Raw genomic sequence first — 244,659 nt, 5'->3', positions numbered from 1 at the left:
GCGCAGCAGCAGCAGGAGGCCCCATTAGCTAAAGTGGTGCTTCAGGTTAAGAACAGTTTCAGGTTAAGAACGGACTTCCGGAACGAATTAAGTACTTAACCCGAGTTACCACTGTATACAAATTAAAAGTGATTATGATGATCATAACAATAGTATGAAGCAGGTTCACCAGACATGATTCCACATTAACTATGACAACAGAGGTGTCTTCTGGTGAGAAAAGGCAGCAGGGGGAGACACTTCTGTGTCATTTTTTTTCTGGTGGGACAGGAGCAGCATGGAGCAACAGCAACAATGTCTGACTTTGTCTTACTTCTGCTCTCTCTTGAGCCTCTACCTACCACCCATGAACAGCAACATCTGCAGTAGCAGGGAGCCTGGGAAATGTAGTTCCCTAGGGCTCCTTTCAGCTAGGACACGATGGTTGCAATGCAGTGGTGACCAGCTACAGGCACCCCAACCTCAACCTGCCAGTAGCCTACCCCCAAAACCCTCTTAACAAAGGGAGACCCAGACGCCCCACTATTTGCTGCAAAACTCACATTTAAGTGACTAGGACAAAAAGAGTTGGTGGAGAGCACAGGTGATACAGAATTCAGTGCATTCATAATCCCAGCTAGCTGAACAGGTGTGTGGGTGTGTGGGTGTGCTCCTCAACAACATTGCTGTTCTCTACTACAGACACTTTGTGACAGCAAAGCACAACATTTTCGGCAACTCAGGAGAAGAGAGTTTCGCTCCTGCCTATGCCCAGCTGTGCAGGATAATAGAGACACGTCTTATATTCTGTCAGAGTCTGATAACTTTTTGTGGTAGTAAAACACTTAGAATGGAATTAATACAAGCGTCTTGCTCACCTTCCATGTCTATGTTGCATATTTGTTTAGCAAAAGAAAGGTTCATGGTGACTAATAGAATTATTAATTGGGGATTGCAACAAGTCATGCGGGGGCATAGAAAATCCCCCCTCCTACTGTACAACACCACTGGCTGTTGGACTCAAGAGTTCACCCCATCTTGAAACTCAGCAGCCTAGTGCCTGTGATCCATTTGATCCATGTGATCCATCTATAACAGGGCCAAAACAAGGGTGAGGCAAGCATGTTTTCCCAATGGTCCTGTGAGTGAAGGGGGCACCCAAATCATGATTAATGTTATTGTTGTTATTATTGACATTATGCACACCATATACAAAATTAACATTTAAGTGAGATTATTATTTGGTGCTAAAATACAAGTGTGATTTATATCCTGCAGAAATGTCCTCAGATATCCAAAGATTCAGACACCCAAGTGCTACCACTTCTCTCAGAGTCAGCAACAAGTTGAGACCTCCTCCACGGAGTCTTCTCCAAACCTGGAAACATACTTGTAATAAAACAATAAACAGCACTTGGAGCAAGTGGAATGGTCTCCCTTAGAAGGTGGTGGACTCTCCTTCCTTGGAGGTTCTTAAGCAGAGGTTGGATGGCCATCTGTTATGGATGAGTTGAGTTTCCTGCATTGCAGGAAGTTGGATTAAATGACCCTCAGGATTCCTTCCAACTCCACAATTCTATGATTTTGTGAATTATTGTTGATATTTCCTTTAATAAAATACGGGGTTTGCTTAGGGGCACTTTTCATGTTGTTTGCCCCAGGTGCCAAGAGACCTTATTGTGGCTCCAGTCTATAGCATTGACTGTTGACGGTGACATGAACAGGAAACTGCCTATCTAGCCATGGGCTTCATCTGTACAGTTCATGGTAGGGTTTTTTTTTTTTAACCTCTCACTCCCCATGGTGTATGGGAGAGTTGAGGAAAACTGGAGTTGGAGAGTATGTGTTGTAAGATATTATCCATTCTTTGAGGTTAGAAGCTGTGCCCCTTCCTAGCTGAGAAGTGCCAGTTTGCCTGCCACTGCCTCTTATTAATGCTTTTTTTTTTGTTTAAAATAACTAAAAGGTTATAAAAGCTTATAGGGACGCGGGTGGCGATGTGGGTTAAACCACAGAGCCTAGGACTTGTCAATCAGAGGGTTAGCGGTTCGAATCCCCACGACGGGGTGAGCTCCTGTTGCTCGGTCCCTGCTCCTGCCAACCTAGCAGTTCGAAAGCACGTCAAAGTGCAAGTAGATAAATAGGTACCGCTCTGGTGGGAAGGTAAACGGCATTTCCGTGTGCTGCTCTGGTTCGCCAGAATTGGCTTAGTCATGCTGGCCACATGACCCGGAAGCTGTACGCCGGCTCCCTCGGCCAATAAAGTGAGATGAACGCCGCAACCCCAGAGTCGGTCATGACTGGACCTAATGGTCAGGGGTCTCTTTGCCTTTTTATAAAAGCTGATGTGCTTGGTTTGCGATTTGTGAGAACTCCCATTTACCAACTGCCCCTAACATTTCTGTCAAACTATTTGTGAAGGAAAAGGTTCAGAGGCAAAAGAAAAACAAGACCACATGATATTTGAGCAGGGAGTGTGTTTTTGTGTGTGTGTTTTTTGACATGGGACTGTAATTTACTCATGCAATCTTCCACCATTATGAAGTGGCAGAGTCCTTGCAGGGCTGTAGAACACAATTGTTCTGAATGCCTTCAGAATAGTATCCAAATGCAACAGAGGTCCATGCTGGTTTGTTATAGATGGCTAAGTCTATAAAGAGGCTTTAGGTATGCAGTACATCTGTGTGTGGATCCGGGACTATTCATGAGGTGTGTACATGACGTCACTATTGGCATCACCAGCTCGTCGGTCAGCTCCTTTCACTCCCTTCTTAAACAAAGTACTGGCATCTGGCCCTGCCTGTTGCATAACTAGCTGTGATTCCGGATCACTCAGAAAGCCTCAAACTGGCACCTGGTGGTAGCTTGGAGGAGGAAAAGGCTTTTCCTTGTCTCAGCTTAGTTTAGCTTCATTCAGTAAAAGGATAATCACAAGTGAGTCAAGCACACACATTTCCTGCAAATTGGGGAAGCAGGGTAAACAGCTGTGATCTGGTGACATTTTTCTCTTACAATTTAAGGAATTTTACAAATCAGCCATCTGAAGAGCAGAGAGGAACCTCTTCATCTAGTCTAGCATTGCTGCTGTCAGTTTGAATTTCTTAGTGCAGAAAGTATTGATCTGATGTGTTGAGATCTTTCCTATTCTAATAAATTCAAGAGGGTTCTGGAAGCATCTCTGTGTGAAAGACACAAGCAGAAGGTTTGGGTTACACCCAGTGCTTTTTTCCCCTTCAAAAAATGTTTAGGGGTACTCTCATTTTCCTACTCATATTGAAATACTGCCCCTCAATGAGGCCAAACTTAGATTCACAAATGTTTAGGGGTTTGTCTTTGGAGCTGAGGGCGATGAAACAATCGTTGAGACGGCTAGAGCGCCGGTGGCAGAAAACTCACTCCGAATCTGACCGGACACAGGTTAGAGCTCAACGTCGAGCCTACCAAGTGGCGATAGCGACGGCGAAGAAGACTTTCTTCACCGCCTCTGTTGCATCTGCAGAAAATAGTAGCAGGAGACTCTTTCAGGTGGTTCGCAATTTAACGGAACCACCTTTACCACCGGGGCCTTGTAAAGACCCCAAGATCTCCTGCAACGATTTTGCAACGATTTTTGCAGATAAAATCACTCATATTTGGAAGGAGCTAGACACCACCGTGGGAGCAGGGCTGGGGCGGGAGAGTGCTAGAGCCCTGTCTGGTCAAGTTGCATGGAATCAATTTCAATCCGTTACCCCCGAGGATGTGGACAGGCTGCTTGGAAAGCAACCACCTGACTCATTGATCCTTGCCCATCCTGGCTAATAAAAGCAAGCCGGGAAGGGCTGGGCGATGGGCTCTGCGGGGTGGTGAATGCTTCCCTCTGTGATGGAACATTACCAGATCCGCTGAAAGAGGCGGTCATTAAACCGCTTCTTAAAAAACCATCTTTAGACCTGGCCAGTATGGCCAACTATCGCCCAGTCTCAAATCTTCCATTCTTGGGCAAGGTGATTGAGCGTGTGGTTGCTGAACAACTCCAGGCACACCTGGAGGATGCGGACCATTTGGATCCCTTCCAATCGGGATTCAGGCCCCATCATGGGACTGAAACTGCCTTGGTCGCGCTGGTTGATGATCTCCGGCGAGCTAGGGATAAAGGTGAGAGTTGTTTCCTAGTTCTGCTGGATCTCTCAGCGGCCTTTGATACAATCAACCATAACATCCTTCTGGACCGTCTAGAGGGGCTGGGAGCTGGGGGCACTGTTATACAGTGGTTTCGCTCCTTCCTCCTGGGCCGTGTTCAGAAAGTGGTGGTGGGGGATGAGTGTTCAGACCCCTGGGCCCTCACTTGTGGGGTGCCTCAGGGTTCCGTCCTCTCCCCCATGCTTTTTAACATCTATATGAAGCCGCTGGGAGAGATCATCAGGGGGTTTGGACTGGGTGTCCATCAATAGGCAGATGATACCCAGCTCTACCTCTCTTTCAAATCAGAACCAGTGAAGGCGGTGAAGGTCCTGTGTGAGTGCCTGGAGGCGGTTGGAGGATGGATGGCGGCTAATGGATTGAAGTTGAATCCTGACAAGTACTGTTTTGGGGGGACAGGGGGCGGGCTGGTGTGGAGGACTCCCTGGTCCTGAATAGGGTAACCCGAAGGACCAGGTGCGCAGCCTGAGAGTCATTTTGGACTCACAGCTGTCCATGGAGGCGCAGGTCAATTCTGTATCCAGGGCAGCTGTCTACCAACTCCACCTGGTACGCAGGCTGAGACCCTACCTGGCTGCGGACTGTCTCACCAGAGTGGTGCATGCTCTAGTTATCTCCCGCTTGGACTACTGCAATGTGCTCTACGTGGGGCTACCTTTGAAGGTGACTCGGAAACTACAACTAATGCAGAATGCGGCAGCTAGACTGGTGACTGGGGGCGGCCGCAGAGACCACATAACACTGGTCTTGAAAGACCTACATTGGCTCCCAGTACGTTTCCGAGCACAATTCAAAGTGTTGGTGCTGACCTTTAAAGCCCTAAACAACCTCAGCCCAGTATACCTGAAGGAGCATCTCCACCCCCATCGTTCTGCCCGGACGCTGAGGTCCAGCGCTGAGGGCCTTCTGGCGGTTCCCTCATTGCGAGAAGTAAAGCTACGGGGAACCAGGCAGAGGGCCTTCTCGGTAGTGGCGCCCGCCCTGTGGAACGCCCTCCCATCAGATGTCAAAGCGATAAATAACTACCTGACATTCAGAAGACATCTTAAGGCAGCCCTGTTCAGGGAAGTTTTTAATGTGTGATATTTTAGTGTATTTTTGGTTTCTATGGAAGCCGCCCAGAGTGGCTGGGGAAACCCAGCCAGATGGGCGGGGTACAAATAAATTATTATTATTATTATTATTATTATTATTATTATTATTATTATTGTCTACCCCGTATTTCCCCAGAAACAAAGCACTGGTTATTCCTTCAGAGAAGCTGAGTACAGCTGGCTTAAACTGGTTCTGTTATCAAGGTCATGCTGACTAAAAAAGTAAGGCCAGAAGCAGCATGGGTTTCACTTTTCTCTTTCTATCTCTTTTCCTTCTGGTGTGTTGTTCTGTACATAGTATGCTTAGTGTTAAGGTTTAGACTTATAAGTTATTGTAGACGGGGTGAGCTCCCGTTGTTCGGGCCTAGCTCCTGCCCACCTAGCAGTTCGAAAGCACATCAAAGTGCAAGTAGATAAATAGGTACCACTGCGGCGGGAAGGTAAATGGCGTTTCCGTGCGCTGCTCTGGTTCTCCAGAAGCGGCTTAGTCATGCTGGCCACATGACCTGGAAGCTGTCTGCGGACAAACACCAGTTCCCTTGGCCTATAGATAGAGATAAGCGCACAACCCCAGAGTCGTCCGCGACTGGACCTAATGGTCAGGGATACTTTTACCTTTACACCTTTACGTTTAAGTTAAGTCTGTAGCAACTGGATTTCTTACGGACAGTGCCAATCCTGAATGTATTGGATTTGTGACCATTATTTTCATTTGCCTTCAGTAGCAGTAAAGCTCTGCTGGATGCAATATTAATTGCCTCTGATCTATTTTTGGGAATCCTACAACATGTTTAAGTTGTTACTCTGCTAACTATACATTGGAATCTGCTCTGGATCATGACATGCTAGGGGGCCAATGCTACTCTCCCAATGCTGCTCTCTGGACTTGGTCCTAAAGGATTGGAACCACAGTAATACAGGGCCCCCAATTCCCACCCACCAAGCCAGATTAGGAGGATACCATGGCCGTTGGTATCAAATGCTGACAAAGAGATCGAGAATCAGGAGGAAGCTTGTACTCCCACTTAGCTCCCATTCAAAACACTGTTTCCTGTTTTGCACTAGGCATGACCAAGGGCTTGATCCAGGGCAGTAGCTAGCATCACAACTGCAGCAGAGAAAGCATGGATGGGAGCTGTTGTATTATGGGGAGGGCATCAGAAGTGCTGTGCTAAAAAAAAAACACACCCTGAAGGCCAGCACTGGCACTGTCTGTGAAATAGGAATAGCCCATATAATAACAACTGCAGTGAGCAAAATGAGTATAATTGTACGTTGTAAATGTAATAGATTTCAATGCAAATACAAATCAAGTATTTGTTCATACAGCACCATTTATGTACACAGTGCTTTGTAAACAGAAGGTCTGTTAGGTCCCTACTCCAAGGCTTCTTTGGGAGGAAGGGCAGAATAACAAACAAACAAATAAATCCACTCAAGTCTTCCGATGTGTACAGCAAGGTGCAAATGCGACCTGAAGAGGAAAACAACCTCACTGCGTTTCAAGTCAGTAACGTGTACATGGCCTGATGCTCAAATATTATTGCAGCATCCAGCATAATAATTTATTATTTGTACCCCGCCCATCTGGCTGGGTTTCCCCAGCCACTCTGGGCAGCTTCCAACGAAGATTAAAAATACATTAAAACCTCAGTCGTTAAAAACTCCCTAAACAATTTCAGCTATTAGAATAGGAATCAGAAACAGTAATGACAACCATACGCAACCTGCTTCCACAAGGGAGCGCTTTTAAAAAGTGTATTTGCTTTTGTCCTTTGCCACCTGCTGAAGCCTGTATCCATTTTAAACTGGAGGTTTCAGTTTGTACATATTAGCTTGCCTTGGAAGAGCCAGTGTGGTGTAGTGGTTAAGAGCGGTGGACTCGTAATCTGGTGAGCCGGGTTCGCTTCCCTGCTCCTCCACATGCAGCTGCTAAGGCTAGTTACACTTCTCTGAAGTGTCTCAGCCTCACTCACCTCACAGAGTGTTTGTTGTGGAGGAGGAAGGGAAAAGGAGATTGTTAGCCGCTTTGAGACTCCTCAGGGTAGTGATAAAGCAGGATATCATATCCAAACTCCTCCTCCTCTTCTTCTTCTTCTTCCCATAAATATGGACAAATTGGCTTACTAAATAAGCTTTATACTGTGTACAGTGTTCCTGAAATGTAGCAATATACAATGAGGTAGCATGGGGAGAGGAGCACAGGAGTGTTTGCCCCAGGAGCAAAATTGTTACGGGCGCAAAATTTCAATAGTTGGTGCTGCCTCAATACAGCTGCACAATTCCATTGCTGGGCTCCATTGAAAACAGCTTCTCCATGTGAACCAGGAAGTTACCTCTCCAGACACTGGAATGACTCTTCTTTTCTTATCTCTGTGGCTGCTATCTCCTGGGTGACACAGATGCCATTAAGCAGTGGAATGTGCATGTATACTTTTGTCAGTTCTCCTCCCTCCATGTGGCCCCAGGTGTTGGCAATCCACCCTATGCCACTGGCAATCCATAAATAATATAGGGGGATGCTAACTTTACCACAATAGTTGTAGTTGCAAAATGTTTCAAGTGGCCCAAACACTTAGGATTCCTACATACATGTGTGCTGTGTGTCCTAGTAGCTACCCAGAAGCAGAAATATAGCCAGGAAGCAACCAGCATGAGGATTCACACCAAATAAATTTAGGGGCACCTCAGCTTCCTGGGAAGTTTTGTCCAGCAACCATACAAGAGACAAGAGGGCTATTGGCAATGCATGAAATCTTCCCTCCCCTCTTGCCCTGAGGTGTGAACAGAGTCTGGGGGTTTGGAAGCTTGCCAGGGTAACTGGGTGTGAGGTGACAGGAAAAGAGTTTTGAGCAAGGGTTGCTGGGACAACGAAGAAGAGAAAGACTAGGATCCACCTTGGGCAAGCTGGCTGAAGTCTGGCTGCACTGCTGTGGGGGACAAACCCCTCTTGAAATGAGCATGCTACAAGACCTGGACTCCCTTTATGTAGACTGGAGGTGTAAATAAGTGAATAGACCATATTTACTAAAGCTATGACAGTCTCTGCCGTGTCTCTATTCTCCAAAGGAACACAGACCCTGGTGAGTGCGTGGAGCCCCATGGGTTCTTGCCACCACTCGGCAGAGAGAGGGAGAAGGCACCAACTTTTCTAACAATATAATCACCAAACCGAGTTCCCCTCCATTCTCTCAAACGGAATGTGCCCAGACCTTAATGTAGGAACAGCTTCCAGCTGAGCCACAGCCTTTCTTCACTAGTTCTGAAGTGCCTTGGCAGTCTGTCACCTGGTTTATTTCTAGCTTAGAAGAAACACGTTTGTCAATGCAATTGTCTAATCACAGCTTGTTTCCTTCCAGTACAGGCAATGCAACAGCTGTGTTAATTGTCTCTTGTAAAAATATCCCTCTGTTTTATCACTGTTCTGTTTGTTTAAACCCACAATAATCTACCATTTATGGTTCATTCACCATTGACCTTTCAGGTGTATCGTTCCAGACATAATTTTCAAACCAGACAAAGAACTGAGATTATCAGCTTTAATTACTTAAATACTTATAAAATTATAAACTGTTTAGCCATGATTGATATGAGCTAGATGGGAACCATCAACTTAGGAACAAACTAGACATGCACTCTCAGCATCCTTTGTTTTCAGCAGTTCTGCAGTCTTTTACCATAGTGCTCTAAGAAGTTAGATGGTACAGGATTTACAACTGGAAACCTTAGCTACTGACCCAGTTAAGCATGTTCATACATCAGGGATGGCTGACCCGTTACCTTCCAGATGTTGGTGAGCTCCAGCTCCAGTATTAATTGGCCATGCCGGCTGGGACAACATCTAGAGACCTAAAGGCTCTCCAGCCTAGCCATTGTGTCTTCATATTCAACTTACTGTATTCATATTACAATTAACTATTCACATCTGCCTGCTAAAATTACATATAATAGCACTTTAAAGGGTTGAACATTTGACGAGCATTTTTGCCAGTAAACATTTCACCATTTCACAATGCAGTGCCACAAGCCAGCATTTATTAAATACACAATCTTCCTCCTAGGTTAGAATACTTTCATTCTTCACAGGAGCAAAGGCTTTCATTTGCTGTTACTCCATCTCTTGGCTCACAACAGTGAGTTAAGTCTTAGGCCCCCAAATAGGAGCAAGTACTATGACCTGGCACATTGAAGAAGCACTGAAAGCCTCTCTGCATGTAGCAAGAGTTGTCTTGAAATGCCCAGCCCTCCCTCACGTTAAAGCCCAATGCTCATAACAAGCAAGCATTCTTCAAAATTACTTTAAAAAGTTTATTCCAAGATTCTGAACAGTAAAATACTAATCTGCCCCCTGCTGCCTGTCTTAGATCTCTTGCTCAACATGAAGGGATGACTGCTGAGAGATGTCCGAAATAATTATTAAGCGGTGCCCTCATAACAGTTTTAGAAAGAAAACAGTAACTGAGGCAGGGGTTTCAATGGAGAAAAGGAAAATGTCTTCAAAGTCATTTTTAAGTTAGATCTTTAAGTTAGAAGAAAAGCTAACATAAATATACGAAAGTTCTTTTAATCCTTATCAAAAGGATCAGTAGTTGGGCCCTTAACTTCGCAATATGACCTCTGTATTCCATGGATATTGTGAAGATTCTTCACTTTGTGTCTTTTTTTCAGCACTACAGCTCCTTCTCTTGCTTTCCTCTCCAGAAGTGACCTTACACACCAGTCAATGCAGGTATTTATTTTCCTTCTGTCTTAGGGGATGATTGTTTATTTTAAGTAAGTGCAGAAGCCTCTTGGCTCAAGTCCCAATGAATTCCCAAAGTACTGCCCACACCAGCGTCATGCTGGATTGACATTATGCCATTTAACGACAACCTTCTCTGGATTGGCAATCGTGTCTCTCCACTGAGCAGAAGCTTCAGGACTGTTGCTGTCACTGCTTAGCCAGACCTGCAGAGGAAGAGAAATCACAGGGGTCATTACAAAGGCCACGCCAAATAGCCATCTTTGGCATTTATCTTGTTCGTCACCATGCCAACAAAAAACTGTACATAAATACAGAGTGTGAGAAAAGAAAAAGCTAATAACCTGACAACCATATGTCAGGAGTGCTCTGATGGTGTTTCCTGCTTGGCAGGGGGTTGGACTCGATGGCCCTTGTGGTCTATTCCAACTCTATGATTCTATGATTCTAAGTGGAAAACAGTCTATACATGTTTGTTTGTTTTTTAAAATCTGGATTATTGCTGTGGGTTGTAGTAAGTTGTCCATTTTATCTGATCGTTTAAAATACTTTCATGTAAATCCCCAAGGTGGTTTACAACAGCAGATACACAACATAAGAAAACAATACATTAAAACAAGGTAAGTAATAAACACATCACAATAAAGAAACAGACTGAAATGCAAACAACCATAGTAGCCAGATAACCTCTCAAGGCTTGGTATGTTTCCATGGATGTTATCTGATTTTATATTTCTATGGTATTTTGTGGGAGGGGGGTGTTCAAAGGATTACTATAAAAGCCTGTAGCTGCTCTTGTTGATTTAAAATAATATTGCTCCATTGCAGAAGAAATTCACTGCTATCAATTGTGGCTTCCCAACTTAAAATGACTTAAAAAGGAAGCCTAGACAAATTCATGGAATATAAAGCTACTAGTTGCATGCTACTTCCAAGGTCTGAGGCAGCATGACCCAATAGCTGTGGAACAACAGTGGGAGGGTGCTTGTAGGGTTATCATCACAGGCACCTAGATGGCCACTATGGCAAATAGGATGGTGGACTAGATAGGCCTTTGATCCAGGAAGGCTCTTATGTTCTTAGGAGTATAGAACAAACAAAAAGCTAACCTCCAGCCCAGCTTTTATGGGCTTTAACCTTCGCTCTGCTTAGACACTCCCTCTGCGGAAGTTGAGGCTTTCAGCTTCTCTGCCTAACAGCTGATGTGCAACAGCTGCCGCTGCTTTCCCCCATGTGCCCTCCAGCCTCTTAAATTCTATGTGTGGATATTTTTGGATACAGTATTTTTTGTATGGGTTGAAGAGAGAGCAGCAGAGAGAGCGTTTAAAGGGTGCTCCCCACTTTACACGATTTCACTTATGCACACAGGGGCCCAGAACATAACCTTCGTGTAAGTTGGGGGACGCCTGTGCTTTGGAAACATCCCTGAAGCACATGTCTGCAACAGAACATGTTATTAAAGCTGCCCAACTGTGCTTTCTGGGTTGTTGAAGGAGGCGAGAGGTAGGGGAGATTGCAAAATGAGATTTTACCGTACTTGGAAGTGTGCATGATTTATGCATCTCATGCAAGACTGTTAAGATTAAATGTCAGTTAGTTTCAATCAATCAATCAATCAATCAATCAATCAATCAATCTTTATTACGGTCCAGAGACCCAACAAATCATTACAAATCAATACACAATTCATACAGCCTACCTCCAGGTTAATCAAGCATTTTGTTTAGAATATAGGGCTCATTTGTTCTTGCAACCACCGATAAAAACTTTGCCACTGCTAACCTTCTAGCATTTGTCCGGTCTTCCAGTAGGAACCTGACATAGTGAGCCTCTGATTTTCCCGGGAAAGGTACCAGCAAGGATAGTATTAGTTCAGCCCTGGCCTGCTCATATTTTGCACAATGCAACAAAATATGATTTATGGAATCGATGTCTTGAGCACACGAGCAAAGTCTGTCCTGGTAGGGAACTCCTCTCAACCTACCATCCAACACTGCAGAGGGAAAGACATTTAGTCTGACTTTGGTAAAAAGCCTTCGGTAGTTAGGTACTGTCAGCAGTTAGTTTCAGTATTTCACATGAGAGAGTTGCAGTTCACGTTTTATTAGCCAGTTTGGTGAAGGACAATGCAATCTACTCACAGGGAGCCGCTTCCCTTACACTGGAAGGCTTACTCTATTATACAATCAGGAAGCAACACTTTAAAAATACAGCTTTGCCCTAGTCAGCTGGTGGAGGAATTGTGAGCTGACATTTCCTCCTCAATAGGAGTAATGCAAACAGATAACCCGCTCCTTGTACATGAATGGCCCTCCACTAGTAAATGTGTGACTTGTTTCATTTCAGAAAGCCTATGTTAGGAGTCTGTTGGGCTCTTTGCTCTTGTTCACATCAATTGGGCACCTATGCCAGGCCACTAGTATGAAATGTACGGTCCAGGGGCTTTATCAGGTCCTGTGGGGGGTCCCCAGGCAGCCACGGGGTATGCCCCTTCCACACTCTACATATTCAGGGCTAGAATCTGCTGTCTTTGTAGGACAAAAGGGCTGAGTTACCAGTGTCTTCTACTACACGCCAAAGCGGGAGTCATCCTTGTCCCCTCCTGAGGAGCAGCACAAGAGTCAAGCACTGCAAGCACTGCAAGTTAGAGGGACAATGGGAAGGGCACAGCAGTGGTATGTACAGAATCTGCAGCTTGCGTGGCCATGGCCCCCACTTCCCCGACTGGGGGGGGGGGGACGGGGACGACGACCCGTCAAGGCACATACTTTTGGATCAAATAAGGCCACAGCTTCATTGCCACTTTCCCATATTCCTCATGCTAGCTAAAGGAAATCCATTACTTGTGAGGAACAATTAATGCAGAATTAGAGGTGTTACCTGCACTGGATATAGTAGAGGTTTCAGGGGCGGATTAGGCTTTTGCTATAAAAGATCTGTATTGTGCTAATATAGTGAAAGGAAATTCCTCTTTTCATCATCCACTCTGGGGAGGACCTTGGCAGGGGCAGCCTTTGGTAATCTTTCGTAATTTGGCACCCTGAAATTGGGTATGTGCATAGGCATTGGTTAAAACCTGAATAAACAGCTAGCTTGATGGTTTTTTTTGTGGGGAAATGATGCATGTGGATTCTGGGAGCCACTGGTTGGGAAACCTATTATTATTATTATTATTATTATTATTATTATTATTATTATTTTCATTTCTGTATCGCTTTATATTTTTAAGGAGGGAAAAATCTTAAAACCATTTACAACACATTAAAACATCACATAAAAAACCCAGAATAAAACATTTCTGAAGAAAGTCAAATATAAAGTATACATTCAAGGCAACATAATTAACAGGAAACTAAAATACAGGTATTATCTTAAAAGATTTCAAAAACCCCCCCACAACATTACAATAGAGGTCAACTACAGAATGCACATTTAGCATAGCAAAGTTAACAAAAAAAAAATTTTTAAACATTTCAAAATAAAACATTATTAAAGGAAGGCAGAGATAAAATGCATATTTAAAACAGCATAATTAACAAGAGAATTATTAACAAACAACAATTTGTTTGCACCCCACCCATCTGACTGGGTTGCCCAACATATATAAAAACATAATAAATCATTAAACTTTAAAAAGGCTTCCCTATACTGGACTGCCTTCAGGTGTCTTCTATGCTTATAGAACATATGTGCAGCTGTTGCTGCCAATCCAGCCAATGGTGGGCCATGGCAGGTGGTGGCTGAGGGTCCATGACTTGGGTATGTACTAAGAGACAGCCAATATGGTCTCTGGCCTCCTCAGCTTTTGCAGCTGGAGTCAGTCAGGGGCCTGCACCCTCTGGCCAAGTGGGAAAAACCCTGCAGGGCAAGGAGCAGGTCCCCCAGGAGTCAAAGCCAAAGTCCATTCCATTTGGATTATGAGTTTAGGATCCCAGAGCTAGGCTCAAGTTGAGCTAACTAACTAGCACTCCACAGGAAGAAGCCTGAAGCTGAAATTCACAAGATTTGATAAGCAGAAGGCATTTTTGGGTCTTTAAAAAGCATAGCGCCAAAGCAGAGATGTGACCTAACCGACTTGTAATACTCCAGACTCATGTTAATTTGCAGCTTAATATTGTGTGTGTGTGTGTGTGTGTGTGCGTGCAAATATACCAACCTGTCCCAGAAGGTGTTTTCTTCTCACTGAGCTCCTGCTGTATAGTCTGACGAGAAAGTTTATCCCATGTTCATTGTTGCTCACTGGGAAAATCATAGTTTCTCCCCACTTCACTCGACCATTTGTGGATTTTAGTAGCCGGGTCTTTTTCTTATCAACCAGCCCTTCAGTGCTAAGCATAGCAGCCTTTACAAAATAATCTAGCATGGAAGAAAATGGCAGTAAGAGATGGCAGGCAGATAGGCAGGCAAAATAAAATTATCATCATCATCATCATCACCACTGGAATAGGGACTAAACTTTTCTTCAAAGTCACAGTTTTCTAAAGGAGGGACTTCTCCTTATCCTCAGCAGTCCTGCCTGCCTATTTTCTCCCACATAACTGAATTGGTGCCACTAAAATTTGAGACATCTTTAAACCTTTAGCATTTGATCAGACTTGCACCAGAGAGTGCAGCAGAACCTATGAATTAGATTATTTATAATAAAAGAGCAAGGGAGGGGTTGCAAGAATAGTATAGTTGCTTCCCTTATTAATCATATTTTCATACACAAGACAGAGCACCTCTCCATACATATCAGAGTACTGTATAAATACTACTCTTATATTACAGAATTAACAAAACAAACATGTTGCTTGATTTGCATACCAAACACAGACAGTAGAATATCTACTGGAACAGATATATATATATAACGGAAGTAAAATTTAGCTAGCACTCCACCGGTGACTTTATGTCAAATATTGACAATGGCTGATCTATATACCATTGGCAATCAAACTACTTGTCTACGCTGCCTCAAAGTATTCTAGAAAAGGACATACAAAATCATTGCAATACTTACTTGAAGACAGTGGTGTGGTGGAGCTTGGGAGGTTCTGGGCTTCAAAAATTTGCAACTGGATCCTACTATTTACTGCTTGAAAACAGGTGCCTATTTTCATTTCTGCAGGGGACACCTGGACGGAAAATAAGAATGCAAAGACATATTCCATTTAACTCTGAGCCAAGTTGTACAGCTCTGAAACAGAAGGTCTATATTATAAGTAAAGAGATCAGATGTTATCAATTACTTTCTGTTATGACACACACGAGGAATGCCAGCTTACTTGAGAATGTTGGACCGTTAGGCTTGTGCACATTCTGGGTTAAAATGTTGCAGCCCTGCCCAAATGTGTTAGAATTTCTAAGCCAGAATCCAAATAGCCACTTAAGCTCATGGAAGAAGCTTGCACCAGCTCTGTGGAATCTATTTTCTTTAGACAGCAGGATTCCCACCTCCACGCCCACAGGCTGTTGTTAGAAGAAAAGCAATCCCACTGGACCCACAAAATTAATTTCATGGTTCTTTGGAACCTGTCCCACCAAAGCTTAATACGTGAGGCCACAATATGACTCCTTTGTGTAAAACTCTACAGTAGCAAGGCTCCATAATTAAAATTCACCCACCACCTGGTAGGTTGAATACATCTGTCTATCTAATCCCTATTTTTTCTGTGTCATAAGCATGCCCAAGTACAGTTTTAAAAAAAGTTTATTGCCCCTGTCAATCGCAGCTGTAACAGTTTCAGATTCAGCATATACCATAAATTAGCCAAAGATTCACAATGTTTTCCTCAGAACTCTTAGCAACCAGTTGTTGTTGGCTACAGATTATGGAGGTTTTCTCCCTAAATCAAGTTTTGCTTCAGAGCACACAATCTCAAGGAGGAAAGGAAGAGCTGATTACCAGGACAGAGAACTACCAAGAACCAAAATCCATTTTAAAATCATTATTTCATGAAGAATTAAATGTTTTCAGAACACCTGATTATTACCCATCAGCCAAAGAGCAGTTGTATTTCAAGGTTGTGATATTCTATGACGTTCATAGATTTTTCAGAACAGAATATAAATTAATTTTACTGAATTGTGCTTAGGTGTATTGCATGAGATGCAACAGCTGTATACTACAGTGGTGCCTCGCAAGACGAAATTAATTCGTTCCGCAATTCTCTTCGTCTTGCGGTTTTTTCGTCTTGCGATGCACGGTTTCCCATAGGAATGCATTGAAAATCAATTAATGCGTTCCTAGGGAAACCGCCTTCAGACCAGGTCCGGGGACAGTCTGTCCCCGGACCTCTTCTGAAGGCTGGGGGGGGGGACAAGGGCTTTTCTTCCCACCCCCAGCATTTTAAAAAACCCCGGGACAGCGGAGGACTTCTCCGCTGTCCGGGGCGATCTTAAAATGCTGGCGGGCGGCATTTTAAAATCGCCCCGGACAGCGGAGGACTTCTCCGCTGTCTGGGGCGATTTAAAAGCCCCTGGGAAGGCAGGCAGGGGGGACAAAGACTTTTGCCCCCCGCCAGCCTTCCTCTTCTGAAGGCTGGCGGGGGCGAAAGTCTTTGCTCCCCCCGCCTGCCTTCAAAAGTTGTCCGGCCAAGGCTTCGCGGACCTCTCCGCCAGCAGCGGCAGTGCTGCCGCTGCTGGCAGAGGGTTGCCGCCATGCCGAAGCCTGCGCGCGCTGACATCAGCGCTCCCAGGCTTCGCAGACCTCTCCGCCAGCAGCGGCAGTGATCTCCCCGCCGCCCCTTGCTTCAAAAGAGAAGACCCGCTGTCCCCGGGGCAAGCTTCGTCTTGCGAAGCAAGCCCATAGGGAAATTCGTCTTGCGAGGCAACTCAAAAACGAAAAAACCTTTCGTTTTGCGAGTTTTTCGTCTCGCGAGGCGTTCGTCTTGCGGGGTACCACTGTATAGGGAACCAATAATTTAGTGTTCATCCACGCCTCCCCAACTGCTTTCCACTGGGGAAATCCCACTGTTTACTGCTGAATCAGAGAAAACATCAACTGTGTTTTCTCCAGATGTATGTTTGTTCTGAGTTAGTGCTAAAGAGTATTTTTTTTTCCTGCAGGAAAGCAGCAGGGCAAAGGCAAAACTGCCCAGACTCATGGTTGTAACAAGGCAGAGGGCCTTCTCGGTATTGGCACCTGCCCTGTGGAATGCCCTCCCATCAGATATCAATGAAATAAACAACTACCTGACTTTTAAACATTTGAAGGCAGCCCTGTTTAGGGAAGTTTTTAATGTTTGATGTTTTATCGTGTTTTTAATATTCTGTTGGGAGCCACTCAGAGCGGCTGGGGAGGCCCGGCCAGATGGACGGGGTATAAGTAATAAATTATCATTATTATTATTAACACGGGACAAGCAGAAGTGTGAACAAGCCCTTAGTCTTCTTACATTCCAAGTTATCTAGGATTACCCATCTTGCATCATGGAAGAGCCGAGTCTTTTTCTGTGATCCAACCTCAGAATGCAGAACCTATTATTAAAGTGCAGTTAACATAGCCAGATGGGATGCGGGTGGCGCTGTGGGTTAAACCACAGATCCTAGGACTTGCCAATCAGAAGGTCGACAATTCAAATACCTGCGACGGGGTGAGCTCCCGTTGCTTGGTCCCTGCTCCTGCCAACCTAGCAGTTCGAAAGCACGTCAAAGTGCAAGTAGATAAATAGGTACCGCTCCGGCAGGAAGGTAAACGGCATTTCTGTGTGCTGCTCTGGTTCGCCAGAAGCTGCTTAGTCATGCTGGTCACATGACCCGGAAGCTGTATGCCAGCTCCCTTGGCCAATAAAGCGAGATGAGCACCGCAACCCCAGAGTCGGCCACGACTGGACCTAATGGTCAGGGGTCCCTTTATCTTTAACATAGCCAGGGGGTTCTTCATTCAGGTTATCATGTTGATAGTTATCAAGGAATAACTTAGTAGAAGGCACAAGAAGTAAACAGCAATTTGTTTGTTGTATTTTCAGGATTAATGCAGTTGCTTTTAAAATGATGATATAGGATCAGTTTCAGAATCCTAGTCAGTACTCAGATGTGTCCTAAGCAATGTTCATTCCAGATGACCTGCAAGGCTCCTTAGAACACAGTAACTTACTGAAGCTTTGGAAGGAGGTGCTACTGCCAGCCAGTTGTCTGTTTCTTGCGAGCTGAGCTCTCGCAGCGGCAAAACACATTCCCCGATAGTTTTCTTCCTAGGAATCTGAGCTTGTACTTTGAAGACAAGCCTCGCAGTCTGCAGAAGTTGCAGTTTGATGGCAAACACAAATGTTTCCATGAATTCAATTTCCTACAAGGAAAGGATAATAATTACATAATGGAGCAATCAAAACGGTGAACCTAATCCTAACAGCAAACACACCAGCAGCACTATAGCGCTTTAATAAAGCCGATGGCAGTTTAGGAATAAACAATAGGAGCGTTCCAGTTGATTGTAACACCTAGATTCTCATCTCTGGTGCTATTTGTACATTAGCAGTCATCCAAAAGCAGTGGGGAAGCACCCTTCTAAAAGTAGCAGGACCAAAGGCATGTGAATTAAGGAGAAGCAATCCATAAGCATCCCTAAAAGCAGCAGGTTGCAGAAATTAATAAAGATTCTTATGAACAGAACAAAAAAGAGGGAACCTGCACCCACTTGTGTTGCATAATCTCATGTAACAACATGATAGGAAGCAGGAGTTCAGATGTCAATCTTAAAGCGTGGGCTGGTCCTATAGAACTGCCTGGATAATGGATAATGCTACATCTGCTGTGATGAACTCATGGGGTGGAAAGTTCCCCAGAGAACAAAGCCTGATGCTTTTTGGAATGTCACTGTTTACACGTGGAGAACTGAAGGGAAAAGAGTATGGACATAAGGCTCATGCCAGGACTGATCAAGCAGCTATTAACAGTTCTGAGAAGGTCTCAGGACTTCACAGGAAGCCTCTGAAAACGAAGCCCAAAACAAAAACCTAAATGCACACAACTGTGTAACTTCCCCCAGATTCTGACTGTGACAGATAGATGTAATTGAAGTGACAGGTGTTGACACTTGTCCCTGGCTTCAGCTCAAGCAAAACAAAAAGATCACAGCAACATGCTGCATGGAATGCTTTAATGCACAAGGGGAGGGACCCTAGAAAAACAGAACTCTGGAAAAGCATAGGGTTGCCAATTTTTTTCCTGGCAGGGCTTCTGTGCCTTTAACAGCTGCATAACAGGCAGAAATCAGTAGGCAAAAGTTACTCTGCCATAGGGATTCAGAGATGGAAGGAGGTTTAAAAAAATTTTATGCAGCTGTTAGAGGCATAGAGACTCTATGTAAGAGTTCGTAATCCTCCCAAAATCACACTGATGTCCAAGTTATCCACATGATGACAAATGCCATAAGCAATGAGGCACACAGACCGTTCTACTGCACTGAATGGACAGCAAAGTTGTTACATTGGTGGAATGGTTCAGCAATGGGCCATTATTTTGCCTCTTAAGTTGTGCAGTGTCTTTAGAGTCACCAACACTCATACATATTTAAAAGTAGGCTCCTTTAAGGTAAGCTCAGCCCTATGCACCAGCAAACATTTATTTACCCATGTTAAATCGGTGTAATTGACTTCTAGTCCTGCTACGCTCTTAAAAGATTCTAACTCCTGCTCCTGCAGACCTCTCTCTAGGTCAGAAAACGTTACGAGGGTGTCATCAGTGATGAGGCTATGTGTGCCTTTTAATGTCAGGCTTGGTCCAGACTCTATCTGCCACTGTGAACAAGGGAAGCAATAAGGGGCACCACCCATCCTATCCAGAGCAACTGGTGAGTAATCAAAGGTATCGACTCTAATTACTGCTTTTGAACTAGAATAGAGCCATATTACCAGGTGCAAAATCTCTTCTCCAATTTGCAGCTTTTCTAACACACAGAGAGAGAATGAAACTTAAAACTATTGAAAGCGCTGAGAATGCCCAGAGAGAGGAGTCCCCAAGTGCTTGCAAAAATTTACAAGGTTTAGTAGCCACTGAATAGTTCCTTACATGACACCCTGGCATAAAGCTGGTTTGGTCTCTATGGATATAATTAAGTGATAAAACAATTTAGCCTCTGCACAAGACCAGCAGATAGGATGCCTTCATCTTGATTGACTAGGGCTATTGGCCTGTAAGATTCAGTGGGGGGACCTCTAGCAGTTCTTGAAAACAGTGATTCACATACAGGGATGGGGGGGGGAGTCAATATTTTTTTTAAGTGTCACTTACACTGGAAGCTTCCTTTGGTGAGCATCTGAATTGCACTGGCTTGGGCAATGTAATAGTTCCTTTGATGGAAATGTGGGGGTTTTCTCCAAGGCTAGATGACCAGCTCAGATCTTTGCACTGCAATTTTAAAAATAGAAAACGGCTTTTATCCCACCGGCAACCAAACTGCTTGTCTGTTTTATTTGCTTGCTTTAACGTTCCTGCCTTATTTGTAGGTACTGCTATTTTCAACCCTCTCCCTATAAGAATGTGGTTCTCCAACCTCATAGAATCTTAGGCAAACTTTTGCAGATTTAGAGAGCACTAGCTGGGGGGGGGGGGGAGAAACCATTTTGCAATGGGTCTCCCTCCAAGGTGCTTGCTAGCATGCAAGCCTCACCCCAACACTGAGCTGGTCAACATTAGATTAACAGATTGCCACAACATAAAAATCACCACAGAATATTTGTTAGCTTAAACCAGTAGGAAACCCCCTCCCTCCAAACAACGTTTCCTTTCCAAATAACACACACGGTGTCGTCCAGATGAAGCTTTGTATGCACATGCGCCCAGGTTCAGATGCTCACATCTCCTGTTACAAGGATATCACAGAGGAGGTGTTAGTCATAGTAGACATTTGTGAGCTAGAAGGACCAATGATTGACTCGGTATAAGGTAATTCCATTTCTTATCTACAGTAATTATTAAGTTTGCAGATGATACTACCATAATGGGCCTAATTGCAGGCGGAGATGAAACAGCGTACAGGGAGGAGGTTCAAAAAGTATCTACATGGTGCTTAGAGAATAACTTGCACCTAAATATTAGTAAGACAAAGGAGATGGTGTTGGACTTTCAGAGGAAGAGAGGGGAACCTGCCCCGTTGTATATCCGGGGGGGGGGGGGAGGCTGTGTGGAGAGAGTCTCCTCCTTTAAATTCCTGTGAGTTTACCTTAGTGAGGACCTCACTTGGAAAATCAACATAACTCAGGTGGTCAGAAAGACCCAACAGAGACTCCATTTCCTCAGGGTCTTGCGAAAGAATAATGTTAAACAACAACTGATGAACTCCTTTTACCGGTCCACAATAGAAAGTGTCCTTTCATATTGCATCGCAGTGTGGTATGCTGGCCTGGCAGCCATGGACAGAAAGAAGGGCCAATGGATCTGTGTGTTTTTTAGAGAAGTAGGATGGAGGTGCACAAGCTAAACTCCTGCCCAACATCACCAGTATAAGACTAACTCAGTTCTCGAGGTCTTGCTAGGCTCACTTACTTTCAAGATTGTGATCCAGATCTGTTCAACGTGAGGAACGTAGCACACCTTCACATTAAGCCTGCCAAATTCTCGCTCATCACCTGATAACGTAATGGTATCTGTGGATAAAGCCAAGAATTCATTTAGGACTTTTTCTCAAAGACTGCAAAGCACTGTTCAAATTGGTGAACCAGGATTATCAGCAATGTTATCATTGTAAAAGAGCAGCCTCACTATTTATTTCCATTTATAATTCATCACGCTCCTGTTATCGTCAGGATTCATGGATGTAAGACCCACGGGGAAATACAGCAGTTGCGCATTGAAGTGCTGCAAATGTTTCTACTGCTGTTTCAACTATTTGTAAGTTAATCCCAAGTAAAAAGGCATTGTCGGAGGCTTCTTGAAATTATATTAACAAATTATATAAGGTTGCAACTTTTTCCTCTTGGAGAGCTCTGTAGTGCTTAACATCTACACTAATAGGACAAAACAGGTGAACCTTTTCACTGTTGTATATCCACTCCCATAAAAGTTTTGCCAAAAGGCACAGAACCTTTGCCTGAAAATAGCAGCTGTAACTTGGTAATGTTGTACATTCTGCCCCTGAAGGAGTTTTCATGTTTCTCCTTCATTTATGGGGTAGTTATCTTCCTGTCTGTCACACGCCACATACAACTAATTCCATTTAAGTGTGATTTAATCTCATTAAATTCTTCGCCCTAATAGACACAAGTTGGAAGCCATATTTTGATCACACAGCAAGGTAAGTTCCCTTAAAAGTGCCTTATAAAAAGAGCAATCTCAGGACAGATGTATTCCTGAGCTGGATACCTGAACCAGGTGGCTGTCGAAACAGAATAACAAGGTGATAATAAAACAAAAGCCAAGGCAACTGCACCTATCCTTTTCTAATTAGATGGGATAGCACTTCAACTTGATTCCAAAATGACTGCTTGCCTGATTTATCATGTTGGCAACAATGACCTGACCTACTACATCCTGAAAATCTGTTGTATTTTCTTAACCATGTTGTATTCCAATCAGTCATCTCATATTTCCCCAATACCTAGCTCCCTGCTTACAACAGATCCTGACTACTCAGCTTACAGCCATTGCCTTTACTGTGGGCTTCCAACTAAATGAACCTCTCTAGGAACAGACTCTCCAAGGACCAGAATCAAACATTCAGAAAAAGCACATGGTACATTCCATTCTGGTTTGTACCAATTCAGGCTGCATGTAGGGACCTCCATATTCGAGTGCTTCCATGAAAAGGCGCAATCTGTGTGCAGTGTCATGTCAAAACCCCTCCACTCGGACATGCTAGCTTTCCAATTACATGGAGAAGGATTCAAATATGTAAGCTTTCATCCTGTCCGTCCCTCATGTATCAAATAGAGCACGTAGACATTCTATTTCTACATATTTGAACTGGAACTTATATTCATGGGGATAGAGCAACTCGGGCTTGAGCTCTGACTAAACTGTGCCTACAGTGTGGCTCAAGATATAGCCAGTCATTGCTTAATGGCTTACTATGAACAAGCCATGAGCTCGCTGGCAGTGCTTTTCTCCATTTCCTGGCTGGGCAATACCTACACAGGTGTTATTCCGATGAGACGATATCATCCTTCAGAGCTTTGTTCTTAAACAGATTGCAAATGCCATTCTGCAAAAGACTTTCCCACACACTGGTTGTGCTGCATCCTCCTTTGGAAGTGCAAATCCTTATGTTCTGGAGCACTGAAGTCATTGTAGCTGTGCTACAGTACTAAAAATCGGTAGGAATAACAAGGCTGAAGCAGAACAAATCTGCAAGTTTCAGTCAGAGAGGCACAACCTTAGTCGTTCCTGAAAGATCTGTAAAAACGTAATATATAAACTATAACGGCTTGTGTCTTTGACACACTTGCGCATGGAACAGCTCCATGTTCTCAAGCTCACAAGCTTCTCCCCAGAAAGAAGGAACTGGATGATTAGCTCTGAGCTTGCATTTTTACAGATCAGACACAGAGGTGTGTCTTTGGGAAATACTTCCGTAAGCAGCACGTGACTTGTATTTGCAGTAACGAAATGTCCATATTCTTGATGTCGTGTCTAAGCCTCAGATTTACTTTCAGATTTGAAAGAAGATGAACAAACAGTGTTTATTACCTAGACTCCTGTTACTACCGTGCGAGTCCTTCCTGGATGAAGTGCTGCTTGGAACACTGGAAACTGAATCGTATCTCTGTCAAAAAAACAAAAATGTACCTGATCAGTGAACGAGAAAACAACAACAACAACCAGGGATACAAGACCACCTATACAAATTCACACAGCTTGTCAATAGTAAATGAAGGAAAGGAGCTACTATGGAAGACACTGGCTCTTCCCTCCAACCTGAAATGCTATTGCAAAGCAAGAAAAACTGGAATTTGGACACAATCTAGCCCACACTGGTGCTTCTTAAATCCCATTGAAGTAAATGGGGCTAAAGTAGCAAAACCCTATAATAGGACTGTAGCATACGACAGTATCATGCATATTTATCCAATTTCATATCATGTTGCTGCCACAACTTGGAAGGTGTAACTTGGAAGCTGAGCCAAACTGTAAATGCTGTTTAGTCAGAGTTTAAGCCAAAGTTGCTTTATCCCCATGCATTGCAGGGAGTTGGTCTGGATGACCCTTGGGGTTCCTTTTCAATTGAGAGCTGGACCATAAAGAAGGCTGATCGCCAAAGAATTGATGCTTTTGGTGCTGGAGGAGACTCTTGAGAGTCCCATGGACTGAAAGAAGATCAAACCTCTCCATGCTTAAGGAAATCAGCCCTGAGTGCTCACTGGAAGGACAGATCCTGAAGCTGAGGCTCCAATACTTTGGCCACCTCATGAGAAGAGAAGACTCCCTGGAAAAGACCCTGATGTTGGGAAAGATGGAGGGCACAAGGAGAAGGGGATGACAGAGGACGAGATGGTTGGATAGTGTTCTCGAAGCTACCAGCATGAGTTTGACCAAACTGCGGGAGGCAGTGGAAGACAGGAGTGCCAGGCGTGCTCTGGTCCATGGGGTCACGAAGAGTCGGACACGACTAAACGATTAAACAACAACAACATGATTCTCCAAATGCACTGACAACAGTTTGTGAGCACCTCTTGAAAGGGCATGTGAAACCCACTGAAGTTTGAGGAGTCCTAAACTCACTCCTGATTTATTTCCTCAATCATATTTTAACTACTACCTGCCACCCAGGAAGTGGTGTGGCCTATATATACCTCATTTAGGCATTCTGGAATTGTTCCTGGTGTACACTACTATGGGTACTATGACTATAAATGTGTCCTTTTTTCAATGCACATTACAATGATTTCTAAGGCTATAATGTCCAGTTATGCACTGAAATTAGATGCAAAGTGCTTTGCCAATCACTTTCCATACTTCTGCTAACACAGCCACAAATTTTCACAAACAAAATGCATTTGAATCCAGCGAAGCAGGACTCTGAAAAAGGATGAGATAATTTCTAACATAATTGAGTCAGCCGTTGCAAGCAACCAAAGAATAAGGATAACAATGTAGGAGAAGAAAGCATGCTTCTTGGTGGGTGCAGCCTTTAAGTTATGAAAAGAATTTATTACCTGCATAAATCGGTGGGGTGGACTGGTAAGGTCAAACATTGAGTGACTTAGAGAAGACGAGGCTGGCAATGTGGAGCTCCTTAAGTCACAAACTGAAAAGAAATGGAAGAGAGACCCCTTGTTTAAATCTCAGGAACAATATAGGAGCCTGTACAAGCTGCACACAACTGGGGCAGAGACTGTATTGTTCAAAAAAATTAAATACATAGATAGTAGATTCAAAAGTAAGATCCTAGTATCTCACCCTAAGAATCTGTAGGTAAAAAAACCAGTCTCATTCAGACAGTTCTGTGTCAGTGACAACTCAGAATAACTTATGATTTTTTATAAGGAAGGTACTTTACTGTGCCAGCCCCATTAAAAAGAAGGGAAGCTGCACAACTTTCCTGCAGGAGTTTTCTTGCCAGCTCCCAACAGTTCTCCACTAACTTGTGTCCACACAAAGAATAGCTTTGTTGTATACATTGTCTGATTGCTGCCTGGTGACAAGGCACAGGGGACCAGGACAACTAAACCATTTGCTGTTTGCTAGCAGCTGTGCTGACCTGGGCATTTGTGGGTGGGGAATTCAAAGCAGCTGTGACCAGTTTCAAACACCTGGCCTATTGACTAAATGAATGAGTGCTGCTGCCCTGCCTACCCGCTAAGTGCCGTTCAACATTGGAGATTTTCTCTCTGTCTCTCATTGTCTCCCTTTGTTTGTTTCTGAATGTGCGGAGGGCGCGGTACTTGGGCGTGATGGGTGGTAGGGCACTTGGTGTTAATAGCTCAGGGTGAGAACCTGGGCATTTGGAATACTGACAGGCCCATGCAAGGTGAGGGGCAGCTAGGCAGACTTGCCCTAGGCCTCAGAGGAGCTGGCTGCAAGTCCTCAAACACATGGAACAGTGGTGTGCTCCCAAAAACCACTGAGTTCATGGCTGAAAAGGGTCTTTCAAGTACAATGCTGCTGTCCAGGTCACTTATTTATTTCAATTGCAGATAATGAAGAGGCAGTGGTGGGTCGAATAGTATTGCCACTAGTTTATTATTTACCTGACCCGTATAATTTTCTTTTGTTAGATTTTTCTGGGCAGTACTGAGTCGAATCTGGAGAGAGAGAAGGCTGCTGGTACATGTAGAATGGATTATACACCACATCAACAAGGGGTCTTTGCTGGTATGTGTTGGAAACATCTGCTTTCCGGTCGCCAAAATGTGCTATAGCAGAACCTGCAAGGCATGAGTTACATTATTAGGCAAGTCAGCATTTCACCTAAGTGTTGCGTAACATATCAGCGGGTCAGTCTACAGAGTCAAAAAACAGATGTTTCCTCTTCCTAGGTTGCATGCCTGTGCAAAGGTCAGTAGCTGAGTTGGGAAATCTTGTAAAGTTATAAAAGGTTTTCCAGGACCCAAATACTTTTAATTGAGTATTGATACCAAGGGATATTACATTCATAAAAAGCTGAAAACAAATATAGAGAAGGGAGGTGCATTACTTTGCACGGTTATTGACATTGGCAGAGCATTAAAAATTACCTTGCGTATCCTAGTGCTTTATTTGGAGCTGCTACTAGACACTTATTTTGTGCCAATGGTATGGTATGCTCAGTGTCATGCAGAGCACAGAGAAGAGCTGGTTTGTGTCCAAGAAAAGTGTGCAGTCAAAGGGGTGTTCTAAATATACTGCTGCGACATGAAAAGCACGTACCCATGTAGGTATATCCCACATCACATCAAAGAATGCACATCAGAAGTGCTTCCGCCAGGGCCAATGCTGACAATGCTACCTGCGCATTGCAAATACACATATGCATCAAGTGCCCTTTAAATGTGATGCTAATCACACCAAATACCTATATGATCTTCACTCAGTATTAGCATCACTAACTAAACAGAGGCAGCCCAACCCTATGCATGTCTACTCAGAAGCAAATCCCACTGAGCTCAGTGGGGCATTCTCTCAAGTAAAGGCATATAGGATTGAAGCTATCCTGAGTAGAGAAAGTTGAAAAGAGGAGACACAGCACCAATGACCGGGTGGCAGTCAGGCTTCATTATCCTAATATTCCTATAAAACAGGATCATGCAGCTTTCCTATGTATGACTGAGCACTTTTAGGTCGATTGCACGATTTCTGTGATGCTCTTTTTTCACTTCTGATATTGCCTAGAGGAATGGGCAGGATCTTGCGTTAAAATCCAAATGAATAAAGAAAAAGAAATGTGACAGCTATCTGCCTCTGGGCTATGAGCAAGGCAAGCAATTCACCGTTGAGTAAAATACTAGCATACAAGCCACCTTTTCCGGAGGAAAATTTTTAATGTTTGATGTTTTCGTATTTGTTGGAAGTTGCTCAGAGTGGCTGGGGCAAACAATAAAATTCTTCTTCTTCTTCTTCCACTAAAACTACAAAAGAACACTTTTGAAGAATGAAATTCATCAATGTGATTGTAAAATCTATCTGTTCCAGAAAAACACAGCAGAAAAGGGGAAGATCCCAATAATTCTGTGTGTTTTAAATCAGCAGGCACAGAATATATTTTTTGACAGTCTTAGCCTTAATTCTGCATGATCTACTTTTTTACTTTAAGACTTTTAACTACAAACAGGTAAGGGCTAACTTTTTCGGCATGGCAACATATTTTGAGTTGTTTTGCAGATCCTAAAATCAAGAATGCATTGCCTGATAAACCACCTGACTTGCAGAACACTCCCTGGCCTGAGAGTCCTTGAGGTGCACGTACTTCACAAGAGGATACTATTTCCTCACTCAAAGGTCTCAAGGAGGGGGGGCGGTTGAGAAGGAGCTTCCAAAACACACACACACACAAAATCCACCACACAAAAGAATACATTGTCATGGGAACCATATCTGCATGAAACAGGACCTTGGCTCTACCTTCCAACCCAGATTAGGTAGTGGAAATAAAAACAGTTGGAACACAAATGATGGCCTGAAAAACACAGGTCTAATTATTTGACGGGGTTGTAGGGAATGACTAACGCCAAACTCTGATTGAATCAGAAGCCAAAGAGGCTAAAAACATTCTTGGCAAAAGCCAGGGGCTTTCATTTTGGTGTGAATGGTTACATAAACGGAAGGAGGGTCCTAAGTGCAGGTTTTTCATCCTAAGAGCTGCAGGCTGTGTAGAATTTCCCCAAAGACACACAGCAGCCTGAAGCACTGTGGGTATTAAACAAGTTGGAATGCATTGCAGATGCAGGCAGCTCAACTCAACCAAGTGCCTCTGAAACTACATAGGGTATCCCTCAATTGAATAAACAAGCTGCTTTTAAATCTGTTCTGTTTTCTTCCAGTGCTTTACCTTGAATTCCTCCAATGTGTGGATTGCCAAGGTTCCTGGGCTGAATGTAGGCAAGCTTGAACTGAGGAACTACAAAGGGAACATCCTTGCCACCTGGTGGGAGCTTGGAGAGAAGATAATCCTCCGAACAGCCAACCTGAGGTTTCACCAACACAGAAGACAAGGGAGGCTTCTCTACAACATTTGATCTATATTTGGCTGTAACTTCAGACTCCTTCTCCAGAGAAGCTGTAATTTAACATAAAAAAGCATGAGAAGCACATTCAAGCCTTGAATGAACAGTCTGAAATGATCTTTTGTGTTTTTAACAGGATCAGAGGCAAATAGGTTTTTCTATCCTGTTAACTGCATCCCCAGAGAGGGAGCAGCAGGCAGTAAGTATATCTGTCTCAGGAAGATGTGCAGTGGTTCCAAAGTGCTGTAAACCAATCCTTTTCACGGTTCACACAACTGCTTCGGAGAAGGTTTAGAAGGTGATTATTGAGAGACAAGCTGTCCATTAAACTCAACATCACAAATGCAAAATTTAAATTGTAACCTTCACAATCTACACAAGAATGAAGAATGTGTTCTACATGGAGCTGTCTTTGAAGAGGACTTGGAAATTGCAGCTGGTGCAGAATCCTGGCCCGTCTGCACAGGCTACTGATTAGTTTCTGGACCCAGTTCCAAGTGCTGGTTTTGACTTATGTGGGTCAGGGCCACAATACATCAAGGGCCACCTCTCCCCACATGGACTAACCCAGACCCTTTGTTCTTCACCTGAGGCCCTTTTCTGTGTGCCCTCTCCGAGAGATGTGCGGAGAATGGCAACAAGAGAACAGGCCTTCTCAGGGGTGGCTCCACATTTATTGAATACCCTCCCTATGGAGGCAACCCCTGGCACCATCACTATCTGCTTTTGGGTGCCAAGATTTGGATCTCCTTATCTTTTAGCAAGGTGAGGTGGCGTTGGATCTGTATGTATATGTGTGTGTATATATTACTTGTGGAACTGAGGATGTTTTATCCTTGCTTTTAATGCTCATTCATTTGTAAGTTGCTTTGAGTTTCATTTTTATTTTATTTTTGCAAAAAGCAACTAATAAATAAAATTATTACATGTGTTAATAATAAACGTTAATAATCCGGGTTGTTACCCCGTGTCTATTCAAGTCCCTCCCTCCCTCCCTCCCTCCCTCCCTCCCTCCCATACCCCTCACACTTGTACACATTTACAAAATGTGCTCAGCTACAGAATGGAAGAGAGAAACTCCTTAAATTCTGCAGTTATGACAAAGTAATTACAGTGGTGCCCCGCAAGATGAATGCCTCGCAAGACGGAAAACTCGCTAGACGAAAGAGTTTTCCGTTTTGGAGGTGCTTCGCAAAACGAATTTCCTATGGGCTTGCTTCGCAAGATGACAATGTCTTGCGAGTTCCTGCTGGTTTTTCCCCCTCCCCCCTTTTTCTAAGCCGCTAAGCCGCTTATCATCTGATCCGATCATCAGATAAGCCGCTAAAAGCTGCTAATAGCGCTAATCCGCTAATCCGTCAATGGGCTTGCTTCGCAAGACGAAAAAAACGCTAGACGAAGAGAATCACAGAACGGATTCTTTTCGTCTTGCGAGGCACCACTGTACTCAAAAAATGACAACTTAAATGCAATCATCAATGACAAATATGCAAATAGTGAGTGATGCCCAACACTGCCAATGAAAGACAATCTTGCACACTGAACATTTCCCTCGCTTGTCTTCTTCCCTGAACCCCCAGTACTACTCAAAGGTAATTTTCCTCCTCCTACTGCAGCATTGTACAATTCATTCCACAAAACTGATAAATCGCTTCAAGAGAAATATGTTGGAGGGATGGGGGGGGGGCTGCAGTGTTGAAGGAGGAGGAGGAAATATATATTGCATGAGCTTGTCTTCCATTCCTGCAATGTTGGCTATCACACAATTGCCTTACAATGGCAACAGGATATTTAAACATTTCACCTACTAATACAACCTGAAAAAGAGAGTATAAATGAAATTTTGAAAGGCTGATGCGCTAAATAGAACATAGCATTTCTGGTGATCAAAACGATTGTAAGACAGCTGCCAATATACCCACGCCAGTGTTAAAAAACATGCAAAATTTAATTGAACTCACCATCATGCTTTTCTTTCTCAACATACAAACATGCACTGCAACAGTTCTTGATGCATTCTGCTGCCATTACTGCTTCTAACACAAGCTGGAATGCAGTCAAGAATCCAAGTTAGAAATCAGCCCTGAAAATTAACCATTGCTTTAGATGAGAATACAGGAATGAAAAGGACATCTTTATTTCATTTGTACAGCATTTCATTTACCCAGTTTCTATGCTGTTCCATACAATACAGTGGTACCTTGGTTTGCATACGTCTTGGTTTGCATACGTTTTGGATTACAAACATGACAAACCCGCAACTGCGTGTCCCAGTTTGCAACTTTTTTTTGGATTACAATCCACTTTTTTTTGGATTACGAACAATTTTTTTGAGAAGGCCCCATTGGCGAAAGAACACCTTGGGTTACAACCTGTTTTGGTTTACAAACGGACCTCTGGAATGGATTATGGTTATAAACCAAGGTACCACTGTACTTAGAAGCACAGTGTCCTAAATTAAAACACTTGCTTCATTGGGGTTTCTAGACAGGAACTGGTAAAAAAAGCTCTAGGCTTGTGCAAGATGTCACACAGGCAACTCACAGCTTTTGGTGCTACTATGCCCAATTTATCTCCTACAAGGAAATACTGTTAAATAAAATGTGCTCCTATAAGGAAATACATGTGACTTCTAAAAGGAAAGGAAAAAAACTCTCTGAAATGGGTCATGTGCCTAATAAACACGCACTGAGCTATTAAGAGAACAGAAGGCCAGCAGCAGCAGCACACGCCAGGCATTTTTATAAACAGGTGTGAGTAATAGAAATTTCAGCTTATATTTGCTTCCTTCCTTCCTGTGCTGCAACATACTTCAAATGCACTGCTGCAGAATTCTTCTAGGATGATGGAATTCAAACCAGGGCCACACAACCCAAGGATGGCCCTATCAGTCCAAAGCAACCAAATATCTAAAGAGAGGGAGCATCTCATAAAGAATTGACAGAAGGAGCACACACAAATGCAGTGTGAGCTATGCAAAGTAATGGCCATCCAACATGGAGCTGTGTTCCTACGCCATTAATTGTAAAAAGCTAAAGGTAAAGGACTCCTGACAGTTAAGTCCAGTCGCGAACGACTCTGGGGTTGCGGCGCACATCTTGCTTTACTGGCCAAGGGAGCCAACGTTTGTCCGCAGACAGTTTTTCCGGGCCATGTGGCCAGCATGACTAAGCCGCTTTTGGCAAAACCAGAGCAGCGCACGGAAACGCCATTTACCTTTCCACTGGAGCGGTACCTATTTATCTAATTGCACTTTGACGTGCTTTCGAACTGCTAGGCTGGCAGGAGCTGGGACCGAGCAACGGGAGCTCACCCCGTCGTGGGATTCGAACCACGACCTTCCGATCGGCAAGCCCTAGGCTCAGTGGTTTAGACCACAGCGCCACCTGCGTCCCTGCCATTAATTGTACTTAGGTGTATTTTATTGGGTTCTAGCCACTGTTTCAATCTGCTTCTTTTTTTGTCTCAGTGGTTTCCTACTATTATTATATTTTGCAGTCTTTGACTGCTTTACACTGACTGTTCTACACTGCCTTAGGGACATTCATGTCAAAAGGTGTGATAGGATTTCTATAACTAAATGCATCAGAATGTTGAATTTTCACAATTCTAGCATAGGGACTTGACTTGGTGACCCACTGTCATGGTACGTCTTGATAGTATCAAATATTTTTCCATATCAGATTCATCCCTGCTCTCTGTTCACCTGGCTGCTAGACCAAATACAACTCACATTTGTATAGATGTGAAGATAAAAAAAATGCTCTTGAGACTAAGAAATGTAAGATCAAAGTTGTTGTTTCTTAAAAAATAAAAGTCCACCAGACACACTCCTAAAGAATTTAATCAATAGTACTTCAATGTAGTTGGACTGGAGAGCATAAATATGTTAACGATTTCCAGATTTGTTTTGTTGGACAACAAGTTAATCAGATAAATCTGATATCAAAGCCTTAATTCCCAGACACAAATATTTGAAGAGGAAAGCAAATACCTTTAACAATTACGTAAAAAATGGCCATAATAGGAATCAACTGTAAATAACATAAACAAATCAAGAGCTGAACATGATCTCTAGAGAAAAGCAGGTCTGTTATTGTAGTTGCTATAAGTCAGTAATTGACTATTAGGGCTTTTGTGTGTGTAAGTCATCTTAATCTTTGAACATAACACCCCCGCAAAACAAAATACTCAGCAGTGACAATACAGTGTAAAATTACAAGTCAGCAGTCTGAAGCCTGAGGTTTATTGGGTAGTACGTCTCGTGGGAAAGGGGGACACACATCATGCTCCTCCTGGGATAGTTTGTCCACCTTTGGTCCCCACCCTGCACTCCGTTCTCACCTGTGCCTCCAAGAAGCTGTCAGCATGCAACAGTGGCCACACCCCAGAAAACAGCTTTGACCAGGTGAGGGTAGCTGATAGGTCTGAAACCCTCAGTGAGTTAGGGTCTTGCCCTGCATGGGAAGATGGGCTCTGGTGGATTGAGCAGACTAGACCAATAGCAGGCCCAACAGTCAAGAAGGCGGTTTCTGCATGTGCTGCAGAGGGAAGTGAGGGGCAGATGGGGCTCATCAAACTGGGAAGATAGCCCACCTTTACCATATGTGGTGGGAATGTAAGAAAGTGAAAGGCTTCTGGGAAAGGATATATAATGAATTGGATATATAATGAAAGGATATATAATGAACTGAATTGAAGAAGATTTAATAAACACATTTATAAAGAAACCAGAGGTCTTTCTGTTAGGAATATTAGGAAATGAGATAAAAAGAAAGGATTGTAATTTTTTCCAATATGCAGTGTCAGCGGCAAGAAATGGAAACAACAGGAAATACCGACGGTGGAAGAATGGAGAATGAAGCTGTTAGACTATGCTGAGCTGGATAAATTGACTGGGAAGATTAGATATTTAAGAGACCAAAAGTTCATCGAGGACTGGGGGAAATTTGTGGAATATCTGGAAAGTATAAGTGAGGGACAGATAACGCTAGAGGGATTTAAAGAAGCACTGTGAAAAATTGAGAAGTATTGTTTAAAGGGAATAGAAAAGTAAGATATAAATAATGACAATATAAACCTAAGGAATGCGTAACTTAAATAATGACTATGGATGATTGACGGAAAAGCTGAAGGAAGTCCAGAAAAGAAATAATTTGTGAAAAATTGGATGTGAAATTAGTATGTGTTCTTGTTTTTGTTGTAAACTAATAAAAATTATTTCAAAAAAAAAAAAAGGAAGGTAGCCCATCTAGGAGAAGGAAAACTCTGACCCTAAACCTCTGCTGCTTTGTGGGATAACTTTGAGAGAAGGAAAGGCTAAGGACTAAACCCTACACAATTCGGGAGTGGAGTCCCTAGGGTGGTTGGGTGGTGCCTTGTACATCTTCTTCCGGAGACTCCTGCAGACAAGATGGTGCCAAACATATTGCTCTGCTTTCCTTTGGACCACATCAGCAAGGCTAAAGAAGTTATACAGAGCTTGGATTCCTCAGCAAGATGAGCCGACTTGCCACTATTTTATCCGATGGTATGCACCCAGAGAAATGTCGGTCCTGTGCTAACAATGCCATAAGCCTAATTAGGCCCATGTGTTGGACATTCTCTACCACTGCCACAAGCCCAGTTCAGACTTCTCTGAACTGTTTCACATGTAGTGGCCTGAGCAGTCCCAAGGATGCAGCTGAACAGAGGAACACCTAGGTCATCTCCTTGCAGATGCTACTGATATTTCTCAGCACCGATTTGCACAAGAGTGCCAATAAATTATTGCAACAGCTATGGTCACACAAATCACTGCCAGAAAGCGGATATCCTGCAATGAACAACTTTTCTTCTACGTGTACCAAAGCAAAACAGAGATAACCATTACATTCTTTAAAAAAGTGTAAATACAATAAAATAACCATTTAATTATTATTATTATTATTATTATTAATAATAATAATACTACATTTCTTGTGGCATTTGAACATCACTTTAAAGACTTCTTCTTCTTCTTCTTCTTCTTCTTCTTCTTCTTCTTCTTCTTCTTCTTCTTCTTCCTCTTCTTCTTCTTCTTTGCACAATGGCAAGAAGTTAAGCTCCAGAATTTCTGTCTCTCAACACCTGCATTCTGCATCCACAGAGAGATTTAGGTTGTAAAACGAAAGACGTCAACAGCCCAACTGTTAACGTTAACTAAATACACGAGTTATGCCCAAACAAGATAAACGACTGTTTGTGAAGTGGAAAAGTATTTGAATACCTGTATACATAATACTAGGCTCAACCGGTAAGAACATGAGCTTCAGGGAGTGAGGGACAGAAATTCTAGCATTTGTTTTACGGGATTGGCGGGGGGGGGGGGGGCTGAACACAAATCTAACGTACAACAGCAGAAACAGGGAGATTGGTTCTCTGGAATTTGCCTTCTCCTACCCTGCCAGAGGAGCAATGTACCAGCATGCATTTTCTTGGAACCCTGATGATCAAGCTGCGTAAGAGCAGTCCTATTAGATCAAACTAAAGGTATACATAGTTCAGCATATTGTTTCCCCGCAGCAGTGTTAGAAACAGAGATATGAAAGCCAGAAGCTAAACGGCACCCTAAACCTAGGTTATGGGTGCAACCTAGGTGCCCTTTCTTAATAACAAGAATAGAAAGCTGAAAATGAATGAAAATGTTATGTTCATTTTTCACATGGTCTGGTCCTTCCCCTGCCTGCCCCCCTAATCTTCTTAAGAGGGTCTCTTCTCCAGTCTTCGGAGAGTGGCTGAAAGTGGGGAGGCAGAAAAAGGTCCTCCTTTCCTTCCATTCTGCAGTTTTAATCTGAAGTCTTATGTGCAGCACTGTACCCAGAACTCAGAAACTGCTCACGCTAATGAAATTTCTTGTCGCAAAGTGTGCCTTGAACAATGGGAGTTTTGAACACTGTCCCGCAGAGACAATCTAGGGAAGCATTCATGCAGGACAGGAGGGTAATAACCCTCTCCTTCTCTTCTCAAGAAAAATTACCCCTCTCTCTCCCTGGAGGTAAGGTTGCTGCAGGGAAGAGGTTATGTTTGGACAATCAAAGGTCATGCTCTTTGACCTGCTCTGCCCCATCCCTCTACTTGAGACCAATATCTCTTTGATATTTTGAGTGGGGTGGGCAGGGGTGAATTTTACCTTTAGGCAGGATAGATTATATTTGGCTTTTAATTGTTGTGTTTTAAAATGATGTTACTGGGATTTTTTTTTTTGTCTTCAGTTTGTTGTCTTCAGGTGTTCCTTTAGTTTCTAATTTACATTAACCATTGTAAGATGACTTTGGGGCCCTTCTGGCAAGAAGGGAGCACAAAAATAAGCTCTAAATTAATTGGTTTATCATGACCAGTGGCCATCGATAGTTCTAGCCTGCATGGATTTGCATAATTTTCTATACCTCTACCATGACCTTTTTTTGTGTAAACTTAAGAAAAAGCAAACCTTTTCTTGTGGGGTGGTTGCTCCAGCCCCATGACCATTTTGTCTGCCCTCCTTTCGTTTTCAAATTTAAAAATAAGGGTTATTTCTGGTGACTTCCTTATGTCTGGTTGTTCTTTGTGCTTATTTGATTGTTAGCCATCCTGAACATTAAAAAAAGAAAGGCAAGGTATAAATATTAGAAACAACAAGGGACAGGGAGGTGTGCGTGCTTTATTACCAGATGCAAAAAAAGCAGACAGTCAGGATATGCCATTTCAATCTGGGTGGAGTTTGCTTCCATTTCACCCTCCTGTTTTTTAAAAGGCCTTATTGTGCCTTAAGTTCCTTGAAGTGTATATCCATGTCATTCCTCTCCCTTGTTCAAACAAGATACGCTGAATGTATTCCCTGTCCTCATGTTTTCTACTACACCTGTGGTATTATTACCCCTTATTAGGTAGATTAGCTTGCTGTTAACCTCTGCCTTGCCCTAATCCTATGCAACACTACCCCAATTGTTCAGCCTGTCCAACTCAGTTCCATCTTCTCCTGCATTATCTGGTCATAGGCTCCAGGAGAATTTGATCTACCCTGGCTTCTCTCCATGCAAAGCCCACTCTCTTAACTAACATAAATTATTCTGCTTTCGATGAGTTTCAGTGTTATTATTCTGCTTTCGAGGCTTTCAGATGCTTGTACGTTAAAAAGGTTTCACAGATGGTTTAAACTAATTCAGACAACAGCAGCTTCTGCTGCAGAAGAACTTCTAGCTCAAAGCTGCAAAACAAACTGATGGAGATTCGGTTGTGACTAACTTTAGTTAGATCATGGCTCAAAGCAAAAACAACAAAACCCAGATTCCCCCCCAAAAAAAACAACAACACATAGTAGGGTGTGTGGCTAATTAATTGATGATCACTTGCAGGGGGGAAACTCCCACGGGGGGCACTGAATCTTCTCCAATGGAAAAAGCTCCCAGTACACTATTGCTACTTAGGTTTTTGAATAATTTTATTGGGAGAGAGAGCCTACAAGCAGTAAATCAGAAGGTGTTTTACAAAGAATGGAGAAAGCAGTAAAAAAAGAAAAAGGCAGAATAAAAAAGTACCGGTGTGTTAGTTATTTCTTAATATAGGAAATATAGGCACATAATTAAACTACATGATCTGGCATAGATGTAACCTTCAAAAACACTTATAACTCAACTCAGCTCATCTACTGGGAAGGCATTCTGGGGCAATGAGCAACTGTAAGACTGCTATATTTCTTATATATTACACTATATGAAGGCAGTTGGGATACTGGCCTTTATAGGTATGCCAATCCTTAGGCCTTGTTATGCAAGCAAGCAAGCCACTAACTAACTTAGGCTAGGAACTAACTTCCTCTTTGGGTTGCTTATTGCATAATTACCTGTTACAGTGATCTATATTTTCCCTCTCATATTCCTCATAATGGTCTTTGCCAAGAAATGAAATATCAGGAGCGGGTTCTTCAGTTACTACGAATACCACAACTTCTTCAAATACCTTCCTCTTTTCAGTTTTAGAGGGTCAGAAATTTTTCACGTCCCACTTTCTGAAAGATTAATTTGGATTCCAGCATTTTCCCAATTTCTCCAATTTGTAAACTGTCAAACCGAAAACAGCTCAGCAAGACCTTCAGGTTTTTGTTGCATGCATGGGACTGCAAGACACCGTGTGTATGCTAAAACATTTTCCAGGTCAAAACCATGGCTGTATCATAGAACTGTAGAATTGGAAGGGACCCTGAGCATCATCTAGTCCAACCCCCTGCAAGACAGGATTATGAAGCTATCCTATATGGGGATCGAACCTGCAACCCTGGCATTATCAGCACCACACTCTAACCAACTGAGCTATCCAGGCTGAAGAGGAACATTCTCTCCTGGCATCTAAAAATATGTAATCAGTCACATCATAGTTCTTTGCAAATAACACCCTCAATTTGCAGAATCAGGTCCCAAACCAACTAGAAAAAACAGGTGACAAACATTTTCATATATAACTGCAAGTACTCTAGTTAATTATTAGAACACTACTCATATGAATAGACAAGTGGGGAATCCAAGAATTTGTAGCACATTCCCTCATTCATAAAAGGAGTGATTTTTAAGACTTGTGCAAATTGTAAAAACCGGCACAGGATCTTTCTTCTCAAGTGTACCTTAGGTTCACGAGTAGAGGCTTCTCATACAGTGTGCTGAGTTTTTGAGTTACTCAGAGCACTTCTGAAGCACAGTGCAAGGTCAGAAACGTTCTCCTAACTTGCATTCCTAAACCCCAAGTTCAGGAGAAGAGATGGGGCTCATCATCCTATGCTCTCCAGAAAGGGGTGGGATACTTGCCAGGATGAGCATGGCGAATAAATTTGTAGCAGTGAACCAAGAATGTCTGCTAGCAGCATATTGGCCATAGTCCAATCTTGATTAAAAAACCACATCATAAAGAATGTCACATGCCATGAATGTCAGTTTCAATGGGTTATCACTCCATCAGCTTACAGTCACTTGGTTTGTGTTTATGGGGTGTGCACCTATGAAACCGAATGCCTGCAAAACTAAGGACAACCTGAAAGGCAAATGCACACTTATAACCATCTATGAATTTTCATAGACCCTTTCAAAGGAATAAGCCTCTCCTAAAACAATTCTGAGAAATGCAATCAGCGCACTTGCATAGGACCAATAGGAAGCAAAAACAGCTTGCTATATGGCCGGTGCCTGGATCCAGCTAGCACCCCAAGAGGGACATTTAAATGCTTGTTAAGATGTCATCTGTTTCCAGACCTCAATGTGTTTATACACCCTTTGTTTTGTTTCTTTTTACTTGCAGTACACTGATGTTTAGTCTCGGCACACATAATTTTATAAGATTCACAGAGGTAAACAAGAATAATCTGAACAGAGAGGTCTTGTCCCATTGTGAGAAATAATATATTTTAGGGCTAATCCTACTCTAAATTTCTAGTTAGTAATCCTTACTTCCATCAATCTCTGTGGGCCATTCTGACAGGTTGCTGCCCATCTGTGAATCATCTGGCATCTCTGTGGTGTCAAGTGTCAAAGGTGCCATTACTCTGCATTCCACCAGGAAAAAAACAAAGAACTGCTCACATCTGACATTGTATCTGAAAAATACCATCAGCTGGATTCATCACCAAGTTCTGGCCACTCTCAACTGGGGCTTTATCAAGTTTTACATTTAAAAGGTCAAAATAGAATCAAAATTATTTGTGGGCCTTTAAAATGAGAAGAGAAAACTTGATGCACTGGGTAACCATAAAACAAAAATGTCAACATTTTTACAAAGCAGAGATTCTTTGAGAATGGCAATAAACCAGAGTCCTTTCACATATATCATGGTTTAAAGGGAAAAAAAATTCCCGTAAAAAATTCCAGAATGCAGAAGCTCAACATCGCAGGCCAAGAGGGCCAAAGGTTAATAATTTTTAACCCCAAGGCAACTGACAGCATTGTGTTAGGCTAATTTTGCCAGTGCAAGAAGTACCAACAAAATACTTGAAAATGCTAAGGAGCCTAGTAGCAACTATCAGAGGTATCCCATACACTTTTCTAATGCTGCATTAGGCAAACACCCAATTCACATACTACAATTTATTCTGCTGATAACAATGTTCCCATAACTTGTAAATACATTCATTCAGTTGGATAAGGAAGCATGCAGAGGAGGTGGCAGGTGTGGTAAATGGAAGTGAACGCATCTGTTATACTTCATAACATGGTATCTTTAATTTAGGTGAACTTAGGCTGGCACAAAAGTGATTGGGATGTTGCTGGACACCTTTGTTCCTTGATTTGAATGGCAGCAGTGAACGCTAGAACACAAGAAGAGCCTGGTGGATCAGGCCAACAGGTGATCTAGTCCAGCATTCTGTTCTCACAGAAACCAACCAGGTGCCTATGGGGAACCTGCAAGAAGGAACCTGTGTGCAACGTTCTTCCCTCCTGTGGTTTCCAGCAACTGATATTCAGAAGCATATTGGGGAGGCAGAACATTGCCAACATCATTTGTAGGCACTGATAGACTTATCCTACATGAATTTGTCTAATCTTCTTTTAAAGGCATACAAGTCGGTGGTCAACACTGCCACTTGTGAGCACAAATTCCATAGTTAAACTCTGTGCTGTGTGAGCAAGTACTCTGTATGTCCAGAATCCTCAGACGTTTAGCTTCTTTGAATGTCCGAGCCCTAGTGTTATGAGAAAGGGAGAAAGGTTTTTCTGTAATCACTTTCTCCATGCCATGCATAATTTCCATCGTGTCAGCTCTTACTGACATTTCTCTCTAAACAAAAATAGCCCTAAATGCTGTAAGCTTTCCCCTCTGGGAAGCCACTCCATCTAACTCTCCAATATCCTTTTTGAGGTAAGGCAACCAGAACGGTACCCAGTACTCTCAAGTGCAGCCACACCGTAGATTTGTTTAATGACATATTGGCAGTTTTATTTTCAACTCCTCTCCTAATTATCCCTAACATGGAATTTGCCTTTTCCACAGCAGCCACTAACAGTGCTATGATAAAGCAACCAGGACTCTACTGGTGAACCTTAATCAAGAAGACAGGAATGTGCCCAGACTTAAAAGTTACAAGGCTAGTTCGAACCAAAATGGTCTGAATTTAACGAGTTACGTCAAACGGCTAGACACACTTGAACACACCCAACTGGTCAGGTGCTCAAAATGAGTGTACAGGAATATAGTCTAGGCATTGGAACAGAATGTTCTGATATGATGACTCCTCACCAATTTAATGTTGAATGAAAGACGTCTGGGCTGACAGACAAAAATATTTACGCATGATGCATCTGTTTTGCTATTGAAAGATGCAATCCTATGCCCAGTTACTTAGTCCACTGAGCACACTGGGATTCCGTAAACAAATGTAAGATTGCTCTGTTCTGATATCAATATTATAGAAGATATACTTCAATAACATACTGCTTATAACTAGAACAAAACCGATAAATTGCTCTGTGCTCTAATGGATGCTAAAAGAGTATTTTTTAAAAATATATATATAGTGATTTACTGAACTGATGCATTTACTCTAAGAGTTCTTACCATGTAGTAGTATCAATATATATATAAAAGCCAGTTTCCAGAGATCATGCTAAAGCTAGAGGGTAGTGGATAAATAGAAACCAAGATGGGGTTACACATATAAGATGTGATCCCATTTTACCAATTCTGTAAAAATACAAGTGGCGTGCTTAGATAGGAACAATAACAGGCAGTACTCCCATTTTATAGATCGAGAAACTGAGTGTCTTGAGCCAAAGACAACATAGTAAATTCATGGCAGAACTAAGAATTAGCTAAGATTCCTCTGTTAACAGGCAATTAAAGCTTTAGCTTACTAGTTTATCAATTATATCCAACTTGTAGGCCTAGATCTATTGTCCCACTGAAATCAATGAGAGAAGTTAGTTGTGACTCACTTCATCACCACTGATTTCAACAGAATTTTAGCACAACTAACAGCATCTGGATTGAATTCCTAGCATTTGGAGAAATGCAGGGCACTAATTCAGTTAACAAATGAACACAAAGACTCTTCAGTAAGAGTGAGTGAATTTTGTTAACATTACATTTGCTTTAATATATTTGCCAGGGTTTTTAGCAGGCAGAGGGGCTGAATACATCAACCGCGAGGAATTAGCATTGCACTCTGGACACTTTACAGAGAACTATCACACAAACTTTCGAGATCTGAGTTTCAAACAATTCTGCTTTAATCAGCACAGCTGGATGAGGAATGAATGGGCAAGATCAACGAAAGTGCCAAAGCACGAACTTTCACTAAAGCACCATAGATGTAGTTCCTGAAAACCAGTACTCTCCCTACTAGGAGTCACCTGCCACACTTAGGATCAGTACCTTGCCTTAGGGCACATTTTCCTCTAATAGCTTCCCGACAGGCGGAAATAAAACAGATAATGATGCTGGGGAAACTCTGCAGCTCTTGAACTTCTGGCCTTTCCGACAAAACCAGATTTGTTGTTGTTGGGGTTTTTTTAAGGCCACCTAGCCCCCTCCGCTTCCAGCCGCCCCTCATTCACAAGACGTGCCACTATCCGGGGAAGCTGCCGTTTGGCGCAGATGGGCAAGGGGTCTACCTCAGCAGCGAGGCCACTCCGGTCAGGTCCCTTCATCCTCCTCCTTCTCCACTTCTTTCTCTCGCTTTCTTTGCTCCAGCGGACGACTCAGCCCCTCTGTGAGGCAGAAGCGCACCTGGCTGCCCCCCGGGGCGCGCGCGCGCGCTAGGCGGCCACTATCTCCAGCCTCCAACCGGATGAGGGACACGGGGTCGACGACGACTTGCCCCCCCTCTCCCCACGAGGAGGAAAACCGGCTCCAAGACACCAACTTTCCCCGGGCGAGGGGAGGAGAAAAAGGAGAGGACCACGCGCACGCGCGCCTTGGAGAGGAGCGACTGCCCCGGGGCGGCTCCAGCTTCTCCTCACCTCCGCTCGCCTTTCCTTTTTCCTGCCCGGCTCTGTTTAATTGGGTTCCCGACTCCGCCCGCGAACGCGCACCTCTGAGGCGGCTTTATGCACCTCTCCCTTCCTCTCCTAAAACCAACACCTGCTGCCTTACGCTGCGCGCGAAATGCTTTTTTTGCCCCGGCTCCCTTTTACGCGTAAACGCCACCAGTTCTCGGTGGGCTTAGGCGGGTCCCTTCCCTCTTTTCTGGCGCCGAACCCCCCCCCCCCTCTTCCCAATAGGCGCTTTGCAAATGCAACGGTCCTTGCTAGCCCTCGGCCGGGCGCAAAACTTTCCTCAGCTGTCTACCTCGGTAGTATTTCCTTTCTCTTACCCCTCGAGTCTGCACCAGCTTACCTCTGCAACCTTCTGCCACATCCCATTGCTGGAAAATGTTGTTCCTCTATCGTAAGTAACGCAGCAGGTTTCCTGGCGGCTTGTGAGGGTTGTTGGTTGGGTTTTTTTTTTAACTCTTGCACAGAAACGGGTCGGCCTTCCTCTCCAGGAAGCTTGCAAGCAGGTGCAGCAGCTGCTCTTCCGTTCTCTAATTGATTCCTGAGGCACGAAACCTAACTTCCTTTGGTTACCAGCCTTGGGCTTAAAAAAGAGAGAGAGCAAAAAAACAGCCGGATGCAGTAGCCTTTCTTGTGTGCCCTAAAGCTAGACTACAGCAAATACTGTAATTTCCATGTTTGCAATATTTTGGTCTGTCCAGGCCTCCTCCTTTGCTCATGGGTGGTGAGAGGAATAAAAGGGCTTTCCCTGTTGAAATCTAGTTCAGCCTGACATTCAGGGACTAGGGGTTGCTTTAGCAAAGCTGGATCGCACACATGCACACCCCATGCTTGCCCAGTTGTTTGTTTGTTTCCTAATTGTAAACCCAAAGTGGGAGAACCTACATAGGAAGCTGCCTTACACAGAGTCCTACTGTTGGTCCATCTCAGTATTGTGTATGCTGACTGACAGGGGCTCCCCAGGGTTTCAAGCAGGAGTCTCTCCCAGTCCTACCATGGGTCTTCTGCTTGCAGGTCTACCTCTGAGCTAACATCGATATTTTTATTTACACCATCTAAAAGCAGTGGCACACATTCTGTAGCATGGACACGTTCTGAGTACCACAGCCAAAGGCTCATTTGTACGGTGGATTATAGTTTCCAGCAGAGATTGATTATTGATTGATTGATTTTAATTTATTTATTTCTATACCACCCTTCACAAGATAAAAATACAGGATACAAAATAAATACAGGATACAAAATAAAAAGTACAAAATAAATAGTTAAAACAAAAACAAAACAATAACCCCCCCTCCACAAACACATTTAAAAGGCTGTAGAATATTAATCAGCCAAAAGTCTGGTTGAAGAGGAAGGTTTTTGCCTGGCACCTAAAGATGTATAATGAAGGTGCCAGATGAACTTCCCTGGGGAGAGCATTCCGCAAATGGGGAGCCACTTCAGAAAAGGCCCGTTCTCGTATTGCCGTCCTCTGGAGGCACACAACGAAGGGCCTCAAGATGATGATTGCAGAATCCAGGTTGGTTTATATGGGGAGAGGCGGACCTTGAGATGCTTCTGGCAGATGACAAACTCCACTAAATTTCAGATCACCTAATGGGATTACTTCTTAGAAGCATCTACAGAAACTCACTGTTTCAAAATAGCACTATAGATTTCCTGCTCAGTTTCTATTAGCAGGACTATCCATGTGGCAATTCTATGAGGCAATATCCTGAGTTGACAAAAGCCTTGTGATAGCCCTGATAATTCTGATAATTTGTCCCCATGGGAGTTAACATGACTAAGGTGGTGGTCAGAAGATATAACCCCTCAGGATCCTGCCTCTAGCCAGGTGGAGGTGGCTCTCCTGAAAAATAAAAAAGTGAACAATAACAAGAAATACTTACCAAATCCAACTCCCCACCCCAGTTTCACTATATCCAAGAGCAGGCCTTTAGACTTTCGCCAGATCTATTATCTTATGAAATCTGAAATGTTAACTTTGCTTTCCTCTCATTTACTCAATACCTTAATGATCTCCTCATCTTATCGGCAACTTTCATGCCCCAGGCTCATTTATGTGACAGTGGCTACTCTCCTTGACAAATGCATGACAAGACCCAAAATAAGGAAGGGATATGACAAAAATAGAATTGATGAACAGGGAAGGTCTGCTTTAAAAAAAAAAGGTACTCCTTCCTCATTCCTGCTCTGTGAGGATACACACAGCAACGTATTGTTGCTTGTCTCACCGATTCCCTTAGGTGGTTGAGTGCTATCACTGGTAGCAAAACAAGACCACTCCAACATAATAGCGATGCATAAATATATTAAGTTGGAAAAAGGTGATATAATAATAATACAGTGGTACCTTGGGTTAAGCACCTAATTGGTTCTGGAGGTCCATTCTTAACCTGAAACTGTTCTTAACCTGAAGCACCACTTTAGCTAATGTGGCCTCCTGCTGCTGCCGTGCCGCTGGAGCACGGTTTCTGTTCTCATCCTGAAGCAAAGTTTATTAACCCGAGGTACTATTTCTGGGTTAGCGGAGTCTGTAACCTGAAGCGTATGTAACCCGAGGTACCACTGTAATAATAATATGAGTTTGTTGGTGCCTGGACTCCCCTTCTAATTCTTAGGTGACAGACACTGGATTTAACATGTTAAAATACAAGCTAGGAGCCAGCCTGGTAATGACCTGCTAAAGCAGAGGTTTTAGGAGGACAAAGGAAGTGTCTCTGTGCCAGAGGATAAATGGGAGTGTGGCCCTCCCTCAACTCAGAATTAGTTAGAAAGTTAGAACTAACTACTTTAGTTGAAGTAATTTTTACAGTTGGAAGGCGAGTAGTTGTTTTCAGGATTGCAGTTGGGGGTGATGTAGGTTGGAGGGAAAATAGTTGCAGTCTGTTGAATGCAGCAAGCTGAGCAGAGAGACAGAGGGCCATGGCTGATTTCTGCTGGCGTCCAGGACTGTGGCCATGGGACAAGCAAGAACCTCTTGTAGTGTAATGCTGTGAGCCCCTCCATCATAGGCTTAGGTTGTATACATGTGTAAATAAACAACAAAGACAACATGGTCTCCCCTGTGCCTCATTTCCAAAGGAAACACAAAGCCCGGCAAAGCGCCAAGACCCCTGGAATCTTGCACGGCTCAGAGATTGGGGTGGTGTGCAACCAGGACCATCTTAAGCATGTCCGGCGCCGTGGTGCAGTGCTCCCTCCAGTGCCCCCTCCATTTCCCAGAGTTGTCCACCTTTTTTTAGGGAGGATGGCACTGCTTGTGGGGCTGGAGGAGGTGGGCAGCGGCTGGAGGGCGGCTCCTCCGGCGGGGAAGAGGCGGAGGCTGGATGCGGCACCTCCCGGCTCAGCCGGCTGCTTCATGCCACAGTGGCCATGGCAGACGGAGGCTCCAGGCACAGCGCTGCTTCGGTGCGGCATGGCGGAGGACGGCGAGCTGATGCTGGGAGGCGCCGCATCCAGCCTCCGCCTCTTCCCTGGCGCCCTCCATAACTTGGCACCCTGGCGCCCCGTGCCACTAGGCTCTGTGGGGAAGACGCCCCTGTGTGCAACACTGGGGTTAGAAATGGGATTTGTGTTTCTTAGAAGTATGCCTGAGCCAAAAAGGGAAGAGCAGCAACACTCCTTGAGCAGCTTGAGAGAATGAAGCAGTGGCTGAGCCAGTGGTTTGATAAAACGAGCCAGCTGCTGATAGAGTGGGGGAGAGTCCTCCGTGAAGAGGGAAGCATGACTGCATGCAGGGTGGGTTGGAGCCCTGCCTGATGAGATGCAGACATTAGCTGAAGGCAAGGGGAAAGGACGCCTCAGAAAAGTGCATCCTAGCTGGAAGTGAAGAGCTGTTTCTGACTGATTACTTCCTGGGAGCCCACTGTTGAACATTTCACACACACAAACCCCCATTTTTAGGAAAATACCACAGGTAGAGGTGGGACAGAATGTTTGACTCCCCATTTACATTTTGCTATCTATATACTGAATTCACAGATCACACAGTGGCCTTCTGCCATTCTTTTGGGCTGACCTGGACCAAAAGCATGCAACATGGGTCATGTAATCTCTGTTTTCAAAGCTGAGATTGCTTCCATTGATGACTGCAGTCAAATTCAGGATTCTGTTCCAATTATTTCCCAGAATTTATAATTTTCTTAGCAACATATTGTTGAAAAAGTTGTTTCAGGAAAGGGAACTTTTTGAATGGGAAACCACCCACAAGCATACCTGACCTTGAAATGCTTTCATTTGTCAGAAATTATTTCCGTCACCTCGGCAAACAATCCTGGTCATGACCTGAATATCTGAAACAAACGCATTGGACATCTGGCATGGCTTCCTTGGCTGAGTCAGGCTGAAAGTGAAAATTTATATTGACATGCAGCAATACAAATGAATTGCAAAGCCATTTGAGAAAACAAACTTAACTGGAAACATTGCAGAGTCAACAAAGGAGAATTACTGTAATAAGATTCTTAAGTGTGTTTATTTATGTACAGATTTTGCTCTATCCCACAGCTAGCCAGCTTGTGTTCTGTGGGCAGCATCTAGCTCTCCAGTAGGGCTGGGTGATATCTGGTCTTCCACATCACAATGTATCACCAGCTAAATATCTTGATATATCATAATATATATCGGCAGCGGCAGAAGACCTTGCTGGGCCTCCCCCCAGTGGCAGAGGGTCCCGCCATGCCTCCCTGCAGCAGCGGAGGGTACGCCACATTTCCCCCGCAGCAGCAGAGGGGCTTGCCATACTTCCTCACAGTGACAGAGAGTCCCACCCATCTGAAAAGTATCTATGGTATCGGTTTGGCTGAGCTACCCCCTGGGAAGCTGTCAGTCTCCACCTTTGTTCACCCATATATTGCCTTGTTGAAACACTTACCACAATGTTATTTCAACGATTTGGCGATTTATCACACGGCCCTACCCTCCAGATGATATTGGTAAGCCTGCAAAAACCTTTAGCATGGGACAGTGTCCACAAACCCTGGGCTCTGCAGAGCTCTCAGTTCATCCCCTTCACCATGTAGGAGTGAAGAGAATAACCACAACTTTTCCTCGTCTCTCCCCCTTTTGATTCCTTCCTGGCAGGGTTTTTTTATTTTTTTAAAAAATACTGATTTCTCCACCCACTGCAATTCCGGAGCCAGAGTAGATATCCTCCATCATTCTCTCTTAAGGTGTATCTTGTAATGAGCTTAAGCAACAGATCAGAGAAGGCCAACAAGTGAAATATGGGAGACAGTTAGGAAATCCTGACCACTGCCTCGTGTGATGAGTCATGTAACTGCAGTCTCTCAGGTAGGAAACTTACAGATTTGTTGTGGCTCCACTTGCCCCAGCTAGCCACAGGCTCCCCCACTCTAGACAGGAAGTAGTGTAAAGGACATCCTTTCCCAGTTGATCAACAAGGTCTTCTTGAGTACCAGTGCACTGCATAGTTTTGGTCCTGCTCCCAACTTGTTATCTGTGTCTGCCTCCTGGTTTGTCCTGTGATCTTGACCCCTGGGCTTGTTATCTAGACCTGCCTTGCATGCCACAAAGTTACCAGGAGAACAATAAAACACACTGACACGAAGTATTTTGGTTTACGGGTTCAAATAGGCCACAACTTTATTGGTTACAGATGTGAGCGGTTTGGCTTAGGCATTGGCTTAGGCTATATCTTGACTCCTGCCCGTCTGCAGGGAGTCCACTTAAGGGTAAACCACTGATAAGGGGTGCCCTGTGACTTAGATCAAATGGGGCACCCCAAGGGGTCCCCATAGGGGCTGTGACATGGCTCTAGCCCATGTCCAGGCTTCGGACAGGATTCACACCCTGGATCCCTTTAACAGGTTACCCTTACCGAAGAGGGGCAGGTGAAGGCAGCAACCTCCCCTCCAACCAAACAAAGGCTTATCCAATGCCTAACCTCACCAAAGCTGTGACGATTGCTACTAAGTAGGCGGAAACCCAATGGCCGGTGCCAATTTGACAAGTGGAAAAAAATCCTACCCAGCCCCCAAAATATGGCGACCGACAATTGTCCATAGCAAGGTTATATCAGAACAAAGCATGAAAAGAGGGCAGGTGGGTAGGGAGATCTGGTGATGGGGCAAGAAAGAGGGTCCCAGCCGGCTGCACCGTGGTTAAATTGCCTGCGGCCACACCCACCCTGCCGACTGATGGGCTGGGGCTGTCCCACAGAGGGCAGAACCCCAGCAATTATGACGCGGCCAGCCGTGATGCAGGGAAGAGGTATTGTCCCTTAGGCCGGTAAACTGTGAGACCCAGGTACCTGACCGCAACGCCGCCCACCAGGTGAAAGGTGGGCAGACTTCTGCTTGCATGTTCTCCAGTTCTGTTTACTCTTCAGTCTGGGCTCCCTTTTCCTAGCCACCTGACTCTCTTCCTGGTGCTGACCACAGCCCTGACATCTAGATTTTTCAGGATCTCCAGCCCTCTTGGGTGCTATGACAGTAGTGTGTGCAAAAGCGTCAGCCTCAGCTGCTGGTTTAAACAGTCCCTCACATTTCAATTGTTGGCCTTCTCTGATCCGTTGCTTAAGCTGATTGCAAAATACACCTTAAGAGGAAGACAAAATAGCAAGACATGAATGCAAGTGCACATGTAAAAAAAAATAACATCTTTATTCCCATAGAAATATATCTGTTCCCATATATCTTTCCAAGAAAAACACCTATATCTTAGGGAAAATGTACTTATTTACTTGTTCACTTGTTTGTTTTTATCACACCCTATATCAAAGGTAGAGTGGAAGACTGATGTCTAAAAATAGAGTGAAAATGTAAAATAAATCAAGGGGGGAATCCTGCTGTACAACAATTTTTTTTGTTTAATTCAGATTTTGGACAAAGTTCACCTTCACTGACTACAAAAAGAGCAGACTTTTTTCTTTTTGCAATGTCTCTTGCATTGCGTTGTGCATCTGTTTACACTGCTCCAGTAATGTAAGTCGTTTTTCCTGTTATGGAAGAAGGGTCAATCCATCATAACTGCTAAGACTGTAAAAACCTTAATAAATATTTATTTTTAAAAAATCAGTCATAACTGCTAAGAATGTTACATGCGTATTCTGTCTCGGGGGGGGGGGGCTCACAGAGCCTTGAGACTCTTGCATGAGTCTCATTTCCACTAAAATTCATCTCAAAATAAACTTGCTAATTTAAAAGAATCCACAGCATTTTTCTTACTTTATGCAAGTCCAGTCTCTTAAACTTTGATATACACTTTAGATCACACACTTCATGAAAAATGTTACATGTGCTTGGATAATATAACTTACTTTGGATCAAAAAACTCAGGATTTGTGCCTGTGCAATGATAACATACAAAAAACTGCAAATCACTCCCTTCATTTTTTTTTTTTTTATAATCATATTTATTAAAATTTCCAATAATAACAGAATAGAAAAATAAGAAAGATAAAGAAAAGAAAGAAAAAGAGAAACTAATTTAGACCCTTCTTTTCATAACCTTCTTTCTGGGACTTCCTCCTTCCCCTCCCGATTGTATTCCCCTTTCTCTAAGTTGGTTCCACAAGTTCTCATTAAACCTAATATATTTTACTCATAAACCAATTTAAATTTACACAATCTTAACGTCACTCCTCGTCTTATAATAGAACAAAATTTTCCCCCTAAGATCAGCTCTCATTCCTTCCACGAGTTCCCCCTTTCTAAAAAAAAAGAAAAAACAAAAACATATAATATCAAAGTTCTAGAAAATATAAGATAGAAAGTATAGAGAATTTCAAAAAGTTGGTTACAAAGCCTTTGGATTCTAAGGTTCCCCCTCCCTTCCCCGGTTTTGATTCCCCATGTCCATTTGTCTATATGTTGTCGGCCTGGCGATCTTAAGTCCACAGCCAAATTTGTCTCAGTCCATCTTGCTGGTTTCTTCGGATTTGGTTGTTTTAATGATGTTTAACTTCAAAAATCCAATCTAATAGAGGCCTTTAATTTTCTTTAATCTTTTGTTGCTCCTCCCATTGTTCGTTCCGTGTCGTATTCAGTCATTTACTCTTTTATTTCTTGGTTTCTCAGGTTTCTGTCTTGTTCAGCTGTCAAAACATTTCTTGTTCCAAAATTTAAAGTCTCTACAGAGGTTTGTTATTCAGGGACACAGACTTACGTCCAGTTCCTTTCTTGCTTCAATAGAAGATTCTATTGTATTATGGTCACCTCTGTAGACAAAATAATATTTCAGTTCTGCAGCTTTCCCAGGAGATAAGACCTTTGCACATCCCAGAGTAGTTTTCCACATACGACACTTGTAATGTCCCAAATCCCCTCTAGAGGGATTACAGTAACTTTGTATCCTCCAATCCAAAAGTCAGTTTGTTGTTTCTTTTCCCCGACAGTTTATATCCATATTTATATCAAATTGTAACAAAATTAACCAGCAAAGAACTTGTAGCAAAGTCCTCTTTATATTTTCCAGTTTTGACAGCTCCTTTGACAGCTGTCAAAATCTCCATCTCTCTTCGCCAGGCTATCCGAATCGCCCCGGTTCCCAGGGGGGGGTTGCTTTTTTCTCCTCACCCTCGACTCCTCTCCTCCAGCACAGTTCTTACAATTCACATCGTGGAGTTGGTAATTTTTGTCATCAATAAGCTTCTGAATCGATCTTGGTTTCTCAGTCCTTGTTTTAGCATGTTTACAATCAGGGAGGGGACTGACTTCCTTTTTTGGATCCCCTCCCGCTCGTGCCAAATCCGGAAAAAAATTTCTTTTTTCCTCCTTTTATACCCGGTTGCCCAATTACTCACGGGTTGTTGATCAATTGTCCGAATTTCCTTTGGAAGAAGCCAGCGCTCTCCGCCGGATGGCATGCGGCTGCGCCCGGCAGGGGAAGCGGAGGACTCAAAGCACCACGCTGCTCCCCGGCGCCCGATCCGTAGCCTTTAAAAAGGCTCCTTCACGAGCCGGGAGAGCGATAACGGTGCCAGCCGAGTCACCATGTCCACGGGATCCGTTCCCGTGGTTTCTAAGGGTCCCCGCGTCGCCGGCGCGGTAGGACCCAGCCCCTGCCGAGCAGACTCCCTCCGGAGCTCGGAGGGAGTCCGCCATTCGGCGATGGCGCTAACCCGGAAGTCGCAAATCACTCCCTTCATAGGGTGGTGCTCTAGTCCAAGTGCAAGCTGAATTATCTTGTACACACGGAGTGCAGATCGTGTTTTATCTCCTGCATGTTAGCATAAGGACTGGGCTGCAACCTGTACTACAGTCTATAGCATTTATTTTCCAAACGACTGGATTATTTGAAATTATTCAAGAAATAACTCAGAAGCATCAGTGATAACTTGATGGTGCTAATATGCCAGTCAAAATAATGAGGGACGTTGTTTCCTTGTTTGTTCTCTGATAGAAAGTAATTTTACTTGCCGTGAAGGCTGTACCTTTCCAAAAGAGCAAACGCCCAGCTGCCTAAAGGTGTATTCCTTTGTATTCATCTGTCAGAATAATTGTTTTGATGCATAACCTCAAAGGGGCCGGTTGTTGCTTTTAACCCAGGGATGAGCAGGTATTCATTTTGCTACAGCTGACAATGTGACTTTCAGTGCGTGTGCTTATGCCATGACATAATGTATAATGTCAGTGGGTGTCGAAAGATTCAGTCCATTGTATTCAGAGAAGAACCTTGGTTCCCACTCCAGTTAAGGACTTAAGTGACTCTTTACTGCTCATTTTGCAGTCCTTGCAGTAGCTCAGTTCCTGCAAGTATGCCAACTATGGGTCTTTAGTATTAGCCAGCACTGTGCCAGGCTAACACATTTCATTTGAACTAAAAGGAATTTGGCAATCACCTGTGAGAGAGCCGCAAAGGAGTACAAAATAAATATTTATTTTCAGTATTGGGGCTCGACAGTAACTCAGTGATGGTGGCACATAATTTGCAGAACTTCTTATGATCATTCCCAGTATCTCCAGTTAAAAGAAAGGACCATGTAGCATGTAATATGAAATAACCTTCACACAATAAGCCTTCACACAAAACCCTGGAAGGAATCTCCCAGTTAGAGCAGACAATGTTGACTAGATGGGCAGTCTCCTGGTATAATTCCACCAATTATAATACTATCAAATTATAATGCTTGATATGGGTAGTATGTGGGTCCAGCCATTGGGCAGCTTCCCTCCAACATGAGTAACTTCAGTTTCCATATGGGCAAGTCCATCCAGTTAGAATTCCACCAATTATAACCCCACCCACTTTAAAATTGGATGTCCTTTATCCCACCTTTTCAGCAAGGTCTCAAGGTGGCTAAGAAGAAGAGCATACCCAATAAAACAAGCAAACACACACTAGCAACATGCTATAAAACAACTGGAAGCAACAGTTTGGAAACAAATAAATACAGAGCTGGTGTAGTTCAGATTTAGAAGAGGCGAATACAGATAATCTAAAAGCAATTAAATGCCTCAAGATGCTTGAGAGAATAAGGTGGTCATTGCCTGCACATAACAGGTAGTAATGACACATGAAGGTATCTCAGGATGGTGTCCACAGCATGGCAAACTCTCTTACCTTTTAGCCTGTGACTCAGCATAATCATATTGTTTGTATGCTTAACGCACCACAAGTTTAGAAGGAAGACAGGGAGCGAATGAATTCCAGGGCCTATTGATGGTGAATCCAAGTGTGGAAATGTTTGTCTTAGAATAATAACAACAGGGAAATGGTGTAGGGGTGGGGTGGGGAAGGACTTCTGTTCAAGGACCGCTTTTGTTTTCCTTCATTTCAGATTTCAATACCCAGAAATGTCTGTGGGCTGCAGCCCAGCTATAGCTGCAGACGACTTGCTGTATATAGCTGATGAGTGTTGCCATACACCTGAATAAGTTTGTTAGCCAACCAGTTCATTAGGACCATCAGGATACGAAGGTGCATTCTGATTCCTATGTTGAATTGACTACATGTGTGAAGATCTGCATCTGTTTGCAGATCCTCTTGGCTGACTTAAGGACAATCCATAGCTGTTCTCTTAGGTCTTGTCAGGTACTTGTTTTAGCTGTTCTTGTCTCCCCTTGAAATATGTGGCATCGATAATTTGCCTTCTGGTATGTTCTACTAAACATGATGTCAGGGGTTCAGAAGCAGAGACGCAGAGAAGGGTGGAAACAGAGAGCGAGGGGGAGGAAGCCGAAGGGAGAATGAGTGATGATGACGACCCGAGATCTCCAAGCCTAAGCAGTGAGTCAGAGGACTCCCAAAAGGGAGCCCCAGTGAGCAGAGCAAGGGGGGGATCCGGGGGGACACCCCAGGAGGAAGGGAACAGAGGAGATTCAGAGAGCAGCAGCTGGAAGTCGGGACCCACGCTCAAGACTGAGAGCAGCAGGGAGGAAGGCAGCCAGGCATCGGGTTCCGGAGGCCGTCAGCAGGAGGGAGGGCACGAGTCAGGGGTGGTCACGCCCTCCTCAGAGAGCGAGGCAACGGTCAAGAGGAAAGTAGAGAGTTGGGCGCGCGCGCCAAGTTCAAATGCAGCGGAAGCTGGAGCAGTAAGCAGCCCGGAGAGTGAGCCAGGTCCCAAAGCCCGCCGAAAGGAAGCGGAAGGATCAGGGGGGTCAGCGTCAGAGGAGAGTAGAAGGGAGGAGTCCCAGGGGGGCAGAAGGACCCAGAGACGTAGGGAGAGGCGAAGGAGGTGGAGCAAGGCTAGGGTATTAAGCTGGTGTGCAAGAGGCGGGGACTCAGATGGGTCTTCGCCGACCTAGGGCAGAAGGTGTAGAGCTGCACGCTGCAGTTCGGAAATGAAACCTGTAACTCAATAAAGACTCTTTTAAAGTGGACGCTGTGTGGCGTGGTCCTATGTGAGCTGGGACCTGGTAGCAGCTCTGACAGTAAGACCCATCACATCAAAGCTTCAGAAACCTGAAACCTCGCAGCGGGAGCAGAAGCTGCTAGGGGAGGAAGAGGGGTGTCTGTAAGCAAGCTCACAAAGGTTAGCAAGATGACGGAAGAACAGAGGATCTCCGCGCTGCAAGAGGCAGTGACCCAGTTGTCCTCAGAGGTATTGGCTTCCAAGAAACGGGAGGAGGAGACTACCGCCGCCTACAGAGACCTACACGCCAGGTTTGAAATGCTTGTTAAGCAAGGGCAACCGGGACCCAGACCGGAGGGCGTGGGATTGGCACGGAGAGCAGGAGGGCTTGTGGCTCACTTCGATGGGACTTTGCAACAGTACCCTAATTTTAGAGCAGACGTAATGTGCGCACTGCAACTGCTGGCAAAAGACTTTAGAGATGAGGAAGAGAAGGTGGGGTTCATATTGTCCCATTTGCATGGGGATGCCAAAGCCTGGCTGCGCAATTTGTGGAGGGATAAAGATCCGGCGCTTCAGAATGCAGATGCCTTTATCAAAGCGATGGATGCGTGTTTTTTGTCTACTATTGATGTGGATCTTGCCAGACGGGAGATTCATGGACTAAAACAAGGGAGGGCGAGCGTCCGGCAGTATCACGCCCGATTTTTTGCGCTGGTCAGTGCTTTAGAATGGGATCGGGATTCGCCCCCTGTCAGAGACCTCTTCTGGGAGGGTCTAAGTTCTGCGGTTAAGGATGAAATTGCAAGGGGGGAGAGGCCCCGAAGCACGCAGGAGGTGGTCCAAAGGGCGCTGACTGTGGGGGTGAGGCTGGAAGAACGTCCATGGTGCAGAGATGAAGGACGTGGAGGGCGCGAAGCAGCGAGAAGTTTCTCTTTCGTTCCGAGGGAAGCAGCGCGTGCGCAATCCACACCTCCGCCAGGAGGGGGAGGGGAACCGATGGAGGTTGGAGGTGCAAGGGCTCAGTCAGCAGCCAGAGCCCTAGCACCGGCAGCAGTGAAAGCGAAGCCTCCTAGAGGGAACAGGAAGTGTTACATCTGCGAGGATCCAGGCCATTTGGCGAAGGAGTGTCCCCGGAGGCTCCACAAGCACACTGCAGCCTCAGCAATGGTGACTGCAGCAACGCAGCAAGGAGAACCACAGCAGGGAAACGACGATGTCTGGCTGGAGACGGAGGCACTGGGGCCCAGCCAGACGCATCTGTGAAGCAGTCCCCAGCGATGTTGCAACCCACGGATCCCCTCCCACCCAAACCAGTAGTGCAGCTCACAGCGTCTCTCCAGCTACCCGACGGCGTCACTATCGAAGTGCCGCTTTCTGTGGATTCTGGAAGCAACGCAGACTTTATAGCGCAGAGCTTTGTGGAGCAGCACGCGATACAGCTATTGCCTGCCACTCTGCCCCTGCAAGTCGTCACAGTGGATGGCAGAGAGTTGCTAGGGGGGCAGGTGGTGAAGCAGACGCCACCGATGGTGATGCGCCTTGGCAACCACAGGGAAGTCATCAGTTTTAATGTCACCCAACTGTCGGACACGCCCATTGTGTTGGGCATGAGTTGGCTGGACAGGCACAGTCCGACACTGGCTTGGTACCAGAGACAACTGATCTTCGGCTCCTCTTATTGCGCAGAACACTGCATCCTGCCCCGACGGGAGGGAGAGGAGGAGGAATCACCACTGCAGTTGGGAACGTTGCAAGCGGTCCCCCACAAATACGCGAACTTTTTGGAGGTCTTCTGCGAGAAGGAGGCGGACAAGCTACCCCCTCACCGGCCATATGACTGCAAGATTGACCTCCTACCGGGGGCGACGCTGCCGAAGGGGCGGCTATACTCCATGTCTGAAGATGAAATGCAGGAACTCAAACAGTTCATCGAGCATAATCTGGAGCGTGGCTTCATCAGAGAGTCCAAGGCAGTGGGGGGCAGTCCCGTTTTCTTCGTGAAGAAGAAAGACACGCCCCAAAAAAGACTCGTTGTGGACTACCGCCTTTTGAACCAGATGACCAAACCGTCTGATTACCCCATGCCCAGGATTGACGACCTCCTCGCGACGGTGCGCAAGGGACGCGTGTTCACCAAGTTGGACCTACGAGGGGCGTACAATCTCATCCGCATGCGGGAGGGCGATGAGTGGAAGACGGCCATGTTCACACCGCTGGGCACCTACGAGTACAGGGTTATGCCCTTTGGATTACAAAATGGCTCTCACTGTTTTCAAGCTTTTATGCATCACGTGTTGGAGGGACTCCTCTACAAGACATGCGTCTGCTTCCTGGATGACATCCTGATTTTCTCTGACTCGCAGCAAGCTCACGACCGAGACGTGAGGGAGGTGCTCAGCAGGTTGCAACAACATAGACTGTACGCCAAGCTGGAGAAGTGCCAGTTCGACACGACGGAGGTGGATTTCCTGGGATACAAGTTGTCGGACAAGGGGATAGCCATGGACAGCACCAAGGTTCGTGCGGTATTGGATTGGAAGAGCCCGCGCAACCGGAAGGAGGTCCAGCGGTTTGTCGGCTTCGCCAACTTCTATCGCAAGTTTATCAAGGGGTTCGCGATGCAGACGGCAGCAATTACGGACACGCTCAGCTCCAAAAAAAAGAAATTCATCTGGACGGAGCAGGCGGAGCAGTCCTTTCAAGCGCTCAAGCGACTCTTCGCATCGGAGAAGCAACTGCTGCATATCGACCCCAGTAAACCGTTGAGGGTAGAGACAGACGCGTCAGACAGAGCCGTGGGAGCTGTCCTGCTGCAGCGAGACCCGCAGGGGGTGTGGCGGCCGGGAGCGTTCTACTCCAGAAAGCTCAGCAAGTCGGAGCAGAACTACACCATCTGGGACAGGGAGTTGCTGGCCATTCATGCAGCTTTCAAGGCGTGGAGGCACTTCCTAATCGGCGCCAAGCACACGGTGCAGGTCTGCACGGACCACAAGAATCTGGAGCACTGGCGCACGGCTCAGTTCCTGAACCAGAGGCAGATACGTTGGGCGGAGTTCTTTGCTGACTTCAATTTCCGAATAGAGTACGTCCCAGGCGACACCAACATCATGGCGGATGCACTGTCCCGAAAACCGCAATACCTAGAAGAGGTGACGCCAGCGGCGGCCATGCACATCTTCGCACCGACGGCGTGGGCGTGTGCCTCAGCTACAGTTGACCTGGATGCGGTGCGACGTGCATTGCGGGACGACTCATTCGCGCAAGACAAGATGGCGGAACTGCTCAGAGGCACGGCTACCACGGACGAGTTCCAGGTGCGGGACGGCTTGCTCCTACGCAAAGGGGCTGTCTATGTACCAGGAGACGACCTTCGCGCCAAGGTACTGCAACAGTTGCACGACGCACCCACGGCCGGTCACTTTGGCACAGAGAAAACGATGGAATTAGTCGCGAGAGACTTCTGGTGGCCCAGGCTGAGAGGGGAGGTCGCGGACTACGTCGCGAGGTGCGACACCTGCCAGAGGGCCAAGCCGGTACACAGACCACCGGCGGGACTGTTAGAACCGCTGCAAACGCCGTTTGAACCGTGGGAGAGGGTGGCCCTGGACTTTGTGACGGATTTACCCAGCTCGAGAGGCAAGACAGCTGTGTTAGTGGTGGTGGACTTGTTCACCAAGATGGCACATTTCATTCCGTGTGCGAAGGTGGCCACGGCGGAACAAACCGCCAAACTGTTCATAGATCACGTGTTCAAAGTGCATGGCCTGCCACGGTCTATCCTGTCCGACCGCGGACGCCAGTTCATCTCGTCTTTCTGGCAGAAGCTGATGGGGTTTCTAAATGTCAAGGTCAATCTGGCATCAGCAAGACACCCGCAGACCAACGGGCAAGCAGAGAGGGTCAATGCCATCATGCAGCAGTACCTGAGATGCTATGCCAATCAACAGCCTGCGACGTGGGTGGATTACCTGCCGCTAGCCGAGTTCGCTTACAACAACACGAAGCACGTGTCCACAGGAGTGACGCCGTTCTTTGCCAACAATGGGAGGCATCCCAGAACCTTCCCGGGACTGGAGAGAGTGGGGGAAGGAGAACCGCAGACGGCGGACGCGTTCGCGTCAGAGCTGCAGGCGGTCCACGATCAACTCAGACGGCAGCTGGAGCTAGCTAAGCACGCCTACAAGGTGCAAGCTGACAAGCACAGGCGGGTTGGCGAAGAGATCCAAGTGGGAGACTGGGTCTGGTTGGCAGCCCACGCAGTGCCGACCAGGTCACTTGCCAAGAAGAAGTTGGGGCACAAGCAGATCGGTCCGTACCAAGTCGAAGCGCAGATCAACCCGGTAGCCTTCCGACTGGCGCTGCCGGAGGGTTCCAGAATGCATCCGGTGTTCCACAGGTCGGTGCTCACTCCCTACAAGGCACCTCACAGGTTCCAGGAGCCAGGGACGGCGCCAAGTCCGCTCCGGGAAAGGACGGAGACGCGGGGGGTGAAGCACCAGGACCACATCAACGAGGTCACGGAGATTTTGGACTCCAGATGGGGGGAAGAGGGAGTCGAATACCTCTTAGCCAGAGAGGGCACCCGGGCCAGCGCCAATAGCTGGGTACCAGACTACGCTTTGGAGGAACCCCTGCTCAAGGACGAGTTTCATGCCCTTTTCCCACACAAACCCATGCCAGCGAGCTTCTTCGACGACTGGTTGTTCACACCCACACTTTCTTCCAGCACGTTCCATGGATTCGACTCAGAAGGGGAACCCGCACGGAGCACCCGTTCCCCAGAAGGTTCACCGGCAGGTCCGGCATCAGGCAACTCGTATTGGTGGGACGATCGACCAGAGGAGCAATGGCGCAGGAAGTGGCTGGAGATGCCAGGTCGAGCGACCGACGCAGAGACTGACATGGACGTGTTCGGGGAGGACCTCGGGTTCGAGCACGGCGGTACAGAGATGGAAGAGCAACAAGTCAACGTCGACGACCGCGAGGGGGAAGACTCGGAGGTCTTCAGTTGGCGGCCACCCAAGGGGAGCGACCTGTATCCAGCATTCCCTCCCATGATGATGGAGCACCCAGCACCCACACCTGACAGCGGGGAGGGGGGAAGGGGGGGCTTCGAGGGGGGGATGGATGTCAGGGGTTCAGAAGCAGAGACGCAGAGAAGGGTGGAAACAGAGAGCGAGGGGGAGGAAGCCGAAGGGAGAATGAGTGATGATGACGACCCGAGATCTCCAAGCCTAAGCAGTGAGTCAGAGGACTCCCAAAAGGGAGCCCCAGTGAGCAGAGCAAGGGGGGGATCCGGGGGGACACCCCAGGAGGAAGGGAACAGAGGAGATTCAGAGAGCAGCAGCTGGAAGTCGGGACCCACGCTCAAGACTGAGAGCAGCAGGGAGGAAGGCAGCCAGGCATCGGGTTCCGGAGGCCGTCAGCAGGAGGGAGGGCACGAGTCAGGGGTGGTCACGCCCTCCTCAGAGAGCGAGGCAACGGTCAAGAGGAAAGTAGAGAGTTGGGCGCGCGCGCCAAGTTCAAATGCAGCGGAAGCTGGAGCAGTAAGCAGCCCGGAGAGTGAGCCAGGTCCCAAAGCCCGCCGAAAGGAAGCGGAAGGATCAGGGGGGTCAGCGTCAGAGGAGAGTAGAAGGGAGGAGTCCCAGGGGGGCAGAAGGACCCAGAGACGTAGGGAGAGGCGAAGGAGGTGGAGCAAGGCTAGGGTATTAAGCTGGTGTGCAAGAGGCGGGGACTCAGATGGGTCTTCGCCGACCTAGGGCAGAAGGTGTAGAGCTGCACGCTGCAGTTCGGAAATGAAACCTGTAACTCAATAAAGACTCTTTTAAAGTGGACGCTGTGTGGCGTGGTCCTATGTGAGCTGGGACCTGGTAGCAGCTCTGACACATGATATACTCTTTCTTGCAAAAACAAACAAACAGAAACTGTCCCAGAGGAAAGGGGGGGAACTATTGGCGCACTACACTACCAATTTTGGAAGTATTAAATGCTGGAGTTCTTCAGCAGTAGTCACCATTTCCCTTTGAGGAGTGTGTGTGCAAGTCACCACTTGGATGAAAATTGTGATGCCAGAATAATTATTCCCTAAGGTGTTTGTTTGTCTGTCTGTCTGTCTGTCTATCTATCTATCTATCTATCTATCTATCTATCTATCTATCTGCTCTGAATTCTGTCTACTCCTAATAGTTTGCCTGCTCCCTATCTGTACAGATTTGCTGTTGGTATCTATCTGTCTTGGGAGACCATGGAGGAGTGCATCTTTGGGGTTGAAGTCAACCTCTTGGAAGGTAATCCTGCCTAAATGCATCTCCCCGACCCCTGACCTCTCCTAAACAATTCCCGAACAACTTAGTGAGCTCCTGACAATAAGATAGTTTAATAGATTTGGTGCAGACATCTCCCTCTGCTTGCAGAAGAGTCCCAAAGATGGGACTCTGTTGTGCGCTGAAGGGTGAGGTGTTGATTTTTCACAATCCTCTCTGCCACGTGCACCATCTCCTCCCATTCTGTTCCATAGGGTTATTCAACCCTCCAGAGCAGATTTAGGGGAACGGCCATAGGGATGGGGTGAGACAGGTGTGCAGGGGGAAAGGAATGAGCTGTACATTTTCCTCCTCCCCCTTTCTACCTGTGGGTAGCATTCAACTGAAGAGATGTCTGTATCCACCCTTTTGATTTTTGCCATAGGAACATAGGAAACTGCCTCATACTGAGTCAGTCTGTGGCTTTACACGAATGAGCAAATGTGTGGGTTCCCAAAGAAGGGCTTGTGGCCACTTTCCCCCTCCCCAGTCATCCTGCTGGTGCTGCACTGTGCCAAACGGGACTCTACAAGCTCTGGCAATCAGCTCCAACGTGCTGGGTATGGTATGGCTGCACCCAAACAAAGAATGTAAGCAAAAATATGTCACCAGGTGTTATTGGATTGTCAGACTTGGATTGTGGGGAAGATAAGGATCTGGCACCCTGGCCAGATGAAGTTCTTATCCTCTGATCCAGACAAACTACAAGCTCCAACCAAGGCATGTCCATGGCTTAGTGCAGCAGAACAACCAGGAAGGAGCAAAGCAGCCACAATCTCCTCTCTGGGAGCCTTAAAGGAGGACTGGCCCAGTGTGCCTTGCTGCATTTCTCAGTAGTAGTGCTTTATTGCAGAATGCTTTATGGCAGCACAACTGGAGCTGAAGCGGGTTTGCAGCACTTTTGCAGCACTCGAGTAGTTCCAAGTTGCAGCATCTCAAGGAACATTAAATATATCATTGCATTTAACATGCCTGCTTTTTCCTTTCTATAATGTGGGGTGGAGGTGATCAGAATTGGAACTGTTGTGTTCATGAGGGGAGTCGTTGGAAGCAGCCTTCCTGGTACTAGCAGCAGCTTGTGGTTTTATCACAACTTCAAATGGGAAACTCCTTCTCGCATTGTGTGGTTCCAATCACACACGCACCCTAACACATTAAATACAACCACAAATTTTATGCCAGGAATGGGTTAAGCTGAAAAACAAATAATACGTTTGGTTATTTTAATTTACAACAATCAACATTTTTGGCCAGGATCTTCCAGATAGTTTAAACAAATGAATAAGTTACCTGTTGAGCACAGAAGGAACTAGTTTATTTATACTATTCTCAAAACAGAATAGTGTACTGTAGATAGTTGCAAAATTTATTCAGCTTGCAGAATTCAGGGTTTCGCTCTTCTGCGAAATTTTGAATTGTAATACAGTGGTGCCCCGCAAGACGAATGCCTCGCAAGACGGAAAACTCGCTAGACGAAATAGTTTTCTGTTTTGGAGGTGCTTCGCTAGACAAATTTCCTATGGGCTTGCTTCGCAAGACGACAATGTTTTGCGAGTTCCTGTGGGTTTTTTTCCCTTTCCCCCCTTTTTCTAAGCCGCTTATCAGCTGATCCGATCAGCCGATAAGCCACTAAAAGCCGCTAATAGCGCTAATCCGCTAATCCGTCAATGGGCTTGCTTCGCAAGACGGAAAAACCGCTAGATGAAGAGAATCACAGAACGGATTCTTTTCGTCTTGCGAGGCACCACTGTACAGCAAACTGTAAAAACCCTCAGACATAAATATGAAGCTAAAGATATGATTGTTTTAAAATAACAGCGTTTGCATCATACATTAAGAGTATTCAAGGCTCACGTACATTGTCTCAGTAATTCTCCCAGCATCCCCGCAAGGCAGATCGGTATCATTCCCCACATTGCAAAAAAACTTGTCTAAAACTGCCAGGCGAGTTAATGGCAGAGGTGAAATCTGAATGGAAGATTTTCTGATTCACAGCTCAGCCTCTTAGCCACTACACCAGTTTACAGATTAACTACTTTCGCCAAAGTTGAAAAGCACATTAAACATTCATGGAGCCTTTGATAACCATACCTATTTATAGAGCTGAAACTGACTTTACAGGTTTATCACCAGAGGCATTCAACTTTCAACCTTTTTTGCCATAAGTCAGTCGTCATATGTCCTGGAGGAGGCTAGTTAGAACATCTGGTTCTGCATCTCCTTGTCTTTATTAAGGCACCTTTCGGCAAGGGCACGCTTCTGAATTAATCTGTTTGTTGTGCAGTACAGGGAAGTTCTGTGAAACATGGGTGGCACTTGAATCTTGCAACAGAGATGTTCATTTGTATTTGAAATGGCTAAAGATCCTTATCAGCACTGTGAATAGCTTGTCAAGTCTAATGTGTCCCAATGAATGTCATGTTGGCAGGACATGTGTTACCACAGTCACGCATAAGAGTAAGCTGGGGAGTGGTTTAAAAAAACACAACCTGACGCATGAGCTGGTTTTGTTTAGTAGTCTGTGTGATTAAGACTGTACAGCATTCCAAATTTACTCTAGTAAACCTTCACAGGGGAGCATTCCATTGGAAAAGAATTCAGTGTTGAATCTGTCATGCAGACAGACTGGATTTTTTTCTTCCAGTATTTAGTACTGTGAGATCCAAGAAATTATGGAATTTGTCATTTTCACAGCTGCTGCATGCTGACTTGTCCTCTTCATCAAGTTATCCAGTATGACTCCTGCATTTCATATATGGCCAGTCACTACAAACCTCTTTAGTGTAAATGTGAAATTAGGATTCCCATCCCCCTAATGTGCAACACTTTCCACTTGTTTACATGGTATTAGATAATCAGAATGACAAAAAAAACCCGCAATTGCCATTTTATTGCTCATCCGGTTTGAAGAAATCCTTGTGAAGCTCCTTGCCATCTCTTTTTGCTTTAACGACCCTGAACAATTTGGTATCATCAGCAACTTGGCTACCTCTTTACCCTCTCTCTAGTTTTGGGGGGGGGGGAGATTTCCAACTGGTGGGCCAGATCCTTAGGTTTCCCCCAACCCCCATGGGTCATTCTCACAGGTGGACATCGGGGGACATAAGCTGACATATTTTTCTTTGTGCAGTTTGAAATCAAACCTTGTGGGCAAAGGCACAGGGCTTTGCAAGTCCCAACAGTCGGCTGACTCTTGGTGCTTGCAGAGCACTGTGCCTTTGCAGGCATTGACAGTCATGGTGGGCTTGTAAAGAAACAGAGCTTTGCAGATCCATTTGGTCAGGGAGTTGGTTCTTTACCTGCCCAACACCAGAGAAATGCTCAGCTTGGCTAAAATGGCCAAATGGGGAGACCTCAGAGGTTCCCCACTGCTGCTGTAGATAAATCGCTTAGCAAGTTTAAAGGAGCAGCTTACAATAGAAAAGTGGATATGGGTTTGCTTAATATTTGTGCATGTTCATTTATGTGTATAGAATCATATCTAGAAATAATTATTATAATTTAAATAGAAATGCAATACATCTCCTACTGAGGAAGGCTGTGACCGGGTGATTTGCATACCTGCTTAACTTTTATTCAGGTGCTAATTGTTGATGAGCAACTTCAAGCCCAACACTTTTCTTGGGGTTGTCTTTAAACCACATTTGGACCCAGTAGCCCTTCAACTATTACTATTACTATTACTATTACAATTTATTGCCTGCCCTTCACTCTGTGGCCCCAGGGTGGGTTACAACAATTAAAACACAGCATTAATGTTAAAACACAGTATTACATGATATTAAAGACACCTTAAAACAACTTAAAATTACAAATATAGTGAACCCCCCTCAAAAAAAAAGGACCTCAAGTGCCCAAAGCCAGAGCAAACAAGTGCGACTTCAGCAATTGAGGACTATCCTCTGTAAAGGAGGCTACATGGCCATCCTATTTAAGACATAACATGTTTGAGAATGAGTGTGCTTGAGTCTTGGATGCAAACACACACACCGCCTCATGTACAACAGGAAGATGAAAGGATTCACTTCTTGGTTTACACTAACTGCAGTTTTCTGTTGCACCCAAGCTGGGACTGTGGTTAAAATTTGTACTTATGGTTTTATTTTGTCATTGTGGTGCAAGACAAAGAATCCAGTCCTTAACTCCATAGTGACGTCGCTCACCCTGAGCTCCTCCACATCTTTCCCCAGCTACAGCCCGTGGCTCTACGGGGGGCCTCAGGAGTCAAATGTTGTTGAGCCCTTTGCTCTTGAATTCTAAGTGAGCGGCGAGTATGCAGGGATGGTGGCGCTTCTATGCTCTCCAAGGACATATCTGCTGGCAGTTCTTCCCCTCCCTCCTTCTCCTAACACCTCATAACTTGGCAGCTCATCATTCTGCTGTAATTCAGTCCCGTCTCCCTCTTCTCTTGAAACTACTGGAGAAGGGGAGGGTAATTCCCCTCCCCTTCCTCGGGAAGCAGAGGAGAGGGAGGGGGCGATTCCCAGCCCTCCTCTTCAGTCCAGTCCCTGACATTGGCCAATATAGGGGTGTTAAATGTGTGCATTGGACTGGTACTGGAAGCTGAAGACAGAGGCGTGATTTGCTCTCTGCTGACCCAGAGCTGTAGCTTGGGATTTCCCTGGAACTGTAATGAAGAAGCAAGATCTATTGGGGGTGTTAATGCTGTGAGCCCCCCACCCCGTCCTATGCTCAGGTTGTGTATATGTGTAATACATATCCTATATATTACCCATATATAAAAAAAACCCCCCACAGTCTCCATTAACCTTCATTCCAAGGAAACTGAACCCTGGGTAAGTTCTGGAACACCCTGGAGTCTCTTGGAAATTGGGGTGCACAGAACAATACTAAGAAATGCTAAAAGAATAAACCCCTGTGCATTATTGTAACTTCATTTTTTTAAAAAAATGTTCACATCAAAAAAATCACTTATAATTTTATTGGATTTTTTTGTACAAACACTTAAAAGAACATTTCCACATTGGCATATTCAATGCTGTGTTCATTCACAATCTTTAAAAAATAATGCAAGAATTTTTAATTATTTTTTTTAAAAAAAGCTCGGTTCAGATACAAATTAGTAAGGATTTGTGTATGAATCAGAAACACCAAAGACATGTAGTGTAAATTACATTATCCTCTTTGTGTTGGAAACTAGTTACATTGCAGTATCAAATGATGGCCATCTGGATTATGAAGATGTATGTGTTGTTGATGGTGAGAATGGATTGTATTGACCCAGACAGGACCCATGATAGGGCAATGCTGGGGAAAGAGGTTCTGATAGGAACAGGCTTCTCAACAGCTACGGGTCACTAGGAATGGGGAACAGCCTCCAGGTCACCAGTGCCTCAAGGTCACCTCTTTCCTTCATTGCATGTAAGTGAATAATCACCATTTCACCCCTGTGTTGGATAAAGTGCTATACTTGGGGACACCATTGTGGCAAAAACCCATCTGGAAAATACTTTTTAGAATACTTCAAGCTTGTTCATTGCAATATTCAAGCTAGAGTATTAAATCGTGTTTGTTTTATGTACATATATGTTTTCCTGGTGTGCTGGTCCCATGAAATAATTGTCAGTCTATGTTGAAATGGTATATTCTATGAAACCATATTTAATCATTTAATGTAGAGGTTATTGAGAGTCCCAACCTAGATATGCAAACCATATTTTCTTTGGATCCACACAACGTTGCTTGTTTCACAGAAGAACTTGTGGAGCTTAAAACACTGAAATTTAAACATGGAGATTGATCCTCTAATATTAACATGTTGCACAGCCTATAAGTTAAGCACAACTGGGCCCCGAACACAACTTCTAATGGTTTTGGAATATTCATGGGGAAAACTATCCAAGCATATAGATTCATTATAAATGACTTGAATTTTAAAATTTTGAACAATTTAATGTTTTAAATTCCTGAACAATCTATTCCTCTCTCAAAAACCTTTGTGAAAACTAAGCAAGATACAGTAATAGTATTAATAAATTTCATGACTATCTATTGTTACGCAGATCTGTTGAAATTATTTAGAAGTGCACACGTTACACTACTGGTGCTAGAAACCAACCCTTCAAACAATATTGGAAAAAGAAAACATGTTTTATGAAAAAAACTAGGAGCCTCATTCACAGTTGTATCCTAAATATAATTGGTTTCATTTTTTGCTCCCATAAATATCTTCTTGCTGTACCTCGCTGGGATTTTAGAAGAGCATTATTGTGTACAACCACAATAATCCCAGGTGAGGCACAGGCAATATCTTCGTATCTTAAATTTCCTAGCTCTGGCTGTCTTGGCTGCTGAGCTACCTTTGAAATTCAGAGCAAATGTGCTATTTGGGATGTGCATTAAAAGAGCAGACTAAGGCTGCAGTCATCACCCCACTTGCCTAGGAGTACTCTGTTGGATTTAATAGGACTTACTTCTGAATAGATGTGATTAGGATTGCTCTGTTAAGTCTCGTGTAACTAGTTCACATTAGCTAAATCCTATGTCAGCTCAACCTTGGAAGCAATCTAATAGAAACAGGAGAGAGTGAAATAGTTCACATCTTGAAATGGTTAAGAATCAAGAAATAAAAAGTTCCCCAAAGCAAATAAATGTCATGCAACACAAAAATGGTTATTCGGGGCATGAGCCACTGTGTGTAGTTCATACAGAGCTACAGGTTCTCTTTCCCCAAAGGGAAATGCTCTATCCCAAATGGTCTACAGCTGCTGGTAGTAGCAGGCCATGGCATCAGACAGACGTATTTCCTACTCTGGTACCTGAGATCCTTTAATTGGAGAGCTATGCACTTAGGATGAGCAAACCTGTCAATTTCTATTTCTCTCAGTTTCTCATTTTCCAGCCTTAAATTCAGTTCTCTGCGTTTCCACATCAGCTTGTGACTTTTTAAATAAAAAATACTCACGAAAATTCATCAGCATTTTAGTGCCAATTTCTCCTAATATACACATTTTTGTATGCTGCCTTCCCTAATATACACATTTTTGCAAGGCACTTCCCCCTAAAACACTGCATTTTAGCACGTCATTTTCACTAATACGTGCATTTATCTGCATACACATTATGTGGCTGGAGAAGAGAATCGCAAAATTCAGAGTTGTGTGAACTGCATTGCAAAATTTGGAGAAGTGAGAATTTAGAAAGATGGCTGTGCTTTAGTCAGCATATTGTTTCACTAGGTACAATTTTGCAAGTTTTGCTTTTAAATGTGAACTGAACGGAATTTCTCCCTCTGCCCCAACGTGTATGCATTTTACCACTGAACTGTGCCACAACCCTAGGTATTGCTTTCCCTACTAACAGAAGAGAACAAAGAAGCCTCTTCTTGGTGTTCAGAATGCAGACTGTTTCTCAGAGCTACTGAAATGTGACCTGCATGTGTTTGATTTCATGGCGCAGCTCCTTATCTATGGCAGACTGTCTTGGGATTATAAATCACAAGAATTATAAATGGAGCCCAAATTGTAAATGGAGAACCAGGCCCTGTATATTTTACAATAAATATTTTAAACAGTACTAGTGATCTTTCCATCAAAACCCAGTGCCTGGTAGTGGCTGGGATCCAAAAAGATGCAACATGTGAAGCCAGTGGCTTGAGCATGTCCAGTGGGGGTTTTCAGATTTCAGCATCAAATGTCTATGGCAGGGGTCTGCAATCTTTAAGACAAAAAGAGCCACTTGGACCCGTTTCCGAAGAAAAAACAACAACTGGGAGCCGCAAAACCATTGCGACATTTAAAACAAATATATCTCTGGAGCCACGATCTGACAGTGGGTGGGAAGGTGACGTTGGGACGGTGCGTGACTAACGCATGCACCGCCCCCATGCGACGTCACAGCCAGTACAGCGCCCGCCACATTGGGGAGTGTCGGGGTGCACAATGCGCCTCCTCCCCTCGCTAGTATCTGCCCCGGAGCCGCAGCAAAGATGTAAAAGAGCCGCATGCGGCTCCGGAGCCGCGGATTGCAGACCCCTGGTCTATGGCATGTTACAAGCACATGGCCCTGGATAGTGGGGGAGCTCTTCAACAAGCATATAGGAAACTGAGTCAGGCCACTGGTCTACCTGGCTCAACATCGTCAACACCAGCCTTCCTCAACCTTGGGCCCCCAGATGTTCTTGAGCCACAACTCCCATCCTCTATGATCACTGGCCATGCTGGCTAGGAATGAGTTGCAGTCCAACAACAACTGGGGACCCAAGGTTGAGAAAGGCTAGTCTACACTAACTGGCAATGACTCCAGGGTTTTAGACAGGGCAGAGGGTATCCTTAACGCTACCTTGAGATGCTGGGGATTAAACCTGGGACCCTTTGCTTGCAAAACAGATGCTCCATCACTGAGCCACTGTCTTTCCCTTCAGTTCTTTTGGCCATGTGTGACTACATGATTCTTCCCAAAGTTTTAAGGCAGAAAAGAACCCAGGCTGAAAAGAAGGAATTTTTTTCTATGGGGGGGGGGGGAGCAAGATGAATGAGGGACAGTTTCTATAGAGACACATAACAGGGTCAGAACTGATGATTCCACAGACATTTTTGAGAAGGCGGCTGGTGGTTCCCTGATTCCACAAGTGTTAGCAGAAGAAAAAAAGAGAGCAGAACAGCAAAAGCCAGCATTTCCCACGGTTTCTCTGGTTATTCTGCTAAACAGCATTGCCAGGATAAAGGGGGAGAACTTCACAGTTTCTTAAGCTTATAATCACACTGTATAAAAAGTTTTGGAAAGCAAGACAAAAGATTCTTAACAGCACATGATCATTGCAGGAAAAACGCCTATGGAATCCATTGGCAATGTAATGCTCAGGTGGTTTCAAACCATGAGGAGGAGATCTGGCCCATCATTGTAATATGAGCCATTATGGCAACTTTTATTGCTGATTTCATGTTGAGTTATTAGACGCACTGACTCCTGAGAAGAAAGTTCTGGCAGAAAAGGGATAATGCCCTTTTCAGCTGGTGTGTGTGTGTGTGTGTGTGTGTGTGTGTGTGTTTTACAAAATAAAGCAATGAAACTCTTGGTTTAGAAGGGATACTGCGATACATATATCCTCAGCCGAATGACGGAGCTTCCTCTGAAGTTGATGACAGTGTTAACAGTAATCATCTCCAGGTCCAAGAGAATGTCACGTGGCCCCTTCAGAGGACGGGTCATCACTAGAGTGGCACTGATAGGTCCAGTTTGCTGTGTGGAAGACACAAAAAGAGCTTGAGGTTTTAAATAGTAATCATCATCATCATCATATTGAATCTGCCATGCAAGATCCTGTCCCACTTACACGCATGTAGAATTCTCTTCCCTCATTTCCTGATTTTATCTGGAAGATGTAATAAGCACCAGGGTAGCGGGACGTTGCTTGCATTTGAAATATATCAGATGGCACAGTGCGCCCTGAAACATCCATGTCTCTGTACAAAATGGTAAATGGCTGGTCTCTGCAACCAGGATTTTCAGCTGGGCACATACAGTGACTGGAAGAACAGGAATTGTTACTATTAGTAGGAGTATTGCCACCAAAAACAATGGAGAGTCATGCAGTACTCTGAAAATTAACACATTTATAATGGCATATGTTTTCCTAAATGAGTTATTCACTCTACTAATTATTATTGCTGCTATGTCTGACACTGAGCAAATTTCCAAAGAGAATTTGTTTTGTGTTGCTTAGCAAGAAAGGATACAGTGGTGACGAATGCCTCGGAAGAAGAAAAACTCGCAAGACGAAAGGGTTTTGCGATTTTTGAGGTGCTTCATAAGACGAATTTCCCTATGGGCTTGCTTCGCAAGACGAAACGTCTTGCGAGTTTGTTTCCTTTTGAAGCGGGAACTGGGCTGGCAGGGAGCGAGCGAGGGAGCGACCTACCTTTTCCAGAGGGATCCTCTTCTGGAGAGGGCACAGAGGAGGCAGGTGGGCTGGGATCCAGCAGATCTGGCTGGGTCTCTGCGCCGCCTCTGCCTCTCTCTCTCTCTCCCCCTCCCCATGTGGCTGCTCCATTTTGCCCTAACTGCGCGAAGGCAGGAGGAGGCGGGACAAAGGAGGAGGAGGAGGCATCCACTGCGTTTAGGCCGCCGCGAAGGCGCCTTTGCGGGGGTGAGAGAAGAAGCCGGGAGCAGCTGCCGAGACTGTGGGGAGCCCGGCGGCGTGGCGCAAGGTAACGGGGGGAGCAAGGGAGAGTCCGCGCCAGGCGCTTCGTGCATCCGCCCTCGGTTCCTGGGCTCGAACTTCCTTTGGCACCTCGTGGAGAGAGAGGGAAAGGAGCGGGCTGGGGCTTTGATGTGGGACGTGGTTTGGCGGAGCGAAGACGTGGCAAGGCTTGGCGACAGAGGAAGGGGGGCTGTTTTCGTGGGGAGGTGGGAGGGGGTGTCTTTGCCTCTTCCCGGCAACAGATCCTCCAGGCTGGGGAAACTCCTCCTGCTGGGGAGCGACCCGCTTTGTGCTTTGCCCGCTATCCCATTATAATACAGTACCAGGGTGCATCCGTGCTTCGCAAGACGAAAAAATCCGCAAGACGAAGAAACTCGCAGAACGGATTAATTTCGTCTTGCGAGGCACCACTGTATCTAGTATCTGAATGCATAGCACAACCTCTGCATCCTCAACTTCAGATTTCCCTATAACCTGTTTTATAATCTACACCCTGCTGTGTTACAAGTGTTTATCAACAAATATGTGAAGTCAATCACCTGTTAGATTAACCAGTTTATAATAGTTAAATCAATCTGTTTATTGACCGATATTCCACAGAATACAAGACCTAAATTAATATGCACATACCATTTATACTTGGGTTCTTAAACCTTAAATGCATTGTTTTGAATCAAGAGAGGCACACAAACAATGTACCATCAACATCCTCTATGGAATAGCATTGAATGACAGCTCAACTTTGAAGACCTTTGAATGACTAATAAGACCTGCTCTTATTTCTTCATAAGCATACAGTATTTCTAGCTTAACTAGAAATACAGTTGAGTCTTTTGCCATCTGGTGGCCTGACAAGGAATTTTATATTTTGTGCCTGCTACTGTTAAAAGAAGCTAAGAAGCAGTTCTTATAACACCATCTTGGGGGCAGACAAGGCAATACATTGGCTCTGTTAAGGTCTGTTACCTATGCAGAATGGGACCAATATTGCCTTTTCCCTGCTCATTGCATCTATCATCTGATGAGTGGGAAGGAGCAATCTGCATCTCCATCAGGGGCTAGGCAGGAATGATGGAATCAGAGTGCAGATAGAAAAAGGAATAATAATAATAATAATAATAATAATAATAATAATAATAATAATAATTTTTATTTATACCCCGTCCTCCCCAGCCAAGGCCAGGCTCAGGATGACTAACATGCAATAATAAAAACAAGTTGAATGAATACAACTTAAAAACAAGATTAAAATACAACATTAAAATATTGAAACATTAAAATATTAAAATGCAGCCTCATCACAGGAGGAGAAAGGAAAAAGAAAGAGGGGGGAGGGAATCAAATTGGTTCCAAGCCAAAGGCCAGGCGGAACAACTCTGTCTTACAGGCCCTGTGGAAAGAAATCAGATCCTGCAGGGCTCTGGTCTCATGAGGCAGAGCGTTCCACCGGGCTGGAGCCAGTGTTGAAAAGGCCCTGGCTCTGGTTGAAGCTAATCTAACTTCCTTAGGGCCCGGGACCACTAGGGTGTTGCTATTTATGGACCTTAAGGTCCTCCATGGGGCATGCTGGGAGAGGCGGTCCCGTAGGTACGAGGGTCCTAGGCCGTGAAGGGCTTTAAAGGTCAAAACCAGCACCTTAAATCTGACCCTGTACTCCACCGGGATCAAGGAGATGCGGGATCAAGAAGAAGCAGAACCTATTCCTGCTGAAAACTCTTGTGTGCAAACCATGCTGTGACTAAAACAAGCTGGGAAAGGGACATCAGTTTTAGAACCTCTGCTTTGCATGTAGAAGGTGCCAGATTAAACCCCTGGCATCTCCAGATATGGCTGGGAAAGGCTTCAGCCTGAAACCCCAAAGAGCGGCTATCAGTAATTCAGAAGCAGCTCACTGGCTGGGGTGAAGATGCTCTGCTAGATTCCTGGCAGGTTGCTTGCTGGGAGGTGGCTGGTGTGGTGCAGATTCACTTGTAGGAGCAATGGAAGCCATGCCAACTTCCCTGTCACCTCACCTGTCCAGGTAAACAACCATGACCCACCTGTGTGAGAAAGCTAGTGCAGTGGCTGCACTCAACAAAGCACTTCTGCAGCAATGCTGACCTAGCTGGACCCATGACCTGACTCTGCCTAAAAGGCAGTTTCATATGTTTCTATGTAGAAGGGAGCGGACTTGAAGTGAGTGATGAGATATGTAGACTGAATAAAGAATGCCATGATGGATGGCGGCTAATGGATTGAAGTTGAATCCTGACAAGACAGAAGTACTGTTCTTGTGGGGCAGGGGGCGGGCTGGTGTGGAGGACTCCCTGGTCCTGAATAGGGTAACTGTGCCCCTGAAGGACCAGGTGCGCAGCCTGGGAGTCATTTTGGACTCACAGCTGTCCATGGAAGCGCAGGTCAATTCTGTATCCAGGGCAGCTGTCTACCAACTCCACCTGGTACGCAGGCTGAGACCCTACCTGCCCGTGGACTGTCTGGCCAGAGTGGCGCATGCTCTAGTTATCTCCTGTTTGGACTACTGCAATGCGCTCTACGTGGGGCTACCTTTGAAGGTGACTCGGAAACTACAGCTAATCCTGAATGCGGCAACTGGTGACTGGGAACGGCCGCCAAGACCACATAACACCGGTCTTGAAAGGCCTACATTGGCTCCCAGTACGTTTCCGAGCACAATTCAAAGTGCTGGTGTTGACCTTTAAAGCCCTAAACGGCTTCGGCCCAGTATACCTGAAGGAGCGTCTCCACCCCCATCGTTCTGCCCGGACACTGAGGTCCAGCGCCGAGGGCCTTCTGGCGGTCCCCTCATTGCGAGAAGCAAAGCTACAGGGAACCAGGCAGAGGGCCTTCTCGGTAGTGGCGCCCGCCCTGTGGAACGCCCTCCCATCAGATGTCAAAGCGATGAATAGCTACCTGACATTTAGAAGACATCTTAAGGCAGCCCTGTTCAGGGAAGCTTTTAATCTGTGATATTTTACTGTATTTTTTGTTTCTATGGAAGCCGCCCAGAGTGGCTGGGGAAACCCAGCCAGATGGGCGGGGTACAAATAATAAATTATTATTATTATTATTATTATTATTATTATTATTATTATTATTATTATTAGGTCAGGGAAGGTCTACAACTAATTTCATCCTCACAAGGATTCTGCATATTGTATGTACTATTATATATAGGCCGTTAAGAGTTAGATTTTTATTTAAGCTAAGGGCTAGATACACAGCAATAGACCTGGGTTTGCCACTGAGTATGCACTCAACAATGAGCCACAGGTAGTTCTAGCTTCTTGATGAGCATAGCCATGTGAAACCCATTTTTCCAGTTTTCTGTCAGTTACATTCTCACTTCATGCATACACCTAAAGAGGAATCAGAGAAAGATCCCTAAAATCTGAATTGTGTAATGCAAAGCTAGCAGCAGAAAGTCCAAACAGCACATGCCTCTTGAAGAAGATAAATACCCTCCTATTTCTATGAAGATATTACTCACTTTTCACTGATCAGGATATAAGGCTCCTCACACCTTATTGGGTCTAGGCATTTGAATCCTCCTTGGACATTAAAACATGTTTGTTGCAAGGTACAAGTGTGGTTCCCAACGTCACATTCGTTAACATCTAAAATGAAAAATAAAATAAAATGAATATTGGTATATTTTAATAAGTGTTTTAACCCCATAGCACTTGTGGCACAGAATACTATTTAACTAAAACACATCTCAAAGAGTCTTGCAAGATGCTACCTATGTATAATGTCCAGTAGGATGTACTGTAGTGTTTAGAGTGCTTTCAGGGACTGAATCTCCACCCACAAAGCTCACTGAGTGACTTTAGTCATACTTTCTCAGTCTAATCTATTTCACAGGGTTGTTCTCTCTCTCTCTCTCTCTCTCTCTCTCTGTGTGTGTGTGTGTGTGTGGATCAACCCAAATATTTTGACATGTCTGAATGTACCCAAAGAAGAGGAGGACAAAGGAACAGCAAATGAATATTGGCTCAGCTTCTTGCAAATGTGAGATCATACAATTCACTGCGGATCATGTCAAAACTCTCAAACTCTAAACACAGGGCAACAAAGCAAGCACGCAATTAAAATTCATTGTGATGTCTCCTCAAGGAGTTATAGAATTATGAGATAAAGCTATGTTGGGTGGTGCGTGATCTAGCAAAAATTGAAGGGAATTAGGGGGTTTGACCAGGAGGTTTCATTATGGCCCCCAATTACCTTTTCTCCTTTAAGTGGGGCAACAGTGACCTAGCCATGTAATTCAACTGGCCATACTCCATGTTTGTTTCCCCACCAATGTAATCAGTGTGCTGAAGGAGAACGTTGATGTGAGCTAAGGCACTGTGATGACTGGTTCATACTTGATAAAGTTTCTTCATAACTGCTTCATTCTGTGTTATCAAAGAAGCATATACGCAACTGTGTTGGAGAATTATTTTAGCACGAACCAGGATGTACCTGTGGGACCCAGCAACATCCTCTCTGACTGATGCTTCACTTTCCATTACATTATTTACACTGACTGACCTTTCACCATCTGGGCCTGTAACTCAGGCACAGTTGATTGTCTGGAGGACTTAAGCTAACTGCATTTCTGCACAGTTTGAGAGGAAAACTTGCTGAGCTTAACTCTTGCTATGTTGGATCCAGTGCAAACAACACTTTCCAATTATGCTTGGTAGAGGGGGGAATGCTATATACACCCAGAAGAACTGGTTGCTTGGTAAGGTATTTTAATGAGTTCACTGCTGTCCACAATTCAGTAGTAAGCATGTTTAGTATGGAGTCAACTCTCTCTATTAAGGTCATTGGGAGATTTGACGTTTTCTTCACAGTTGGAGCAGAAAAAAAGGAATAGCATGGGACCTGTTATGTAATCCTTAACTGCACTGGAGAATGCTTGCTTAGGCCAAGAACCTTGTGAACTGTAATGACACCACACACATAGTTATGTGTTCAGCAGTGTTGCACAATAGCTCCCAACATGCATTTCTAATTGCTTAGACCTTATGTTCATCCTTTGCTTCATTAACTATTATTTCGAGAAAAAGGTTAATGTTTTTTCTTGTGTTTGTTTTTTAATTAAAAAAAAACACCAGCTGGCAAAATGTTCTTACCCTGGCATCGGATATCATCCAGAAGAACGTAGCCAGCAGGGCAGAAGCAGTAGTAACTACCTGGCTGGTTGACACATTCATGCTGACAAAGAAATTCTGAGAAGCTGCATTCATCCATATCTGTAAATTTGGGATTATGAAGAGTTAGCAGTTCATTGGTGATAGGTTCAGACCATTACTTGCCAATATGAGTAAGTGGTTCAACCTATGTTTCTCAACCCATTTTCTATAACACTAGTTTTATGGTGCTTACTGACCCTCTTAAGTTGCTCTTGAGTTTCATTGGAGGCCGCAACCATGGACCATCTCATGACCTGAATTCCACCTAAACAAACAGAGGGCAGCCCATCTCCCATCACCCTCACATCATATTCCCTACCATATATCACTTCCTGAACCAGTCCTGTGTAGCAAGCCAAGCTAACTTTATCCACCATGTAGCTTATGAGACAAAGGAGCTCTCCACCCATGTACCATTCATGCTTTGTATGCCCACCCCTGCCACTCTGGGCCTACATTGGGAAGCTGCCTATCTAAAACTGTCCTTTCCTAGATAAGGTATTCTGATGCTGCCCTGCCCCTTGTAACGCTGCTGGATTGTGTAAATCGTGTTATATAATCTACAGCCATTAACCAATTTTAGAATCACTACAGATGTGCCAGACTAAGACAGCAAAGGGTTTCACAATACTAGGATGACTAAGCAAACTTCCAAAACGTTGATTGAAACCAGATTTTATTTGATATATTTGGGGAGATGTGCACGAACTTTAGATTCAGAAGAAGCCCACAGGATTAAAGCAATTCCAACGCTGAGCCAAAGTGAAGAAAAGCCAAGCTGATTTATTCCCTTTTGACACTAATGGGAGAGGAGGTCAAAGGAATCTATGGGCAACACCAGCACTATTTTTGTACAGGACCTTGCAATTTTAGGTGCGATAACAACGCCAAAGAAAATAATATTTGGGGATTTGGGTTTGACAACTAGGCAATCTAATCCCAGAACTGGCATGCTGTATCTCTTAGGGAAATCATTGGGTTTTGTTTTTTCCCCTTCCTGTGATGTCTGCAAATAACAAATGCAGGCAGATGGTGAAAAATGTAGCATGTCTAGTAGCAATATGCCAAATTAGGAACTGATCCTCAGAAGTACCAAAATTAACAGTTTAGCATGGAGTGTACTAATTCTTTAGCAAGTACATCATGATGTTGAAAAAGCTCTACTGTAGGCAGAAATACCAGCTCAAATGCTGTGTCTGGAGTACTGTTTTCCCTTTAAAATGAAATCTTGCCCAGATGAATGACCTAAGGCAGAGGAGGCCATGGTGGCAGGTGAGGTGGATGGCAGAGAGGCCACCAGGAAGTGAAGCCAGAGCAAATAACAGGCAGATCCGACTTAAGTCTAGATTTGCCCCATCCTGCTCCCTACAAGAGGCAACCTTGGACTAAGGAGGAAGATGTTGACAGGCAGTGCCACCGCCTGGGTTAGGTGTAAGAAGGCAGGCAAGTGGGAACTGGATGGGAGGCAGCGCCCCATTCTCCATATTAAACCAGTCTCCACTGAAGGAAGGGGAACCCTTTTCAGCCCAGCAGCTGCCTCCCTTCTAGGCATGGCCTAGGCAGAGGGAGTGTGACTTGGGGAGAGTTTTGAGGGCCAGTTGGAGAGGCCTGGAGGGCCACACTCAGCCCCTGGGCCCGTGTTTCCTCACCCCTAGCCAAAGAGGTTCCCTGTCTGCACAAATGGAGGGTGGTCTTCAGCTAGATTTAACTCAGAGCAGGCCCACTGAAATGAATGAACATGACTAAGCTAGGTACATTAATTTCAATAGGTCTACTCTGAGTAAGACCCACCCCGAGTGTTCTTTTTACTGTAAGCCAGGCAGCGTTGCATCTACTTATGGTAAATTGGGGGGGAGCATTTTTCGGAGATGTGTTTTTCCCAGAGCTTGACTCATTTAACTAGGCACAGGAGACCATTTCAGAACACAAACAGGCTTAACTAATCATTTTCAAATTAAACCAAGTGTATAATAAGTGTTCCATAACTGAAACAAGTATGAAAGCACAAGAAACAGCCGTATAATCCTTGTTGCAGTCATATGCTTAAATTCATTGACTTCAGTGATTTAAGGTCACTGCCAACACACTTGGGGCAAGAACATGTGTACTGTAAATGCTTCTTTAGTTCCCCTGCAGGAGGCCAAGCAAGGTGTAGTCTAAGGTTCTACAGTTAAGAGGCACTGATTCAACAAAATACATATACCCACACAATCCTGAGCACCTTTACTTGAGAGTATGCTCCATTGAAACCAATGGAAATAACTGCTCAGAGTCCTACATTTTGTGGGATTAGATGCAGTGGCGTAGCGTGGGGGGTGCAGGGGGGGGGGCGGCCGCACCGGGCGCAACATCTGGGGGTTAGGGTTAGGGAGCGCAAATCCACGGGTTAGGGGGCGCAAATTACTTGCCTTGCCCTGGGTGCTGACAACCCATGCTACGCCACTGATTAGATGTCCTGTTAATCCTTCATCACTCTAACCTTCCATGTATATTTGAAGGAGCATCTCCACTTCCCATCGCCCAACCTGGATATGGAGGTCCAGCTCCGAGGGACTTCTAGTGTTTCCCTCATTGTAAGAAGGGAAGTTACAGGGAACCAGGCAGAAGGCCTTGTCAGTAGTTGTGCCCTCCCTGTGGAACACCCTCCCATCAGATAAACAATCATATGACTTTCCATAGACATCTGAACGCAGCCCTGTTTCAGGAAGCTTTTAATGTTTGATGTTTCGTTGTGTACCTTTATATTTTGTCGGAAGCCACCCAGAGTGGCTGAGGCACCCCAGTCAGATGGGCGGGGTACAATTTGTTGCTGCTGCTGCTGTTATTAAAACAATGTAAGTACATGTGGGGAAAAAACGTTCTTTCCCCTAAAAGCCAAGATAATAATGCCCACAATTTTTACTTACCAGTACAGCTGATACCATCAGCTTCTAATTCATAGCCAGGGTCACAGCGGCAAAGGAATGAGCCATAGGTGTTGACACAGTTTTGCACACAAGGATTGTTGGTTGTACATTCATTCACATCTGTGGGAAAGCGGTATCAATCACTTTTTTCAAGGCTCTAGTTTATTTAAGGCTTGCAGCAATGAAAAAGGACTTCTTAAAATTAAAACCTGCTGAGATGATTTTGGCTACAAAAGAGAGAGAAAAGTAACTGGAGTATCTTCTTCCCTTGAGGCAGGGATGGGGACTTCCAGATGTTGTTGGACTACAACTCCCATTAGCCACAACCACTATAGCTTGTGGTCAGGAATGGTGGCAGCTGTAGTACAATTACATGTGAAGGTCCATAAATTCCTCATCCCTGCCATGACATCGGACACACAGCCCACAGAAAAAAATAAATAAAACATAGCTGATCTTTTGTCTCTGAGAGATGTTCTAAAGGTCATTTCTGGGAGATGTACAAATCACCACTTTAGAGAGACAGATGTGTGAGTTAGTTGCTCATTCTCTTTGTGGAACTACTTTATGGCAAGTAAGAATTACTCCTAGTTTTCCCAAACTGTCTCTGTACATGAGACCAGAGGGAGCTACTCTGCCAAGGGAACCACTATACTCAATGGGCAACATGGGGTAGTACACATCGGACGCTGACATGCAAACAAAGCTACAGTGCTGGAAAAGTTCAATTTACCACTGTGACATCTTGAAAAGATTCTGCATAGTCTGTTTGGGTTCAGACCAATATGGCAAACAAAACTGAAGTGTATCCTGCAGGTGCTTCCTTGTTTATCTACAAGTTTTAAGACTCTGACTGCTTCAATCATAACAAAACCTGGCCAAAAGCAGCAGGATGAAACAAGGGGGAAAGGGCAATGGATGAAGGCGTGTCTGTGACTGTAACAAACTGTAGCCTTAACTCTTAAGATTACTTTTTATGGGCATATTGCTAGGAGATTTCCCCCACCCCACACTCAGGACCAGAGAGCTTTGATGATTTTGCAGCCGAAGGAGAACAAGGACTTTCATAAAAGAAAATTGCAAAAACCACCATGCATTAAACTTCATAAATGTGTTTAAGGCTGTGAGTAAATTGATATTGTGCTTAGTGATCTGCATTGGCTGCCTGTTGCTGCTCCCAAACCAAACTCAAGGAAACCCTAAACAGCGTGGGACCAGGCTACATAGCAGAATATCCCCCCTGCTGAAAGCCACATTGGACTCCCTCATAGGAGACTCTGCTGGCCGTAACATAGCCAGTGGATTTTCGTCTGAAAACACCATGGAAACGGGCCTTTTCAGTTGTTATACCAACCCTCTGGAATACCCTCCCAAAGAGATTCGGAAAGCTCTATCAGTTGAATGTTTTGCTTAAAAAGTACTGTGCTTTCTGGTCTTCTCTCTCTCATGCACAAACAGTACCTTGGCATGATCTTCCGTCTTCATTCAAGATAAATCCTGGATTGCATGTACAGGAGTAGGAGCCTGGTACATTGGCACATAGCTGCTGACAGTAACCATAGCGACATTCATCTATGTCTGCAAAGAAAAATGTGAACAACAAACGAGACTATTAGTTGCACCTGTCACACAGTAAAATTTATAACCGCATGCACCCCGAACAACCATTTGCTAAGAGATCTCATTATTTCAGTGTGAGCAAAGGCTGTATTGTTCAGGCCCATTACTTTGCACACAAAATCTTCTTTCATTGAACCCTGTAATCTCCCTTCCCCATTGGTCTGTCCATGCCTGCCTTGAGTCCACAGATGCTGTTGGATTACAACACCCATCATCCCTGACCATTGGCTAAACTGGCTGGAGATGATGTAGTCCAACATCTGGGGTCTGAGTTTGAAGAACTGAGGATTATGCAACTCATTGAAGGCCAACTCATACCAACACTCTCCTCATGATGCTTTTTGCTTTTAGTCCAGATCACTGCATGCACACACCCTCTATATCAGAAGCACAAACCATGTTTTTAATATACCATCATAAACCTAATGGTGGGCTGAGCAAGCAAAATCTCTTGCATGGAACAAGCTGTACAAAAAAACGAGGCACTCAGTTACATGAATTAGCACATTGGTTTTAATCTACGCCTGTTCAACAGGGACTATGTTTGCTAATAGCTTCTAGCAGACTGGAAGCTGTAATATAAAAATAAAGCTGCTCACTGTTCATACACCGTCAAAAAATCTTTGGTCTTAATTTGTATTTCTCAAGTTTTATAAGCTCGTAATGTTCCAGTGTGGTATTAGAAAGAAGCAGAGCAGAAAATATCACACTGTGAGCACGTCTGCAAAAATTATGTTGCAACAGAGGAAGCTTGACAACTGAGCAGTGACTTTCCCCCAGCTGTAAAAAAATTAAAAAGTTACATTTAAAAGAATGCTGCACTGACTTGCATGGTAATAAAAATCTTTGCTGGTGTGAAAGCAGCAGCAGCAACGAGGCTTCTTCACCACCTCTGGACTCTGAGAATGGGCCAAAAGTGTCCTCCTTCAGAGACAGCATTCAGAACAAAGTGGTCAGGAGAACAGCTGCAAGTCTACAGGTTTGCTGTGCTGGCTAAAAACACTTTATAATAATAATAATAATAATAGGAAGAAGCTTAAACAAATCTTAGTTTAAAAGGCATTTCCAAATCTTCACTATGATATATTTCTTACCTGCCCTTCTCCATGAGGTCCTAGGATGGGTTACAACAATTTAAAAATGCAATATTAAAATGTAGTGGGTAAAATGTTGGGATTTAGACTGGATAGACCAAGATTCCAAGGCCAGGAAATGAAAATGGCAAAATAAAGGCAAGTTTTATTACCATGCATGTAGGAAAAGGCCAATGACCAGATGGAACCTTACTCTAGTATCTCTAAAGAAAGAATGTGTTCAATTTCAGAAAATCTTTTTGTGACTTGAAGGAACACAAATTCATAATGGCTGATAGCATGTGTTTTGCATTTGGTTCACTTATTGAAAAGATGTCATACTGGAGCCCAAGGAATAGGAAGAAACATCAAAATGATGGTTTCGCAAACACCTTGTGCATCTGGCCAGCCCAAATGATATGCTCACTTATGCTTTAGAGATATGATTGACTCATAGCAAACCCAATACTTTGTTTGGATGCAAGACACTATTTGCTATGTAGGTAAAGGTAAAGGTAAAGGACCCTGGACGGTTAAGTCCAGTCAAAGGTGACTATGGGGTGCAGCACTCATCTCACTTTCAGGCCGAGGTAGCCGGCATTTGTCCACAGATAGCTTTCCGGGTCATGTGACCAGCATAACTAAACCGCTACTGGCGCACGGAGGACCATGAGAGAAACCAGAGCACACAGAAACGCCATTTACCTTCCTGCCACAGTGGTACCTATTTATCTACTTGCACTGGTATGCTTTCGAACTGCTAGGTTGGCAGAGGCTGGGACAGAGCAGCGGGAGCTCACCCCATTTCACAGATTCGAACTGCCGGCTTTCCGATTGACAAGCCCAAGAGGCTCAGTGTTTCAGACCATAGCGCCACCCAAGTCCCTTTGCTGAAATGTGTAGAGGTGTCTTGCATTCAAACGTTGCATTGGGTCAGACATGACTGCTTAACACCTCATAGGACACTCTCTCTGAGACCTGCCATCCCTTTGAATAACAGCATCCTTAGTCCCCTTTATTTACGTGGTCTAGACATACATTTCCCCCCAATCCATCATGCAGAAATCACAAACTGTTTTGCTTTGTTTTAAAGACACTTCCTCCCAAAGTATTACATACCTAAACATTGGCCTTCTAAAAGCCAGTATCCTTCTGTGCAGGAGCAAGTATATCCTCCCTCAGTGTTGATGCAGATTTGGGTGGGGTTGCACTGGTGTGATTCAGACGCACATTCATCAACATCTGCAATTCAGAGAATAATCCAGCATTACATGATTATTCAGATACAAAAGCATTTGTCACAACTGCAGAGTCCCATTCCTATAATCAAATATATAAAAGATCCATCTGAGAAAGCAAGGAAGAAGAATGCCAAATACATTTGGAGCAGTTTTAACCACAGTCTCTGAGGCACTGAAGAAAATTCAGTATTGTACTCTCCATGCCAAGGTACTGAGTGCACGAGAATCATTGACAGTTCGTGAGAAACATGTCCACCCAACAGATGCTCTGTCTCTTATAGGGCTGATTCAATGACAAAAGTTATTTCCAGTTTCTTTGATATCATGCTACATCTCCTTGTTGCTTTCCTGGTAAATAACATTTCTGAACACAGACCAATTGGGAATTTGTAACCCGTAATAAAAACGCCTTCTTCAATCAGACCTTTTGTTTGCCTGATCTCCAGAGCACTAGGGCATACTTGCAGCATGATGTAGCAGGTTCCTTAGAAGTAAGTCCTCAGAGTTCAATGGGACTGACAGCACTGTCTTACACATGCCTACAAACAATTCCCATTGTGTTCAGCAGAGTTTACAGCCGGGTAACTGCATTAAGTTGAAACCTAAGGATGCTTCCAGACTGTTCTTTGGTGGGTGGGATGGTACACTAGAAAATTCAGGTTTGGCAATTAGAGTGGATTTGGCACAATAAACTGCCTCCCCTTCATTTGATACAAACACCATACAGAATAAATGCTCAATAAGATTACAATTAGGGATGGGGGAGAAATTTGATTCTGCTTACATTTAAGGGCAAATCCACTGAATTTCCAGAAGCTATACATGAATTGAAATGAAACCATCCTGCAAAATTCACATTTGACTTCCGAGTTTAGCAACACAGTTCTTCAACCAAGTAACACGTACAAAAATGCATACATTGGGGAAATGCGCACAAAATGCAAAAATGAGTGAAAATAACTTCAAAAAATGCATGAAATGAGAGAAAATTGATTGCAAAAAAATTGTATATTAGGCAAAATTGCATCCTATGGGTAGAATTCAATGTTGCACTGTGATGAACGATCCATTAGTGCAAGGATTTCTGCTAGTCAGATGGAACCAGCTCCCCTCCTGCCACTATATGCTGTTTTGGGGCTTCTTCTGACCCTCCAGAGTCAATTGGGAGGGGCACCTGGGCAGGGGAGAGGAAGAAAGGTCCTACAGTGGTGCCTCGCAAGACGAAATTAATCCGTTCCGTGAGTCTCTTCGTCTTGCGGTTTTTTCGTCTTGCGAAGCACGGCTATTAGCGGCTTAGCGGCTATTAACGGCTTAGCGGCTTTAAGAAAAAGGAAACAAACTCGCGAGAACTCGCAAGACGTTTCGTCTTGCAAAGCAAGCCCATAGGGAAATTCATCTTGCGGAACGACTCAAAAAACGGAAAACTCTTTCGTCTTGCACGTTTTTCGTCTTGCGAGGTACCACTGTATTGTGCTAGTAAGATTCATTGTGCTGGCTTCCACAAGCCTAACTATTTTTTGAATGTCATTCAAAGATGTATATATTAGGAGATATTTGCATTATAATGCTGGCGAATTTTCTTGAGGTCTTAAGGTTTTGCAAACTGATGTGGAAATGTGGAGAACTCAACCTAAGACTGGAAAAACGAGAAACCAAAATCGACACATTCATCCAGCCTTAATTTCACATCCTATACACCCGTTGGGGTCAAAACACGTTACTTCAAATGCTCTGCCTTTCTTCTCCCTTTTAAAGCTAAAGGTAGCTTTGCAAGTCCTGATCTGGATTAGGACTGCAATGCAGAAGGGGGTGGGTTAACACATTTCCTTTTGTTGCTTCCCTGCTGAAAATCCACCCACCCACCCCCCCGCAGTTTGCAGCAAATGGCAGTGCATAGCAAACTTTCTATGGAGGGTGAATCTTCACTGGGGAAATTAATGTCGCTGTCCTCCTTGGTGCAGGGACATGTTCTTTCCCCCCTTTTTTCTTGCTCATGTTACTCCTTTAGATTCCCTAATCTTACCTAAATGGCTGACTGCTCCCATGTAAACCTGCCCATTCACATCTATAATCTTTGGACATCCTTCTCTGAGTGCCCCTGCAAGGTTAGGACAACAAAACAGGGCCTCTTCTGTAATGGTGCCTTATTTGTGGAACCCCTTGCCTGCCTGGCACTCGTACTTTGGGGGTTTGGGGTGCCTGTCCAAAATGGTTTAATTCAGCCAAGCTTGAAGTGACAGACTGCTGGGGTTCCACGTGCAAACACTTATGTGTAACTCAAGATCTATACATACAAGTGCTCCAAGGACATTCTTTGGCACCTTTTTGTTCCTTGGAAAATTGCAAGCAACAGCAAATGGAATGGAGGGCATTGTGCAAACATCACTTCCCCCACTCTCTTGAACATTACGTTATATAAATATGGGAATAAACTGCTTAGTTTTGTGCAACTCACTGATTTCCTGCCAGGTCCTTTTGCTGTGAACATAACTGAAATATATGGCAGAAACAATGCTTAACAAGTCTCTACTGCTTTTCACCTCCAGTGTAGTTTAAAAGGACTAATGAATGGGCTATGGTGAAGTGCCAATGGTGCTGCACACATAAGAACTGGTGAGCCAATTTCGTCATTGGCGGTATGTAAGTCCTGCACAGGTAAGCTTCTTTTCATTCTCCAGTATCACTCTAGAATCAGGCCTTACAGAATAGATCTTGAGTTCCACGTAAGTGTTTGCATGTGGGACCCCAGCAGTGAATCTCTTATCAGGAATAAGGGCTGCCAGAAACCAGTGGGATATAGAGAGGACGGTATAATCTCCTTTTGGAAATCACCCCACACCCCACCAAAGAACAAAAAGTTGACATCCTGATTTGGTCTCTGGTAAAAAAAAAAATCCTTGAAAATGGACATTTTAAGTCTCCCCTTGATAACTTTGTTTTTGCTAAGAAGATTGTCTTCTAAATTTCTGCCTACATATCTTTGGCTACAACTGGAATCAACTGGTGGGTTTGTGTGTGTGTGTGTTTTTGCAGATGGTAAATTCATTCTCTTTTACATAGCCAGCCTTTCTGATATACTAAAATTGTCATCCCACTTGCCTTTAAAATATTAACCTGTGTCTTCCAATACTATGCCTCATTTTAGTATGCAAATAGACATGATCCTGTCAGAGTTACGGTATACACTTGGAAGTCACACTGATTTCAATTACAGAATTAAGCACATTAATATACAGTATGCAGTGTTTTTTCCCCTTTAAAAATGTTTAGGGGTACTCTCATTTTGACTCAAGAAAATCACCATTTTATAGTTCAAATTGGGGAAAATAAATACACTGGTACCTTGGGTTACATACGCTTCAGGTTACATACGCTTCAGGTTACACACTCCGCTAACCCAGAAATAGTGCTTCAGGTTAAGAACTTTGCTTCAGGATAAGAACAGAAATCGGGCTCCGGCGGCACAGCGGCACGAGGAGGCCCCATTAGCTAAAGTGGTGCTTCAGGTTAAGAACAGTTTCAGGTTAAGAACGGACCTCCAGAACGAATTAAGTACTTAACCCGAGGTACCACTGTACAGTAAATGGACAAAAGTACAAAGTTTCACAAAATGTTTAAGGGTGTGCGTACCCCTGTGTCCCCCCAGAAAATAAAGGACTGAATATATGCATATCAATCTGTTGAACCTAATAGTTTGGACACTGAAATTTGCCTTTAAACAGGTGTTGAGAGAGTTGGTCTTGGATGGTTCCCAACCTATCAGGCTGTCCTTGAAAAAATAACACTGCCCAAACACAGCAGTGATTTGCATTTTGGCTGTGGTTTGTACTTTAGGAATGTAGCATTGCTAAGCACTCCTTCTTACCAAATGCAATTATCTTGAGAGGAAGGAGGGGGGACTAAGAGAAAGTGTGTTATTTCACTGCAGAAAAATCTACAAGAACTTTATTTTGTCAGTGTCCCAAAATATAGTGGCAAAGGGGTTTCGAGGGAACTTCATATCAGATACGAGATTCTGAACCTTTTCTAGAATCATCATTTTAAAGTAATATGAGCTACTTTTTCTTTTTCACCAAACATTATAAATTAAATAGGCAGATGAGAACAAAACTTTAAAAACTGCCTCCTTAATGGGGGATTAAACTAATTTGTGGGTAATATTAACCTAATCATGCATATTAGGAAGACTGTTGATTTCCCCCCCATTAGTAAGCTTTCCCAGGGGCATCTGGCAAACCACTGGATTGCTAGATAGATAGATTGCTAGACTGGATAGGTCCTTGGTTTGACCCAGCAAGGCTCTTATCATCATTATGTTCTATGCATGTTGCTATACTTCTTTGGGAAACTTGGAGAAATGAGAAGAGGGGAACTGAGCTAGTAGATTTCGCCAAATAGTGATTAGTTTACATTCCCACTAATGCGTGAACTTCTTGACGGTACAGTTGAACTGAGTCATTAAAGCTTTCGCTCCAAGGCTTTTCGGAAGGCCAGCAAAATATTGGATGCAGCTGAGGGCGCTTCAAAATTGTTTCCACTGCTCTTAAAATCTTGCACCTCTCTTCACCCTTATGATGATGCTTTTTAAGGTTGCATTGCTCTGCCTATCCATTATTCAGAGTTAAACCTTCAGATCACTGAAGCTTGTTTCAGAGGAATGAACTGTGTCAATGAAGCAAAGAAAACCACGCTGAGCATTTTACAACTGCTGGCCCAGTTGTACCCCTGTCTGGACAGGGATAACATATTTCTCTTGTCTATGCTTTGGAAACCTCTAGGTTAGATTATTGCAACATGTTATACGTAGGGCTAGGGACGCGGGTGGCGCTGTGGGTAAAAGCCTCAGTGCCTAGGGCTTGCCAATCGAAAGGTCGGCGGTTCGAAATCCCCGCGGCGGGGTGCGCTCCTGTTGCTCGGTCCCAGTGCCTGCCAAACTAGCAGTTCGAAAGCACCCCCGGGTGCAAATAGATAAATAGGAACCGCTTACTGGCAGGAAGGTAAACGGCGTTCCGTGTGCTGCGCTGGCTCGCCAGATGCAGCTTTGTCACGCTGGCCATGTGACCCAGAAGTGTCTCCGGACAGCGCTGGCCCCCGGCCTCTTAAGTGAGATGGGCGCACAACCCTAGAGTCTGTCAAGACTGGCCCGTACGGGCAGGGGTACCTTTACCTTTACTTTATACGTAGGGCTACCTCTGAAGACGGTTCAGACACTTCAGTGGGTGTTGGCTGGCATGGGGGAATTTCCACAACTTCTCTACAATTTCACCACATCATCTCCATGACATTGTCACACTGGCCATGATTGGTGGATACTGGCTGTGTTGCCATGCCCTCCGGGATGCTACCATGTTATTATTGCTGTAGTGTAGCATATGGCATGCATTGCGCTGGTGCATCAGAGTACACCCTTAAAAAAAAACCCTTTAAAATCCTTAAACACTCAAGGGTACTCTAACCAACCACAGAAAAATGCACACTTTTTTTAAAAAAAGGGAGCTGCTTGAATTTATGTTCCTAACATGTTTCCATGATACCTTTACTACAAGGGATTGTACATAAAGCTCCCTTCATGAGGAATCTGTTCTATGAAGTGGGGGTTTCAGTGACCTTAAGTAAACCAGTCTCTCAAACTTATTGATAAACATACAGTGGTGCCCCGCAAGACGAATGCCTCGCAAGACGGAAAACTCGCTAGACGAAAGAGTTTTCCGTTTTGGAGGTGCTTCGCAAAACGAATTTCCTATGGGCTTGCTTCGCAAGACGACAATGTCTTGCGAGTTCCTGCTGGTTTTTTTCCCCTCCCCCCCTTTTCTAAGCCGCTAAGCCGCTTATCAGCTGATCCGATCAGCAGATAAGCCACTAAAAGCCGCTAATAGCGCTAATCCGCTAATCCGTCAATGGGCTTGCTTCGCAAGACTCAAAAACCGCTAGACGAAGAGAATCACAGAACGGATTCTTTTTGTCTTGCGAGGCACCACTGTATCATCAAAACACATTAACAACAATCCTAGCACCAGTTTCTCTCTCTTTTTTTTAAGGTGCCACATCCCCATTATAATGATTGTCCCTTTCTGCATCTTTTCCAGATCTGCAATATTCTTTTTGAGAAGATATGCTTCTGAATACCAGCTGCTGGAAACTGCAGGTTAGGAGAGTGCTCTTGTGTCGGATCCTCTTGCAGGTTTCCCACAGGCATCTGTGAAAACAGGAAGCTGAGCTAGATGAGGCATGAACCTGATCCATCAAGCTCTTCTTCTGGTAAACTCACTCAGATTGTAAGCTCTTGGCTCACAGTCTATCTATCATCTATCCGTATATATTTCTTTCTTTCTATCTATCTATCTATCTATCTATCTATCTATCTATCTATCTATCATCTATCTATCTGCCATCTATCTATCATCTATCTATCTATCTATCTATCTATCTATCTATCTATCTATCTATCATCTATCTATCTATCTATCTATCATCTATCTATCTATCTATCATCTATATCTATAGATCATCATCATCTATCAGTCTTTGAGCACCTAATACACTTTTACCACTTAATATTAAATGATAGAATTTTAGCCTTTGGCATCTGGCTAACACAAGATCCTCAGACATTGTCAGTAACTCTGGCCTAGCCTGAAAACAATGGGAATTGGGAAGAGCTTTGTTTGAAAGGGTGAATTTCTCACTGATGTCTGTAATCCACCAATTTTGCCACCTCCCTCTGGGGAAGTCTTGATGGGCTCTGAGAAAAAAGAAGACTGCCTATTCTTGCCTGGCCAAGGCATTGTGATCTTTGGCCTTGTGGAAGCTAGATGACTTATCCAGGAGAAAATAAATTGCTTTTAAAATTTCATTCAATTTTGGGGTCTGTTCGTCAGCCAGATGTGCTCCTAGTGAAATCTCCATAAAGCTAAGGTAATTCTTCTCTAAGCAATGTGGCTTTGGGGCTTCTTTTCAAACAAATAAGTTGTAGTGGATGAAAGCCAGTCCTAGAGAAAAAATCTTTGAGAATTATTGGCTTAAAGAATGTAACAGCTGTGTCCTCATTACCATTAATGCACCAAAGCGATGCAGTATTCCTTTCTAACTTACACATCACAAAGCCTTCTTATTCTTTTTTTTTTTTTGTATGTTCCAAGTAGTATTGCCAACTGGAAATGCATTTAATCCCAGCTCAAATAATGTTTTAAACTCCAATTTAGCATTTATTCCCCAGTGCCTTCTGAGCTGAACATTGTGATCAGGGAGAGAGACCTGTAAGTGGGAGTGGCAAGGAGGACAGTGATATAGATCAGGGTGCTCTCAGTGGTGGCACCCTGTTTACTGAACTCCCACCCACCCAGTGAAATCAGTCAGCCTCCCATTTTGGCCACGTTCAAGAGGAATGTTAAGATTTACATATTTGTCCCTGTCTTTGGGGCATAATTATGCTTGAGGTTTCTGCATTGAAGGGATTAATTGCTGTTCCTTTCAGTCTGATCGATGTTTATAATGTGTTTATGGGTCTTTGGACCGCAATAAAGATTTATTATTATAATGTGTCAATGTTTTATTGTGTTATCTTACATTTTTAGCTGCTCCAAGATCCCTTTGGGATGAAGGGTGGGATTTAAAAAAATTGAACAAAAGTTTTTTTTTTGGGGGGGGAACACTGGGAAATGTGTCAGCTTGAAACTCTTAACCACTATATGCCAAGTAGGATATAAAAATAAATGAAAAAAATATGTAAGAGAGCCCAATGGCATGTGATGTTGAGTTGCTTGTCCCTGGTGTTGTTGCTTTTACTTTGATGAAATGCACGGAGGCTGCAAAGTAAAGAGAAAAACCAGCATGTGTGCAAAAGAGGGGGTTCTGAACCCTTTCCATTAGAGTAGCCAGGGCCTCTTTTCAGTGGGAACTCACCAGAACTGAGTTCTAGCACCTCTCAGGTGGGAGCCATTGCCATTATAAGAGAACAAGGGAGATGTTAATGTTGAGTTCTGGCACCTCTTTTCCTAGAAAAATAGCACTGAGAGTAGCCATGTTAACCTTTTGCTGAGAGAGTGCAAAATACCATGTGGCGGCAGCATGGGCTTCAACTGATTTCGGGGTTTGCCAACGCTGACAGTCAGATGATCGGCAGCACTCCCAAAGGCACAGAGCTTTGCAGGTGCCATTTTCTTCCTCTGAGCATTCTCACAATTAATCCCTCTCAGCAATTAATCCCTTCAGCAATTTTCAGATTACAAATTCCTCAGGGAAGATGGGAGCAATCCAGCTTCTTGGTAACGGCCTAAGTACATTAAGGTAACAAAGGAAGTGGCTCTGTGCCAGAGAGCAGATAGGGGCCCTTCCCTCTCCTTCAACTGGCTGGTTGTTAGAAAGACTAAAGTCAGAGATGAATGCTAGAGAGAGAGCTGGGCTTGAGGCAGGCTGCAGGCAGAAGCCTGAAAGGGAGAAAATGCTTGGTTTCTGTTTGAATCCAAGGCTGTGGCTATAGGATAAGCAAGACCTTCTTGGGGTACAGTGGTACCTCGGGTTAAGTACTTAATTTGTTCCGGAGGTCCGTACTTAACCTGAAACTGTTCTTAACCTGAAGCACCACTTTAGCTAATGGGGCCTCCTGCTGCCGCCGTGCCGCCGGAGCACGATTTCTGTTCTCATCCCGAAGCAAAGTTCTTAACCTGAAGCACTATTTCTGGTTCCAGTTACAGATAGGTAGCCGTGTTGGTCTGCCATAGTCAAAATAAAAAAATTCCTTCCAGTAGCACCTTAAAGACCAACTAAGTTAGTTCTTGGTATGAGCTTTCGTGTGCATGCACACTTCTTCAGATACACTGTGTATCTGAAGAAGTGTGCATGCACACGAAAGCTCATACCAAGAACTAACTTAGTTGGTCTTTAAGGTGCTACTGGAAGGAATTTTTTTATTTTCACTATTTCTGGGTTAGCAGAGTGTGTAACCTGAAGCGTATGTAACCTGAGGTACCACTGTAGTAATACTGTGAGCCCCTCTTTCATAGGCTCAGGTTGTATGCATGTGTAAATAAACCATATATTCCGAACACACCAAAGTCTCCACTGTCCCTTATTCCAAGCAAACCAAAAACCCTGTGTAAGCGCCCGTAACCCCTGCAATCTCACACTGCTCAGAGATTGAGGTGATGTGCAGCAATATTGATATGAGTGAACAACGACAAAATCCTTTGACCTTCATGGGTTAATCATACAGAATGTTCTGAAGCAAGAGAGAAAATGCAATTAGGCTTTGGGTCACAGCTAATCCACATAATGATGGGAAATGTAGCCAGGGGGAAATGTCAAGCTGCCTTCGGGTGAGTCAGAAAACAACTTTTTGCATAAACAATTTCAACACTAATATGATCCCATCAACAAGTACTTCAGAGTCAATAAAGCATCAAATACTTGACCGTCAAACATGGGGAGAGGAAGGCAGATCTCATTGATGTGTGTACATGCCAGTTACAAATGATCACACTGGAGGGAGATTCCTAAGGAAGGTTTACTAAACTCTTTTAGAAGCTCTGCCTCCCATTTTCAGAACTTGCGCCACTGTCAGTCTTCTATGGATTCTTCTTCACAGCTCATATGGAAAACACATTTGATCCATCATCATCTGTCATTAATCATCAAAGCTTTGGAGTAAATCATAAAACAAAGATCTTGGATATTAGCTATAAATGTACTCATTTATTTATAACACATGCATATTGCCCCCCACCCCTTCAGCTAAAACCATAGCGGTTCACAGCATGAAAGTTAAGATATAAAACACAATATAGAAGCATAAGAGGCTGCTGGATCAGACCAGTGGCCCATCTAGTCCAGCATCCTGTCCCCACAGTGGCCAACCAGAAGCATAAAAGCAGGACCTGAGTTCAGCAGCATCTTCCCCACTTGTGATGTGCAGCAACTGGACCCACATCTGCATAGTAGCTGTGGACAACTGTGTCCTGAGTCATCCAACATAGGATGTCCTTGAGTTCTGGTTTTATGAGAGAGAGAAGAACAGTGCATAGTTATCAACTATGAACTTGTTCCCACAGGGGGCAGTGATGGCCACCAGTCTGGTTGGCTTTAAAAGAGGACGAGACAATTTCATGGAGGACAATGCTATGATGACTATGTTCTACCTCCACTATCAGAGGCAGTGTGCTGGGAATTGCAGGTGGAAACAGGGCTGTTGCACTCATGTCCTGCTTGCCGACTTCCCACAGGCCTCTGGCTGGCTCCAAGAGAACAGGATACTGGATTAGATTAGCCTTTGCCCTGATCCGCCATGCTCTCCTTATGTTCTTCTTTTGTGCAAAGAGGTTCAATCACAGGCATCTCCAAGAAGGGGTGGGAAAGAGCCTCTGTTTCAAACCCCGAAGAGCCACTGCTATGCTGAGCTAGACAGGCCAATAGTCTGAGTCAAGGCAGCTTCCTATGGCTCTAATATAGGATAAAACAGCTAAAAGCATCTACAATATCACAACAATACACAATGCAGTAATAACAAAACCAATAATCTCTTTTAGCAAACAATCCAGCACAAAGACTAAAACAGACCACTAAAAACACCAATCTACCCCCTCAATTAAAACCAATCCGGGAGGGGGGGAAAACGTTTTCAAGGCATAACAAGGGTAGGATCTAGACACATACAAAAACCGTTCTGAAAATGCTTTTTTAAAAAGCCTTTTTAAAAAATAGATTGAATTTTCCATAAGGGTCACCATCGTCATCTTGTGTCATCTTGTATATTACACTTAAAAGACAATTAAAACGTTTTATTTGAGGCTGTATAGTTGAGTCCAAGGATGGCACCAATTGTATTTCCTGAGGGAGGTCCACCATTTTGAAGCAACCACTTAAACATAACACCATTCTAAAGGGCATTACTTTTACCAGTTGCAGAGAAGTCCTCCATTCACAAACTTCCCTGATCAAGGAGTTTCACAAAGCTGACCACACACAAAAAGGACATGATCCTAACCCCCATAATTGAAATTTTTCTTCTTCCTGTGTGATACTATAGGTTTTGGCACAGTGACCTGTGGGATTTCATGAGGGGATTTAGCTTATGAGCCACCCAGCTCATAAATCCATTTGGGGTAAGTAAACTACCAAGAAATCAGCCACCCCAACCAAGGAAATCTTTTTGCCTCAATAGACCAGTACCAGTCAGCTGATGATATGGCATGACCCCTGTAATGCTTCATTGGTCTGACCAAGAAAGAGACTGGTTATTATCCTCAGAAGACAAGATTGCCAACTGGCAGTTCTGTCTAGTCTGGCATTAAGTTAGTTTAACTTCAGACGCTGTCTAAGAGAAGCCGCTGCTTCTTCTGGATCAGTTAAAAACGAAAACCAAACCTATATTGCTGGGCGTCATCAGCATAGTAATAACACCACATTCCAAATGTTCAAATGATCTTTCTCAGCTGTTTTGATACAGATGTTGAATGCCGGGAGAACAAAATGAACACCTGTGGCACTCTGCAAGACAAAGCCCTTGGGGGAGGGGGGCGCTGGTTTAAAATTCCTCAGCCAAATTCTCCAAGAATGCCTGGAAAGGACAAAGTGCAGCCCCTCAATGCTAGTCCCATTGTTCTTACCATTTCCTGAAGATGACGCAGAAAAAAGTCGTGATCTATTATACTGTAGCAGAAGCAGCAGAGGTGTCCAAAACAAATCAATCAACCAACAGAGAAGTAGTTCTTCTACCCACCACCACATACAGATAACTCACCAAGCCCTTTAAAAGCATTTTCAGGATACAAATACAAGTCACATTAGTGAGAGTTAAGTGTTGGGTTTTTTAATGTGTGTTTGGTGTTCTTTGTCATGTCAGTGGACTGTTCTTACCCTTCTAGCTTGCACTACCACATTCCTCATCAGTGATGTGCATGAAGCGTTAGCTGGAGGTGGGGAGACAGGTTGCTTCTTTTTACAGCTGTTCACTTCAGTTCTAAAATATAATGGCCCATTGAGCCTTGCAGCTGGGCCCTGCATGGGTAGGTCCATCTGTGCAGGAGTCACTTTGCTATTTACTGGACGGTGCCTGAACACATTGCATTTTCAACCTACTGCATATTCTTAACACAATCCAACAAACTGTGTTTACTACAAGGCATGCTTCGCAAAAACACTTTTCTAATCCAGCCAACAGCATGTGTAAAACTGGATTTTATGCACATATCAGTGCAGTTACACAATCAGTGATGCTCATACTAAACACTGATGAGCACATCCTAAACCGACTGTGTACTTGCTTCCTTCAGACTTGTGGTCCAGCTGAAAGGTGGGCTGGAATTGATAAAATAATTTTTGTATCATCTTGGAATGCCTGAACATGTCCAGCCATTCTTATCACGCTGTCAAAGGATGGTAAATGAGACACAGGACAATAGTTAGTCCAATAGTAGTCACTAACCAGCAAGGACAAAGATCTAATTGCACAGTATCCAAGTCACAAAGATCTCAGCAATTTTACCTACAAATGTCTAACAATATTATTATTGCAATTATTAATTAAAATTGTTAGTTGCTTTGTCTTGCCAAGGCAACCCAGAGCAATTTACAACCAAACAACAACAAAAACCCACATAAAACCATGGGGGTGGGGCATACATTAAAACAACCCATCCACATCTAAAAAACCACAGATAGTTAAAGGCCAAATTGTCACAGTAGACTTGATTTGGTTCAGCGACTGCACTCGGGGCACTCCTATTTGGTCCATGATTTCCAGGCATGGGTCAGACAGGTTCTTTTTTTGTCCCAACACTTTCCCTGGGAACTCCCACAATTTACTGCTGAATCTGAGCAAATATCAATTGAGTTTTCTGCAGATTGATGTTTGTCCTGATTAAGCAGTAAACAGAGGGTTTTCCTGGGGGAAGCAGTGGGGCAAAAGAAAAAAAACCTCTCGGACCTATGGCTAGAAGTAACGAATCAAATGAAAGAAATAACCAGAAGGCATCTGGAGCAGAGCATCTGATGCCTGGCCAATGAACTAGTGTTTCTAGAAATGTTACTTGACTTCTTTCCAAGACGGGGAAGAGTGGCAGCAAAGGAAAATGGACAAGTCAATCCTAATCTAGTTTGAGGACCAGCCTAGCCAAAATATGTTACCAATATACGAGGGGGGGGGGAATCCTAGGACAGGGAAAATTTGACAATCATTCCATATATCTGTATGCACAAGCAAAACATGAGTGATATATATATATATATATATATATATATATATATATATATATATAGTTGAAATTCAATGCAAACCATAAAATCCAGTTTTCCTGCTTAGCCAAGCCATCAAAAGTCATCTCTAATGGAAATGACATAAAGCATCTAATACTTTGACTGTGAGGATACTCCAGGAAAGTATGAATTAGGAGACAAGAGGCATTTTGACTGTTGACTCCTATATGAAGTGCTGATGGACCTTCTATTAAGAATCACTATTCTTATGTAGCTCCAGTTTGTCTTCTCACAAGGTTCTGTAAAATTCACTGAATAAACCAGTATTTCACACATTACATAGTGACAACCTGGGTCTGCTGCTGAGCGTGGCAAGAAATTGAAAGCAATCCTGACTCTCTAATAGGCAGCATTTATGCTTCTGAAATGCAGAACTAATAATTTATCTGTTCTAGCGACAAGACACAGAGAACAGCATCAACCTCAAACTTGTCTCTGCCTATGGAGTCTGGCAGTGCACTCAAATTATCTGGCCAATGTGCAAATGTTGAAGAGCCAATTCATATTTTCTATATATTTTGGCCAAACATCTTGATTATGGCATAGAACTGCAGCCAGTTTTAGGTTTGGAACCAAACCGAAGAGAAACAAACAAAGCTGAACCAAGAAATATAAGGCAGGAGCCAAGAATAGCAATCAATTTTATGTGTCAGTGTGAACGCTGCCATCTCTAGACGCTACACAGGACCTGCAGGCAACACAGTTTTCCAGAAATCTGAGGGCTGCTTTGACATTTAAACAGCACTATGGAACCCAGTTGAAACATGTTCCACATTGATGGCTGCTCCGGGCTGCAGTTCTAATGGTAGAGTGGCTTGCCACACGGATCCCCTACATAATACAGTGCGATGAGATGCTGTGACACTACCAGACATGAACATGCTATATTTTATACTTGCCATACTGACAGGGGCGCCGACTTATAAAAATATTGGGGGAGCCCATGAATAATAAAGAATGAATAATAAATGAAAGCTCATGAATAATAAATAAGCTCATGAATATGCAAATAAGGTGGTGGCGGCGCCTCCTCGTGAGCGAATAGGGGAGAGCGTGCTGCGCCTATTAATCAGCTCCGAAGGAAATTGGGTGGAGCTTTTGCTCGGGAGGGAGGGCAGGAGGCATGCAGCCCGACCCTGTGCATTTTGGGCTGGGGGAGGGGCGGCGATGGCGCTCTGCTGGAGGGGCGCCCGAGATTATTGGGGGGGCAGAGCCCCCCCAAATGAATTTTTGAGGGGGCTCGGGCCCCCTCAGGCCCCATGGAGTCGGCGCCTATGCATACTGAACAACTGCAACACCATAACAGTTTCCTCCGCATGAACAAAATACAATGGTATCTCAGGTTAAGAACTTAATTCGTTCTGGAGGTCTGTTCTTAACCTAAAACTGTTCTTAACCTGAGGTACCACTTTAGCTAATGGGGCCTGCTGCTGCCGCAACATGATTTCTGTTCTCATCCTGAAGCAAAGTTCTTAACCCAAGGTACTATTTCTGGGTTAGCGGAGTCTGTAACCTGAAGCGTCTGTAACCTGAGGTACCACTGTAAAGGATTTTGGCCTGGGAAGAAAAAGCACTTAGCATGAGATGCTAAGGAGGAGAACCAGGCCTCATATAAGGGCTTAAATGGTGAAGAAACTGAAGCACAGGCTTCTCTTTAAATATCTTTAGATTGCAAGCCTGAGGGCAGGAACCGTCTTATTACTGATCATTGCAAGCTGCTCTGGGAGTCATTTCAGCTGAAGAACGGGGTAAATAAATAAATAAGTAAATAAAGATAATTCCAGCACAGCTTGTTCATGTGACCACAAGAGTGGGTTGCTTCAATTGTTCTGATCACCAGAGAACATGGCTATAATTAAATTGAAGAAAGAGAGAAAACTCAGATTTATCCCAACAAGACAAACTCAGGTGGGGAAGTTGTGACTCTCTAGACTCTAACTCCCATCAGCCCCAGCCAACATCGCTTTTGGTGAGCGGTGATGGGAGCAGCAACTTCTGGAGGGCCCCCACTCTACATCATGGCTGGGAGGGAGACAGAATTGTGCACTCGTGTTCTTCAAACCTGTGTGCATAATAAAGCATTTCAGTGTTTTCTTGAATGTCCGTCCATATGCTCTGTAAGCTAATGATTATTTAGGATTGTGCAAATACACTGCTACATGTAATAATAATAACAACCTTATTATTTGTACCCCGCCCATCTGACTGGGTTGCCCCAGCCACTCTGGGCACCACTTTTTCTACCAGTGAAAAGTGCAAAAATCTGTGAGAAAATGGCCATTACCCTAATGTACAACTACCCATGTTTCCCAAGGCAATAAGTACATGTGCAGATGCTCTCTGTGGAATAGAGAGATCCCACAGATCCCCCCCCCCAATCATTTAGTGACTTGTAAAGAAAACTTGCTAATGGGCCAAGATCATTTGTTCATTCCTTGCATTCTTTTACCCAGCATGTAAAATGGTTCCCATGCTATGTTAAATTACTATCAGAACAGACTGAACTAACAGACACATGCTGAATTTAATGGACTTGGCAATGCTGAAATTAGGAGAAAAAGAAAAGCTTGAACAGAAGGAAAGCAAGGAGAGTGAACAGTGTGGAGAATAAGCAACTAATAAAGAAAGCTGGTCAGACACAGTGATGAACCATGTTTTAGTGTTATATGAATTTCTCTTGGTTTTGTGGGCTCCACCCTCCCTTCTGGCACAAATGCAAGCAGAAGACTGAAAGCTTTGGCTTTCAATTCTAACTAACCATGTTTACTCATTATATCTGCACCCAGACAAACTGTAATTTGTCTTAACTATGGTTTAGCAAAACATGCTGTGCACACACACACACACTAGCCCAAGTGTTGTAACTACATCCAGCAAACCAGATCAATGATATGTACTGTACTGTACAGTACCGGACAGATTCAGATATCTGAAATCAAATTTCCACTTAGCCACGTCTCTGTCTAATATAACTCTCAGGGTTCTTAAGAAGTTAATATGAGTGAGAGAGACACTCTGTACACTCCCTGACCTCCCTGAAGGAAGGTCTGGATAAAAATGCAATAAATAATTCAACTCTGCAAACCGAAACAGTGTGAGCAAAATCTTCCAAACTGGCCCTGGCCCATACAATCCATGGCCTCTCCGGCCAATACTCTTGATAGCTATTTTCTTACTAGACTCACTGCTTGAGAGGATATGGGACACAGTTTTGCCTCATGGAATTTAGAAGTCCCTTTGTTCACGTAGTCAGGCCCTGCCTGTCTTCCAATTGTAGTGTGGATTTTGCCTGGCAGGAGGAGGCTGAGAGCCAATTGTATCAAGACAAGCGCATGGAAACATGAAAGCATGAAAGCTGCTCACTCCTTCATTGTTTTCATGACCAAACAGCTGTCCGCACAAACCAAAATTGGACTTCAAAGTATTTTATCTGGTTCCTAGGTAAAACTGTTACCCACAATTTATGTGGTAAGGAGAATAAATTTATTTTCAAAAGTTATGAGAGATGTATCAAGATATCCCATACTGAAACAGATCACCTCTTTTTGGGGTTTTCATTTTTTATTTTTAGGAGGTTACATACACTGGCTGAAGAGAGACAATATGAAGCCACGTATATACACACACACACACCTGTGCTGCTGCTTTATGTATGCCCCTAAAAGTCAAGGGATTTCTACCAATCTCTTCTTTAAAAAAAACAAAAACTTTTTAAGAGCAAAAAGACCTCTACAGAACAAAGAATAGCTAAAATATGAATTCACAATCATATTAACAATTCAATTATTTATTTTATTCCCACATTTTTTGGAAACAAAATATTGCAAACCTATTCTAAGAAACATAGGCTGAGCACAGATAAACAAGCAAACAACAAAAATAATTTCATCATAACTTATTCGAAGAGACACCAGCCAAAACAGATTTACAAACCTATTCCAAGGAACAGGAGCCAAAGAGGGAGAGGGAAGGAAAGAATATTGTTTTAATATGACCTTGGGGGGATATCTATATATTTATTTATATTATCTCTAGCACCACTTTTCTGCCTATATCGTTAGTCCAATATAAAGTAAAATCTTTCCATCTACTTGATATATTTCCCCCCTAGCCATTGAAACATCCCAATTTTATTTTATTTATACTCTGAAATAAATAGCAATATAAAAAAAATATATGAAGATTAAAAGTTTTGGCCTGCTAATTTACTGGAGAGCTTCATAATGCCAAAAATGGAATTGAAAAATAAAAGATTTTTTGCCTGGGAAAAGACATAAGGAGAATGCACTTAATATGAGATGCAGAATGCTGATAAGGATGAGTTTCAGTCTCCTGTTTCTACAACTTTCCCATCTCCCTAAATTTAAAATTGTACTGCTGCTCCATTTCTCATTTCCCATTTCCCTGCACTCAGACCTTCCCAAAGGAAATAACAATAGAAGGGTTATAGCTGCTACCTTTTTACATATGGGGAAATAGTTGCATGGCAGACAGCTGTACACCAGGTGAAACATTTTCCATCAGTGCTGTTTCATGCCAGGAGATACTAGACCAGTTCCATTTCTGTCTCACATGGAATTCTGAAAGGCACAGATCTCTTCTTCCCGAAATGTGGCAAGTATAGGAACTTAATAAGTTGCCTTATACCAAATTAGGCTACTGATCCATTTAGCTCAGCACTGTTTACACTGACCAGAAGTGCTTCTCCAGGGTTTCAAACAGGATATTCCCAGCAATATCTGAAGATGCTAGAGAATAAACCAGGGATCTCCTTCATGCAAAAGCAGATGTTTTACCACTAAGCTACAGCCCTTCCCCAGCAATGCATACCTTAGAATCCCCCATTGCTGGGAGATGAAACAACCATAGCATCATCTGCTCATTAATATCCAATGACCACTGATGGCTGGGGGCTACTAGCTATATGTCATATCCAACCTGCTTTGCGGGGAAGGGCAGTGAAGAAAAGAGTTTTTGTTTTTTTAAATGTACTCAGCAATAGATAACCAAGTCATAGAATCACAGAATTGTAGAGTCAGAAGAGACCCTGAGGACCATCTAGTTCAACCCTTTACAATGCAGGAATATGCAGCAATAATAATAATAATAATAATAATAATAATAATAATAATAATAATAATAATTTATTATTTATACCTCACCCATCTGGCTGAGTTTCCCCAGCCACTCTGGGCAGCTCCCAATCAAGCGCTAAAAACAGTACAGCATTAAATATTAAAAACTTCCCTGAACAGGGCTGCCTTCAGATGTCTTCTGAATGTCAGGTAGTTGTTTATCTCTTTGACATCTGATGGGAGGGTGTTCCACAGGGCGGGCGCCACTACCGAGAAGGCCCTCTGCCTGGTTCCCTGTAGCCTCACTTCTCACAATGAGGGTGAAGGAGTGAGGACCAGGGGTCCACCTGGGTCCACTTTGGAGAGCCAGGCTGGAGCCAAAATCTAAAAAAGACATTTCTCTCTCCCCTGCTTGCCCCTGCTTGCATAAACAATATTTTTGCAACACAGCGAGTTTGCAAGAGGATGCGGTCAGGGGATTTTGGAGCTGTTCTGAGAAACTGTTCGTTTGCCCAGGATGTCTAGCCCACCACAAGGTTCTAAGCCGAGCAACCTGTTAAAACCACAAAAGAGGAGGGGGTCAAGGAGCATTTACTGGAACCAGTAAAAGGGGTCAGAAAGATTTTAAACTCGCAGCGCCACCTAGTGTATAATGCAGTCTGGAACCGAAAGACCAACATCAATTATTTAATTGGTTGAGCTTCAATGAATATGCATAAAGGGGAATGTTTGAGGGCTGGGTCAAGGGTTGAACCATTGTTTTGCCTAAGGGGATAAAAACTGTTTGCCCCTGGTGTTCGGGGGCATTTTCTCTCATTTTGGCAGCTGAATGCACCCCTTTGCTTTGCTTGTCTGACAAATAAACCAAAGTCAATAAAACTTTTGTAATTAAAATATTGCTGCCTGGATTTTTTTCCATTCTGGTCTGTATTCTGAAGTCTCTAACATTTCTGGTGCTTGCGTGACTCGGATGGGGACCTTAAGTCCTCAAAAAGACCAGAAGGCAGCTCCCTTGTCCTTTTCTAGGCGGGACACAGGGGAAGGGCCAATAGGCCGCTTATCCTGGCGCCACCGAGGCTTTTCTTCGGAGGAGGGCGAAGCCAATTTGACCCTTCTGCTGGATCCTGGAAGAGAAGGCAATGGATTGAAGGACCGAGCTTGACAGGACAGGGCAGAGTCCAGCCGGCTGGTGAGTACATGACAAAGGGCCCTGGGGACAGAGGAAGACAGAGACCCCCTTGTAATTAAAAAGGGGAAGGGGCATCCTGATCACATGCCCAAGCGTGTTTGGTGGCAGTAAGGGAAGGATTGGCCCCTGATACCCACCCACGCTTAAGGATTTAAAGGAAGGCAAAAAGGAAAAAAAGGGGGGGAACCGGGAGGCTAGTTTGTGTGGTGCAGCGTCCAGTGAAAGAGGCACTTGGTGCGTGTGTATGTGTAACCCCAGGGTATTCCCCTGGGGTAGAACCAATAAGTATTGCGCTTCCCAGCAGCGCGAGTTTGACTGGGCGAGGAAAATTGGGAAGTTTATGTGTGTTTGTTTGGTGTTTGGGGACGCTGCACAAGGGCCATATTAAATATGGGAGGGAGTGGCTCAAAAGGTCTAATAACTCCCCTAAAGTACATGCTGAACAATTTCAAAAAAGGATTCAGCGGAAACTATGGCGTTGTGATGACGCCAGAACGCTTACACACTATGTGTGAACTGGACTGGACACAGCATTGAACTGGGAAAAAACATAGAGGCCCTAGCTGGGACAGGGCAACAAGGAGTATCTTTTGAGGCTGAGTAGTTACTTAGAGAAGAGTTTCAGACTCAGATTCAGATTTGGGAGCGATGGAGGGGATCGCTCCAGAGATCCCTTAGGTTATCCAAGTTAGTATACAGAACCAGAGTGCATACAAAGCTTTCAGATCTCTGGACCTCAATGAAGGCAAGAGTTCAGCCAGGCAGAGCTGGAGGGTTCTCTGCTGAGCTGTAAGTTTGATAGTAAGGCAAGCCTCCTAGTTTCTCCAAAGCCCATCACTGAACTGGGAAGCACATGAGCCTTGCAGACCTCCAACAGTTTTGATCCCTATAGTAAGTACAGCTTGACCAGGGAGGGCAAGCTAAATCCCAGAACTTAGCTAGGGAAGAGCTGGGTATCTATGTGACCAGCGGCAGTTTGGAACACATCAGGGAAACCACCAGTAGTGCCCTAGTTTCTCTGATGACCAGTGAGAGGTGGTCTATGGTTAGGGAATACGAAATGGTTTTAGACCTACAGCAGTTATAGCTGAGACAGGGAGGTCAATTTAATTGCTGTCCTTAACCAGGCACCAGCTGGATGGCTCAGTGCTCAGGTGTGTCTCAGAGAACACTGCAGCAGACCCCTGGTTTGAGACTCAGGCAGAGAAACCTCAAGAGAAGACCTGCATCTTTGTGGCCACCACAGTTGACAAGTTAGTTGCCACAGAAAAAGGATGAGGGAACAGATGAAAAAAAAAAAAACAAACACAAAAAACTGCATAAAACTAAAAGAGGAAGAAGAACTTTCTCCATTTAACTTGCATGAGTTTGTGAACATGGATGAAGTTCTAGAGGTTCACGTGATAATAGAGAAACCCCCCACCCCCCTGGCTGAAGAAATATAAGACTGATCAATTCAAAATTAAGGAGCACAGGCAGGAAAACGCCTCAAGAAGCCCATTTACCAGGGATCCGAGGCAAAAGTCCTGGCCCCACCCCCATATGATCCAAGTGCCGTGGTGGCCCCCTTGGGAGGACAGGGACAGCCCCATATCCCCAAAGCTCCACCGCCGCCCCGATATGTGGCCCCCAGGAGCCGAAGCAGGAAAGGGGGGCTGCCAGACACCCCAGAAGTAGACGAGGCAGAGCCTAGTGACCAGATCCTGAACAAAATATACCCCAACCTTAAAGAATTGAGGGAAAGGATGAACAAATACAGAAGTTTGACCACTATGTATCGAGAAGGTGCAGAAGCTTATTGCAATATTTGAGGCAAAGCATTGGGGGAGCACATAAAGCGGTCCAGGTCCACCGCAGAGGCAGGAGAAGCAGAAGTCCTGACCCCCCCTTCGTGTAGTTTGGGACAAGCCACTCCCTGCGCCTCCGTTCACCCTTCAATATGTCCCCTTCACCACCATCCCAGGCAGTTGTGGACTTGCGGTCCTCTATATTTGCAGCGCATGAGGCTACCTGGGCAGATTGTCAGCAATTGCTGAGCACTCTCTTTACCTCAGAGGAAAGGAGGAGAATTAATACACAGGCTTTAGAATTTCTTGGAACGCCTGATGGAGGCATACAGAATTTGGACCCCCTTTGACTTTGAACTCCCTGCACATGAGTTAATGGTAAATGCCTCCCTCATAGGACAATGTGCAAAGGACATTAGAACCAAAATCCAAAAACAGCCTGGGTTCCAGGGCATGTCCAGATTTCAGATCATGGCCATCGCCCAGAAGGTGTTTGAACAAAGAGGAGAGGCTGAGAAGAGGGAGAAAAAGCAGTGGAGGAAAGAAAAGGCAGCAGTGTTAGGCACAGTAATGGCTCACAGGCCAGAGACCCGAGGGGTCCGCCGTAGCCATTCAGAGACCCGCGGCCAAGGGGGAGGAAGATGCCTGTTCAGCAACAGTAAGGCCATAAGAATTACCCCTGTGAAAGGCTGCATGGAGCCAATTGGGAAGCCTGGTCAAAACGCATGTATTACTGGCTGGCAGAAAAGCAACTATGGGAAAGTACACAGGCTGAAACAGGCTTTGCCCAGCCCATTAAGAAGTTTACAGGAGCAGTGGAGGCTTGTGAAGGAGACGTGGCTGATGCTCTAGAGAAGCCCTGGGTTGCGTGGCAGGGATTGAAGACGGCATGTCAGGCTGCAGAAAGAGTACCAAGCCCAGAGGGGGCTGAGTACCAAGCCCAGAGGGGGCTGAGGCTGCTTTGGGAAGTTGTTTCTACGGTTCAACGCATCTGTGTGATGCACTGTGTGTTGGAGAAAGGCTGAAAAGGCAGTTGCAAGCTGTTCCTCAGGCAATGGAGCACCCAAAAGTGGGGGTGCAGGCCAGGCAAGCCATTCCAAGAGTTCTGAGAAGGCCAAAGTCTCCAAGAGTTATTTGTCCTCTGAGGTGAAGTCCAACAGCGAAAGGCATTGCCATGCAATTGGCAGCTGGATGCAAGGCTAACATCTATATTGATTCTAAATATGCCTTCTTAACCCTGCATGCGCATGGCGCCCTATGGAAAGAGCGGGGCTTGAGTGGAGCCCACGGGAAAGCTCTGAAATACGTTCCAGAAGTTGAGACGTTACTAGAAACTGTATGGGCCCCCAAAGAGATTGCTGTAATGCACTGCAAAGGCCATGATAGAGGTTGGGACATGGTCACCAGAGGCAACCGGAAAGCAGATAATGCAGCTTGTGAGGCAGCCCTGAAACCTCCACCAGTGGTCACCACCGCCCTCAACCCAGCTACCCTGTTGCCGGTAGGAGAAGGTGAGGAGCAGACGCACGATTGCATTGAGGTTATGGACACAAGACTGGACCAGGAGAAGTGGCCAGAGGAAATCGATTGGCAGACAGAGTGGCCAAGGAAGCAGCCCGGGAACCGGCCCCGCCTCAGTTATTGGAACAGTGGTCCCAGAAGGGATCTTGAGCACTGCTGACAAACCAGATACTATGTATCCACCCACATGAGGCCAGATGCCACAACCAAGCAGCTGGAGAAGTATGTCTATATAGCCAACCTTTATCAACTGGCGGCCCAGATTTCCAGGAAATGCCTGCTATGCCAAAAGAATAATCCCAGAACTCACTCCAGACGATGTGGAACCACGTTACACCCTTGATGAACAGCAGTGGACCAGCCAAGAAGGAGCAACGCTCCAGGAAGGACCAGACAGCCGTGTTTTTGTGCCCCAACATCTGGCCAGCACAATTGTAAAGAATTACCACGAGTCCACCCATTTGGGAGGCCCAGCTGCTAAAGCACACCTTGGGAGAATATTCTATCTCAACTAACTGCTGCTATAACTAACTGCTGCTATATCCCAAAACTGTGCCCTGTGCGCCAACCAAGAGACTGAGACTATCACCCTTTGAACTTCTATATGGCAGGCCAACCCCTTTCGTCCGAGACATCCCCGCCAGTTTGGGGCAGATGGGAGATCACATCACCCAAGAACAAGTGCAATCCCTGTGTTTGTTGTGTGTGTGTGTTTGCTTCCTTTCCAGGTATTCCCTCGAGCGTACACCTGCAGTCCCGCGGCAGTCTCGCTGAGCCGGTTCACCAGTTCCTCTGGGTGACAGCGTCTGGCGACCCCCTCATCCCCAACTGCAGTGAAAGTAGTCGAGGTGATCCCCTGGGTACATCACACGCATCTGAAGAAGGGTGTCTGGACTTGCAAGAGAAATCCTGCTGACCCTCTGAAGTTGATCATCACCTTGTGTCTGACGCTACCAGGGAAAAAGCGTTAGGCCACGGGCAACGAGATCCTGCGACTAATCATCACAAGGACAGTTACAAAGACTTTCTCTTTTCTCTCTTATTTTCTTTATTGACTTGCTAATGTCTTATTGCCCTGACCCTACCGAACCATACCAACCCTATTGGCCTGCTGACCTCTGCTATGACTGGTTTGTCTTGCCGGTGGTAGGAGACGGCATACTCGTAGGCTCTTGGGAACGAGGGTTCAATAGGGAGGCCGCAGTACAGCATCCCACTCTCCCACTGTGGCTCTTTATTCACTGCATTGCCCAGCGCACTTGGATGTGGCTCCTCCGGGGAGCTGCAGGATTGGTCGAAATCTATCGAGTTCTAGACCGCTCTTGTAGTTGTGGGAGAATAGCCTGCTGGTTGCAGGGTAGAGCACTGTACCAACCCCATTTGATAATCAGGTGCACATTAAAATTACTGAACAGGTGCCTGTAAGTTCTGCAGCCCCACCTGTGGTTGTCGTGGTGGCTCAAGCCTCCCAAAATCCCAGAATACTACCTGAACTACTGGGCCTGGTAACTCCACACCTAATACCCTTGAATGTGGCAGGGTATTCTTGTGGGTGCATGGTGATATATGAAGAGGGGGAAGCCCCTTTTGGGTATAATCTCTTGAGGAGACAACACGAGGGCCCAGTCCACCCACAAGGGATTCTAGGGAAATTGCTCCATATAGTGGGTGCCTCAGCAAAAAGGTGGAGAGTCACCCCTGAGGCCCAGCGAATAATTGAATACGAATATCAGTGGGCCCTTCAGCAGTAAAAGAACATTAGGAATGGCCCCCGAGTATTGGTGGGAGGAACTATGGAAATATTGGGGTTGGTGGGTAGGCGTGGTATGTACTGCCCTACTTCTCTGGATACTCCTGTATTTTTGCTGGCATTGGCCAAAGCGGGAAAGAGTTCCCTGGTCTCCCCTGCCAACTTTTCCCGTCTAATGACTGAGTGGGGCGTCCATAACCCCTACACGAGGTGTTTACAAGTGGCTGAAGTGGTAACCCATTCTGCCAATAAGTCACCCCAACAGATGCCACGAGTGGACTACCACTCCTCCCACTGCCACTTAACCGTTCCGCCATTGGTCAATGCAGCTACATGTACGCATGTCCTGGCTCTCTATGATGTGGTACCTATAGGTCCATCAAAATGAAAATGCAGAACCATAATCGGTCGGCATTTTCATGATGGAAAGGGGGGAAAATGAAGGAGTGAGGACCAGGGGTCCACCTGGGTCCACTTTGGAGAGCCAGGCTGGAGCCAAAATCTAAAAAAGACATTTCTCTCTCCCCTGCTTGCCCCTGCTTGCATAAACAATATTTTTGCAACACAGCGAGTTTGCAAGAGGATGCGGTCAGGGGATTTTGGAGCTGTTCTGAGAAACTGTTCGTTTGCCCAGGATGTCTAGCCCACCACAAGGTTCTAAGCCGAGCAACCTGTTAAAACCACAAAAGAGGAGGGGGTCAAGGAGCATTTACTGGAACCAGTAAAAGGGGTCAGAAAGATTTTAAACTCGCAGCGCCACCTAGTGTATAATGCAGTCTGGAACCGAAAGACCAACATCAATTATTTAATTGGTTGAGCTTCAATGAATATGCATAAAGGGGAATGTTTGAGGGCTGGGTCAAGGGTTGAACCATTGTTTTGCCTAAGGGGATAAAAACTGTTTGCCCCTGGTGTTCGGGGGCATTTTCTCTCATTTTGGCAGCTGAATGCACCCCTTTGCTTTGCTTGTCTGACAAATAAACCAAAGTCAATAAAACTTTTGTAATTAAAATATTGCTGCCTGGATTTTTTTCCATTCTGGTCTGTATTCTGAAGTCTCTAACAAGGGAACCGCCAGAAGGCCCTTGGAGCTGGACCTCAGTGTCTGGGCTGAACGATGGGGGTGGAGACGCTCCTTCAGGTATACTGGGCCGAGGCCATTTAGGGCTTTAAAGGTCAGCACCAACACTTTGAATCGCGCTTGGAAACAGACTGGGAGCCAATGCAGATCTCTCAGAACCGGTGTTATGTGGTCCTGGCGGCCACTCCCAGTCACCAGTCTAGCTGCCGCATTCTGGGTTAATTGCAGTTTCCGGGTCACCTTCATAGGTAGCCCCACGTAGAGCGCGTTGCAGTAGTCCAAGCTGTTCCATATGGAGGTTGAACATGCAACCTTGGGGTTATCAGCTATCCAAATGCATCTCCCTGGCAAGCAGAGGGGCTTCGTGGGCTCCCAGGGTATGTTGCTGCTTTTGGAAACTGATGCAGCTTTGAAACTAGACTGTTTCTCTGGGTGCACATACATGCATCTCTAGGCTCATGCTATGATTTTGCAAATAGAAAAGTATTACAAAAATACAGTCATCTCTGCTGACAAGGAAGCAAATCCCATAGAAGGCTACTGTCTGAAGAGGAAGAGGAGAGCATGGGATTTTCTCTTTGTTTTCCTTTTATCACTGTTCCTAGGTTTCCCCTTCTGTTACAAATGATTCCCCCCCCCCTTTCCTTACCCATTTCCATGTTTTCATATCTTTGCTTTTTCATGCAGCCACTCTGCATTAAACATTTTAGCAGGAAAGCTGCTGCTTCTTTTTTTGAAAAGTCTACGCATTGCGTTTCTTTCTAACAATTCTGAACGAGGATTACGAAAATCATTGTGAAGCAGGAAATGGCAGGGGTGGGGTGAAGGGAAATTGGAAGCGACTTTCAGCTTAGCTTATGAATGTGTAATGAAAGAACGTGAGGCTTTGCTTCAGTCACGGTGTGCCAAGGAGGGATACTGAACAAAAGGGTCATTATTATGGCTGAGCATTCTAAGAGCTTACAAGAAAAACAGTCAGAAATGGAATAAGTTAAAAGGGGTCACAGCCAGATCAAAAACGTTGGCCTAGATTTAGTGCTTTATGCTTTGCTTCAGGAATGCAATTTACTCCCACCTGGATCCAAGCAACTTCATAGCAGTTGTGTCTATGGTGGTATTCCCCCGTACACGTAGATATGTCTAGCTTCCTTGCTTGGGCTGCAATGCCCTAATCCATGTTGTTTAAGCATTTTTTTTTAATCCTTCACTCATGTTTCAAATATGTCAAACATGCAAATGGCAGAGCTCCTCTTGGTAACATGATTCATGTCAATTCAGCACTTGTATAAACCATGTGAGTTACTCCAAAGTATGGGGCATATGGGGTGTATGGGGAGAGGCACTATCTCTGCTGGGGGAAGCATCATGCTCCTTCTGGGGTTGTTCAGCCACCACTGGTCCCTACCATGCACTCAGCTCTCATTTGTTGCTCCTAGAAGCTGCCAGTATGTAACACTAGCCACACCCAGGCCAACAGCTTTGACTGGTCGGCTAAACCAGGTGAGGGTAGCCGATAGGTCATAAACCCTTGGTGAGTCTTGTCTACCTCCTGCATGTGAAGACAAGTTCTAGCAGATTGAGCGAACAAGACCAATAGTGGGTCCCATGATCAAGAAGGCAGTTTCTGCATGTGTTGTTGAAGGAAATGAAGGGCAGAATAGGGCTCAGGAACCTGAGGAGGTAGCCCATCTAGGAGTTGGGTCATTTCCACAGAATGGAAGATGGCAGGATCCCCAAGGATGTGCTCTATGGAGAGCTGGATTCAGGCACCAGGCCCATTGGCAGACCAACTCTAAGATGTCTGCAAACGAGACATGATGGCTGGCAACATCAACCCCGCTGTGTGGGAATCCCATGCAGATGACCATAGTGCCTGGAGACAGAGAGGTTGTGTATCCACAGCAGTGGCCGGAAGAGGAATAACCTCTGGAATGAGCTCAAAGAGAAGAAACGGCATGGTGCACCTGCATCAGCACAACTGGACGCCTTCATATGCCCTAGCTGCAGTAAAACATGTCTCTTCCATATTGGTCTCTACAGCCGCAACGGGTGCTGTAACTCTCCAATGGTTTGACTTCACTCCTTCATTGTCTCCCGAGATAGACAGATGCCAACAACTTCAAAATTGCTGCTGCTGCTAGATTAGATACACCATTTGCCTCCTCTAGCAAGGCAATAATTGAATTCTTAAATGCATATAGTGGTCTCTCTAAGCCAGTACTGGAACCGCAATGCAGGAATCACAGCTAAATTGTTGAAGACCCCCTTCAGTTCTTTCGCACTAAGAAACCAGAAGTTCAGTGTGTAGCAATCACACTAGAATCCTATAATCACAGGACAAGAAAGAAAGCTTTCCAGTCCACAACCCTAAGGCATGCCAGAAACGTCTGCCAAATGTAGGAATACTTAGAACAATCTTGATGGCTTCAGCAAATTGGGCAAATCATAATCTACAGTGGAAGAGACACACGCCCTTGGTCACTAGCCAATCTGATAAGTGAAAACCCCTTCTCAGTCTCAAATAAGCAATTTAGCTTGAGAACTAAATGTGAAGAAATGCCTACTCTACAAGCCTGCAGCCATGGCCATTTCAGATGACCCCAGAATAAATGGATTTCAAGATGCAGAGTTGGGAATAACCACTGCCTGGATCTCGGGGAGTCCTTGCTATGAATAGTGAACAGTACTGGGGCAGATGGACTGATGCTGAGACTCAGGATAAGGCAGTTTCATATGTCTGTGAGTGCAGAGGAGGGATAGAGGAGAAATTTGGTACAGTGTACAATTTAATGTGGACTTTTCTAATTCACAGTTGCCAATAGAATATGTGGACCAAAATGTGCATATCCTTCAGAATTCACACTTCCACAAATTTTGTAATGCAGTTTCTCCAATCACTGTGTACAAAAAACAAAAACAAAACAACACGCTGACAAACTTAAAATTTTCAAACCAATGTAGAAATGTTACAAACTGAATTTAAAATTTGCAAACCAATGTAGAAATGTTACAAATTGAACGTAAAATAAAAAAGAGAAACCGAGAGAAAGCCAAATTGACTGGTTTTGTCAACGCTTAGGTAAAGGTAAAGGGACCCCTGACCATTAGGTCCAGTCGTGGCCAAATCTGGGGTTGCGGCGCTCATCTCGCTTTACTGGCCGAGGGAGCTGGCGTACAGCTTCTGGGTCATGTGGCCAGCATGACTAAGCTGCTTCTGGTGAACCAGAGCAGCGCACGGAAACACCTTTTACCTTCCTGCCGGAGCGGTACCTATTTATCTACTTGCACTTTGACGTGCTTTCGAACTGCTAGGTTGGCAGGAGCAGGGAACAAGCAATGGGAGCTCACCCTATTGTGGGGATTCGAACTGCTGACCTTCTGATTGGCAAGTCCTAGGCTCTGTGGTTTAACCCACAGCGCCACCCGCGTCCCTTGTCAACCCCTAGTAAACGAAGAACCTTTACAATGCAGGAAGAAAGTAGGGTTCCCAGGTCCTATCCTGGAGACTTTGCTTGTCACTTTAAGAGCTCAGAGCCAATGAGGGATTATGTGTTGGGGGTAGTGAACTCTTGCCCTTCTGCTCCAACGGTCCTCTTGACCACCTTCATTTGCCACATTCAGTGGGATGTAAGCTGGAGAGAATGGTGAGTGAATGAACCATATGGCATAGCAGGGCAGGAAGTGGGCTACTGAATCCTTGCTCACTTTCTCAACCTCTTAAATAAATGGACAGTCTTCCCGCTTAGCCACATTCCTACACTGAATGCTCTAAATGCTTTTGTGGATATTCATTGTATGAAGGAGTGAATATAATGTACCACATAGTATGTCAATGTTGACATGCAATGTACTAGACACTAGCCCATAAAATGTTTTAATAAAAATGAGTTTTTGAAAGCCCTCCAAAGATATGGTATTAAATTTGATACCTGATATGAGCTGAAGGGGGCAGGGGGGAATCTCACCATCAATTAATATGAAATGATGGAACATAAATAGAACGGACAAGGTATAATGCCTGTTGTGTGTTTCATCTGACAATCTAGATTCGTCTTCACCAACCTGCTGCCCCACTCCAGATGTTTTGAAGAGCAACTGTCATCAGCCCCAACCAGCAGAGCTGATGGGAACTGTAAACCAAAACATTTGCAGGGCATCAGGTTGGCAAAGGCAGCAGACAAATATGTTTGGACCATTGTACATAGAGGATGATGATGGACTGAATTACTGAAAGTAGCTGGCATGAGACAAAAACAGAGTTTCCAAAAAAACAGCGCAGCCAGGCTTTTGCTCTCACTCTGTTCCCCTGGAATCCTATTAGTTTTACAACTTTTGATTCCACGTATACTAATGGGATGACCCCAGTGTGACGTCCTTATCCAAACAGACTGAACTTCACCAGGAATTACTTTTAACTTAAACCTTATGGGTTGATGCTTGGACAAAATAAGGAAGCATCCTGTTGGGAAAAGACCACCATACTGGTATATTATCATGACCTGTGCTGGCATTGCAAGTGGATGTAAAGATGATCAGAGCTGTATTTGTTGTTGTTCTAGTCCCTGGGAACAGCTGCTACTGCCAAGCACACAGCTGCTTAGCTATAACAAGAGGTGGTGCGTAACATGGATCATAACAGAAATGTTGTATATTCATCACCTAGACTTTTCAGGCTCTACTCGGCTATGAGTGATCGCCAAAGAAGAAGAAGAAGCACTACAAACCTACAAACCTAATATTTGGGGTAGGGTTTTTTAATATAAAAAATAGCTTCACCATGATCAATTTGACTGTAAAAGGCATGAGCGCTGGCAAAATAAAGGAAGCCTCCATTAGGTTATACACTGAAGAAGGATGGTCTTCTCATTATCTGCCACTCTGAATATCTGAGGATTTGGGCCTCTTAAAAAACAAAACAGACTAGCATGGACTTTTACATCAGTATATTCTTAGCTCACGCTTTTAGGAGCTACCCTAGTCTCTCGATTGTAAATCCTTATAATTGATTTACCTTTTATGGTAAAGGGTGGGTAAGAAATCTAATAAATAATAACGACGATTGATAAATAAATAAATAAATAAATAGACATGATAGAAAATCTGAGATAAAAAGATAGAAAGATGAACTAGCATAAATACATTTGGTAGGTATATAAACACAGAGACAGATAAATGATAATTAATTAAAAGCTCTCTCCTTATTCCATTTGGATTTTTATTTTTTTTGCTTTTGAAGTAGATGTATATATTTTTTAATAATTGCCATTAGATTTCATAAAAGTATTTTTCTATAAGCGGTGTATTTATGTCAGTTTTTAACAGTTAATTTTTTGATCTCTATATTTTTTTATTAACATATCTTCAATTTGTCAGGGTTTAATCCCTTTTTTGCCCTGCTAGATAGATAGATAGATAAAATGTGAATAAACTGGGATAAAACTGGTGCAATAATAAAAACAGCAGGACAAATATTTCAGATCATAATAATAACACAGCCATTCATTAAAATAAATAAAAATAAATAAATATTATGCAGGGATCTATAAGACATTTTGCTACTTACCCACACACTGGTTGCCTTCGCTCATTTGGTAACCAAACCGGCAAATGACTGGAGATCGTGCAGCAGTTGGATAATTGGGAGCAGGAGCTGGGGCTGGAGGTGGTGGAGGATATGCGTTAGGGTAAGGATTCAGATATGGCGATCGATAAACGGGATTTGTTCGTGGTATGCATAGATAGCCACCATTCTGGTTAACGCACACCATATCTCCTCTACAGGCCTCGACAATAGTCCGACATTCATCAACATCTGAAAGGATGCAGAAGGGAAAAAACAATGTAGCTCTCTGCCAGTTAAAGGTTTATTTAGCAAATCAATCATTTGCTATTTAGATCAGTCAACAATTAATGTTTGTACATTTAATCAATTCATCATTCATCATTTATATGCATTGCGTCGACAGGCGGAGCCCCCCAAACCCTGGGCGGCCCCCGTGTGGAATAATGACTCAAGACAACGTGCTATGGGATTAAAATTGGCCACGACTTTATTATGTTTCAGATGTGGGTAGACCTTGGCTCAGGCATTGGATGTTTATCCCTCCCATTCCCCCGCCGGGGATCTGGGGAACATCAGGGTTATCCAGTGTGTGGAGGGGATGGGCTGGCTCTGGAGAACATATGTTCAAGCAGAGAGAGCCCGCCCCTGTTATGCCGCCGTCACAGGGGAGTGCAATGACAACCTCTAGGCGTTAAGGCCAAAGCGTCCCTCAAAACAACCCCTTTAGCAGGGAACCCTGGTATCGCCGCCGTAGAGAGAAGGGGGGCGTGGGTCACTGCTACACGCCCACCCCCATTTAGGGAAGATAGACTAAAAGATCCTGCCCAAGGCCTGATACCGCCAAAGTTGTGATGTTTTGCTATGGGAAAGGCAAACCTGCCAATGCAGGAGATTTCCTTTCCGGCCCTTCAGCAGTGACCTTGATGTAGCAGCGCCCGTGTACCTGTGGAGAAAAGGTTAACCTGCCAAAGAAGTCTTAACTGAGGGTGGGAGAAGCTCTGGAGCCAACTGACGATTCCCAGGTAAGATCCTCCCCCTATTGTGTGGGCAGGGTGGTCCCTCCCCCTACCTGGCCTGATCACCTTGGCAACGCCTCCCCAGGCGGGATTGGGCAACGGGCTGAGGTAGGCGGAGACCTCCAGGTATCCCACCTGGGGAAGGCAAAGCCAAGCCTGTGCTAATGGTGCAGGGGGATGGGCACGACCACTCAAAGGGCAACCCCATTTAATGTGGGGAGTGGTCATTTATAAACATTTCAATATAAGTGCCTTTTTTGATACAGAAGTGCAGGAAAACTCAATAATAGTATTATTATTTTTAAATTAAGCCACTGCTAACTTTGGGGGGGGGGGGAGCAGAAAGGCATTTTTAATACAGGAGAGAAATATGCTGCTGCTACACACTAGCAGAACATCAGCCACATCCACTGTGTGCTCAGCCCAGGAGTAACCCTAGAAACCTCCAGGACTATGTTGGTGACAACACCCACATGCCACCCACACAGAGGGAGCCAATGGTTTTGTGAGAGTGACATCACACGCACCCAGCACCTTCATATACACACCACAGGCAATATTATACCATAGTGCCTCCCATCTCATCAGCTGCAGAGGCAGAGCTTGCAACAGCCCCACCACGGCCAGTCCTCAGGCATTCCTCTAGAACTCCATTAGGCTCCACAAAAAGGTAGAAGGAACCTTCACTTCGCTGCCAATACATGGGGCTCTGCACAGTCCTCCTGTGTTCAAAGGTTCAAGACCAACCATGAGTGGGAAGAACCTTTTGCGTGGACAGGCGGAGTCCCCCCCAACTCCAGGCAACTCCCGAGAGCAATAATGACTCAAGACAACGTGCTATGGGATTCAAATTGGCTGCAACTTTATTAAGTTTCAGATGTAGGGAGACCTTGGCTCAGGCATTGGGCATTTATCCTTCCCAGTCCCCAGCTGGGGATCTGGGAGACATCAGGGTTATCCAGAATGTGTGGGGATTGGGCTGGCTCTGGAGAACATATGTTCAAGCAGAGAGCCTGCCCAAAATTTCGCCTCCATTGCAGGGGAGAGCAATGACAACCTCTTGGCGTATGGCCAATGCCTCCCCTCAAGACCCCTTTAAAGGGGAACCCTGGGATCACCACCACAAGGGTGGTTCACCGCTTCACGCCCCCTCCCCCCATTTAGGAAGATAAAGGATTCCGCCCAAGGCCTGAAAGTTGTGACGTTTTGCTACGGGGAAGGCAAAACCTGCCAATGCAGGAAAATTCCTTTCCGGCCCTTCAACAGCGACCCGGACATAGCAGTGCCTGCGTACCTGTGGAGAAGAGGTTAACCTGCAAAAGAAGACTTTACTGAGGGAGGGGAGGGTGGGAGAAACTCTGGAGCTGACTGACGCTTCGCAGGTAAGATTCACCTTCTGTTGTGTTGGCAGGGCGGTCCCTCCCCCTACCTGGCCAATCCCCTGGCAACGCCTCCCCAGGCGGAATTGGGCGACTGGCTGAGGTAGGCAGAGACCTCCAGGTATCCAGCCTGGGGAGGGCGAAGCCAGCCCAAACTAACAGAAGTCGCACTGGGATCCAGGGGGCTGCATGCGACCACGCAAAAGGAGCCCCCATTTGATGTGGAGAGTGGTCATTGTTAAGCAGCCATTGGGCAGGGCAGGTCACAAGAAGGGCAGCCACCACACCATACTGACAGCAACAGCAACAGCATCCATTGGCTAACTGCATTAGGTATGGAGCTGGCAAGCAGGAGATGGGAGTTCAAGCTGCACCAGGGGGAAGAGGATATGTGTCCTCACAAGCTATCAGAATGTCATTCCCCCTCACTGCCCAAAAACGTCTCATGTTCTCATGCATGAGCCCACACTAAAAACACCACAGATGTCAGGGACTGATTGGCTGCAGAGGAATGGTGGGAGGAACCAGGTGGGAAGATGGCTCAGAGCCCAGGAAGTGCTAGTGGTCAGAGGGAGAAGACTGGGAAGAGAAGGTGTCAGAAGCTGAGGAGGTAACATGGTTTGGTGAGCTCGGAGTCTGTGGCAAAGAGAAGCCCAAAATCAGAGGCAGAAGCTGAAGCAGTAGAGTGGAACGACAGAGGCCAAGAGCAGAAATGAGTCAGGCTAGTGAAGAGTCATGTGTGGCTCCCCCTCCTGCTGCAACAGGTTCCTCTCCTCCCTGGTCTCCCAGAACCAGGAGAGGCATGAACAGGGCAGAGGAGATGTTATCTTCATGCAAGCACAGTCTCAAATTGCTTGGGGGAAACCCTGGAGAGGACAGGACTTAGGCAGCTGTGGGGAGGATGTGGGAACCTTCAGTCTCAGCAACTGCTTCATGGGGGTAAGACCTACCAGAGACGAGTCGCTATGCGTTCATTAGACCTGACACTCTTTTTCAGACTGTGATTTTGCTAATAAAGAGTTAACTCCAACTTGTGATTTACTGCTGGCTCACGGCTAACAACAGAGCACTTCCACAGCAGTGGAGAATAGAACATTATGGGGAAAGCTGCCCAGAAGAGGGGGCTGCAGAGGGTAATGGGTAAATGCCTCCCCATATGTTCTCAAATGGGAGCCTCTACTGGATCTCAGTCCTGGAAGGGTCCCTTCTCTTCACTAAAGGGCACTCTGGAGACAATTCAACATACATACATACATACATACATACATACATACATTTCATTAACTAAAACAATAGAAGGCTCATTGATATTACCTTGGTCTTGCCATGTCATGCAGATTGATAATAGTTTGTGCACAAGGTGAAGCAGTAATGCAATTTCCCAGATCCCCATTTTTAACATCCCGTCACACAGCTGCTAAGAACCATCTAATGGTGCAATAAAATGTAGACTCGCATTGGCAAGATCAACACAGGCCAACAGGGAGGTCTGGCATAAACTAGACTACTCAAAAAGCCTCATCTAACCCACATCATTTTATCTTATCCTACTCTTACGTTTCTAGTGAAAATGTAAAAGATCCCATTCTTATTGCCTTCTCTACTTCTCATTGCCAATTGCAAACTCCTGTAGCCTTTTTCCACTAACACATTTGTAAAAGAATATTGGGATACAAATTTCAGGCTTGTGGTTCCCCACCACCACCCCCGACACTGATGGTTTGATTTGGCAGCTGTGAAACTTGGCTCTGAATCTGGAACTGCAAGCTTCTTTTACACTCTTGCTTGCATAAACATGGTTACAGGATATTAAACTCTGAGGATTTGTTTCAGATCTCCTCTTAGCTCTCACCATTTGAAAGTTATTTCATGTGTCGTAATGAATTGACTTCAGACAGATACAAACTGATTAATAAGATTAGACTGCAGACACCATTTTGGAGACCCTCTTCCTGTTTTGTCTCCTCTGCCAGAGAGCTAACAAATGAATGAATTTTGGGGAGGGTTCAGTGGGAGAGCATCTATTTTGCATGCAAAAGGTCCCTAGTCCAATCTCCGCCATCTCTAGCTAGAGTTGGGAAGGCTCCCTGTCTGAAAACCGCTGCCAATCAGTGTGGACAATATGGACCAGTGATTTGACTAAGTATATAACAGTTTCCTATGTTCCTAACTAAAGCTTTGGTGGTCATACTAAACACCAACAAATGAATACATGGATTCAACTGGCAAGTATGGATTTGAACCTAGATTATACGTTCAAAATCCAGCAGCTTGGCTATTGTCACCACGTATTAATGACATCATCCCTAACTATAGCCATTTAGAATCATAAAGTTTGTAGTGACTCTGAGGATCATTTAGTTTAACCCCCTGATAATGCAGGAAATCTGATGTTAAAGTATCCCTGATAGGTGGCTTTCCAGCCTCTGCTTAAACGCCTCTAACAAAGGAAAACAGGTCATGCCACCAATAAGTTATTCCTAACATTTAGTTGAAATCCCTTTGTAATTTAACCCATTGGTTTGGGTCCTACCCTCTGGAGGAACAGAAAGTAGCAGATGCAGTTAACACCCTGAAGCAGACATACTGAAGGACAGAACCATAACCAATATGCTACGATCAGACAAAGGCACTGTACATAATGAGTAGTTGAGTCCTAGTTCAAAGGAATTGATGCAATAAAATCCTACCTAAGCACTGGCCCGAGGTACGGTCCATCTCAAACCCATTTGAGCATTGTTGCTAAAAAGAGAAAAGAAAAGGACACTCAGTCAATGGAAACCTGGATAAACACAGATCAGAATGAATTAGGATTCTCCCTTCCACACTTCGGTGCTGAGTTGCGAAATTTGCAGCAGACACACAAATTCAGGTACCACTATAAGATACCGTAGGTGAATGAAAGAACCCACAAGTGCCATGATTAAACTCCTAGTTGGCTGTGATCCTAAACCCAAAGCATTCTACCACTAGAGAATGTGCACAATAGAGATAATATCACAGTTCCATTCTTTTGGGTCAGGGCTAGATTTACTCTTGTCATTAAATGTGCAATTATTAAACTAAGGGCTCATCCACACTGCCATGTGGCCTGCTGCTTTCACCCAAGAAAACCCACAGCTGAACAGTGAATTGAACCAAATGGCAGGTTTTGCGTGGGTTGCCATTTGTCCCCATTCAGTGGTAAAGTGTGTGTTTTCTCCAGGAAAGCTGCGGGACAAAATTTTTAAAAAAATAAATAATAAATAAATGCACAGGACAAGTGAAGTGTGGAAGAGCTCTAAATGTAAAACTACTGCAAAATTATCACACCATATCCTTAAAGGATACTCAAAGCATACCCACCCATAATCCTCAGAGCTGTAGTTTACTCCTCACAGAACTACAATTCCCAGCACCCATAACAAACAACAGTTGAAGTTTCTTGTACGGGGGGGGGGGGAGGGCAGTGCTTTAAAGGTATAGTACGTACACAGTCGTATTTTATACCTATGTCCCCCACCTCACCCCATTGCACAAGCTGGATTTTGAAGTTTTCAATATTCTGATGAAGGAAAAAAACACAACAAATTTAAATACGTTTTTTAAGGTTTCTTTTTTTAAAAAAAGAAGAAGCTAAAAATGAGTTTGGTAAAAACTACTGTAGTTCAAAAGACCAGGTGGCTCAACTAAATCATTGGCTTTAGTTTCTCCAAATTCCATCATGCATCTTCTGGCAGACCATTAGAGGATCTTGCTGGGTGAACACGAGGTCTTCAGGAAACTACTCTCTTTCCCATCACTTTCCCACATTGTTCCAGTGTTTGCCGCTAGCAGCGTTCAACTCTCTATAAATACAGCAATCTGCCATTTAGGATGCAAGCTTGTTTAAAGCACATGAAACTTAATAATTCCATTGTCTGGAAGCATAAATGCATTTGTTTCGTGGAAGGGACTTGCAAGGATACATAGCCAATCTATTAAAAAAAATAAAAATTGCAGCGTTTTTATTTACTGTACATCTCTCTTTTGTTGACTACAGTGGTACCTCAGGTTACATACGCTTCAGGTCACATATGCTTTAGGTTACAGACTCCACTAACCCAGAAATAGTGCTTCAGGTTAAAAACTTTGCTTCAGGATGAGAACAGAAATTGTGCTCTGGCGGCGTGGCAGCAGCAAGAAGCCCCATTAGCTAAAGTGGTGCTTCAGGTTAAGAACAGTTTCAGGTTAAGAACAGACCTCCGGAACGAATTAAGTACTTAACCCGAGGTACCACTGTATAGCCAGGGGAGCCATTTAGAAAGGATGGGAGAAGTCGCCCACCTTTCCCTTTTTTTCAGACGTAATGTAATGTAAATATTCTTTGGTAATGTTTGTATCTTTAGTAATGGAGCAGGATAAAACAAAGCAAAAATGATGCACTTAACCCAACCTAGGTGGTGGTGCTTTTCTTGCAATTTAAGCATGACTGTTGTCTAGAAACAGGCCTTTGAACTTTACTGTGCATCTTTCCCCTTCATTTTTAAATATCCCAAATGCCTGAAGAAGCATCCCCCCCCCAAACTATAACATTGAACTCTCAACTTATCCCTCGGCTTTATGGCAAGGTACAGAAGTTATATGAGATACCTGTCATCTATATCTATGGATATAAACCTTATAGAAGACACTCAGGGAATGTGAGTGGGGTCAGGAGAAATAGGTGCATTTTATTCTTATTCTTAAAGTGAGCCTTGCTTCCTCCTGGCCTCACAACGGAAGATAAACCCTCAGGTTTCCTCTTCCCTACGGGCTTCAGGTGGGCTGCTTGCCTTTCTTAGTTAACAAAACACTGCACAAACATTCATGCATTCATCAGTTCACTAGTGTGCTTGTACTATTAGTGCTCCCCACTAGTAAAACCAATTGTTTTTAATTGCAGGATTGCTCTGAGAAATAGAGAGGGGGGTTATTGATGGGGGCCATATATCAGCATCAGCTTCTACTTCAGACTTGCAAGGGTTTTTAGAGCTTAACCTTGGGGGGGGGGGCTAAGCTTGATGATGGAATACTTTGAGGTTGTTTCATAGAATTGTAGAGCTGGAAGGGAAGCCAGGGGGTCATTTAGTCCAACCCCCTGAAATGCAGGAAACTCAGCTAAAGCATCCATGGCAGATGGCCATCCAACCTCTGCTTAAAAACCTCCACGGAAGGAGAGTTTCCAGAGTGGACTCGCTGCTCTAAACTTGTTGGGTGTGTCTTCACCCTTAAGGGAAAGAGCAAAGGGAACGTCAGCAGATACACATGTTATGAGCCCCTTATTTACATCCTGGAGAGGCTGGGCCACTTGGGATGAGCAGGGGGAGGAGTTCAAAATGGTGCCTGACAATGACTCTGGGGAGGGAACCCGGTTAGGACAAACTGTGGCCTGGTCCCTGACTCCCATCTGTGCATTGTGGGGAGGAGTCTACAGGTGAGAAGTCTCAGCAGGTTGCCACCTAGCTCCTAAGTACCAGCCTCAACTACAGTGGCACCTCGCAAGACGAATGCCTCGCAAGACGAAAAACACGCAAGACGAAAGAGTTTTCCGTTTTTTGAGTCGTTCCGCAAGACGAATTTCCCTATGGGCTTGCGAGTTCTTGCGAGTTTGTTTCCTTTTTCTTTAAGCCGCTAAGCCGTTAATAGCTGCTAAGCCGCTAAGCCACTAATAGCCGCTAAGCCGCTAATAGCCGCTAAGCCGCTAATAGCCGTGCTTCGCAAGACGAAGAGACTCACAGAATGGATTAATTTCGTCTTGCGAAGCACCACTGTACTCTGCCACCAGCACTGCCCCTGGTGCTGCCAGAACTTCAGCCTGCATCAGCCTCTACTGATATGCCCCTGCCCACTGATTCTTAGGTGGCCCTGCTGCCTCCTCTGTCACCTAGGGCACAGAGATGCTAGCACTGGCACAGACAGACAACTCAGGTACAGTTCCTCAGGCGTTTGCTTGCTCAGTCCAGAGCTGCATCCCGCTTGCTATGCTAAAGCCATGCATGCCCTGCTCCTTTAAAACAGTGGTCCTTGCTTCCAGAACATACTGGTCTGAGTAATGAAATCTATAGTAGGATCCGAGTCCAAGTCCCACATCCAGGACGGTTTGATCCAACCCACACCTTCTCAAGGTGCCAGAATGGACGAAGGTGCTGGGGGGCAGGAGCAGCTGCGATCATCGGTGTCTACTGAGCCCTCCAAGCCTTTGCCCAGGAGATTGCCACCCTGAGAGGACAGCTTGTGTAAGCAGCTCAGCCAGCTGCCCCACCAGTCAAGACTCTTCAGCCTGCCTTCCAAGTTCCAAGGAAACTGGGATCAGTTCATAGCATGATCCATTCATGTGTGTGAGGGCAGCCGAGCAGAAGATTCCCACCAAATACTCAGCTGACAGAGGTGTGTTCTGCAAAAAAGAGCAGTATCAGCTCCCGTCTCACTGTCCCTATTATGGTACCATTGAAGCACTGGGAGAATTCATTGATACCAACCTCAAGTGAGGATCCATCCTGTCTTCCATGTCTCCTGCTGGAGCCCCGATCCTGTTCGAAGAAGAAATCAGGAGTAACAACTGCTGTGCGCTAAACAGGATTACCATCCCTAATCACTACCTCTGTTCACTGATCAAAGGCCATGCACCATCAATATCTTCACTAAGCTGGATCATAGAGTGGGCTACAAACTAGTAAGAATCCAAGAAGGGGGTGAATGGAAGACTGCTTTACAAACCCAATATGGACATTATGAATACACTGTCATCCCATCCGGCTTCTGCAATGCCCCTGCTATCTTCTAACACCTCATGAGCGACATATTCAGATACTTTCTTGACAGGTTCGTGGTGGTTTAACCAGACAAAATCCTTATCTGCTTGGAGTCACCCCAGCTCCAGTGGTTAACAACAGGAAAATCTCCATGTTAAGCTGGAAAAGTGCAAGTTTGACCCCTCCAGCATCAACTTCCTTGGATACCTGTATCTCCCACCAAGAGGTAGAGATGGACCCATACCAAACACATGGCATGCTAACCTGGCAGTCCCCCAAAGCCAAACAAAAACTTGCAAAGCTTCCTTGACTTTGCTAATGATTACTGGAGGTTTGAAAACCACCACCGCACTCACAGTCTTAAGGGAAAGAAGTCATTTCAGTGGACAGCAGACACACAAAAAGCCTTTGAACACCTAAAGGAACCTTTTGTTTCTGAACTGATCATATACCACTCAGATCTGTCCCATACCTTTGCTGTGGAACCTGATGCCTCTGATGTGGCTACCAGGGTGATTCTGCTGCAGGCTGAAGAGATGGGAGGAAGAGCTTGTCCCTACATGTACTACTCCCCAAAATTAACCCTGCCCAAACAGAACCACACCATCTGCTGCAATAACAGCAAAGACACTTTCAAGGTGTGGCAACACACTATAGAGATCCAGATGGACCACCACATCTTAGGGATTGCCTGGCCACTAAATCAACGACAGTTCCACAGGTCACAGTTTTTCACCTGGTTCTATTTCAAGATCACCAACATACTCAGCACTTAAAATTGATGAGAGGATGCCTTCTCCTGCAAGCCGGAATACAACAGCACCAGAGCAGAGTGGGAGCCTGAACTGAACCTTTCATCCAGAGCAATTGATAGTAGACAGCTCCTGCCAACCTAGCAGTTTGAAAGCATGACAAAAATTGCAAGTAGATAAATAGGTACCGCTCTGGCAGGAAGGTAAATGGCGTTTCCGTGCGCTGCTCTGGTTTTGCCAGAAGTGGCTTAGTCATGCTGGCTACATGACCCAGAAAAACTGTCTGCGGACAAACATAGGCTCCCTCGGCCAGTAAAGTGAGATGAGCGCCTCAACCCCAGAGTCATTCGCGACTGGACTTAACTGTCAGGGGTCCTTTACCTTTTTAAAGGAGCAACAAAGGTTCCTTTGTTGAGGAACAACAACAGCTTCAGACAACATAAAATCCTGCACCCAGTCACTCGTGAATTCTGGTGGCCAAAAATAAACCACCATGTATAAAAATATGTGCAATAATGTACAAAATTGTGTGACACTTGCTAGTGGGCTGGCCTGCCTCCTGTAACTACCCTCTACACCCATGGGAAATGGTTTCTATGGACTTCATCACTGAACTCAGCACCACATTACAATTTTAGTGGTGGCCAACACTTTTAGCAAGATGGCTCATTTTGCTCCCTCGCACTGGACTCCCAAATTTGTATACAACTGCATCTAGAACTCCACTCAATAGACTCCATTCCTCACCAGCTATGGATTCCACCCATGCACCTTTCACTCATACTTTATTGGCTGCTTCAGCTACTGACTTTGTCCAAGAACTGCAAGCCATACAATAACTGCTACAAGAACTGGAAGGAGCCATGGCCACTTACATGAAAGCTGCTGATGTGCACTAACCACCTGGAAAAGACCACCTGAGCATGAAGCCGCAAGCTAGAAGGCCTCAGATTTGGGTCCTGTGTCGCTGAAGCACAGTGTGATCCATGAATGCGTGTGAGAATTTACTGACAATGCAATGAAGGTTGTGTTCATCAACACCCTGCTTGATGAGGATAACAAGGGGTGTGTTAAGTGTTGGCCCAGCTTCTTGGCTTGCCTAGCTATGCCATGCACATGTGGTTTTTTGTGGGGGGGTTTGAGGGACTATCAAGAGGACAGTGCTCTGTTGCTGCCCTAGGGACCTTTAGGAGATGGGCAGCATATAAATTTAATAATACTGGAAGACATCATATATACGTTTACGAGCACAATTCAAAGTGTTGGTGTTGACCTTTAAAGCCCTAAACGGCCTCGGCCCAGTATACCTGAAGGAGCGTCTCCACCCCCATTATTCTGCCTAGACACTGAGGTCCAGCACCGAGGGCCCTCTGGCAGTTCCCTCACTGCAAGAAGCCAAGTTACAGGGAACCAGGCAGAGGGCCTTCTGGGTAGTGGCACCCGCCCTGTGGAACGCCCTCCCACCAGATGTCAAAGAGATAAACAACTACCTGACATTCAGAAGACATCTTAAGGCAGCCCTGTTGAGGGAAGTTTTTAATGTGTGACATTTTAATGTATTTTTAATCTTTGTTGGAAGCCACCCAGAGTGGGTGGGGTACAAATAAATTATTATTATTATTATTATCCAAGGCTGATAATGTACCGTACATTTAAAGCACACGGTTTCCCCCAAATAATCCTAGGAACTCTAGTTTACCCCTCACAGAGCTACATTTCCCAGCACCCTTAAGAAACTACAGTTCCCAGAATTCATTGTGAGAATGTCATATGCAAGATTAAAAACCATAAAATGGGCCACAGGCGCTTTGAAATTGCCTATCAGCAGTTTCTATCAGGACAGAAATGTGAGCAGGCGATGTAGGTCACAGTCTTCCCCCCACCATGGTCACAGAATCACAGAGCTGTAGAGATGGAAGGGACTATGTGGGTCATCTAGTCCAGCCCTCTGCAATGCAGGCATCTTTCACCCAATGTGGGGCTCGAACCCACGACCCTGGGATTCTGAGTCTCAAGCTTTACCAACTGAGCTGCAGACATATGCACATCAGATGCATTTCTAATTAAACTGCAGCAATTATTTCTAAATTGTCGTCTTATACATATAAAGTAGTATGTGGAATGTTTATGAAACCATGTGTCCTATTTTATCCTATTTTTTTTGCTATGTGTAAATGTCCACCATAGGTAGGTGAAGCTGAAGGAAAAACAGGTCCTTCAAAGCAACTAGTGAGCAAATTATTTAAATTGAAAGGCAACAGCTATAATTTATTTAACAGGAAGGGAGAAAGAGGTGAGGGATGAAGAGGAACAGCTCAGGCAAGTATATGATTTTTAAAACGTTTCTAAGCAACGGAATAAAAGCAAAGTCCAGCTTTCAAGTCGGCCAGGTGAGCATTCAGAATCTCATAAACTTATTGCTGGCTTTAGGGCCAGGCCTCAGATTCTGTCACACACCTTGGCCTTGGAGCTTCTATGTGATGGCAAAAGGCATAGACTGTTGCTACTGTTTCTGCCAATATGGATCCTTTATTCCCTTTCTGTAATCTCCTCAGTCTCTCTGTCCTGTTTACAGTTCTCCTCAGAATCTCCATCTCTACCCCCATCTCCTCAGTTTCATATTGCAGTTCCTCAGAGCCAAAAAGAGAGAGACTGTGCTCCTAGCATCCCAGAGACAGCTATGCTACCAGGGTTCTTCTTCTATTATTATTATTATTATTATTATTATTATTATTATTATTATTATTATCATCATCATCATCCTGCACTTCCTCTGAGAGGAGCCCAGGGCAGCAAACAACAAAGCGGCAAAACAATACCATTGAAGATAAAGGGCTGTAGCAAGAGAAAGCCCCCTCGCTATTATCCCCCCTGTGCCTCCCCAAACTATTCTGGGGGCCAACCTCCAACGCTGCCAAAGTATTTGGGGTTGGGGGCACATAGGCAGATGAGAGGGAAGGGGACTTCTGTCATACAAGTGGACCTCCTTGTGCTAACAGGCCAATGTCACTGACTGGAGACAAACCATCACACATAAAAAGATTTTAAAATATTATTAGCAGCTAAAAAGAAAATTAAGACCATCTTAAAAATAAATAAATTGTTTGTCATTCTCATCAAATGGTAGGCCTCTGGGCCTGGACCTCCTTTCATTTTTAAAAGAAACAACAAACTCTCTACTGTCTGGGTTTCACTGCACACCTTAGAATTCTGGCCTAAAGTGTGTTTTCCTATATATTTTAAAGCTAAAATAAACAATGGCCATTTGCTTCTGCCTTCTGTATTCTAGGGACAATAGTTTTATCACTAATCTCTCTGTCAACATATGTCTCGTGTCACAGCTCATGTTGCACGGAATTCTGTCCTGAAGATGCGCCTGTAGGAAATACATTTGCCGCCATCTGGCAAAGGCGGAAAAGAGCAGCTGAAACTCCCTCGTCTACAAAACTGTTTAGGTGCCAGAATCCTGCCCTCTTTTTCACCTGATCACCATATCTGGTAGAGATATGTATTACTTCTGCCCAAACTACATTGCGTATTAGGTGATTGGCTTTGGGGCATGATTTTGATGAATCTGTTATGAACCTGGTTAGGATTTGGGTAGGCTGACATAAGGAATTGAATTACAACAGATCAAACTATTAGTCTATCAAATCCAAGATTTTGTACTTGAAGGGTGGGGAACTTGTGGCCCTCCAGATGTTGATGGACTACAGCTCCCACAATCCCTCATCACTGACCATGTTGGCTGGGGATGATGGGAGTTGGAGTCCAACAGCCTGTAGAGGGCCACAGTCTGCCACCACTGGTCTACTCTGGCTGGCAGCAGTTCTCCATGGTCTCAGAAAGAGTGAGGCCTATCCCATGAGTCACTTCCTGGTCCTTTAACCTGGAGATGTGTTCAATCACTGATCTATAAGGGTGTGGAGAAGACGTTGAGCTGAAGTCAAGTTCTGCATAGCAATGATGGGTTCTTGCTAGTTTTTATATGGTTTTTACATGGTTTTTCATGGTTTTACATGGTTTTTCTAAGTCAGTTTACCATAACTTCTACTTATTGATGCAACTACTGATTTTTGTTGTTACAAAGGCCATATAACACTATTATTATTATTATTATTATTATTATTATCTGCACCACCACCAAGTTGAGTGAGAGAATAAGTCTAATGCAAATGTTAGGCTCTGGTTCTGCATTGACCCAAGCCAACAGTGTAACACAAATCCAATATTGCACTGTGTCCTGGTCTTCCTCTTTGGCAGTCCATGGTCATGAAATCTCTCTGTATAAAACGTTGAAATATTTGTGACATATCTTACCTGCGTCTTCCCACGACTTAAGAGGCAGGCAGCCACCATGAAAATGGTAATTATCCTGCAATAGGAACATAAACATCATGATTATGCAGGACAGTGATATGTGTAACCCACCTGTTTTCTGATATGACCCCACTGCACTTAGCCACCATTGCATCCAGAGCTACACCAGAGGAACATTTAGCTAAAGGATAATTATTATAATCTGAAAACTGGGTTCTGAGAACAAGCACACTCATCACTGGTTATTTTGAGGCTGCTCTCCGCTGAGCGAGACTCTGGGCTTTTGCCTACAAAGGTCTATCCTGACCGTAATGTCCACTTCCTCTGAGGGTAAGTAATGCTGTCTTTCTGTGCATCAGGTGTGATTGCACAACACAGCAAAATTGGCCACTCTGGCTAAATTACCCACTTCCAACAGAAGAATAGCAGAGCAGGGTAGTGAAACATTCACTGAGTCAAGTAATACACAGCCACCTATGAAAGAAGCATTCAGGAGGAGCCTGTGGCCTATTGAACAGTTCTTTAAAATAGAGTTGCTGTATCTTTAAGGGTCATCTCCTGGTTGTTGGGTCTAGGCAGAAACTGTGGGGAAACTGTGGCCTCCAAGACATTGTTGGACTCCAGCTCCTAATAGCCCCAGATAGCATGGGAAGATGGGATGATACTACAAAACCATTCACAGGGGCTACAGGTTGCCCATCTGTAGAGAATTGGAGCTGCGTGATCCTGCAGCTAGCAGGGAGTTGCTGTCCTCTGTTTGTTGTTTTGTCTTTTTGGTCTTCCTCTAGAGTTAGTGAGACCTCATGCTGTCTTTCATGCGAAGTCTTTACTTAAAAGAACCCCTAATTTTATAGCACACTTTCAGATGGCACACAGTTGGAGAATTGCCGGGTTAATATCTGCCCTGTGTTTGGGTGCTGGATGCCAACTCTTCAAAGGTACAGCTCATCATTACAACTGATCATTAGGGTGCTGGGAATTGTAACTCTATGAGGGCTCTCCTAACACTTCTCAGCACTCTTAACAAGCTGCAGGATTCAGCTGCCAGGATTCTTTGGAAGAAGCCATGACTTTTAAAGTGGTATTAGAGTGCTTACTATTTTTGAATACTTAAAATACAGCCGTCCCTATGCCTTGGAAATCAAATGTTTAAAATGTGAACATTATTATTTCTGTAGGTTTGCTGTCATATAATCTCTCAGTCTCTCAACATAAAGTTTCTTGAACTTCAGTTCATACCGTATTTGTGTGATCTTTCCAGGAAAGCAAATTGTTTACATTAGCTGACATAATCCATCATAATTTTTAGTACAAGCCCCATTGAAATTTGATGTATGAGAGAGCATGGTAGTTTAATGGAGCTTGTGTAAAACAACTTTTTGGTTGATTGCACCTTTATTAATATATAGCTTCTATGTCTATTTAACTGTTTGTGGGGGATTTGATTTAAAACATTTTCTAGGAAGGCCAATGCTTCAAAGAAAACTTTCCTCATTGCCGCTCCCAGAGTTTTCAACTCCCAAAGCACAAGTGGATGCTAACAGCATATTTTGTTCTCTCTGCATATTACAGAGGAGGCAAACAATGCTGTTTTTAATTCTGACAGCAACTTCTCAAGCCCTTCAGAACACGATTCAGAAACAAAACACAAAAAAGCGAAGCAAATCCCTCCATTGGTAATCCTGTGCAGGCAGATGTTTGCTTGCTTGGCAGGCCTTTCAGTCATAGAAAACTAGAATTGTTCTCCAGAGACACTGCCTAGTGCTATGTCATCTGTCATTCAATGCTGAACTTTGTCTACAGAGCTCCTGGAAGCTTTCCAGTGAGGTAGTCCAACTTCAAAAATGCACACCCAAGTGCAGATTCATTCTGTAGCACAAGTAGAAGGAAATCAAGCTGTTGCTCATATTACAAAGCAGCAAACCTGGTCTTGCCAATGAGAGTGTACAAGTAACTGGGCAATCCTGGATCCCTGATGAATATACCAGTACAGTGGTGCCTCGCGAGACGAAAAGAATCCGTTCTGTGATTCTCTTCGTCTAGCGGTTTTTTCGTCTTGCGAAGCAAGCCCATTGAAGGATTAGCGGATTAGCGCTATTAGCGGCTTTTAGCGGCTTATCTGCTGATCGGATCAGCTGATAAGCGGCTTAGCGGCTTAGAAAAAGGGGGGGAGGGGGAAAAAACCAGCAGGAACTTACAAGACATTGTCATCTTGCGAAGCAAGCCCATAGGAAATTCGTTTTGCGAAGCACCTCCAAAATGGAAAACTCTTTCGTCTAGCAAGTTTTCCGTCTTGCGAGGCATTTGTCTTGCGGGGCACCACTGTATATGGCACACCTGTTTGTGACCACATGTTGGTTACATCCACACATTAGAACAAGCACACTTGCAAATATAACATAGGAAGATGACTGCTGGGTCAGACACAAGTTCCATCTAGCCCAGTTTGCCACCATGGCCAACCAGATGCACCCATGGAACCTGCAAGCAGCGCATGAAGGCAAAATCCCTCCTTTGCTGGTGCAACTGGTATTGAGAGTTAGACCTTTCTTGCTTAAATGGCCCTGAAGGAGCTCTGTTCCTCTGTACTGAAAGTGCAACACATAAAGCTCTGCTCATCAACACTTTTGAGTGTGGAGGAAGAAAGAGGTTTCAGAGTCACCAGTCAACAGCAAGATTAAGGATTTGGCTTAATTCCTAGCTGCATGTAACTGACCTTGTGCATATTATTCACCTCTTGCCTTCCTCTTCCTCCCTCTGTCATTTTTCCCCATTCAAAATTTACATTGCAAGCTCCTTGGGGTAGAGACCTGACTTTTTTTGTTTGGCCTCCTCTGTAAAGCACCATTTACATGGAGAGTGATATAATCTTCTTCATCAACAACAAATCCCTGAATTTCTGTATATCTCTTCAGTGTCATGTTTCCAGGTTTACTTTATTTACAATCCCTATCACTTCTTCCAGACAGCTATTCTCAAGAGATCTGTCACATTTATCAGCCGGAGAGGCTGGCTTAGCCACCAGATGCAATAGCAGTTAAATAATAGTGAACGATGAAATCAAATTTTTTTTACACATGTTTGCACAGGGGGGAAACCCCCTTTAAGATCCACACTTTCTATGAGTTACTGCAGCTATCAAGGGCAAAAAGAGAAAAGAGTGCAAAGGAAATTGGTAGATGCTACGTATACATCATGCTACAGAATAGTCTGTTTCCCCGCTCTCCCTCCTGTTAGTTTACATACAGTTTTAGCAAATGTGATAGGAGAAGAGACACCAGCTATAAAGCAAGGTTTGCATTCAGTAAACACTAAGAGAGGGAGAGAGGGAGAGAGTGCATAGGACCTACCTTTTTAATCCTGTCATGTCCAAAACTGAAGAAAAAAGTTGAGCGGGGAAAATAATGTGTGCACAGCTGAATAGCTAAAAAATAGTTTTGCACATTAAACCTTTTGCCAGAACGTTAGTCCTGCCATCATTTATATTCCACAGAATGAAAGACCCAAAATCATAGAGAAGCAGAAGGAGAGAGAGAGAGAGAGAGAGAGGGAAGGAAGGAAAGAGGAGGAGGGAGGGAGGGAAGGAAGGAGGGGAGAAGAGTGAAGGGAGAAGGAGAGATCTGCTCCTCCTTAGACACTGGAGAGAATACAGCAAAAGCACCTGGTTTTGCTTAGTTCTCTTCTGTAATTCAGCATTAAACCAATTGGAGGAGGAATGTTAAAAATGAACACTTCATTTTCTAAGTATGTTAAACAATGCAAATGGGAGGCCTCAGTCTGGGGACAGCTGTTTTAGATTAGAGAGCTCACCAACTGGCTAGACTCCTCACAACACTCCTAAGGAGCCTGCCAGGATTAAAAAAAAACCGCTCACAGTTTGAAGAGAAGCCTTTCCCGCTGCAAATGTTACTGAGGAGCGTGCCACAGGAGGAACAGCAGTACTGGCATGGGGCAGATAGAAAGACGTCCTCAAGAAATAATCTTGCTTATGTCTCATTATCTTATCCCTTCCTAAACAATTTGTTGCCAACCAAATATACCAAAGAGAGCTTCAACCATCTGATGGGCAAAGAATGAATTCCTTCCTTGAGTTCCTTGGAGGAAAGGTAGAATTAAAATGTAATAGCAAAATATAGTAAATAAATACAAATAAATTCTTCTTCTTCTTCTTCTTCTTCTTCTTCTTCTTCTTCTTCTTCTTCGGCGATCACTCATAGCTGAATAAGATTGTCTTCCATAAATATGGTTTTAAAAGTGAGTCCGTAAGTGACTGTAGAGGCCAATTCAGGATCCATACGTTCTTCCACAGTGGGGACATTGGTTTCTCAGCGGGAGTTGATCATGGTGAGGGTTTGCCAAGCATGCCTTCCTCTTAGAGTGTTTCTCCCTTGCGTTCTGAGTTTGAGCATCTTCAAAGCCCACGACACCTTTGGTAAAGGCTTTTCTCCAACTGGAGGGCTCGCAGGCTAGTGTTTCCCAGTTGTTGGTGTTTATACTACATTTTTAAAGATTTGCCTTGAGAGTCTTTAAACCTCTTTTGTTGACCACTGCCATTACAATTTCCATTTTAAAGTTCAGAATAGAGTAGTTGCTTTGGAAGACAATAATTAGGCATCCGAACAACATGACCAGTCCAACGAAGTTGATATTGAAGAATCATTGCTTCGACACTGGTATCTTTGCTTCTTCCAGTACACTGGCATTCGTTTCCTGTCTTCCCAAGTGATGTGTAAATTTTTTGGGAGACACTGTTGATGGAATCTTTCGAGGAGTTGGAGATGGTGTTTATAAGTGGTCCATGTTTCACAAGGTATATAGGCAATACTGCACTAGACAGACAGTATATGGCTGCTTTCTATGTATTGTTGCATGCCATCCCAGCCTCTGAGGGGTTCCGGACACTTTCCCAGGGTTTGGTTTCCTTGGAATGATATATAGTTATGATATATAGTTTATCTACACAAATATACAACTTGTAGCTAAGATTTGGGGTGGGGGGCTCACAGCATTAACATCTGGACCTAGAAGGTCTTGCCTCTCCCAGAGTCACAGCCTTGGAATCAAGCAAAAATGGCTCTGTCTTTAGCTGCTGCCTGCTTCTAGCACTGCCTATTGCCTTTCTAAGTAGCAGCTTGTTAGAGGGCAAAAGTTCCATTCATTTGCCCAGAGGGTACCGTCTCTTCTCTTTTTAGACTAATGGTGGTCCTTAGGTGGCCATTGTCTCATAAACTTGCCTGACTAGTTTAACTATTAATAAACCTTTACCTGCATTCAAGAAACATGTAAATACTTAAAAAAAACAAAACAGGCTTTGGGCCAATAATTTTATGACATTTCTACATTGTTTTAACTGCTGTCTGCGATATGATATAGTGTTGTTTTAAATCACTATTTGGTGTGGTTTTTTTATTGTTTATCGTAATGTTGGCAATGTACCCATATCCTTTTAAAATTAATTATTCCAGAAACTACATGAAGTTCAGAGATAAGTGCAAATTGAATGGATTTTCAGATAAGAGACTATATTGACTCTGCATAAACGGCAAGGCAAGTCCCGTTCGCATACGCAGTCTGACTGAATAAACTTTAAATGCCTCTAGTCCATCCTATGCTGGTTTATAGCTAATATTAGGTATACAATATCAAATTAATCCACTGTTCCCACACTGGTTGAACTTGGACTGCTAAAATGCAATCTAAATTCTGTTTTCCAGTATTTTTTGTAAGATACAGATTCTCACCACTTCTTTGCTTGCTCTATGATACCTATCTGGGGTGTATGGGATATCAGGGGAGGGGTAGTACCACTGGTGAGCGACACGCTATGCAGCTTCTGGGATTGTTCGTTCACCTTTGGCCCCCACCCTGCACGGAACTCTCACCTGTGGCTCCTAGAAGCATGCGATAACGGCCACATCTCAGGAAATGGCTTTCAGTGGCCAGCTAAAGCAGGTGAAGTGAGCCAATGGTTCTCTAACCCTCTGGAGTTAGAGAGGTTCCCCTGCATGTGATGAAGACAGGCTTCTGCAGATTGGGTGGACGAGACCAATAGTGGGTTCCATGGTCAAGAAGGTGGGTTCTGCATGTAATGTAGAGGGAAATGAGGGGCAGATGTGGCTCATCAACCTGCAAAGCTAGTCCATCTAGGAGAAGGAAAACTGATCTGAAAATTCTGCTGCCTTGTGGGAGAAGAAAAGGCTAAGGAGTAAACCCTACACAAATCTGGAGTGGATTCAAAAGGACTGGAGCAAATTTATATTTTATATGAAAGAAAATTGTAAACATTTGAAAAGGTTTGTAGGTCTGAGTTGAAATGTTTGGTAATGTGAAAATAAGGAGCTGTTTTACATATAAGGAGGTGAACGTCAAAAGTAGATATAAGGTAAAAAAGTGGCTACAGAAATGCGAAGAATTGGTAAAGATGTTTGAAAGTCAGAAAGAGGGTTGGAAGGAGGTCGATGCTTTGTGTGAGCAATGTTTTAAGTTATGGATTTGTGTAATGAAATTGTAATGAAATATGGAAAACTCAATAAAAATTATGTTAAAAATCAAACAAATCTGGAGTGGAGTACCTAAGATGGTTAGGTGGTTCCTTGGCTTGTACACCTCCTTCTGGCAACTCCTTCAGCTAAGCAGGTGCTTGGACTACAACAGCGTTTTTGCCTTTTGGAGAGTGTATGTGCACCTTGCATAAGCTTGTGCATGAAAGCTGCTAGATATTAAATCTGGAAAGAGAACAGATACATAGTGTCTCTAATCTATATATGCATAAATGCACAGCCATTGAGCCTAAGGTTAGAATCTTAAAACGATCTATCTGGGCCCCACTGAACTTAATGGGGCTTACATCTGAGTAGAAAGAAAAAAAGGATTGTGTTGTCGAGGCACCAAGTAGTGCACAGACTATAATTTCTTATGCTACAACTCGTGAGGTTTATTTTGGTATAGATATCATAGGACAGGAATGCACTTCCGCTTCTACCACAGCTGCAACAGGGTGAGCTCTGACTGCAGTAACCAGGTCGGGGTGTACACCGGTACTGCGAGGGGCAACGTTTGGCTAAACGACCCCTGAAAAGGCTTGGAAGGAAGCTCAAGTCAAAGGAACTTCGGCAGTGTCTTTTTGGAGTCCCGGCACCCCTCGCTGAAGGAAAAAAATGGCCGAGGTGGGGGGGGGGAATCCAGGCACAGAGAAGAACATCAAACAGACTGGTGAAAAGCCTCACATCACTGAAGCAGCGACAAGATGGTAAAATCTCTATTTCTATATTAAAATAAACGTAAAGTGGTAGCAGCAATAAAACCTAAAAGGAAATAAGACAAGGGGGGGAAAGGGAACTCGGGGGGGGGGGGAATCCCTCACGGAGCGAGTAAACCCAAAACAAGATAAAGAGTAAAAATAGCGGCGGAGAAGTAATGCTACCACAAAAGTAAAGGGAAGACAGAAGAACAGAAAAAAATATGGAGTGAGTGTAAAGAAAGCACACTATCTGAAACGGACTTACTACAAAGTGCAAAGCGGTGCAGGCTGCCTGTTGTTGGAGCTGGGCGGAGTAAAGCGGCTGCTTTGAAACTGAATGTCCTTGAAGGAAAGATAAGGACAAAGGAATAAGGAATGCTGTGGGGGAAAGGAGGGGAATTTAACAGATAAGATAAGATGGCGTTGAGGGTCTGAAGACGCTGAGTAATCATCAAGAAGGAGGAAGGAGGAAGAAGGAGGAAGTGACAAAGACAAAATAGTGAAAGAGAGGATTAAAGGAGGGCAGAAGCTGGCAAGCTGAGTAAATAAGAAACAGTGACACCCAGTGGACAAAGTAGGAAAAGCAGTAATAAAGGAAAATTGAAACAATAGAAGGACATCTGGTGGTTGAAAAAGAGAACGTAAAATGTCTCATGCAATTAAAAAACAGACAACTGGAACTGGAAGTCAACAGCAACAATTAAGAAGAAACTCAGGCCTTGAAGAAATGGATTTGAGGGAGCTTATTAGTTTGAAATTGGACGTGGGAGGATTGAGAAGAGAGTTGGAAGAAAAAATCAATACAATTGATGGGAAATTAGAAAAATTAGAAAACACAATGAAAAAAAATGAAAAAGAAAATGAAGAAATAAAGGAAAAATTAACAGAAGTCTTAGAAGGAATGAAGGAGACAGATAAGAAAGCACAAGAAATTAAGAATAAAAATCAACAAATGGAAGAGATGGTGAAGAAAATTAGCAAAGAACAAAGGGAACAAAGAAAAGAAATGGACAAATCAAAAAAGGAGATGGAGGAACAAAAAGCAATCCAGGAAGCTACTGGGGATGCGCTAGCAATGATACAGATGCAGATTAAAGAGAAGACCTTGAGATTCAGAAATGTTCCAGAAGAGAAGGAGGAGGATATTTGGAAGAAGATGACTGAAACCTTAGCAAAGTGGCTACATCTACAGGAAAAAGACATAATAGAACAGACAGAGAAAATCTTCAGAGTGAACTCAAGGAAAGCAAAAATGAACAAATGGCCGGCACACTGCATCATTGTATTCACATCGAATTGGATGAAAGATAAGATCCTCCAAGCAAAGAGTAAGAACAAATTAACCATAGATGGAAAGGAAATAATAATTTTACGGGAGGTCCCACCCAGGCTGATAAAAAAGAGACAGCAATTCCAATTTCTAACAAAAGCACTAAAGGCCAAATCAATATCCTTCAGATGGGAATACCCAGTGGGGATTTCCTTCAACTTCAAAGGAAAAAGAAGACGATTTGAGACATTTGAGGAAGCAGATATGTTTTGGAGGAAGTAATGAGGAGAATTAGGAGGAGGGAAAAGTGAAGTAAGAAATGAGAAAGGAAGAAAGGGAGAGCTATCGGATGAGGCGGAAGAAGAAGAAAGAGCTCAGCAACGGGTGGAAGGATAAAGAACTACGCCAGTGGTAAATAATCAGACCAATAACTATTACAAAACCCTTCTCCTTTACCACTGCAGATAATTTAAACTTTTCTCACTAACTTTATAATTTTTTAACTAATAAAGAATGAAATTTAAATTGTTATCTTGAAACATAAATGGTTTAAATAATAGGAGGAAGAGGCAGAAAATAGAATGTATCTTAGAGAGGCAGAAGTGGGACCTTGCTTGTTTACAAGAAACCCACATCAATACTAAGCATAAAAGACTAATAATAATAAGCATAAAACCAAAGTTAGGGGAAGAATTCATTGCATCTGATGTAAGAAAAAAGAGGGGGGTTGTAATGTATGTTAAAAACAAATATGAACCACAATTGTTATATGAAGATAAAGAGGGGAGGATTGTAATAGTCAAAATATCACTAGAGGGGGAACCAATTGTGGTAGCAGGAATGTATGGATCAAATAAAAGAAAATCAGAATTCTATCTTGAAGTAAGATCATTATTAATGGAATATATAGATATGAGAATTATTGTGTTAGGGGATTTAAATGGAGTAATGGAACCAGAACTGGATAGACCGCAGAAGAAGGGGGGGAATGAAGGGAAGCTGCCAAAAAGCTTTGTGGAAATGGTAAAGATTTTTGATTTAGTGGATATATGGAGATATAAATATTCTGTCGAAAAGGAGTTCACATATTTCTCAGAACCAAAAAGTTCGTATAGTCGAATTGACAGTATATGGAAAACTAAGGATATGACAATTGAAGCAGAGAATGCCGAAATATTACCAAAAACGCTTACAGATCACAATCCAGTATCATTAACTCTTAAAGGAAAAGAGGAGAAAGGGGGGGGAAAGGTGGAGAATGAATGTTTTCTTATTAAAAAACCAAAAAGTAATACAAGGAGCCAGAAAGTTGATAAAGGAATATTTTGAAAATAATTGGAGGAAAGGGACAGATGTTAAAACAGTGTGGGATGCTGGGAAGGCAGTTGTTAGGGGATATTTCATACAACAAAACTGAATAGCATATAAGAATAAAGAAAAAAAGAAAAGGGAGCTTTTAGAAGAAATTAAAAGGAAGGAAAAATTGGCCTATGCAAGCAAAAATAAAGAGAGATTAAATCAAGAAATTAAATTACTGAGAGTAGAATATAATAAAATTATAGAACAGGAGGTAGAACAACAAATCAAATTTTGGAAATATAAAAATTTTGAATGGGTAAATAAACCAGGCAAGATCCTTGCCTGGCAATTAAAGAAACAAAGAAATGAAAAATTAATAAATAAAATAAAAGTAGAAGAGAGGACAATAAGGGATATGACAGAAATTAAAAAAGAATTTGAAAAATATTACAAAAAATTATATCAAAAAGATGAAGTGCCAATAGAAGAAATAGAGGAATATATAAAGAAAAATAAATTAATAGAGATAGCAGAAGAAGACCATAAATTATTAAATGAACCAATATCAACCATAGAAATTAAGCAATCAATTCAAAAATTAAAAATAGGGAAAGCCCCAGGTCCAGACGGCATACCAGCAGAATACTACAAAGAAATGTTAAATGAATTAATCGACCCACTAAAAGAAGTAATAGAGGAAGCAGTAGAGAAGTGGAATATTCCAGACTCTTGGACTCAAGCGTATATAACGCTCCTGCCAAAACAAGGTACGGATTTGGAATCTGTCTCAAATTATAGACCCATTTCATTGTTAAATTCGGATTATAAAATTTATGCAGGATTCTTGGCTAACAGGTTGAAAAAAAAATAGGAAAAATAGTACATAAAAATCAGGCTGGATTTGTGGAAAGTAGACAAATAAAGGATTATATTAGAAATATAATAGACATAATGGAATATCTACAAGTAAGAAGAGATAAACAAGCAGCCCTGATTTCAATCGATGCGGAGAAGGCTTTTGATAAAATCTCATGGGAATTTATGAAAAAACTATTAAAAGAATTGTGTCTAGGTGAAAAATTCCAAAAAGGTATAAATGCAATATATAACCAACAGAAAGCAAAAATTATTATTAATGGAGAGTTTGTAGAAGAAATCAACATCTTTAAAGGTACAAGACAAGGATGCCCCCTATCCCCAATGTTATTTATACAGTGGTGCCTCGCAAGACGAAATTAATTCATTCCACGAATTTTTTCGTCTAGCGAATTTTTCGTCTTGCGAAGCACGGTTTCCCATAGGAATGCATTGGAAATCAATTAATGCGTTCCTATGGTCAAAAAAAGTCCAAACAAAGCCAAATTTGGTACAACAAAGTGCTCTTTAAAGTCACACATACTGTAAAGAGGATTTCAAAATTCAAACCCAGAATTTTTTTAAAAAACAGCAGTGGCCCAATGGTCACAGAAAATCATAAAAATGCAGGGAAAAAAACAAGCTTCCAGATTCTTGCAAACCCCTCCCCAACTGTTCCCCCAGCCACCCACCACACAGAAATTCAAATCCAGACTTTTTTAAAAAAAACAGCAGAGTTGCCCAATGGTCACAGAAAATCATAAAAATGCAGGAAAAAAACCACAAGCTTCCAGATTCTTGCAAACCCCTTCCCAACACCAAGTCCTTGAATTCCAAACACCCCAACCCAAAATCCAATCCCCCCCCAAAAAGTTTTAAAAGCTTAACTTACCAAATGGCTGCAAAAGAAGTTTTGGAAAAGCTTCAAAAATACCAAAGTCTTTAAAAACCTCAAAAAAGGCTACTATGTACACTGCGTTCTATGAGTTGCTCCTCGAAGTCAAGTTGCAACTGTATTAACGGTGTTAAGAAAAAGGAAACAAACTTGCAAGACTTTTTCGTCTTGCGAAGCAAGCCCATAGGGAAATTCGTCTTGCGAAGCAGCTCAAAAATGGAAAACCCTTTCGTCTAGCGAGTTTTCCGTCTTGCGGGGCACCACTGTAATAGTATTAGAAGTTCTATTAAGGAAAATAAGGCAGGCCAACCAAATAAGAGGAATAGCAGTTGGTTGAAAAAGATACAAGTTAAGAGCCTTTGCAGATGATGTTATGATCACAACAGAAAAACCCCTACAATGTACACCTAGAATATTGGAATGCATAAACGAATATGGCAGATTAGCAGGATTCAAATTAAACTATGGGAAAACCAAAATATTAGTGAAAAATATGGAAGAAAAAGATAAAGTGAAATTACAAGAAATTACAGGATTGGAAATTAAAAAGAAAATAAGGTATCTTGGAATAAATTTAACAACAAACTCTAGAGATTTAAGTAATGAGAACTATGGGAAAACATGGAATGAAATACAGTGGTACCCCGCAAGACGAATGCCTCGCAAGACGGAAAACCCGCAAGACGAAAGGGTTTTCTGTTTTGGAGGCGCTTCGCAAGACGAATTTCCCTATGGGCTTGCATCGCAAGACGAAAGCCCATAGGGAAATGCTGGCGGTCGGGAGCAAAGACTTTCGCCCACAGCCGGCCTTCAGAAGAGGACCTCTTCTGAAGGCCGGCGGGGGGCAAAAGTCTTTGCTCCCCCCCCGCCTGCCTTCCCCCCCCCGCCTGCCCCGGGCGATCTTAAAATGCTGGCGGGCGGGAGCGAAGCGTTCGCTGCCGACCCCCAGCATTTTAAAATCTCCAAGGGACAGCAGAGAAGTCTCTGTCCCGGGGAGATTTTAAAATGCTGTTCCGAAGGGGGGCGGCGGGAACACCTGCCCCAGCCGCCCCACTTCGGAACGCTGTTCCGAAGCGGGGAGGGGGGGCGGGGACACCTGCCCCAGCCGCCCCACTTCGGAACGCTGTTCCGAAGCGGGGAGGGGGGCAGGGACACCTGCCCCAGCCGCCCCACTTCGGAACGCTGTTCCGAAGCGGGGAGGGGGGGCGGGGACACCTGCCCCAGCCGCCCCACTTCGGAACGCTGTTCCGAAGCGGGGAGGGGGGCGGGGACACCTGCCCCAGCCGCCCCACTTCGGAACGCTGTTCCGAAGCGGGGCGGGGGGCGGGAACACCTTCTGAAGGCGGGCAGGGGGCGAAAGTCTTTGTCCCCCCTGCCTGCCTTCCCAGGGGCTTTTAAATCGCCCCGGACAGCGGAGAAGTCCTCCGCTGTCCGGGGCGATTTTAAAATGCCGCCCGCCAGCATTTTAAGATCGCCCCGGACAGCGGAGAAGTCCTCCGCTGTCCCAGGGTTTTTTAAAATGCTGGGGGTGGGAAGAAAAGCCCTTGTCCCCCCCCCAGCCTTCAGAAGAGGTCCGGGGACAGACTGTCCCCGGACCTGGTCTGAAGGCGGTTTCCCTAGGAACGCATTAATTGATTTTCAATGCATTCCTATGGGAAACCGTGCATCGCAAGACGAAAAAACCGCAAGACGAAGAGACTTGCGGAACGAATTAATTTCGTCTTGCGAGGCACCACTGTAAAAAATTATTTGCAAGTATGGGGAAAATCAAATCTTTCCTTACTAGGGAAAATATCGGTGATAAAGATGAACATATTACCAAGGATGATGTTTTTATTTCAAAGTATCCCAATACTAGGAGATAAATGTTTTAATAATTGGAAAAGAGATTTGGCTAAATTCGTATGGTCAGGGAAAAAGGCAAAACACAAAATAATGATCGATAAGAAGGAGAGAGGAGGATTTATATGGAGTTATATCATGATGCGGTGGGTCTGACCTGACTAAAAGAATGGATCAAATTAGATGACTCGGATGTATTGGATTTAGAGGGAGTAGAGACGAGATTTGGATGGCATGCCTACCTAATAGATGAAAAAGTCATAGAATCATAGAATCATAGAGTTGGAAGAGACCACAAGGGCCATCAAGTCCAACCCCCTGCCAAGCAGGAAACACCATCAGAGCACTCCTGACATATGGTTGTCAAGCCTCTGCTTAAAGACCTCCAAAGTAGGAGACTCCACCACACTCCTTGGCAGCAAATTCCACTGTCGAACAGCTCTTACTGTCAGGAAGTTCTTCCTAATGTTTAGGTGGAATCTTCTTTCTTGTAGTTTGGATCCATTGCTCCGTGTCCGCTTCTCTGGAGCAGCAGAAAACAACCTTTCTCCCTCCTCTATGTGACATCCTTTTATATATTTGAAGGATGTCACATAGAGGAGGGAGAAAGGTTGTTTTCTGCTGCTCCAGAGAAGCGGACACGGAGCAATGGATCCAAACTACAAGAAAGAAGATTCCACCTAAGTCAAAGTACATAAAGGCTTCCTAGAGCATACAGTCAGAAAGTCTATATATAAAATATGGGAGAAATATAAAAGACTCCTAGAACCGAAAACTCTCTGGTGGGCATCGCCGGCAGAAATTGTCGTAGTGAAAAAATTAAATATGAAAGAAAATTGGGCTACCTATAAAATTGTATTAAAGGAAGAAAACGGAGAATTGGAATTAAAGGATTATACAGAAATTAAAGCTCATATTAGTGATTGGTTCCAATATATTCAAATTAAGTATAGATTAGCGAAAGACAAAAGGTTAGGATTTGAAAATGAAATATCAAAATTTGATAAATAATACAAGAAAAATAAAAAAAATCTAAATTGTATAATCTGATCTTAGAGTGGGAAACAAAAGATGAATTGGTTAAAGCATCAATGATTAAATGGGTGCAAGATATTGGGAAAAATATTATGTTTGAACAATGGGGAAAATTGTGGAAAGAAGATATGAAATTCACTATGTGTTATATATTGAAAGAAAATTACCTCAAAATACAACATAGATGGTATTTAACACCTGAAAGAATAGCAAAAATGAATAAAAATTGTAGCGATGTCTGCTGGCGATGCAACACTGGAAAAGCTACTATGATACATGTATGGTGGAATTGTTTAAACATCAAACAATTTTGGGAAACAATATATAACGAAATGAAAAAAATGTTCAGATATTCATTTAGGAAAACACCAGAAGGTTTTCTATTGGGAATAGTACCAGGAAGCCTAAAGGAAGAAGACAAGACCTTATATTTATACGCAACAGTAGCCGCAAAGCTATTGGTTGCGAAAAATTGGAAAAGTGGTATTGTACCGACAAAAATAGAGTGGCTAGCCAAATTATTGGAGTACTACAATATATCCAAAACAATAGGAGAAATTGGAAGGATCTCAAAAGAGAAGATAGATAGGGACTGGAAGGTGTTTAAAGGATACTTGCAAAACCATTATCGAAAAATCAGAACTCTTATTAGAATAAACAAGTTCCGTTTCAAATACTGAAATACTAAATAAGATGGATAACAATGTGTAATAGAAAAAGAAGTATGAAATTAGGTTAAAGGTGTGTGAAAGTAATAGAAGTGGAAAGAAATTGCAATCGAGTAGATTGGAAATCCAACACCAAGGTGGGGTGAGGGTGGTGGATGGTGATGGGAAAAGGAATTATTTGTGGGATTGAGTGTAAGTATGTTTGAACACTTTTAAGGATTGTATGAAATGTATGTTTGTATGCTTGTATATTTGTAATATATGTGTATTAATGAATTATCTTAACAATAAAAACTTGTTAAAAAAGGAATGCTTTTTGTACCAGAAGCCTTCTGCTTTTAAATCAGGGGAGCTACTGCAGAGTAGATGAATGCAACATGCAGCAGATGGACAGGTACGATCATCAGTGTGGGAACAGGGGTGTTGAAAGGAATTCATATTTTTATCTGTGAAAGGTTGGGATGATATGCAATTCACAACCACCTTTTGTTCCTCTTGAGCCCTCCAGTCCAGAACTGTGTTGCTGAAGAGGTTTTATTACACTAAAGAGCACCTGGTATTTAACAATTTGGGTGGATGAAAATCTTAACACTGTTCGACTTCATAGCCTTTGTTGAAGCCACCTTCTTCATTTTCATGATTTTTCAAATAGGTATTTTAAAAAAAACAATTCCTTTGCAAACTACATTATAATGCAACAAGAGGATGCCTGCTTTGAACAAGGCAAATATAATTCTGTATCTGTTGGTCAACAGTTTTGCCCCAAACTCATCTTCTATTCCCCCAACCCCTTTATCTTTCCCTCCTGCTATCAAGTATCAAGTACCAACTGACCTCTTTCCCTGTCCCTTTAGTTTATCACTTAACATGCATATTATTTAATAAAATTCACAAAGTGACTAGAATAAGACCAGCCCTTTTACCATTCTGCCAGAGGTTTATAGCCTTTGTGCACTCCTTCAGTTGAAAGGAATGAAAAGGGATCATGACACATTTTTAATATTTTAGGTGAGAGAGAAATAGGAGTCTGCGAACTTTCTCCACAGAATGAACTTCAATAATCTTATCTGCAGTATTGGAGCCTTGAAACAATTTTGCATTCATGTGCATTTTTAGAATGCTTTTGCCTGGCACATAACTTGGTACACCCCTAGATTTGAGGGTCTTTCTCTCCATCCTTCAAACACAGCAGTTTTGTGAACTGGTACCTGCATAAGCCATTGAGTAATGAAACTGAACAATGACTTGTGGATGGAAGACTAGCTCCAGCGATCACTATGTAAACACAATGAAGCGAAGAGAAAAAGTGTTCCCTGAACTTCCACTTAGAACAGTATTAATTTGCAACAGTACCAGGGAAATACTTTTCACAAGCAATTGCAACCTAGTTTATACAGCTAAACAGTTTATCAATGCCAGTGGCAAAATAAGAATGTGCAATTACTTTTACTGCACTACTTCATCTGCATGGCATGCATATGAGACAAACATCTTTAAGGACTTCATAGTAAGTTACTAAACTCATGTTCTGATTAGCCTAATTCACTAAGGCCATTTCGAACTAAGTGTGTGTGGCTTTACCTTTAAATTATCATTTATACAACATGTACACCAACAAATTGCAAAATTCAGCTCATGCTGATGTAGTCCTAGATATGATCTTACCATATCTTCAAGATGATCAATCTGATATTAACAGTTGGGGTGCTTTTACTGACATTTTTACTGTATAAGGCTGTGTTACCTTTCAGTTTTTGCCAAGTCTGCAGATACTTAATGCAAAAATCTACCATTCATTGGTAACAGTTACTACAATATTCACCCATTGATCTTGAAATGAGGCCACATCAAAGTTGGCTCAGATATACAACCTGATCCAGCTCCTGTTGTTCATAATTATTTGCAGTTACTTGTGGCAAACTATGGATGTGCCTAATGCACACACAGTTGACAGGTATGAAAAAGTGTCTGCATACTGATTCAAATGTGTATCCAACTGACACCCATGACCATGTATCCACGTGCAATAAGTTATTGATCTGTACTGTTTCACTCTTAATCAGATGTGCATTTCTGATATGCACCCACATTCTAGCACAAATAGCCATGTGCACAAGACAAAAATATTTTATCCAACTACTTGAGCCAAGGCAGTTGCATGGTTTTCAGGTTTTCTTCAGGCAAGAATAAAAGAAGTTTTCTTTACAAAATTTCACTTATCTCCTATATTCTTATTGGAAGTGTTCTAATAGGACAGGGTATTTTGCATGCTATAATGCACTCTGTGCCGGAGCGGGGAGAGGAATGGGGTGGAGGCATCTAAATCCTATGTCAAGGAACAGTGGTTTTTCCAACCTGCATAAATTATGAAACTTCCATTATAATACATTCTGATTCGTTTAATAATTGAGAAGAAAAATCCCACATTCTCATCACATTCTGAGCTATTGTCTGGTTTTGTAATGATGACAAAAAACTTAAGATAAAAAGGAAAGCTGACATTACCAAAATGTTGAATTTTGTGCCCAATTCAGTACACTGAACTGCATGAACATGAAATCACACAACCATGGCAAGAAGTACTGACATACAAATGCAAAATCCACCGTGATGTGAAACTTCCTCTGTTCTTATGTCTGCTTAGTTTCATTTATTGCAGCATTAACAGTAAGCAATTTTAAGAACTGTATGCTAAAGCAACCACACAGATATAAAACGTATGCGACAGAAAGAAGGCACACAACACATATTTTAAGTTTTCTTTATAGTCCATTGGAAAAATTATAGCCATTCTATAAAGTTGGTTTTTCAAGGAAAGTAATGTTTCAAGTGGCCTATAAACTCAACATTAAGATGTGTGAAGAAACCATTTGGAAGTTTATAGATTAAAAGTTCATACACTTCCGATCCCTAACCTATGTTTGCCTTATTTGCAAAAACCCCAATCTACAAAAACAGAGTCAATGAAGAATGTTGGGGATATGAAATGTCAAAATGTAACACTTCATTATGAATATAAACTCATGAAACCTTGCCAGAGATTCACCTATGTGGATTTAGAATGCTATCAATAAATATAAACAAAAGGCTTTGTGATTCATTGATTTGGCAGCTTCCAGGCAACTACATATCCGTGATTCAGTCTATACTTACAATTCAAACTGCAGGGCAAAAACTAAGATACACAGGAGAAAAGGCTGTGAGTTCTAATATAGAACTTACACAAAATACCTTTCAATACCAATTATATTATTAACAATGGCAGAAAACTCAAGTTTTATAGGAAAAAAATGACACTTCAAACAGATGTTGTGTCTCAACTTATTTTTCCAAGGTGGCAGGAACCCCTTTCATTACATGTGTCAATACACTGACACACTCAGTATAAACTGTGCAAGACTGTGCAGCAAAATTTACAGAATTCTACTAGTTCTTACTACTAGACCTATTTACACATATTTGGAATAAGCATCTTCCTTTTAAGCTTTATACATACGTTCATACTTGGAATCTTCAATCAATTCTGTAAGTATAAGCAAGCATTTCTTAAATATACATTTTGAACCATTAAAGTATTGCATATTTCAACCACACACACCATGAATATACATAGGGAATATCAGGTTGCTTATTAGTGGTCAGTCACTAAATGTTGATATGCAACAAAAAATAAAGGGAAAATGTCCCCAAACTCCTTATTGCTGGTTAGTTTTGAGTTTTCATTGTTCCAAGTAGCTACTAGGAGCTAAGAAACTCCAGCTGAGGTGTTACCCATTAATAACATTTATGGGGTGTGAATGTTCTTGCACACAAAACAAAAACCCGCAACTATGAAGCCTCAGAGAACTTTAACAGAAGCAACTTCTTTCACAGATACCAGCCCATCCTCCATATTCAAATAAATTGGCTTTGGATTATGCTGAATTTTTGGTCAACACAATTATGATCCTGTTATCTCCAGCATTCCTAAAAAAATGACTTGGTCAGCTGATGCCATTTATTTGGGAAACCTCCTACTTGTACTTTCTCCTTTCAGAGGATCGTGTTGCAGTACAACCCATTCTGCCTCAAGAGAGGATACTTGACCACATGAACACATTCTAGATCAATACAACACTGGATAATTCAAAGCAAGTTTCCTCCCGCTTTATGAAGGGAAGGCTTTTCCAGACTGAAATGCCACGACTGGGCTCAGTATCTGAACATCAGTTCAAGGACTGGGAACATATGGCCCCAGGCTCCCTCAAAACAAACAGCAGATTGCATTTGTTTCCCCATCATTCCAGGCTCCAGAAGGCGTTGGCTGGAATCAGTGAAGTGATACTTAAATGGACCAGATGCATCCTGGATGCTGTCTGCATCCTGACACTGAGCTGGATTCCTAATGTGCTTGCAGCCCTTTCTAGAGAAGTTGTGTCCTTTTTATATAAAGGCACTCTATGTAACACCTCATTTGTCAAAGAAAGAAACTGCATACATGGTTGGAAAGCCTTGAACTGATTTGTTAAGTTCTCCAATGCTAACCTGTTATTTCACATGTAGATCAGCTTTTTCAATTTGAAAGTTAACTCGGCAAACTAATATAGGAAGGGTTATTTTTCTTGTGATGGTTACAACATCCAAATATTGCTGGATTAGTTCCAAACTTCACTTTTAAGGGGCCAGGAGAAAGACACACAAAGCAACTTACAAGCAATTGAAAATGAACAAACAAACAACTTTTTACAAAAGGCCTCTTTGTGGTATATTATATAAACTCAGGGTTTTTCCCCCCCTTTCTCCTTAAAGTGCTTCTATCACTGCCATCCTTGGACCCAGAATTCTCTATTGCTTTAGCAGGTCTTTTAGTACTGCCCCAGCACTAGCATCAGGCGCTACTGGCAAAGGTGTGAAAGTAGGCAAAGCATCAGAAATGGGTTTCATAAGCAGATGTCCTGATCCGCCAGTTCCAAGATTCGTTGGGGTGATGAGAGGGACTGCTGCTGACCGGGGCGCAAGGAATGGATTTGCATCTGGTCTTCTGGTGGTTCCTGAGCCTGTTGGATCTGACAGAAAGTGCAGTAGTAAAATTATTATTATTATTAGTAGTAGTAGTATTTAAAAAATCATTCTTACAGGAAAGTCATGGCCTAAAAAGTGTCGTTCTTAGAAAAACACCCTAACATAATGAGACCGTACCCCCATCCATCTACACGTGCAGGTCATCCACCTGAGTGACCAAGGCAGTGTTCCAATCCCAAAAGTAGATCTGAGAAAACCTAATGCGTTGTTTTCCCCTTCCCTCTTTCCAGGGCCCTCTCACCACAGCCTCTTTCAAAGCCAGGAGTACCACTTCTTTCCCCAAGGGGAACCGATTACTGCCGCCACCCAACAAGCTATTAGTTACAGCCAAAGGCTATCATCGTTCCTTTGCACTTTGAACACCGCAGACACACCCTTGTGAAAATCATGCAAATAGTAAGCGCGATGGTCTCTGGAAAAGCAACCCCCATCAAAAGATAAATACATTATCAGTTGTGTCATGAATAATCAGATCAGTGTGGCAAGATTCTGCACACACAAAGATTTCCACCTGGAGAATTCACAACGCAGTTGCAAGACCATTTTGTGTGACTGAGACCTTGTAAAGATTTAACTACAAGCCTGTGAACAGAAATGTAGTTTTTCTTCTAAAAGAAGAAGAAGAAGAAAAGTCTGTCAGGAGTTAACGTCAAGGTCACAGATAAATCTTTTGCTCACTGAGTGAAACCTTGAAAGAATGCATTTATGTCTGATAACCTATTCTTAATATATAAAAGAAATCTTAAAAACCCAAACAATTCAGGGATATAGAATGGGTGTCTGGTTCTATAGGACAATAATCCTGTTCCTGTGTGGACAAAGTCCCTGTGAACATTTCGTCCAGACAAGAAAACTGGCTGACTGCCAAACCAAATATGGCACCTTCAAGCAACGAGTACAAAAGGCATATAAAACATAAATTTATTTAAAAATGTAAACTTTCAAAGATAAGCTTTCAGACTGGAAATTCTCCAGCTTTACTGCAACAATTTGAAACCAAACATTCACAATGACTAAAGTTTAGTTTCAAAGTTATATCAAAAACCATATTCTGCAAGGCCTATTTAACTCATCCATCAGCATCATACAGTATTTATTTGTTGCTACATTGCAACCTGGAAATCCAGGTTAAAATTCATGGCCTTGCAGTAAAAAAAATGGTAGAACAGTGGCTTTCAGGTCACACAATGGTTATCGCTTTGCTGTCCCCAGCTGGAACCTTGGCAAGGAGAAAATTCTTCTAATTTTATTTGTCATCCTCCTTACACTGCACATCCAAATAAATATAAACTTGGAAAGACAACAATCAACAAGTCAACACTCAGATTCAACGTAACATTTTGTGTATTAGGAATATAAAAATACGCTACCTGCAATGTTGCTAGAAGGACTAACAGTGGCTTTGCTGATTCCTGTTGATGCTAAAGGTTTCATGTCATGAACAGAGAGTTTTGGTGGGGGAAGAGTTGGACGGGATTCAGTTTCAAGGAACTTCACAAATAGCTCTGAGAAAGACTGAACGGGTGGAGACAAATTAACCCAATACAAACAACATTTCTGGAAATAAATGATATATACCTGGCTCATCTGTTCAAGATCTTGCACAACTATCCTAGTAGCAATATGGTTCTAATTTTAACACAATCGAGTTATTTGACACTGGTTTTAAAATGCAAACACCTTCAAGCCTTCTGCAAGTGTAACAATGACCTAGGTTGATAGCAATTATAATATGGAAGTCCTGCATTTTCTATACAAAAGCAGACAATGGAAAATACTTACACTGTTGAAAACTGAGTGATGGGTTGGTCTCAGAGGTGTGTTGGGGACACTCTTTGATCCAGCACCTCCTCCACCAAACCACCCAGTCACCCATCGAGTAACACCTTTTTGATCTTCTGACAGCAACTAGAGAGCAAATTAAAACAAAAAGAAAAGGTTACAATCCATACCTACTTCTAACACTTAGTATCAAACAGAATCTTTACTTCAATTTTATTAATGAACAAACCAACCAAAGTTTGTTTATAAAATTTACTTGTGTAAAAATTTCAGCCAGAACAAAAACTATATACACCGACACTTCTGAATAAGTGTGCATGCACACGAAAGCTCATACCAAGAACTAACTTAGTTGGTCTTTAAGGTGCTACTGGAAGGAATTTTTTTATATACACAGAGAAAGCTAGTTTCAAACAGACAATATGGACACGTATGTAAGAATTTAAGCCACACCATCAACATCAACATATGTAGTCCTTTGGTGAATATTTGCGTGTTTGAATGGATTTTATATTATTAAAATAATGGTAAACATTGTAACATGTTTGGAAAATATACAACTTGTTCCATTCCAGAATGGTAGATGACTGGTTGTCCTTGGGGCCTAGCCCAGCAAAAGAAGAAAGCATGCTAGTGTATTGATATTGCAGGAGAGGAGGAAAATAACAATGAGACATATCAGAACTACCTGTTCTAATTCTTCCTTTTTTATTCCCAGGATACTTCCCATCAGCCTTAGCACTTCATGACGTTTATTCTTTGGGGTGTGGAAATGTCCAACGAAGAGATTCCTCATCAAGACTCTACCAAAGGGGACACAAAAGCAGTCAAAATATTGCTTGGCACTGCTAGTAACAGAGAGCACCTTTTGCACTCCAAAGCTTTGCTTATTATGGCACACTATCATCCTGATGATTCATCTGTACAAAGACCATGAGGGGAGCCCAGCTGAAGAACCATCTCAGCCCCAGTGACAAAGGAAAAGGTAAAGGCATAAAGCGGACAGGCAAGTTAAACACCTGTGCAAAAAGGTAAGTCAAGTTAAGCATGCGTGTGAGGAAAAGGTAAGTACTGCCCAGATATTTAATTCATTAATCATCAGCTGAAGTTGTAATGAGGCCATCTTGTGCTAGGAGCTAAATCCCAAGGGAATTTATGGGTCAGGAACCTTATGGGATATAGTTCCGTAGAAACAGTTTTCACAAACTGCGGTAGCAGGGAATCCTTGTGTGATTGTAGTAAACATCAGCCAGAAACCTAGATTAAAACCTTTATTTTGGAAACGGGGTGAAAACTAATATATAGTCCTATGCTGACGCTATGGCACAAGGCTGAACTGAACATCTCTCTTTATTCTCAGGGGTGTACTTAGGGTTGGTTAGGTTGGCCCCCACCAAGGGTGCAGGCCAGATGTGTGTGTGTGTGTGTGTGTGTGTGTATACAAAATTCACGTCTCTCAACTCTGGTTCCAAGTGGCTAGGCACCCACCCACCATCTGTGCCTTCCCAGGTCAATCCTCCGCTGCTCTGGGTGGCTGGACAAGGCATGCAGACTCCTCTGGGTGACTCGGTGGAGGACGTCGCAACAGCAGGGGGCCCTCCCTAATTAGCCAGGTGTTGCTATTAGAAGTGTGAGTGGAGTGTTCAGAAGGGCTCAGAAGGAAGAAAGATGGAGAGAGCCAGGGAGAGTTGCAGGAGAAAGAAAAAGGGAGGGAGGGAGGGAGGGAGGGAGGGGGGGAGGGAGGGAGGGAGGGAGGGGAGGGGAGGGGAGGGGAGGGGGCAGAAGGGAAAGCAGTGAGCAGAGGGAGGCAGGCAGGAACATGGGACTGACGAAGGAAGGGAGGGAGGTAGAGCATAGCGGACCCGACTCCAATGGCCACTGAGGCAATGTGTGAGAGGCAACAAAAAGCAAACTTTTTGAGTTTCTGGTTCATGGTCTCTCCCAGCTTCGGAAGCACTGATACAGCTCCTTGCCAATTGGGGACCTTTTTAAAAATAATCTGAATGATCTTTAATCAATTATTCAGTAATAAGTCAATTGAATGTCACAGCCTTAATAAAAAGGGGGTAACATTAAACTAACTTTTACTCACATTAGACCCATTAAACTTAATGAACTGAGCTTAGTCATGTTCATTAATTTCAGTGAGTCTAAGTAAAACTTAATTGAATAACCACCCAGCCTGTTTTAAACCATATCAGATGCCGCCACAGCCATTATTTTACTGTGCAAAGCTTGTACTTCTCCAAATAACTTCAAATTAAAAACACTTAAAAATCACTCACTTGTCCACTTTTCCTTCTGTGCTGTTTATGAGGTTCATTAGCTTATTCTGTGCATCTTCTAACATTTCTTGTTTGAGTTCACCTACAGGAGGAAAAAACTTTTGCTATAATAATTTTATAAACAAAACTGATGTACTCATTAGGGGTCCTAGCGGAAGAGTTTCTCAAAAATATGTGCTGTGCAAATATGAGTTTAGCTTCCCTTTTATCCATTCTGCTGAAAAATCATGGGTCAAAACTCTATCCTATTTTTCCATCCTAAAATGGCAAAAACTGAGATTTTACAATGGATCGTGTTCCCTAGCTTTTGCTGATACAATAAAAGCAAGGCAAGGATTATAATGATGCCTTTTTGCTTTTTACAGTTTGAAGCAATCTGTCCAAATTTCTACCCAATGAAAAGGATTGTAAATTGGCACAAAGCAAATACTACGTAAGAGTTGTTTCAGAGAAGGGCGATACATGTGGAAAAAGCTTTACTTTTCAATTTGTGTTAAAATACCTGTCACATTACCCTGACATAGGCTGTGTTCCCAAGTCACTTCAAATGATTTTAACTATGGCTTAATGCAAAACGAGCAGTGTGCTGGTACACACTACTCAAAAGCTTCTACTCTGTTGCTCCCTGGCTCTTGGCCATGCTAACAACAAACCAAGGTTTGGGAGTTGTTGCTCACAGGGCAGCATGGCCAGGAATGGGGAAAAGCAAAGCAGGAGTTCTGAACATCAGCATGATCCTTGTCCATTTTAGCCCACAGTTAGACACTGTGATTTAATGCAACATGCGAACTGAGCCACTGAGTGGAAGAAGTCAGGGGCAGCAGGACAAAATCTAAAACACATGGCTAAGGACACATTCCATGCAACCTTATTTTATTTATTTCACAAAAATTATACACTGTTCAATTTTTAGAAAAAAGCAACACTCAAAGCAGTTTACAGAGAGTGTTAAGTAAGATAAATCTGGGCTTAATAAACCAGTATATATTTGAGCTCCACGCACAGCCTCTTTGTTCCTCTATTCATACAAGCAAGGAAATAAGCCAGGAAGCCACAATGAACAATAGCTTTACATTACGTCCAAACAGGGAACTATGGCTAATGGCATCCAAACAAGCTAGTGTACAAAATCATGGTTTAAAATGGACTTCTGCAAATTGGTTTAACATAGCTCCCATATCAGACTGCATGAGAAGCTGTGGAGAACTGCAGCTTCCTACCTAGCTTCCCTCTCACCCAACGGGACTGTGCGTGGGTGCACAGAAATTTTGCATATCCTGGTTGAATAAGCTAGGATTTGATAATTCAAACAGTCATTGTGAGTACATGTTGAATTTTTGTTTAAATAGGTCTGGTGGACTACATATCTTTTTTAAAAAAAGATTTTTATTTTTGAAAGTTTCTTTTACAAACTACATTTACACCTATGATTCAAGATTCACCATTTGAGAAGATAAGATTATAAGGATCAACAACCATTTGGCAGTATTTAATAAACTCTTTGGGCAACTATATAAGAATGAAGCTTTAAAATGAACTGATTGGTGTCCCAACTAACTCACCCCAACAATGTCTGCTTGCGCAATGGAACTCCCCCACCTTCACATGCAAACTGTATCCTCCCCAAACCCGCTCTGGAAGGTTGTGAGAAACCCCAGAACAGTTTTAGGGAGCATGAGGGCAAGTTCTGTTACACAAGTGGAAATTCTTGTGCTGATGGAATGAGTTACTTGGATACTACCCACCGGATGTGCAATTAAAGAATAAAAAAATAGGCAAGGCCAATTTTAGCTAATGTTAGTATAGTCAGATGGAAATGAAGTATTCAATCACCCCTCTGTCTTTTCTTTGATATAAATAAAACTACAAAAGTAAAACCAGACTAGTGTATCAGACTAGGACTGCAGAGATTCAAGTTTAAATCTGTATTTGGCTATGAAGACCTCAGTGAATGACCTGGACCACCTTCTATCTTTCAGCCCAACCTACATCACAGGGATGCTGCGACAATAAAAGGAGGTGGGAGAATCATGCCCAGTACCTCAAGCTGTTTGGAAGGAAGGATGAATATAAATGAAACAAAAGAAAAAGAAAAAGATGTATTGATAAATTATTGCTTTTATAAATGATATAATACAGTATTCAGTTTGATATTATACATCTACGATTAATTGCTAGGCTGAATCCCCGCCTTAGCTGTGAACTCCAAGCACCTTTTCTCCACTACTGGCTAATTTTGCCATAATATCTGTTTCTGAATATAATATGATGCAGGACAGAATAGAGCCAACATTCAGCATGGGCTTCTGTAGACGAGATATTTACAGTGTTCTCCTGTAATCTGTTAACCATTTATGGAAATTCAAAAACCTGCATCTGGTCTTTCTTATGTTTTTCCATTAATATAATTTGTCCTGCCAAAACAATCCATTTAAAAAGCCTTCAGCAGCTTGGGCCAACAAATCTGTGTCTGGGAATGTATCTGGCCACTGTTCAACAGGACATTATATGTTTTCTTGTACAAATAAGATCTTTTTAATTCAGTCTCATTTTTTTTATACTAGCATTCGTCATGTCTGATGGTTTGGGGGGAGGGAAGGAGAGCTCCAATCCCATCCCCAACCCAACTCAATACACACCGCCACCCTGAATTCATACTGTTAGTGTGCATTAGAGCAGGGGTAGGCAGACTTTAGGCCTGTAAAATATCCTCTTTTTTTTAACAGAAACTCAAGATCTAGCAGGCAAAGCCAGGTACAAGAGACACAGAATTAGAACACAGTGCCCCCAAGAACATTCTGAGCATAGGAATTTGTTTTCGGTACCCAGACTGAACTGAGCTCATAGTCCTTCCTTTCACATAAAAGTCTGCTCCTGGTTACCCCTAGTTTTCTTCATTTCAGCATCGTTATTTAAAGAGGGAAATGTGCCTGCAGTTCCCAACTGCTAAACAACTGAGAGTCAGAAATCCTTACTAATCTATCAAATCACTGAGAGATCTACCAAGAGGTCCTGATCTACTTTGTTCTCCATCCTTCCTTCTGCAGACATTCTCTCTTGTCTGTATGACTCTCCTTGTGGCACAATTCCCAAAATGTTGACTATTACTGCTAAGTTAGCTACCCGGAAAAAAATTCTTCAACCCTCCCCAATCCTTACCCCCCTTCATTCCACAAATGGTAAAGATGGTCTCCATCTGCAACTTCTTCTACCTACTACATTGACAGCCATTAAAAAAAGGAAGAATGCTAGAGTGAAAAGTAAGAGATGCAGAATTCTTCTATCCCCAGCCCTCTCATCCATCTGAAGCCACTGCTACAAGCATAGTCAAACCTAGTTCTAGTTCCTGTTCAACTCAAACTGACCAAGAATGCTAAGAAGGATAGAAGCGTCCAAATAAATAATGCTCTTCCCTTCTGGCAGATGGCAGCTGCTGACAGGCAGATTAGGAAGAGAATTTCCCCTTCCCCTATTGCTGTGCTGTCTTCTTCCATCATCAATGGGGTAGTTTTGCCCGTGCCCAATGCAGTGCTTTACTTTTCTCTGGAAGGAACAAATTTACAAAGAACGAAACATTCAGATTCTTTGCCTCCCTTTAGACTGAAGACCTTTTACTTTCTTACAGAACACAGTAGCACCATGGAGAATCCTCAGTGCTTATCTGCATAATGCTTCCCAGTGTCCTATTTCTCATTCACATTAGGGTAATGCAAGGTCTGACAAAAGAATGATAAAGATAGGAGATGCTGGGAACTAGTTATTATACACATAGTTATTCAGCCTCGAAGGTTAATGGGCGACACTCTTCTTGTGGCTTTTGAATTCTAAACTTAAATTAACAGGGGTCTCCTCCTACTATATGGATACAGAACAGCACCTGGATATTGGACTGATCAAAAGATTTGGTTCATTGCTCAGGCAGATAATCGTGTTGTATGTTTAGAACTTTTAAGTTTATCAGCACAAAAGTGTTTTGGCTTCGCCCGACTCTACATAATTTAATGACCTGCTTGGAGAAGGGCTTGGTGTATTTTAATTCAAACGATACTTTCAGTTCTTTCAAAAGCTACTCAATCTATTCCTTGCAGATCCCTGCAGTAAGATGGAGTGATGTGTAGTACTAGGCAGCAACATTTACCATGGGTGACTCTTTGGGTTCCTGTTGGAAGATGTCTGCTGGTATATAGCAAATGGATCATAGGAACTGTTTTGTCAGTATTTGCCCCCAGTTGCTGCAGGGCTAGGGCACAATCTTCATTCCTGCCCTTGTTAACAAATGGCATCATAATGGTATAAAAAAAGCTGCTACCGACAAAGTTATTTCACTGAATATTTGACCAGCCAGTCAATTTAGTTCACTATCTGATTACAGCAAGACGTTGTGTGTGCCAACTGCAACAGGGCATTTCAAAAGGTAAAAAGGGGGAATAAACATGGAGCACTTTGATATTTGGTTGCAGGATGCAGTGACATTATCCTACTTCAGCTATAAAAATCCAGACTGCAGTCACACAGCTGGAATTTAGGGCAATGTTTATATAATCAAGGGGTAAATATAATAGTTTTATTGCAATGTGGCGGCTGATTTGCCATGGCCAAATTTCTTTACACCCTCAAAAGATGAGGAAGGTGAAGTCTTTTAGTCTGTTAAAAAAAAACTTCAAACATAAGGGGAATCCTCTAAGAGCTTTTATATCTTTTGAGATTCCTTGCCTAACTGGGAAGCATGATTTTAAAAAGTCTTTAAAAATTACAGTTACATTTTTCTCCCAGCCCCCCCCCCAACAAAGAACAAAGAAAACAACCAGACAATGCAGCAGAGAGAAGACTGGTGTGACCTGGAGGATATTCTCTCCTGAAGACAATCCAAATTCAGCATCTCAACCATCTCAACACTGATTAAAAATATAAAATTTGGAGCATCTGCAAAGGTCATCAGCCCTGAGCCATCAAGAATAACATAAATGATGGGATGCGGGTGGCGCTGTTGGTTAAACCACAGAGTCTAGGACTTGCCGATCGGAAGGTCAGCGGTTCGAATCCCTGTGATGGGGTGAGCTCCCGTTGCTCGGTCCCTGCTCCTGCCAACCTAGCAGTTTGAAAGCACCTCAAAGTGCAAGTAGATAAATAGGTACCGCTCCGGCGGGAAGGTAAACGGCGTTTTCGTGTGCTGCTCTGGTTCGCCAGAAGCGGCTTAGTCATGCTGGCCACATGACCCGAAAGCTGTATGCCGACTCCCTTGGCCAATAAAGCGAGATGAGCACCGCAACCCCAGAGTCGGTCACGACTGGACCTAATGGTCAGGGGACCCTTTACCTTTAAAACTGAAACGAAGATCAATTGCTTAACACTCTCACCCAGCTTAACAGATACTGTTAGCAGCAGCATTTTTGCACAGCCTTGCTCACAGGACTGATGTGATTTGCATGGGGACTACCTTGCGTGGACCAGTCTCCAGAAATGTGCACAAGTGCTGCTACCCTTAGATCGTGCCTTGTTACTCAGAGACATTCAAAAGAGCAGGCCACAGGGACCTGACAGAACTCCAAGGACTATTTTTGCAAATCCAATGGTTAATGGAGCATCACGTTAAAAGAAAAAGGTAACTCCCCATAACATGAAAGCATCAAAGGCCAGAAGGGAGACACAATTATAGATTTGCATGATGAAGGATCCATAGGGTTTGGCAGTATGTTTGGATTGGCTGATTATATTCTCCAGCACCTATTATGAGAAGGGTCTATTAAGGCACAACTAAGTTACAAATAATTTTCCCACAAAAGAGCCTTAATTATGTTTTGCTAAAAAAGAAGTCCCTATTAATACCATTGGCCTGTCCTATCAAGAAACCATTAATCTTAAACTGGCTTATATTTCATTTCAAATTCTGTCACAAGGCAAAAACAATTACCGCTTTCTTTGTTAAAAAAGAAAGAAAAAAGGTTTCTCCTGGCAAATCCTTCTACTGTCTGGCCAAGTTGAGTGTTAAAGAAAATACATTACAAAAACATTTAATCAAAACTTTGGCGTTCTTACCGCCCCCACCCCACCCCCGGCCAAGGAAGCTTACATTGTAAGCAAACCCAACATGAGATTCTGTAGATTGGATTTATGCGTACAAGGCACAGCAGGGAAGGAGGGCACCTTAATTTTACAATTTACATTATTGTTGGCACGTGAGTGAATTTGTAAGCAAATCAGAGACTCTAATTGTTTTTGGAAAAGCGAATTCATGAGCCCTCTCCAGGGAAAAACAGCATTTACCTTCACTGTGGCTCCACACTACTTAGTAACATAGCACACACATACACACAACTAAACAACCAAACAACAACAAAACACACATATATAGCTTATATGCCAAAAGAGCTTCTGTTGTTGTTGTTTAGTTGTGTCCGACTCTTTGTGACCCCATGGGCCAGAGCACGCCAGGCACTCCTGTCTTCCACTGCCTCCTGCAGTTTGGTCAAACTCAAGTTGGTAGCTTCAAGAGCACTGTCCAACCATCTCATCCTCTGCCGTCCCCTTCTCCTTGTGCCCCCAATCTTTCCCAACATCAGGGTCTTTTCCAGGGAGTCTTCTCTTCTCATGAGGTGGCCAAAGTATTGGAGCCTCAGCTTCACGATCTGTCCTTCCAGTGAGCACTCAGGGCTGATTTCCTTCAGAATGGATAGGTTTGATCTTCTTGCAGTCCATGATTCAAAAGCATCAATTCTTCGGCGATCAGCCTTCTTTATGGTCCAGTTCTCACTTCCATACATCACTACTGGAAAAACCATGGCTTTAACTATACAGACCTTTGTTGGCAAAGGTGATGTCTCTGCTTTTTAAGATGCTGTCTAGGTTTGTCATTGCTTTTCTCCCAAGAAGCAGGCATCTTTTAATTTCGTGGCTGCTGTCACCATCTGCAGTGATCATGGAGCCCAAGAAAGTAAAATCTCTCACTGCCTCAATTTCTTTCCCTTCTATTTGCCAAGAGGTGATGGAACCAGTGGCCATGATCTTAGTTTTTTTGATGTTGAGCTTCAGACCATATTTTGCGCTCTCCTCTTTCACCCTCATTAAAAGATTCTTTAATTCCTCCTCACTTTCTGCCATCAAGGTTGTGTTATCTGCATATGTGAGGTTTTTGATATTTCTTCCGCCAATCTTAATTCTGGCTTGGGATTCATCCAGCCCAGCCTTTCGCATGATGAATTCTGCATAAACATTAAATAAACAGGGAGACAATATACAGTCTTGTTGTACTCCTTTCCCAATTTTGAACCAATCAGTTGTTCCATATCCAGTTCTAACTGTAGCTTCTTGTCCCACATAGAGATTTCTCAGGAGACAGATGAGGTGATCAGGCACTCCCATTTCTTTAAGAACTTGCCATAGTTTGCTGTGGTCGACACAGTCAAAGGCTTTTGCATAGTCAATGAAGCAAAGTAGATGTTTTTCTGGAACTCTCTAGCTTTCTCCATAATCCAGTGCATATTTGCAATTTGGTCTCTGGTTCCTCTGCCTCTTCTAAATCCAGCTTGCACTTCTGGGAGTTCTCGGTCCACATACTGCTTAAGCCTTCCTTGTAGAATTTTAAGCATAACCTTGCTAGTGTGTGAAATGAGTGCAATTGTGCGGTAGTTGGAGCATTCTTTGGCACTGCCCTTCTTTGGCAAGGCAGTGAACCATGAAATGGCTTCTACACTAGGCTTTAAGATGTTGAAAACATTTTTGTGCATATTAGCTCAGTAATATTTGCAACTCTGTAAGGTAGGCCATTTATTATTCTCCCCATATATCTCCTATTTCGATTCTGCACATGGTTCGTTCAAAAAAAGGCCCATGATATTCCACTGCTGTTTGGCCAAGACAAGTATGACATCTCTGGAATATAGTCCACTGTTGTTATCAGGGACTGCACATGTTCAAGTGAATATAGCTAAGGAAATATATAATAATTTATTATTTATACCCCGCCCATCCAGGGAAACTGGAAAAACGAGAGCCAAACCAGAGACCGCAAATCAGGTGACGTCATGGCAGGTCGTCAGTCTCTGTTCAGACACACAACACAGCATGTGAATACCCCAAGGCAGCAGTTCACCATCCCTTCTCTACAATTACACATTCCTCCAGTATGCTCATTCTGACAAGGGCACTTTTTTCTCTCTGGGAATGTTGGTCCCATTGGGGAACCTTCCACCTTCTAGGCAGGTATTAGTTGAACCACTTGCAATTTAGTTACATGACTGATTTAAAAGTGGGAACTTTGAAATCTCTTAACATGAGGAATATAGGATAATATAGATCCAAAGCCATGTGTGATTGGAAAAGGCACTTCCTTTGTGCAGTGTTCTCCATGCTGCCTACCATTCCAACTCCTGGGGTCTCAATCCCATGTCATTTCAGAGGCACCCTTGGCCTGCAAAAGCAGATTTCTAGGGGGCACAGGAGGCTGCAGTGGAAAACTGGAACGCCACTGGTGTTTTCCTAGATTGAATCACCAACTAGCTAAAAGTTCACCCTTGCAATATTGTTGAATTTCTGGCAAACTTTTCTGTTGAGTAGTTCAGAGTAACATTTATGTTCGGGTGCACACAAAAATGGCTACATACGTATATGTCTATTTACATGTATAAGTATATGTGTATGTATATGTATATAATTACAGGTAGGTAGCCGTGTTGGTGTGCCGTAGTTGAAACAAAATAAAAAAGATTCCTTCCAGTAGCACCTTAGAGACCAACTAAGTTTGTTATTGGTATGAGCTTTCTTCAGATAAGTGTGCATGCACACGAAAGCTCATACCAATAACAAACTTACCATAGTTGGTCTCTAAGGTGCTACTGGAAGGAATTTTTTATTATGTATATGTATATCTATATGATATAGAGCTGCATTTGGAACTCCAACTGCTGGGTAAACCTACTCAATCTGGCTTCTATTGTTCCCCAGCCCCCCACCATCTAGTACACCACCCAAAATTGATCTACTTTTGCCTAGCTTGTATTTGTTCTTTCTCCCACCTGCCCAGGAACCTGTGTGTTTTACCTTACAACCGAGAGAGACCCGGTAAGCAGCTGGCTTTAGTATCTCCAGAGATGCAGAATAAAAGCTGGTGAGGAGGGGGGTGAAACCACTTGTCTGCATTTGGCAAAAGTCTAAGGGCTGCATCCAATGGGGTTCCACTGGTACAAGATTGACATTTCCTTTCCTCCCATCCCAAATCTGCTCCTGAGGGCCCCCCATACCCTCTAGAGTTGATTTTGCGGGTGCAAGGGAGGTTGAAGGGGATGAAAGATGAAGAAGCTCCATTGCATGCAGAACAGTCCAATGCACCGGTGGAGCTGCAGTGTTAATGGAATGTGAGAGAAGGAAGCAGACATTCAAATGAGGCTCTGCTAGGTGTTATGCAGGCTTCAGTTTGCACCAAGGCCTCCTGTTTGAATAATTCTGGAGGTCTCGAAAGCTTGCACACTGTTTTGTGACATTTTTGTCGGCCTAGTAAAAGGCACTGCCACCAAAATGGATTATATAATTTTTTCTTATAGGCCAACACAGATCTCTTCCGGTTTGGGTGCATTGCGTCCAAGTTCTGTTACCTTGTTTTTTAAGGTCCTCAATTTGATCCTCTTTAAGATCCAGCTGCTCTGCTAGCCTTGATGCGGATTCTAATGCTGCGTTTGCTTCCTCCAGGTTTTCCTGTGAGATGAGGTAGATCATTCATAGCAACCATATACTGCAATAACTATGCTATCAATACAGCACAACAGAGTCTAAAATCAGGCTAGCCAAATGGATTAAACACATACATACTAGTATAACTTAGGTCAAACTTTTTAAAGTTTTCTTTAAGCATTATATTCCTTGAGTGATGCCACCAAAATGGGTGAATTCTTGCTATATGTGATTAATAGAGCAGAACGTAATTTCTGGGTCTTGTATTCTACAGCTGCTGGGATGGCCTTAAATAGTTCACTTCACCTCACTGCATGGCAGGGCTGACCCTTGATTTATATAAAATTGTGACTGCAGTTTGATTTACTGCAGGTCTACCACCTATTTGCAAACTCTCAAGGCATACACCTTTGCAAAAATCATGTTCCTCACCTATGGGAAGAATTTTGGTTGGTCTTGGCTTGCAGAAAATATTTAACGACATGATCAGGCAGATTCTATTCCTCTCTCAAATCCTTTCCCCCAATATTTCCTCATACCTTTCTATAGCAATAATCTAGTATCTTATTTCTGCTGCCTTCCACCCTTTCCCATCTGCTGCTGTGGTTGTTTGCCATGCCAGTTAAAAGAAATGAGGCTGTATTATAGAACCATTTCAACATTACCTGCAACGAAACTACTTTATCTTCTAGTTGCTCTACTTTTTTCTTCCATTCTTCCGTCTGCCTTTGGTGTTTCTGTAGCTCAGCTGAATACATAGCTTTCTCTTCTAAAAATAAAATATGTACACTTTTACTTTTATACATATATATGTGTGTGTGTGTGTGTGTGTGTTTAAAAAAACAGAAACCTAATTATGAAGAGCAGATATCTGGGAGAATATCTCAGTTTTATCACCAAAATACTATTAAGTATATTTTTTAAATAAGCTAGTATGAATGCACTCTTATTTCTGGAGGAGTTAACTTACCTTGCTGAAACTGCTCTAGCACCATCTGCAGGTTGGCCAGGGACACAGCATACTGTTTCACTTGGTCCTGAGAAATTGTTAGCTGCATGACAGTTTCATCTCTTTGCCTGGTAACAAAGTTCAGCTGTTCTTGCAAGGATTCCACCTGCATGCTAGCCTGGTGGCTTGAAGTAAAATATGTAAAATCAACCAGGTTATTTTAAAAACACACACCAAAAAACCTTATCTTCTGCTGCCCCTGGATCTTTCAGGGGTCTGGATATCTGGCAGTTGTCACCTCGGCTTCAAAATATAAACATGAAATCAGTTCCTGCAGATATTCTTTGCAGGAAGAAGAGTTTACACTTTTCTTCTATCTTTCAAAAAAGGTTTTAAAAAGTTAATCAAATTTGGTTGAAACTACTCTCTTCTGGAAGCAATTCTAGTTATATATAGGTATTTCATTCTCTTCAGACTTAATATAACTCAGGGGAAAAGAGGGATTAAAGTGACACACGCAACAGAAATGCCAGTTTTTATAGGCAGATATTAAATAAATGATGGGACGTGGGTGGCGCTGTGGGTTAAACCACAGAGCCTAGGACTTGCCGATCAGAAGGTTGGCAGTTCGAATCCCTGCGACGGAGTGAGCTCCCGTTGCTCGGTCCCTGCTCCTGCCAACCTAGCAGTTCGAAAGCACGTCAAAGTGCAAGTAGATAAATAGGTACCGCTCCGTCGGGAAGGTAAACGGCATTTCCGTGTGCTGCTCTGGTTCTCCAGAAGCGGCTTAGTCATGCTGGCTGTACGCCGGCTCCCTCGGCCAATAAAGCAAGATGAGTGCCGCAACCCCAGAGTCGGCCATGACTGGACCTAATGGTCAGGGGTCCCTTTACCTTTTATTAAATAAATTATACGAGATACTAAGCTGGCCTCTAAAGAAGAAAGTGTATTTTCAGTTAGATGTTTTTTTCTTTTCTTGGATTGTTTTGATTGTAAACTTTATGGAAAATACAAATAAAGGTACAAAAATGTTAAAGGGCCAGTGAGAAAGCAAGTGCTTCCCCACTTGTATGTTTCTGCCATTTGAACGAGGAAGTTGAGAAGTCTGTAACAGCTCAGCTGCATCAAACCAAGAGGGACATTAAAGGCTAGCATCCTGCCTCTTTCAGTGGCCAGCTGAGAACTTCCAGGTATGGGGACAACGCTCCTCAACAACAGGCAGTCAGACGCGATTCCCCTCTTAAGATGGAGGTTCCACTTAGCTCTTTTTCAAATCATCTAGCCAGTGACCATCGGCAAGTACAGTGGTACCTCGGGTTACATACGCTTCAGGTTACAGACTCCGCTAACCCAGAAATAGTGCTTCAGGTTAAGAACTTTGCTTCAGGATGAGAACAGAAATTGTGCTCCGGAGGCGCAGCAGCAGTGGGAGGCCCCATTAGCTAAAGTGGTGCTTCAGGTTAAGAACAGTTTCAGGTTAAGAGCGGACCTCTGGAACGAATTACGTTCTTAACCCGAGGTACCACTGTATTCCATAAATGAGATCTGTTGCTTTCTTTGATCCATCAGCCAATCACTTTCATTGTCAGGCCGCAAGTTCCAGTGTTATGAAGGAAAATCCCCTTTTGCTCTCTATTTTCTTGACACCATTTTATAAAACCTCTTTCATGTTCTCTGTCTAATCTGAAAGCCTCCAGCACTTAAAGCCTTTCTTGTGCTTTACCGCATGTATAGATCAAACAAGGCCCTTCAGCTCCCACCCTAAAGAATAAAACACCTCTCTCTACCATGTGTTAAGATATGACTTATCCTATTATTGATGCACCATCTAGTTCAGGGGTTGTCAACCTGGTCCCTACCGCCCACTAGTGGGCGTTTTAGGAATCTAGGTGGGCGGTAGGCGGTTCTAGGGCACAAGCTGAATCCTCCTTCCATCAAGCACTGGTGGGCGGTAAGGAAATTTTACCATCAAGAAAGATGCATTCGTGGGTGGTAGGACTACCCCTGATCTAGTTGAAAATTTCAGGACTTTCACCCAACCCTGGTTCAAATTCCCTCGCAAACCACACCCCCCCTTTCAGACATTAACCTAATTATAACTTATTCTGGGCAGGTTAAACAAGTGAAACCACCAGCATTCCCTTTTGCCTTTAGAGAAGGAGGGAAGGCAGGCAGAAAGGAGGGAACAATAAGAATGATAAAAATGTACGAGCGGGCCCTGTGTTGCAGTTCAAAGTCTGAGCATGATGGCTGTAGTATACTGACACTTTAATTACCGTATCTTTTGCACCATAACACTCACTTTTTTCCTCCTAAAAAGTAAGGGGAAATGTCTGTGCGTGTTATGGAGGGAATGCCTACAGGTGGCATGCCTACGGATTTTCCTCCTCTAAAAACTACGTGCGTGTTATGGTCGGGTGCGTGTTATAGAGCGAAAAATACGGTACTTTCTGAAAGAGAGCAAAGGAAGAGACACAAGTGCCAGTAGGACTTCTGGACAAAACCATACAAGGGTGTTCTCACATCACCGCCCATCTCAATAGGATGTCTGGACCAAACATTTCAACAAAACTAGCTGCTGACTAGGATTCTGGGTAAAGGCTAAAGGAAACAAAGTTATTACCTGGCATTCTCCACTGCAGTTGATGAAAACTGCAGCTTCTCTTCCAAAACCTGGACTTTCTTTTTAAGCTTAGATTCCCGATCCTCAGCTGCTAAAGCTTCCCGTGTGGAAGTGTCTTCCCTTTCTAAAAGGTGATTGCGCAATCTCTCCAATTCTTGATTCAGACGCTGCTCCTTATCACGTAAATGCTGTATCTGTATAATTAATTGAGGGCACATTGCTTCAGTTTTTCTTATTCACCCTCAGCTACCCACTCTTTCATTCACTCAATTTTCATCCTTTGATGGTGCCACATGTTTCTACAGAGACTTTCCCTGGTACCCAGAGTCCCCTGCCTCCTCACCCCCAATTAACCCTGCAAGGAGCATTATATTGCAACCTGCAGACCAGGTTGTTGTGTGTACTTGGATTAGGGGTGGGTGTGACATCCCTGAGAGTTTGTTCAGTTTGCAAATATGCCCACAAGCCCCCAAAGGTTGGCAACTCTTGCATACCTCATTCTGTAGGGCACTAGTCTCCATTTGTTTCTGCTTCAGTGCTAACATGACTTTATCTCTCTCTTGCTGAAAGGCAACAGCCTTCTCCTGCATTGATTTTGCTTCATTTAACAGCTGGTTCAGCTCTCCTGCTTTCCCCTTCCAAAAATAAAAATAAAGAGAGGTTATTGCATTTTAAAGATCTATCATCTTTTAATGTTAAAGGTGCAGCAATGTGCCAGGGGACTTGAAAGGATATAAATGTGGATGTACAGTAATAAATTTGAGAATTAAACTAAGGCTGGGAACCCCACAAATACTTATCTATGCACAAGCCCCTACTGAACACTGCTGACTTACATCTGAGTACGCTTGCATAAGATTGCATTGCAAATCAGATGTTGACTAGAATTTGCTTCTTCCTCATTTACAAACTTGACATTCTAAAATATATGGACATTTAAAAACTGATACTGGTCTTTTCCTCAGGAGACCTGAACATGTTCCTTAGTTTTCAGCCTCTGCAAAAGTATAGACATTTCTCAAGCAAGAATGTCTAGAAACCTATTGACATCCTTCCTGGAATTCTGCATATGCAATTGGGACCCTGCGCCAGATAACAAAAATAAGCATTGCATGACTTAATAGCCATCACACCTTTCTCCCTTTGACCTTGAACAAAAGAAGCAAAAATTCAACTCATCACGTACCTGCTCTTTCTCTTTCAACAGTTTTTCAAACGTGAAAGCCTTCTCCTTCATGGAACTAGACTCAAATTCCTTCTCCTTCAACATCATTGAGAACTGCAGGTTAGTCTCCTGTAGCGCTCTGAACTCGGTTTCTTTCTCCTTGCATTTTGCCACTATTCTATCATTTTCTTCTTTCAATTTACGGATGTCCATTTCTAAAATCAGAGTTCTCTCCTTTAGGTTAGTTATACCTTGCTTCAGCAGTTCATTTTCGTTCTCTTTATTACTAAGGTTTTCACTGAGAGAAAGCAACTGATCACTTTTTGATTTTATTAGCAGGTCTTTTTCCCTAAGTGACTTCTGCAGGACATCACACTTCTCCTTCAAGTGCTTTATCTCAAATTCAGACCCCTCTTGACCCTTTCTTTCCATCTCCGAGGATGCAGCCATAGAATCAGACAGCCTCTGATTATTCTCCTGCAGAATTCGGATAGTTGAATCTTTTTCTTCCAGTGCTTTACTCATGCGCTCCAGTTCCTCATTTAGTGGTTTGGAGTCGCTAGTAAACATCTGAGAAGCAGCACTGCTGGAAGTCTCCAATGACTGTGAAGCGGCGGTAGACTTTACTGGCAGAGGAGGTGTTACCATATCAAGTTTCCCCAGAATAAAATCCCTGGTGTTGTTCAGCTCTCCTATGCTATGCTGAACTTGTGCTAATTCTTGGCTAAATGTTTTCAGCTTTCTCTCATTTTGTTCATAGCCTTGAATCAAGCCATTATACTCTATCTGCAGCTGAGAATTGTTCTCATTATCCATGGAGATCTGTGTTTGAAGCCTTTGCAGTTCCTCTTGGAGATGAGCAGACTCATGTTGCATATTTTGGACTGTGGTCATTACTTGTTTCTTCCACTCTTCCATTTTCTTCACTTGCTGTTTCAAATTATCACGTTCCTGTAAAAGCTCCTCGAACTGATTGCTGTTAATCCCTCCTAACTCATTGCCTCCATCCATGCTGGATGTCTGGAGGACGGTCAATAAAGTTTGGCATTTTTGACTTAAAGCATCAATCTCAATATCTTTCTCTCGAATGATCCGGGACAAGTTCTTAATAGTTTCTCGGGACATATCTTGGCTGCTATTTTCAAATTCATTGGCTAGTTTCTGATTTTCTTCCTGAAGCTTTTTCAGAGCTGCTTCCTTAGCTGCTACAATGTCCATCATCTTGTGATATTCTGTTCTTAACTGACTGTTTTCCCTAGTCTTTTCACTAAGAACTGCCAGCACTTGCTCCCTTTCCATGGCATAGGCCTGTAATTGCTGCTGAAGGTAAATAATATCCTGCCCATAAGATGGAGCTGAAACCCTTGCATGGAGAGCTTGTATCTCTAAGTTTTTCTCTTGGATGATTTGTGTGAGCTTGCCAACTTCATCTTTGGATAGCTGATCAATTTGTCTACTTAGCAAGACATTCTTTTCATTCAGAAGTTTGATCTCCATTTCTCTCTCCTTGATGCCTTTCACCAGCCTTTCAATTTCAGCTTTAGATAAGTCATGCTTCTCATTTCCATTTTCACCATTAAGTGTCTGCACTTTGGTTTCTTGAAAGAGATCAGGAGGATCTGGCTGAATGACTGTTCTCTGATTATGCAACTGGTTTTTAATTTGTTCTATTGTCCGCTGCAAGCTTTTGATTTCCTCATCCTTTTCCAAGCACACCTGTTTGTGTGTGATGCTCATTTGTTCATACTGAAATTTGGACTCCTCAGTCTCCTTTTTATACTCCTGCAGGGAATGCTGAAGTTGGGCCATTTTCTGATTCTGATCCTCAACTGTTATTTTGTTAAGTTTTACCTCGTCTTCAAGATTATTTTTATGCACAGTTAATTGTGTTACTTCTGCTTCAAGTTCAGTGATAATATCTAGGGTTTTGGGCTCAGCCAAAGAGGACGACCTACTCTGCTGGTCTTTCACTCGTTCAATTTCTTCTTTCAAATGATTGTTCTCTTCTTTCATGGTTGAAAGGCTTTTCTCCTTTTCTTCTAAACTTTGTTTTAAAATGTCAAATCTTTTGGAGTCCTTAATATAATCTTCATGCTGCTGCTCTAGTTCAGAAGCCCTGGTTTTAAATTTTTCAACAAACACTTCTTTCTCTTTTATGAGCTCTGTCAGTTGTTTTTGCCCGGCTAAGCTAGTCGTTAACATCTCCTTGGTTTCCTCATGGTCAGCTTCCATCTGTTCAATGCTTCTCTTGAGTTCTGCTATCTCAAAGTCTCTCTCTTGGTTGAGTTTAACTAAGCGTTCGTGTTCAAACTGTAACACCGTGGTATTCATGTTACGTGCATTAGACAGCTCCTCAATGGTTTGCTCATAATTATGAGCCTGTTCCAACAATTGGCTTTCAGTTTGGCTTAGTTCATTTTCTAGCCGCCTTTTTTCTAGTTTCAAAGCTTCCACCGTGGTATCTTTTTCAAAAGCGATCTTACTCTTCTCACTACTAGCTTCCTGTAACTGCTGTTTCAGTTCTTCACAAGTCATCTGAAGCTTTTCCTTTTCCATCTGAAGCTTTGAAATACATTTCTCCAAGTCTGTATTTATTAGTTTATTTTCTGAAATTTGCTCATTCAACTTTGAAATTTCCGCTTCCCTTTCTTTGGCTGATTGGATGTGAAAACCACTGTTAGATTCTGGACTTCCACTGTTAGATTCTGGACTTATCTTGCTTAACTTATTTTGGAGCACAGAAATTTCTTCTTCTCTTTGTGTTAGATTTTTCTTTAATTCCACTATTTCCTCCTTATTTTTGGAGCTACAGTGCTGGGATATTTTTAGCTGTTCTTTTAGCTCTTTTATTTTGTTTTCCAGGTGTTGTTTAGTCATGTGCAAATCATTAAGTGCAAATGTACACTGATCCAATTTCTCTCTCTGGCCTTCTAGCTCCTTGCTCATTTCCAGCTTCTCAGCTTCTAGCTTCGATGTTTTTCTTTTTTCAGACTCTGTGTCCATTTTTAGCTGGTTGACAGTATTAGCTGTTTCTGCATTCTGCTTGGCTAGCTGCTCTTTTAAAATAATCATATGCTAAAATAAAAACACAAACAAATGTTAAAAAGTAGAGAAAGCCCATACATAAATAAACAGACCCGTAAAGCACCCTGAAGAGTGGAAAAATCACCATCACTTCATCATTAGTTTTTCAAAATACTAGAGAAATTATGTTATTGAATTAAGCATTAATGTCAACACCAGTTAGGGTTGTATTCAACTAACTTTTACTCAAGAGTAGATCTGCTGAAATGAATGAACCTAAGTTAGTCATGACCATTAATTTTAATGGGCCTACTCTGATCATGTTAACAGGAAATGTTAACATTTTGAATATATTCCATCCAACATTCTCTGAAAACCTGCATTGTTTCTCTTCACAACAAAGCAAATTCACTGATGAGTAATACTGATAAAAGTGATTCAGTCAATAGTTTTAGATTTCAGTACAGATAATAAATATCCTTATCCACCCAACCACTTTAGTTTTTTTCAATATATTACCTGGGTAGCTTCTTGGTTTTGCTTGTCCAATTCTTCTAGTTCTGCTATTAATGTTTCTTTTTCAGCAATACTTTCATTAAATTCATGTTCTTTCCTTTCCAAGTCTTGTCTTAACTGATTTAACTCTAAGTTCTGTCCTTGAGTCGATACATACGCATCACTTTCACACGTTGGTTGTAAGCTTTCCAGTTTTGTTTGAAGCCCTTCCTTAATTTAGACAGAAAAAAAGACCCTACATTTAATAGGATAAAATTAATTTGAGAATATTCATGAGTATCAATCAGTGGGTTTTTTTTGGTCTTTTTAAAGAGGGTTTGAAATTATTTATGGAAAACACAAAATTCACTTTAATGACTGAAAGTACTAAATTAGCCAAATGGGAAGACAAAGCTATTCAATTGAAAAGAGAGGGCACCATTTATATTATTCCTGTCCAGTTTGTAACAGAAGCTTAGGAAACAACCCCATGCCTGGGCACAAATTTCATATTGCATAAAGCACTTTTACTACATTAAAAGATTTAAGTCACCCTTGAAGGTGACCCGGAAACTACAACTAATCCAGAATGTGGCAGCTAGACTGGTGACTGGGAGCGGCTGCCGAGACCATATAACACCAGTCTTGAAAGACCTACATTGGCTCCCAATACGTTTCCGAGCACATTCAAAGTGTTGGTGCTGACCTTTAAAGTCCTAAACGGCCTCGGTCCAGTATATCTGAAGGAGCGTCTCCACCCCCGTCGTTCTACCCAGACACTGAGGTCCAGCACTGAGGGCCTTCTGGCGGTTCCCTGACTGTGAGAAGCCAAGTTACAGGGAACCAGGCTGAGGGCCTTCTCCATAGTGGCGCCCTCCCTGTGGAATGCCCTCCCACCAGATGCCAAAGAGAAAAACAACTACCAGACTTTTAGAAGACATCAGAAGGCAGCCCTGTTTAGGGAAGCTTTTAGTGTTTGATGTATTACAGTATTTTAATATTTTGGAAGCCCCCCAGAGTGGCTGGGGAAGCCCAGCCAGATGGGCAGGGTATACATAAATAATAAAATAATAATAATAATAATAATAATAATAATAATAATAATTATTAATTTGTAATTCATACACAGCTGTAGGAAATAAACATATTTCTGAATTTATGGAATTGCAAAAATTACAACATTCTGGAAGAATGAGATGCCCTTTTTTAAGGGGATGCAAATGTTAAATCAGGGAAGGCATGAACATAAATGCCTTGTCCAGTCAATTTATTGTTTGGTAAGGTCTGAAGATACGGTGCTATTATGCTCTCTCCATCAGTGTATCATTGAGGACATAGTATACTACTATGGGCTGACAGAGATGGGAGAAATTGCAGCAACCTCCTGGTATTCACATAAATTTGGGTTCACATTTATCTGTTTCTCAGTGGCATTAAAACAGTACTGAGCAACATGGGGCATGTGTGGCTGTTGGAGCACTTTCATACTATGCAAGGTTATTTGTAAAAGCATGAGAATTTAGTAATTTGTTTACCTGATCTGATTTTTTTAGTCTTGTTATTTCATTTTCCGCATCTGTAAAAACAATAAAAAAATAACAGCTATTATTTTTAGAGGAAAGTATACAAGAATACAAAGGCAACACCTAAGGTTATAATGGTAATCGCAAAGATACAATTTTGGAATTTTACATACTACCAAGTTAAAACAAAAAAAAAAAGCATTAAAAATAATTGCGTAATTTATTTTCTATCACTCATCATTTCTGTGACAGCCACTCAGAAATAAGCTAGAAACCAAGGCAGGCAAATGAATTTCAGTATAACATACACATCTCTAATACAGTGGTACCTCGGGTTAAGTACTTAATTCGTTCCGGAGGTCCGTACTTAACCTGAAACTGTTCTTAACCTGAAGCACCACTTTAGCTAATGGGGCCTCCTGCTGCTGCCGTGCTGCCGGAGCATGATTTCTGTTCTTATCCTGAAGCAAAGTTCTTAACCTGAAGCACTATTTCTGGGTTAGCGGAGTGTGTAACCTAAAGCGTATGTAACCCGAGGTACCACTGTTTGTATATTCTTAGAGGCATTCATTTTCATACACGTGGGCCAGGAACCAGACTCCTCAGCTTTCCTTCCCAGGCAGCAGCCTTATTCCTGAAGGTCAAGGGGAATTTTGGAGTAGCATTAAATGAGAGGACACTGCTGGAAGAGAAAATGGCCAAATCCCACCCCCATCCTCACATAAAGGAGCACTTTCTTCATATGTCTCTTTGAAGTGCATTTCAAGATTGTCCTAAAACTATATGCACATGATAATATTAGAGACAACATTACAGTGGCTTCATACCAAGAAGTGCTTGCTGTAGTCGGAGCACTTCTGCTTCCAGCGATTCTGCTGCAGACTTAGGGACTTCCACCTGTGTTTTTAAATCAGTCTGTTCTTCAAGAAGAGATGCCTGGAATTTATGGGAATCAGATTTGAGTCTTTCATATTCCTGCATTAGTTGACTCTTCTCCATTTTCACCAATTCAAGTTCTTTCAATAGAATATTTTTCTCTTCCGCTGCTGCTGACAGTTGCTGACTTAAACTTTTGACTTTATCCTGCAAGTCCTTCAGCTGCGATGCTGTCGATTCAGCCACAATGTTCTGTGGGTCACAGTCAGAAGAAGGGTCAGCAGCTGCACCAACTATAAAGTAGAAAAAAAAATGCAACTGTAACATCTCCCAGAAATAGGGCATTTTCCCATAGCAGCCACAAGATTGGATTTTATTCTGATCCTGATCTGATTTGAGGATGTATTTTAATTGATTGTCTGATTTTATGTTAATGTATTATACATTTGATGTTAGCCGCTCTGAGCCCAGCTTTGGCTGGGGAGGGCGGGATATAAATAAAATTTTTTATTATTATTATTATTATTATTATTATTATTATTATTATTATGTGCCAAAGAAATGTAATAATGGGTTGGGTCCAGAGTCAAAACATGCATAATGGGGCTGACAAAAGTCAACTTGTCTGCCTATCTTTTATTTTCTTTTTCTTTTTTTTGCACATCCTTTATTATTTTATTCACATAATATACATACTTTACAACAAACAACTCCAAAATAAAATCATATGTAACAAAACCAATTAATTAAAAATTATTAAAGAGTGGGAATGCGTTAAGGAATACATAAAAAAGGCGGTGCTGGAGCTTAAAAATTAATATGCTAAAGTTTAAAAGGGCAAGGAGATAGGATAATAATATATTAAGGATGGAATAACAAATAAAGTGAATAACACAACAATAACAAAAATAATAGTAGGTAAAGAAGATCACACACAGGTGGAGGGAAGTACTGGGCTGTGGGGGAGGGAGGTGAAGGGATTAATTGAAATTGTTAAAGATTGGTATAGGATTTAAGAGATTTAAATTTTTATAAAGATTCTATAAGGAAAGCAGAAAGCAGCAAGAAATATCAAGTAAAGGTATCGGAGAGGAGATCAGTGTAAATGAAAACATGAAACTTGTCTGCCTTTCTTTCCCACACTACCAGGCACCAGAAAATGCTTCATCAAGGGGTGGAGGGGCCATGCAGAAAGAGGTAAGCTGTGGTCTAGGGGACTTGGGAAAACCCAGTAACCCACTGACCATTAGTGGAACAATTTCAGGGAGCTGCTGTGGAGAGAGGGGGCAGGGAAGACTCCTTCCATGAGCCCCATTACATATATGTAACTCTGGATCCAACACAATAATTCTGGAATAGCAGGTATTTTCAACCTGTGAAAAATCAGTTTTTTCTCCAGCAGATATGTTGTCAAAAATCAATTATAAAAATCAAAGGTTTAATTAACGCTGTTTGGCATTCATAGCTCAATTACAAGTGAGCAGTTATTCTCATTCCTAAAAGATCTAATTCCCACAAGTGCAGAATTAATATTATGTGGCACCTATAGCAGTACCAGCTCTACATATGGAAGCAGTCTAGTTAGTCCCGAGCTATTGGCTTTATGTAAGAATAGTAAAAATTGGCGCCGATGCCGACAGGCAAAGCATAAAACAATGACAAGGTTCTTATTAAATCACTTTTAAAAAGACTGAGAAGCTTCTGCTTTACCAACATGTTAGATCAAGTCCCTAAAGATGGCTGAAACAGGAATTTCCAGGATCTACTTCCAACGCCTTTGGAGCCTGCTAGGTAGAAAGGGTGTGTTCAAAGGGTGTGTTCAAAGATGAACTGAACTGTGTCTGTGAAACTAGCCATTATGTGAATTTTGTGGCTGCTGAACCTACAGACTTGGGTGTAGGTAACTTTAAAAATGACTTTTTCCTAATACAGATGCTAAAAAGTGTGTGTGTGTGTAAAAATGGTATTTAGCTAGTACAGATGCTGAACTTATTCCATCCTGTCATGGTTGGGATCTAGGTCCTAAGACAGTAATCCTAGGCATGCTGATGGAGGAGTAAACCACACTGAACTTTGTGGGACTTACTTCCAAGTAAACATGAATAAAATCAGGCTGCACATTTTTATTTTATCTTACATTCTCTATGGCCAGCATCACGTCCAGCTGCATCCAGAGTTAAATGTCACATTGAATAAATAAGGAGTGTGTGAGAACAAGTTTTCCACCTCTCGGCAAAACTGATCCCTAAGCCATCACAGACTTGGTTAGGTATCTAGACAGAAAAGTCAGTGTAGGATACCTAGGAAGCCATCATTATAATTTCTTCTGAACGTTCAATTGGTTCTTACAACCTATTTAAATGCACCAAGGCCAATAACTGTGCAAACTGTCATACACAGTGCAACCATAAAGTATTCTTGAATGCCATACATATTTGGTTCTCTCAAGAGCTAGAATCAATGACAATAGATTATCAACAATTCATTTAAAAACTCCCATCAAACCAATAAACAAGACCTTTCTGTAATTGATCCTCAAGTTCTTCTATTCGTTCCTCGTATTCACCCAGTTCTTCTCGATGACGTCGGCTTATTTCTGCTAATTTATGACGGTGTGCATCCTGTAATACTGAAAGCTCGTGTTGATGCTCATCTATTTCTTGACTCAAGTTCTGTTTTAGCTCCTAAAATGTGCATTTTAAAGAAAGTTATATCATCTGTCTAAGATATAGGATGCAGATTATGTCTTGTATTTTTAATGTGAGCAATAGTTCATGCAAGACTTCTGAAGACTTGGGGGCATGGTACACATTTTATATCTACAGCATATCTTTATCTATATACACAATATAACACAGTTTACTTGTAAGAAACAACACAACATCTTGTTTTAATTCACTCAGATAATTTCTCCAGCACAAACCTATCAGTATTTATAGTCATCCTCACCTTTAATCATAGTTTGTCCATAGTTAAGGATGTGAATATCTTGTTTTATGTGAATTTTTACAAAATGAAAGAGGATTAACAGAAAATGTAAAGCAAGAGGAGAACTAATTTATTAAAATATAGTCTTACCTTGATAATATTTTGCAGCTTGCCGATTTCATTCTGATCTGTATTATTTGCTCCTTCTGGTTTGGAAAACTAAATAACAAGGAGAAAACTTTTAGTTTTGAAAATGCTGAAAGATGTTCAACTACAATGTATGGGATCCGCAGCAGATTTTGGGAGAATGTGGGAGGCTGCAGATGGAGAATGGGGACCCACTAAATGTTTGAAATGGGAAATCCCATTTGTGTAAGCCCACCCTGTGGAATGCCCCCAGATGTCAGGGAAATAAACAACTACCTCACTTTTAGAAGACATCTGAAGGCAGCCCTGTTTAGGGAAGTTTTTAATGTTTTATTGTATTTTTAATATTTTGTTGGAAGCCACCCAGAGTGGCTGGATGGGTATAAATATGTTATTATTATTATTATTATTATTATTATTATTATTATTATTATTAATCCCACCAGGCACATGGAGGGCTCCATGGAGTAGGAGAGGGAAGGAAAGTGTCGTTTGTACAAGAGGGGGTCCATTGTGCAAGAAGAATGTTACCAACGGATACCACCTACTAAATGTTTGAAAAATTTCATGTAGTAGAAGCAACACAGAAATCAGTCATAAGTTTATTAGATTTTATAATTTTAGAATTGTCTTTAAGTTAGCCATCCATTGATTTAAATGGGTCTAATGCTGGATGGCCATCTGTCATGGATGCTTTAGCTGAGATTCCTGCATTGCAAGGGGTTGAACCAGGTGACATTTGGGGTCCCTTCCAACTCTACCATTCTATGGTTCTATGATAATCAGAGTATGACTGAGCTGAATTAAACCCAAGCATAAGATTAAGAAATAGGGTAATTCTATAATTCAATGTAATCCAGTGAACAGAATGCCAAAAGAATCTACATTCAAATCATGCTTAGTCTATTATTTATCAGCTTAAATGTTAACATCTCTCAGCCAATAATATACCACATATTTCTAAGGAAGAGAGAGATTAGGAAAAAAAGCATTAATATTCGAAAGCAATACATACTAAAACAGCATTATAGTTTTGGGAAAATATATTCATATTTATATTTCTTTTAAAAAATGTCTCCAATAAATACATATAACTGATCTGCTTTGGACCCCTTTTGTCAAAAGAACAAAGATGCATATGTAGGATTCAAAGCTGAGATACAGTACATCTCTATCCACTTTGACATGTCACAAACATCAAACCACAACACCTGAGAGCTTGAATGAAGCAAGTGTGTGCTTTTCAAAGCTTTACAACCCAAGCATTCAAGGGTAAATGTAGCTCCACCACAATCTTGCAGAGCTTTGCACTCCAAGAGAAAGTTGGACACTGTCACCATGCTTATGCCATTCATGTAGTAATATATATTAATAAGGATTACCCAGTTTTAGAAATAAGGAAGTCAACAATATCTCATTTAACGGAAAAGCCCAGAATAGTTATCTAATTCCTGACAAATCTTCCACCCCAGTAGAGACTGTAGCATGGGCTTTATTAGCAGTTAACTCAAAAAGTGTTATAAATTCAGAACACTTGTAACATAGGAAAGCAATCCACCTGTGCAATCTGTTTCCAATGGTCCACTTCTGATTCGAGTCTAGAAACTTCATTTGATAGTCTGTTTATTTCTTGTTGGGACCAGATTACATCTCCAAAGTCCATGTCATCTCCTTGAAAACCAGAAGAACTGTGTCTAACCATAGGGGCAAAGGAAGCTGATGGAGTGGTTGATGGAGAGGCAGCAGCTCCTAACTGTGCTGACTGAGCAGCTGACTGCACCTTCCGCAGTTGCTCCTGTAGTGCATTCTGCCTGGCTTTAAGATGGCTGATCTCCACCTAAAAAGGCAGGACACAGTTACAAGTAAGATTCAGCACGAAGGAACAAATAATCTCAGAATTTACCTATCACCTGATAAAAGTATTCCCATCTGAGCGGAAGACTTCAGAGATCGTACATGTAATAAAGCAGGAAAGAACTTTCTCATGTAACTCAGTGGTTACAAGTGGCATCAAATTGGTCATCCAAAGTATTTCTTGACCAGCAGCTCTACACCGCGGCTTTCAAGTACAGTCATACCTCGGGTTACGAACGCTGCGAGCTGCGCGTCTTCAGGCTGTGGACTGCGCCAAACCCGGAAGTACCGGAATGACTTCCAGGTTTTGGCGCTCACACATGCGCAGAAACACAAAATGAAGCAACGAATCGCATCACACACATGCGCAGATGCAGCGCTGCAGGCTGTGAATGTGCCTCCCGCACGGATCACGTTCACAACCCAAGGTATGACTGTAATTAATTCTGGAATTTTCTACTTGATATACTACAGGTATTGCACAAGCACATTTTTCACACAGATCCTGTTCAGATGCTTATCTGGACGGCAATCTTGTATCTGTGGGGGAGGAACAGAAGGATTCATCCCCATCCATCATGCTCATAACACAATGCATCCATGTGGATGGCTGTAGAATGAAGGGTAATTCTTCTGCCTTAAAAGAGAGAATGGGTGTTTACATATATATCTGCTATCGTGGGAACAGCATTCTTGATTAAGATAGGGGTCTATGCTATGATACTGTCTCCTGGAAAAGGAAAACCACTCTGGGATTCGGGCAAACATAAAATGATATTCATAACGTATTTCTGTGTTTTAGTCCTTCATTGAAATTCCACCAACCACACTGAAACAATTCAAGAAGTATATGAAGAGCTGAATCAACAATTATCCCTATTTGTTTAGTGACAAAAATTCGACTGGGTAAGCAAATTGTGGGTAGCCAGTGCAGCTTAACTCAGACAAAAAGCCATTGATATTATATTTCAATAAAAGAAACAGTAGTGCGCACATACACAAAAAATCCTTGAATCATCTGTCACCAACCCTTGGGTGAAAACCTATAAATCTAATCAATCAATCAATGTACACACCCTTGCTGAACAACAATTTCTGTGTCACTTTATACCTCTTTCTGCTGTAGCTGATTCCGGTATTCTATGGACTGTTGCTTTATTTGAAGCTCTGCTGCTTCATGCTTTTCTTCCAGATCATTATAAGCCTTCTTCAGCCTCTCATTCTAGAGGAAAACAAGTAAACTGAATCGTCAAAGAAAAGAATGCTAAATCCAATTAAACCAACATTCTACTATACTGAAAATATGCCAAGAAGTCCAAGCTTAAGAACAGGTGTTATTTTTTTCAGTGTGCTTTTACAGATTAATTTTTTACCTCTGATCTCAGTGTTCCATGAATATTTTCTACATCCCGCAGACTGGAGCTGGATACAGGAAAGTCTTCTGCAGAACCTGAAAGGAATGGAGAAGGGAATACAAAAGAAATCAATTCTCACAGCAGTATATATATGTGGATAGGTTTAGTGGCAATATATTAAAAAGTGTCAATTGAAGGTAGATTATTGAAAAGGATTTCTTAGACTGAACTACTACTACTTCAGTACTGTATTAGTCCCTGAGAGTCAATTAAAACGAATAACACAACATTTTAGAATTCATGTGTGTTGGATTTAAAATGGAAACAAACATATAATGGACCGACCATATTTGGATATTTAACCACATTTTAAAAAAACAACAACACAGGAAGGTTGACGCCACTATAATTGTTTCTTACCTACATAAATCTCAGAGATTATATGTGTAAACCATATTCTCCTCAGAATATGAAATACTGATCCTTAGAAAAGATTTTGCTTCCCTTATGATATAGTGACTGCTTGTGTATAATAAAACATAATGCAAGTAGGGATAGTGCTGGAATATTTTATTGGTTCATTTAGTAAATACGTTCTCAACCTTTAAACTTCTATGTGACTGGCAGGTAAAAAGGACATAGATACAGATGCTTGAAAACTTACTTAAAAACTTGATATTCAATAAAGTCACTACATGTTTTAAATTCAAATGTATCTTCCAGAAACTGCCTACAAATATTATGTTCTAAAAATTCTAGGCAACTGAAATATTTTGTTTTTTTCACAACACACCCTGTTGGAATAATGGATAATCTCCAGAATCCCACTATTATAGACCTTTAACACGATGGCTGAACTTTGCCTTCTGAGTGTACACAGTGAAAAATGTCTTATGTGACATCACCTTTCTTTTGCAATTGAGTGTATATGCATTTCTAACAACAGAAAAATAGACATAAACATAACGATGTGCAATAGTTATTAGACCAAAATTATTTTTGCTGTCCTCCTTTCTCATATGCCACCTGTTCTCCAAAGCTCTTGACAATTTAAATTGCTTAGTTGTGGAATGAAAAAGTTGCTAAAATTTTCTAAAACACACTATTCTAATGAAACAAAGCCAACTGGAGATTAAATCAACCAACAAAGAAAACTACACTCAAGTTGCATGTTACTAACCATCACAATATTAAAAATTGGTACAAACCTTTTATGGAAAGCATGTTTGTATTACATGTTTGTAATTCATAATATACCTTCCTACGAAGTTTATATTAGTGGTGTGCTTTCTAAGATTGCCCAGGTATAGCAATATATACAGAACGAACTGAAAACCATATGCTAAAAGGGACAAAGCTCTGCCAGAAATACAGAATTTTTTTTGCCAGTGACATATACATTATCCACACTTGATCCACAAATTCCACCTGTCATTAAAAATGTAATTTGCCTTAGGCAGTTGTCAAGTGTGAACTCAAAACAATGGTAAATCTTAATCGTGGTTTAGGACAGAAAGCCTTCCAGATGATCCACTGTTTCCCCACTACTCCCACAACCCATGCTGGCTGGGATGATGGCCGCTGGAGACCAGAAGTGCCTGGAAGGTTACAGATTCCCCATCCCTGATCGACAGGTATTCCCCATCCCTGATCGACAGGTAGCCCATTTTACACTTGATATTTTTTGAAAAGAAACTACCGCAATTTAGATCTTTAAAGCCCATTACACCAGCAAACAGCACAATATCCAAGGCATTTCTTATTGTTTTCTGCCAGGTGTCGCACACTGTTCCTTCCTTTATGATCTCCATGGTTGACTGCTGTTTTGTGATGTTCTTCATGAACAGTCCCAGTTTTAAAAGTTTTCTGAAATACCATATTTTTCGCCCCATAGGACGCACCGGCCCATAGGACGTATCAAGTTTTTTTGGGGGGAAATAAAGAAAAAAAATTTTATTTCCCCCCCAGGCGCTTGTGGGGCAGGCAGCGGGGAGAAGCGCTCTTCTCCCCGCCGCCCGCCTTGCGATCAGGTCCGGGGACAGCAGGGAGACGCGCTGCTGGTGGGGCAGGCAGCGGGGAGAAGCGCTCTTCTCCCCGCCGCCCGCCTTGCGATCAGGTCCGGGGACAGCAGGGAGACGCGCTGCGTCTCCCTGCTGTTCCCGGAGTGGTAGGGTAGGCAGCGGGGAGAAGCGCTCTTCTCCCCGCCGCCCGCCTTGCGATCAGGTCCGGGGACAGCAGGGAGATGCAGCGCGTCTCCCTGCTGTCCCCGGAGTGGTGGGGCAGGCAGCGGGGAGAAGCGCTCTTCTCCCCACCGTCAGCCTCCAAACCACTTCGGGAGACAGCGGGATGGCGGCGTTCCGCCTCCCTCTGTCCCCCGACCTTGTGGGGCTGGCGCTGGGGCTCTCCTGAAGCCTGGAGAGCGAGAGGGGTCGGTGCGCACCAACCCCTCTCGCTCTCCAGGCTTCAGTGAAAGCCTGCATTCGCCCCATAGGACGCACCCACATTTCCCTTTCATTTTTGGAGGGGAAAAAGTGCGTCCTATAGGGCGAAAAATACGGTATCCTCATTGTTTTTTTGACCAATACTGTCCTCCCCTATCACAATAATGCCATTTCCCCCAACCCCCAATATCTAACCTGTTGGGTGCAAGTTCATGTTTCTGTGGAGGTGCCAAAACAGTGCAACATCATACCAAAAGAACTTCACCAGCTCCCATTCCTGTGTGCTTTCTGGTGAGCAGTCAAGACGTTTCCTTTCCTCTTTTTTTTTAAAAAGAAAAGGCACTTTTAACAGTTTGCTTGTTTTGTATTTGTTATTGTTTCAGTTTGTTTACATTGTTTGTGGCCTTGTGTATGGATGGGATGGGCAAGATACTTTATTTCAACATTTGTAGCTCCAACTCAAAACAATCCTCCCTGCCCTTTCATAAGCTCTCGATCTGACTCTGCTACCTTGCTTCCACATGAGAAAAGCCCTGATGAATCAGACCAAAGGCCCATCTAGTCTAGCATCCTGTTCTCACACAGGCCAACCAGATACCCATGGGAAACCCGAAAGTGGGAACTGAGCAGGGCAGCACTCTTCCCCAAATGTGAATCCCAGGAACTGTCATCTAACCTTAACTGTCATTAAAAAAAAAAAAATTTGACAAAGTAATACTAATAAGTAAATAAAAATAAAGATGCGCATTCCACCCCCGAGACCATTCCACTGTAACTACCCAACCTCCCAAAATTTCAACACCACTTGCGATGGTCTGACCCTTCCATTTTAACAGTACAAAACCTACAAACACCTTCCACATCTCCTCAAAATCATTTCTCCTGTACATTCCCCACCTTACCTTAATAGCACATGTCAATTTGCCATGAATAGCTATATTCCACCCCTCTTTGTACCATTCTTCCATTTTACACTCACCTTGCCCCTTCCTATTGACAATAACTTGGGCAGCTGTCAACAAGTTCGTGAGGAAGTCCTTCCTGGCCTGTGAACCTTCCACCCCATGGTAAATCAATTGACAATACTACCTCTGGACTTTCGGTCAGCTTTAACCCAGTGATTTCTCCTTAAACACCCTTTGCCAAAATATAAATAAAAATAAATTACATATTCATACCCTTAAATCTGTCATTCTGGCGTGGATGCTTTAACTGAGATTCCTGCATTGCAGTGGGTCGCACCAGATGACTTTTGGGGGGGCCCTTTCCAACTCTACGATTCTAGGATTTTAACTCCACCCTTCCCCATCCCAAGAGCACATTTGGCATTTATAGACAACTCCCAGCATCAGAGCTACTCCCCTCCGGTATTCAGGACACTTTTGATTCCCCCCCCCCGTGTTTTTCCTGTGTCTTCTCTATGCTGAGGACCCCTGAGTGCTGCCACCTTCCCCTCCCTCCCTCCCTCCCACCCACTTTCCTTACCTCCCATCTCTTCCGCGCCGCCTTCCAGCAGCATATCCTTGGTGAAGCTGGAGATCTGACCCGTCAGGGTGGACAGGCTGCCTCCCACCTGGCCCACCAGGGACTGCCCCAGTCCCGCTCCCAGGCCGCCCAGCCACGACGCCATCACCGCGGCCGCTCAGCTGTCCAAGGCGAAAAACAAGGCGCCGCCGCCAAGAGCAGCTGCCGCCGCCGGTTCCCCTCAGCGCCGGTTCCCCACGCCCGCCTGCCTCGGGGAGCAGCCCAGAGAAGGGAAGCCAGCTGCTGGGCCTCCCTCAGAGCTCCGGGGCCGCCATGAAGCACCTCGCGCTTCCCCTCCAGCCCGGGCTCCTTTCTTCAGTCAGCCGTGGGGCCTCCAGGTTGGGCTGCCACCTCGACGGCCGCCATGACACCTCCCAGCTGCACCATAGAGCGGCAGCCGCTAGCGCGCCCCTCCGGACGCCCAGGGACGTGGCCCGGAGAGCAAGGCCAGCCGGGATACGGGAGGATAAAGCGGCAGCGCCCTCAAGCCGCGAGCGGGAGAAGCGCAGGCAGCCCGGATTTCGACGAGCTCCAGTCGGTTCGGAGGGTGGCAAGGCAAGGGCGGGAGGCGGGGTAACCGATCCGGGGCACGTTTACTCCGAAAGGTGTGCTGATTCAGTGTCAAATGAAGTTTATTTCACTCCAACATTCTGTGCCCTAATCTTATTCAGACAATGTTAATGCAAGATTTCTTTCCCAGTCGTGGGCTCAGCATCCAATATTTAGTATTTTTCGAAACAGGGCCATCAGCTGCATCATCTCAAAGGAGATAAAGGGAAAGGACCCCTGGATGGATAAGCCTAGTGAAAGGAGACTTTGGTGTGTGGCGCTCATCTTGCTTCAGGCCAAGGGAGCCGGCGTTTGTCCACAGACAGCTTTCCGGGTCAGGTAGCCAGCATGACTAAACCACTTCTGGCGCAACAGAACACCGTGACGGAAGTCATAGCGCACAGAAACGCTGTTTACCTTCCCACCGCAGCGGTACCTATTTATCTGCTTGCACTGGTGTGCTTTCAAACTATAGTGGTACCTCGGGTTGCAGACGCTTCAGGTTACAGACTCTGGTAACCCGGAAATAGTATCTTGGCTTAAGAAATTTGCTTCAGGATGGGATCAGAAATCGTGCAGCGGGAGTTTCAGGTTAAGAACAGACCTCCAGAATGAATTAAGTTCTTAACCTGAGGTACCACTGTACTAGGTTGGCAGAAGCTGAGACAGAGCAACAGCAGCTCACCACTGTCGCGAGGATTCAAACTGCGGACCTTCTGAACTGATCGGCAAGCCCAAGAGGCTCTGTGCTTTAGACCACAGTGCCACCTACTCCCTCTCTCAAAATAACACTGTCTTCAACAGGGTTGTTGAGGAGCGCTGCACACATTATCAACTTATTTAGTTACAGATGTTGCATATGCACACCCCAACACACACTCTGCTGACTTAATTCTGGTTTTGAAGATAATGAATGTGCTGGTGGGAATGTGCTGGTGGTGCTCAGCAGGATTAAGAGAAAAGATGGCTGAATCAAAAAGCCTCGCAAAGTTAACGCAGAACCTGGCTAGAATGTGAAGACAAGTATCCAATACATATCAGCTTAACATTAGAAGCTTTGAAAGAAATCTGTTGACCTTCCTGCCAGAACTGGATTCTACATTCCCCTAATATGGAAATTAGGCTATGAAATGAACAGAAGATACATTCAATGTTTTCCAAGCTTTAGGTAGTTCTGACACTGACATTACTGGACAACAGGTTTTGTTCATAAACTGCAGTCCAAACTCATGGAGAGAGTTCATGTAGGTTTTTTAAACTAAAGATGAACAAGGCTGAAGGCTTTCCATTAACTTAACCCTTAGGAGCAGCATATCAAGGTCAGGGGCTGCTACCATGCCTTTCAAAAGCATATTAAAGCTAGTCTTTGGAAGTCTTGTTTCCATATAAAGAAGTCTTGTGTTTCAAAATAGCTAAAGGCTACACAAATACATGTACAGCATCCATTTTGTAAGGTGTGTGTAAGTTTGAACCACAGCTGTACTCTATAAATTATGCAACAACAGACCTCCATCTTTGGTGTATGGAAAGGTAGATTTAGAAACCTGCACACCTTCCATAGTTGATGCGGTCCATGTATATTTTGTTCTCGGGATATATGCACTCAAGTAAAAGTATCTTGAAAAAAAGTGGCCCTAAATTCCACCAGATTCAACTTGTTCAAAAGAACACGATTTATTGGAAAAGTACAAAGGAAAAAAAATCATCATTTTTACAGACTGGTATGATTTCATGTTTTATATGAATCCATTCGCATATTTGTTTTCAAGTAATACCTTAAAAGCAAAAACAAAAAATCAACGCAGACAGCTTTATGTAACTAATGGTGCAGAAGTTTTAAAAACAATGATGGTGCATTAAGTTTGGCAAGCTAATTTCCTCCTGTTAATAAATCAAGTAAATTGTGTAGCACAAAACAGTGTTGCCTTAATTTTATGGAAATGGTAAAGCTAGATGCATTCTTAAAAGCAATGCTTACCCTCAGGGCCAAATCCCATTATCCATCCTTATGCAATGGTTTTTAGAGAGATCAACAAAACATGAAGCATGCAAGTAAGATAAATGCGATTCAGCTTCTGTAACTAGCCAAGCATCTAAAGCTCAATGTTGTAAACAAACATTATCAAAATCCAAGTGTTCTTCTTTGTAATGTATTCCTTTGTCATACCATATATTTGCATACAGTTATCTATCATTCAGTAGCTAAGGATGACACTTCAAGATGGTGCAATAATATAATTAATTTTGAAAACATTATCAAAAGAAATTAACAATAGGTTTTGCAATATTTTTCTTGGTATACCTGGCAAATGCCTATGGTTTAAGCAGAGTATACAGTCTGAACACTGTAAACATCCCAAGACCATAGCCATAAGATACATATGTAAACATAATATATGCTTAAAGCACCATTTACAAAATAAAAATAAAAATGTTAAAACAGTTTTTTTTTGTAATACAGAATGCCAAATGTGGTCATCCTCCCGTAGTACTCTTGTATACCTCCACTAACAGAATAAAAAAAATAACTCTAAGTTTGCTCCCCCATTTTCCTCAGTAACAGACACGACGATAGAAAAAAAAAACTGTAAGGTGCATGAACAAAGGCCATTCATGAAAAGCGGCAAAAATCTTACAGGTAGAGGACATTCATTAACATCTGATAGATCACACACCCACACACATTCATTTATGAATATCCATTCTTAACACATAGGTAACCATGCAGGGTTCATTTCAGAAAGCAGATGTACAGGTGGCACTGAAGTCATGGCATTAAAGTGTTTCCTCATCTTCTTTACTCCTAAAAAAAGAAGCCTGGAATTCTGGGAAGGCCTTAGCTTAGTGGCAGAGTACATGCATTGCATGCAGAAAGTCCCAGGTTTAACCCCAGGTTTCTCCAGTTAAAAGAAACTCAGGTAGCAGGGATGGAAAAGACCTCTGCTTGAGACCTTGAAGAACCCACTGCCAGTCAGAGGGGACGGTACTGGACTAAATAGACCAATGGTTTCACTCAATGTAAGGCAGTTTCTTTTGCTTATCCAGCCGAACACTTGTATAGAAACACAGGAACGGGGAGAAAGGATAAAACGAGGGATCAGAAAAGAATTCCCATGCAACAGAATAGGAATTAAAGTAACCGGTTCTGAAATATGCTCCACAACTTGTTACTTCAGCTATTCAACCAATGTTCAGGGAATCAGAGTGCTAAAACAGTGCATTGAGGGCAGAACTGCCCAAAATTTAGCAGAAAGAGTATAACAAATGAAAACGTTCCCTTTCCTCCTCCAAAAAAGGGAAAAATATTTACAGTTGAAAAAGATGCTAGATGGGCTTGTTAGTTTGTATCTCTTGCAGTCCTTAAAACAATCAAAATTCAGTTCTGGAACCAGACCTTTTTTTGCATCTTTTCTTATACTGGTAAAATAACTTTATTTAATTTCGTCTATTAAAATAGTTTTCGTAAGAAGGACTGAGAATACAAGCCAACTTTCCTTTTTTAAAAAAACTATGTAACAGAAATATCTTTCAGAAGTGAAAGGCAAATTATATTTATATAGGCTTAAAATATCAAAAATACAGAGGTGTTTGGAATGCCTTAAGGCATGTACGTGAGCCGATGAAGCTGCAGGTGTCACCCAATGCTGGCTAGCATCCCAACAGAAAAGCCTCAGGACCGGACCTCTGTGTAACAGGGTACAGTTGATTTTGCTGTGCAGAAACCCGCATGAATACGCCATCACAACTGAACAGGGCTCCTACCCCATACAACTATTTGAAGGAATCACTAACTTGCCCTTAACATCTATGGATCAGGAAGGTGAGTTGAGATTTTAGGACAAACTGATAATCCTTTTGCTCACGTGCAGCAAATCTACAATCTTGATTAGAACTAGTGGCATGGGGAACTAAAACCTTGAGGTGAGAAGACTTTATTTTTATTATATGCAATTGCCTTTTAATTCTGATCCTCAGCCCCATAGGTTTTAGGGCTATATCCTGCTTTGGTACATCAGTGAAATGAACCCTACCTTTATACCACCCGCATAGGATTAATACAGGATTTAGTGTTTCGATAAAATAAAACTAGGAATTTTTGTCATTTCTTTTCTTCTGCATTCAAGCTGTTTCTAACAGTTTCCAAGGACATATTCATAGCTGCCTGAAGCATATCCTCTTCACTCATATCACCTCCTGGCAAAATAGAAGATAAAATGCATTAGGTTCTAAAATACAGTGGTACCTTGAGTTACATATGCTTCAGGTTACATACACTTCAGGTTACAGACTCTGCTAACCCAGAAATAGTACCTCGGGTTAAGAACTTTGCTTCAGGATGAGAACAGAAATCGTGCTCTGGCGGCGCAGCAGCAGCAGTGGGAGGCCCCATTAGCTAGAGTGGTGCTTCAGGTTAAGAACTATTTCAGGTTAAGAACGGACCTCCGGAATGAATTAAGTACTTAACCCAAGGTACCACTGTACAGCTATAAAAAGGGGAAATGTATATGTCATTTCTCTTTTTAGATTTTACTGACTTCATTGTACCTTTTCCCTGATAAAATGCTCGGATCTTAATAGCAGTTGAGGTTTTTTTATTTTTCAGCATGCACCCATCTGCTAGAGGGTGGGGGTGGAAGGGTTATCCTGGTTACTAGAGCATGTAACAAGCAGATCAATAACAACTTGCACTTGTCTTGATCCAACAAATACAATATGGAGAATTCCAAGAAAGGAGCCTTTCAAAATAGTGCTCCATATCAGTTTCTTCCCTGTAATGTGGCATGAAGAAAGAAATCAGACTTGCTTGCTCTGGAGATCAAACAGCATGTATGACTGGGGTACTCTGGGCCCTCACTGGCGATAGTATACTGTAAGCAACCCAATTATGTTTTATGGCTGCAAACCCGCCCCCCCCCCAAAAAAAAGTAAGAGGAGAAACTAGTTATCCAAAGTGCCAACTAGTAATCAATGCATGTCAGAACTGAAGAGCTTGTTAATGTAGTTCTAACAATTTGTATTGTTTTCTTTGTTACACTGGTCTTAAATGATGGCTTCTTTGGGTAACTACAGTCATACCTTGGAAGTCGAACGCCTTGCGAGTCAAAACTTTTGGCTCCAGAACGCCAAAAGTTGTCTTTTACAGTTTTGATTCTCTCTAGATTGTTCCTGAAGAACTTCAATTCTGAAATGTGTTGAACTACAGCAAATATTCATGGTTGGCACTTCTGACAACTAGTTTCTGCTTTTTGTATTCTTTATAGGTGCACCTGCAGTCATGGCTAATGATGAGTTAGTCATTGCTCTGGATTGCCTCTTGATTGACTGAAACACGAGGCTAGGCAGTTAGTAGAAAATACACAAACATGCACCATATCATTCATTCACTTGCTAAACTATACAGATAGCCATACCAAATCTTCCCAAGTAAAGACTGAAATGATGACCCATCAAGTTAGAAAGAAAAGACTATTATTATTATTATTATTATTATTATTATTATTATTATTATTATTATTATTATTCCCCACCCATCTGGCCACTCTGGGCGCCTCCCAGCAGAATAGTAAAAACACGATAAAACATCAAACATTAAAAACTTCCCTAAATAGGGCTGCCTTCAGATGTCTTCTAAAAGTCAGATAATTGTTTTTTCCTTGACATCTGAAAACATCATGTAGAAAACAGTAGGCAGAACAGTAAGGTAACACATATATGGTAATATGATAGAAGTAAAGTAATACCTGGATCAGTGACCAGTGTATTTGAATTTGTAACTGGTGCATCATGGAAACCTGGGTTCTGAACTTGCTGATGCAACTGCTGCTGTCTAGAACAGTCAATAATAGTTTTAAAAGTGGAATCTAAATATGCAGTTCTAATTTTGCCTAAACAAGTTCAGTGATGTTGTAAAGTAAGGGTAAATATTTATTCACATACATACCAGTTTAAATAACACTCACAGCAAGATCTGCCCTTGGCAATGTTATAAAGGCCTGCTACCCGCGTTGTTCATTGCCTTCCCATCTTGGCTTTAAGAGTTTCATTCAATGCTGCTGTTGCCTGAGTGGAACAGATTTCCCATTCGCAGACCTCTGCTTGTGCAACAGGACATCTTCTTCCCATCCTCCCCTTGCTTCCCCCCCTCCAAATCTGCCCCAGGGCTTTGGGGGACCCTTTTGGAACAGAATTCAGCTTGTGTGACATCAGATGCAAACCCTTAGTTTGCTTCATTTTCCTTTTCAGTAATGGAACAGTATTTGTGTTAAGATTGTAAAGTACTGACCTAACAAGAGTGATGAGCTGTAGCGGTGCTTTTTTTTGATAGTCAATTATATACATTTTTAAAAGAATTATCCACCCAATTCTAAAATATTTATTAGGCTGGATGGAAAAACCTAGCCCAATCCTGTGCCACAACCAAGAATAAAATGAATCAAAAGCAACACACTGTTATTTTTGCTGCAGCAAACAAACACAGCTACCCACCCAAATGTTTTTTACAAAGTAATCGAGACATCTACAGAATTGAGGAAGCATTTACTAGACAACCACTGATGTGAAAATAGTATTGAATAAATTAACTGATCATAAATCAATCAAATGTGATGAGGCCCAGGAGAGAGTGTTACAGATACCAGTAAAACACTGGTATTACTTAATGCAATGGCCAAGTAATGAAATACTTCTGGGATTGCTACGAACAAATCCCACTTTGCAGTGTCTACATTACTTTTCAAAATAGGCCTGTCTTCTCCGCCGCAGCTCTTCTGATGTAAGGGATTCAGAGTGGCTTGTTGCAGATGAATGTGGGACGTTTTGTGTGCAAGAATCTGGGAAACCACTTCTAAGGCCACCTCCTAAAATTAAAACATGTACATACACCATTATTGGGATAGAGCAGATTAAATTTAAAATGATTTTAATTTTCTACTCTTCCATTTACAGTTTTTCAGTGGTTTATAATCCAAATTCCTCCTAAAAAAATTAGCAGTATAAAAAAATAAAAACCACCACCAATCACCGACTGAAAGTCTTCAGAGAATAAGTCTTGCCTGTTGATTAAATTATTTTAAAAAGGATGGTGACAGCTGGGTCTACAGGGAGGGGGCATTTCAGGGGCGGCAAACTAAAAGAGCATTTTACCTTGCATACTAAGTTGAATGGCCCTACGGAGATCTGCTTCTTCATCCTCCATATCTATTTCCTGTCTGCTGAGAGCAAGTGCTTTTTGGAAATTCTCTTCATCTTCATCTAACATGCCTGTACCATCGAAGGGAGGATTAACATCTACAGCTGGTTCGAGGTCTGTTTTTTGTACCCTGCAAGGATTACAAAGTTTAAAATGGCTTTACTCTAACGCCAATGATTTCAAGTTCTACCACATTTTCAAAGCAGTGGGAAAAACATTTAAGATCTTTTTTTAAAAAAGATTTAAACTTATTGATCCCCCCCCCCCATAGCACATAAAACAGTAGAAAGAGTAGAAAACAACATGAAAAATCTGATGGAGCTACTTTGAACAAAACCATGCTAAGTATCAAAATAATTCTCAAGCTGCATTCCCAGCTCTAGCCCGGAACGTAACAATAGAGGATAACAGGGAATGGGGGTTTTCTTCACGTCAATAATTCTGGAAGAGGCAGGCACTCCCTCCACCAAGTTAGGCAGTGTTGCCACACACCTATTAAACTGCACTACACTTTGGTTAACTGAGTTAGGTTTTTAATAATAATAATAATATCTTTATTGTCATTGCCCCCATCGGGGACAACGAAATTACTTTTCTCCATCATAGTGAGAACATTCATTTCTTTATGAGTCACAACTGATGGCATTTATGTAGTCAAAGACAAGTGTTGTTTTGCCATTCTGGAAACCTGCTAAACAGGTAAGCAGAGCTCAAAATGCTTTGCTGACTTAAGATATGGAATATGGTTAGTATGAATCTAATAATTGAGGATGCCTTTCAACAGAGGTGTGGCAGGAGGAAAGATGGTGAATATCATCATGGGTGGGCTCTTTGGAACAGCCCTCTCTGCTTGGATTCCTTGGTAGATTTTCATTCAAATGGATAGCTATGGGAAGCATGCTCTTTAGAGTTTCTATACAAATGAAGTTTCCCCCACCCCCAAGCAGTGCACTATACAGACATAATGTAAAACTTGTACAGTGGTGCCTCGCAAGATGAAATTAATTCGTTCCGCGGGTTTTTTCGTCTTGCAATTTTTTTCGTCTTGCGAAGCACGGTGTCGGAAAAGCTTCAAAAATCACCAAAGTCTTCAAAAACCTCAAAAAAGGGGGTGCTTGGGAGGCAGGGAGAGGCGGGCGTGGGGGGAGGCGGGGCGGAGGTTGCTGCCTGAGCCCCCGGGATCGGTTCGGCTCGCCTTGCTCCGACCCTTTGCACTACAGTCGGCGCCGTCTTGCTGCTGCTGCTGCTGTCGCCGCGGTAGTCAAAACTCCTACCGGCCTAAAACTTGTCTGGTGCAAAATCCCTTCTACAGCAGCAGCCCGAAAGAAAGCGAGAGCGCCAGCCAGCCAGCCGCCCGCCGCGGGCAGGAGGGAGGGAGGGAGCGTCGGCGACGGTGGATGCCTATTGCCCCTGTTGCTGCTGCAGCCGGCCAGCCAGCCAGAAGCGCGCGAGCGGAGAGGGGTGCATCCAGCCCGTTGGTGGCTCCCGAGCTGACCTTGCCTGGCCCGGCGCCTTCCGCGCTGCCAAAGGGTGACTCACCTGCTGCCCGCGCTGCGCCGGGACTAACTCGAGCGGGGCGAGAACACACACTCGCGTGCACACACACCGAGAGGCAAACTTGCCGCAGCCGTCGACATCACGGGGTTGGAAAGCGCGGAGATGCAGGTAGGGGGTGCCCCTCACAGGGCGAGCGCTGGAGGGCCCGGGCAGGCGCTCTTGTCACCGCCGGGGCGCTGGGGGGGGGGGAGAAGGAAGGAGCCCCGTCCGAAGAGCCCCGGAGCCTGGCCTCCCTAACTGGGAGTTGTGGGGAGGGAAGTGTGCGCGCCTTGCTATTTTTCGCCGAAACAAAGCTCCCTCTCCCTCAGAACCCACCTTCACGCGTTCTTGCCCCTACGGAGACACACACCGTGTGCTATGAGTTGCTCCTCGAAGTCAAGTCTCAACTGTATTAACGGTTTTAAGAAAAAGGATACAAACTTGCAAGACGTTTCCGTCTTGCGAAGCAAGCCCATAGGAAAAATTGTCTTGCGAAGCAACTCAAAAACGGAAAACCCTTTCGTCTTGCGAGTTTTCCGTCTTGCGAGGCATTCGTCTTGCGAGGTACCACTGTAATTCCAAATCTGATATATAGGCAACCCCTGATTTGCGTGGGGTTGTGTTCTGCGTCATAGCACACTTCCATGAAATTGGGTGTAATTGAAAAAGCCTGCAAACACCCCGTTCTGCCCCCACTACCTACTCTGCCCCCATTCCGCCTTCTTAGGGGCGTCTTTTATTACGTTTCTGGGTTACCTCCGGGTTTGGTGCCATACATGGTCAGACACATATTGAACACACGTCAATGGGGGGCTGCCTGCACCTTTTATTGTTCTTATACAACCTTCCCACTGATAAGGTGGCATAGGGAAATATATGTCCTACTTAGTATTGTGTGGAGGACAACAGCCACGAAGTTGGAAGAAGTGGCAAGGGAACACTCAGGGACAAGGAAGCTAGGAGTTCATCTCTAGCCTACACAAAAGAGTTTTGCAGATAAAAGCAGGCAGAGAGAAAGATGTTTCGAATTACTCTCGCTCCTGCTACAAAAGGGTAGTTGTTATCTCTTACTGTATTTCCTTGCCTACTTTCAGAGTTCAATATTACTCACAGCCAACGCTCAACACTGATTAAAATACAAGTTTTTATTTACCTTACCTCTGATCTCTTGATTGCAGTATCTCTTCCCCAATCAATTTTGGCCGCTGCATCTGCTGCACCCGAACCATTTGCAGTAACTGGTCAGCCTCACAATCTGGAAGGTCACCCTTTACCACAAATATTGAATAGCCTTGAAGAAAGTAAAAGCAAGTAGCCAAAATATGAGAGACCAAAACTTATCAAGAAACATTACAATGGGGGGGGGGAGCAGGGGGAATAGGGAAGAGAATAAAACTGTCATTTGCCAGTATTTTGCATTCTGCCTTCCCTTCATTATAACTAGTACACTTAGTGGATGTCATTGTTTTATTCATAAAATTGAGGAAGACAGACTTCTTGCATGAGCATCATTGGTTGGCCTTTGAATTTTACTCTTGCTTTCAAATAACAGGGCTCAATATTTCAAAGTTACCATTACCTTCCTGTTGTAACTGGGCCAGGAAAAGTGCAAGATAAGTATCAGATATTAGTTCTGGACCCGTCAAGAGAGAATTCAAGTTGAACCACTGTAATTTTAGAAAAAAAGATTTCAAATAAAAGTAGTTAACATGTGATTTAGTCCATTTATTTTTGTACATGGCAAACACCTGCCTGCTCTATATGTAATTGCTATGAGTACACATAATTTTCAAACACGAGTGAATGAACTGAGTACTTTTATTGCCTGCTTCATCTGAAATTTCAGTAGGGTTGCCACTATAGCCTAATAAAGATTTGTGGGATTTGTGTACTTCCAAGGTATAACTTATTAGCAATTAATTTAACATTAAATTTCATTGCCACAACTAAACGTTCAACCTAGAACATCCTTTGACTGAACTGATATAGGGTGCATTTTTACATCTCCAATACTCTTTATGTTCCGGAAACTGTCATGCCTCATTCTTTAAAATGCCCCATCTCCTAGTTTGGGCACAGTTCACCATACATTCTCGAGTTTTGATTACGTCAGCCAAAACGCTCCTGCGATCTTGTCAAGGATGCTTTAGCTGAGATTCCTGCACTGCAGGGGTTGAACTAATGACCCTTTGGGGTGTCTTCCAACCCTGCAATTCTATGATTCTATGTAGGATGATTTGGCTGTTCACCTAGATCTCAGAAGAAACAAGCAGCACAACAGGCACCTACCAACTAGAGTAGGAGATGTCAATAGGTGACTTAAAGTGTTCCAGGAGTTCATTTTTGGCAACCCCAACACTGTGTACTGGCACTATAGAACTGATTGCTCCCCTCATTTGTTCATCTTGCCTTTTTTGTCTGACAGACTGAAGACAGGGCCTGTATCTAACATTTGTTGGTGTACAGCACCTGCCATCAAATTTTTAACTGATGGGAAACCATTTTATGAAAAGCAGGATACAGTTTTACGTAAATGCCCAACTAAATGTGCAGTCTTTGTTCATTTATTGAAGGCAGTCCAAATATCTCATGCTTCTGCTGAGAAAGACCTGTGTTCATGAACACTCAAGGTATAACAATTTGTAAACACCCCCCCCCCCAATTGATGTTCTCACCACAGAAAACAAATTATGACTGTAACTGCCTCATGGAATGTAGCTGCCACAACTATTTGAAGCATCTTATTTTATATAACTTGTGACGTGGAGGATGAGCAACAGCTCTTCAACATGCCAGATTATCTTATTTTTATTCTCTCTTATTTTTAAGTGGCAAATACTAGCCCCGTCTCCTCACAGGATAAGGTTTGCTTTTTTAAAAAAGTGGGTTACTTAATTTATTTATTTTTAAACTCTATCTCATTTCATTTAGTTCTTTGCATGCTGTGCAGCCGCTGTCAAACACTGAAGTGCTCCCCCATTCTCGCTTTCTTAAAGAAATAAACAATACAATCATCTCCCCACTCCTCCCGGTATTGGTAGATGCCGTCATGCAAATGATTTGAAAGGAAGAACTGTGGCCCAAAGGCTGGAATGTTGTTGGGATGCTGCCCTTCATATTATGCACATTTATGCCAAACTACATGGTTGTTCTGTGATGCAACTAAACAGCTGTGAATGTTATTCAACTACAGTCTTAGGCTGTCAAATACGCAATTATAATACTTGGCCCTAAGAGCAACATTCTTCTGACACCCAAGCTTGACGTTAATTTTTAAACAAGAAAAAAAATAGAATGTCACCTGTTTTCCTAATTTTCGAACTGTAAACCAGTGTTCCTTATAGTTACAAATAAAAGATCTTTCATTTCTAAAAGAAGAAAAACACAACGTATACAAAGAATTAATAGAGCTCGTATTTTAAAGGGTTGGGGTTTTTTTTGCTATCATTGGTGTCATTTTGTTATCATTTTAAGCATTTTATTAAATTCAGCTACAATTTCAATCAGATATTTGATCATTTAAATATTTTGATGGTTCAGAGTATTCGGATAGCACTCTTTTGATGATATTTTTGTATATATAAAGCATATATATTAATAGACACACACCATGATGTCATAAAGCAGATATGATGCCACGTACCATTCAAAGTCAGCATTCTGTGATGCCACAGATACTGAGATGTCATGAAGGCTCAGAGGACAAATGGACATGTAAGGCCTCAATAATATGAAAAAGAAAATGCTGAGGGGATAAAACCAGAACTTGATATACTAATTTTCAAAAGGAACTCTGAGGAAAATGATAGGGTTTCTTTTTCTTGCATTTTTTTTTTTTTGGTATAATGGAAGCAGGGAGCTAAAAAGAAATTCTTACATAGGGTCGATCCCGAGCCTCTGATACTCTGGGCTGTTGAAGAGGATTAGTTCTAAACCCCAAACTTTCAAGGCATTGCTTATAACCTGTCAAAAAACAGCACTTTTCATGAGACAAACCAGTCAGTTATAAAATTTAAGCAATGCAACCATTTTAGCCACTATAAAAACAAATATATGGTTTTCACAAAGCTGGGACTGGAAAAAAATTAAGTTTTATTAAAAGGAAACCACTGGGGTGAGCAAATTCAAAAGTCAACCTTCATGAATCTACATTCAGCAGACCACATATATAACACATTTAAGGGTGAATAACGAATACACAATTTGACAAGGAAATTCTCAAAAGGCATAACACTCCTGAACTGGTGTTATAAACAACTATACAATTGTCACTTTGTTTTGTTTTGCACTTCAATTATGCCGAATGCCTGAACTGGATGTTGGCAAGCTATTGAGAGGTAATTTGCCTAATTCAGCAAGCTCCATAACTACAAAAGATTTCACTTTGTCCTAGCATGCTCTAAGATACAAAACAAAAACCACCCATGTTCTAAGCAGATCAGGATATTTGCACAAGAAGTATACTATCCAGAATTACTATTGAGACCTTCCCAAAATACTTTCTGCATGTTTCTGAAGAATGTCAAATACATTTAATTTTACATTTTCAGTTCAAAATACAGTTTTTGGCACACACTTTTTAAAGCTATTTAGGAAAAAGGCAGTTGGGAAATCACAGAGACAATTCACCTCAGACACCCTGTACAAGAAAAGGAATACTATTTAAAGCAAAGTGGAATTGTAAGTTGCAAGCTGCAATTGTAAGTCTGCCAGTTTCAAGGATTTCCTTCTTCTTCTTTTTAACACTGGTGTTTTCTGTAGCATACGTGTGAAGTGTGGAGCTCTCACACAGCCATGTACACGGATCTGAAGCTCCTGGCCCTAGTTATTTACTCAATATTTTCTTGGCACTAGTTACTTACTAAATATATAGTCCATCTTTTAGTCTGAGATACCCATGAAACAGCTTACAATGCAAACAAGAAAGTGTTTCTTCAATGTGCGTGTGTATTATCACACCTTTCACATTTTGCTTGCCTGATTCAGGAAACATCAGTGTGAACACTAAAATTGTTACAGACAGGCCTTGCACAACATGGAGCTGCAATTATCACTTTCTTGCTGCACTATTCAGAAAAATGAAGAAATGTTTCCATTAAATATAAGCCTTAGAGGACCCATGGGCTGATCTATTTCCCAAGAGCACAAATTGAAGGGAATTATCTCACGTCACCAAACAAAATGAAATTGTATAACTGCATATTTCAATTGTGTAATAAAAGAATCATTCACCACTTTAATGCTTTTGCCACTTTGGAAGATACATGTAAACCACAAACCCCAAGTATGTAGAAGACTTCTGATTTAAAGGAAACGTCTATAAAAACTACAGTGGTGCCTCGCAAGACGAAATTAATTCGTTCCGCGAGTTTTTTCGTCTAGCGAATTTTTCGTCTTGCGAAGCACGGTGTCGGAAAAGTTTTGGAAAAGCTTCAAAAATCACAAAAAACCTCAAAAAAGGCTACCACACTGCGTTCTATGAGTTGCTCCTCGAAGTCAAGTCGCAACTGTATTAACGGTGTTAAGAAAAAGGAAACAAACTTGCAAGACGTTTTCGTCTTGCGAAGCAAGCCCATAGGGAAATTCGTCTTGTGAAGCAGCTCAAAAACCGCAAAACCCTTTTGTCTAGCGAGTTTTTCGTCTTGCGAGGCATTCGTCTTGCGGGGCACCACTGTATAGGGCTGCCTAAATGTTACTGAAAAATTAGTGGCATATAAAGATCAAAATTATCTGTAGGGTTGCAGCCACAGGGATCTGAACTGTCTCCTAAACAGGCTCAAAAATGTGAACATAGATTGAACTCTCAGTAAAACACACTGCATTTTTAAAATGTAAACATTTTACTTTTTTTAAGAACGGAGACTACAAGGAGAGTGCTTACTTGAATAGAGAAGAAGCCACTGTCATCCATGTTTCCAGAAGGCTGCTGTTCAAAAACAAATTGAAAAGGGGGAAGGTGATTAATCCATATTACTAGAAAGGCTTCAGGGGGTGGGGCAGAAGCTGAGAATGAGTTATGCCCATTCTTCATAATTTATTCATGCTTAAACATATTTTTAGTAAACCATAAACCACCCCAGGCAAATAAAATAGGTACCCAGGAAATATATTTGGTAGACCAATCCCATTTTAAGCATATTAAATTTGCATAAAACAAGCTGGTGAATTAATGCCAGGTCATCTGAAAAGTTTTAAAGGCTGTTACCTGTAAAAATGTTTGATACTCTTCACTAGAAAGTCCTCCTTCTGCCATCCTTATTCGCTCTTCTTCATCCAGTTGCTGTGCAATAGAAGACAGTTCTACAGGACTGAAATATTCTCCTTGTAGTAAGTTATTCAAGCAATGCTGGGCACACAGGGAGCCTTCTTGCTAACGAATGGAAATGTAAGAAAAGAACGCCACAATGAACATTACAATGTCTTGCCATGGTTTCATTGTTCAAATGCTGGGTTTTTTTAAGGACGTGTTTATTGAGCTTTCAAAAACAACATTCAAACAAGATAAATAATAAAGACACAAAGGACCATGGTTGTGTGGAGTATGCTATTGCAGTGGGAATAAAATTAACAGAAGGCTCTGTACAATTTTGCAGATATCATAATAAGATAAATTCTAAGAAGGGACATTTGGAAAGTAAGAGTCACATACCAATAAGGTAGTCTCACCACAGAGAGGCATATGTCATGGGCGGAAGGGTCTATGAACGTGCTATTTTTATTTATATAGTGTATGAACGGAGACTATACAACATCAGAATGGTATTGCTTTGTGATCCCTTTTAGAACCCCTGCGATTGGTTAATGCTCACACAAGGCCATGCCTCACATCCTCTTAAACCATTCATTTCTTGAGGGACCCCACCTGATGCAGACTTCCAATGTTTGGTGATTTTGAGTCTAGCTGCTAGCTTTGCTAACTCCTTTCAATGGCCAGGAGAGCTAATGTTGGTTCCAGGATTAGAGACTGGTTTTTTTATTGAAGAAAGATTGATGAATATGGGCTGCCAATAAGCACACTGACCCTTTAAATTGCCCTGAGGACAGTAAACACATGTATTCAAATGAGGTTTGGGCCTGAATGCCTTCCCCCCTGTACAGTACAGACCTCATGAAAGATCTAATTTGGGTTATCTTAAACCAACTATGCTTTACGTTGGAAGGTACGTAAGAGGTATTAACTCAAGTTACACCTAAGGAATTGAGAATTCTCCATTAATAATCAGCTTCAACTGCTTTAGCTGGAATGTTGTGTTTTTAAAAGACTTCTGTGTTTTGTCACTTTGAGAAATGCTCTCCATCTCTTGACAGTGAAATGGACAGGTCTATAGACACGAAGTTGAACAGACTGTTTTCCAATTTCTTCAAGAGCTTTTAAGTCACTGCCATTTTTATTATAGAAGCATTATCCAGCAACTGAAGTCCATGCAAAGGTACATGTCACAAAAATTGTGTAACGGCAGAAGCACAGTCCCAATCACTTGAGCTTTTCTGAATTGCGTCTTTAGGACTTTCTTCTCTTGGCCAATCAATCCCCACATATTTACTGTTCAGCTGCTAGCAAACTAGGCCACGCATATTGTTGCACATATTGGATTCTGTGTCAAAATATGCACATTAATACAGTTGTGTTACAGTGGTAAACAATAATAAAGTTTACCACTGCTCCAAATGAAGAGAAAATGGACAGGAAAAGCTATTGAAAAAAGTATTTTTAATAATTTGGTCTCCTATTAGGCAGACTGAGGTACAACTCCATCAAGGGCTACTGCCTGATGTCAGCAGGCATGTGAATAGCAGCTAACATTGTCAGGCACACATCTATTCATAAATATATGGAATTGGAATTTTCTCCCTTCTTCAATGTGGTTGTCATACTTGATTGAACTTCCCAATGCCAATTATGCTAATGGTCACAGGATAGAAAAACATTTAAGTCTTTGGGTCAGCAATCCTTTGAGTCATATTTACAACTGAAGACTGAAGGGTCAGCAACATTACCTCTATCCCCACAAGCAATACTTTCAGCCAGCCCAAATCCATTTGCAGCTCCTTCTTGTCCCTGCCTCTGCAGGGAAAAACCTGGCATGTGGACCATCAGGTGCCAGAAGGGACTGATATACAGTGGACGCTCGGGCTGCGAACATGATCCGTGCGGGATGCACGTTTGCAACCCACAGCGATGCATCTGCACACGTACGGATTGCAATTTGGCGCTTCTGCGCATGCATGCCCGCCGAAACCCGTTCCAATACTTCTGGGTTTTGGCGGTCCGTAACCCAAAAAAATGCAACCTGAAGCATCTGTAATCCGAGGTATGACTATACTCAAGTATCCTTCCACCATCTTTTGTCGCATCTTTTTAATGGCTTGCAACTGTTGCAAGCTACTTTGACTAAATAGTGGGATATAGTTAAATTAGTTGCTTGCTTTCTAACCCAATCCTCCTCAGCAGGAAACGCGACAGAAGCTTTAACACAATCACTCAAATATTCGAGGGATTGAAACGCTTCAGTCACTTTTGTTGCTCACAACAGAAAACTGAAAAAAAGAAATACAGTGGTACCTCGGTTTAAGGGATGCGGGTGGCGCTGTGGTCTAAACCATTGAGCCTAGGGCTTGCCGATCAGAAGGTTGGCGGTTCGAATCCCCATGACGGGGTGAGCTCCCGTTGCTCAGTCCCTGCTCCTGCCAACCTAGCAGTTCAAAAGCATGTCAAAGCGCAAGTAGGTGGGAAGGTAAACAGCGTTTCCGTGCGCTGCTCTGGTTTTGCCAGAAGCAGCTTAGTCATGCTGGCCACATGACCTGGAAAAACTGTCTGCGGACAAACATTGGCTCCCTCGGCCAGTAAAGCGAGATAAGCGCTGCAACTCCAGAGTCGTTTGCAACTGTACTTAACTGTCAGAGGTCCTTTACCTTTTCACCTCGGTTTAAGAACAGCCCTGTTTACGAACTATTCAGTATATGAACTCTGCAAAACTGGAAGTAGTGTTCTTATTAGCCAACTTTACCTCGGTCTACGAACAGAAGTCGAACCGTGGAAGGGCACTGGTGGTGGGAGGCCTCATTAGGGAAAGAGCGCCTCGGTTTAAGAATGGCTTTGGTTTAAGAACGGACTTCCGGAACGAATTAAGTTCGTTAACTGAGGTACCACTGTAATCATCATCACCTCCCGTACTAAGACTGCAATCATATATGCACATCTACCTGAGAACTAGCAAGACTAACCATGGTTGGGCTTACTTCACGATAAACATGTATTGGATTGCACTGCAAGTGTGACCATAAACAGAGGCTCTCTAAGAGTTCTAAGCAGCTTGCCACCATGGACAAACTACTACACAGGCAAACAGAGGGATTTAGATAATGAGGACAGAGAACATCTTGTGGTTCACAGCTGAAGAAGGTATTAAAGAGCCTCTTTCCCCATTTATTTGCCTGCATGGGAGAAAGTGGATAAAAGGCATAATTCTGGGGATGGGAGAACAGTCCTTGGCTCAGGGCTATACTAAGGGACAAACAGGAAGCCAGTGGTGACTTGACTGAATCCTTCGGGCATCAATTGTGCAATCATACTATTGGGTTCAGAATGAAGTAGCAAACACTTCCCAACTTCAAACAAAGTGTTGATGGCAGAACATTTTCATTCAGCCTGTATGTAGGGCTGCTTTGCAAAACAACAACGACAATGTCACATTCCAGCTTAGAAGTTGAGGAAACAGGGTGTGCACAATGTTTTGTCAGAAAGAATGTGTGTAGGATGATGTATCTTTGAGACATATAATTATATTTGTGCCTTTATGCAATCACAACTGATTTAGCTAAAAGGCTTCTATATCCCTGTGTCTTCTTACTTCAGAAAATAGAACATGAGCTCTGCATTTAAATTTCTGAAAACATTTCATACAAAGTTTTTTTTCTTTTCATAGAAGTGGAATCTTTTTTTAAGAACTGTTTATCATTAAAGTGGAGCTCAAGTTTGCTTCTCACGCTGTCAAGCTGGACTAATGCTCTGGAGCTGCTTTTTGGAAGGCATAAGAGACAACAGCTGTAGAAGGGGATACGGAGTAACCTCATTGTGTACAGAAGTGTCTTCCACATATGTTTGCTATAATCTATTAAACTGTACCCAAAACCTTGGAGGGGGAGTTAATTTATAAGAATATTAATAAAGTTTAAGACCTGGAAGGAATCTAGTACAGTTTCTACTTAATGGGGTGTCTAGTGTTTGACTTGAAAAATATATTTCTTTTAAATGTGTCTCAGTCCTGAAAAAAGTCACAACATTTCAGTCTGAACTACCTTAAGTGATCAAATTAGTTAGCCCATGAATGGTACAATGAGCTCCTTGGAGCAAGGACCAGATATGAATGTGGTAAATTATTTCCAGTCAATTAACACAAGCAATACAATATACTCATGAAGCTAATCAAGTTATGTTATACCAGAAGTGAAATGCAGGAGTGACCAGAATATATCACACTTGCTTATAAGTTGATAAGGTGACTGAACCTTGGAGGCAAGCATGTTTGCCTTATCACTAGTAGATATCATGAAAAAATGAAAGATGAAAAAAGTTGTGCCAAAAGGAAAGAAAGTCATGTCATGTGCAAGACTATTATCAAACTATTTAAAAAATCACATGTTTTCAAAATAGCAAGCTGGTCATATGTTTAGGACAGGGGAAAAAATATTTAATACTGTACAAGTAAAGTAGCTAAGGCACAGCAAATATACATTATACAGATGTCAGTGGAGTAGACAATGTTTTGAACTAAGCAGCGCCCTTCAAACTAGGATTGTGACTCACCCTTGTCCTTCAAGCCGAACCACCACTTCCCTATTTTGTACTCCCTGCCACTAGCAGCAGGGTTAGTTGCCCCGCACTTGCCCCACCAGGAAGGAATTAAAAGAAAAACACTCCTCTGTGCCACCCAGCTTACAATTACATGAACATGCTTTAATAGGGGATTAGCCATTTCCAATGATCCTTAGTATCCTGTCAGTAGAAAAAGGCGGAGGACAAGAGTTTACTTCGTTATTTTTTTCAGACTTTCGAGATCACCCATCCTCTAACAAATATCAGGATTGGGTACAATATACAAGGGTGATCTTAAAAATCTCTCTCTCTCTAAACATCCCCACCTTTCATGCGATAGGACACAAGGATAGTATAGAAATATAGAGCGGCTGGGGCAAACCAGCCAGATGGGCGGGGTATAAATAAAATTATTATTATTATGACTATGAGCAGAGACCATAAAAGCAATTAGGATGGATTCATACCCTCCAACATTTTTCCAATGAAAATAGAGACGTCCCATTCCATGATGACAATTTCACTATTTATACCCCACACATCTGACTGGGTTGCCCCAGCCACTCTGGGCAGCTTCCAACATATAGAAAAACATAATTAAACTTTTCTTTTAACCCACTTCCCTATACAAGATTGCCTTCAGACGGCTCATGGGGTCGGATAACTCCATACCTCCAAAATTTCTCCAAAGAAAATAGGGACATTCCGCCATACCCTCCAACATTTCTCCGATGAAAATAGGGATGCCCTAAGGAAAAGCGGCACATTCGGGGATCAAATCAGAAACTGCGACGGCTTCTGTAAATCCGGGACTGGGTGTCCCTGGAAAACAGGGACCCTTGGAGGGTCTGCGGATTAGGGAACCCTAAAAGACGCCTGCTTCTTGGGAGAAAAGCAATGACAAACCTAGACAGCATCTTAAAAAGCAGAGACATCACCTTGCCAACAAAGGTCCGTATAGTAAAAGCTATGGTTTTCCCAGTAGTGATGTATGGAAGTGAGAGCTGGACCATAAAGAAGGCTGACCACCGAAGAATTGACGCTTTTGAATTATGGTGCTGGAGGAGACTCTTGAGAGTCCCATGGACTGCAAGAAGATCAAACCTCTCCATTCTGAAGGAAATCAGCCCTGAGTGCTCACTGGAAGGACAGATCCTGAAGCTGAGGCTCCAATACTTTGGCCACCTCATGAGAAGAGAAGACTCCCTGGGAAAGACCCTGGTGTTGGGAAAGATGGAGGGCACAAGGAGAAGGGGACGACAGAGGACGAGATGGTTGGACAGTGTTCTTGAAGCTACCAGCATGAGTTTGACCAAACTGCGGGAGGAGTGCCTGGCGTGCTCTGGTCCATGGAGTCACGAAGAGTCGGACGCGACTAAACGACTAAACAACAACTGCTTAACTTGCCCCCCCCCACTAAGTGCCACTGAAGCGTCCCAAAACGAGGGCCCCCTTCGCCCCTCACACAACCGAAGGTCCATAAACTTGTGTCCAGGGGGAGAGGCTTCCCCAGGCGGCTTCCAATGCAACCCCTGGAGCGGCCAGGCGGACGGCAAGCGCCGAAGCCACGCGGCTGCCCCCTCGAGCCTCCCCTCCCTCAGGAAAGCCTCTCCCGCTTCCCCCACAGCCCCCCCTCAGCCGCCGCCACTCTCGCTCCGCTTACCCTCTCGTGGAAGATGGCCTCCATGTTTATTTGTCTCCCACCACTATCACGGCCGCCGCCGCCAGAGGCAGCCTCCACACCACATGACCTCCGCCCAGCCAATCCAAGCTCCGCCCCGTGACCCGCTGCAGCCAATCGCCGTGGCTACCGCTTCCCCCCTCCCCTCGGATAGGCTGGCCTTCGCTCTCCCCCACGCCGCCACCTATCTCTATGAACGCAACAATCGCCCCAAAGAGGCACGCGAGGGGCAGAGAACGCTCGCGGCTACCCGTGGCAGCCTTCACTTCCGGTTCCGATTGAAAGGGGAGGGGGGAACAGAAAAGTGCTGTGGGAGAGAAGCGTGTAGAAGAGAGGTTCCCTTTCGACGCCGTGCTTTGAGATAACCCTGACGTGCCCCTCAGGAAATTGATCTTGCTCAGTCGATGGGTCAGCGCCATCATAGTAGAAGTGTGCATGCACACGAAAGCTTATACCCAGAACGAACATAGTTGGTCTCTAAGGTGCTACTTGACAATTTTTTAATTTATTGCGATCATAGTACAAAGTAATAGTTCGAGCTCAAGTTAGGGGTGGAGAGAGCCTTGAGTTCCTGAGTCTTATCCTTTATATAATTTATTTTTTAACCCTAATTAGACTCACACCAGCTGCTGCCCTTTTCATATCTATCCACTATTTTCCTCCTTCCTTGACAGCTGTACAGCTCCTTTTCGGCTTTTCAAAAACAAAAACCCAGTGATGGGAGTTGTAGTACAGCAAAACCTAGGAGACAACAGGTTTCCCACACCTTCAGTAGACAGGCTGGAAAAGAACTATGGCAAGTTCTTAAAGAAATGGGAGTGCCTGATCACCTCATCTGTCTCCTGCGAAATCTCTATGTGGGACAAGAAGCTACAGTTAGAACTGGATATGGAACAACTGATTGGTTCCAAATTGGGAAAGGAGTACGGCAAGGCTGTATATTGTCTCCCTGCTTATTTAACTTATATGCAGAATTCATCATGCGAAAGGCTGGGCTGGATGAATCCCGAGCCGGAATTAAGATTGCCGGAAGAAATATCAACAACCTCAGATATGCAGATGACACAACCTTGATGGCAGAAAGTGAAGAGGAATTAAAGAACCTTTTAATGAGGGTGAAAGTGGAGAGCGCAAAATATGGTCTGAAGCTCAACATCAAAAAAACGAAGATCATGGCCACTGGGCCCATCACCTCCTGGCAAATAGATGGGGAAGAAATGGAGGCAGTGAGAGATTTTACTTTCTTGGGCTCCATGATCAGTGCAGATGGTGACAGCAGTCACGAAATTAAAAGACGCCTGCTCCTTGGGAGAAAGGCGATGGCAAACCTAGACAACATCTTAAAAAGCAGAGACATCACCTTGCCAACAAAGGTCCGTATAGTAAAAGCCATGGTTTTCCCAGTAGTGATGTATGGAAGTGAGAGCTGGACCATAAAGAAGGCTGATCGCCGAAGAATTGATGCTTTTGAATTATGGTGCTGGAGGAGACTCTTGAGAGTCCCATGGACTGCAAGAAGATCAAACCTCTCCATTCTGAAGGAAATCAGCCCTGAGTGCTCACTGGAAGGACAGATCGTGAAGCTGAGGCTCCAATACTTTGGCCACCTCATGAGAAGAGAGGACTCCCTGGAAAAGACCCTGATGTTGGGAAAGATGGAGGGCACAAGGAGAAGGGGACGACAGAGAATGAGATGGTTGGATGGTGTTCTTGAAGCTACTAGCATGAGTTTGATCAAACTACGGGAGGCAGTGGAGGACAGAAGTGCCTGGCGTGCTCTGGTCCATGGGGTCACGAAGAGTCGGACACGACTAAACGACTAAACAACAACAACAGTACATATCCTTAAAATAAGGGCTCTATTGCAGAGATGTTTGAGAGAAAAGTAACAGGTTGAAGCCTTAGATGCGTGTTTCATAATTGTACCTGCCACTGCTACATCACCGGTTTTGAGCAAGGGCCTATCAAAAGTTTATTTTTTAAAAATGGAGCTCTCTGCAAGTATTAATGAATTATGTATTAATCCATAGAAGTCAGGATCCTTATGATTGATGAGAAGTGATTTGCAGAATGGGGTGGGCACTTTATGGCATATGGTTATATTGTTATTAACTGTACGTTAGCCTCATTGAATAGTTATGTACTTTATTGGTCAGTTACAAATTTTCTTTATTGCCTCATGCCATCAGTTCAGGCTGGGTCTATACTGATCCAAAAAACGCTAAGAAAAATACTGTATAGCTCCCAGCGCAATTTTCCATTGACTGCTGTACAGCACCCCCTGGTGTCACATTTTTATAACACATTATAACTCACCAGTATAGATTAGTCCTGTCTTTTTTAAAGATTGTGTGTTATTGCAACGGAGTCTGAGCATTTTAGGTATTTTTATCCTTCAGAAACTGCTGCCATCTTTGCACATGTTGCAAGAAGTTATTTTTGCTGCAGCCCTATAGGGCTTCAAGGGCACCGCCATTACGGTGTCAGCTTGGGTCCCCAAGGAGCTATCACAGTACATGAACTGCCCAACTCTTTGCAATGAAACAGGAAAGCAGTGTTCCGTTAGTAGAGAGTGGGTTTTTGTGCTGAACCAATGGTCACAGACACATGACCAAGTACTTTCCTTTGGCAGTTCCTCCCTCAGTTATATGATGGCCAGGGTATGATTAGTTTCACCCAGCGGTATATTGAGTGAAACCGCCACTGCTCCAGGGTCTCTTTGCCCGGCTGCCGTTTGTTTTTCCTTTAGTGCGCAAAGCACTGGTGGCAGGAGGGACTCAGAAGCGGTGACAGGTTCATTCATGATATACCACTGGGTGAAGCCACCATTGTGGTCTGGCACTCATACCGGTCCAGGCAATGTATTGATACATCGCCCAGGCCTAACCAGCTATTTTCAGTGTCAGGTAAAAACTTCTCTTTTTCCAGGCTTTTGATAGATTATGATGATGATGTTTTGCTGTTAGCTTTCTGCTGCTCTTGGGAGAGGAGCAGGAGAGAGGATATTATTTCCTGTATTTTTAATGGACTGCATGTGTTTTCGTGTGAACATATCAACATTACAATGTATTATGAAACTTCTGTGAAACAAACAACTAACAAGTCAAATAATAATACTCTGAACATGACTTTGTTGGTCATGACCCATTTTTTAAAACTCAAAATGTCTGTTTAAGCGGAATGTTAAGACATTTTTTGTTTTAATGGAATGAAAAGGGCCCTGTCTGATCTCCCCCGAGAAGGAATTCCACAATTGCAGCATCACCACCAAAAAGGGCCCGTATCTAGCATCTACCAACATTGTATGGCCAGTGAAGTATGCCTGAGAACAGGGTACAAGCTTGTTCATACACAGAGAGATAGTCCTTCAGGTTTACACTTTAACTGGCTGGAAAGTGCCCATATATTTCTTCATTTCCTCATTTCATTTGATAACACAATCACACACTTCTTACAGATACAAGTTTAATTATATGGAAGCATTTCTCATTTAATGCATTATCGCCACGTGACTTCTTCTCCAGGTTTCAATTCCCTGTGGAAAGGAAATAGAGGACCACAAAATTAGGAATGAATTATTCCAGAACATAGCTTATAAATGTAAAATATGTTCTGTTAAGTAATTAGATGCTTTATAACTGATTTGGAAAGCAAGACTTAACTTCTGAACTGTTATGTCCACTACTTCTCACAAAGCGATGAATAAAAACATCATTAAAAACAACAACCTTCAAATCAAATTTGTGTAAACGATTTCCCTTTTGCCTTTTATTTAATCAAAGGCATTTAGGTAGTTGTCATTACCCCTCACATCTCCCCAAATTATGTTCATGACTCATCCCCCTAAGCTCTTTATACAAAACTGACTATCCCATTTTATCTTTGTATGAACCCTATGAAATAATTAGGCTGGGAGACAGAGATTGGCAAAAGGTTACCCAGTGAGCTTTACAGCTGATTGGGGGCTGAACCCTGGCTAACTGAAATAGGGGAGATCCACTGCAATGTAGCACAAGCAACCTGCGAGTTGATATTGTTCAAATGGTTGCACACAAGCTGGTCACAAAGTATAATTTCAGTAACAGTGGTTGTGCAACATTTTTCACAAGCAAAGGTCACCCATTTGTACAATTTGTACCTATTTCTGGGGGTTGGCAATAGAAGTGTCTGCCACTTCTATGTTCTACTGAACCTAAGAAGAGCAGGCTGGATCAGGCCAATTGCCCATCTAGCCCAGCTTCCTGTTCTCACAGATCCCTGTGAGAAACCTGCAAATGACCCCAGCACAAGAGCACTCTGCCCTCCTGCCGTTTTCACCAATAGGTATTCAGAAGCATTACTGCCCCTGACCCTGGAGGCTGAACACTGCCATCAGGGTTAGTAGCCACTGATAGTACTATCCTCTATGAATTTGTCTAATCTTATTTTGAAACCATCCAAGTTGGTTGCTCTCGCAGCCTACTATGGGAATGGGTTCCACATTCTAGTGTTACGAGAGGGAGAAAAACCTTTATCAACTTTCTCCATGATATGCAATTTTATAAACATCTTTCATGTTGCCTCTCACTAGCTTCTTCTCTAAACTAGAAAGTCCCAAATGCTGCAACCTTTCCTCCATCCCCTTGATCATGTTTGTTCCCCTTTTCTGGACCTCTTCCAACTCTATAATATCCTTTCTTTGGGCAGCAAAGAAGCAGAATGACCCGAAGGAACAGATATGTCCCTCTTTAGCCAGCTCACTGAAGAGAACCTTGGAGTGGTTAAGAACAGCTGCAGTAGCTTGGAAAAGTGGCAAAAAGGAAAAGCCCATTCAGGGCAATAGTGCCAGGAGGCGGGCTGCACCCACAAACAAGCCTTGAATTTTAAAAGTGTGGCTTATCTCCGGGTGTGTCTTATATTCAGGCCAATATGATATGCCTAAGCATGTGTGTGTTGACAGCAAGAGAGCGCTACAGGAAAGAGGCAGGCAGGAGGCTTTCTCCTAAATAAACATGCGTACCATCAACCTGAAAGTCTTTTAAGAGCACATCCTCAATAAACTTTCCCTCTATTTGTGCCCCCAAACTTCACACCCTACTTCAACTAGCTGTAATGGGATAGCATGGTTTTTTACATTTACAATTCAAACTCTAATTGCATTAATACTTTTTTTCTAACATGTGTGCCAAATTGGGCCTCTTTTTTAACACTGTAGTCTCCATCCATTTTCCCGCTTTTGCATGACAACCACTAGCAATTTTAACATCAATATGAGCACATATTTGCTTGCAAAATAATAATAATAATCATAATCATAATAGTACTAATGGTGTAGCTTTCACTTAAGATCCAAATCCCTATTTTCTTTATATGGGTGTATAATCGTATTTATATGATTGAATATGTTTATATATTTCCTTTCATAATAATAATTTGAAGATTAAGTACAAGCATTGATAAATAATACTACAAAAGATTAAAAAGATAAAAGAAGCAGTTAAAAACTTAAAGGAAACAAAAAATTGCTTGACTGGCCAAAGGCTTTGCCTGGTGTTTTTATTTATTTATTTAACAAAATTTGTATATCAATTGTCAACTAAGTGTCTAAGCAGTTACCAAAAATACAATCATACTTTGGGTTAAAGCTGCTTCAAGGTTGCAGTTTTTTGGGTTGCGGACAGCCAAAACCCAGAAGTACCGGAACGGGTTACTTCCGGGTTTTGGCGGTCGCGCATGTGCAGAAGCACTAAATCGCTCTTTGCGCATATGCACCAAATTGCAGATATGGGTTGCGAACGCTGCGGGTTGCAAACATGCACCCCGCATGGATCACGTTCACAACCTGAGCATCCACTGTATATAAAACATACAATAAAATACTTTTAAAAGGCCAATGTTAAAGAAAGTCTAATAAAATAATATAAATAAAAAAGCAGTGAAAAATATATATTACAGTGGTACCTCGGGTTAAGAACTTAACTCGTTCTGGAGGTCTGTTCTTAACCTGAAACTGTTCTTAACCTGAAGCACCACTTTAGCTAATGGGGCCTCTCGCTTCCGCCGCCGCACAATTTCTGTTCTCATCCTGAAGCAAAGTTCTTAACCCGAGGTACTATTTCTGGGTTAGCGGAGTCTGTAACCTGAAGTGTCTGTAACCTGAAGCATCTGTAACCCGAGGTACCACTGTATAAGCAAAAATTACAGGCTATAAGGCAACTTCACTTGGTTCCAACATTGCTATACTGGACGTGTAAACTCCTGTGGATAGGGCATTCTAAGAGAAGGATGAAAATAAAAACAACCAACCTTCTCTCTTGATGATAACATCTCTCATCTTGGATGAATGAGGTACACAGAGAAAACTACAACAGATTTTTTTTAAGGCTTGGGAGGCTGAGATCAGAATAGGTACTTCTTTTGGTAATTTGGTCCCATGTCATTTAGGCTTTGTGTGGGGCTCTTTTGACTTACTACATATTGACTAGGCCATGCCAGCCAAGGTATAACTGGACACCATTTTGAATCATGATTGCAGATTGAACCTTTCAAAACTGCACTGATTTTTTGGTTTCTCAGAATTCCCAAGTAATGCAGGGTACAAGGCTGCTAGAACAGGCCTGTTGTTTCAAAATAGTGTTAATATCCTATCAAATAACATGTCAATATTTCACTTAACTAACCTTTGAAATAACTTGCTTTTGTTTCTGAAGAGTGCCATTTTCTCATCATTCTTCCTGTCCAAGTAACATCCCAACACAAATCCTATGGGGACCAAACTTAAGGCCCAGTGTTCTCGCACAAGATGCAAAATATTCACCATAGTTACTAAGAAGAAAGAGAACCAAAAATAAAATAAAATTAACAGATAACGTATGGATGCCTAAAACATTTAAGCCACTTGTAAACAGTTAAACAAAAACATCGTAGAATAAAAGAAAAATTAAGGCTGCAGTCCTATTCCAATTTACCTGGGAGTTAGCCTCATTTAACACAATGGGACTTACTTCTAAGTAGTCTGCTTTAATCTCCTACTGCAAATCAGTTTTAACTGAACGTCCAAAAATTCTAGTGCTTTAATGGAAAGGGAGCAAAGCTTCTCTTTATGCACTGCATTCTATCATGCATAATTTTAAACATTTCTGTTACAACTGAAGAAAAGCCTGGCTTGATCACACCGAAGGCCAATTGAATAATCTTGCTCTCAGTGGCCAACCAGCTGCAAGCAGGACCTACGTGCCACTTGCATGTGCACTTACTCGCCCTCCTTGTGGCTTCCAGTCAGAAGCTAAAGAAACTAGGCTTTATTTCACCCAGGTCAAAGGCCCAGTTCGGTACACACAGACAGGCTTGCAGCCTCAATGGCGTCCCTCTGGAGGCTTCACCCGGGTCAGGAAATAAACAAACCCGGCTAGCCGCCGACCCCGCATAGCTACGGCACTGCTTCCAGCAAGGGGGTGAGGCAACCAGGACTGGACACGGCATTTCAAGCCAGGGGGCCCCCATAACGTTGTGTAAATGGCAGTCAGTCTCTTCGTAACAAAAACACGGAATCTGCCTTTTGCTGCACCCCTGGGGGGGGGGGTCCACACCTTCACCCCAAAGTCTTATCGCTGGTTCCTACTCCGTTGGCGCCACTGTGAAATCCCAGGTTTTCCGTTCCTTACTCCTGGCTTAACACTGACACTTAACAATCGTCCTCCCTTTTTTTGTTTTCTTTTTACACAGTCTGGAGAGACGCGCTGGAAATTCCTTGCAACCCCCCCCCCCTTTTCTCGTTTTAACAACCCCCCCTTTTTTTTGGCCACCCCGCTCTTAATACGCCTAAACCTTACCTGGCCTGAAGGCCTTCAAGCGCGATACCGACCTGAGGGCCTCAACCAACCAAGGACGCTTAGAGAGCCGCGTACTGAGCCTCCGATGACCAGAGCCGGAATGAACCATTCACCGAGCCGAGAGGGGTAGGCGGGCGAAATTTTCTCCGCCGCTCGCAGTGGGATTCCTTCGCTATGGCTTTGAGACTTTTCGAGACTCTGCTTAGAAGAACTCCAAATGAACATCAATGGCGGGAGGGGGGCATCTTCATTAATCCAAGTGCTTCCCCTCTGGTTTACCCCCCCCCCTGCAAACGTCTCTGATAGTACAGCCCGCTTCTTGGTTCGCTTTCAGAAGCGGCGGAAGCGGCTCCTCCGCCTCTTTCGGCGCGCTCGCCGGTTGTTTCCTCTCGGGCCAAAATGGCGGCGGCCGCTGAAGGGGCTGAGTGTGGCTGAGTAAAGAGTCCCTCGCTTTCCCCCCTTCCTCCTCCAGGCTTCCATTAGGTTTTAGGGGGGCCGGGAGTTAACAAGGGGCCGCCGTGCAGGTAAGGTTGCAATGAGTCAGGGGAAGGGAGCAAAGAGGCTTCCCTCCGCTTCCCCCAAAGGTGGCTTCGCATACACTCTTAGGATGAAACATGCGTGATCAGTTCCCGACCCCGTCTCCTGGTGGAGGATTTGAAAGGGCTACCACTGCAGGGCAGGTGGTGGAATGAAGGTCTCGCTTCTGTGCAGTTTGGGGGGGTGATTCCTACGTTACCTTTCTCCTTTCGCATCCAGACCCTTTGCTGGGTGTCTGAGCCAAGTCTCTGAGAGACACGATCTTACTATACACACATACGGTATATGAAGGATCAGAATGCATAAGTGACTTGGTATGTAAAAACAAAATAATTATCAAAAGGTGGCATCACCATATCAGTTAAAAATCCTCTAGCTGACAAATCCATGGAGACCCTTAGCTGGGCTATTTCCTTAATTGATTACATATGTATCTTATTCTTCCTTCCAAAGGAGCCCAGGGCAGAGAAGAGAATAAGCTCCGTCTAACCTTGTATTTGTCAGAAATACTATTGGGAGAGTGGCCTTATTTTCGTGACAACGGTTAGGGAGCAGTTTAACTGGTAGCATTCACAGTAAAAGAATTGTACGTCAAGTGGGACTGATGGGAGTTGTAATCAGTTTTTAGTTAGTTGATTGTATTTTTAAATCACCTTATACAGTACAGTGGTGCCTCGCAAGACGAAATTAATCCGTTCCGCGAGTCTCTCCGTCTAGCGGTTTTTTTCGTCTTGCGAAGCAACCCTATTAGCGGATTAGCGCTATTAGCGGTTTAGCGGCTATTAAAGGCTTAGCGGCTATTAAAGGCTTAGCGGCTTAGAAAAAGGGGGGGGAGCGAAAAAAAATCGGAACACTCGCAAGACGTTTTCGTCTCGCAAAGCAAGCCCATAGGGAAAATCGTCTTGCGAAGCAGCTCAAAAACGGAAAACCCTTTCGTCTAGCAGGTTTTCTGTCTTGCGAGGCATTCGTCTTGCGGGGCATCACTGTATAACCAAAAGGAGCCTCAAAGCAGTTCACAAATATTTATTAGAAGTCCAAAACACCTGGAGAGCACCAGGTTGGGGAAGGCTGACTGAACTAGATGGTTCCTTTGTATTGCCTGTCTTCTCAGTTTAGCTTTTGTAGAACTTGAGCATCTGTTTGACTTCCTTGTATTCTTATAACTTAAGGCATATTTGATTTTTATTGGATTAGAGGTGGCTAACAAATAATAATAATAAAAATAAAAATAAAATGATAATAGGGCAAGTGAAGTGTGCATGGAGGGAGGACTTGTATATTGCAGTTCCCCTTCTGGGTTCATTGTCAGTTGGTTGCAGCTTATCATTACGTCTGAATCCAAAACTGATAAATCTGAATTATGGTTTTGCAAAACATGCCAATGTCATAAACTACAGTTTGAAGATGGCATGTTTCTCTAAACAGGGTGTGGAACCTGTAGCTCTCCATTTGTTGTTGCACTACAACTTCCATCATCCTTTTCCACTAGCCATAATAATTTGGGTTCTTCAGTTGTACATTTCTAATCTTTCCTATTTGTAGGACTTGATACAGCTAAGAACTCTATGCCATGTTCACATGTAAGGAAAAACCAGACTTTCTTACTTAATGTGAACTTATTGTGAATAAGTAACATGCTTCTTCATTGATGCTTCACACCTCCCCTGGTGTAAGCAATATAAACAGACCAGGAAGCCTTGACTTGCCATAACACCCAACCTAGGGAGTGTGATTTATCCCCTAATCTACAATTATTATAAGAAGAGCAATGCTGGATCAGACCAGAGGCCTATCTAGTATTCTCTTCTCACAGCCACAAGCAAGACCTGAACACAGCAGCATTCTCCCCACCTGCACTCCACAGCAGCTGGTATTTGCAGACTTACTGCCTCTGACATTGGAGGTATAACATGGGCATCATGACTAGTAGACATTGATTGTCTTATCCTCCATGAATTTGTCTAATCCTCTTTTAAAGCTGGCTAAGTTAATCACCAAGCCAGTAACAAACCATGGCTTAAGCTAGGCTTGAGATCATGGTTTGTTGGAAAGAAGCCACAACCCCTGATCTGGGCGTAATGGGAAACCAATATCAGGTTTGTTTATCTTGTTTGTGCCATGAAAGGAATGAAACAGGAGTAATCGGGCAGCATGCAACTGGCATGCTGTTTATTCACAGTAAACCATGATCAGTTATAAAGTTTGAATTATCATTATGTGTGAAAGTAGGTAATGGCAAAGTCTTTTCAGCTTTATAATACATTTTATTCTCTTTTGGGAAGGAAAAAATGACTTCAATTATCAAGCTAACCACCCTTTCAGGGGTGCAGGAAGAATCTGCTCTGTGTTATTTACTTCAAGTAGATGAATTTCGCTTTCTGTTGGATTGTGGCTGGGATGAGAATTTTTCTATGGACATCATTGATTCCCTACGGAAGTAAGCTAGAACCTGACTTTAATTAAACTGTTATTCCTTTGCAAGTAAGCTAAAAACCAGCTGTAGTTATTGCATGCTTTATATCCTGATATAAGGAGACATCAGTAGTTAACGTGTTTAGAAGGATAGAGCCTAGTAACAAGAAGAAGATTAGAGAGAGAGAAAATTCTCCACCAACTAATCTGGGGGCATGGAACAACTATTCAATGCTTGTGACCTACTATGGCAGGGATCGGCAACATGCGGCTTATAGGCCGGATCCGGCCCACAAAGACCGTTTTACCGGCCCACGAGCCACCCACTTGGTGAGTCCCCCGTGCACTGCGTTAAACCGGCACAATGCAGGGACTCGCCAAGTGGTGCATGTGCAGATACCGGAAATTGCTTCTGCTCATGCCTAGAAGCCAAAAATTGCTTCTGTGCAGGTGCGATTTTCGGTGTCTGGGCATGCGCAGAAGCGATTTCCAGCGCTGCAGACATGGCCAGATGCGATTTCCAGCGTCGCACTGCGCCGGCCCGGTCCACGGATGATCTTTGCGGGAGTGATCCAGCCCATGGCCGGTAAGCCTTGCCAGCACCTGTACTATGGGGCCCCATGCATGTGAAAGCAAAAGCAAATCATCTGCTCAGAGTTCTGCATGTGAAAAGTCTCCATGCAGAGCTCTACTCATTGGATTGGGGCACATGAGCAGCACTTCAGTGCACAAATAATCCTGTGTGGATTAGTAGAGTGCAGAGTAGATTTTCATCAGCTGCAATCTAACTTGCTCAATTTACCGGTATATTATAATAAATGCCCACCTTGTTTATGTTTATGCTTGCATTATCATTGCTCTGCATTAACAGCAACTGCAGGCCAGATTGTAGGACCTGTGTTTGCCTGGTCAAAGAAGGTGCTTTTTGCCTCTGTTAACTTGCCCATTTGTACAGATTTGGTTCCTCCAAGGCCTTATCTTAATTTTTGCCACACAGCTTTTTTTTAATGAAACATTCTAACATATGAAAACAATGGTGTGGGAGGCTTTTGATCCAGTGGAGAATCATAGTGGCAGAAAGGGGAAGGTCATTTTTTGCTGATTTCAATACCCTTTCCCGCTTTTCAGAAGATCCCCCAATTCTGCAGTAAAGATTTTCAGGGGGCAAAGGGAGAAATTGGCAAAACACTGTTCACAGGGTGTTCCTGCCCATTGTTTGGATTTAGACTCTGGCAGGTGCAATATTTCATTGATGTCACTAAAACTGCAATTTCTCAAATGATGTAGTGGCATGCGATTTTCTCCCTTCCTGTTTTTCTTTTATAGATATGTTCACCAGGTTGATGCAGTACTTCTTTCACATCCTGATCCTTTACACTTGGGCGCACTCCCATATGCAGTCGGAAAGATGGGGTTGAATTGTGCTATTTATGCCACTATTCCTGTCTACAAAATGGGCCAAATGTTCATGTATGATCTCTACCAGGTATAGTTCCCTTGAAACTTAATTTTCCTTCCTTTTTTATATTCTTACAAACAAAACTGAAACTCTCACTGAATATGATTGTTATATCTTAAGAATAATTTCATGTTCTTTTGTTTGGTAGTCACGTCACAATACAGAGGACTTCACTTTGTTTACCTTGGATGATGTGGATGCAGCTTTTGATAAAATACAACAACTAAAGTTTTCTCAGATTGTCAATTTGAAAGGTGAAGAAATAAAATTTTAAAGTAATGATCATTGTACTGTCTGTAATTTGCTGTTCATTTTGCTCAAACCCAGATGTTTCTGTATTTAGAAAAATAAACCTTGAAAATGGTTGTACGTATGTCAAATGAATAACAGTCAAAGTGAATACTCCGTTTTAGCAGATTTAACGTTCTGCTTGCATACTTCTTTTTTAAAAATCTTTGTACACTTCTCCAAGGTTAGGAGGTCTAGAGCATTTCATGGGCTTAGTTGCCATAAAAGTATAGCTCACAAATCATTTTCTTTGTCATAGATGTAGGACAGCTTTGTAAAGTTCATTAGGGCCTTGGGAAATACTGCAGAGTAAAGTTGCTTGTGAAATGCCATTTTAATGTGACTAACTTGACAATAATGTGACTATAATTTGACTATAACTCAAATATTAATGCCATACTTTTCACCTGAGATTACGATGTTCTACAACAAACCTTATTCGTCTGTGTCTGATATGCTGCCCTTTATTCTCTTAGGGAAAGGTCATGGCTTGTCCATCACACCATTACCAGCAGGCCACATGATAGGAGGAACAATTTGGAAGATAGTTAAAGATGGGGAAGAAGAAATTGTTTATGCAGTTGACTTCAACCACAAGAGGGAGATGTATGTACAAAATATTGATATTGCCTGCTGCTGGTTAATTTTGTTGCTTGAATGGTTCTGAGACGCTGAGAGAGATCCAGTGCAGTGTGAGTGGGCATCCACTTGTGCAACGGGGCTTCTTGTTCTCCCTCTTGCAACCCCTCACTCCCAAAATATTGAGGGACTTTATGGAGCTGATTTGGGGGGGTGATGGGCTGCCAGGGTGAGAAAATAAATGGGCAGTTCTGATGCACAAGTGGATGAACATTATATAATTTTGCCCATACAGCCTTCTTTTTAATGGAGCATTGCAAGTAAGGCTACAGAAATTATTAGCCTGCAAACACATTAAGCCCGGGTTCATTATATGTGGAATATTGGTGACCTGAAAGAAGAACCAGCTCATCTTTATTTTGCAAAATATTCCTGTCCCTGTAGATAAGTGATTATTTACAGGTCTGAATCATTAACAAGAATTTTTAGTGTCTCCTAGTTTGTGGCAACGATTGGGTGGACATGGGTTATAATATCAAAGTTCACTGGAGAAATAAACAACCCCCTTTTAATTTCAAGACTCAAAGCTTATATTGAATTTCTTGAAATAAGTTGGTACATCTATCAATAGTATTGTTACAGTGTTACCCATGTTCTAAGTACAGATGTAAATCCCAAAATTTGCGTATGCAAGTTTGTATGATTCACATGGAGAGTCGTAGATTGGGTTTTATTTATAGGAAGCTGCTATGTTCTAAATTCTCTTTGCGGTTTTTATTACAATGCTATTTTTATACTTAGGAATGTTCACAGCTGATTTTTTAAAAAGAAACTAAGAATAAGGCATATGGCACAGAGTTTTTTTTTTCCTGAGTGAAAATGAGGAAATGGGTAAATTTCTGGGCGACCAGTAAATTGTAAAATTATAACTTAAGAAGTACACTGAGAAGTGTTGAGATCCTTAAATGAGAATGAGTGCAAATCCCTCAATATATAGTCTTTCTTTTAAAAATTATGGAACATAGACTATTGCTCAGTTCAAATTGTCATCTTGCTTGTTGTCACTGAAGGCTGATGAGAAGCAAGAAGTACAGAGAGGAGAGGTCCTTCCAATTCTACAATTATATGATTCCATGATTTGCAGTCTAATTATAGTAGTTTTGTTCATTTTTAAGGACAGTACTCAGTTAACCCATCCTGTTAGCACAATGATTTCTGCTTGCACAACAGGACAGCCCGCCTCACCCTGCTCCCTGCCTCTGTGCCTGTACTCTCAATTCTGTTCCAGAGGCAGAATGTTAATTTAGCATTTCCTTGGATTCTACCCTAAGCAAATAGATTAAAACACTTTGGTATGTCAGTTACATCGATCCTTCCTTATCCTGTTCTCTGCTTGGCTTTTCTGCCCATATTTTCATTAGGTGTCATCCAGCGGTGTCTGTCCGCTAGCGCAATAGACTTCCATTTGTGCAACAGGACTTGCTCTACTTCCATGTGCATCCTTTAAATTTTCTCCAGTGTTGAGGGACCCTCCAGAGCAGATTGATGCAGGGGTGGGAGGGGCTGCAGAAGGAAGGAGAGGGCAGGTGAAGTCTCATTGCACAAGCAGAAAATTACTTGTGCAAAGTTGGATATCACCAAATGTCTATTTTAGATTCCTTGCGGTAACAATTGACTGATTCTGCCTGTAAAACTAGGTTTTAATGTACGCTACATAAAACATGCTGTATGACATGTACAGTGGAACCTTGGTTGTCAGACTTAATCTGTTCCAGGCGTCTTTTTCACTCCTGGAACCGTTCGAAAACCAAGGCGCGGCTTCCAGTTGGCTGCAGGAGCTTCCTGCACTCAATCAGAAGCCGTGTCAGTTGTTTGGCTTCTGAAAAACGTTTGCAAACCGGAACACTTACTTCCGGGTTTGCGGTGTTTGGGAATTGATTTGTTCAGGAGCCAAGCCGTTCGACAACCAAGCTACCACTGTACTTGTGTTTAAAGTGATAGCAAATTTGGTTGTTATGGAAACTAACTTTATTGAAAATTTCTGCTACATGTGTAATTTTATCATCACCTTTCTTTAACTAAAGCACTGCAATTCTTTGATGTAACTTCTCTTTTAGCCATTTGAATGGATGTTCCCTGGAAATGCTAAGCAGGCCTTCCTTGCTTATCACTGATTCCTTTAATGCTACTTATGTGCAGCCAAGACGGAAACAAAGAGACGAACAGCTACTAAGTATGTATTTTTCCATAGCAGCTGGGAAAATTCAGTTTCTAATAGAATTTTAAAACCTAGCTTCCATGTGGTGCTCACAAATATTATAAGAAAAAGGAGAAAAAATAGTCTTGTTCTCTGGATAAGATTGTGAATTTCAGACACACACATGCACCCCCGCCCCCCGTTGAATAGATTTCTAGAAAATTAACAGCTTAAGATGATTATAACTTTAATTTGAAATTGCATATTTTGTGTGTGTGTTCAAAGAAAGCCTTTAATGCACTACATTAAAATCAACTGCTTGTAAGTTCCCTCTTTTTCAGGAATTAAGATTAATCTGGAGACTTTCTAGGGACTTCTCTATTGTGGGTCAAGTGTTATATTTTAAATAAATAGATATATATGTTAAATAAATGCATTCAATAAATAAATCATATGGTGAAACCCAAGACTCCCTACAGAGTTCTAGGAAGTGTGTAAAGACATTTCTTTTTTAAAAAAAATCTTGCAGAAAATAATTTAATTTGGAGTATTTAACTATTTTCCTGAATATGGAATTGTGAATATGTTTTTTAAAAAACTTTATCCAATTTTAATGTAACATGATGTGAAATTATATTGTTTTTGAGAAAGCAGTTACCATTATTTAATTAGAATCTGATTTGGAAGCTATGTGTAGATAAAAATATAACCCTTATGCTAATTGGGTTTTCCTCTGACTGTTAAAAGGAAATGATTTATATACATATGAATTAGGATTCAAATCCTGCCACAAAACTAATACATTGTTTTCTTTTCTCCAGCAAATGTCTTGGAAACACTGAGAGGTGATGGAAATGTCCTAATAGCTGTGGACACTGCAGGCAGAGTTTTGGAACTTGCCCAACTACTTGATCAAATATGGAGGACAAAAGATGCCGGTTTAGGAGTCTACTCTTTAGCACTTTTAAATAATGTCAGCTACAATGTTGTAGAATTCTCAAAATCTCAGGTTGGTTTTGATAGCAGATTATTATACTGACTTCTGTAATTATATCAAGGCTTTGCCCATGTCCATAGTATTTTACAGCAACACTGTGTTGCTAACCACCTGAATTGTGCTAATATAGAACAGGCATTTATATTATCCCACATTGGATACCTTAAGATCAAGGAGAAAAACAGATGGTATAAGTGGAAAGTCCTTCTTACACTATGACTTGGGGTAGCCAGTTGGAGTAGAAAGTGCTTAAGGCATGTAGACCAGTACAGTTGTACCATGGAAGTCGAATGGAATCCATCCTGTAAGTCCGTTCGACTTCCAAAACGTTCAGAAACCAAAGCGTGGCTTCTGATTGGCTGCAGGAAGCTCCTGCAGCCAATCAGAGGCCCCGTTGGACGTTTGGCTTCCAAAAATATTTTGCATACCGAAACAGTCACTTCCAGGTTTGTGGCGTTTGGGAGGCAAAACGTTTGAGAACTAAGCTGTTTGAAAACCAAGGTACAACTAGTCTGATGCCGTATTAGGTAGTTTCATATGTTTGCAAGTACTATTTAAGCACCATTTAAGCACTCTTTGCTACATAGGTGTTGCAACTCAGTACAACTTGCTTCCCTCCCCTTCCTACCTGCAGGTTGAATGGATGAGCGACAAACTGATGAGATGCTTTGAAGATAAGAGGAACAATCCTTTTCAGTTTCGTCATCTCTCTCTCTGTCACGGGCTTGCAGATTTGGCGCGGGTTCCTAGTCCCAAAGTTGTCCTTGCCAGCCAACCAGATCTGGAATGTGGGTTTTCAAGAGATCTCTTTATACAATGGTGCCAGGACCCTAAAAACTCTATAATTTTAACATATAGAACTACTCCTGGCACACTAGCACGTTTCCTAATAGATCATCCCTCCGAAAAAGTTACAGATATAGAGGTAAGAAAATTTGTTCCAGGAGACTGCACCATATTGACTGTCTTGGGAATTTTGCTTGCTTATGTTGACCAACTTATGTTCCCTTGCTTATATTACCAAGGGAAAATACTGATGAAAAGAATTCCCCTCTTTATTCATCTGATGAGAAGGAAATACTCTTTCCCCCTCACTTCTTTAAAGAAAATGAGTAAAATCATGTATGGTAAAAAAGTGTTTTAGTAAGATCATAAAAATATGTGACAACACTTAGGAACTTTTAGGCCTGTTTCAAGCATTATTTTTTTCCATGTGGATACTTAAGACAGTAATGTATGCATGCTCCAGACATATGTTTGGAAATGTGCATGATTTTCCATTAATTGTTCAGCTATTTTTTTATTACAAAGAAGGCACACTTTTCCATTGTCTTCCGAGACAGATGAATGTCAGTGGATGTGGAAGATTCCTCTCGAAGACCAACTATTAGATTAAACTTTGTGTTTTTCAAATATGTGGCATTGCAAATATGATGCCTTCTGGTGTTCTGACGTTTCTACTTGAATTTATAATGTTTATCACTCTTTAGGAAATGTGTTGAGAACTCCTGATAAAAGGTTGCCACTTATATCAGCAAACATACCCCTTATTTGCACATGCTTTTCTTTTAGCTGAGGAAAAGAGTGAAACTGGAAGGGAAGGAACTTGAGGAGTACCTGGAGAAAGAAAAACTGAAGAAAGAGGCGGCCAAAAAGTTAGAACAATCCAAAGAGTGAGTACCTGTGGTGGTTGCAAATGACCTTTTGAGCAAATACTCAAATACTGCTACTTTACCATTTCTGCAGCACCAAGGAAAAAACACTTTAAACAATTCTAAGCTTATTTGATGTGACCTCAGTGAAACTTACAGTCCTGCCTGGAGGCGGTTGGATGGCGGCTAACAGATTGAGGTTGAATCCTGACAAGACAGAAGTACTGTTTTTGGGGGACAGGAGGCAGGCAGGTGTGGAGGATTCCCTGGTCCTGGATGGGGTAACTGTGCCCCTGAAGGACCAGGTGCACAGCCTGGGAGTCATTTTGGACTCACAGCTGTCCATGGAGGCACAGGTCAAATCTGTATCCAGGGCAGCTGTGTACCAGCTCCATCTGGTACGCAGGCTGAGACCCTATCTGCCTGCAGACTGTCTCGCCAGAGTGGTGCATGCTCTGGTTATCTCCCGCTTGGATTACTGCAATGCGCTCTACGTGGGGCTACCTTTGAAGGTGACCCGGAAACTACAACTAATCCAGAACGTGGCAGCTAGACTGGTGACTGGGAGCGGCCGCAGAGACCACATAACACCAGTCTTGAAAGACCTACATTTGCTCCCAGTACGTTTCCGAGCACAATTCAAAGTGTTGGTGCTGACCTTTAAAGCCTCGGTCCAGTATATCTGAAGGAGCATCTCCACCCCCATCGTTCTACCCGGACACTGAGGTCCAGCACCGAGGGCCTTCTGCAGTTCCCTCACTGCGAGAAGCCAAGTTATAGGAACCAGGCAGAGGGCCTTCTCGGTAGTGACGCCTTCCCTGTGGAACACCCTCCCACCAGATGTCAAAGAGAACAACAACTACCAGGCTTTTAGAAGACATCTGAAGGCAGCCCTGTTTCGTGAAGGTTTTAATGTTTGATGTATTATAGTATTTTAATATTCTTTTGGAAGCCGTCCAGAGTGGCTGGGGAAGCCCAGCCAGATGGGCGGGGTATAAATAAATAATAATAATAATAATAATAATAATAATAATAATAATAATAATAATTATAATTATTATTATTATTATTATGCCTTCCAACAGTATCATAAGTCGTCTTGAAACTGACACTTCCCAAGATAAGTAGCAACTCCTCGTAACAGTTAACTTCAACCATTATGTTCCACAATGCTCTTGTTTTAATGGTATAGAACTATATGGGCCTAATTGTCTGAGCACCCAGTACTGTAGTGTTGTTGTTACTAAGTGGTTGTCAAGCTGGTGTCTCCAGATGACGAGTTCTGGAACTGTTCCGAACTTGGTAAGATTGGGATAGAAGTATAATATTTTGGTGTTGTTTGCCTTGTGTTTATATGAAACTCTATTTTCGGCTCACATTCTAGAGCAGATATTGATTCCAGCGATGACAGTGATGCCGAAGAGGATGTTGATCAACCATCTGTTCATAAAACTAAGCATGACCTTATGATGAAAGGTGAAGGCAACCGCAAAGGAAGCTTCTTCAAACAGGCCAAAAAGTCCTACCCTATGTTTCCAGCTCCAGAAGAGAGAATTAAATGGGATGAATATGGAGAGATTATCAAGTACGTGGGAGAGAAGAGATAATATTATAACAAATGTTAATAATAATGTGTTTAAAATTACATGTGCACCAAGGTAATAGGTGCCCATTTTAAATTCAGGGGAGCCTTTCAGGTGGGAGCCTCACTGAGGCATACCAAGAGGAAAAACAAAGATTATGTGCAGAGTTGAAATTCCAGATATCCCTGACTAGATTCATGACATTTATAATTGTCTGGATGATACCAGTTTTTTTCTGTTTAGGTTGCAATCCTGTATATGATTATGTATTTATGTACCTTTGCTGTACTCTAATTGATCTCTTATTGTCTGGGTTCTTAAAGTTCTTTATCATTTCCTTGTGCTAAAAGTAAGAGAATTTAATGTTTGCCTGGTTCACACTTAACATTAAACCAGGGATGGCAAACCATAGTTAATATGGTTTAATTCCAGGGATGCCATGTCTGTGGTTCTCCAGATGTTGCTGAACTATAACTCCCATCATCCCTGGCTGTTGGCTATTCTGGCTGGGGCTGATGGAAGTTGGAGTCTTAACAACATCTGAAGGTCCATAGGTTCCACATTACTGTGTACTCTAGTCAAAATTCGCCACTCCACTCCTGACTTGCCGGGCTTGGGGGGGGGGAGCAAATCAGAGGCTGGCTTAATGTTATGTGCAAACCAGCACTTGTGGTTTGCTTCCCCCAAACAGAGGGCCATAGCTCAGTGGCAGAGCATCTGCTTTGCAAGCAGGTTCAGTCCCCAGTATTTCCAGGCAGGGTTGGGCGATACTCCTGTCTGAAACCCTAGAGCAGGGGTGTCCAAACTTTTTCAGAGAGGGCCAGATTTGATGAAGTGAGGGCCAACCAAAGTTGTTTACCTTTTTTTTTAGGATTGAAGTTGTTAATCTTTTTTTAGGATTTTACCCCAGGCTCTGGATTAAACCCCCAAAATGGACTTTGGACATGCCTGCCCTACAAAATCGACCCCATTCAGTGTAGGCAGACAGGATGTGCCAGTGGTCTGATCTAGTGTACAGCAGTTGCCTTTATAGTGGTACCTCAGGTTACAGATGCTTCAGGTTACAGACTCCGCTAACCCAGAAATAGTACCTCAGGTTAAGAACTTTGCTTCAGGATGAGAACAGAAATTGTGCGGCGGCGGCGTAGCAGCAGCAGGAGGCCCCATTAGCTAAAGTGGTACCTCAGGTTAAGAACGGACCTCCAGAACGAATTAAGTTCTTAACCCGAGGTACCACTGTATTCCCAAGTGCTAGTGCTATAATCACACAAAAACTACACCGAAGCAGTAAGCCAAGAACAAACCACCCTAGCTTCCGTTCATAGCTTGTTTGGAGAGAAACAAACAATGAGTGCTGGTTTGTGTATAAAGCTAAGTTACCTGATTTGTTTCCTCCCTGGCATGCCTAAGTCAGGACTTTGGGGCAGCAGGCACTAGCACATTGCTCATTCGCATTCAGCCAGGGATATGATACCCACGAACCTCCAGATGTCTTATCTTCCTTTTAAAATACGCCACAAAGAATGCATATTTTTCAATATAATTCCAAAATCGGCAAAACCTTCTTTAAAAGGACATTTGTTGAGCCTCTTCCTTAGATTTCTGGATGCGTATCCAGTGGTCCTTTTTCGAGCTTTGATGTTGTTAAATCTGTTTCTCTTCATTTAGAGAATAGCTATTACGTATATTGTCTTCCTTCACCATAGATGTTTCCTTAGCATTCCCCTAATTATGAATTGACAACAATCCTTTGTTTAGACCGGAGGATTTCCTTGTTCCAGAACTTCAGGCAACAGAAGAAGAAAAGAACAAATTAGAATCTGGACTTACAAATGGAGAGGAACCTATGGACCAGGATTTATCAGATGTTCCGACCAAATGCATTTCAGCAACAGAATCGATGGAAATAAAGTGAGTGTCTTATTGTTAGTTGCAGCTGGAGGGCGCTATTGGCAGATGAGTAGTAATGGTTAGTTGATTGCAATCTGTCACCTTTTAACAACTGAGACTGCCTGATAACTTGGGCTGGAAAAATTTCCCCATTCCTAATCTTATCAGATCACACCATCTAGATTTTCACGCTCAAAGATATATGAAAGAAATTGTGTTGATGGCTTATTCTATATGTTTAACAACATAACGTACATATTAAGAAAATGAAGCCCCCTTTGAAGTGAAATGTTGAATCATTCTGTTAAAGTTCAGTAATGGTGCCAACCTAACCCTGTTCAGCAGAATGAATTGTGAACATTTCCACACTTTTTCTCAAGGGAATGCTTTGCTTGCGTACTATTTGCATTCTGACTTTGCGGCTACAAAAACCCAACAACTTGTTTTTCTCCTTACATTGCATTTTAGAGCTCGTGTTACATACATAGACTATGAAGGGCGCTCAGATGGGGACTCCATTAAGAAAATAATTAATCAGATGAAGCCGCGACAATTGATCATTGTCCATGGGCCCCCTGAGGCCAGCCAGGATCTTGCAGAATCCTGTAGAGCTTTTGGTGGAAAGGACATTAAAGTATACATGCCTAAATTGCATGAAACCATCGATGCAACCAGTGAGACTCACATATACCAGGTAAGATTGTAGAATTGGGTAAAAAATAAAAAAGGCAACTATCCTCATAAAAGCTTGTAATTTTTTTTGTATTCCTAGCTTGTATTTAATTTAATCTTGTGAACTTCCCTGAGATCTTTTGAGGAAGGGTGGTATACAAATCAAATAAAAATAAGAATAACAACTAGCCAACCTGCAGTGGAAGTACTAATTCCTTCTAATTAAGTACCTAAGCAGAAATACTGTTTATGCTTGCCTGTTACATACTGGTTTACTGAGAGAAGATGGTTAACAGTTTGTGGGCTAGAAAAGGGTTTTGCATAAACTTGCAAGGCTGCTGTATTCTATTCAAGAATAATGAAGCATGTGTGTGTGTCTGTCTGTCTGTCTGTCTGTGTAGCTACATTTCCTTTGGTGAGAACAAAGCTAACACAAGCTTTTCACCTCAAGCAGTTTTTCCCCTTCTCGAAGTCCCCTATATGGTATTTTCTTTGGGAGCCTCTAAGTAGCTGGTTGCTGTTGGTACACAGCTGTCTACCTGACTCCATTATACAGATGTCAAAGAGAAAATAACTACCAAACTTTTAGAAGACATCTGAAGGCAGCCCTGTTTAGAGAAGCTTTTAATGTTTAATAGGTTATTGTATTTTAGTGTTTTGTTGGAAGCCGCCCAGAGTGGCTGGGGAAACCCAGCCAGATGGGCGGAGTATAAATAAATTATTATTATTATTATTATTATTATTATTATTATTATTATTATTATTATTATTATTATGATACAGAAGAAAAAGAGGTTGCAAAGACGGGGGAAATCTTGCCTGTATGCAACAAGAAACACAACTTGTAAATCATCAAGATAACTTGGTGGTGGAAATAATACCATATTTTTCGCTCCACAAGACACACTTTTTTTCTTCCTAAAAAGTAAGGGGAAATGTCTGTGCATCTTATGGAGCAAATGTGTGGTCCCTGGAGCCGAATTGCCCAGGGGAAAAAAGCAGATCATGCGTTTAAGCAATTGGGGAGGGAGATAAGGGAGGCTAGCGATAAAGGAGGCTGCTTGGAAGGGGGGAGGCCCATGGATCCTCAGGATTTTTGCATTGGGTCACTCCAAATTCACCATCAGATCACATAGCATGTCCATGGCTACAGCCTGCACCAAAAAAATTACGCACCCAGTGTTTTGTTCAGAATATTTTTTTCCTTGTTTTCCTCCTCTAAAAACTAGTTGCTTCTTATGGTCAGGTGCGTCTTATGGAGCGGAAAATACGGCAATTAAAGTATGCATGCCTAAATTGCATAAAAGTTTTATGCCCATAACACTAGGAACAAAAACTTTTGGTTTCGTTATGTGATTTACTGCTAGTCTACTTGTCCAAATTTCACCATTCATTTCCACGTTCTTGGAAAGTCTTACTTATTTCCTCCCTGAGCTGTTTCGTCCCCCCACACTAGTACCATGATTATAAAAGTGCTATGATATGCCGTCCATAAAGTTCTCTTTTTAACACCGTGACTTCCTGTTGACTTCAAGCATGTAACAATATGGAATTTAATGTATATAAAACAGACTCTGTGGTTCCTCTGTTTCAGTAATATATTTTATATATTTATTTGTGATTAGGTCAGATTAAAGGACTCGCTGGTCAGTTCCCTTCAGTTTTGTAAAGCCAAAGATGCTGAACTGGCATGGGTAGATGGAGTCCTGGACATGCGGGTATCAAAAGTGGACACGGGGGTGATTTTGGAAGAAGGGGAACTGAGAGATGATGGAGAAGATACAGAGATGCAAGTGGACGCACCCTCGTCGGATTCTAGTGCTGTTGCACAGCAGAAGGTCATCAAGAGTCTTTTTGGAGATGATGACAAAGAAATATGCGAGGAAAGTGAGATCATTCCTACTTTGGAACCCCTGCCACCGAATGAGGTAGAAAAACTAGTTCCTCAGCTAAGCTTTTTTTTTTAATGCTTTTTGTTAGTTTTCTTACTTGATGAACACATACAATAAAGTAACCAAAATAATAAAATGTCAAAAAACAACAAGAAACATACATACAACCATAAATCCATAAGTTCTTACACATTGACTTATGTCACCGTATTATTTGTTCCCAATTCATTTTCTTCTCTGACAGACTTCTGTCTTCCTCAAAGCGGGTCCGTTTTGTCTGTTTGTTAAACTGCTTCTTTTATCATTTCATCATTTCTACTGTTTTTGACATACTATACTTATAATCAATATTATGGTTTGGGAAAATTAAAGCAAATCCAGGTTTTGACCTGGGGGGGCGCTGTTTTTTTAAACTAATCTCTATATATTTTCCATTCCTTTTGGAACTTTTGGTTAGGCTGTCTCCTAATTTTCTCCGCCATTTTTGCCAATTCAAGATATTCAAATAATTTATCTTGCCATTCCTTTTTTGTTGGTACTAATTCACTTTTCCAATTTCTAGCTATTAATATTCTTGCTGCAGTTGTAGCATATAAGCATATTCATAAGAATATTTCATTTGGGATATCTAAATCTAAAATACCCAAAAGGAAGACTTATGGTTTCTTTATGAAGGTTTGCTTAAACATTTTTTTCAACTCCTCATATATAATATCCCAAAAGGTCTTAATTTTTTTTGCAACCCCACTACATGTGGAAGTGTCCCTTCTGCCTGTTTCCACCTCCAGCCAGTATTAGATCTCGTTTTGTACATTTTGGATAGTTTGCTGGGAGTTATATACCACCTGTAGAATGTCTTCAAAAGATTTTCCTTTAATGTATAACAGGCCATAAATTTCCATTCCTTATTCCATAATCTTTCCCAAGCTGATAGTTGGATAATTTTACCCAGATATTTTGCTCACTTAATCATTACTTCTTTCACCTCCTCATCTTTCACCTCCCATTCTAAAAGCAAAGCTTGTATTTACTTCTCTGCAAGTTGGGTGGGATATAAATAGCCCATATAAATATTGCTGTGCATTGTTACCTTGTATGCAGAGGAGATTCTTGATATCCAAACAAGATACACTTAAGAGTTAACTCACTGAGATATATCTATTTCAGTGGGACTACCAAGTATTGTTAAGGGACGCGGGTGACGCTGTGGGTTAAACCACTGAGCCTAGGACTTGCCGATCAGAAGGTCGGCGGTTCAAATCCCCACAACGGGGTGAGCTCCTGTTGTTCAGTCCCAGCTCCTGCCAACCTAGCAGTTTGAAAGCACGTCAAAGTGCAAGTAGATAAACAGGTACCGCTTCGGCAGGAAGGTGTTTTAGTGCACGTCTCTGGTTTCGCCAGAAGCGACTTAGTCATGCTGTCCACATGATCCGGAAAAACTGTCTGCAGAAGCAGACAAACACCGGCTCCCTCAGCCTGTAAAGTGAGATGAGCTCCGCAACCCCCAGAGTTGTTCGCAACTGGACTTAATTGTCAGGGGTCCCTTTACCTTTACCAAGTAACTTTGGGTATGACTCATGTTCTTCAGTGTTAGATTTCAGGGATTTATTTATTTATTGAGCTCTTATATATGCAGCCTGGGTACCTGATAAATGCCCTTGACCTTACATATCAGTGCAATCACTGCAGTAATTGGGAGAGGCACTTGTATTCTTATATAGCCCTGAGTTCTGCTCTGGCGACATGGAGCAACAGGACTTTTAGCATAGCAGCCCCAGTGTTATGAAACACACTTCTATTCGACATCAGACAGAAGCTGACACTTTTGGGATTTCAGCAGCTTTTCAATAATTTTTTATTTCACCAGGCCTCCCAGAAGGATAATCCTGGTCGGGTTACTGTTGATTTTGGAACACAATAATGTTCTTGTTTTTAATTTAATTTAATAGGCTTTTATTTGCTTATTAATACATTGTATTATATATTGATTTCTGTTTTGCAGTCAGCTTTGATTCTTTTGTGACTATGAAGTGACTTTTAAAAAAATGTTCATATTGCAAAGTCAAATAAATTACACAAAACAGTACAGAAGCAGTTTACTTCATGAACATATGATAAACAGCATGGTTGTGTATAAGCTACCTTGCTATTTATCAAAACCAGGAAGGGCCAGCTTGTTCTGTCTATTTTTAAGTGCATTTGTTGTTTTTGTGTTTTTAACTGTTTTTAATTATATTATGTGTAAATCACACAGTTTTTAAGAAGGCGATTAGTAAACTGATGAAGAGAATAATAATGATCATCTTCTCCTTGCATACAGTTGCAAGTCTGAAAGCAGAACTTTAGTCTTCTAATTGTGCCATGAAGTATGGAAAGGACTGTTGCATAGCTGTCAACTTTTCCCTTTTTTAAAGGGAAATTCCCTTATTCCGAATAGGATTCCTCGCAAGAAAAGGGAAAAGTTGACAGCTATGCTGTTGGTACAAAGCACTGGTCACTTCTGTGGTGTTTATGGTCTTATGGGAGTTCCATGTATTCCCCTGAGGTCTTTGGGGGGACAGATTCCTAGTGGGTTTTGTCCTGTGAACACAACACAGGACACAATTGTTAAATGGGTAGATTGCACATGATCTCATTTACTGGAGATTAAATCTTACCGCTTATAATATGAAATGATTATGATGCTTGTATTTTCATCTTTCACTCTTCTCCCCCTTCTAAATCTGTCAATTAACTTCTGTTTTGCACCTTCACAAAAGGTTCTTGGACATCAGTCTGTCTTCATGAATGAGCCAAGACTGTCTGATTTTAAGCAAGTTCTCTTGCGAGAAGGAATTCAAGCTGAGTTTGTAGGAGGGGTTCTCGTATGTAACAACTTGGTGGCTGTTCGCAGGGTAAGCGCTCTCTCTCTCTCTCTCTCTCTCTCTGTGTGTGTGTGTTTGCTTGCTTTTATGTGCCAATCATAGCAAATCTCTGTACATTCTCTAAGTAATTGGATGTAACATGTTTTCTTGCAGACTGAAACTGGACGCATTGGATTGGAGGGCTGTCTCTGTGAAGATTTCTATAAAATTAGAGGCCTTTTATATGAACAATATGCCATTGTCTAAAGGAGGACTGTAAATATAATAGATATGGACATTTTATTTTTATGGAATCCTTTTGCGGCACACGTTTGTAAGGGCCATTTACCAGCCATTACCAAAGGTTTCCAGCAGAGGAACCCAGCATTGGAACAATACTGGATATATTAAAGATAAGGTAGCTGTATAGGTATCCTGTACATTTTGCCAGTTTTATTTTTCAGATTTTTGTTAGAAAATACCTGTTAGATTGTTTCACAACATTTCATTTGAAGATATTCTTATGAGAACTGTTTAAAAAATGAGTTTTATCCAGATTAAGTTAGTTGCACTTAGGTTAAGACATTATGAACTTAACTCCATTCATTTCAATGGGAGCTAGGTATAACTAACTTTTCCTTAATGGGCTGGATCCAGACTATTTAAGAATGTAAAACATTATAAATTAATGTTAGATATCAGTTTTCCTATTTTGCAATTAAAATATTTCCTCCCATCCTTGATTTTTTTGTGAGGGTATTGTACATTTACTGTTTTGGTAAAACCAAATACGATAGACCATTGACAGTTAGTCTGTTTCTTGTTAATAGTTTCCTCCCCAGGATATGAGAAATCACCAAGAAATTAAAAGTATTTCTTGGTTATGCTTTCAGTGTACAGTGGTACCCCGCAAGACGAATGCCTCGCAAGACGGAAAACCCGCAAGACGAAAGGGTTTTCTGTTTTGGAGGCGCTTCGCAAGACGAATTTCCCTATGGGCTTGCATCGCAAGACGAAAGCCCATAGGGAAATGCTGGCGGTCGGGAGCAAAGACTTTCGTCCACAGCCGGCCTTCAGAAGAGGACCTCTTCTGAAGGCCGGCGGGGGGCAAAAGTCTTTGCTCCCCCCCGCCTGCCTCCCCCCCGCCTGCCCCGGGCGATCTTAAAATGCTGGCGGGCGGGAGCGAAGCGTTCGCTGCCGACCCCCAGCATTTTAAAATCTCCAAGGGACAGCAGAGAAGTCTCTGTCCCGGGGAGATTTTAAAATGCTGGGGGTCGGGAGCGAAGCGCTGCCGACCCCCAGCATTTTAAAACCTCCCCGGGACACGGGGAGATTTTAAAATGCTGGGGGTCGGCAGCGCTTCGCTCCCGACCCCCAGCATTTTAAAACGCTGTTCCGAAGTGGGGCGGGGGGCGGGGATACCTGCCCCCGCCTCCCCACTTCGGAAAGCTGTTCCGAAGTGGGGGGGGGCAGGAACACCTGCCCCCGCCGCCCCACTTCGGAAAGCTGTTCCGAAGTGGGGCGGGGGGGCGGGGACACCTGGCCCCGCCGCCCCACTTCGGAAAGCTGTTCCGAAGTGGGGAGGGGGGGCGGGGACGCCTGCCCCCGCCGCCCCACTTCGGAAAGCTGTTCCGAAGTGGGGCAGGGGGGCGGGGACGCCTGCCCCCGCCGCCCCACTTCGGAAAGCTGTTCCGAAGTGGGGAGGGGGGGCGGGAACGCCTGCCCCAGCCGCCCCACTTCGGAAAGCTGTTCCGAAGTGGGGCGGGGGGGCGGGGACACCTGCCCCATCCGCCCCACTTCGGAAAGCTGTTCTGAAGTGGGGGGGGGGCGGGGACACCTTCTGAAGGCGGGCACTGGGCGAAAGTCTTTGTCCCCCCTGCCTGCCTTCCCAGGGGCTTTTAAATCACCCCGGACAGCGGAGAAGTCCTCCGCTGTCCGGGGCGATTTTAAAATGCCGCCCGCCAGCATTTTAAGATAGCCCCGCACAGCGGAGAAGTCCTCCTCTGTCCCAGGGTTTTTTAAAATGCTGGGGGTGGGAAGAAAAGCCCTTGTCCCCCCCCCCAGCCTTCAGAAGAGGTCCGGGGACAGACTGTCCCCGGACCTGTCCTGAAGGTGGTTTCCCTAGGAACGCATTAATTGATTTTCAATGCATTCCTATGGGAAACCGTGCATCGCAAGACGAAAAAACCGCAAGACGAAGAGAATTGCAGAATGAATTAATTTCGTCTTGCGAGGCACCACTGTATCTTTCTTCAGTGTTTGGTTAATCAATTCAGCCATTATTGTTACTAACTGGACACTTATGAAAAATTATATGTGCAGAAAGAAAATTACAGTGACCTCAAATGACTGCCACCACTGTTTTGAAAATGTATGCTAGACATATTGGTGTGGATATATATCTATAAATTTATGCACGCACACACACAAATACATAGAGAGAGAGTTGCTTTTCCACTAACAAAAAGCCTGTTCCATTCACAGAATTGTGTGCTACCACTATAATTAGGTAGAGTTAGGCTGCTACTCAGGAGATGCCATGATCTGTGTGCCAGAGGGCCTGTCCTGCACCCCCCAAGCTAGCCTGCTGCCATCAGGTGCAGTAGAGATTGCTGCCCTGTTGCCAAGGTTGAAGGAAGTCAAATTGGCTTTTATATGTAGAATGGCTAATAGGAATGTGGGGCTGGGCGCCATCTTGTCTTTCATCACGGGCAGCAAAATGTCTTGAGCTGGCCCTGGCCGATTCCAGTGTTGCAAAAGAGAAGTGATTCCAAATCAGGAGCAGTTTTTTCCATCTGCACAAGACTCTGCAGAAACACTTCTCAATACCTTCTTATGGCCCAACAGAGTTCCTATGTCATAGCCTAAATTTCATTCATTTCGGAAACATTGTGGCACAGTACTTCCACTACTGGTTGGGTGAAAGTTCAAGGATCGGCGCTGATTCATTTTCTGCTTCCACTCATAGTTCTTTGAATCCAAGCTACAGAATTCTACATTTAATTATGTTCCGGGGTGGGGGATAAATATGTTCCTCTCTCTCTATTTTTGTCACTTTGGATATAGGGTAGCCAGGTTAACATTGGACCGAATGTGTTCTAAAAGATAAATGGGGACATTTTGGTGAGCGAACTTTTTATACCACTGCAGCACTTTAGGCAACATGATAATTGCTGAACTCTTCTCAGTTTAAATAGAAACCTTTTCATGTTGTGCAAGAACATACTGGTTTCACTACTTCCATTCTAGTACAGTCATACCTTGGTTTTCAAACAGCTTAGTTCTCAAACGTTTTGGCTCCTGAATGCCGCAGACCCAGAAGTGAGTGTTCCGGTTTGCGAACTATTTTTGGAAGCCGACGTCTGACGGGGCTTCCGTGGCTTCTGATTGGCTGCAGGAGCTTCCTGCAGCCAATCAGAAACCACGTTTTGGTTTCTGAAGATTTTGGAAGTCGAACGGACTTCTGGAACGGATTCTGTTCAACTTCCAAGGTGCTACTTTAGTGTCACATATTAATCCTTTCCTGGAACAATTTTATTTTAGTAGCAGGCAGCCTGAATGAAATGTATTTGGTTCTTAAATGTATTTCACCATAGCAGGGGTTACCTACACAGTGCTTTTCAGATGTTGTGCTGCTGTCTGCCCCATCCAGCATGGCCAGTGATCATGGTGTGTGTGTGTGTAAGTCGTAATCCAAACATTTGGAGGGAACCACATTGGCTACCCCTGCAGTGTAGCATTCCCACCCCCCAACATTCAGATCTGTTATGGCATTTTTATCTAATGCAGGCTGAGGGCCTTCACCTCTGTACAGTTGCAATATTAGATCAGTTTTCATCCACTTTCTGATTGTTTTCTCAATGAAAAGTACTATTAAAAATATGTAACATGTTCTTTAAGTTGGCAACCAAATTATTAATTAAAAGTTACTGGCGTTACTGAAACTTAATTTTATACCTGAGGGTTTGTTTTTTTGTTTTGTTTTTTTAAACGGGATACTAAAATCTATTCCAGATGAATAGATGTTGTATATTTCTATCTTAATCCTTAGGTGGAAGGGGGGGAATCCTTAGGGTGAGGGGGGGTTTAAATATGTTGTGCTTTGTTAAATATAAACTCTCCAGTTGTACTTCATTTCTCAAACAAGTCTCCTAATTTAATATGGGCTTTTAATTCATTTGACAGTTTACTTAATGATGCAAGGATTTTCTGACAAACGTTTACTGTTACTGGTGCAGATTTATTACTGGCACCATGTAGTCACTGGTTTCAGCTCCATCTTGGTGACGAAGGCAGGAGCGAAAAGCTCTTTGGGAAATAGTTTTTCGCTTCTGCTTTTGTCACCAGGATTCAGCCATAGTCCAACCCAGTGACCACACGATGCCATCACAAATCTACTCTTCAGGTATGTACCAGCTGTACTTTTTCTATATCCACTTTCTATACAACCAGGACTTAATAATCTTGGGCCTAATTAACGAAACAAAGCAAATATGGAAGAAAGGTTGAGGCACTTAGTGTACTAACTTGTTTTCATCTCTCTGTGTGGGCATAAATCGTATGATCACATCAGTTCACTGTGCATTGGGTTGCAGGTTTAAATGATCCCGAAACAAAATGTCATATTCATTAGGAACCCTCTTACAAGATTGGTAAAGATGTAACTGGCCTTCCTTAAAGTTGTCTTTTAAGAGAACCAAAGGCAGAATTGTGTGCTCCCATCCAAAGCAAACTCCCTTCCTTTAACCACAGCCAAGGCTAACTCGTTTCTTTTTAACCAGGTTCATGGTCAGGTTAAATAAATTGATTAGCTTCTAAACTGGTGCCAATATATTCCTTAGCTGCAGTTGTGATGAAATGGGAGGAACTCGCTCCTAGAAAGGGAATTGACCATACAGAAGGAGAGTGTGATATTGTGGCCACCTCCCATAAGAAAATCCTGTCTTCTAGTCTTCGCTTGCATTCAAACTGCATGCGTTCATCAGTATATGCAGATCTCCCATGAGAATGGATTTAATGGTTGGGGCCAGTTTTGTGCATGTAATGGAGAGGATATGTAAACATGGAGTTTCGTGTGCAGCCCTTTTTATAAAAGCTTATGTACAGCTCTTTTGTGAAACGTCACAGCGGTGTATGGGCAGCATAAAAGCATTTTAAAGTAATCTGAAGCAATCTTTAAAATGACTGGTTACTCTTCCAACATTTAGAGTTCATGCATTCCTCAACTCTGTAGGACAATTTATGTATATTTGTACAGAGATGGCACATAAAATATTAGGCGTTAGCATCCTGCTTGAGACCTGTGGTCCATCTTGTCTGATGTCTCCTGGTGCTGTAGTGCAGAACTGAGGTGGGCATATATAGAGAAAGTAGCGGTGCTGTTACCTTGTACCTGTCCCCAAGGCACTGATTTAGACCCTCTACAGCTTGGGACCAGGGTACTTTAAAGATGAGCTCACTGTGTTCTGCAGGAGAAGACAGCTTGCAATGAGGAGATCCATTCCACAAGATATCAGAATCTGGGCACTGTGGATTAAACCACAGAACCTAGGACTTGCGGATCAGAAGGTTGGTGGTTCGAATCCCCGCAACGGGGTGAGCTCCCATTGCTCAGTCCCAGCTTCTGCCAACCTAGCAGTTCAAAAGCACGTCAAAGTACAAGTAGATAAATAGGTACCACTCTGGCGGGAAGGTAAACGGCGTTTCTGTGCGCTGCTCTGGTTTGCCAGAAGTGGTTTAGTCATGCTGGCCACATGACCCGGAAGCTGTACGTTGGCTCCCTTGGCCAGTAAAGCAAGATGAGCGCTGCAACCCCAGAGTCAGCCACGACTAGACCTAATGGTCAGGGGTCCTTTTACCTTTACCTTTTTACCTACCCTTTGGAACTCCCTCCCACTGCATATCAGACAGCCACCTTCTCTATTGTCCTTTTGGTACTTGCCAAAGACGTTCCTCTTCAAGTCTTCTAAAACCTTAATCCCAGTTGGTATCTGCCTTGGATTTCAACTGATTTTATGTTGTTTTAAATGGTTTCTATATTTCTATACACAATTGTTACAAGTGTTTTTATCGATACAACTTTTATGTATGTTATTATATTGTATATCACTTCAGGATACCTCACAGGAAGCAATTCATGAATGAAAAAAAACCAAAACTGATTTTAGGTTTAAAAGGCTTGTCAAGCAAGCGGAACCAGTGGGTGCATTTCAAAATAAAGCATTTACAAAGGAAGAAGAGACCGTACTGAATTCTAGAAGCATCTTTTTGCAACTGGGGCTATAGGATGCCTACTACTTTTGTAGGTAATTGCTGTCTGACCCTTGCTAGTTCATTTGGAAAATTCAAGCAAAGAGACTTCACTGGTCTCTAAAATAATTGTCACAAGAAGTTCTTTACTGGGCTATTGGAGTTGTCTCTGCAGTTCTTTTCACTCTTTGATAATGGCCTTATGGAGAAAGTGTGGTATCCAGTGAAGTTAATTTTCCTAGGAACAATGCTTTAAAGCATATATTTTAACATCTTGGTATTTTTAAGAAAGTAAGTATCTGTTTCAGCCAGTTAAACTTAACTGTGTACTGTTTTCTGTAAAGTATAAGCAGCTTTAAAAGCACACACTGAGCCTTTAGATGTACAAATAAATGTGTGGAAATTTGAATTTTTCCTGTTAGCAAAGAGAAAATCGCCTTAATGTAATGCCTTCCATTACCTTGTGGCAATCTCACACCGTACTTTGTGCAGGTAGATCTAGGTGTCTAATCCTGCTATTTTCTTCAGCACCATTGAACTCAGTTGGACTTATTTCATGCAGGACTATGAAGTTAACACAGTGCAGAAAGCATGCTTAAATTGCAGGTTTCGTTATTTTGATGGCAATAACCACTGAGGGAGACCAAATGCCTAACTTATTTTGAAACAGGGAACATTGACTCAAAAAAACGATTGGTTAAAAAATAATAATGTATAAGCGTCATCCTCTGTGTAAGAATTTCATGGCTTTTAACTTGGTTAAAGACATCTAAAGGTAAAGGTACCCCTGCCCATATGGGCCAGTCGTGTCCGACTCTAGGGTTGTGCGCCCTTCTCACTTAAGAGGCCGGGGGCCAGCGCTGTCCGGAGACACTTCCGGTTCATGTGGCCAGCGTGACGAAGCTGCTCTGGCGAGCCGGCACCAGTAGAGCACACGGAAACGCCGTTTACCTTCCTGCTATAAAGCGGTACCTATTTATCTACTTGCACTTAGGGGTGCTTTTGAACTGCTCGGTGGGCAGGAGCTGGGACCGAAAGACAGGAGCTCACCCCGCAGCAGGGATTTGAACCGCTGACCATGCGATCGGCAAGTCCTAGGCGCTGAGGTTTTACCCACAGCGCCACCCGCGTCCCCTTAAAGACATCTACCTATGCATAATTGTAGCAAATAACCTTTCACTGCATAACGTTAGTAAAGTATTTCTGTAGGTTCTGTATGGAGATGGAGAAACTCGTGTTTGCCATGAGACGAATGACTCGAAAGCCTTGTCTCTTGTATCATGTGAGACACCGTGCAGAGATTCCAGAAATAAACATTCTGCCAGTTAAGACCATACTGCTTCATCAAGCATTTTGAGCAGATGTTTATATTTTATTCAAGAATTAGAGGTCTTAATGAAATCTGTACTCATTGATGTTCAGCTCTGCTTTACTTGTACAGTGGTACCTCAGGTTAAGTACTTAATTCATTCTGGAGGTCCGTTCTCAACCTGAAACTGTTCTTAACCTGAAGCACCACTTTAGCTAATGGGGTCTCCCGCTGCTGCTGCGCCGCCAGAGCACAATTTCTGTTCTCATCCTGAAGCAAAGTTCTTAACCCAAGGTACTATTTCTGGGTTAGCAGAGTCTGTAACCTGAAGCGTATGTAACCTGAAGCGTATGTAACCCGAGGTACCTCTGTATTGCATTTACCAACTGGATTTTATTTTTTAGTTTCCCATAGACTCTTGAAGATATAAATTGAAAATCAGTTATCCCCCCCTCCCCAAATTGTTCTCCACCCATCTTGCAAGGAACTCAGAGCAGCCTATTGGCCTCATAACAATATGTTCTGTTAAAAACAAACACCCCTCCCTATTGAATTGAGCAGTACTATTCTAGGGCCAGCTGTTAAGAGGCTTGCAGACCCAAATAGAAGGAAGTGGCAACTCTTCAGTGAGAGCAATTGTTGTAGCAGAGCTGCCTGCGTTGCTAAGTAATTTTGTTCGTAAATGGTCTTGTACTTCTGCCACTTAAATTAATCTATACCGAGACCAGTTCTGCACAGTCTCTCCATCCAAGTGACATGATGATTATTGAGTAGCAACACTTCATCCTTTGATCATCCACTTGTCTCCTTGGATTCAGGTTGTCCAAATAAGCATAACATGAGTGTAGTTTCGGGGATAGTTTGCTGTTGTGCTTGCGCACAGCTAAGTCTGGCTGTGTGGAAATTGCCTCTAAAGATAGCTAGGGCTGGGCGGTATATCAATACATCACCCAACACCGGTTTGCAGACCACATCGACATGGAGCCTGTGGGCCGAACACAGTCTTGTTGCATGGGGGGGGGGGAAGATGAGGCCAAAATTTGATGCCTCCCCAGCCCACTTCTCAAAGCTGAGAACACCAACTAGGCTTTGGGAAGGAGGTGGGAGAACTCTATTTTTTTATAATAATTTTTACTAGTTTTCAATTACAATAATCCAATAATAGACTCATTATATCAATGCCAAATTATAATACAACTCCTAATACGAATCATTCAAATACCAAATTATATAATTTAGGTGGCCCCCCGCCTGCTAGAATTGATGGATCAATGATTTACTTTGTTTCTGCGTTCCAAAATTGCAATTGATTCAGTTACATTCCAGTCATAATAGTAATCCCTTCTACAATAGCTGCAATGTTTATAACTTCTATTTGTGTTGACACATTAAATGATTTATAAGACTACAAGTGAAGATCTCATACTGTATCCTTGTTTCTCCTGTGTGTGGCATTTATTCTGTCCATATTGTTTGCTCCTGGCCTTGTAAAATATTATGCCTATCTTTTCCCGGTTGTTGCTGCTAGCCATAATGTTATTCCAAAAATTTCTCCCTCACTCAGTCCCGTGCTTCTTTGTTTTTGCAACTTTTAACAACTTGTTAATTCCTTTTTTTCTTTTTCCTTTCTCCTCCTGTGATGAGGTTGCATTTTAATATTTTAATGTTTCAATATTTTAATTGTTGTATTTTAATCTTGTTTTTAAGTTGTATTCATTCAACTTGTTTTTATTATTGCTTGTTAGTCGCCCTGAGCCCAGCCTTGGCTAGGGAGGGCGGGGTATAAATAAAAATTATTATTATTATTATTATTATTATTATTATTATTATTATTATTATTTGTTAGTTGTTAATTGTTAGAGGTGGGAGAATTCTGGGACCCTGTCAGAGCCCTCACACCACCTCCCCAAATCCTAGCACCTTGCTTACCTGGCTTTGGGAAGACAGTGCGAGGGCTGCGGGAGGCAGGGAATCCAATGTTGCAGAGGGCCACAGAGAAAGGCCTCAAGGGAGCTGAGGGTGATGGGAATCGTAGGCCAGAACACCTGGAGACTAGCAGGTTGAAGGAAATTTGCTTACTCTCAATAGGGTTCGTGATGGGAGTCTTTCCCACTCCTATCTTGAAGTACCAGGGATTGACCCTGAGACCTGCTACACGCAAAACACATCCTCCACACCTGAGCTGAGCTCCTTCCCCTAAAGTTCTCAGTCCCCTTTCAAATGTGTGAACCTCCAAAAAACAGACTCCTGTCACTCTCTGATCAGAACAGCTTCCCATAAGACAGCATCTCTTGACACAGCTCATGAGCTTTTATCTGTTTTTCACAACCTGGATGTGTTTATAAAACCGTTAGTACAGAGCCCATCTCCCCTGCCTTTCTAGAATTGCCTGACTCCAGCCTCGTTGCAACTAAGCAATTAAATGCACAATAAAGTAGCATTTTGAAAATACATCGCGGGGAGGGGGAGGGGGTTATGTAACCGGTCTTTAAAATGATTATTTAGCAGCTGGAATTCAGAGAAGAGAGAAACAGCACCACATGACTGGGCAACGTTGCATATTAATAAACTGGCTCTGCATGGCATCTATTGTGAAGTTGGCTTGAGAGGAATGGAAGCATGTTGTAGCTTAATGCATGCTTGCTTGGAAGCAATTCCTACAAAATTCAGTGGAATTTACTCCCAAGTCAAGGATGAATGAAACTGCAGCCTTTATTTTGTCTGTTCGGAGATCACCGTGCAAGTAAGTGGCTGGTCAGCTGTTCAGTCTGATTGCCAGATTCTCTTGCATTACTCTTTGGATCCAGCAGCTGTGCTTTGCAGAATGCTTGGAGCGGGAGGAGGCGACTGGGCTGCTTTCTCCCTCTGCCCTTTGCTGGGTCAAATAAGTTAACGTTGCATAAAAACTGCGGCAATCTGTTTTCCTCGCACGCCAGATAATCCAGCTGCATTAGCCAGACAGTCAGTCTTCCGGCTTCTGCTACTTCCATTCATGTAAGGCCCAAACCGTTTTCTCATATTACTCCTGAGGTAAATTTCAACCAACCTGAGTGAGCACGGGATTTTGCGTATAGACCTACAGATTGTTTTACATAATTTCATTTATGATGCTTTGGAGGGCTCTCCCCTCCCCGGCTTTCATAATCCCTACGATTTGACTAATGCACAATATTGCAAATGCATTCCTACCCGAGCCAACAGCCTTTAAATCACTTGTGGATCTCTAAACCTCTTATGCTGATTAAAAGTGTTAAGGTTTTTTGTTTTTTTATGTAACTAGAGCAAAATTTAATTTATGTTGCCGTCAAAGGAATACTCTAATATCGCCTAACATGTTCCCGATTATGCTTCTGTTGGAGTCAGTGGCAAAATCTGCAGCTGTAGCTTGATTGGGCTGTATCTGTGATCTCAGGGCTGCCTGCTTCAAGCTGCAGCATTGTAATTGTGGAAAGCTCAGGAAGGTGGTGACTCAACTGCTCTCCACCCCCCACCTTGTATCATCTGTAAAACTTGTATGCAAACTATGCAAACTGGAGGAGAGTTTACCTTTCATACAAGCAATGCAATCATGCATACAATTATTTTTATTTCTTAAATTTTATATACCACTTGATTGTGGAAAACCTCAAAGCTTTTACAAAAAGAATAAATAGGATTATTAGTAAAACATTAAAAAAAATTAAAACCAGCAAAAAACAACAACCCTAAAACACACACCAGCATGCTAAGGATTTGGGTAGGCTTATCTAAACAAAAATGTTTTTAACAGGTGCCACAAAGAATACAGCCTCATGTCAACGGGCAGGGAGTTTCTAAGTGTAAGGGCCGATTCCCAAAGAAATCAGAAGATTGATTTCTTACAAGTGCAGAATGGATATTATGTGGCACCATTTCCACAGATGTATTCCGCCCCCCGCCCCCGTTCTGACAATATATACAGTGGTACCTCAGGTTAAGAACTTAATTCGTTCTGGAGGTCCATTCTTAACCTGAAACTGTTCTTAACCTGAAGCACCACTTTAGCTAATGGGGCCTTGTGCTGCCGCCGCACGATTTCTGTTCTCATCCTGAAGCAAAGTTCTTAACCTGAGGTACTATTTCTGGGTTAGTGGAGTCTGTAACCTGAAGCATTTGTAACCTGAAGCATCTGTAACCCGGGGTACCACTGTATTGTGAGAGTATTAGAATTATCAGGTTGTGTTAGAGATCAAAAAACCTCCAAATTATTCATCTTCAGAAGGAAATGGAAAAGGGCAATTCTGAAATGGTAGATTTTGAGAGTTTAACTGCTAGACTGCTAGATAGGCTTGGGGGGTTGTTTGGTAGGATAAACATGATAAATTCCTCAGGAAGGGTCCTGGAATATAGCTAGACTTGTTTTGCAGATAGGACAAAGTGGATAGCCATAAAATATTTCATAGAAACTTTTGTTGGAAGAGATAAGTAAAGCCTTTGTTTAAACCTGTCACAGCATTTATGGCTGATCCTTTGCTAATGAAACCATTACACATTATTGCTCATGAGTGTTTGTTAAATGATGTACAGTTTTGTTCCCAACACGCCTCAGCTTTACACCCAAAACTGGGAGTAAACTACCTTAGGAACCCCAACACCAGGAGTCCTCGATGCAGATTCACAGTGTACATTTACCACTCAGAGAGAATCCCTGAATTCTGTGATGATTTCTACAGTAGGGGAACAAGGATATATCTCCTCAGTCTTGGTCCTGTTGCTTTGCTCTCATCTTCACTGAGGAAGGTAGTCACAGTGGCCCAAGCAATATACCTTTGGGTGAGCTTCAGCTGCCATTACTATTCAGCCTCCTGGGGAATCCCTCTAAGCCAGGGTTTCCCTAACTTGGGCCTCCAGCTGTTTTTGGACTACAGTTCCCATCATCCCCAACCACTGGTCCTGCTAGCAAAGGATGATTGGAGTTGTAGTCCAAAAAAGCCAGGTTTGCGAACCCCTCCTCTAAGCTTGAAGAGAACCCCGCAGTTCCCTGGAATGCAGTTTGAAAATTAAGACGTAGACTGTAGAATGTAAATGTTGAGGCACTGCATCGACATGGAGAATTAACAGCCAGCAAGTGGGCCCTGGTGAAGATTGTGTGTTTAGAAAGCATGGCTTTATTTGAAGATGACACTTCCCACCTCCCACCTCAAGCCCTGTACTATGTAATCAGCAATTATTAATTAATTAGCTATTGTCCTTGTCACCGGCAATATTTATTATGTTGATGTTGCCTTGGTTGGAAAAGAAGCTACAGCATGTGTTTTTCCTCCCTTGGATGGGTAATTTATATGGAGTGTGAAATTTCTTGGAACGCATTCATTTCTAGTTTAATCATGTAACTTAGTGCATGATTAAGCAGGCATGAGACAGTCCTCACCCCAAACAGCACATAATTAGCTCCTTCTCGGTTAGAAATTTCTTTCTTTTTTGTTCTCTGAGTCAACTCCCTAGAAGGAAAAGTGTGGCCTGTAGAACTGCATGGGAGAAATATGGGCACATC

The 244,659-nt window shown here is 42.9% G+C and overlaps 6 protein-coding genes and 3 long non-coding RNA genes across 18 annotated transcripts; 4 read left to right on the top strand and 5 right to left on the bottom strand.

Annotated features, from left to right (window-relative positions):
- Positions 1-8,780: 8,780 nt before the first annotated feature.
- TC2N (tandem C2 domains, nuclear) lies at positions 8,781-42,332 on the bottom strand. 2 transcript variants are annotated; one of them, XM_082233392.1, is made up of 12 exons: positions 42,146-42,332; positions 30,518-30,639; positions 28,382-28,609; positions 26,106-26,282; positions 25,071-25,162; positions 23,605-23,680; positions 21,466-21,566; positions 20,212-20,328; positions 18,077-18,268; positions 14,999-15,113; positions 14,153-14,352; positions 8,781-10,202 (listed from the first exon to the last, which is right to left on the bottom strand). In XM_082233392.1, the coding sequence occupies exons 2-12, from the start codon at positions 30,582-30,584 to the stop codon at positions 10,092-10,094; spliced, it is 1,476 nt and encodes a 491-aa protein (XP_082089518.1). In that variant the 5' UTR covers positions 30,585-30,639; positions 42,146-42,332; the 3' UTR covers positions 8,781-10,091. The 2 variants fall into 2 exon arrangements, with proteins under 2 accessions (XP_082089518.1, XP_082089517.1); XM_082233391.1 differs by having other exon boundaries at positions 30,518-30,602; positions 42,146-42,196.
- A 25,067-nt stretch (positions 42,333-67,399) lies between these two features.
- LOC309538735 lies at positions 67,400-69,602 on the top strand. The gene is made up of 2 exons (XR_014222312.1): positions 67,400-68,260; positions 68,609-69,602. It is a non-coding gene; the product is annotated as an uncharacterized lncRNA (long non-coding RNA).
- On the bottom strand, positions 68,994-135,933 carry FBLN5 (fibulin 5). 3 transcript variants are annotated; one of them, XM_082233651.1, is made up of 13 exons: positions 135,713-135,933; positions 131,558-131,631; positions 128,208-128,262; positions 122,863-122,913; positions 119,074-119,125; positions 113,989-114,237; positions 82,653-82,775; positions 80,302-80,418; positions 78,841-78,960; positions 75,875-75,994; positions 74,242-74,368; positions 69,888-70,080; positions 68,994-69,793 (listed from the first exon to the last, which is right to left on the bottom strand). In XM_082233651.1, the coding sequence occupies exons 2-13, from the start codon at positions 131,572-131,574 to the stop codon at positions 69,632-69,634; spliced, it is 1,386 nt and encodes a 461-aa protein (XP_082089777.1). In that variant the 5' UTR covers positions 131,575-131,631; positions 135,713-135,933; the 3' UTR covers positions 68,994-69,631. The 3 variants fall into 3 exon arrangements, with proteins under 3 accessions (XP_082089777.1, XP_082089776.1, XP_082089778.1); XM_082233650.1 differs by lacking the exon at positions 135,713-135,933 and adding an exon at positions 134,090-135,465; XM_082233652.1 differs by lacking the exons at positions 122,863-122,913; positions 135,713-135,933 and having other exon boundaries at positions 131,558-131,832.
- Positions 135,934-142,694: 6,761 nt separating this feature from the next.
- Positions 142,695-143,563, top strand: LOC309527984. The gene is made up of 2 exons (XR_014217449.1): positions 142,695-143,403; positions 143,529-143,563. It is a non-coding gene; the product is annotated as an uncharacterized lncRNA (long non-coding RNA).
- A 2,495-nt stretch (positions 143,564-146,058) lies between these two features.
- On the bottom strand, positions 146,059-183,400 carry TRIP11 (thyroid hormone receptor interactor 11). The gene is made up of 20 exons (XM_082231983.1): positions 182,968-183,400; positions 179,060-179,136; positions 178,798-178,908; positions 177,391-177,669; positions 175,836-175,904; positions 175,276-175,441; positions 172,709-173,050; positions 171,894-171,934; positions 170,383-170,589; positions 166,861-169,914; positions 166,169-166,309; positions 165,675-165,868; positions 163,073-163,236; positions 162,768-162,871; positions 162,027-162,126; positions 152,440-152,521; positions 150,843-150,957; positions 150,155-150,280; positions 149,743-149,887; positions 146,059-148,356 (listed from the first exon to the last, which is right to left on the bottom strand). Exons 1-20 carry the CDS (start codon positions 183,110-183,112, stop codon positions 148,136-148,138), a joined length of 5,883 nt encoding a protein of 1,960 aa, XP_082088109.1. The 5' UTR covers positions 183,113-183,400; the 3' UTR covers positions 146,059-148,135.
- Positions 183,401-185,204: 1,804 nt separating this feature from the next.
- On the bottom strand, positions 185,205-204,885 carry ATXN3 (ataxin 3). Of its 3 annotated transcripts, none has more exons than XM_082234038.1 (11): positions 204,760-204,885; positions 198,486-198,650; positions 198,162-198,206; positions 196,158-196,243; positions 195,582-195,648; positions 193,860-193,947; positions 193,439-193,571; positions 190,699-190,874; positions 190,286-190,412; positions 189,297-189,382; positions 185,205-187,749 (listed from the first exon to the last, which is right to left on the bottom strand). In XM_082234038.1, the coding sequence occupies exons 1-11, from the start codon at positions 204,781-204,783 to the stop codon at positions 187,655-187,657; spliced, it is 1,092 nt and encodes a 363-aa protein (XP_082090164.1). In that variant the 5' UTR covers positions 204,784-204,885; the 3' UTR covers positions 185,205-187,654. The 3 variants fall into 3 exon arrangements, with proteins under 3 accessions (XP_082090164.1, XP_082090165.1, XP_082090166.1); XM_082234039.1 differs by having other exon boundaries at positions 198,162-198,203; XM_082234040.1 differs by having other exon boundaries at positions 198,486-198,646; positions 204,760-204,869.
- LOC309539031 lies at positions 193,954-194,933 on the top strand. Its single transcript, XR_014222615.1, has 2 exons — positions 193,954-194,586; positions 194,617-194,933. It is a non-coding gene; the product is annotated as an uncharacterized lncRNA (long non-coding RNA).
- A 3,340-nt stretch (positions 204,886-208,225) lies between the features above and the next one.
- NDUFB1 (NADH:ubiquinone oxidoreductase subunit B1) lies at positions 208,226-212,940 on the bottom strand. 3 transcript variants are annotated; one of them, XM_082234472.1, is made up of 3 exons: positions 212,621-212,940; positions 211,437-211,581; positions 208,226-208,312 (listed from the first exon to the last, which is right to left on the bottom strand). In XM_082234472.1, the coding sequence occupies exons 1-3, from the start codon at positions 212,811-212,813 to the stop codon at positions 208,276-208,278; spliced, it is 375 nt and encodes a 124-aa protein (XP_082090598.1). In that variant the 5' UTR covers positions 212,814-212,940; the 3' UTR covers positions 208,226-208,275. The 3 variants fall into 3 exon arrangements, with proteins under 3 accessions (XP_082090598.1, XP_082090599.1, XP_082090600.1); XM_082234473.1 differs by having other exon boundaries at positions 212,639-212,940; XM_082234474.1 differs by having other exon boundaries at positions 212,589-212,797.
- An 18-nt stretch (positions 212,941-212,958) lies between these two features.
- On the top strand, positions 212,959-232,484 carry CPSF2 (cleavage and polyadenylation specific factor 2). Of its 3 annotated transcripts, none has more exons than XM_082232754.1 (15): positions 212,959-213,112; positions 215,408-215,562; positions 216,864-217,023; positions 217,145-217,250; positions 217,761-217,890; positions 219,981-220,096; positions 220,882-221,069; positions 221,692-221,982; positions 222,630-222,730; positions 224,094-224,294; positions 226,051-226,203; positions 226,651-226,876; positions 228,480-228,782; positions 231,506-231,640; positions 231,764-232,484. In XM_082232754.1, the coding sequence occupies exons 2-15, from the start codon at positions 215,414-215,416 to the stop codon at positions 231,854-231,856; spliced, it is 2,352 nt and encodes a 783-aa protein (XP_082088880.1). In that variant the 5' UTR covers positions 212,959-213,112; positions 215,408-215,413; the 3' UTR covers positions 231,857-232,484. The 3 variants fall into 3 exon arrangements, with proteins under 3 accessions (XP_082088880.1, XP_082088881.1, XP_082088882.1); XM_082232755.1 differs by having other exon boundaries at positions 212,985-213,117; XM_082232756.1 differs by lacking the exon at positions 212,959-213,112 and adding an exon at positions 213,345-213,439.
- The last annotated feature ends 12,175 nt before the right edge of the window (positions 232,485-244,659 follow it).

Source organism: Podarcis vaucheri, assembly GCF_965113315.1.
Source record: "Podarcis vaucheri genome assembly, chromosome: 1".
In the NCBI taxonomy this organism is placed as follows: Eukaryota; Metazoa; Chordata; class Lepidosauria; order Squamata; family Lacertidae; genus Podarcis; species Podarcis vaucheri.
Note: the sequence above shows the minus strand (reverse complement) of the source record. Positions and strands in the feature narration are given on the sequence as shown.

What these genes read in the sequence shown, in the direction of transcription:
- TC2N (XM_082233391.1), bottom strand. Translation starts at nt 42,181, where the DNA reads ATGAAGGGACCTGACCGGAGTGGCCTCGCTGCTGAG. An exon ending in CACCCCACCGATTTATGCAG is followed by an intron (nt 23,681 to 25,070) that starts GTAATAAATTCT and finishes TTTTTTTGACAG; the next exon opens with AGATACGATTCAGTTTCCAG. An exon ending in CGGTAGTAACAGGAGTCTAG is followed by an intron (nt 21,567 to 23,604) that starts GTAATAAACACT and finishes CTTTATCCACAG; the next exon opens with ATACCATTACGTTATCAGGT.
- FBLN5 (XM_082233651.1), bottom strand. An exon ending in AGACGGAAGATCATGCCAAG is followed by an intron (nt 78,961 to 80,301) that starts GTACTGTTTGTG and finishes GCTTTCCCACAG; the next exon opens with ATGTGAATGAATGTACAACC. An exon ending in GAAGAGAATTCTACATGCGT is followed by an intron (nt 69,794 to 69,887) that starts GTAAGTGGGACA and finishes TCTTCCACACAG; the next exon opens with CAAACTGGACCTATCAGTGC.
- TRIP11 (XM_082231983.1), bottom strand. Translation starts at nt 183,112, where the DNA reads ATGGCGTCGTGGCTGGGCGGCCTGGGAGCGGGACTGGGGCAGTCCCTG. An exon ending in AGCTGCAAAATATTATCAAG is followed by an intron (nt 175,442 to 175,835) that starts GTAAGACTATAT and finishes TGCACATTTTAG; the next exon opens with GAGCTAAAACAGAACTTGAG. An exon ending in AAAACCAAGAAGCTACCCAG is followed by an intron (nt 169,915 to 170,382) that starts GTAATATATTGA and finishes TTTTTATTTTAG; the next exon opens with CATATGATTATTTTAAAAGA.
- ATXN3 (XM_082234038.1), bottom strand. Translation starts at nt 204,783, where the DNA reads ATGGAGGCCATCTTCCACGAGAGG. An exon ending in AGTATCAAACATTTTTACAG is followed by an intron (nt 198,207 to 198,485) that starts GTAACAGCCTTT and finishes GTTTTTGAACAG; the next exon opens with CAGCCTTCTGGAAACATGGA. An exon ending in GTGGCTTCTTCTCTATTCAA is followed by an intron (nt 196,244 to 198,161) that starts GTAAGCACTCTC and finishes GTTTTTTGACAG; the next exon opens with GTTATAAGCAATGCCTTGAA.
- NDUFB1 (XM_082234472.1), bottom strand. Translation starts at nt 212,813, where the DNA reads ATGTTCATTTGGAGTTCTTCTAAGCAGAGTCTCGAAAAGTCTCAAAGC. An exon ending in TGGTTGGTTGAGGCCCTCAG is followed by an intron (nt 211,582 to 212,620) that starts GTCGGTATCGCG and finishes CTTTCTTCTTAG; the next exon opens with TAACTATGGTGAATATTTTG. An exon ending in AAAAGCAAGTTATTTCAAAG is followed by an intron (nt 208,313 to 211,436) that starts GTTAGTTAAGTG and finishes TCCTTTCCACAG; the next exon opens with GGAATTGAAACCTGGAGAAG.
- CPSF2 (XM_082232754.1), top strand. Translation starts at nt 215,414, where the DNA reads ATGACTTCAATTATCAAGCTAACCACCCTTTCAGGGGTGCAGGAAGAA. An exon ending in TCATGTATGATCTCTACCAG is followed by an intron (nt 217,024 to 217,144) that starts GTATAGTTCCCT and finishes TTTGTTTGGTAG; the next exon opens with TCACGTCACAATACAGAGGA. An exon ending in TCAGATTGTCAATTTGAAAG is followed by an intron (nt 217,251 to 217,760) that starts GTGAAGAAATAA and finishes TTATTCTCTTAG; the next exon opens with GGAAAGGTCATGGCTTGTCC.